Below are 232,393 nucleotides of genomic sequence, written 5' to 3' on the forward strand. Positions count from 1 at the left end.
CAAATCAGTAGGCCTGGATTCTTGACCAAGACCAGACCCTAGATAAGCTTGAACAGGTTCAAGTGGGTTTGGCCTCTCTAATTCCCCAGACTGCCTTCTCAAAAAGTATGCACATGAGTACAAGCCTCTGACCTCTCACCTGACCGACCTTGAGGCCTGGTCTCTGCTAAAGCTGGGGTAGGGGAGGGCAGGGAAGCGCACTTTTAGTTCTGTGGAAACAAAACTCCTCCTCCCATTTCTTACAATATCACTAGTGGTTATTCAGTAATTAATAAGCCCCAATTTCTGGCCCATAGGTAGAAGATTAGATTATCACAAACCTATAAGGGATGGCCTCTGAAGGTCTATATAGAAATTGGGAGAATTTACCTCTTAATATTCTTTAATAGTTGAAGATGGAGAGTTTCCTCTCTTCTTTTGCTGTAAGAATCATGTTATTGGGCCCTGGAGACCCAGAAGGAAAAAAAGATGAATATCTTCTAGAATCTTAGCAAAAAACAAACAAACAACAAACAAAAACAACAACCCCAACCTTAAACCCTAAGAATGAGGTAGAGTTGTTTCCATTTCTTTTAACGATTCAATAGCTTTTAATGATTTAATCTCTCCCCTCCCATTCTTCCCTTCTCTTCCCTCCCCACCCCATTTTAGACTTGGCCAGAAATTTCCTATAGTCTCCATAGCCACGTGGTTATAGAGGAAGCTAAAGATACTGTTTCAATATTCAGCTACAAATTTTATTTTTTCCAAGATGAAAATACTGTATTTTTTTTTTACCACCATAGCACCAACATAGCTAAGTCGATTTGTTCAGCGTTTAGGATTCCCGGTAACGCAAAGCTTAAGCCGCAAAGGATAGCCTGTCAAATAGTTATGAGTTAAGTGACAATGTTACAGTGACAATTTTTGAGGGGGTAGGAAGAAGAAGAGGGACCTAAAAACTCAAATTATATTTTAGTTATTAAAACACTATACTAAATAATGTAATGGTAGTTGCCGACATTGAGAGAAGCCCTTAAGTTTTGGGGGGACCTATTGATGAGGGCACAGTCTCTGGGAACCCCTTGAGCCCTTGAATTCTCCTTGACCCCTTACCTGCTTTTTTCCCCAAGCAGGGCCTGTCCAGACCTCATTGCATCCTTTCTCTTAGTGTTGCCCTGTGACAACAATATTACTTGCAACTGCTGTGGCGGTGTAAGACCAATAACACCAGCACACAGGAGGGATGCCCCCATCGAAGCTGAGCCTGAGGCTTCCGTCTCACTTAGGTATCTCAGTGGTTCCATCAACCCTACTGAAGTAGTCATATGACCAAGGCTAAACCTACCATAAAATAAGCCACACCATACTGTCATGGCCCCAGGCCCACCATATTTTTCTGTGCTATACCTATCCTGAACAATAATATGCTTCTTAATTGCTCCTTTGTTTCCATCTAAAGAAACTCATCTAGCTCATACTTTTAATTCAATTTAATTCAACAAATATTTATAAAACACCTACTATGTTACAAGGTTTGTAACCCCAACTAGGAGCTTCCAGGTGAAAGCAAGGTTTTACAGAAAACTATAAGAGTATGGCACCGGATCTAGCCAGGAAATAAATCAATTATTTCCAGGTATATTTCAAGGGGCTTGTACATCCACAATCATTTATTAAGCAACTACTATGGAACCATGTACTATACTAGCAACTCAGAACACAAAAACAAAAATAAAACAATCACTACCCTCCAAAAGCTTATATTCTGTTGGAAGAAGGGGGTTGGGAAAAGAGAGCATGTACATATATAAATATATGTGAAATAGATACAAAATAAAAGGTAATTTGGGAGAAGAGACAGCTGGGTATAAAGACAAGAATCAGAAAAGCCTCATAGGGAAGGTTACACTAGAGTTGAGCTTTGGAGGAAACTAGGGATTCTAGGGAAAGGAAACTCTCCTGGAAACCCTCTTCTAGGGAAACTAGGGAGAGGAGGGAACATATTCCAGGCATTCTGGACAGTCTATGCCAAGGCAAAGATTTGGAAAAAGACTGTCATGTGTAAGGAAAAGCAAGAAGACTAGTTCGACTGGAATTTAGACTTAGTCAAGAGAAGTAATGCACAGGAAGACTGGAAAGGTAGTTTGCAGTCAAGCTATGAAGGGCTACAAATGTCAAACAAGACAATCCCAAAGGACTCATGATGAAACATGCTCTCTGCCTCCAGAGAAAGAACTGATATTGTCTGAATACAGACAGAAGCATACTATTTTTCTCTTTCTTTTGTTTGTTCAAGTCTTCTAAAATGACTAACATGGAAATGTTTTATGGTGATTGCACATGTATAACCTATATCAGATTGCTTACCATCTCAGGGAGGGAGAAAAGGAGCGAAGGAGAGGGAGGGATAGAATTTAGAATTCAAAACTTTTTTAAAATGTAAAAAATGGTTTTAACATGTAATCGGGGGCAAAATAAAATATTATTTTAAAAAAGAGTTTGTAGAAACCTGAAACATGTGTAAACTACCTTAGTATCACAGACCCTGGTTTTCCATCAGTCATTCATTATATGCAGGATTTTTATTTTAACCAGGTATATATTTCCAAGTGTATAATTTTAACATGCATTATAAAATCCCAGACATATTTGATGATTTCTTACTCATTAAAATAACAAATACCATGGCAGTTTGTGTTCAGAATCTTTGCATGCATAGCCAAACTAATAATCTTTGTATGTCTCCTTTTATGAGCTTCATTTTTTAAAACTTCTTAAATGAGCACCAACTTGAATATATCCCTGATCAGCTGTTCTCACCCTATGAACAGGTGCACACGTAAGTTTTTCAGAAGCAACAATATAAAAGAAAGTTAACTTGCCACTAGAGTACTACAAAGAAACTATAAAATATTTTAAAAGAGTCCTGGGGTAAAATGTGGTAGTTGTATAAAAAACAACTATGACTGGACACATCACAGAGCTGACTTAACTGCATTCATTAAACAGTTCTCATTTTAGGACCTGCTCCTAAAACTCATAGGAAATGTTTTGCTTGGGTCTCCATTTGACTGGTTGATCCTATTCCTCTTTCGGAACTTCCAAATATTTGTGGGATGTACTTGAATAGTAGTTACAGCTGAGATAACAAATTGAATATTATGTAAAAATCCTGAAAAATTATCCATTTTTCCTAAGGCAGCTAGGTGGCACTGATGAGGGCACAGTCTCTGGGAACCCCTTGAACCCTTGAACTCTCCTTGAATCTTCCCACTCAACCTGGCCTTGGCCCTCACCCCAAACCCTCATCAGCACAGGAATAGAATGGTGGACCTGGAGTCAGCAAAAGACAATTTCAAATTGGGCCTCGGATACTTCCTAGGCATGTGACCTTGGGTAAGTCATTTAACCTCTGTCTGTCTCAGGTTTCTCAGTGATAAAATGGAGATCATAAAAGCACCTGTCTCCCATGGCTATTGAGAGGACCAAATGAAATGATATTTGTAAAGTGGCACATAGTATGGATTTAATAAATACTTATTTCCTGCCCTTCCCCTTTCCTAGAAATAGGAAAAAGATATGAGAATCATTTTTTTTTTCTAATTTGCAAACTTGGGATTCAAAATACTATCAATTGAAGTCATCATTCACAACAAAAGATGGTATTTGGCTACTACATATGCATAAAAAGAGAGTAGCTAGGCTTCCACCTGATTGTTGTTTGTCCTTCCTTTCTCAAAGAGGACCGTGACATCAGGAAGAAGAAGCCATTAACTTGCCAGTGAATTTGATTTAAGTGAGTGAAGGCTATACAAGGTCACCAGCCTCACTCCTCCGGAGCCATCTGGGTCAGTGGCAAGATATAGATGCAGACAACTGGAGATGCTGTTCTCCCTAGGACTGAGGAGAAACTCATTCAGTGATTGACTGGTTAAAAAAATGAGCTGAGGAATGGCCCTTTTTATCTAATCAAAAAAAGAAAAAAAAGCAATCTGGGAGGAGAAGACCCTCAGGTTTTTGGCCAAAACAGAAACAATTTACTATTTACATTCACTCTGTATTGTGTTTAAGGCTTGGTCTTTAAGAAGGAAATCTAAACATCTGTTTAGTTTCAACTGCCAAAATTTACATTCTTTTGGGCTGAGCACCCAGGGTGCTTGATACCTCTTGTGAATGGAGAGGGGAGAGGGAAAGGGAGCCTGGAGTCCTCACAAATTGTTGTTTGTCCTTCATATGCACAAAAAGAGAGCAGTTGGGCTTCCACTGGATTATGAGATCAAGGAACAGAGGCCTTAGGCCAATTTTCCAATTTGGGGAGGGAGGAGAAAAGGTGTGAGTGAAGAAGTAAGAAATTAAAAGTTGAGTCTGAATTGAATATGGCATGTGTGAAGAACAGTGAGGGCCAAATCTAGCTGGAGTATAGGGTTTCTTTTAGAAAGCAGTAATAATAAGCTTGGAAGGCTGCGTTAAGGCTAGATCATTGAGAAGAGTACAGTATCCCAGATTCTTGGGCCCAATAAACCATTCTAATTGTTACAAGTGCAATCTCATCCAACCCACTAAATCTGGCCAGCCCCAGACAATGCTTCATATCCCAGTGTTTCAACAATTCAGCTAGCAGCTGCTGTGGGGGTGAAAAACGAACACAAGACCAACAACAGGAATGCTACAAGCCCATGTTCTTTTCATCTGCTTTACTAAGGAAAGCAACGTTAAGGGGTTAACAATCTTACTTTAATCCAGCATACAAATACCATTCACTTAGTTCAGGGGAAAAAGCCAGCACCCTGAACTTCAGAGCAAATACAAACAAATTACAAACATCAACAGAGAGACTTTGTCTGATTCAAATCTTAATGCATGTTTAACAGAGTTTAACAAAGTCTTAACATCCAGGTTTACAAGCTGGAGGGCTCTTAGCTACAGCTGCCCAGAGTCTCCACATCAGCACTCAGCCAAGAGTGAGAGTCCTAAGCAAATAGTTCTGTTCTCTCTTGTTATGCACTCTTTAGCCATCATTAAAGTCATCTGAGTGACCAGAACTTAAGCTCTTACTATTGGCTCTGGTCTTAGCAACTCCCCTTAGGATCCTGAGGGCTTCACGCCCACATAGGCTTAGCACCTAATAGATAGGGGTTTGGACCTGGGGCTTAGCACCTAATAAGACTCAATCAAAAACACCCAACTTAATTGATATTACACCCAGCCAGCCAGCCAGCCTGGGCATATCTGACACTTTCCCTGATGGCTTCCTATATAACCTCTCACTTTCTCTGTCTTTAAACCTTTTCCTTCAGAAGCAATAATCAAAACATTGGTGCTGCTACTTCTGGAAAAAGGCATGACAGTCACCAGCTATGATTCCACTCACTATCACCAAGATTTCCAAAGCTCCCTTCCATAGTTATCACTCTACTATAAATGTTGTCTCCTCATATTAAGAGGGATCCTGGAGGGCAAGGACTGGTTTACTTTTGTATTTGCTTCTCCAGTACTTAGGACAATGCCTGGCACAAAGCAGATGCTTAATAAAAGTTTTTCCATTCATGTATTCATTATTATTAATTATTATTATTATTAAACAAATAATAGCATAAGTACATAGCAAAACTGGGGCATTGCTGTACCAACTGATTAGTGAAGATTGGGTCTGAGCCTTGGATTTCTTTTCCCAATTAGGAAAGTTATAGTCTGGTTTTTAAGATAAATGTTAAAAGAATAGAAGGGAGAAGAGATATTATAGGCATGGAAGAATAATACTGTCAAATAAAGATTCCCAACCTATAATCACCCTCAGTCCCCATTAGTCGGTCAGAAACAAATGATGACTTATTTTCCACACTCCACACCAACATGTTCAAACAGGTGAGAGAAGTTAGGTGATGATAAATTGGAAGGGTAAAAGAAGTCCCCAGAGAATACGAGTTGCAACTGAGTATTCTAGAAAAGAAAGATCCCTAGTGATGCTTTTAAACAGGTGAAACTTGAGATAATGCAAATTTAAGTCATTATAGATTATTGTAGGATTTTAAAAATTTGATTATCTTTTTGACCAAACCTATGATTTCGTCAAGAGACTCCTGGTGAGGAATTTTTCTCCACCAAAGCAGATTATTGCCTTCTCTGCAATTCTTTGCCTCTGTTTCTTACTGAGCCTTAATCATTGAATGGGTGTTGCCTCAGTCAAACTGAGATCTGTTAAAAAAAAAAAACAAAAAAAACCCCTTAGCTTACAAAGGCCAAGGTCTCTCATTGCATACAGGGCCATCTCTAGTCATCCTGATCAATATCTTGCCACTGGACCCAGGTGGCTCTAGAGGAGAAAGTGAGGCTGGTGACCTTGCACAGCCCTGCCTCACTTAAATTCAATTCACTTGCAAGTCATGGCATCACCTTCCTGATGTCATGGTCCTCTTCAAGAATGAAGGACAAAAAACAACAAGCTTTATAATGTAACCTAAGGAACTGAGAGGTTATGAAATTTGCCTGGGGTCACACAGCTAGTATGTATCAGAGCAGGACTTTAAACCAAATTGATTTACAGAATAATTGGAGCAATTCACAGCTCCACCAATAAAGACACATGTCTCAGTTCTCACAAAATGCATCAACCTCAAGCAATTGCCATTTTTGGTTTTTTGTCCTCTCATTAATCAAGAGGAACTTCAGAGTGTTTTAAATTTGAATTTCTCTTATTAATAGTAATTGAGGCATTCTTTTATATGGTTATTTATAGCTTGCATTTCTTTTGGAAACTCCCTAGACATATCCTTTAACCATATATTCATTGGGGAATGGCTTTTATTCTTATATATGTATATCAATTCCTTGTACATCTTGGATATCAGACTTTTATCAGAAATATTTTCTACAAGGATTTTACCAGTTAACTATTTCTCTTCTAACTGAATTGATTTTGCTTATACAAACACTTTTAAATTTTACTTAGAGGAAATTACCCATTTTATTACTTATGATCACTTTAATCCTTCATTTGGTTTAAAATTCTCCCCCTAGCCATAACTGTGGAAAGTATGTGCTTTCCTTTTCCAATTTTTAATGCTTTGACAATTTATATTTATATAGACATATATAAGCATATGTATCCATTTAGAACTAATTGTGATATGTGGCATAATACAGATCTAAATCTAATTGTTTCAGACTACTTTGCAATTTTTCCAAGCAGTTTTTGTCAATTAGGGAGTCATTATCCCTGTAGCTAGTGTCCTAGAGTTTATTGAATATTGTGTTAGTATGTTTGATTGCTTTTCAGTTTCATTTACCTAATCTGTTCTATTGGTCAACTTCCCTATTTTTTAACTGATACTAAGTACTTTTGATGAATACTGTTATTAGTATAGTTTGACACCTAGTAATACTAAGCCTCCTTCATTCTTACTTTTTTTTTCATTATTTCTCTCCTGTCCTTTTTGAATTCATCTTGGAAAGTACCTAGTGTTATAAGGACTAGAAGTACCTAACCAGTCATGCTCGCTCACTCCCTCACTCCTCTCCAGGCTCTTTTTCTCCCGCTCTGAACCATACCTTAGCTACTTTCTCATCCTGAAAGATCTTTCTACCCCCATAGGCTTTTCCTACCACTGATTAGTTCCTCCCAGAAACTACATTTTGAGGAAGCTCCTAGGACAACCATGCTCAGTCCTTCAGGCATCTCACAGCTTCACTTCTCACCCTTCAGATTTCTCCATCTTGTCCCAGTTCAAGTACTTTCTTTTCTCCCCTCCCCTTCTTATCAGTTTCCTTTTATGTGCATTCTTACGTTAGAATGTAAACTCCTTGAAGGGAAGGACTAGTTTTCCTGTATTTTATATTCTCAACACTTTTCGTGTCTGGCATGTGGTAAGCACCTAATAAGTGCTTGCTGACTTGACTTATCTCCTGAGAAGAAGGCAGCCACAAGGAGCTACAGGAGTATTCTGGTGCTTAGCTGGTAAATCAGAATAGGTAACTCAGGCAAGGGAGCTTCATTCAGCTGAGTTAACTAGAGGTGATCTCAATGCCTACCATTGCTGAATATCCCTCTCTTGAAATAACTAAAGAAAGCACTTTTTGTTAACTGTTGAATGACCTCTGAGTGTCTCATTTTGTTCCAATACCAAACCTAGACTACTAACAGACTGGTCTAGTCCAAAACATGTTGCTATAGTAGTGTTGATTGGTGTACTATTGCATCTATAAATTAATTTAGTCGTTTTTATTTTATTGGTATGGCCCATTGCTGTACAATCAATTACTTGTCTTCTTTTAATTCTGTAATGTTTTGTAGTTGTATTCATGTAAGTTCTGAGTTTATATTAGTGGGTTGACTCCCAGATATTTTATACATTTTTAATTATTTTAAATGAAACTTGGTTTTGTATCTCCCATTGGTTTGTGTTAGTAAAATTCAGAACAGATGGTAATTTTGCAAGTTTATTTTCTATCCTGCTACTTCAAAAGAAGACAGTAATTGTTTAAATACATTCCTAGCTGAATCTCTAGGGTTCTCTAAGTAAATCATCATACCACCTACAAATAATAACAATTATATTTGCTCTCTGCTTATTCTTATTCCCTCAATTTCTTTTTCTTGCAATTTTGTTATAGCTAGCATTTATAGAACTATATCAAGCAATAGTCATGACAAATGAGCATCTTTGAGCAAGGTTCCTTCCAAGCTACTTCTGTCTTTTGGGGCCAAGTAGAATAAATCTAATCCCTTTTTTAAATGGCCATGCTTCAGATATTTTTAAAACAACTATCATATCCCTCCAACATGGTATAATAGAAGTAATACTAGATTTAGGGTTAGATGACCTGAGTTCAAATCCTAGTTCTATTATATATCTGTGTAACTTTAAGTATAATGCCTAACTTCCCTTATTAGGTCCACTTCATCCCTTTTCAAAAGACTTTTATTACTAAATTTTAAGGAATTAAACAGTTCCAAATCCATTCTTGGATTTCATCTTCTTGATCAACTCAGCAATTTTCAAATTGTGGTACAGAAATCCAATTCCCACTCCTAGGCACTATCTTAACTGTCTGTTCACAGACACCATCATAGCCATTCCCTTAACCATCTGTTGCCTCCCCAAATATTGTTTTTTTCCTCTTTTGCATGCTTTGCCTTTGATGGAAAGCAATGATGAAAATATCCCCTGTAACCCTAGGCTCTTCAGTTTCTTGGCCAAGGTTTCATAATGTTTTGACAGTGCATTTTAGGTTCCTCATAACAATATCTTTGTGTGTACATTAATGACTAGAAGCAGGTAGTAGTCATCTGTTTTAATGTCTTGGGAAGTTTTCTATTATTTCTTGGATACATGCCCTGAGAAAACACATCCACTCTACTGTTGCAATTAAGTCAACAATAGCTGCCTCAGTACTACTCACAAGGAGTCACCAATCACCACTATTCTTCTCTTCTTGCTCTGCTCCTTACAGAATAATCTCTCACCTGGAAATACCTATTGATCAGCTTTATCAATTCATTCATCCATTCAATAAACATTTATCAAGTGACTACTATGTGCCAGGCACTAGCCTATCCATCCATAGAGGAGAAGCTGATACTTTCTCCCCAGGGCATTTAGGTCTCTCTTTTTCCTGAAGAGACTCTAATTTATCTCAGCTACAATTGTCCAGAGGTCCTTACCTCTGTACAATATTCTTGCCCTTCCTAACCTCTTGACCCCAGGGTTACCTGCACACCACCATGAAATGTGTGAGTAGGACTTCATGGAGAATCATCATGACAACCCCTCAAAATGCTAAGATCAGTCTGCGGGCTATTCACCGGTGCCCACCATGTAAATACTCTCTGGGCTCTTTGGAAAGTATGTTCAATTTGATGTTGTTTAGTATCCACTTTCTTTATTCAAACTCCTTCAGAAACTTTTTTTTTTTACTCTGCATTCAAAGGGCTAAAATGAATTTTGGAAACTTGTGTCCTAACTTATTCCTACTCAAACTAAGCACTAATTTACATTTCCCATTTATAACATGAATGATTTATAAGCAACTTTATTCTAAGATATTCTCTATCTCTCTGTTCATACTTTACAAATGACCCTATATGTACCCATTCATCCTGTTCTCTCAACAACTACCTCACCACCTCTTTCCAGGGAGTCTACACCTGGATCTCTTCCACCACCATACACATTCATAGAGCTTGGGCTGGGCTGGGGATGCTGTAATACCAGAGAGTAGCATTGCCATTTCTCTGCACCCTGCTACGCAATCAATCAACAAGCATTTATTTAGTGCCAGACACAGAACTAGGAAATAGGCATAGAAATACAGTAGAACCTTGGTTTATGAGTAACCTGGTTTACTCATGCTTTGCTGGATGAGGAAAAGTTTTTCGCAAAATTTGTCTGGCTGGACAAACAGAAATTCACAGAACAAATATCATGTTTGGACTTGAATGGCTAGAGAAGGGATGATGCTCAACTAGGGCAATGGTGTTTTTTTGTTTTTTGGGTTTTTTTTTTTTTGCTTTCCTATGTCAAACAAAGGACGAACTAATGGATCTGCACGAGGAGCAACAGGAGAGGTTGCAGAGGATATCTCATCTGAAGAGGAGGTTGAGAGGTCGGAGGAATCCCTCACATCAAGTGAGATTAGGGAAGTTTATCAGATGTGGGGAAAAGTGCAAAATTTTGTTAAAAAACATCACCCATATAAGGCTGTAGTAATGAGAGCCACGAACATTTTAAACGATAATGCAACATTCCAAAAAAATGTCAAAAACAAGTGTCATTATATTCCTAGTCAGAAGCAAATGTAAAGAAAAAAAATCAGTGAGTCAAAACATGAAAGTGATTCTAAAACACGAAAAATAAGTGAAGGCAGTAGCGTTAGTTTTACTTTTAGTGAAAGCAGCATAAGAGAGAACACTCCTGACATTGAAATCCCGGATGCTCTTGTGGAAGGAGATTCTCCTTCCAAGCAATAACCCTTCCTCCTGCTCCTCCCTCTTGTCTCCCTTCCGCCAGCCATGACTCTTCACAAAGGTAAAGTTCAGGTTAATTTGTTTTATTTTCAGTTTATATTGTGTACTAATCATTGCTATTGTATTTCAGGTGCATTAGGGACAAAAAACTTACTTAAAATTATAAATAATTATTTTTATATGAATATTTTTGGGGGATGTGGTACCAATCATCTGACTTTACATTATTTCCTATGGGAAAATTTGCTTTGCAATAAGAAGGAATCGCATGATGAACAGAATCTCAGAACGAATTAAATTCATAAACCGAGGTTCTACTGTACCCAAAAAATGAAACAATCTCTACTCTTAAAGAACTTAGTTCTGCTATTACCTCAGGGGAAGTGAAAGATCAATGAGAATGCTGTCAAAGGTCAGACTTGCACAGTCTATGCATGACTGTGGGCCACTGTGTGATCAGAGACAGTAGGGATTATACAACAGGTGATAAGTTTGCAATCCACTTGCTCAGTCACCTCGCTTCTCTTAGCCTTTATAAAAGTATTTGTCTTAATCAAGGTCACCACCCAAGAAAGTTTCTTTTATGGTGACAACATGCTAATCATGTTCCCCCTCCATGCTCCACTGTCAGGATTGCCAATACTTTCTTTGTATTATCCCCATTAAAAAGCAATTACACACACACACACACACACACACATATACATACTGCCTTCAAGGGGGAAAAGATGCAGAACAATGAAATAAATATGGTTTGTTTGTTTTTTCTAAATGCAGGATGGCTCAACCTTTAAACATAATAAAATTATTACTATTAATAAGCAATTATTATTACTAATAATATTTATGAATTGCATGCTCATGTATACTTTTTTTTTTTTAGTTCCCTGCCCCACCTGAAAAACAAAAGTTTTGTTGGAAGAGAAGACAATGAATATTTCTCAATAGCTCTTGAATGCCAAAGTAACATTCTCCCCTAAGGTGATAGCTGTGGCAACTTATAGACATATGCAGCATTCCAAAATGAATCCCTAAATTCCAAAATCTACCATGGGAAAACGTTGTTATTTTAAAAATAAACTTCAGAGTTTGAAAATAAAAGTTGTTATATTATTTTGTTAAGCTGGTACTGATATAGTAAGATGTGTACCAGATCCAAAGCCTGCTCAGCCCCACTCTTTTCTTGCTCTACCCTGACCTATTGGCACTTGTAGAAGTTACCATACCAAGATGATAAATGGGTGTTTCAATTCCAAACAAGGTGTCTTCCTGACTCCAGATTCAGCACTCTGTCAATTGCTCCTAGACTCATATCAATTGACTCCTCCTTTGAGAGACCTTTCTTGATCCCCCTAGCTGTTCTCTTTCTCTTCAAATTATATTTATCTGTGAAAATGTTGTCTCCCCCTAGTAGAATACAAGCTTCACCTGAGAATAGGAGCTATTTTTTATTTTGTCTTTGTGTAATCCATGACCTAGCACTACAAACTCTGGATTAATATTGAGTATGTCCAATCTTGTCAGGTATTAGAGGCAGGAAGTGGGAAGTTCTAATATCACTCCCTGGCTTATTTTGCCCATACCTAGTTTTCACATGGACCTTCAGAATTTCACTCCTAAGTCTACACAAATGTGAATAAAATGGTTCAATTCCTATGTTGGCATTGAAGAGAATAATATAGCTTTTATTTCACCTTATAAGAAGAAGATAAGCAATACAAACAACTAACTGCAGAAAGGACTGATAGGAACTAGTAACAATTTCTTTCTCTTTGATGAGCTCAAGGACATATATGTCTCCAGTTTATCCTACATTTTCAAAGACAAATGACATCATAAGGTGATGTCTTGACTTGCCGGTGAATTGGATTTAAGTGAGGCAGAGTTGCACAAAGTCAACAGTTTTACTCTCTCTCCCAGAGTCAATGAAGTTCAGTGGCAAAGACAAAAGTCGAGATGACTGGCAATGGCCCAGGAGGTAGACCTTAGTGTCCTCGGTGTCTGACCAAACTCCAAGACTTCCATAGTGCCTGCTTCTGCTGCCTTTGTGGCCATTGGAATAAATTGTTCTTATCCACCCATTCCACCAGTGACAGTCTTCACATGTTTGGGGTAGACATCCCCCTAACTCACCTATGGGTTTGAGGCCTGTCAGTTATCCTCAACCTGGCTTAGCCTATGTGCTGAGATGGTTTTACTGGGATATGGCCATTGTGAGCGCTATAACTCCATGGAGCCACAGGTGAGAGTTGTGTGAAAAGTGAGCACCAAAATTTGATGATCAACCCTGAAAAGGGTTTGGCAAGCCCTCACAGAGATGCTAATCACCCCTGAACACCCCATATACCTCAGCTTTATAGTGACTCCATAATGAAAGGGAAACAAACTTGGAATTGGTACAAAGTAAACTGTAATGGCAAGCAGGGTGGGACTTTTTGCTGCTTTTTGTTTTGGAGTGCTTCTTAGCACTAAGGGGATGGAGTGCCTTTGATTGAGTCTTGCCTTTGTTTCAATCAAGAGTCTTTGATTGGATTGGGAGTCTTTGATGACCTGCTTAAGTGATGGGAAAGCCTGGGTCACATGGGCTTGAGTCCCATGATTGTGACACCCTATGACCCCAAAGTGTATATATATTATGAGGTTAGCATTTTGTTTGGGGCTCACTCATTGGAAGAGTGTCATGTGGAGACTCTGGGTAGCTGTTAAGGAGCCCCCTGGCTTTGAAAACCCAGATGTTGGTGCTTCTCTCTCTGATAACTACGTATGTATAGCTTTGGTCAGACAGCTAGAAGCCTGTCTGTTGATTTGAGTTATTTGCTCTGTTTATATTTTCTCTGTTTTTAATTTCTGTTTGTATTTGCTCTGAAGTTTCTCCCTGAATTGAGTGAATGATATATGTATGTTTAATTAAAGTGAGATTGTAAACCCCTTAAAGTTGCTTTCCTTAGAAAAGCAGATCAAAGAACCTGTGCTAATAGCCCTCCTGTGTGCTGGTGTTGTTGGTCTTATGCCTCCACAGCAGCTGCTAGTAACATTGTTGTTACATAAACTCTTTTCCATCATACCAGTCCATCTGAATAATACTTGGTATCAGGAGAGTACGAATTCCAGGTTTTTCTTCATATCATGGTTTCGTAACTAGGTTAACATTCCCATTCTGAGGCCATATGTTCCATCTTTAGAACATTCCTTCATAAGTCTGAGGTTTCCGGAACTCTTACTCTTCTTCCAGAAAACTGGGATTCAAGCACCCCCACAACTCAGCCATGTGATTTCCCTTTCTATAGCTTCCATCTTTCAAGCCAAGTGGCTCTGAAACTTCTATTCCTTCCATCTATAGGGATAAATCCTGAGGAGTAGGTCCCTGGGGAAGCTATGAAGAATGAAAGGTTTCAACCTTCAGGATTCAGACTGCCTCTCAGGAACTTGGCATGCACTCAACTCACTAGATATCTCCAAATGACCTAAGCCAAGTACGAAGGCTTAACTTCAATCCACAATAGCCCAAGTGATCAAATCATCCACCATAATTAAACAACTATTCCATAGGTGTAGTCATATCTATTAGGGTATTTAAATTCTTTAATTGTAATCAGTGTTGTGTGTGTGTGTTTGTGTGTGTGTGTGTGTGTGTGTGTGTGTGTGTGTGTGTGTGTGTGTGTGTATGTTTAATAAGTCATTTAACACCACAGAAAATGTTTAATCAATCCAAAAAAGATTCTTGTGACAGAGGAATTTCTGCCTCAGGTCTCTAAAAGGAAGTCCCCCATGGGAACATTGTCCCAAAGTATGTGAGGTTTCCCTGAGAAGGTCCAGTCCACAGCTTTGTGACGGCTCCTTGCCAGGTCCCACCACGCCCACCAAGAGGATTGTCGAGCAGGTCCACAAAAATAGAGAAGGGGGAGGATGGAAGCTTCTTCAAATGGCTCCAATTCCACTTGTGCAGGAGAAAGGAATCAAAGGGGGTCTCTGGAGCCTCAGTCTCCTTTTCAATGTCAAGTCAGGTCAGACTCGTCCCACAGAGCAGGACTTCTGAAGGCCAGGACCATTCTGGGAGGTAAGAAAACCACCAAGGAGTCAAGGGAAAAAGACCACAGCAGGGTCTGGTCTCTTTCCAGCTGATCCATCATACTTCCAGGAATCGTGAGCTGCTAGCCTAGGAGTGGAAAAGTTCAGACCACATGCAGCACAGGTCATCCTTTAAATGGGCCATTGTGAGGAGTGTCAATTAGGTGAATGGTACCAAGTAGACTAGGGCAGGCTGTGCAGCCTGATGGAGCTGAGATGCCATTGTCACAGTCTGCAGACCTACAAAGTATCGGATGAGAGTTCAGTGGAAATAGGAAATCTTCTGCCTGTGGCCCAAGTTGTTCCCCACCCTGGCTTCTCACAGGATTCACTGCTGGCCTGCTTGTTGTGGTTATCATAGCGCAGAACAAGGCACAGGAATAGTCCTGGTATCACCATATTGTCCCTGATATGGAGAATGGCTGCTTGTGGAGCTCAGAAAGACCAGTTTTCCAGGAAGAGACAATCAAGGAACATCTCGGTCCACATTTGGTCCCAGGTGAAGTTTCTGGAATAAAACATCAAGGGGGTTGTCTGCTGGTTGGGTGGCCATTTGACCATGACATTGATATTAAAGATGTCAGTGGAGGAAAAGACCCAGAAGACATCATAGATTAGAAGCTCTGAAAGAAGCAAAGAGGAGACCTTGAGGCTCAGAAGGCATACAAAGGCAATCATGGCCACACAGAGCTCCATGGCCAGAGCATCCATGAGAAACCAATGGCCAGTCCAAACCCAAATGAGAACAAGCATGACAGAAAGGGGAAAGGAGTGCTCCGCAGTAATCCATGTTTCAAATAATGGACTTACCCTTTAACCTGACCAAGTCAACCAAGTTGTCCTGTTCATTTCTCTATCACTTGAAAAATTTTATATTCACTCACAGAGTTTCACTTATGTCTTCAGTGACCAATGTAGAGCCTTGCACATAGCAGATCTTTAATAAATTCTTTTTGAATCAGCCAGAATTGACAGAATCTTTGACTCTTTTGACATGTCCTTATAGCTTGATAATTATGCACCCACCCAACAACTCCATTCCTGGTCAGTTCCAAGATCTTAATACTCTTTTTTTTGTTGTCATTTTTGTTTTAAGTTTTATTGATGTGATTCATTTTTACATTATAAATATTTTCTGATTACCCTCATTCCTCGAGAGGTCTTTTGTAACAAAGTAAAACAGTAAGGGTAAAGCTAATAATAAAGTGGCCTCATCTGAAAGTTCATAAGTACATGCAACATTCCACATCTGTAACAATCCTCCTACACACACACACACACACACACACATTTATTGTTTAAAATTTACATAAATCTCTGTTCTCTCACTCCCAGTCCCCACCCCATTGGGAGAAAGAAAGGCAAAACAAATGCCTTGCAATAAATATGCAGGCAAGAAAAACATTCCCTCAAAAATTGGATACAAATCTATCCTAGACCTCTTGTCATCTCTCCCACATGAACTGGCTTCCCTCTCTTACCTAAGATGACATCTACCAGCTGTGTCCCGCAGGAATTTGAAGTCCCATCTTCCTGGCATCAGGCCCAATTCCTGAGACCTTGAGCCTGAGGCTTTGTGAGAAAGGCAGTTTCTAACGGGATGGGTTTATGCTTACTGCACAGAACACCAGGAAGTATAAGATTCACCTCTTCTGATTCCTGTTATACTAGGCATTTCAGAGCTCCTTTATCACCTTTTTCTACCCTGCAAATATATAACAATTCAACTAAATTCAATGCAAAATTCAATAACATTTATTAAGCATCTTTTTATTATGCATCATTTATTAAGCACCTTACTACGTGCAGAATGTTTTGTACTTTGCTAGGTCCTGGGGATGGAAGGAAGGAGAGGGGGAGGAAGGGAGGGAGAAAAGGAGGGAGGGCTGGAGGGAGAGAGGAGCAGACAGAGAGAGGGAAAGATGGAGGGAGGGAGGAAGGAAGGAAGGAAAGAGGGAGGGGAGGAGGGAGGGAAGGAAGGAAGGAAGAAAGGAAGGGAGGGAAGGAGGGAGGGAGCTGATCTTGAAAGGATAATAAGGCTTCTGAAATGTGGAGGAAAGGGAACAATACATTATATACATAAGGAATGGTTGAGTGCAAATGCACACAGGCAAGAAATGGAACGCCAAATTCAGAACACAAATATAATTGTAACACAGAAAGTATTAAGGAGAGAAATACCAGCTTAGTCAGGAAAGGTAGTTGGAGCCGGATCTTTAAAAGTCCACATTCCTAAATGTCAGGCAGAGGAGTCTGTTCCTCACCCTGAAGACAATGTAGGGAACCATAGAAGGTTTTTGAGCAAGAGAGGAACAAGGTCATACCTATGTTAGGGTAGCTATCTGGCAGTCCTGTAGACGATAGTTTAGAATAGGAACGATGAGAAACAAGTTGAAAATAGGGAGGCTATCAAAATAGTCCAAGTGAGACCCATTGGCATTGCAGGTGAAGAGGAGGAACGAATGTACAAGATGTTGTGCAGGTAGAATTTTAAAAACAAAAACTAATTGAATGGGGGCAGGGTGAGAAAAAGGGAAGAGACAGAAATGACGATGAGGTTAGGAACCTGGGTGACTGGGAGTATAGCAGCGCTGTTGACAGAAAATAGCAATTTGGAGGAAATATGTTAGGTTTTCCTTTGGACATTTGGGGCTAATGAATTATCACTATCAGGAAAATACAGTACTCTCCTCCCCTTAATCTAGCATTTGGTTTACAAGACAAAAAAATTCACTGAAAGATACATTCCTCCTTTGAAAAAAAATGGCATTTTGATTAAAGCTGACAAGGACATAAAATTCTTTAAATAATAGTAATTTGAGTCATTAAAAATAAATGTATGGTCTTAACAGCATGCCATGTTCCTAACTATTATAGATTTTCAACTTTATATTAACTGGAGATTTAGTAACTGTGTGATAATTGTGGAGAGCCAAACTGGATAACTTAGGAGCTTTGTTAGTATATTTACAAAATGCAATTATTCTAATTGGCTTTTTGTATTAATACAATGGGATAATTGTGCTATTCTATCTTTAATATAATTGAAAATATGAACATAGTTATTAACACGAATAACTCTAATGGGACAGGAAATTTATCTTAACTGTTTCTATACCCATCCTTTTATGACAACATCTCTTAGGCACCTACTGCCCTCAGCCTGGCTTGACTGGATCCTCCCACCACTGGGGTGATCATGTCAAGGCTGGGCAACATTCTTTATTCCACACCTTTATCTATTTACTACCACCCCACCACAGCTAGCAAAATATATTTGGTCCCATTGCCTCAGAATCATGCCCAACATCATCATGGATGCCTTCAGTCAGCATAACCTTCATTTCCTAGTGTGTTAGGGAAGTTGAGTTCCCACCCTGCTTTTCGAATATAGTCACTTTCCTTGACCTAATCTTTACCAGATTTAAGCCTATCTATCTAGGTCTATATACAAAAATTATAGTCACAAATCAAATTAGAGTTCCATGATTTCGGTTGTGGGGAGAAGTGTGTTGTTTTTTTCTTTATGTCTGCCTTAATAATTGGATGATAGCCACATCAGCGTGTCAATCCATACTCTTATATAAGAGAAAAGGAGTAAAAGATGTAGGCAGTGTAGGAAGGGAAAACTACTCTTATACAGATTATCTAAGATTTGGTTTTGGGTTTTTTTTTTTAACTAGAAACCAGAGAAGAAGACATAGAGATTCATTCTAGACAACATTTTTCATGTTTGACTGCTTTTAAGTATTCTGATTTTCATACAAAAACACCCTCTTTCCAAATCCTGAGGTCTAACTTAAAGAATTTCCTATGGGAAAGAATGTGCTAATATTTCTCAAAATACACACATGGAAAAAATGAATTCTGACTAATGGCAGATGCTGAAATAATCATGAACTTTTAGAATTCTTGCCAGGGGAGAGAGTCCTACATAGATAAGTCTTGTAGAATGCTGCATAATCTACTATTCTGAATGAAATGTGGTCCTTAAAATACCTTTGGAGTACAAATGGTACAATAGCAAATAAACAGAATTGTATAAATGGAAAAAAAAAAACAAAGTATTCTGCTCTCCTTAGTTTAGCATTTAGTTTACAAGGTAATGAGTTCTTTAAAAGATATCTTCTTCTTTTTGAACAAAATGACATTTTAACTAAAGCTGACAGTGAATATAAAATTCTTAAAATTATGGTAATATGACAAATTATAAATACGTTGTCTTAACAGCATCCCATGTTCTTCATGATTATATTTTATCAACTATTATATTAACTAGAGAAAACATATCTTATTTTTTTAATTTATTTTTAATTTTTAGTTTACAACATTCAGTTCCAAAGGTTTTTGAGTTCCAAATTTTCTCTCCCTCCCTCTCCTTTCCCCTCCCCCCAAGACAACATGTAATCTGATATAGGTTCTACATATACCTTTGCATTAAGTTTATTTACATAATAGTCCAGTTGTAAAAAAGAATTATAAACAATGGAATGAATCATGCGAAAGAAGAAACGAAACCAAAAAAGAAGGAAAAAAAAAAGAGCAAATAGTTTGCCTCAATCTGCATTCACACTCTGTAATTCTTTCTCCAGATGTGCATAACTTTTTCCATCATGAGTCTTTTGGAGCTGTCTTTGAACTTTGCATTGATGAGAAGAGCCAAGTCTATCAAAGTTAGTTCTTACGGATACCATGTGTCTGTAATCGTGTATAATGTTCTCCTGGTTCTGCTCTCCTTACTCAGCATCAGTTCATATAAGTCTTTCCAGGTTATAATGAAGTCTGTCTGCCCCTCATTTCTTATAGCACAATACTATTCCATTACATTCATATACCACAATTTGTTTAGCCATTCTCCAATTGATGGGCATCCCCTTGATTTCCAATTCTTTGCCACTGAAAAAAGAGCTGCTATAAATATTTTTGTACATACTGCTCCATTCCCCACTTGTGTGATCTCTTTGGGATATAACCCTAGAAGTGGTATTGTTGGGTCAAAGGGTATGCACATTTTTATAGCCCTTTGGGCACAGAAGAACACATAATGCAGAATATTTGCTCTTAGAATAGTATTTGTTTACTGCACAAAACAATAGGCTGGAAATGAAAAAAATAGGATAATCCATTTCATTGTTTTTCATATCTAACTTTGAGGAAATAGGCAATGATTCCATGGGAAAGTTATTGAATTTGGAGCAGAAAGCTGAATTCAAGTCCCAGCTCTGTCACCTGCTGGCACTGTGACCATGGATAAATCACTTAACCTCTTTCAGCCTCAGTTTCCTCATCTATAAAATAATTTTATAGAGAAAAAGGTAACTTTGTCACTGTTAAAGTAGGTCAAAGGTTCTCATTGTTCATGGATGGATTTATATGGACCGTGATTAGCATGTAAGGAGTGGAAAGGAGTTGAAATGAATTTTCTCACTCTAAAGCAAATAATACACTGAGCTCAAGGAGTGGAAGCTCAGACGTAATCAAAGAAATCCAAAAGACAAATGTAACCCAGACAACATATGGAGGCTTCTAGTCAAGATGGCAATCTCAAATATTATAGAGAAACCCAAATTTCCCATATAAATCTCAATAAATATCTGAAAAGGACCCCCAAAAGACAAACCATAAATAATATAAATAATTTTTAAAAAAACTAAGCTCCTCCATCCAGTCCAGAACTTCACAAAAGACACCCAGAAGGCAGAGAAGATTGGTAGAAGGGTCATACCAGCAAAGCCAGAAGGAGTTCTGGTAAACACGAAAGCCAGTGCAGTGAGAAGAGGAAAGTGAGGTTGAAATTTGTTAAAGAAAGTAGAAGCCAGAAATGAGGAGAGGAACCACTTCAAGGAAGCTATTTATCCCCATGTTCAGGGAGATCAAAAAGGTGAAATTAAAAAGAGAGAAAGAAAATGTAAAAATCAGAGACCAAAATCTGGGTTTGGCAAAAAGGACCAGAGAAATAGAAACATGTCATTTAAATTACAGATTATTAGTAATTACATTACAGATGGTGCAGAGTAAGCTAAATGGTACAGTGGATAGAGTGCTGGATCTGGAAGGATTGAGTTCAAATCCAGCCTCAGACACTTACAAGTTATGTGATCTTGAGCAAGACACTTTTAAACCTCTGCCTGCCTCAGTTTCCTCATCTGTAAAATGGGAATAATAATAATACTTCCCAAGTTTTTGTGAGGATCAAAGGACATAATATTTGGAAAGTACCTAGTATCGTGCCTGGCACATAGTTGGTGCTATATAAATGCTAACCCTATATGGGACCTTGTACTGCCCAATCTCACAAGGCAGTCACTCATCACAGAAGAAGATAGCAGAATATATTAGAAAGAAAAATCCAACAGTAAAAGTTAACAAGAAACACACTCAAAACAGACACACAGAGATAAAATAAGAGGTTAGAGCAAAATCTAGTAGGCCTCAGCTGAACACAGAAAAACAAAACAAGAGAAGCAATTATGGTTTCAGTTGAGCCAATGGCAAAAATAGACTTAATAAAAAGAGACAAGCAAGGAAATTACATTTTTCTGAAAGGTACCAGAGATCATGAATTAGTTTGAATACTTAATACATGTGTTAAATATTGGCATAGAATCGAAATAGAGAAGAAAAATTTAAATGAACTAAAAGAAAAAATAGAGAATAAAACCATCATAGGGATCTCAATGTACCCTTTCAGCTTTAAATAAATCTAATAAAAAAATAAATAAGAAGGTAGTTAAGGATATGATAAACCTCTGACAATTATTGAAAAAGGAGTATACGTATTTTAAGGTGTGTGTGACACCTTTACAAAAAATTAAACCTAGAAAAGCTAAAATATTTAGCACCACCTTTACTGATCACAATACAATTTTTAAAAATTATATTTAACAAAAAAATTATATTTAACAAAGTTTGTTGGAAAAAGTATTAAAAACCAACTGAACATTAAATAACTTAATCCTAAAGAAATGGTTGGTCAAAAAAGAAATCATGGAAATGACACATAATTTTATTAAAGATTATAACAATGAAATAATATACCAAAACTGAGGGTGCAGTCAAAACAGTCCTTTTTTTAGGTGAAATTTTATATCTCTAAACACTTTCATTAACAAAAAGAGAAAAGACAGATCAATGAATTGTATATGAAACTTTAAAAAAAACTGTAAAACAAATTAATTTAAAATGCCAATTAAACAAAATAGAATCTTAAATATCAAGGAAGATATGAAAAATTTTTATATTAATAAAATAAATTATGAGCTGTTTTAAAAAATTAAAGTAGATAAGGCATCAAGTAATATGATTAAAAGAAGAAAAAGAACAACAAATAACCAGTGTCAAAAATGAAAAAGGAGAATTTATAAAAATGAAATAGAAATAAAAGATAATATTAGAAACTATTTTGCCCAACTATATACCAATAAAAGAAATAATTTAAATGACATAAATGTTTATAAAAATATATAATAATCATATTAAGAGAAAAATAATTTAAACAACTGATTCTCAGAAGAAAATGAACAAACTATAAATGATTCCAAAAGAAAAAAATCCATCAAACAATTAAATTCCAAAATGATATAACTTGATTGCAAAAATAGCATAAGAAGAGATTCTAACAAATTCCTTTTACGATGCAATATGGGTTTGATACCTAAACCAGAAAGATAATAATTCAACCAAATTACCAGGAAAAAAAAAGACAAGAAAACTATAGACCAATATCTAATGAGTATTGAAGCAAAAATTTTAAATAAAATATTAGTGAAGAGGCTATAATAACATATCATAAATACTATACAATTTCATGAGATTATGAAAGGAATGCAGGGCTAGTTTATTATTAGGAAAACTATATAATAATAAAAGTAATAAAATGATATGCTTACATCAATAGATTCAGAAAAAGCTTTTGAAAAAATACAACACCCATATCTCTTTAAAATACATATGCAAACACACACACACACACACAAACACACACATAGGAATATGTGGACCTTTTCTTAACATAGTATGTAGTATATATCTAAAATCAATATCTAGCATTATACATAACATGGATAAACTAGAATTTCCAATAAGATTAGGGGTAAAACAAGAATGTAATTTTTCACCACTTACATTTGACATAGTACTTAAAGTAAGAGTAGAAAAAGAAATTCAGGATTAAGTATAGGTAAAAAAGAAACAAAAATACCACTTTTTGCAGATGATATGATGGTAAATTTACATAACCCAGATGGTCAAAGTTAATTAAAGCAATAACTCCAACAAAGTTGCAAGACATACAATAAAGGTGTACAAGTCATCAGAATTCTGTGTAATACCAATAAAAAGCAACAAGAAGAAATAGAAAGAGAAATTCTATTTAAAATAACTATAGATCTGGAGAGCAATTTGAAACTATGCTTAAAGGGCTATAAAAATGTGCATACTCTTTGACCCAGCAATACCACTTCTAGGGCTGTATCCCAAAGAGGTCGTACAAGGAGAAAAGGAAATTTTTTGTATGTACAAAAAATATTTATAGCAGCTCTTTTTACGATAGCAAAGAATTGGAAATCAAAGGGATGTCCATCAAATCGGGAATGGCTAAACAAATTATGGTATATGAATGTAATGGAATACTACTATGCTATAAGAAATGAGGAGCAGATGGACTTCATAAGAACCTGAAGAATCTTATATGATCTGATAATAAGTGAAGGGAGTAGAACCAGGAGAACACTGTACACAAAAACACATTGCTTCTGTGATGACCAACTTTGATAGACTTGGCTCTTCTCAACAATGCAAGTTTCTAAGACAGCTCCAAAAGACTCATGATGGAAAAGACTATACACATCCAGAGAAAGAATTGCAGAGTCTGAATGCAGATTGAGGCAAACAATTTGCTCTCTCTATTTTTTCTTTCTTTTCTTTTCTTTTATGTTTGGTTTTGTTATATCTTTCTCATGGTTCATTTCATTGTTTATAATTCTTCTTTACAACGTGGTTATGAGAAAATAAGTTTAATGTGAAGGTATATGTAGAACCTATATCAGATTACATGCTGTCTTGGGGAGAGGAGGGAGGAGAAGGAGGGGAAGAGAATTTGAAACTCAAAAACTTGTGGAACTGAGTGTTGTAAACTAAAAAAAATAATTAATTAATTAAAAGATTAAATAACTACAGAATTTTAAAATACTTGAGAATCTACTTAGTCTTAAAACAGTTTTAAGCTATTAAAAAATCAAGGTGCTCAAGCAAAACAAAGTGCACTAGGATTTTTGACTGTATAAATACCATTATAATAATATACTGTTTACAGAAATAAAGAAATTCACAAAAATGGAGAAATATTACTTGCTCGTGGGTAGGCCTAGCCAATAATGACACTGCTATTTAAGTTAATTTATTCAGTGTTATGGCAATCAAATTTCCAAAGGATTAGTTCATAGAACTATAAAATAACAATGAAATTGAAATTCATGTGAAAGAAAAAAAATCAAGAATCTCAAGGGAAATACTGGAGGGGGAATGAGGACAAAGGGGACCTAGAATTATCAGGTTTATTAAAAAATTATAATTCTCAAAACATGCTGCTTCTGGTTGAAAAAAAAATACAAATTAGCTCCTCATTCACCACATTGACGTTACATATTGAACCTGTTGTCAAGTCTTGTTTCTACTTTCACAATATCTCTCCCTTTCTTTCTACTTACATAGCTATGTGCAGGATCTCTTCACCTTACTCTTGGACTATTGCAATAGCCTGATGGTTGGTCTCCCATCTAGAGACTCTCCCCAGTACAATCCACCCTCCTTTCAGCCGCAAAAGTGATCTTTCTAAAGTATAGGTCTGAACACATCACCTCACACTTTTCAATAAATTCCAATGGCACCCTATTACCTCCTGTACTTGGTATACTTGGCCCCCACAACCCTATCTCCTACTTTTCCTGGCTCCCTTCATTCAAAGTCCACTTTCCTTAGGAAGCCTTTCCTCATCCCTATTGCTACACTACACCTCCCCTTTCAGGTTTAATTTCTATCTACTCTGCATTTGTCTTGAATGTACATAGTTATTTGCATATTGTACCTCTCCTTCTCTCAACAGAATGTGAACTTCTCGATTTGCTTTTCTTTATATCCCCAATATTTAGCACAGAACCTGGTTAGCAATTAATAAATGTTTGTTGACTAACTGACATAGAATGCCTACCCGAAATGCTGGAAGCCCTTAGTTACATCTTTTAATATTTTAAGGGTCCATTGGAGCATCTCTTATCCCTTATTCTTACCACATGATCACTTTGCTCTCAAATTATACATTTTCTAAATGATCTCTTTTTGCCGTTTCTCATTTTGCAAGTCATTTTTGGCAATATGCTATAGCCTAGTTACAACCACCACACATCATTCCATTGCCTTCGGAATCACCCCAAATTCTCATTCTTTAGACACTATAGTTTTCTGTAATTGACATCCCTCTGCCCTCAAAATAATAATGAAATCATCAGTCCCATATGAAAAAGTTGAAATGGACTCTCCAGAGAAGTAGTATAACATAGTAGATTATGTTAGATTTAAGTTAAGAATTATTGAGTTCAAATTCTACTTCTGACACTTACTATCTGTGTGACCCTTGGTAGAACATTTAATCTTGGGTAGGTTTTTAGTGTCAGGGAGCAGCATAGAATTATTAGAAATACTGACTTCAAATTCCCAAGGGAAATCTATCCCGTTCTTTTTCTCCTATTCAATCCTGAGGCCAGCACAACCATTTGCTGTTCCTGTCCAAGATTTATAAATGGATAGGCTAACTAAATAGTCTATTGATCCAACTGCATATCATAACCTGGATAATAGGCATTTTGATCTAATTTGTTTTCCTAGGATGTATCCAAATGTAAGAGATAGAGTGATACAGTGAGAAAGCCAATTTGGGTTCATGACGTAGTACAATCAGGTGAAAAATAAGTCTGGAAAGGTAAATTGGAGCCAGATTGTAAAAGCTTTGCATATTAAAAAGAAGAATTTATATTTGATACTTGTGGTAACAGGAAGTCACTTGTACTTGTTGAGCAAGGGAATGACATGATCAGGCCTGTGCTTTAGAAATGTCAGTTTGACAGTTGGAGGAGAGAGGCTGGAGACAGAGAGATCTGATAGGCGAGAATGGAAGAGCGCTAAAGCTAGTCTGGTGCTTGTGTAAATGGATAGAAGGAAATAGATATGAGATAAAATGTAGGATAATCTTGTTTTGTTATATTTCACAATATGCTTTCTTCTGACTCATTTTCTTTGTCACCACTTAGGAAACTCTAGGGTCACACGGATGGACTCAAGGCTTGCAGGATTAATTTAGATGTGATTCCAGAACCTGACTTCACAAGTGTCAGTTTCTCTCTTTGGCTCATTATGCCCCCACCCTAGATTAAAATTCCAAGTAAATCTCTAAAACAAAGCTTAGGTATGGATTATGTCAAAGTGTCCCCAAACGTAGGTGACTGGATCTTGTCCCACAATGATACAATATGGGAATCAAGTATGAGGCATATTATTTCTTACACTTACACACATACACAGTGACTAGAGACACACCAGAGCCTGTGATCGAATATAAAATTCTGTGCGTAACTTATTTCTCCAAGCTCCTGTCTGAAAACTCTCCTCCCAACTTCCATCCTTATACCAGTCTACCAAAGGGAAAAAAGGAAAAGGATCAGTGGGGTGGACCATTCAAATTTTGATTTTATAAACAAGATGAATTCAGCCCAGCTGCTCCAGCAAGAGTTCATCCTCCAGAGCCTCAGTCAACCAATCATTAGCAAGTAGCTTTGGTCACTATGGACTAATCAGAGAACCACTCCCTGAGTCTCTGCAGTAAGAGAACATGGTACATGTTTATCTCCACGGCAGTTGTTGCTTCTGATGAAGAACCACCGTCCCCGTAATTTATCATTGATGAGATTCCACATAAAACTGATCAGGGGCTCTTCCTGCTCCTTTCATTAGAAATATTTCAGGAGATGATATTGCTTCTAATTTTCCACCACCCTTGTGTGTAACATTTTACACATTTATATTCTAAGACTATCTTTCTCTTGGTGGTGCTATCTCTCTAATTGTTAAAGTCAAGTTTCTGCTAACTAAAATGATAACTGGGCTCTGTCTCTATAAAGTGACAATATCTATAAATTACTTTACTATAGGATTTGGTAATAGTTTACATTTTTATATCAGTGCCTTTTTAAAAATAAGTCATTTGGAGCTACTATATGCACTGTCAATTTATGATAAAATATTTGAACTAAGTGTTTATTGAAATGTCTTCTTATCTTTATGCTTTTTTTTTTCTAATTCAGTGATATTTTGACCTTGCCCTAGTGAGTCAGGTCTAACTGCACACAGACTGTGATTCAGGAATGACTCCCACATTGGTAAAAAAAAAAAAAAGCAAAACAAAAAAAAAACAAACACCATTTCCTGTCTGTTAAAACTTGGTCCAATGGTTTCCAGTTTGAGGACTATTTTTTTTAAATATCCAAAATTCTGTGAACCTTCACATATTAGTAGCTGTCTTAATATTACCTATTGATTGAGAAAATAGATGAAACAAATCCACTATAAATTCAGCAATGTGTTTGTACATAATACAAGATGTATTTTTTTAGTCTAGAGATGAAATGTATGCTTATTTGGAGGTAGCTAGGTGGTGTACTCAATAAAATGTTAGTCCTGGATTTAAGAAGACTGGAGTCCAAATCCAGCCTCTAACACTTACTTACTATGTGACCTCAGGCAAGTAAATTTAACTTTAACCTGCCTCAGTTTCTTCATCTGCAAAATGGGGGGTAATAATAGCATCTATATCCCAAGTTTGTTGTGAGGATCAAATGAGGTAATATTTATAAAGAACTTAGAACAGTTCCTGGTGCATAGTAGATAATAAATACTTGTTTGCTTCCTTATTTTATACCAACATGTAACATATTTTTAGAGCTAAACAAAGATCAAAATGCTAACACTTGCTGTGCTTTTTCCGGTAACTCTGAGGCCTCCCCTACAGAGGTCCGAGGCCCACAAGTTGGGAGGCATTTGTATTACACGTGATTGTAGCTTTAGAATTAGAAGGGACCTTGAAGGTCATCAAGTCCAGCTTCCTCCTTTCATAGGTGAGACCCATAAAAGTTAAATGACTTACCCAGTAAATAGCAAAGCTGGGATTTACACCTAGATCCTCTAACTTCAAATCCCTTCCCTCTCCTCTCTGTGTTATGCTGCCTGTCTCATCAGTGCTCACCCTCTCTAGTGCCTTCCTACTCCTCTTGATGAAAGTATTAATAATAGGTAGCCACAAACAATCTAAGAAATCTGCCAAGTCATTAGCTTCTCTCATTTCTCAATATTGAAATATGTTTTCCAATATAGCTTTTGCCAGCCTCCCCTACGCCCCACTTCATATCAAAGCGAAATTATATGTTGACTTTGTTTCAAGGATCTAATCACAGAATGAAAATTTTAGAAGGGGATTTGCAGCAGCATCTAATCCAACTCATCTCAGAAAGAAATCCTTCCTTTGCCATAGCCAACAACATCCAGCCTCTTCTTAAAGACCTACAATGAGGAGGAATCTATCACATTCCAAGGTAGCCTATTCTGCTTTGGGACAGCTCTATTTGTTAGGAAGTCTTCTTGACATCAATCTCAAATTTGTTTCTTTGCACTTTTATCCCCTGCTCTAGGACCAAACAGAACAAATCTAATATCCCTTCTTCATGACAGCCCTTCAAACACTTGAAGACTGCTCTCAGATCACCTTTAATAGTTTTCTCTTCTTGCCCCCAACTGCCACCTGACTGAAAATTTGCCATACTATGAGGCCATGAAGCAGAAGAATATGGAGATGCTCTACAGCTGTGAGCAGTCTGATGAATTGACCTTACTGTATCTCAGAGAGTTTGACAACAAGAAGCTGATTTCTGTGGAAACCGATACTGTCATTGATCACTACAAAGAGGAGAGGTTTGAGGAAGGTTTTTAAGCTACTGAACATTGTTCAGAGAAGGAGGCAGAGGATCTAACAGCCTGGATAAGAAATGCACTGAGTACTTGGGTCACCAATGTCAAGGTGACTCTTTGTCTGGACACCCACCCTGCCATGATCACTGTGTTGGAGATGGGGGCTGCCAGGCATATCTTGAGCATACAGCATTTGGCCAAAACCAATGAGTAGCATGCCCAGATTCTACAGCCTAGCCTTGAAATCAATACCAGGCATCCTCTGATAAGGAAGCTGAATCAGTTGAGGGAAAGTCAAACTGACCTGGCCCAGCTACTGATTGATCAGATATATGAGAATGCTATGACAGCAGTAGGACTGAATGATGACCGTAGACCAATGGTTGGCCATTTGAATGAACCTCTCACCAAAGCTCTTGAAAAATATTGATTGTAACTGTATTCAAAGGACAGAAATCTCTTTCTGGCAAATTCTAATAGTCTTTTAAGGGATTGAATTCATTTTGAATTTATGGGGCATCAGAGGATGTGCTCTTACGGTAGACAGGGTGAAGAATGGAAATATGTACAATTCATAGTTCCTCTGATTTTCTGTAGTAAAAAGTAACAAGAAATCTTCCTACTACACAAAAGCAAACGAACTGTGAAGGACTGGCTTACACAAAGGGAAATATCAGAGATATAAACCTCTTTGGTCTTATTTAAGGAAATTAAAGTGTTTTTTAAAACCTTTGTCATTGTTCTTCCAGAAAAAAAAGTTTTCTCTTCTCCAGGCTCAATTTCTCTGGGGTAATTTTGTTGAATTATTTCTAGAGTTTCTTTGAGGTACAAGCTACATTTGTCTTCTCGGTAATCTTTTTGCTCATCATGAACATAATGAGGAAAGAGGACCACGTGTCCCATTAACTTATGTTGGGTTTTTTGCCTTTTGGACCATAATGAAACTAACTCTTGTATTCTTTTATTTCATATATTGCCATGGTTAAAGAATTTTTTTACTTATTTTTCATCCTACTGCTGATAAACCCTCTTTGAAATTATTTTAGCTGGTTATTATTATTTTATGTGTCAAATAACAAAATATATAGCTTAGAATGAATACAACAGCTTAAGTACAACCATCTTTCCAAAGAAAATCCTGACAATCCAAGTATAACAGGACCTGTGAAAAACCTTTGACCTTCATAAGTCCACTCACCTTATATGTCCTCCATGAATTTTCTTAGTCACAACTCTGAACTGCTAGGTTTAGCCTGGAAGCAGCAATGGAAATGCTGAAGTATTGCAACTGAGTCTATTTTTATGAGATTTCCAAGCCAGTTGGCAGGCCTCAAATGTTTGACTAAACTACCCAGACTGCATAATACTTTTCAGGTCTAAACCCAAATCTAAGTAGGGTTTCATCCAACATTAACCAGAGTATTTTATTTATGCTACAAAATAAATGAGGCAAACAAAAATGAAATATTTCAAACCATGCAAACATTATTGTTTATGTATACATACGCATGTACTTAAACACATATATCTGTATGTATATATACATATATATTTGTGTGCTGTTAACATTTACAAATTTTTCATTAGTGCTTCCTCATATCATTCTCAATGAAGTAGTACAGTGCAGTAATGTATTATTTGTGCAAATATGCACTGTGTCACAGAAAATGGAAGCCAGAGAAACTCCATAATTAAATGAGACAAATGGGTAGAATCAGAATTCAGAGCTCCTGAATCTACTTTCTCTACCAAACATTTCCTGTTGTTGAATTCCTTTGTATTCCTAGATCATTTCTTCCAAGTAAAAGAGGAAAATCAATTTCATAAAGGTTTGAAAACTATAAGAAAAAAATCTTTAAAACAGTTGTCAAGACTCAAATAAGAGGAATTATATAATATAAAGATGCTAACAATCAAAAAAACAAACATTATTAAGCACCTACTAAGTGCCAGGCACTGTGCCAAACACTGAGGATACAAATACAACCAAAATGAAAAATAGTCCCTGACCTCAAGAAACTTACATTCCAATGGGGGAAGACAATACACAAAATGGTCCGGGGAGACAATGAAGTATCCCTTCAGGGGCTTCGTGGCAAGGTCTCCATAATGAAGTTTGGCTAATCTGGGCCCTTCCTCTAAATGGAAGTTCCTGAAGGAACCAAATCAGTGGAAAAATGGATCCACAGAAACACTGAAAGAAGATAGCTGAAGCTTGGTGGCAAAGTCTGGAGAGAGAAGCATGACTGGTCTGGCCCCTTCCTCTAAATAGAGTTCCAGGAAAAACAATAATATGATTATCAAATTGTGTTTCTGTTTATACTTCCATTCTTCAAACTAAGTTTGTGTTAGTTGAAATATCAACCTTGATCATGGACATCAGAAAATGAAAAGTCATTTGGATTTCCTTAATTATATTTGAATTTCACATCTTGAATTATTGTACTACAGTAAGCGTTCTTTACTTGTTTTATGTCATGGATGCCTTTGGCCATCTGGTAAGGCCTATGGACCCCTTCTCAGAATAATATTTTTGAGTGCAAAAAAATAAAATATGTAGGATTAGAAAGGAAATTAAAATATATATTTTTACCCCATTCAAGTTCATTGACTTCCTTAAATCTATCCATGGCCCATGGGCTAAGAATCTCTACACTAGAGATTTGTTCTTTAGGGCTCCCAGGAATTGAGGATTTTGGACACCAATAAAATATATTGTGAGTTATTTGGTTTCATAAATGACACATATAAGTGAAAATAAATCAATCGACAAAGCATATATTACCTTCAGCTAAGGGGACAGGCAGGGAGGAGAGATATCAGGAAGAATAGCAAAAACTCACAGAGCAATTTTAAATTGATGCCACATTCTTGCACAAAGTAAATCATTATGAATCAAAGCCCTCCTCTACCATCTGCATGATTCTCTTGACCCTTCTTCATGTAGTTCATCTTCCTCCATTCGATGCCATTGCTTATAAACTATACCACATTTTGCTGTCAAGTCCTTCAACCCTTGACTTCCCTCATACCCCCAATTATTGGAGTTTCAATGCCATCCTCACAGAAATATTCTTATAGTGGTTTTTGCATATGTTTTGTATTTACTTATGGATGAATTAAAATCACTGCTAGGTCCAAGGGGGTTGAGGTATGTACTTCTGCTCTCTCTAGTAGGGATCCCTTCCATTCAGGACCCAGGAACTCAAGACCAGGTAAAATACTGAGGCAGTCTGGCCTCTAAAGAGAGAGGTCAAGCTCTTTTTCTCCCACTCTTTAGCTCTTTATACCCCTAACCTGGAACTAGAGGACAATTACTTAGAGATCAGGTTTGGCTCACGTCTAGGGTCTCTCCAAAAAGAGAGACTGGAAAAGTCCTCATTGTATGATATGAATCAGGTATAGGATAGCTATTTATTTCCTCCACACAAATGAAATGTTTAGCATAAGAGACACACAAGTATACATTAACAAAAGACTTTCATGTAATTTCCCCACTCCTCACCTTGGAGCTCACTCATTCAAACCATGCTGCCACTGGCCAATTAGCTCTCCCTCAGGAAAGGACCTCCAAAGACCCCATCCCTGGGCTTTTCCTTAATCAGCCAGTATACTCAGTTGCTTAGCAAAGGTATTGACTAAAATCGCGTCACAAAGACAGAAGTAAAAAAAAAAAACATTTTCCCCAAATACCAGTGGCACACTCTTCCACAAATATACTCAGAGTCCAGGAGAGGGGAAAAATGGGAACAAACTTGATGTACATTGGTAGTAAGATACATGCTTTTGGGACACATGTGGCTAGGAGGTTGATACTTAAAACATCAAGACATTAAACATTTTGTGAGACTGTTAAACTGACATTTTTGCCTTCACCTCACCTCTGTAGTATCCAGTTAATTCCCTCCAGATCCAGATCCAGGTTCCTGAACTGGCAAACCAATACAGGGCTGACCCTTCTGTTGGAGGTCATCTACTCTTCCAAGAAGCCCCATTGAGTAAGTATAGCACACCTCTCACATTCTACTGAAACCAACTGAGGACTTAGAACCTCCTAATATTTGAAATTCACAAGTCAGCCTCCAAAGATAGAAATGTTCATCTCAAGATCCTTGCTCAGTCACCTATGCACATGAAAGAAACACAAAGCAGAAGAAGCAACCAACATGGGCTTTGAGATCCAGTTTGAAGCTCATTTGGGCACAATATGGGCTGGCTGTCATTTGCAAGCCTTTTCCCATTTCTTCTGGGTCAGGGGAGACCATTGAAAAGCTCCTGACATCTTTAGCAGACACAAAAAGACAGATCCAGAAGGTAGGTGTCACTCCTTTTAAAAGTCTACCAAGTCAATGGCTCTTCATGCTTAGTGGCCAATAAGGGATTTAGTTCACCATTGCAGTAATGAGCCAGATACATCCCTCGAAGTTGGCAAAGGAGCTCAGCATATGCCTTTGGGAGATAACACATGCAGGCATATCCTCAGCACTTAACACAGTTCCTGGAGATGCTGGAAGATGTTTTAAAAATTCTTCTAAAATTGTCAAATTTGTGCTGACTGTGTTTGATATTTGGAAAGTGATACTCCATGTGAATCATTCCCTCCCTCATTTCTACCAATTTTTTTTTTTTACTTTTTCTCTCTTCCCTCTCTAACTTTTCTCATTTTTTTCTTTCCCTCCGTCTATCATGACCCCCACCTTAGTCCCTTCATTAAAGCCTAATGTACAATCCTTAATATTCTCTGAGACCCCTTCCCACTCCAATGTATAGGTATGATATAAACTTGGTTACACAAAGTGAAGGAAGGGAGGGCACCCTCTTGTGTTAGGGAAGGAAGTCAGAAATCAAAACTACCAGCCTAATTTTAAAAGGGTGTTTGGCTCTGATCAAAGTATATGATCAGAAAATTTGGGGGGGAGCGGAGGAGAAATGGAATTATGAGAGAAAAGTCAATGAATTGTATCTTTTGACCTAGCCATCCTACTACTACACATATTCCCCCAAGGAAGTCAATGATAGAAGAAAAAAGTTCTCATATATAATAAAATATTCATAATAGTACCTTTGTGACAGCAAAAACAAAACAAAAAAAAAAACCTGTAAAAATATAGCTACTCCTTTTTGGAGGGAAAGCTGACTATATGTATGAATGTGTAGCACCCCCATGGGCTATCCCACAACCCAAATTCACAAATTGGATCCTTAAAGGGGTAACTACCCCCAGATCAAAAGTACACTGTGGATCTACACTCCTAAAACTATAGTTCATGAGCCCCCATTGGTGTACTTACCTCTAATAGTCATCCAGTAGACACAATCAGCTCAAAGACAAGACATTCACAAAAAATGGCATCATAAAAACAATAGCAACAACATTTTCTCTACCCTGCAATAAAATCTGGGATACATTCCCCAATAACTACACATAGCATTAGTACGAATATTGAGTACATGCCTGAAATACACTTACAGAACATGTGGTTAAGATCATTTTCATCCTTGGTATTGAAGGGTCAGAATATCTCCTTCCCTGTCTCCCGTCCTTATGTCTTCATGCTACTTCTTCTAGGTAAAGTACCTCTTTCACAGGTTGGTCAGCCAGGGACCCTGGGCTTCTTCTCTTCTACTCCATTAATGATGGCCAAGATTAGTTCTCTTCTTTAATCACAGAGGTCCCATTCCTCAAAGCTGTTTCCTGCCTCCAAACTGGCCTGTTCCCTTTTGGGAGTGGTTTTTCTTTCTGAGTCAATAGCTCCATTATAACACATCATGAAAAATGAAGAAGGGGGACTGAGAAGACAGAAATCCCTCCTCCCCCAGAGGCAAGGAACGCTTCCATGTCAAGAGCTGTGTTCTTCAATAGTTCACTGTGTTCTTTGGTTCACACTCTTCAGGGCTATGTTCTGCCTCAACTGATTCATAAGGGAGTGTCATTTGCTTTTTAAAGGGCCACCAGGGCTCCAATTCATCCTTGGCCAACCAATGGCTAGGTGACCTCTAATTCCATCAATATTGATGAAAACTTCTTCAAACCTTAGAAAGGGGAAACCAAACAGAAACCCTTCTTTATACTCCATTTAACATCTTAATACTTTGTTATTCCTATTAGTTGTCCACTTCAGTGATTTCATCAACTGAACTAGGGGAAATCAGTTGATTGGGTGTTCTGATGAATTCCTTGCCTCTCCCCACTACAAATATAATAGAACATCACTGTTCCATAAGAAATGGTAAATGAAAATAATTCAGAAAAACATTAGAAGGCTTGTATGAAGTGAATAAAGAAAGCAGACAAAAGAGTGTGTGTGTGTGTGTGTGTGTGTGTGTGTGTGTGTGTGTGGTTATACTTCCCTGTTCCCCAACCCTACCCCCAGCAGGTAGAGTAACCTCTGCATGAAGTGTGGCTGGCTGCATTTTTTTTTAATAAGATGGATAGTGAGAAGATGGTGATCAAATAGGAAAAGAACACTGGCCCCATCTTCCCCTCCTGGTTTGCTTTTGAAGAGAATCTGACACCTAACAGGATTTACCTTTTCTTTTGGGGAACCCCAAAAGATTTTATTCTAAGTCTAAAGGGGCAAAGATCTAGGAAGAAAATTAACACAAGGTGGGGGAGCTGAGATCTCATGCATGGCCCTAGTGTCACTGTGCTCACTCAAGCCATGGTAGAAAGTACTCCACCTATATCAGATTGTACACCATCTTGGGGTGGGGGAAGAAGAGGGAGGGGGAGAAAATTTGGAACTCAAAATCTTATGGAAGTGCCGTGAGGACCAACCCTGACATACTGCGCTTTTCTCAGCAACCTAAGGACAACTCCAGGGGACTCACGATGGAGAATGCTATCTTCATCCAGAGAAAGAACTGCGAAGTTTGAATACAGACTGAGGCACACTACATGCTCGCCTTTTTTGCTTCTTTTTTGTTTTTGTTTTTGGGTTTTTTTTTTTTGGTTCTGTTTCTTCTTTCTCATGATTCATTCCATTGGTCAAAATTCTTCTCCACGACTTGACTAGTGCATAAATTAATTCAATGCGAAGTTATACATGACAGTTATATGAGATTCCATGCCGTCTTGGGGAGGGAAGGGGGAGGGAGGGGAGAAAAACTGGAACACAAAACTATGTAGAACTGTGTGTGGTAAACTAAAAATAAATAAAGAAATTTAAAAAAAAATCTTATGGAAGTGAATGTTGAAAACTAAAAATTAATTTATATTTAGGAAGAAAGAAAGAAGTGAAGAAAGAAGGGAAGGAAGGAAGGAAGGAAGGAAGGAAGGAAGGAAGGAAGGAAGGAAGGAAGGAAGGAAGGAAGGACTCCAAAGCAGCTTGATCTCCTATGTTGCATAATTGACTCTTGGTGACTAAATGTAAGAAATCCTTTTTTTTCATGTAGCTCCTGACAGAGAGAGCTGACCATTGAATGTTTGTATCACCTTTTGTCCCTGAGATGAAAAAGGAGATAGAGAAAGAAGAATTGTAGCCCCAAAAGACTTTGCCCCTGGAAAAGGTCTAAATTTGGCATCTAATGGAATAGATGGTTTATGTCTATGCTGTTAATTTTGATTTTATCCAAACACTTATTATAATGTGCCCTAGAGAAAGAGGTGAATCAGTCAAGCACATAGGAGGGAACAAGAACTGGAGGACCTAGTGAGTGGGGCCAGCACCCCCTAACACTAGGATGAGATAAATCCAAGCCCAAATCCTTAGATTAGCAAGGTGGATGTTATCAGCCACCAGAAGTAGAGCTAAGAGAAGTGCTTGGTAGTTACCCCAAAGACTCTTGTTTTGAGTGCTGCACAGAAACCAGGGATCAGCATTTGATTGACATCATCTGATCCTTATTACTAACAAGGTCAGACATATAGAAACAGCACACCCCCTGGTGAAACAAAATGACCCTATATCCATTAACTACAATTATATAAGTGACATCACTAAACAGCAGCTGAACTCATTAACTGCACCAAATAACTTTGGTTTCTGACAGAGGATGAAACACATCTCCACTCATTGGGGAGAGGCAAGGGTGTTGAATGTTGCATAAACTATCAGACATGCCAGTTTTTAAAATTAATTTTGCTTAACTAATTTTCTTTGCATGAGGGAGAAGTATATCAGGAAATGACTGTAATATTTAAAAGGAATTAATAAAAATGGGAGGGAGATAAAGAACATTTATTAGCTAAAATCATTAGTCTTAAGAATACTAGTGTAAAGTCCTCCTCCAAGGTATCATCGTAGCAAGAAAATGACTCTGAATTGTTGAAGACTTTGTCAAGACAGTACAAGCTCTGGTGGATTCTATAAAATTAGAAAGACTTTGAGTACAAATGGTGAACTATACTTACATTGTCCAGGGATTAGCCTAGCTAAATTTAGAATTTATTCTCTGCTCAACCACAGGGTGATGGATTTTGTTTTGTTTTGTTCTTTTGGCTATAGCAATTCTCTTTTAATCTTTTTTTAATTAATGAAAATCTATTTTTCTCTTTTTCTCACTGCCCTCCCCACCCCCCATCCCTGCAGTGAATAGCCTCTGGTGAAAATCAAAATGAAAACAAAAGCTTTTTAACCAATATGCAAACTCAAGCAAAACAAATCCCTGCATCGATCATATTCAAAACTGTGCTTCGTTCTGTACCTTGAGTCCATCATCTTTCTGTCAAGACATAGCTAGCATGCTTCATCATCATTTCTTTGGAATCTTGTTTGGTCATTTTATTATTCAGTCTTTAAGTCTCTCAAAGTTGTTTGTTTTCACAATAATAGTTATATAAATTGTGGTCCTGGTTCTACCCTTTTCACTCTGTATCAGTTCATAAAAGGCTTTCCAAGTTTCTCTGAAGCCATCCCTTTCATCATTTTTTTTTTCAGTCATTCTCCTTTGGAGAGCACACACTGTTTCCAGTTCTTTACAATGATAAAAAGTGTTGCAATTAATATTTTTGTACACGTGGGTCCTTTCTTCCTTTGATCTCATTGGCGTATATGCCTATAATTAGTACTGCTGGATCAAAGACAATGCACAGTTTAGTAACATTTTGGGAGGCATAATTTGCAGTTGATTTCCAGAATGGTTGAACCAACTTCATAGACCCACCAATATAGGATTAATGTTCCTTTTATCCAATAACCTCTCTAATAATTTCCATTTTCCTTTTTTTGGTCAACTTTGTCAATTTGATGGGTATGAGGTGAAACCTAAGATTCCCTTTTAATTTTCATTTCTTTAAATATCATTGATTTTGAGCATTTTCCCACAGTGGTCATTGATAACCTTCTTTTGCTTCTTTTGAAAATTCCTTGTTCATATCCTTTGACCATTTATCAGTTGAGAAATGGCTCTTATTTTGCATATATGTATATATCATATTCTTTACATATTTTGAACATCAGATTTTTATCAAATTTATTTTTCTGATGTTATTATTTAAATTCTCTATTTCTTGTTCTATTAATTCAAACATTTTAGATTTTTATAAATATTCATCTGTCACATATTATTAGTTCTATTAAATATAATTGGTCAAGATAGTTTTTAATACTTTCCTTTATTGCCATTTTATTGCCACCACCTTTTTAGTATAGTCAAGTGCTTTGTTTTTTTAAAAGCATTTTCTGAAGGGAATTTAATTCTGTCTAATGCCAATTCTGTGTTCCTATGATTCTATAAGTCTGCCTTAAAAGGTAGCTTAGAGGCCATCAAGTTCAAATCATAAATGATAAAGAATCTCATGCACAACAAACTAGGAAATCAGCATCTAAACTGTGTTTGACAACCTCCAATGAGACAAGAAAGCCAATATTTCTTGAGATAGCCCATTCCACCATTGCTTAGTTTTGCCCTTCCCATAAGAACCAAACAAAACAACTCTAATCCCTTACATGATACTTTTGACAACACTTAAAGAAAGCTAGGATGCTCCAACCCACACCAAGCCTTCTCTTCTCCACACTAAACATCCGCAGTTCTTTAAATCTTCATATGGCATGAAATCAAGATTACAGATCAAGCCTGAGATGCCTTTACTGAGGTAGTGTCATTGTCTTTATAAAGTATAACCCTGGAATAGTGTGTCTTTGCTTTTGTGAGCAGATCATGGTACTGAGCAGGTAAATTACTGAGAAGGAATATAAGCTGTCAACAGATTATGAGGCAGGCACTTTATTATTCACATATGTAAATAAACAACTCCCAGACCTCCAACCCCAATCGATACTGGCAGTTACTCAGGGGTATGGCAGGAAGCATACCCCCAATTAAGAGCCCAGATCTCTGGGTCCCTGTCCTTATATTTGATTGTTGTTACTGGGCAGATTCACAGGGACTGAATGGGAAGGGACCTTAGGGGCAATGTGTCTGACTAGTGGTCTGACTGATGCCTTATCAACCCTAAGGACATCTTGGTTAGAAAAGTTTGCTAATCTTACATATGTAAAATAGATGAAATTTGCTAAGCTGGTTTGGATCAGTACAGCCTTGCCTAAAAGTAGCTGACTCAACCAGTTCTGTGTAAAAAGGTCAATTTGTGATCAAGCATGGAGTCACTTCTGTCAGGGAGAGCTTAGCAATAGGCCAATCCTAGCTGTTCTGGATTGTACATTTTGGGACAGACCTTGACAACACAGGATATTATTGAATAAGATTTGAAATTCTGTCATATCCTAATGGTTTAAGGAATTAGGGATTCCAGGGATTTAGCGGGGAAAAGAGAGAAAACAGGTCAAAAGAAAGGCAACAGTTTATGATCATTCTCTTCAAATAGTTAAAAGATTATGGAGGATCATAGGATTTTAGGGATCTAAGGGATCATCTAGTTCATTTCCCTCATTTTACAGGTGAGAAAATGGAGGCCCAGAAAGGTGAATTGATTTAAGAAAGTTCTTATCGGTAGCAAGTGTCAGCCCTGCTTTTTCTCTCAGGTCTTATGACAAGCAAAACTAAGATCACATAACATCAAAATTGAAAGGTATTTTAGAGATTATATAGCCTAACACCTTCATTTTACAGATAGGGAAACAGAGAGAGTGAAGAAATAGTGGAACTGAGACTAGAACTCAGGTTCCTTTCCACTCCGTTCAATGCTCTCCCCACTGCACTCTCAATACCTTCCCAAAATCTAAATCAATCATAAAAAAAAAATTCCATTGTTGCCTCTAAATGCTCTTTAATTTTCAGGTAATTTCTAGTGACTTGGATGTTAAGATGGCAAAATTTAAAAGCTCAAAAACTGTAAGTTTTCTTTTTGTGACAACCCAAATGTCAAAGAATTTGGCTTACTCTGCATTACCACAGAGAACAAAATTAGGAAGAAGTTGTAGGAAAGCAAAATTCGGCTTAACTTAAGAAATAACTTTACAAAAGTTAGAGCTGTGCCAAAATGTCCTGCCTTATGAGGTAGTGAATTCTCCTACACTGTAGGAATTCAAGCAGCAGCTAGATCACTACTTGTCAGAAATATTGAGGAAGGGACTTGTACTTTTAAGGTAGGAATTAGACAAAATGACCTCTAATGATGTCCCAAACAACAGAGATTTTATAATTCCATGTTAGTTTTCAGAAGAATTCTAGGCTTAGAACCATATGACTAGTAACTTTCAGAAAGAAATGAACCCTTTCAAAGATACCTCAAAAAGTTAATGAAAAGGTTCTTTCAAGACTCTCCTATGGTGACATGGACTTCCATGAGCATCTGTTAGCTCCAGTGATTGGGTTAAATAGATTGACTATTTTTATTCTTCACATTTTTAATTCATTTTTTTCTCTCTTCTCAAGCAACCTATATTTTTCTGAGCTTTCTGCCCTTCTTTTAGCAAGGAAATTGGCTGCTTCAGAATAAACAGTCATGGTCCAGGGTAACATGCTGGGGAGGATCTGTGCATCTGAAGTTATGCAGTTGAAGTGGCTAAGAGAGAATTGTAGGCTTAAATTTAAGAGCCATTAGAGAAAAACAAAGGTCCCAAACATCACCTAGTTTAAAAGGTAGTGCTGCTGTAAATTCTGGATCTTGGGGTTTTAGAATAGTAAAGTATTGTGTTTATTGCAGAATTTAACATTTCCTCTGTAAACTAACCAGACGATTCCTGTCTTGGGGAAAAAACAAGTACATTCCCCACCCATTTCATCTCCAAATATGATGCACCATTTTGACTATTTTATCCCTAAATGCTTTGAACTTGCCCTTTATTTAAGGCCAAGAGGGATAAGGCTATTTTCCTATTAACAAGCACCTGTGAATCTTAAGAATCTCCCCTCCTCAAATTGGCTTGTATTTACTGAGATGTAACTGAAGCAGGACAAATTGGGTTTTACCCAGCGTAACAGCGTCTGGTGTAAATATGACATGCTTCTTCACTGGGACGATCTGGCACAGTCTGGAGACTGTTTGCCTAATTCATATTGTGCAACTGCTTTAGGTCACCCAATGCTTAGGTCCCTAAGATGATCCACCTTCTCTCCCAAATCCATGGGAGCATGATCCAGACTCCCTCATCTCCTCTCTTAGAATAATTTCAATGGTGGTTGGGCTGCCCCTGCACAGCTTTTGCTGTGCCTGTCCTCTGAGATGCCATTATCCCTGTTCCTCCCTCAGCTGCCCTGATTTGGTTTTGCCCCAGATAAAAAGAAATCCTAGCTACTGCTCTATATAGTCATTTAGTCATTTGTATGTAGTAACTCCCAAGAGAATGTAAGCTCCTTGAGGATAAATACTATTTGTCCTCCTGTTGTTGTATCCCCATCAGGTGCTTAAGTGATTATGAATTGAATTTAAGAAGATATTTTCCTCTTTTTTGGGACTACGGCAAACTCTATTAGAGTTCCCTCACCTGCTATCAGTTACACCTCAAAATGGAATCTTGGCATCAGAAAGCTTATCTGTGGGACAGAAAAGCTCTAGGGAGTTGAAACAACCTGGGAAAATGAAAGGGGCCAAGGGACAACTGCAAACAGGACATCTCTATTCCTGTCTCTTTTTCCTTTTTACTATAGTCATAGCCAAGGAAACCCATCTCTTGCATTGTAAGGAATAAAAAAAAAAAAAACAAATCTAGTTTTATTTTTCAGTCACTAAGACTATGAATATCTACCAGGGGGAAAATAAAAGAACAAGTTGCCTTGACCTGTGGGCAGAGTGACTGAGTTGTTAGCCAAACACTAACAATTTCTGCACGTGAGTACCCTTGGGAACATGAGAAATTATCCAGAGGGAATAGCTTCAAGATAGTCTTTTGGCCAAGAGAATTAGTGTGGCATAAAAGAGTCATTGTGGTTAAGAGAACTCACCATTGATTACTAGGTAGAGATAAGGTTTGCTATAGCCTTTCTGCCACATTATTCACTCTAGAGACCTAAAGCATTGCAGTACTCTGGTGACCTTGTGTAACCAATGTCCTCTGTTCCCATTGAGAATAATGAATATGTGTGTGTTGCAGAGGTGGAATGGGAGGGAGGAGGAGTGTTGAGGGAAGTGGAAAGAAGACCCAATTGTACAATTTTGCAAAGCTCATGTTTGTACAGTCAAATCCCTTACGCAGCTCATATGAGTCTGACCCACAGAAACAAGGTCAAGTGAATAAACTGTGAAAAAAGGAAACTTCTGACCATAAGTAATATGGTTTCATCCCCCACACTAGGTAGAGAGAGTACTTTTTAACGAATATTCAAAATGAGTGAGTACCAAGAACAGGACAGAGAAAAGACAGTAGAGACTTTCAAAAGGTCTCTTTAGTGTGAAAATATGTCTTATTGATGCACCGCTGTTGCTTCAAAGTGGCTATATTTGTTATACTATTGAAGAGGCAACTTCTTTTATTGGAAAATGCACTAGACTTTGAGTTAGAAGACCTGGATTTAAATCTTCCTAATCTAACATTTATAACCATATAATTGAGTTTCAAATAACTTAACTCACTAATTCTGTTTACATTCATTTTTCTTATCTGTCAAATAACATTAGACTAGCTAGCCTATGAAGGCCCTTCTAACTTGAGAACCATTATCCTATCATTTATTCTGTGTCCTGTCTTACAGAAAAAGGGGAGAGGGGCATTTAAATGGCAATGTACTAGCAATACTTTTTGTAGTAACAGAGAAATGGAAACATTAATTGTACATTAATTGTAGCATAGCTAATCAAGTTGTACACATGGATGTAATAGAACATTATTGTGGCACAAGAAATGAACGTGAAGAATTCAGAGAAATCAATCAATAAGCATTTATTTAGCACCTACTATGTACTTAGCATTGTGCTAAACACTGGGGATGCAAAAAGAGGCAAAAGAGAGATCCTGCCCTCAAGGAGCTCACAATCTAATGGGGGAAATAGCAAACAAACAAATATAAGCAAATAAACTGTATACAAATTACATAGAAACTATATGCAGGATAAATAGGAAATAAATAACAGAGGGAAGGCATTAGAATTCAAGAGGGATTGGGAAAGGCTTTCTGTAAAAGACGGATAGCAACGTGGTAAGACTTGTATGAATTGATGGAATAAGCAGAACCAGCAGAACAATATACATAATAACTTTTGGACTACATCCATGAACTCCCTTACTAATGCAAATCTGTACCTACTCTGCAACTTAGAAGCCTAGAGAGTTGCCTGGAGGATTAAGATATTAACTTAGATGCTCCTGGTACCACAGCCAGTATGTGTCAGAGGTGGGACTTTAATCCAGGTCTTCCTGATTGTATCCCCCATGGTGGTCATGGCCATGCCTCATAGAGGTTGGATCAGTAAGTGGTTGAGAAAATCAAATTGACTTTGATTCTACTTTGTAATCGATTTTATTCTGTATCACCCCTGATATGTTGTAAAATTTGCTTAAGCCATGTTTCTTTGTCTCTGAATTAAGTTCAGAAGTTCAGCCTTCTCTGAGCCTAACTTGTCCCCATAAATCACCTTAATTCAAGGAATATATGTCTCTTCACGTCTTACTGCCCATGTATAATTAAAGGTGAGTGTCAAGACGTCTGTTACCTCTGCATTGCTGGCTGTCCTGCAAGAAAGTTTGGAGTCCAAATTTCACAGAAGAAATCCCCTTAATAAAAGGATTTATTCTGTAAAACTTGAACTCAGTCAAATGGCCACACCCAAGGATCTAGAATGCCACATGTGGCCTTGAGGCCACAAGTCCCCATCCCTTGTTTGGACTGTTATCCATGCAGGTGGATACCATCAAGAGCTTTCCATAGTAACAAGATGGAAGAAGGGATTGTTGCTTATCCTGTATTCCAGACTGCCATCCATCCAATAATATTTTTTTCTATTATCTATGATACTTCAGACTTTGTAAACAACCATATTGTTTTATGCTTCCTGCTCTTTGGTTCTCTTATATTTCCCAAAACTGTATGAAGGGCTAGTAGGTCCTACCTATGGTCTTTTGATTGACTGAGGAGTCAAGAGACCAGTTTTACTGGTAATTGAAGCCTTACCAATAAATTGAATGTGCTCAGAACTTTGTGCCTCAGTATACCTTAATTTCAATTGCAACATGGTGATGAATTAGTTTGTTTGAACATTTGATGAAGGAGCTATCTTTTTTTGCATTGCATTACCCATGAAAGGGAGCCAACTTTGGTCAGAGACCAGAGTCCTGGGAGAGGACTTTGGTCTCTAGGAGGCACTGGAGTATTGTCACAGCACCCCACCCTCACCTCCAAGGAACCTAGCAGCCATTTTCCCTTTGGTTCCAAGAAATGTCATGAATCATAGAATATTGAGTGGACTGAGTGACTAGACTCTGAGTACCTGAACCTAGCCCAGAGAAGAAGAGGCAGAGGCAAACCTACTCTAAACCATGTGTCAGCTTTAGTGAAGAGTACCATGTAGTCTAAGTAGTAAGAATTCTTGAACCACATTCTCTTGCATAGAGGAGGGAGAATTTCTTAGACAGTGTGATCCCAAAATCCAATCTTCTAACAAGAAAAATAAGTTTTCCTGGGCAACACCAGTTTTATGAGTTGCCTCTATGGCAACCCCAAGTTTGAGAGTTCTAGAAACCAGCTAGACATTGGAGGAAGCTAGGGTAGAGAGAGTAGTTGCTAGACAGCGAAACCTCTTGGAAAGAGAAGAAAATGCTTAGAATCCAACTTTATACTGAGAGACAAGGAATTCTAGAACATCATGATATTCTTGAGAGTGGAAAATCCATAAAGCTGGAAGAGAAACAGGGCACTAAATCTAGACATGACAGAGCAAAAGATGCAGACTTTGCCCTTTACCATTAACATGAATTATTAAAATTCCTTAGGTCCTTTGGGAGGGAATTATTGATGAGGGTTTGGGGTGAGAGGTGCTCGACACCCCAAAGTACCGACACGCCGGGTCCTGCCGAAAGAATTCGACTCAAGCCTTCTCAGCCAAGGGAAAGGATAAAGTTTATTAAGAGTTAGCCAAATAAGCCTGCCCCGAGAGATCCCATCCCTTGCTACGCCTGTAAGGAAAGCGGGCCAGACCAATCTGAGCTAGATTGGATCTGACCACCTTCATGGAGGCAAGATGGAGATTATATACACAAAGGTTGTGGGAGGGATTGAGGGGTGGTCTGGGGTGGCCAGAGGAGGGGTCTAGGGAAGGACTTAAGGAGGAGTCTAAGGAGGAGCCTGAAAGGACTGGGATCAGATCAGACTCCCGGGTGGGGGAAATAGCTGAAGGCTATATGGAAATGACAACCCATAAAGGGCTGGGGTAGCAGAGCTAGGGTATAGATATTTTGATCAGGTTTAAGGATGGGAAACAGGATTAAGGGCGGGAGGTCGTTGAGAAGACAAGATTAAGGGTAGGAAACAGCTGGACAATAGAGGACTGGGCAAGGTAGGCATTTGGGCTTAATGGTTATAGCCTCAGGCCAAGGCCAGGTAGAGTGGGAAGATTCAAGGAGAGTTCAAGGGTTCAAGGGGTTCCCAGAGACTGTGCCCTCATCATTCCCCCCTCAAACAAATGGGACCCAAATTCTTTTGGGGTCAAGGATGAAAGTCTCAGCTTCTGAAATTGCTTCCTGCTGGCAAAGGGGCGTAGAGCTGTCCCTATCTGGATGGGTTCCATTCAAGGGGTACAGGGGTTGGGCAGTCTTCTGGAAGTTGATGGCTTGGAGTCTCCCTTTATCTCCCTTTCCCCGGAGGGTGCTGGAGTCTTTTCGAAACAGTAGCTTGAGGTCCTCCAAGGGCTCACAAGTATATTCTGGAGTTTCTGGAGGAAAGGCAAGAGGTGACATTGGTTTAATCCTAGAATTATGAGTCCAGCTGGGGAGGCCTTCGAGTTTTACTGCTGTGGGAGTGGTGAATATGACTCGGTAAGGTCCCTTCCAGGAGACATCTAGCTGTTCTCCCTTTTGGGTTTTCCATGATTTTAAATAAACCCAATCTCCTGGTTGTACTGTAGCAGGACACTCTTTTTCATTGTCCTCAGGTCTCGGAAGACACTTCTTGGTATGTTCGGTTAGAGCATTCCTGACAGCCCCTAACTGAGTTGCAAATTGGGTGATTAAATGCTGTTCTGGGTCTACGAGGATGTCAGAGGTTAGAAAGGGCCTCCCATAGAGAAGTTTGAAAGGACTAAGCTTGATATTTTCCCGAGGCATGATACGCACTCTGAGAAGGCCAATTGGAAGATTCTTAATCCAATCTTCTTGAGTTTCTATGCACAGCTTAGTAAGGAACCCTTTAAGGGTATGATTCATCTTCTCTACTCTACCTGAGGATTTTGGATTCCAAGCTGAGTGGAGGTGATAAGTGATTTTAAGTGTCCTTGCCACAGCCTGTGTTATTTGTGAAATAAAAGCTGGGCCATTGTCACTCCGTAAGGAACCAGGTAAGCCAAAATGAAGTATAACTTCCTTTAATAGGGGTGGGATCTCATGCTTAAGGAGTTTTTCAATTAGTGGTTGTAGTCCTTCCCAAGCCTCAGGCTTAATTGGATATGGACTGTGGTTGGGAAACACATTAGGGTCTCTAAGGCGAATAAGGACTGGGGTGGCATGAGTAGCTTTCCCAGGAATTCCCTGATCCCAAACGATTGGCTTGACCGTCTCCCACACTTTTGGAGGAACGTGGGGAGGCCTGCTAAGCAGGGGGAGAAGGGAGATGGGAGGTTTAACTATAGAAAATTGGCTTCCCAATTTCACCATCAGGTCCCTTCCCAAGGGGGCAGGGCCAGAGAAGGAGTGTTCAGACAACAGATCCTTGATGCCCATGACCTGATGGGTCGAGGGGCATGTGGGGCCAGAGCCACTAGTTAAAGCAAGAGAACATAGCCGTGATAAAGTAGGTAACCTTACCTTCTGCCTCGATTTTGCCCGGGGCTCCACGAGAGAGGTGGAGAAAGTGGGAGCACAGCCAAGTCCCAGGCTTTCCCCTCCTTCCGAGTCTTGAGAAGACTGGAGGACAGGGTGCTGGGAGGAGGCTCTACCACTTTTCCAGCCTCGGGGACACCTCCAATGTCCCTCCTGCTTACATGCTGGGCACAGTCCTAGAGGCCTGGATCCCGGAGGCTTCTTCCAGGGGGGCGCCCTAGAGGGGCACTCCTTAGACCAGTGACCCTCCTTGTGGCATCGAAAGCAGGTTTCCCCACTGCCCAAGCCAATGGGCTTCCAAGGGGGCTCCCTGGAGGGGCGCTCCTTGGGTCTTTTCCTGGCCATGGTACCAGCTAAGAATTGAGTGTGTTCTCTGCCTCTAGCTCTTCCCCTGCATTTTCTTTCCTCTGCTGCAACCAGGTCTCTATTGTTGAAAACTCCAAAAGCTGTCTCCAGCAATTGGGCCTGAGGTGTTTGGGGTCCCATGGCCAATTTCTGCAGTTTCCTCCTAATATCTGGGGCAGACTGATTAATGAAATATATGTTAAGTATTGCTGCCCCTTCAATAGAATCAGGATCCAAATTTGTATACTTCTTAATAGCTTCTACTAGCCGGGCTTGGAAAAGGGCAAGGTTTTCTTTTTCTCCCTGAGTAATCTCCCTAATTTTTTGAAAATTTATTTGCTTTTGAAATGCAGTTCTTAGGCCTTCTAACAGGCAAATTACCATATGGTCTCTCTTTTCTCTATCCTCACTCCTTTGATAATTCCATCCTGGGTCACTAGTGGGAACAGCAGCTGTTCCTGGGGGATATTTTATGGGGTTATTGCTAGCCAAACTGTCCCCAAATTTTTGAGCATGTTCCCATATTCTCCTCTTCTCCTCAGTGGTACAACAGGTAGAGAAGAGGATATGCAAATCACACCAAGAAAGTTCAAATTGCAGAGACAGATCCCTAAAACCCTCAGTAAACTTAGTTGGATCTTCTGAGTATCTCCCCAGTTTTTCTTTAATTTGGATGAGATCTGAAATGGAGAATGGAACATGCAATCTCCTTGTCCCAGCAGGGGAGGCAGGCATTTCCCTCAGGGGAAAAAGCCTTGAAGGCGCTGTGGGACCTGGAGCTTGGGGCTGAGGTAGATTAGACTGCAAGGCCAGGGCATCTGCCTGGCAAGGGAGATCAGCTAGTACCTGAGGAGGGGTAGAGGTCAGAGGGGAAGATACCCCAGAGACCCAAGTGGGTGCTACTTCAAAGAGAGGGGCTAGGGGAGGAGATATTGCCGTGGGGGCAGGGCCCGAGGCTGGAAATTCCTTCCTCCTTAGTAAAGGAGAAGTTGGGAGTAATTGTCGGGGGACAAACAAAATAAACAAGAAGACAAAATATACATTAGATACCTGAAACTTTCCCAAATTCCCAGCGCCGAAACAATTGAAAGGATCTGGCACACGCTTCCAGATGGGGCATCCGTCCATGTCCTTCGACATGACCACTAGACTGAGAACCACCTGATAGTGTCAGGTTGAGTTGACCAGGACAGCGTGGCTGTCCAACCCACTGAGACCACTGGACTGAGCTGTCCGACTGGACCGAGAACCACCTGATAGCGTCAGGTTGACCAGGACAGCGTGACTGTCCGACTCACTGAGACCACTGGACCGAGCTGTCCGACTGGACCGAGAACCACCTGATAGCGTCAGGTTGACCAGGACAGCGTGACTGTCCGACTCACTGAGACCACTGGACCGAGCTGTCCGACCCACCGAGAACCACCAGAGAGCGTCAGGTTGACCAGGACAGTGTGACTGTCCGACTCACTGAGACCACTGGACCAAGCTGTCCGACCCACCGAGAACCACCAGAGAGCGTCAGGTTGACCAGGACAGTGTGACTGTCCGACTCACTGAGACCACTGGACCAAGCTGTCCGACCCACTGGGACCTGCTGAAGTCAGGCCCGAGAAGCACATCCAAAATGTTTGGAGAGCGAGGAGGGGGATTGGGAGAGGGGGAGGCTCACATACCTTCAGTCTTGGCTGGAGAAGAACTTGAGATTAGCAGTGCTTCCCGGTTCAGGGAACCATAAATGATGAGGGTTTGGGGTGAGAGGTGCTCGACACCCCAAAGTACCGACACGCCGGGTCCTGCCGAAAGAATTCGACTCAAGCCTTCTCAGCCAAGGGAAAGGATAAAGTTTATTAAGAGTTAGCCAAATAAGCCTGCCCCGAGAGATCCCATCCCTTGCTACGCCTGTAAGGAAAGCGGGCCAGACCAATCTGAGCTAGATTGGATCTGACCACCTTCATGGAGGCAAGATGGAGATTATATACACAAAGGTTGTGGGAGGGATTGAGGGGTGGTCTGGGGTGGCCAGAGGAGGGGTCTAGGGAAGGACTTAAGGAGGAGTCTAAGGAGGAGCCTGAAAGGACTGGGATCAGATCAGACTCCCGGGTGGGGGAAATAGCTGAAGGCTATATGGAAATGACAACCCATAAAGGGCTGGGGTAGCAGAGCTAGGGTATAGATATTTTGATCAGGTTTAAGGATGGGAAACAGGATTAAGGGCGGGAGGTCGTTGAGAAGACAAGATTAAGGGTAGGAAACAGCTGGACAATAGAGGACTGGGCAAGGTAGGCATTTGGGCTTAATGGTTATAGCCTCAGGCCAAGGCCAGGTAGAGTGGGAAGATTCAAGGAGAGTTCAAGGGTTCAAGGGGTTCCCAGAGACTGTGCCCTCATCATTATCTCTCTAGCAAATTCCAAGGGCATTTTTCTTCTAAGAGGAGTTCATGCCTTCAGGGTAATTCCATAATGCTGGTCGATTATATGGCTCTCTGGGATGAAAGCAGGATACCTTGGAATTAAGGTTGGGGTGGTCTAGGTAATCCAAAATTGCTACCTTTCTGAAGGGAATCCAAACCACAGGGTGGTGCTTTAAGAGGACTTGTAGGACCCTGGAGAAAAATGAAACTTACCAGAGTTAGGACAATTGGATTCGTTGTGGGATCCTAGAAGACAGTTGGGTTTTCTGCTTATTTTATGGGGTGGAATAAAAGCTGTTTTGTACTATATATAGTCATTGTCACCTGAGGGCTTCAGTGGGCACTGGGGACCCTTTTTGCCCACATCTGTGGAATCTAACATGAGCTATATTCTAGTTACAGTTGGAAATTTCCCAAGGGTAACTCTGAGTGTGGCAAAAAAAAAAATCCTTAAAAGAGAGTTATAATTTGGGAGTTAGTACTTAAAACTGGAACAAAACAATGTAATCCCTGAGTTTGGGGTGGTGGGCCACAATTTATTACCATAGGTCAGTAGTTCTTAATCTTTTTGGTCTCAGGGACCTATACGCTCTTAAAAATTATTGAAATCCCACAGAGCTTTTGCTCATATGGGATACCACTGAAGAGGTTAAAGGTTGAGAGGTGCTCAACACCACAAAATATTGATGCACCGGGTCCTGCCGAAAGAATTCGACTCAAGCCTTCTCAGCCAAGGGAAAAGAGAAAGTTTATTAGGGATTCACCACAATGGGCTGTCTTAAGAAATCCCCCCCTTTGTGATGCCTGTTTCCACAAGCGGGCCAGATTCAACCTACTGAATTAGATTGAATCTGAGCACCGTCATGGAGGCAAGATGGAGATTATATACACAAAGATTGTAGGAGGGATTGAGGGGTGGTCTGGGGTGACTAGAGGAGGGGTTTAGGGAGGGTCTTGAGGGGAAGTCCAAGGAGGGCAAGGTGAGGTAATGGGATTAAGGGTGGGAAGCAGCCGAAGGCATGGATACCAATATATCAAGGGTGGGGAAGTAGCTGGACAACAAAGGGCAAGGCTAGGTAGAAATTTGGGCCTAATGATAATGTGAGGCTTGTGGCCTTAGGGGAAGGCCAGATCTAGTTGGAAGATTCAAGGACAGCTCAAGGGGGCTCCCAGAGACTGTATTCCAGATTCAAGGGGGTTCCCAGAGACTGTGCCCTCATCACCACTATTGCTATTAATCACATTACAAATTAAAACTTTATTCACTTAAAAAGAAAAATGAACTCATTACATGCTAACATAAATAACATAGTTTTATGAAAAAATAATCATATTTACCAAAACAAAAAAATTAGTGAGAAGAGTTACATATTTTTGCAAATTTTTTAAATGACTGGCATTATAGAAGATAGCTGGATTTTCATATCTGCTTCTGTATTCAATCAAACCTACTGTGTTGTTTTAGTTGAAATATATGAAGAAAATCTGGCCTCAAACAGATATGTAGTTGGAAGAGAGACATATTTTAATAGACAAATAACATCAGTATTATTATGAAAATAGTTTTTTTTTATTTCATGGACTCCCCAAAAGCATTTTGGGGATCTCCAATGGGAGGGCTACACTTTGAGAGCAACTGCTCTAAATCTAACATACTAAGGATCCCTTGTCATTTATTCCAGACTCTAAGGACTTCTGAGTCTTTCTATCTACCCTGAAGGTAAATAGACTGTGAGCTCCTTGAGAGCAGGAAGTATTGTTTTTTGGGGGGTTGTTTTAATGTTTATTCCCAATGGTTGGCACATTGTCAGAGCTCCACAAATGTTTTTTCATTCATTTATTTCCTTATTCATTCATTCCATGAAAATACAGCACCAAGTCATTGCTGTCCAGTGACGTCAGATCCTTTGTGATCCCATTTGGGGTTTTCTTAGCAAAGATAAGGAGCGGTTTGCATTTCCTTCTCTAGCTCATTTTTTTTTACAAATAAGGAACTGAGACAAACAGGGTCAAGTGTCTTGCCCAAGGTCGCAAAACTAGTAAGCTTCTGAGGCCAGATTTAAACTCAAAGATGAGTTTTCCTGATGCCCAACCCAGTGTTCTATTCACTGTGCCACTTAGCAGCCCGTGCGTCACCAAGACTGTCCAGTGCTTATCCCAAAGTAACCAAAATCGGGGCAGCTAGGTGGTGCTGTGAGTAGAGCACAGGCCCTAGAGTCAGGAGGACCTGAGTTCAAATCTGGCCTCACACATATGACACACTTGCAAGCTGTGTGACCTTGGGCGAGTCACTTAACACCAATTGCCCTGCCCTTCCCCCCTCCAAAAACAAATTTAATAAAAAGAAGGAAAAACCAAAGTAACCAAAATCAAGGTCCTCATTAAGCAAATACACACAAATAATGGCACACTCAGCACTTTCTTCATACTACCCACATCTAATTTGCTCCTGAAAAGCCCTTTCTTTGGATTTGATGATTCTGAATATTTTATTATCTTTAGAGAGGGCTAGTGGCTCTCTAAGGTCCTCTCTACATTCTAAGAGCCTACACACTTATCCTTTGCAAGCACATTTTGTAACACTAGTGTAAATCTTATCAGTCCAGTGGTAACCAGACCTGGTCTTGATACACCACCACCACCCCCAGATATTTTTAATTATGTCCAGAGGCACTGCAAAATTCTGAGAAAAAAAATCCTTAAAACAAAATACAATTTGTCTATTTAAATGGGTAAGGGAATAAGTATTTATATAGTGCCTACTACGTGGCAAGCACTAAGCTAAGCATTTTACAAATATTATTTCATTTGATTCTCACAACAACCCTGCAAGGCATGTGGTGTTAGTATCTCATTTTTCAGTGGAAGAAACTGAGGCAAACAGAGGTTAAGTGACTAGCCCAAAGTCATACAGCTAGTAAGTATCCGAGATCGGATTTGAACTCAGCTCTTCCTGACTCCAGGGGCAGCTCACTCTTCCCCCTGTACCACTTAGTTGCCTCTTAAATGTGTGTGATCATACATATACTATACATATACATATACTGTAGAGAAATCCCTGGTAAAATCCAGAGAAGTGCACCTTGATGGGAAACAACACGTGTGGAGCATTGCCAGGGCAGATGGGGAGAGAGATTGTTTAGTCCCTGTCCTCATAGAGATTACAATCTAATAAAAGGATAAGACATAACACAAATTACTATAATATTCAATATTATTTGATAAGACATTATAAAGCTTAAGGAGGAAGGTAATGATTAACCATAGGAATCCAAGAAAGTTTTCTGGAAAAAATAGTTTTTTAGTCAGGCTTTAAAAAAACAAAAAGAAATTCAAAAGGCAAAGACATGGGGATGAGCGATAGGGAATAGCATATAAAAACATCTCCATCTCAAATGTTCATGTGGGCTATTTGTGCCCACCCTGTGGCAGAGCATTCCGAGCTCATATGGAATGGCCACTGTCAGCCACTTGTAACTTAACTCTCGAACAGTAACGCCATTTTGATCCTCTTTGAGAATGAAGGCTAACAACCAATCAGCATGAAGGAATACACAAAGGTAGGAGAGTTCAGTTTGACTACATTCAGAGTGTGTAGAGGTACTTAATAGTCATTAAGTCAACAAGAGTAAATTATCAACAAAAATAAGGTTTGCCATATGGCGAAAGGTTTTTCACAATGGTGTACGTTCAAGACAATATTTTGTATGAAGGAAGGAAAATCAAGGATAGAGAAAAGTTGTAAAAATCAAGTAAGTTACAAGGTAACGCTACGTTTCCCCCCCCCCCCCCCCGCAAAAAAAATAGTGGAATGGAAAGCGCACTAATCTAGACACAGGGAGATTTCATTCAAGTCATGGCTTTGACACTTAAAGCTGTGTAAAAACTAGGGAAATAATTTGCTGTTGTTCAGTCATTTCCGTCATGTCCGACTCTTCGTGACCCCATTTGGGGTTTCTTGACAGATACTAGAGTAGCCGCCCTCCCTACACTACAGAGTTGTTGTGAAAAAAGCCCAATATTTGAGCTGTTATGATGTCTATTTGTCTTGCTGTCTTGGTATATTCATAACGATGCCAAATGAATTTTGAAGAAATATGACAAAAACGGATAGAATTCAGTTGGGAAAAAAAATGGCCTTGATACAAAAGCCTTCTTAAGGGAGAATAAAGTAACCCCTTAGTTTTCAAGTCTTGTCATCATTTCCCTGATGTCAAGGTCCTCTTTGAGAACTAAGGACAAACACAACTTGGGAGTAGCCTCCCCTCCCCCCCCTTCCCACCCCTCCTCTCTTCTCTCTCCTCTCCTCACGGTGCTTGGTTCAAAGGAAAGTACATTTGTACTTTCAGATAGTCAAAGGCTGCCTCCTTAACTTTGGGTTTATCGGCTAGATTTCTTTCTCAAAGACCAAGCCTTAAACCCAACTCACTCTGGAGCTCCTAGACTGGACAATAGGTTCCTGCCCTCCTAGCACGCAGTGAATGTAAATACCAAATAGCAACTGTTTTGGCCAGCAACACTGAGGGTCTTCCCCTTCCGGTTTGATTTTTTTTTTTTTTGAGTTTTTGATTAAAGGGGCCATTCCTTGATTAACTTCTTTAAAGAGGCCTATTCACTGAATGGGTGTTACCTCACTCAAACTGAGAACCTGAAAAGACCTTACTTAGCCTGGAAGGGCCAATGCATCCTGGGTCGTCTCCAGTCATCCTGATGAATATTTAATATTTGGCCACTGAACCTAGATGGCTCTGGAGGAAAAAGTGAGGCTAGTGACCCCCTCACTCAAATCAAAGTCAACTGCAAGTCATGTCATCATTTCCCTGATGTCATGGTCCCCTTTGAGAACAAAGGACAAACACACAAAAACAACAACAACCTATCCACAACAATCAAGAACCAGAAAGACAATAAAGTAAGTCCCTGAGCAAATACAGCAGATGGATTAATGAGATTATAAACTGATAACTTGATAGCTGGAGGGGAACATAGAGGCCACCAAATTTGACATCACCACCACCTCTGTTTTGCAGATGAAGAAACTGATGCACAGAGATTATGTGCCTAGCCCAAGATCATATAACTAGGAAGTAATGAGGTAGGATTTTAACCCAGGTCTTTCTTACTTCAAATCAAGCACTCTATCCACTATCATGCTGCTTTATTTCTTTTCTTTTTTTTAAAAAAAAATTATTTACATCAGTCTAGTGGTTTATCCACTAAGCTAAATACGCTATAGCTCATTCATTTTACTCAGAGGGAAGCCCTCTAAGCTGGTATATTTGGTATTGGTATATTTACTCCTACTTTACAGAGACCCAAATGGACATTTAACACTGAAATCCTAAATAATGAATGGGTATAAGAACAAATTACAAACAATCAGTATTCATGTGAAAGAAAATGATAAAGATGAAACAACACTAAAAAATTCTGAGATGTAGCTAAGGCAGTCCTCGGGGAAAATACCATATCCATACTAACATATATAATAAAATTTTTTTAAAAAAAAGAGGATTAATAAACTGCAGGTGCATTTTTTTAAATGAAGAAACTAGGGTGGCACAGTGGATAGGGCCTGGAGTCGAGAAGAACTGAGTTAAAATCCATGTCCTCAGACCTTTACTAGCTGTGTGACCCTGGGCAAGTCACTTAGCTCTGTTTGCCTCAGTTTCTTCCACTGTAAAATGGGCTGGAGATAGAAATGGCAAACCACTTCAGTATCTCTGCCAAGAAAACCCCAAATGAGGTCGTGAAGGGTCAGACATGGCTAAAGCAACTAAACAACAGCAAAAACAAATTAGCAAACCTAAAATAAGTACAAAAGAAGAGATGCTGACAATTAGAGGAGAAATAAACTGAAAACAAACCAAAAAAAACCAAACTATAAAATGACAAGTAAAACCAAAAGCTGGCTATTTGAAAAGACTAACATATTGATTGTTTTGTCAACCTGATTAAAAAAGAGAATGGAAAATCAAGTAAAAAATTAGCAAACGAATGAAGTAAAATCACAATACCTGAAGAAACAAAAAGAATTTCCAAAGAGAGAGAGAAAACTGTCAGTAAAGGAACTAACAAAGACAAAAAACCTCCTGATCCTGAAGAAGTCACAAGAGAATTCTATCAAACTTTTATAGAAAAACTAGCATCAATATGGTCAAATTATTCTCAAAAATTGAGGAGAAAGCACCAGCCAGATTCCTTTTAAAAGGCAAATATAGTCTTAACTCCTAAAACAGGGAAGGATAAAGCAGAGGAGTACTATAGATCAATATAATTAATATAAATTTAAAAAATTTTAAAGAATCTTATCAAACAGATTGGAGCAATTCATGGAAGAAGTCATAACCGAGTTGAATTTATACCAAGGGTTAAAGGATAATTCAATGTCAAGAAAGCAATCAATATAATTAGTCATATTAAAAATAAAAGCAACCCAAACCATATTTATCTTAATAGATATGGGGGAAGATGGCCTTTGACAAAGTACAACACTCATTTATGTGAAAAAAATCCTCAGAAATATAAGCATGGAGTGACTTTTTTTAATATAGTAAAACATATCTATTTAAAACCAAAAGGAGTAATTCAAACTCTTGTGAAAATCAATGCTGAAAACTAAATATATTAAATAAATTAAATAAGTTTAAAAAAAGAACAAAAGGGAGCATCATATGCAATAAAGATACACTAATATTTCCTAACAAATACAGGAGTAAAACAAAGATGCCCACTCTCCCCACAATTATTTGATACAGCTCTGGAAATGCTAACAATCTTAATAAGATAAGAGAATGAAATTAAAAGCACAAAGATGGGTAAAGAGAAAATGAAACTTTTCCTGTTTGCTGATATTATGATGATTTGCTTTGAATCTCCTCAAGAATCAGCAAAGATACTGAGACAATGATTTCAGCAAAGCTATAGGCTACAAAATTAACTCACAAAAATCACTAGCATTTCTATATAATAATAACAAAACCCAAGAAGCCATAATAGAAAGGCAACTCTCATTCCAAACAACAACAAAAAAGGCATAAAATATCTGTGGATCAATTTGCCAAAGCATAAAAAAGACTCGTATAGATTCAACTACAAAGTGTTTCTTAAAGAAAGAATCAACTACTTAAACATTTGGAGAAATAATCTGTGCTCCTCGGTGGACTAGATCAATATGATAAAAGTGACAATACTATCAAAGTTAATTTGCGGTTTGAATGCTATACCAATCAAGTTAACATAGGGATATTTACAAGAACTTGATGGAATAATAGCAAAATTTATTGGAAAAATACAAGATCTAGAACATCAAGGGAAATTATGAAAAGAGGAAGAGAATTGCATAGACCACAAATAATATTATAAAGCAGTGGTCATGAAAATCATCTAGTATTGGTTAAAAAGTAGAAAACTAGATTTAGGGAACAGACCAGAGAAGAGAGAATCAGAAACTATATATACACAGACACACATATGTAGATAAGTATGGGGATACGTATCTTCATGTGATTAGATATAGGTTGACCATTTGTCAATGGATATTCAAAGGATATGAACAAATTGTTCTCAGAAGAAAAATTGTATACTATTGAAATTAATATGAAATAATGCTCCAATCACTATAATAAGAGAACTGCAAATCAAAACAATCCCACAACCTACAAACTGGCAAAGATGACAAATGATGGAAATAATTGATGTCGGGAGGGGGTGGGTGGGAGGAAATAGGCACACTGCTGCATCAGTGGAAAAGCATTGTGAAAAACATTTTGGAATTATTCCAATAAGGTGGCTAAAATGTCTGTATCCTTGACCCAAGGATTCCAATACTGGGTTTATACCCCAAGGAAGCTTTTGATAAGAATTTCTTATCCCTCCATACGCCAAAATATTTATGACAGCACTTTTTGTAATAACAAAGAATTAGAAACAAAGTAGATGCCTATTAATTAGGGAATGGAGAAACATATTGTGGTACATGAATGTAATGCAACATTATTGTGCTATAACAAATTACGAACGCGATTAATACAGTGAAACATAGAAAGATATTTGTGAACTGATACAGAATGAAGTAAGCAGAGCCAAGAAAACAATGACTACAACAGTGTAAATTTTTAAAAAATCAAAAATGAATGTTGCAAAACTATAGACCAAGCACGGTTCAAAAGAAAAGATAGGACACCTTCACCTCGTCCCTTTGCAGAGGTGAGATGTCCACAAGTAGCGTACATTGTCATATACTTTCAGACTTTTTCAACGTGTTGATCAGTTATGCTGATTTCTTTTTCTCTTTTCTTTCTTCTTTTTGTCTTGAAAAATACCATGTGTTGATGAAAAATGCTATCCACATCCAGAGAAAGAACTTTGGAGTCTAAATGCAGATGGAAGTACTATTTGCTCTCCTTTTCTTTTGTTGTTTCATTTTGTTTCTTCTTTCTAATGATTCCTCCCATTAGTTCTAATTCTTCTTTACATCATGACCAATGAGAAAACATGTTTAATATAAATGTGTAAGTAGAGCCTATATCAGATTGCACACCATTCTTGGGGAGGGAGGAGGAGATGGGGAGAAAATTTAAAACTCAAAATCTTATGGAAGTGAATGTTGAAAACTAAAAATAAATTAATGAATTATATTTTTTTAAAAAGAAAGAAAAATACCATATGGGATGGATCTGTGGGATTTGGCCATGTAAAAAAACAAAAAACAATTTTCAGTCTCTCTCTCATCTTCCTCTTGGGAGAAGAATGGGAGGCTATAAGAATAGAGTATATATAGTCAAACATGGTCATTGAATATGTCATTTTGATGGAAATTTTTCTTGTTTGTTTCAAATCAAGTTTCAGTTTTTACATGGTGAGGCAGAGAGGGATTTTGCTTTTGTTTACATAATAAAGGTTGACCAAAAGGTCTCTTTTGGTTTCAGATATGTAGTGACTTCTGCCTGAACCCAGCCACCAGAATTCCCCAGTTTGCCCTATTATGTTGTGTAATGGACAAGTACTAAAGAATTAATTGGTTAACACTTCTTGTATATGATTCAATTACTGAGCTAGTTCCCAAAGAACTCATTATCATATATAAAAAGTGCCTGGCCTAGTTTCATGAGGCTTCTACACAGATCAAACTTTTGTTAAGAATGATCCAAAAGTTCAGCCCACTCTAAAGGGATATCATTGGGGTCTCAGTGTAAGTTCCCTCTCATAAGTTTTCTGCAGCTTTAATTAAATTCCTTTTCTGCTAGTTTGGCTCTTGTGGCTATCTTATTCCCCATGATCTCCAAACTTTTATCTTCCATAATCAACATGTGAAGAGTGGGAAGTATATCCAGATATTATGGTGATAACATAAAAAACCAAAAGACATCCATACAACTTTTTTTCTAAGAAATTAAAAGAAAGATTAAACAACAAAGAGTTTGTTGATAGGCTAGACTAGATTTTTTTTAAAAGCCCATTTAAAGGATATCATAGTAGCCTTGGTGAAAAGAAATAAAGCCCTGAGGTGTGTTAGCAATAAGCTAAAAGAAATAAAATATGAGAGAGATTGCAGAAATAAAATTGATGGGGCTTTGAAATTAATTGAAAGTGAGAGGAAAAGAAAGAAAGAAAGTGAAAGGAAAAGGAAGAATCAAAAAAATGATTTTGAGGTTATGAGCCTGGGTGAATCAAGGGCTATCCTCAGCAGAAAGTTAGAAGTTAAAAAGAGAGGAACACTGACAAAGGCAAAAATAAAGAGTTTGTTTTTAGACTTGTTGAATTTAAGGTGGTATATCTGGAGGCAAGCACCCAACAGGCAGTTGGAAATACAGGAGTGAAGTTCTAAAGGGATCTTGAAGGTAAAATTTTGATTAGTGAGTAATCTGGTTTAAAGTCATTATTCAAACTTGAAGAAGCTTGACAGTAAAGATTTCTAAGTAACCTGATTAGAGCTGATGTCTGAGAATAGATGAGCTCACCAAGGAATACAGTGCCGAGAGGGAAGGGGAGTTAAGTATAGAACCTCTGTAGCCACCCATGCTAAGGTATAGGAAGATGAATCTTTGAAAGTGACTGTTCAGGGAAGCAGGACAAGAACCACTAGCAATGCATATCATTGAAGTTAAGAGAGAAGTTGTGAAAAAGAAGCGTTTGAATAACTGAAGCTTTACTATTGATAGAGAAAAGGAAAAGGACAGAGTAACATGGTTATCATAGAAGTAGGATCATAAAAACTTCTTGTAAAGGCAACAGAACTAGAAGTAAAAAGGAGTGAAGTGGCTATCACACATATTAAAAAAAAAAATAGAAGCAAAGAATCTGCCTATAAACCCAGAAATGGCTGAAAATAACTGTGGCATATGTGTATAAGTAAAGACTATATCTTCATCCCAACTACACTCAACCACCCTCAGCCCATTTATCAAATGAGACTATTTCTGCTCAATCAATCAAAGGCATTAAATGATATTAATTAAATATTAAATACACAAATTAAATACACACAATTAAATACACAAAATTTAAATACACACAATTAAATACACAAAAATTAATTAATTGGGAAGAAGCAAAATGTTTGCAGCCATTGGATAAAAAGAAATAACTCTCCACAGGAAATGTATTGGGATTTGTTGAAAAGGCTTAGTCATATTATGTGGTGCCTTTAATAAAATATCAAGCTAGTATGGAACTCAGGATTCCTGTAGTGGGCTAATCCAGAGGTAGAATCAATCCCCATCCAAGCCTCTGAGAGAGAATCACTTGGGGAGGAGGAGAGAGCCTCTGTCTTCCACCAACTCTTATTTTTATACCACCTGACCTGAGTCATTGCTAAAATCGAATTTACTCTATCTGGCTAATTGATATCAACTGAAATGTCAACAGGAGATGCATGATTGGGGTCTTATGAGCGATAGTGCTAGAAAACCATACCTCCTCCCCTCCGCTACCTAGTAACATTGAAAATTTCCTCAGATAGGGTCATGGTATGATGGAAGTAAGGGGCTTTTGTATGATGTCCATAAATGTAAAACTAAACAGAAAACATCAATAAAACTTCTAAAACCACCTACTTATGCTATAATATTCAGATCATTCTTTCATTCTTGTTCATCCTCTAATGTGTTATGTCACCCAACTCCCCTGAAATCTATTAGCATATCCAGGAAGAATGACTCATCTGACTAAGGAAACCCAGAGGTATTGGTTTCTTGGAATTCAGGAAAGTGAATCATGTTCCATATACTCTGCTTTTAATAGCTTCCTTTTTGGAAAATGTCTGAATATTTCCCAAACATTCAGCCTCCTTTGGGGAATTGAAAGTTGATAAAGTGATAGATCATTCACTGAAGCCCTACTCCAATACCTTATCTTGGTTCATAGGTGGCTCTGGTTATTTGAAGGGTATACTTCTGGATGTCAGTTTCCAAAAGGACCTACCAAACTTCAAGTATAGGTTCAATAGAGACAATCTGCATCTGTTGGCCAAGAACCATCTAGTCTAGCTAAGTGTGGAGAGGCTCATTATGAGAAGGTTATGTATCTACCAGGTGGCTATATCTATATCTATCTGTCTGTATATATGTATATGTGTATATATATATATATATATATGTGTGTGTGTGTGTGTGTGTGTATGTGTGTGTGTACATACATGCGTGTGTATGAATATATCCCTATGAGTGTATGTATATGTGTATGTATGTATGTGTATATTTATATATTTGCCTATTTATTTGCAGTGGTCTCCCCCCATAGAATGTAATTACCTTGAGGGTAGGGACTGCTTTTGCATTTATATGCCCATGTCTAATGGGATGTAGTAAGTGCTTTTTGATTGACTGATTGATTCAGATGGCTAACTATGGGTGAGAAACAATGAAGATTCCATCAGACAAGATCATTGTCTCAATCTTTTTTTTTTCTTCATGGTGGTTGTTACTGTTATTGTTGTTGTTGAGAGACAAGCATCAGTGGGTGGGAGATAAGAGGTTCCGGTAACGGTCCATATGTATGACATGTGCATCTGCATGTGTGTGTGTGTATGTGTGCATTTGCCTATAGCATCTCATGAAGATCATTTACTAGGGCGTGGAAGAAAGAAGAATTGTGATGTTTGTTGATTGAGGGAGCATCCATACCAAAGAAATCCAAGAATTTTAACAGTAAGAAAATAATTGAATACTTGAGTTGTAGATGTTACCTAACCATTTCTAGGGTAAAACCAGAATTTTTTGGAAAGCATTTTCTTTGTGGCAAAAGGATTTCTTTAATGAAATGACACTTACTGCCTACACATGTTACTGAGTGAATGGGACACACATTGATATTTTTCATGGTTAGCTTACTTTTACTAATCCAAAATGACTCAAGGAATTCATCAAAATTTATGGATCGAGAGTTCAAATTAGTCGATCAATAAGCATTTATTATATGTACTATGTTCTAGGCATTTTGCTAAATTCTGGAGAAAAAAAAAAAGGAAAACTATCCCATGCCCTCAAGGACCTTACATCCTAATGGAGGAGTCAATATGTATGTAAATAGATACATAAAAGAGACATGTAGAGTAGATGGAAGGAAGTTGGAAGAGGCTTCCTTACTGCCTTACTTTCCCTACTACTATTCCCTAATCTTAACACTGTTGTTATTCAGTTGCATCCAACTCTTCATGTCCCCATTTGGGGTTTTCTTGGCAAAGATATTGGAGTGGTTTGCTATTTCCTTCTCCAGCTCAGTTTACAGATGAGGAAACTGAGGCAAAGAGCTTGTGACTTGTGCATAGTCACCCAGCTAGTAAGTGTCTAAGGCCAGATTTTAACTCACAAAGATGAGTCTTCTTGATGCCAGGCTGGACGCGCGATCCACTGTACCACCAAGCCCAGAGAAGTAAATTACCCAAGCTCACGAGGGTAGTAAATAGGTAACAAAAGTGGTGGGTAACAAAAATAGGTAACAAAACCCTGATTCCCTGCCTCCGAATGTAATGATCTTTCCATTATAGCATGCCGATGAATATCTTGAAACCTTCATATAATGCACAGATACAAATGAAACTGCTATCCATGGAGAGGGACTCTTTTTTTGCTTTCCTCCCCTTTCAGTGCCTCGTGCTATAGTATATGTTACAGCTCATGCAGAATCTGTAGCTCCTGTGCAAATCAGCAGACAGGATCCAATTTAGGTTTTGAGGAACAATGGCATTTCCTTAAATAACTCTCACGATATTTTCATTGCTCTCAAAACTCAAAAGAAGTTTTCGTTTTTGTTTTTTTCAATGTTTGAATGTTGTTCAACTGGAGTAACAAGAGTTCCTGGACCCTGAGTTCCTAGGCCTCAAATTTCTGAACCTAGCTCTAGAAATAAAAGTACATTGCAGTTGAATATGCTCTTAACTATATGGACTCAGAAAAGGGGAACCATGTAGTCAAGTAATTGTAATGTTTGAATCCCAGCCTTGCAGAAGAGTGTTAGAAGTTCCTGGATCCTAGTCTTTTATAAAAACTGTTGAGAGTTTGGGAACCCGATCTTCTAGAGAGCAAAGGAGGAATTCTTGGGCAATGCTAGATTCTTGTGTAGTGATCACTACTACAGCTCCAGAGCTGGAGGATAAGCAAGGGACAAAGCCACACATATGGAGGAGCAAAAATTCTAGATCTTTTCCTCCTCAACTTTTGTATATTGGGAGAAAGAGGATTGCCTCCCTAGAAACTCCAATTCTCTTTACTTGAGGAGAAGTCGAAAGTAATGTTATAAGGTTAGAAATTTAAATAGGCACCTAGAGTAAAAGACAGGCTTACCAAAATGTCAAGAAATTGCCTCTTTCATGATCCCATATTTATTTTCCCATCCAAAGGGAGTACAAATCACAAAGAGACATTAGGAGTCTGAGGAACTATGTAGATCCTTAAAAAGGAAGAATGGAACTCACCAGAGTGGCAGGAGAATTATATCAGCTATTGATCAGCCATTGTGAATCCTTTGCACTTATGCTATTGCTGTTATTAAGTTTCTGTGAAATGAAAGGCTGTCCTGTACCTGGTGTTCATTGTTACCTTGAATACTTGTTGCTGTTGTTCATCTTTCACTTTAGAAGAGGACCAATGACATCATGGGGTCGTATCTTGACTTGCCAGTCAATTGGATTGAAGTGAGGCAGAGCCGTACAAAGTCATCAGCCTCACTCTCTCTTCCTGAGTCATCAAAGTCCAGTGGTGGGACAAAAGTCAGGGCAACCATTGAAGGCCCAGGATGTAGTAGATGACCTCGGTGTCTTCCATGTCTGACCAAACTCTAAGCGCTCCACAGTATCTGCTTCAGCTGCCTTCATGACTATTGGAACAAATTGTTCTCCTCTGTCCATTCTACCAGGGAAAGTCTTTACATGCTTGGGGTAGAAATCCACCCAACTCAACTACCAGTTTGAGGCCTGTTGGTTATCCTCAACCTGGTTTAGCCTGTCTGCTAAGATGGTTTTACTGAGGTGTGGCTGCTGTGCAGGCTACAGCTTGTTGGAGCCACAGGTAAAAAGTGGACAGAGAAGGTAGATGAGCAGCCCTGAAGAGGTCTCAGCAAGCCCTCATACCAGAGGTGCTAGACCTCTTTGAACACCTCACCTTGAGTATCGTTACTGGGAACCCTTCTTTCCTTCCCAGTGGAAAATAATTCCCATATCTTATATTTAAACTTCCTTGGTTGTAAAATATAAATAAATAAATGTGTATATATCTTTAAGTATAAGTACACCTATTCTCACGCAGATATAAACATTTGCTTTATTCTTTTTTAAGTTCACTCCACACTTTTCCTTCTTTGCCTTCACTGCCCATAGTTTAACTAACATCTAATATGATACTATGACCTGCTCATCATTCCAATCCCATCTTAAATTGACAATTTGTACCCTCTCCCTGCAAAGCAAAATATTTCATGCACAGTCTCCTTGATTCTTTGTATATGTGTCCTTGGTGCCTGGCATAGGGCCTAACTCCTAATAATAAATGGTCATTTATTGACCATTTGCACTGAGGAACTGAAGTCAGGAAGATTCCCTCTCCTAGAAAGCTCTTTACTGAGCTTTCTGAAAGGTAAAATCAGTTGACAAGACATGGAAGCACCTTTCCCTCTACATGGAAGGAGTGAATTGCTATTTTAAAACAACGGCAACCACCAAGAAGCAGTGGCTTCTGGAAATATATGAAACCTGCAAATAGAGCTGTTTCCAAGAAGAGAAACATTTTTTCTAAAAAGTCATTTTCCACGATTTTTGTAAATCCTGTACTTTTAATTTAAGGAAAATTATATAAATTATATTTCCGCTTACATCTAGTTAATCATCACCTCTAGCATCGTGTAGCATGGTTCACGGACAACAGTGGTAGGAAGCCCTAAATTGATAGCTTTTCTGACCAAATAAAAGCTTTTCCAACTATTTAACACTATCCATAAGCAGCCAGCTACTGAGCTACTATTTCCAACATTGTGGGTCTTGGCTTGTAAAGGGAATGAGGGAAAAGTTTCCCACAAAGATTCCATCAAATAAGTCTCCAATCCAGACAAGTCTAGAGTCATCCATGACTGTACTTACATGATGAATTTTGAGGGGAAACTCCCCCTCCCAACTACTGGCACTATGAAGACTCTGAAACAAACATTTCTTAGCTTATACAATATAGTGTTTTGTTTTTTTTTTAAATATCCAAAGCCTTTATTCTTTAACAGCCCTTCATGTTTGGGCTTCAAGATTCACATTTGTATATTCTCAGGGTTATTTTTATTTAAAAAAAAACTAAACTAAACCTTCAAATTTACATTTTCTCAAGGTTTTAATTTTCACATCTTCCTTCTTCAAAGGCCAATCACCCATTTGATTGATGTGGTAACAATTCAGTTCAGCAAACATATTTGAGCACCTTTTAAAAGCCAGGCCCTCATCTGGGTACTGTATGCTGGAGATACAATGATGAAAAATGACCCTCCTCCAGACTTCTTAGAGCTTATAATCTAGCAAAACACAGGGACTCACCCTTGGTAGAACTGTGAATTGGTGCAATTTATCTTGGTATCCAGCCCCCACCCCAGGCTCTCCTTACAAATTCTTTTTCCTTTTTAGCATTGCATCCTATCTCCTTCTCAATACCCAAGAACTCTTCCAGTTGTTAGACTCTCTTCCATAACTTGGGGAAAGCAATCATCAGAGAAAAAAAAAACCCTCAATTTTATTTTCCAGCTTTAAAATTCTATGATTCTGTGATAATCTTTTATAGGTATCAAGAACTCATTGGATTATCTCTTCCAAACATATCTGCATTTTAAAAGAATGGACTGAATTGCAGAATATAGATGCTCATTCAAAACCAATGTGATGACTTGTATGGTTGTGCTAGATATGTTCATTACAAAAGGGGAGGGAACTTCTAAAGGACAGACAGGTTGGTAGTAGTGATAAAACCCTTCAAAAGGAGCATCAATAAAACTTTTTAAAAATACAAGGAAGAAAACCAAAAAAGTGCTAAAGGGGACACAAACACTACCTTGCAGATTCAAAATACAACTATAATCATTAAAAACCACATACAACATGGTAGCTGAGGCTATTAAGTTGTTTGTCTAATACCAAAGTCAAAAAAATTAAGTAGTTCAGTTATTTAACCCCCAGCTGATTTAAATTTTATTATTGATTTTTTAAAAATCACACATCTTGTGATTACTTTCATCAGTCTTTTTCAATGATATCATATCAACAATGCATGTTATAGTAGTATCTGTATCCCAAAATTATATTAATCTATTTATATGGTTTTAAATTTTGTATTTAAATTCTTTTTTTCTACAATTTAGTTTTATTTTTCATGACTAGTCTAAATTCCTAGTGCAAATGGATTCTTGGACCTTTGTTAATTTACAGAAGTATTCTCATCTTCTTGGTGCTTCTATGATGCTTATACATAGCAATTATTCAATTAAATTCAGCAAACGTTAATTATACACCAACTACCTGGTCTGTTCTGTCTTGCAGGTAATCCTTCCCACCAGCAGAGGATCAGAGAGACTCCATTCCATTGCAGGGTAGAAGATGTTCACAAATAAGGAAAAATATAGAAAAGTAAAGCTATATAAAGACATATAAATTATATGTAACATAACATATAAATATATGTAAAATATATATTAAGATATATAAAAATAAAGATATATTAAAAAATTAATGCAAAGTAACTTGGGAGTGGAAGATCATTAAGTGCAGGAATCAGAAAAAAGTCTTCATGTAAGCAGGCATCCAATGAGCTAAACCAAAAGGGATTTAGGAAGCGGCAGAGCACCATCCCCGAGGGGAGGTGGAAGCTCCTTCAGGGCAGGGACTACCTTGCTTTTGCATTTCTATTCCCAAGCCTAGAACAGCGTTAGTTGCTTAGTAAGTTTTTCACAAATCCTTACTGGCTAATTTATCTACCCAGGCCCTGAGAGGCAAAGCCAGTATCCTCTGACCCTACACTCAGAATCTTTCCACTAAACCATTGGTAGCTTCGATTGCAAGCCAATAATTACAAGACTTAGTGGTCATGTAAGGTAAGGGGAGTGCTCATTATCCTATCCTTGCCTTCACTGCCACTAGTAAAGGTCTTGGGGAAGAGTACTTCTGGAATAACGTGAAGGAACTCAAAGTCGAGTCTAGAAGTAAGGGTGGGGGAACAAGAATATTTCAAGGCATAGCCAACATCACAAAAGGGAAAAAAGGGGACTCAGGACTGTTTGCCTGTTTCAGCCTGTATAATCCTTGGTTTCTATAGAATCTACCTTGGATGGAGATCTCTCTAACAAGACAAGCTGGTGATGGGAAAGAAACTTCTCTATGACAAAGTAATACCCATCATTTGGAGAGCAGCTAGACAAATTTTCACAAGTGCTGATCGATTCATCAACTCCTAGAGAGGATTGGATCTCTTCTACTTAGTTCTTGACTCCTTGATGGCTTCCCAACACCCTCCTGGACCCAGTGCTTTAAACACAGTACTTGCTTAAGAGTTGAACCTAAAATCACTATAACCACTGAGTTTTCTACTTAATTTACAATTGAAATCTTAAAACCATTATAACCCCTTGCCTCTGGGTATGTATTAATAAATGTTTAACAATCAGAACTTCAGGGAGAAAATGAATTCTCGATGCATTTTTAAGTTTAATCTGCATCATTAACATTTTCTCCTTCACTTTCTTAAGTTTAGACAATCAACCAAACAATAAATCAAGCTCTGATTTGTAGCATTTGCCCATTTCTGAGGTATGAATGCTCACACTGAAAAGTTTAACAATTACCACTCAAAGGGGTTACAGGACACCCCTGCTTGTAGATCTGAACCTACCATCCTGTAGCTTTCTGAGGCAGGATTCAAACGCAGGTCTTCTGATTCCAAGTGCTTCACTCTTTCAACAACAAAATGCTGCCTCTTACCTCCCACCTACTAGATGAGCTACTATCTTACAGATGAGGGAACTGTGTCCAAGAGGTAAAGCAATTTCTTAAAGACCAAAGCACAAATTAGTGGAAGAGATGGAACTCAAACCCAGGTCTCCTAATTCCCATGTCAGGGCTCTTTCTGCTGCATCACACTGGCTCCTGTTTACCTCTCAACTCTGGACACTTGCACTGGCTGTCCCTCATACAAGAATGAGTCTCTCTCCTCACCTCTGCCCCCTCACTTCCCCGGATTCCTTCAAGTCCCAGATAAAATTCCATCTTCTCAGGAAGCCATTCCCCATCCTTCTTAATCCTAGTGCCTCCCCTCTGTTGATTATTTCTAAATCACATTGTATATAGCTTGTCTGGTCACTCTGCTCTCCTAAGAGAAAGAAGGTGCCAGGCTAGAATTATATCTGCTCCCCTTTTCTTCAAATACTTGAAGGCAGCTATGTTTTCAGAGAATCACAGATTCTGAGCTAGAAGAGACCTCAGCAGCTGTTTAGCACAATTCTCTTATTCTCTTGGTAAGAAATATGAGGCCCAGGAAGATTAAGCCCAAACTAAAATGGTAAATAAGAGAGGTAGAATTTAACCTCAGATCTTCTGAGAACCAGTGCCTTCTTTTTCCCCATTGTACCATAGTACCTCCACTCCACTCCCACCTCCAGTCTTCTCACCTCTATGCTAAACATTGCCAGCTTCTTCAACAAATCCTCATATAATCTCTAGTTTTCCTACCAATCCAGTTATCAACAATTTTGTCATTTTAGTTATAATGATGTGACTGTAACTGAAAGAAATATTTGAATATCCTTCCAACTCATGGAAAGCCAGTCCAAATGTAATGATCCGATCAACCACAAACTATATACATAAATATAGGATACTGTCACCATGACTAACTAACCTCTCTAGTTGGGGAAAATGTGCTGGCAGGAAATAAAGTAGTTAAGTCTCCGAGTCATAGACAATTTCAAATTAGTGGAGTCCACAAATTTGTGTCACAGAGGCTGTGTTCACAAAAAAAAAAAGTGGAAGTAGAAGCCCCTATACATGTAATTCAGGCATAAGTGATTTCTAATTGGAGCTGGGGGTAATATGGGCAAGAGATGAAATAGAGAAAGATGAATGGACAGCTTGGGTGATTTGGTATTTGTGATATATAATATACAGATTATATACATGTACACATGTGCCTATTGTACACATATATATACATACACGCAACCACCTATCTTGTATACATCTATACTCATGCACATATTTGTGTATGTATGAACTGTATGAGTGTGCATATGTATAGAAATATGTATATAAAGTGGACATACATGTATAGTATATATTTATATTCATGCACATACTTATATGTCTATGCATATGTATAAGTTCATGTATGTGTACATATATATGTATACAGGGTAGCTAGGTGACATGGGATAGACTGTCAGGCTTCAAGTTAGGAAGACTCATCTTTCTGAGTTTAAACCTGGCCTCAGACACTTACTATCTATAGGATCCTGCGTAAAAATCACTTGATCCTGTTTGCCTCAGTTTCCTCATCTCTAAAATGAACTGGAGAAGGAATAGCAAACCACTTGAGTATCTTTGCCAAAAAAATCTCAAATGGGGTCACAGAGTCAGACATGACTGAAACAAATGAACAAATGAATGTGTGTGTGTGTGTGTTTGTGTGTGCATGTGTGTGTGTGTGATTAAAACTCTAGAAGAAGCATAGTGGGTAGACCTTCAGTTAAGAATCTATGGGAAAACATGGACAAAAATTGTACAGGATGAGTAGGTATGGATGAGTGTGATCTGCACCAACAGAGTGATACCCGTATCAACGTGATACATTGAAATATTATAGTATTGAGGTGATAGGTTATTAAAATCCATTTTCTCTGACAATGGAATGATCAGTTGGACTCTGAGGTCCGTTCCAGCTCTATACCTTTGGACTAACGGAGACAGAACAAAAAATAGCTCATATAAAGTTGAAAGCCAAGAGAAGCTGGAAATGTTATGGGAGCACCAAGCTGTATCTGATTGTTATACCAGGTCCAGGGAAATTTCATCCCATGGGACAAAAACAAAAGAAGTGGTATATGTGATCGCTGTGCCACTATCCACTGTTTATAGTCTGGAAAGATCGTGGGAGACAAGAGAAATGATACAGAACTGGAGAAGGGTATTACATTCACACTCAATGGTTCTTCAGGAAAAGGTAGGAGGACCGCCAGGCAAGTATATTGTAGAGATTTCTGTTCAAGTATGACTTGAATGGAGGGCTTATGAGCTTTCTTCTAACTCTTGGAGAGGCAGAACGGTAAAGTGGATGATGAATTTGAACTTGAAATTAGGAAGACTGAATTCATGACCTGCCTCCCATTATAGTGAGGTGATGCAGAGGATAGGGGGAAAAGGAAGGGAATTAAACATTTATAAAGTACCTACTGTGTGCCAGGCACTGTGCTAAGTGCCTTTTACAAATATTATCTTGTTTGAGCCTCATGGCAATCCTGGCAGGTAGGTGTTATTATGACCCTCCTTTTACAATTAAGGAAATTGAATCAAACCGAGGTTAAGACTTGCCCAGGGTCACACAATTAGTAAATATCTGAGGTTGGTTTTGAAATCTGGCCTTCCTTACTCCAGGCCACCTTGGCCTGGATAGAGCCAGAATTTGCTTCAGACATTTACTACCTACGTGACCCTGGACAAGTCACTTACTTCTCAGGCAGTTTCCTCATTTGTAAAAGTGGGTTAATAAGAGCACCTACCTCAAAGAGTTATTGTGAGGCTCAAATGAGATAACATATGTAAAGTATTTTGAAAGTGTTATAAGTGCAAGCTATTATTACTACCAGGGCAGCTATATGGTACATTGTTTAGAGCACCAGGCCTGGAGTCAGGAAGACCTGAGTTCAAATCCAGCTTCAGACATTTACTAGCTGTGTGATCCTAGGCAAGTCACTTAACCCTCTTTGCCTTAGTTCTCTCATGTGTAAAATGAGTTGGAGAAGGAAGTGGCAAACCACTCTAGAATCTTTGCCAAGAAAACCCCAAATGGGGTCATGAAAAGTCAGACATGACTAAAATTATTTCTACCAGCTATATGACCTTTGGGTTAGACACAATTGCCCTCAAAAGTCTCTTGCACTATTGTGCTATAAGAAATGAGGAGCAGACAGACTTCATTATAACCCAGAAAGACATATATGAACTGATGCTGAGCAAAGGGAGCAGAACCAGACATACGTTATCTGTAAGGACTAACTTTGATAGACTTGGCTCCTCTCATCAATACAAGGTTCAAAGACAGCTCCAAAAGACTCATGATAGAAAAAGTTATGTGCATCCAGAGAAAGAATTATGGAGTCTGAATGCAGATTGAGGCCAACTATTTGCTCTCTTTTTTTTTCTTCTTTTTTGGTTTTGTTTCTTCTTTCTCATGATTCATTCCATTGGTTATAATTCTTCTTTACAACTTGACTATTATATAAATAACTTTAATGCGAAAGTATATGTAGACCCTATTTCAGATTACATGCCGTCTTGGGAGAGAAGGGTGAGGAGATGGAGGGAGAGAAAATTGGGAACTCAAAAACTTGTGGAACTGAGTGTTCTAAACTAAAAATAAAAAATAAATTCTTTAAGTCTCTTGCAACCCTAAATACGTAATCCTTTGAAATTCTGATTTTGAAATCTTGCTCATTTCTTAAGTTACAGTATTTAATCATGTGACCATTAAAGACATGGTGACTTAAAGGATTCAGCTGACCTATTTAAAATTAGTCCTCATTCTTCATGAGATTCCTACAATTTCTCTATCAAAAGTAGAAATAGATAGTTTCTTCTTCAATATCCTCACTGTAGCAGCCTCACTGGGAGCAAGAGACTTCTTACAAGGTTGGAGTCTCCTTTGGCTTCTTCTTTGCTCTGACATCAAGGGAAAAGGTTGCCAGCCAGTCCCGTCTGTCTCTATGGTTACCAATTAGCAGCCCAAAGGGAGGCCTCAATTGGCAAAGGAGAAATAGAAATGAAGTTGGGAGAGTCAGGTCAGTGTTGGGGGAAAAAAAGACTGTTTACTCCCCCAAAATAAATTAATAATGAGCCAGTTGTTCACACAAGATGGAGCAAACAATATCCTATGCCCGCAGTTCATTGTGGAATGAAATGAAATGTGAGGAACAGGTGGCATTCTAACCAGGGGTGGGGAACCTTCGGCCTCAAGTCCACCTGTGGTCCTCTAGGTACATAAGTGCGGCCCTTTGACTGAATCCAAATCCTTTTGTTCTATGAAGAATGGATTCAAAGGGCTGCACTTGAGGACCTAGAGGTCCACACGTGACCTCGAGGCTGCAGGTTCCCCACCTCTGTACCCATCAGTGAGGCCACACTGATGCTTAGCCATCAGCTAACAAATATTCATGGAGCACCTTACTATGGGGACAGCACCATGTTAATGGCAACTGAATACAAAGCTGTAGAAGATACATCCCTACCAGCAAGGAGCTGAATTCTGAGCCTTCTCCTCAAAAGGAAACATTCTATTTTTATGCCTTTCATGCCAAAGGAAGACTCTGAACATGAATAATAATGCAGTGGAGGCAAATAACTTACTCATTGACATAAAACTAATAGGAGTCCGAGGTGGAATTTGAACTCTTTTCTTGACTTCATTTTGGCTTTCTCTTAACCATACTATTCAGTGATCTGTTGTAGCTTGAGTAAAACCCTTCATATATAAGAAACAGAAGCAGCCTCAAGAGTTAAAATTAATCCTATGCTTTAAGGGCATGGAAATATCCATTTGGGAGGCAAAAGATTTGGATTCCTCTTCCTGTTTCTGCCAAAAAAAATGTGGTGTGTCAATAACTTTTTCATTTCTACAAACAGGAAGTTGCACCAGGTGATTTCTAATGTCCTTTCCAGTTTCAAAATGCGCTGCTCTGCTAACAAGAATGAGTGATTCATGAAGAAATGAGTACAAAAGGCCATGCAGACATCATCATAAAGTGACAGGACAAGAGGAACAAACTATAGCAAAATAATTACTTATTAGGAGAATGTACTTCACAGAGCTACAAAGCATTGGAGTGGTTTATCATGTCAGGTTAAGAGGTCGTATGTGTGTGTGTGTGTGTGTGTGTGTGTGTGTGTGTGTGCGCGTGTGCGTGCGTGCACGTGCTTCCACTGGTAATTAAAGAAAATCATATTGAGTGTGTCTTATCCAGAAGCAGAGATATAAACTAGATGAACTTTCTTCCAACCCTTTGATTCCAAATATATAATTGTTCTTAATATATGTCTTAACCTCAAAAGAGCCAGTATATTATTTAATAATCAATTCTCATTATGGTTCATTTAGTTTGAAATTTGAATGAGCCTGAACTGCATGCAATCTCGGGCTTTGAAAAGCTGTGGTTTGTTCCAGTCTCAAAGTTTATTCAAGTATTACTCCACCAACTGACTGATAGTGGTCTGCCAAAGCTGCTGTTTAGAAAGGAAGTCTTTTCTTCCACCCATCTTGTTTGTGTTTTGAAAATTGCTTCAGTTTATGTCCTGTTTTCATTCCCACGCCCAACCCTTGCAAAGCAAACAGATTACAAGTGGTGTTGGTGGTCCCACTGGTAGTGGTGGTGGTGGTGATGGTAGTGTGGGGGAGTAGGTGGGGGTGGAGGAAGGAAAGAGAAATTTCCCTAGAGCAAAAAGAAATTTTAAGGAAGCCAAAATATAATTTGGAAGCAAACTCTTATGTACCAAAACCAGATGGATGTTGCAACATCAAGGACATCAGTTCAGTTTGTTCAGATAGACACAAACACCTAACAAGCTCCATTCACTGGCATCCCTAATGCCATCACCTACTTATAAGAATTCGGTACACCTGTGGTGTCTCCCCATAGAATGGAGGCTTCTTTGAGGAAAGGATGTTTTGTGTCTGTCTTTGTATTCCCAGCAGCCAATACACTGTCTGGCAACCAGGAGGTGCTTGATAATTGTTTACTAAACTGAGAATTTGTGTATGCCAAATTTAATCACAGTGATACCAGTGGCAAAAGATGTATGCTAAAGTACATCAGAGTGAACAAGGATGCCCTGTAGCTGCAGCAATAGGCACTGATTTGTTTCTATTTTCTGGCACCTGCTAGAATCTACAAACCCTTTAAAAAACACACCAATTCTGACTGTAGATACACTAACTGATGCATGCTTGGAATTTGTGTTTTCTTCTGGAAGGTGCCCCAAAGTCACCAGACAAATTTACACACAAAGTTTTATGGTCCTATTCCCCTGATCTACTTACAGCTAATAGTTGGGTTTTCCCCTTCCTTTTAGTTTTGCTCCCTCACCCTTATCTGACCCAGCCTGGACAGAAAATTCCCCTTCTCTATAGAGGACTCAATTCCAATCCCCATATCAATCCTAGATTTTACAAGTGCTTTCATAATTCAGGATTGTTTAGGTGAATACAATTCTATTTCAAAAAGTGACAACTTGTGCTACACTTCATTCTATTCAGAAATAAGTCATATTTTATTGAAACAACTATTTATTTGGGGAAAAATAACTCTACAAACAGCTGTTCATTGCAATATTTCCGTGTAAACAGAATAAAAAGAACAAATTCATTACCTGAGACAACACATCTGCAAACATCATAAAGTTAGAAACCAAAGCTATGTGAGGAATCAAGTGTTGAATTATTAAAATATACATCCAACAATATTCCATGTTTTTTAGTCAATCAGAACCAGGAAAATGATTTATATAAATTCAAATCATTGCTTAAATTATCAGGTAGTTATTTCTTTCTCTTCTTGATCTGTAAAATTAAAATGCATTACGTGGGAAGAATCATTCCCCATCTTTACAATACAAGCATTTTTCTAAAACAGTTGGAAGGAACATCTTTTAAAAAATTTTTAAATCTATTTTAAAGTAAAACAAATTCACTCCTCCTCCCCAACCCCACCAAAGCCACACTCAAAATCTCCACTTCTAATGAATTCAGGCTCTTTGTAAACAAAGTTGGAAACTTCCCAATAGTTTCTGCTTACATAGTCTATTTCATCAGCAATATTTTATGTAAACCCAAAAAGACAGAAGGACTGAAACATGGAAGAAGTTACCCAACAATTTTTGGAAGAAAATCCATGGTTCCTATCTCTTCTGTTTCTTGAAGTTGAAACCATACAAGAAAAAAAAAAGATGCTTCATTCCTTTCTACATTTCCATTTCTATTTGGTAAGCAGTTTAACATAGTAGATAGAGATATGAACTTGAGTCAGGAGGACCTGGGTTCAAATCCCTCCTTTTTCTTTATCTTGAAAATGGGAATAATAGTAATAGCTACCTAATAGCTATTGGGAAGATAAAATTAAGTAATGTAAATCTTAAAGGGCTATACAAACATTAGCATTATTATTCCTTTTTAAAAAACTAATGTTCCTGCAATGCTTAAAACCTAATTAGTTAGAATAGAAGATGTTTTCTGAAGCAATTAGTTGGTTTTAATAACCATGACTTGATTGAAATATTAGCAAAAAGCATAGTAAAAATTCTTTCAATATACAAAGTTCTGTCAACTGAGTTTCACCAAGCCTTCAGGTGAGTGAAATGCTGCCAGACCATGTAAGCAGCTCACAAAATATGATTGGCTATTAGGGAAGAAACTACACAGTTTGTGTCCTTGTATTCTGAGCAAAGTATCCTATTTGTTTATTTTACAGTGAAACTCAAGCAGTACAGATTTGATTCCAAAGTAAGAGTTGTTTCTTCTCTTTTCCCTGGAGTGCTCTGGTGAAACACCAGCTGAGAGGCCCATGGAAAGACATTAAAAGCATAAGATAGAGGAAAAGATAACTCAGTGTAGCTTTAAGGCTAAAGAAGAAATAATAACCATCTTCATTGTATAAACCACACGTTTCCGAAATGGGCAATACCGCCCTGGAATGGGCACTGGAATGATCCAAGGGGACAGTAGTAGCCTCAGATGCAATTGGGGGGCATTGAATAAAAATAAAGGGGTGGTGGAAGCATAAGGAAAGAAGAGAAGAAAATTTTGCAAACCCGTTTGTACATTTCTGTTGTGTGACAGAGTTAAAGTCATAGTGATTACACTATTTTCCAAATAAACACACAAAATTAAAGTTATAATCAATTGGTCTTAACAAGCAAATGTTGGCAGGCAAGCCTGTTGCCCGTTGTCGGGAAGCCTAGCATGTATCAGCAGGAACATGCACATGTAATGACTTGTTTACAATACAATTCAATAGAGAATTCAATTCCAATTCCCAAATCAGTCCTAGATTTTCTTTTCATAATTCATAATTGGAATGACAGTTACATGATGCAATATTGCATCATCCAAATTTCAGCATAGGAAAAAACCCACAAATTTACAATGAATTATTAAATTTAAGATGCATCATTTTTTTAAAAATGTATTTTATATTGTTTTGAAATGATGCAATTTAAAAAAAAAAGTTAAAAGGTTAAAGTAGATTTCTGTGGGGCAAGGGGCAGGGTGGGATGGTTTAGAGATTCTGGGTAAAAAAAAAAATTTTAAAGGGAGTAGTAGACCACATAAGTTTGGTAACTCTGGTTTAAACCGATAGCAGAGGAAAAGCTGATTACCCGTATTCTCTGAACTCATGTTTCTATAGTCCATTATTAAAAGTCTCAAAAATGGGCAGGAATGTTTTTAGCTGCAAGATCTCAGAGACAGGCTGGTCTCTTTCTTGGTAAAAGTCAAGTCCTGTGAGAAGTTCCACATCACGCACTCGAACAGTATGAGCCTGAAATCTTTCTTCGACCCAAAGATCCTCTGATCTATTTGTCTGGAGAACAAAAAGCACATATTAATGGGTTAAACTTTTGTTCTTGACCTATTCGAATGACTTGCTGTGGTGTGGATAGGACCCTGCATTATTGATGGCTATGCAGTTTGGGAGTAAATTCTGAAGGGTTGAGAGTTGGAAAGTGGGAAAAGCTGAATGTAGGCCAAGTACTGTGAACTGTGTATATTGGGTGGGATCAGCCAAGCTAATCCTTAGATTGGCCATAGAATGGAGAATCATTTAGCCACAGCAACTTACGTACCTAACGCATAGGGAGGGTAATATTTATATTGGTAGTCTCCATATGGGGAAAAAAAATCACATATCCTTTAAATACTAGTGTATTTTTTTATTAAAGAATAGACAAATTCTGGGCTTATAGTCAGGGAAGATCTGAGCTTGAATGCCACCAATGATAAATTAATTGTGCTACCAAGAGGAAGTCAATTTCTCCATTTGTAAAACGGTGATACCACCAGCTCAGGAGGTTGTTATGAGGTTCATATGAGCTAATATATAGAAAGCACTTTGCCAAACTTGAAACATTATAATCTATTATTATTTATTTGACAAATATTTTATTTGTAAAAAATGGTCCAATAGCCTGAGACCTTGGCTGGGATTAGTGTTCTACATAGTAGCACAGACAATGTTGTTATTCAGTTTATTTTCTTGGGGTTTTTTTTTATATTTTTTAAACATCTGTTAGTTTTCTTTGCCTTTAATATTTCTAAGAAAGTAAAGAAGGCCTCCAGCATATTGAATAGACTCTCTTTGGAAAACATTGCGGTGGGGGGGGGCGGTGGGGGGGGTGGACAACAGCTGGAGAGAACAGGCAAGGACAGATGGGTTGAAATCTGTATCATCAGTGGGAACTTCCAAACAGATTAGGTCATAGATTCATTTGAACATTTCCCTATTACACTAGACTAGACATCCCACTATTTTAAGTCAGATGAACTGTCTACATTTGACCACTAAGGCATATAACATGTGAGGTTTAACAAACATTTATTAAATCCTTACTGGGTATAGAGTATTATGCTGATCTCAAAGTTTATATGACATGGTCCCTCTTACTAATATGAATATATATATATAATGTACTCTAAGTACAGTACAAAATAATACACGATAAGTCAGTCAATAAACATTCATGAAGCTCCTACTATGTATATGGCATAGTGCTAAGTCCTGGGGATACAAAGAAAGGTAAAAGAAAGTCCCTGTTTTAAAGGGACTCACATGCTAATAGGGGAGACAATATGAAAATAACTATTACAAATAAGACACATACAGGATAAATTGAATTAGTGAGGTACAAAACAGTATGGTGGGAGATCCAAGGTAGGAATGGTTTTCATTGGCTGGGGGTGCAGTAGGGAAGACTTGCTAGAGGAGGGAATATCTGAGTTAGGAAAGAAACAATGACGAGAACGTCAGTGGGTAAAGAGAGGATGGAGAGGCATACAGAACTGGAAAAGCAAAGTCATTGGATGTATTTATGTATCTATGTGGCTTCTAGGCTCCTTGTGCAGAGATTGTTTCATTCTTTTTATTTGTATCCCTTGAACCTAGACAATGCCTGTCACTTAATTAATGCTTATAGATTGATTGACTGATTGGTCCTGTGAAGACCTAGTACAGAACTCTGCGTAGTAGGAACTCATATAGTATGTGTCAAATGAATAACTAAGAATGACAATGGAAGTCCATATAATTTTTGCCACAGATATGGAATGCTATACAGAATGGGGTCCATTCCATATGACAAGACAGATAGCCAAATATGCTACAGAAGCTCATCTAATTGCCAATTCAGCGCTCATTCCTGAGTCTTGGTTCTTTTTGGTCTCCCTCCATATTTAACATTGTTAATGTGGTGTGATGGAATAAGCCCTGGCTTTAGAGTCAGAAGGCCTGGGACTGAATACCAGATCTACTACTCTGACCTAGGGAAATCATTTAACTTCTCAGATCCCTAGTTTCTTCATCCATAAAATGATGGAATTGGCCTATATGACCACTAAGACCCCATCCAGCTTTAAATCCAGGCTATAATCACTCCTTTCCTCGATACTGAGTCATCACTGCCCACTCATTCTTAAACCTCTTAAATCATAAAATACTGTACAAATGTGACTTATGCAATCTGGCTTCTGCCCCCATCACTCTACTGAAATTATTCTCGTGACAGTTACCAGTGACTTCTCAATTGCTAAATCTATTTTCTTCCCCTCAGTACTCATGTTCCTTAAATTCTCTTTTGCATTTTATACAATCACAGAATCTTGGTGTTACAAGTGACCTTAGGGTTCATTCAAACCGGTGCTGCCTGGAACAAAGATCCCCTGATAAGCATTACTGCAATTCTGTTCTCCTTTGACTTCCATGACCCTGCCAAACTCTCTGACTAGTCCTTCTCTGTCTCCTTTTCATATACCCAAATAAACACATTCCCCAGGAGTCTATACTTGGCCGTTTTCTCACCACGTTACATCCCTTGGAGACCTTATCCAATCTTGTGTTTTAAGTGATTACCTTGATTTGGATGACTCTTAGACCTGTATTTCAAGCTTTAACCTCTCTCCCGAGCTACGGAACCATATTTCCAACTTCCTGGAGGACATTTATATCTAAATATTTTAACGGCATCTAAAAAAATCAACATGTCTAAAATCACCTTCTTCCCCAAACTAGTTTCTAGACCTGACTTTCTTATTTCCAAGGTGCAAAACGTCAGATACATTTGATTCTCCCTCATCTTCCAGTCAATCATCATCTTACTGACTCTTCTTTGATAAACTCTCTAAACTGTTCCCTTTCCACCATCATGACTCTAGTTTAGAACTTTTAGATTTGACTTACTGCAATAGGCTCAGTTAGGTTTCAGGCCCTCTTTGCTCTAATCTATCTTATTGTACTAATGTCAGGTTAGAATTCCTAAAATGCAGTTTTAATCATGTCATTTTCCCTACTACAAAACCTTCAATGGTTCTTCGTTGTTTATTTCATTAAATCCAAATTCATTAGCCTTGCTTTCAAAGCACTCCCCAATATGGACCCACCATGCCTTTTTAGTTTTAACTTCTGTTACTTCCATATGCGTACTCTATATATTAACCCTTTAGAACTACTTCTCTCTTGAATATACTCTGTGCTCTTCTTCTGCCAGAGCTATCTATACTCATTCCACTCCTTAGATAGTAATGTCATCTAGGACTAATCTCCACCCATAGAAACTCTACATATTCTTTAAGACCACAGTTAAATAGATTTGGAACTGGATGAATGGCTGGACCCAAAAAACAGACAATAATGAATCCATAGCATATTGGTACAGCTCTACCATGGAGCTATCTTTGGCACTGTGGTGGTCAACACCTTTATCAATGACTTGGATGAAGATGGGATATAAATCAGATTTGGGAGTGATTCTTCCCAAAGCTATGAGGAATATACATTTAAAAACAAATTCAGCATGCAAAAAGATATTGACAATATATGTACCCCAAATTTTTTAATGTATTTTTTAAATAGTCTACAAGCTACTAATTTTTCTGGTTTCTTGATCCTAAATCTTATTTTTAAACATTTTCACCATCTGCCCCTTTCCTACTTTCTAATTAAAATGCCTAAATGTTGATGCAAAAATTGATTAAATGGGTACGCTATTATCAGCCTCATCACATGCAGTGGTGTACAAAATACTGGGATGAGATAAAATATTTGAAATTATTGATCTATAATAAAACTTTTAGTATAGGATAGAGAAGGAATGGCTAAGTTGTGGGAAAAAACCTAGAGTTTTTAATAAACTGAAAGACCAATATGTATCAGCCACATAGGTTTGGTTTTTTTTGGGGGGGAAGTAGGGCAGAAAAGCCACTGTGACCTTAGTCTGCATCAACAGAGGCACGGTATCCACAAGAAGACGCACGACAGCCCACTGTACCTGAAGTAATGTGCTCAGTTCTGCACACCACATTTAAGGACAGTGACTGACCACAATGTGTTCAGGAGAGTAATTAGAACACTTAGAGAACAGGACACTATGCCGTACAGTGATCAGGTGAAAGAAGTTTATTTGGCCTGGAGAAGAAAAAGGCTATGGGGAGCAGGATGGTTGCCAAATTATAGTATTTTTATGGGCTATCATATAGGAGAGAAATTAGTTCATCTTAACCGCAGAAGGAACAAGAAGTGAAAGCTACAAAAAGGTAGGTTTTGGCTTAAAGAAAGAAAGAGACGAGTTTCCCATCACTGGAGGTCTTTAAGCAAAGGCTGGATGACCACCAGGGGATTTTTAAAGGGGATTTTTGTTCATGTACTTGAATTATATGTAATACTATCGCAATGTGAAGCACAACAAATATCCTATTTTAGGAACATCAGTCTGGAAGCACTATGTAGGATGAATAAGGAAAACAGGAGAGAGATTAGATGTACAGAGACCAGTTAGGATGCAATTTCAACAGTCCAGGTGAGAAGTAATAATTGTCTGACCAAAGGTCAGACTTACCCCAATAACTTCTCTGATGGTTCATGGTTCCTTCTTTCTTTCTTTTTCTTTGCTTCCCTCCTTTCTTTTTCTTTATCTTTGCTTCCTTCCTTTCTTTCTCTTTCCTTCCTTCCTTTTTCTTTTTTTGCTTACTCCTTAGCATCATCTTCCTCAAGGGTTTGTCCTCAGGTATCTGTTCTTCATTATACTCTATGCTTCTGAGAACTCATCAACTCTCAGGATTATAACTATCACATCTATTCAGTTCATATCAAAATCTCTATCTCCAGCTCCACCATTTCTCCTGAGATACCATTGCATTTTTTTTTTTGGTTCTGCATCTTTTTCTCCAGCTCCTATAGAGAAGGTGACTCTTTCAACCAAATTCAACTCCTCATCCTTGACTTTATCCTCTTCCATCTCCTCAAGGAGCTTTACCTATCTATTTTGTCAGTCTGTCTATCTATCTATCTAGAATCCTCTGATACTGCCACTACCCAGGTACAGGCCCTCATCACCTCATGCCTGGATTACTGCAATAGCCTGCTGGCTGGTCTTCCGCCACACGTCCTCCCCGACTCTAGTACCGCCTCCGCTCAACGGTTAATTGATCTTTCTAAAGCATAGGTCTGATCATCTCTCTCCGTGTCTCTCTTTCACAAACACAAACACACACACACACACACACATTCCAGTAGCTCCTAATTACCTCCAGGATCAAAAATAAAATCCTCAGTATCACTTTTAAAGCTCTTTATAATCTAGCCCCTTTCTACCTTTTCTTATACTTTACTTCCCTCCACACACTCCGTTGAGAGAGGAAGAGAGAGAGAGTGCAAAAATCTTAGTGCAGTTTTAAGATATTAAAGCTTTCTTTTCTTTCCTTGCCCCTCCCCCTGCTAGCACCTTAGACTTTATGGACACCTTTATGTCCTTCCCTCCCACTACTGATTATGGGGGGTAGGGAGGATAACAAGGAAAGTTCATGTCTCCCCATCCTTAAAAAACACACCCTTTGTCTGGTCCAGTCATCCCCTCAGGCTATGTCTTATATCTATTCTCTCCTCCACTATCAAACTCCTAGAAAGAATTGTAGACAATTTCTCATCCCTCATTCATTTTCGCATTCTTTATAATTTGCTTTCCAAACCAATTACTCAAATGAAAAAAGTTACTGGTGCACTCTTAACTGCTAAATCCTATGTATGGCCGTTTCTCAGTTCTCACTTTCCTTGACTTCTACATGGTTATAGATAATTGTGACTACTGCTGGATACTCTCTCCTTCCTTCATTTCCATGGTAATTCTTAATTCTACCTCTGTCCTTAACTGGAAGACCACGACTTCTTAGTCACTTCTTTGGAATCATTATCCCTTAAACATTGGTATATGAAAGACTCTGTCCTGGGCCTTTTCTTCTTTCCTTTCTCCAACTTGGAGTCAGAAAACATATCTCCTTGACTTCAAATCTGGCCTCAGATACTTTTTAGCTAAGCAAATCACTTAACCCTGTTTGCCTCAGTTTCCTAATCTGTAAAATGAACTGGAGAAGGAAACGGCCAACCATCCCATTATCTCCACAAAGAAAACTCCAAACGGGATCACAAAGAGGACACAACTAAAACACGAAATGGTATGGCTCCAAGGTATCTTTCTTTCTTTCTATTCTTTGAGGCATTCAAGGTTAAGTGACTTGCCCAGGGTCACACAGTTAGAAAGTGTCTGAGGTCGCATTTGAACTCAGGTTCTCATGACTCCAGGGCCAGTGTTCTATCCACTGCAGCACCTACCTGCCTCGCTGACTTATCTTTCTAACCTTATTTCATGTTATTCTCCATCGTATGATCTACATTACAAACAAAATGTACTGTAGCCAAGTTGTTTCTTGAACCTGGCATTCCATGGGTTCTCCTCCAGGCTGCTATCTGCCATGCCCGGAACATTCTTCCTTCTCCTCTCTCTGTCTCAAAACCCTTCTCTTTCTTTAAGGCTCAACTCTTAATCTACATCCTCCACGAAGCCTTCTCCAGTCTCTTCAACAATTACTTACCTCTCCTTCCTCAAATACCTTGCATAATATATGTGTAAGCTGAATCTTTCTAGTAGAAGCATAAGTTCCTGATGGGTAAAGTTTTGGTTTTTTGTGGGGTTTTAAAATTTTTTATCTTTGTATCATCACTCCCCAGCACAGTCAGTGCTTTACAAATAGATGTTTAGCAAATATTTGTGAGCTTGTATATAAAAATATTTGAATTTTGATTACAAATGCTAAGGAAAAGCTTAAAAATCAAAATCGATGTTCAGCTCAATTCCCGAAGTTCTCCATGCAAACAAATCTTTGTTGGTCAGCACAACTACACCACTCCTAAGGAAGTGTATGTGCCTTTTTAATTATATCAGAAATTCAAATTCAAATTCAAAAAACAACTTAGAATACAGTTCTCTTCAATTTGCTCCACATTTTAAAAGCCATCATGCTAGGTGCTGATGATACAGAACAAAAGAAAAAAAAGAGGCCCAACTCTTCAAAAGTTTACATTCAAGGAAAGATCTATACAAATAGCTATCATGTGATTTGAAATTTGATCAAGTAATGAGTGAATCAAGGAAGAGGTGATCACTTCCAGTTGGGAAGAGAAGGAAGAATTTCATGGAAGGGGTGACACCTGATTTGGGCTGAAAAGGATGAAAAGGATGTCAACAGATAAATATACAGAAAGATTCCATTCCAATCACAGTGAATTAAGATTATGTAACTATATGGAATGAGGAACTGAGGCAAAAAAAAAAAAAGTTGAGAAACCAGGAAAATTCCAACTTGGCTGGAACACAGAGTTTGTGACATGGAACGGTGTGAAATAAAACTAGAAAGGAATGTCGGGGCCAGATATTTGAAGACTTTAGATTCCAGGCCAAGGAGTTTGTATTTTATTTGATAGGCAATGTAAAGCCACTGAAGAGTGGTATGCTCCAGCTAGGGCATAGGAAGTGTATTTTGGCCATTGTATGAAGGACAAATTGTAGAAAAGAAACAATGGAAACAGTAGTTCAGTTGGTAAGTCTAAAAACCAAATCATGGGCTAGGTAATCAAAGACGGCACGTTACCAGAGATGGCAATTGAGACCATGGCATAATGAATAGTGAGAACCTTTCGAGTGAACAATAAATTGATAGGGTGGCATGTTAAAGAGGAGAGTGGAGAACAAGGAAAGAAGAGGCCCAGATGTTATCAAAGAACCACATTAGTCTTACAGCCCAAAATAAAGCCCAAGAGAAAAAACAATGTGTAATAAATATGCTGTCATCAATCTGCTATAGGTAAGGAACTGCAAAAACAATGGATAACCCTGGAACAGCCTCCAGTTCCTCCTGGTGCCATAATTACGAGTACTCTGGGAATGTGGATGAGTAGGTCTCCTGAGTATCCTATGAGCATTGGGCCAACAGATAGCCTAGGAAGCATTTCTCTACACCTTACTCTGTCAAAATATACAATGAAGGTGGGTGCAGTCTACAGAGGCCTGCCAATCCACTTTGTTTACTCAAATTCCCCCTTCCCAAGAAAAAAAAAAGGGCAAATTTCTGCACATACTGCTGGACAGAAGGTCCCCAGGGACCCTGACCCTTCTGAAGAGGCTACTGGATGGCTTGGTCCTTATATCTCTCTTCTGATACCACCACTACCCAGATAGAGACTCTCATCACCTCATACTTGGACTACTGCAATAGCCTGCTGGCTAGTCTTCTGCCACATGTCCTCCCCCATTCTAGTACAGCCTCCACCCAGCTGTTTCTCTCTCTCTCTCTCTCTCTCTCTCTCTCTCTCTCTCTCTCTCTCTCTTCCTCTCCTCTCCTCTCCTGATAAACTCTAGTAGCTCTCTATTACCCAGGATCAAAAATAAGTCCTTCATAACTGAGCCCCTTTCTACCTTTTCAGTCTTCTCACACTTTATGTCCCTCCACATACTCTAAGATTCACTGGTACTGGCCTCCTGCCTGTTCCTCACACAAGACATTCCATCTCCAGTCTCTGGGCATTTTCACTGGCTATCCCCCAGAATGAGAATGTTCTTCTTCTTTTCCTCCACCTCCTGGCTTTCCCGGCTTCTGACAAGTGTCAGCTAAAATCCTACCTCCTACCAAAGCCCCTTCCTATTGCCTTCCTCTTGAGATTATCTCCAACTTATCATATACATCTATGTATATATGTATATATAATATACGTGTGTATGTTATATACACGCATGTGTACATATATGTATACACATATATTCATATATAGTCTAATACATATAATATATGTTCTATACATTCTAATGAGAGAGACAAGATAAAAATAATTATGTTTAAGCAATATATATTTATATCTTGCGCATAATTATTTTATATGTTGTCTCCCCCATTAGAATGTAAACTTCTTGAAGCCAGGGACTGTTTTGGTTCCTTTTTTAAAAATCTTTCTCTGTATCCCCAGCACTTAGTACAGTGTCTGGCCTGTACTAACTACTTATAAATAACTGATAATTGACTGAAGACACCCTTCAAATAACTGGGCTCTTCTTAGTTTTCCTCTTATTCTGGCTAGCCTATATCTACTGTAAGATGATCAAATTTCTTCTGTATCGATTTCTACTGCATTGATTCTACACTGTAACTGACTTTATGTTCTATTAATTTTATAATTAGGTCTACAACCTAATTGGCTTGAGTTAAACTCAGGAATCTAGCTAAGCTAGAAGAAAGGCTGTCATCTCTCATGCCAATATCCCCTAGGGATATCCGTTCATTTAGCCCCACAAAATTATCATCCCCAGAAGGTATACTGTCCATCCTTACCTGTTCTTGGGTCTTATTTCCCTAACAAACCCTTCTAGGCACTGGGGAGTCTGCTAATTCAGATCTACAAGACGCTAATGGGTCCCACAAAACAATTAACATTCCTTAATTATCTGAGAGGAGTGATCACTAGCCCCACAAGGGTATGCAGGCTTTCTTTAAAATAACCAATCATGTTATCCCCACCCCCATGATGTGGTCTAATTGTCTTCTTCACTTACCCAGTTCTGTACTCCCAAAATCATATTAAAGCAGGTGAGTCCTTTCTTAAGATCTTTGGTCATTGAGAGAGGCCATTGATCCAATTTATTGGTTACTGCTAACCTAATAGATTGATTATGCTCAGATCATTACCTTTCAGTTTACCTTAATTTTCAAATGTAACATTAATATTGGTGCAAAAAAATTATGTAAGTTAGCACTATCTACACTCCGGTTCATCTTTCATCCTGTTCTCAAGCACCAAGCTGGGCTTGGGAGAAAGCCCAATCAGGGAGGGACAGGTTCCTCTCTCCTTCTGCTAAAAGGGGTCCTGAAAGGTAAATTGGAGTACTGGGACTAAGGTTTACTGCCTGTCAAACACAAGATTACAAGAGTCCCTAAGGAAACCTACCACGTCTGAAGAGACTCCTAGGTTGTTGACCCTGCCTGCAATATGATGCCCCTATCAGAAACTGCATGTATTAGATCAGGAGCACATCCCAACTTCCGGTGTCCTTTGCATACAGGGAGCACTGACTACCAACCAGCCACGACAGTAACACAACACAGAGCACACTGGCTGCAAAATGTACTCACCGCACAGCTTTCTACGTTGGTGGGTCGATGAGGAATGATAAAAGGCAAGACGTCCAAGGACCCAGGGCAGTTCAGCGGAGTATAAGTCTGGTCTTTGCAGCTAGTTAGCACCACGAAGTAGTGAGTTGGGATGGGAATGTCAGTATTGTTTACAAACCTTTAAAAAAATTGATTGGCATCAATGTCAGGAATTCCTTTGACTTCCAAGCATAGTAGCAGATTGGTAAAGAAAGTTGGGTCAACAAGGTGGCACAGTGCACAGAGCATCAGGCCTGGGGATAGAAGACCTAGGTTCAAATCCAGCCTCAGACACTTATTAGCTATGTGACCCTGAGCAAGTCATTTAACCTTGTTTGCCTCAGTTTTCTCATCTGTAAAATGAGCTAGAGAAGGAAATGGCAAATCACTCCAGAAAATCCCATATAGGGTCACAAAGAAGTCGGACATGACTGAAATGGGTGAATGAAAGAAAAAAGATGCTCTGGACATGTGGTATCAAACTACTTTTCTAGATTTGATCTTAGTCATATTCGGAGATTTCAGTAGAATCTCTAAATAAAAAAATCTGCATTTGATATAATAAATGCACTGAAAAGAGACAGTGTGGTCTGCTGCAGAAAATATCTGACTAGAAAGCACAACTCTTGAATTGCGTGAGCTTTAGAAAGTCTTTTTTCTGTTTTGTGCCACAATTTCTTCATCATTAAAATAGGGCCACCACCTGCATTACCTACTTCACAATAGTATTGTTCGGCTAACTCAGGAGTGGGGAACCTGTAGCCTTGAGGTCACATGTGGCCCTCTAGGTCCTCAGCTGGGGCCCTTTGACTGAATCCAAACTTCACAACTGTGAAGGGCCACACTTGAGGACCTAGAGGGCCACATGTGACCTCAAGGCTGCAGGTTTCCCACCCCTGGGCTAACTGATAAGAGGTATTATGGCATTCCAGACAAAGTTCTGGGATTAGAGTAAGGAAAGCTTGGATTCAAATACAACCTCTAATACTTCAGAGCTGTGTGACTCAGGACACAGATAGAAGTTGCAATGTCTATATTTGGATTGCATCTATGGATTTTTTTGAACTGGACCGATGATTTCATTAGATGGGGAAGTCTTGAGGAAATTTCCTCTACCCATACGTGTTGGCACCTAATTTGCAATTTACAGCCTTACAGGGGACAAGAGTGTAGAATACCGTATGTAATCCCAGATATTTTTCAATGTGTTGGTTAATTTTGCTGCTCCAGGCCAATCCCCTCATTTTACAGATGAAGACATTGAGAGCCTGAGAAGTCAAGTGAGTTGCCTGAGATCACCCAGTTAGTAAGTGGATAGTCAGGATTTAAATTCTGATTCTAAATTCCATCCTCTTGCCACTTCATCTCATTGTATCCCATGAAAGGTATTTATTGACAATATTTACTTTGTTTAATTTCTATATTACCACCACAATTCTATGGCTAAAAAGCTCTTACTCACTCTGTAATTTCATGGGGCTCATCGGAATGTCCATCATAGTTGTAGTCAAACACCGGTCCACTAATCACGTTCACTCCATTTCTTTCGGTAGCATATTTCACAAGCAGAACACGATGGAAGTAGTCCCACATTTCTGACAACAAAAGGATTAGACAAAGAAGTTTCATATTCTATTGTAAATGAAAGTATATCTTTTCTATGATGGAAGATGATTTTAAATATAATAAATGGAATCCCACTTTAGAAGGCAACATCTATTTCCATATTTGCCAGAAGATATCATGTATATCTACATTCTACATTTTGTATTTCCATATGGAATGCATAAGTAATAGTATTTCTACGTGGCATGTAGAAGTATGTAACACAGAAGATAGGAGACCAGTCTTGGAATTTCAAAGGCACAGGTTAAAGTCTTGCCTCTGCACAGAACGGCTATGTGACCAAGGGGCAGGTCACACCTGTCTATACTCTAGGGTAGTTCCATGATTTAAAGCAGTAATCTTAACCCTTTTTTGAGTGGTGGACTCCTTCAGAAGTATGGTGAAGCTTAAGACCCCCTCTCAAAAGAAAGTTTTTAGATGTGTAAAGCAAAATACATGGGATTATGGAATAGGATGGAGGGAAATACAGTCAGTCTTTAACAACAAGACTATTATGGAAGTGTTTTGCATAATGATACATGTATAACTAACTGATAGTGAGTTGCTTCCCTTATCAAAGGGGGTGGGTGGGGAGGGAAGAAGGGAGAGAATTTGGAACTCAAAGTCCTAAAAACAAATGTTGAAAATTGTTTTTACATGCAACTGGGAAATAAGATATACGGGCAATGGGATATAGAAATCTATCTAGCCATACAAGAAAGGAGAGTGGGGTGATAGAAGGGAGGGCAGACTGGAGGAAGGGGCAATCAGAATACATGCCATCTTGGGGTGGGGGGAAGGGTAGAGATGGGGAGAAAAATTGTAACTCAAAATCTTGTGGAAATGAATGTTGAAAACTAAAACTAAATTAATTAATTTTTAAAAATACATAGGATTACAAAAGAAACTAATTATAAAGACGTTATTTTTTCCCACAGAAGTTCATAGACACTCCCTCTGAAATCTACACAAAAACCCCTCAAGGGGTCTATGGAGCCCAGGTTTAAAACCCCTGGTCTAAAATTACAGGACAAGTTACTAATCTCCACTCATCTATGTCACTGCAAAGAGTTTCTACACCGGGAATTTGCTAAACTGATAAAATGACAGATTTAGACCCCAAAATATATTTAACAATGATTAATACTAATAATTCACATTTATATAGCACCTATTATATGCCAAGCACTGTACTAAGCACTTCACAAATATTATTTCATTTGATCCTCACAACAATCTTGTAAGGTTGTAACAACATTGTAACAACATTATACAGTTGAGGAAACTGAGGCAAACAGAAGTTAAGTGACCTGCCCCATCTCAAAGTATTTAAGGCAGAATTAGACCTTAACTCTTCCCGATTCCAGGTCTAGCACCCTATCTATTCTACCACCCAGCTACCCCTATTTACACTGAATTTTGAACAACGAAATGAAAAGTTCCACTATTTCAGGCCTTTATTTTTTTTTCTTTTTTCTTTTTTTCCCAGTCTATCTGGGAAGTAGAGATGAACACTTCCACAGACACCTGAGACTTAGGTTCTCTTAGGTAGCAATGTTTGTTCATTTTAGAGGACCAGAACATAGACACTGGCTCAAGAACTCAGCCACAAAGGGAGGTCTAAGGCTTGACACCTGCATTTGCCTTCAGGAAAATGCAATGACTTTTTGTTTGTGAGTGAACAGTTTCTTTATGGTTCAAATAAATATGAGAATAATGATCTAAGAAGCTAGGTAGGTATGTGGTTCAAAACTGAATCAGAAGGACATCCTAAAAAGGTATCCTATGTTTACAATTACAAACACTATTTATACCAAGAGAACATAATGACATTAATGCCAGTTGTGCAATTATGAGATTTTCCCTGAAATCCCAAGGAGTTCTATAAGTAGTTTTAATATCATAATGCCAAGCCTTGAACTTACGTTTAAATGCTTCATAAGTTGGAATCAAATTGCTTGTAAGTAAAGCATCATATTGTCCGTTGGCTGTCTTGTTGAACACTGCAAAAAACAAAAAAACAAAAATAATAAAAATCTGCTCCTGTTATTAATGAAAAAAGGTCAAATCAATCCAACACGCATTTATTAAGCACCTGCTAGGTACCAGACACTGTCCAAGGAGCTAGGAATAGAAAGAAGAGCAAAAACAGTCACTTGTTCTCAGGGAGTTCACAGTCTAATGGGAAAAGGGCCAAACCATACTGGAACACTTGGGGCTTAGCTTCACTTGAGTGTCCTGCATCATTACTCCCTCTCCTCATTCATCTCAACCTCCCCCTCTTAATTTTGAGGTGCTAAGGGAGATACTAAGTAGCAGACAGGATGGCTGCAGCATTTCCAGAACAACAATGCACATTTTCCATCCTTAGTCTGCTACCTGGGACCTTTTCCTTGTACTGAATGAGGGAATGAGTAAAAGACAGAAGAGGACTCTTGGTGGGATCTCTAGAATTCCTGTATCCCATGTCACTGGCTAGCTCAACTGTTGATCTTGGCTGGACCAATCACTGTGGAGTAATGACCAATTAAAATGGCTTAAGAATGACATGATTCACAGTTCAACAGTTCAATAAAATTAGTGGGAAAAGGGAGCAGACATAGTAAGACAGCTTCATTATGATTTGTTCCCCCCACTCAACAAGGGACTCTTCCACTCAAAATATCCTTTAATATATCCATTACGTTCACTTCAAAACGCAGGCCAAATGCTATATCTTCCATGTAAAATGGTAATATGACCCCTGCCTTCTCAGGACTGTTGTGAGGACCAAATTTTTGTAAAGCACTTTACAAATCTTAAGATGTTATATATAAATGCTAGCTATTATTATTTAAGGTCTACAAGGCAATTTACATACATTATTTAACTTGGTGTCTATCACCTCACCCCCAACAAATAGCCATCTAGTCTTCACTTGATAGAGTTTGCTATTTTCAAAGGCAGCCCATTGGGCTTTTGGATAACTAATTGTTAGGGAATCGTTCTTTATATTGAACTGACATCTGTCTCTCTGAAAATTCAGCTCATTCCTAGTTCTGCTTTCTCGAATCAAGCAGAATAATTCTAATTTCTTGTCTATATACATGTCAGCCTGTCATACATTGGAAGACAGCTACCATATTCTCCCTTAATCTTCCCTTCCCTAGGCAAAACATCCCAAATCAGAGCTATAACTAGGGCAAATAGACCAGAACTTTCTTCTAGGGTACTGAAACACAGAGGATGCTGATAACACAGTCTTTCAGTACCTAGCTAACTAGAATAGTTAGTCTGTCAGACTTCATTAATGTATTGGTTAGTTTTCCCAAACTGCTTTTTTCTCTCTTTTTTCCTTATTTTTTATTTCAAAAGATGGCTTGTTGGATAGGGTAGGGTAAAGAGATAGAATCCCAAATGAAGGTGATATTTTAAAAAGATATTACTCTTACGGCTAATATTTTAGGTGTGAGAACAGAACTTTACATTTATCTCTATTAAATTTTATTAGATCCAGTCCCTTGTTCTAGGCTGTTGAGATGTTTTGGGAACTGGACTCTAATTATATCTGTAAACTATTCCTTTCATCTGTGTGACATTTGAAAATATGATATAAATGTCACCTATGCCTCCATCCAAATCTTTTTTTTTTTTAAGAGTTAAAATGGGCAGGGTCAAGGAGAGCATGAAATAGTAAATGGTACATTTGGTTTGGAGTTGGAAAGATCTAGCTTTAATTCGTTTCTCAAAAACTTACTAGCTATGTTGACTCTGGGCAAATCACTTACCTTCTATATGCCTCAATTTCCTCGTCTGTAAAATGAGTGGAGTACATTGAGTGTCTTCTAAGTTCACTTCCAGTTCCTGATCTATGAACTGTACCACTTAGCTCCTTATGATAATAATAGGTAATATTTATATAGTATGTTCAGTTTCACAAAGCATTTTACAAAAATTATTTCATTTTATCCTCACAACAGCACTGCGAAGTAGGTCCTATTAATATTCTTATTTTACACAGGAAGAAAATGAGACCCTGCAGATGAAGTTACTTACCTAGGGTCACACAGCTAATAGGTATATGATGCCTGATTTGCACTCAGATATACCTACTGCCAAGACCAGAATTAGCTCTACACCACCTAGTTGCCTGCCTAAATGCTCACAAAACCATTTGTTTAATAATCCATTCTATATTTTTCCAGACATTAATTGAAATTAATCTTACCGGCTTAGAGTTTATATGACTTTGACACTATTTACATATTTTTAAAGCAGCATACTGCTAATTGTTTTGATTATGACCACTTTCCCCTTTTTAACAAGTCTCTGAACCTCTGTGAATGCCATTTCTAGTCATGGCTAAAAATATTGGAAGTATCAAAATATCAGAAAAGAAACTAGCTGGACCTGAAATTACCGGAAATTTCAAGGGAACTTCAGTAAGAATGATGTTCCATATTCAACAAGGAATAAATTCAAGGTTCAGAAAAAATATAATGGCTTTTCCAGGTTTCCAGAGAAAGTTAAAAAAAAAATAGTTTTAAGAGTTGTTAAACTGCCTAACTCCACCAATATTCATCTGCTCAGCATGTTGCCATATGAACAAAAGCTTCCAGACTCTGGCCTGAATTCTTTAGAGAGACAGCTCTGTTTTTAATACAGGCAACATTTGGGTAGTAGCAAGAAAAATATACTTTTTTAGCTGTCCATCTCTCACCAAAGAAGTTTGTTTTAAATTTAAACTTAAACCTGATGAACTCTCTAAACATCTGGGTAAGATTACAGATGACCTGTGGCTCACACTGCAAAATTTATTAGTCTTTATTACAGTTGTTGTATTGCCTCTGGTCAGCACACAGCCACTGAATGCCTCCTCCTGTGCAGGCTGCTTACCCCAAGAAGGTTGTTTTGGTTTGGGGTGTATGTTTAAGCACATGCCCACATCCAGCTGATGAAGGCTTTCAAAGCTGCTGTGCTAAAAAGAGTCATACTAACTAGGAGGGTAGAGGAAGCCGTGGGTGATATTCTTTTCGGCTGAATAGATGGAACAATTTTGGCTCTGAGAAGGAGAAATCCTAACATCAGCCCGCAGACAGTCTGGAACAGTGGGAGGAAGAGGCGATGTGTCTCCCTGTTGAAAGGAAAAAGAAGAGAAGGAAAAAAAAATTACACCCACAGCTGTGGCTAAGCCAGTACCTTGTATGGTTTGTGACTTCCCTAAAATGTTTTTCATTTAACCTTTTCCTATTTTCATAATGAATCAACTCTACAGGAGTAATGGAAACAGATGTTTTCTGCAGTGTTTTCCTCCCCGTGGTTCAATCCTGGTTGGGAACACCCGTGATAGTAAGCCTGCCACACAGAAAAAAAAAAAAAGGAGGATGCACAAACCAAAGGAAATTTGGGTGCCAGAATCCAGAATCTCTAAAAGTCAGTGACTTAGAAGAATGGATTTATATTCACATGGGGAGAGGCAAATATCAGTAAGTGGTTTCATTTTTAACAATAAATTAAAAATAAATATATTTTAAATCCAGATGTGAACATTCTACCGTTCTTGAAATATACACTGATTTTCATCTACAAAGTATCTATCATTAATTGTATATCTAATTATGGGCTTTTGCAACTTGTACATATGGGCTTTCTTTATTATTAAATTGTAAATTCCTTGTGGGCACAGACCATTTCTAAAATTTCATTTGTAAACCTACTCAAATTTCCAAAACAGTTTTCAGCCCATAGCAGGAATCCAGTAAGAGTTTCTGACTTAAAAGCATTGAGCTCTTCTTTTGGTTCTGGTTTGTTTAGTTTTTAGGTAAGGGAGGAGAGACTAGTCTGGAGCTATGATTTCAGAGATATAGGGGAAACTCCTGGTATGGAAACACTCTCTACTGATACAGATCCATAACTCATTAGTAAAAGATTAAATGACATCACCATGATCACTCCGCATATAATTATCAGAGGGAGAAGCTGAACCAAGACCTTGTTGACCTCAAGGCTATCACTTCCTATTGAGCAATTAATGAGAATAGAAATATTTAAAATAGAGGGACAGAGCAGAAAGAGTATAGGACTAAACCACACTTTCCTCCTTTGTAAAGAGTTGTGCTCAGGGTAGCTAGGTAGCCCAATGAACAGAGTACCGGCCCTGGAGTCAGGAGGACCTGAGTTCGAAATTCAGACACTTAATACTTACTGTGTGAGCTTGGGCAAGTCACTTAACCCCAACTGCCTTGCTTCCCCCCCTCCAAAAAAAACAGCTGTGCTTGACTATAAACATAGTACCTTTCAGTTTTAAAGTCTATGTTTGTAAATGTTATTGATCAATAAGCATTAAAATATATAGCAATATTATATAGATATTAATTCTTTTTATTGACATTAATTAGCACTGTGCTAAGCCCTGTGGATATCTAATTTGATACCCACAACACTCCAAACACAGAAGCTAACATGGCATTAGGTGTGGGTGAGTGCTAACAAATATTCTACTATTTTATTTCTTACCTATTAATATCTGAATATATTCATGAGGATTTTAACAACGTCCCCTCTGTCATACACAATACTTTCATCAACTAGGTACAAAAAGGCAAAAAAGTTAAGGCAAATCAAGATTTAATTTCACAAAACTGAAGGTTTGACCAACTTAACAAGATTTTTTAGCTTAAAATTTTTGCAAAAAAAAAAATGCATTTTTTTAAGCTAAAGCAAAAATCTTGTTAAACTGTCTAGACCTGTAGTATTTCTTGCAAGTTCCTGTAGTGAGAAGAATGGGTCTAGCCTGGGTAAACAGAAAAGAAAATCTCCTTTTGCATCTGTGTGGTAGAGTGGGAACCTGAAGCTGAGACACTCATTTCACGCTGATTTCCTGGGGTATATCATTTAGTAAACGTTGGGCTGGACTCTAGAAAAGTAATTTTGTTTCGTGTCATCTGTCGTTTCTCAAGTTCCTACTTATGCGATGGAGAAGATAGTGACAAACCACTCCACTATCTTTGCCAAGAAAACCCCAAATAGAGTCAGACAGAACTGAAAAGGACTGAACAACAACAACTTCGTGCGATGCAGTTCTGTATCCATTATGCCATGCTTCCTCTTTCTAAATGAAATGTGCGGTAGCTTTTTATAAGTAATAAACACTGAAAGGTAATGTTTCTAACTTCAGGACACAGGAACTTATCCTAAGGGTACAAAAGGCATGGGAAGCTCCAAAAACTAAAGTTCTGAAGACAAAAGAAATTATCCTAATTTAGGAAACAGGAGAGCCAACTAAAGAAGACAATGCAGAAACACAAGGTACTCATGAACAAAATGCTGTTTATGAAAGAGGACAGGAGATAGAAGCAAGGTCAAGGCAAGAATGAGTGCAAAAGAAGAGTGGTGTCTAGGAATGCTAAATGTTTTGTTGAACGAGTTGAGTCTGACAATGAATGCCAACAACAACCAAAGTAAATTTTTTTTAATCTATGTGGCAAAAATACTTTTTTAAAGATCAAAAATAATAATAAGAAAAGCTATGTTGGGAGGCAAAGAACAAAGAAAAAATCAAAGAAGGTAGGATTGTTGCTCTCCTGGATCAGATGATAGTAACAGATGATGGTGGGAACTACTCACCTCTCATCTTCAAACTAACAAGAGATGTGTATTAGACATCTCTATTTATCAGACGTCTGAAACCCAGCATACCCCAAACAGAAATCATCACCTTTCCCCCAAAACTCTTCCTTTTTCCTAACTTCTCTATAACTGTCAGGTGAACCACCATCCTCTCAATCACCCAGGCTCACAACCTAGGTATCATCTTCGATCTCTCATTCTCTCTCACCTCCCATATCCAATCTGTTGCCAATGTCCTATCATTTCTACCTTCGTAAATCTTTCTAATAAATAAGCCCCACCCACTGCCTTTTGACTCTCATCACCTCACACCTGTTGGTTGCTCTACCTGCCGTAAGTCTCATCTCATTCCGATCCATCCTCCACTCAGCTCTTCATAACACAGCACCTTCCTACCTTTCCAGCCTGCTTACACCTTACTACCCTCCACATACTACTACTAGACCCAGTAATACCAGCCTACTCATTATTCCTCACACATGACACTCCTTCTCTGCACTCTGGGAGTTTTTATTAGCTATCCTCTGTCCTTGAATAGAAGACAGCTAGGTGGTGAAATGATAGAGCACTGGTATTAGAGTCAGGAGATCTGAGTTCAAATTTGGCCTCAGACATTTACTGGCTGTGTGACGCTGGGCAAATCCCTTAACCTTGTTTGCCTCAGTTTCCTCCCTCAGACACTTACTAGCTGCGTGACCCCGGGCAAGTCACTAACTTTGCCTCAGTTTCTTCATCTTTAAAATGAGTTGGAGAAGGAAATGGCAAACCACTCCAATATCTTAGCCAAGAAAAACCCACGGACAAAAAACCCATGGGTAGAGTTAGACATAACTGAATAAGAACATCCTTGAAATTCTCCAGCTGCTCATCTCCACCTCTGCTAGGAGATTCCTGGATTCCTTCAAGTCTCAGATACAGTCTCATTCTCTACAAGAAGCCTCTTAGTCCCCCTTAATCTTAGTTCCTTCCTACTCTCCCGATTTATCCCGTATATATCTTGTTTGTATCAAGTTGCTTGTTGTCTCCCCTCATCAGATCATGAGCTTCAAGAGAACAGAAACTGTTTTTGCCTTTCTTTGAATCCCCAATGCTTAGCACAGTGTCTAGTACATAGTAGGTGCTTAATAAATGCTAGGTGAATGACTGACTCAACTCCAAACTTGCTTCTATTTCCTTTTTCCTAAGAGAATGACCCTTGAACCAAAAGAGGCAAAACATAAATGGTATGGAACTCCAAGATAAATGAAATAATCAGGTAACGCGTTAGCTGTCCTCAATGAGTTCAAGGCAGTAGGCCTAGGTGAAGTATATCCTAGAGCAGTGGTGTCAGACCTGTGGCCTTCAGACTGCATATGACCCACAACACTCCCAAGTGGGGCCTGAACCAGATTTAAATGTCATTAGGAAATACTTAGCAAAACAAATAAAAAATACAATAAAAATAGAAAATGTTAATACATATATTTTTAAGCCAATATGCACTTCACAGATTGTTATGAAAGCTGAGTCTCCCCCACCCATTTCTTTTTTTCATTAATTGTTTTAGTTTGCAACTCTCAGTTCCACAAGTTTTTTTCTTTCTTTTTTAACTAATTTTTTTTTTTAGTTTGCAACACTCAGTTCCACAAGTTTTTTTCTTTCTTTTTTATTAACTAATTTTTTTTAGTTTACAACACTCAGTTCCACAAGTTTTTGAGTTCCAAATTTTTTCCCCCTCCCTCCCCCCGAGGCAGCATGTAATCTGATAGAGGTTCTACATATACCTTCACATTAAATTTGAGTTAGACACCACCGAGCTAGAGAACTCAAAGAACCAGGAGATGTGATTGCTCTATTGTTGGTGGTGATCTTGGGGAAAGAGAGTAATGTCGCAACGTTGGTGGGGAAAAGGATAGGGCAAATGTCTTGAATTAAAAAAAAAAAGATAAGAAGTTGGAGACTCCTAATTATAAACCAGAAATCTTGTCCTTGATTATTCTAGCATTTGAAAAATTCTAGAATGAATGATTAAGGAAAGCGTACATGAGTACTTAGAAAAGGGAATAGTGATCTCTAAAAGGCATGGCCTCAGCAAGCAAAATTAATTCTAGACTACAGGTATTTCTCTTTTTGACTGGATAACTATAGAATGTTCCATCCGTTTTCTACTTAGATTTTAACAGGGCATTTGACAAAGTCTCTTAGGCTTGGGGATAAGGTGGAGAGATTTGGGCTAGCTGATAGTGCCTCAGGTGCCTCTGGAAGTGATTACATAACAAGACAGAAAAAAGCCATTACTGGGCCAGGTGCCTATTTGGAGTGGTTCTCTAAGGGAGTGCCCCCAAAGAGCTGTGCTGCTGTTAAAGATTTTTATCAGTGGTTTGGATGAAGCCATAGACGGCATGTATATCAAATATACAGGTAACAGAAAGCCTAGAAAAATGGCCAAGAAGTCAAATTGACAGTCAGGCTCCAAAGAAGACTTGCCAGGTTAGCATAATGGGCCAAATCAAGCAGTACAACGTGGCATAGGGATCACTGTAAATAGTTATACTTCATATCCAAACATCAACCCCATCTATGCAGTGTGGGGAGAAACTAGGTAGAAAATATTTCTAGTGCAAAAAAAAAAATCCCTGAGAATTTTAGTGCAGTGCAAGCTCGATATGAGTTAAAAGTCTGACACGGCAGCCAAAAATGTTAATGCTCTTACAGATTACATTATGAGAGGTATAGTGTCCAAAATGAAAAAGATAAGAGTTGCAGGACTGTACTCTGTCCTGGTGGTAACCTAGTGGATGAAGCCCTGGACCTGGAGTCAGGAAGACCTAAATTCAACTCCTATCTCATGTAGGACCTGGGTGAATCTCGGCAAGACATTTAACTTCTGTCTGCCTCAGTTACCAGTTTTTAAAATGAGGATAATAATAGCACCTACCTTCTGGTATTGTTGTGAAGATAAAATAATAATGCCTGGAAAGCACTCTGTAAACCTTAAGGAACTATAAAATGCTAGCTATTATTATTATCTATAACTTTTTTTTTTGGAGTGGAGAAGTCAGGGCAATGGGGCTAAGTGACTTGCCCAAGGTCACACAGCTGGTAAATGTGTCAAGTGCCTTAGGTCACATTTGAACTCAGGTCCTCCTGACTTCAGGGCTGATGCTCTACTCACGGCGCCACCTAGCTGCCTCTATTATTATTATCTATAGTGCTCTATTCAGTTATTAACATGACAATTTACAAGTCATTTGACCCTGGACAAACTACAGAACCACAGCTTTTCCGGGACTCCATTTCTTCATTCTTAAAAGTAAAATAACACTTGAATAACCTGCCTCACAAGGTTGTTGTAATTATATTACATGGTATATGGGGTGTCCCAAAAGTCTTAGTACAGTTTTAAGCTAATAAAACTTAAAACACTAAATGACAAAGCATGATACAAATTGAACAATTTGGGAGTCTGTGTGTGTGTGTTTTTATAGATTCATAAAAGTCAAAGCTCATAGGGACTTCAGAGACAATCTGGTCCAAACTCTTAATTTTACAGATAAAGCCCAGGGAAGTCAAATAACTTGCCCAGAATCAACACAGTAAAACACCAGAGGCAGAGACTTGAAAGCAGGTTCACTTTATCATTTTGCCTCTTCACATTATTATTTGTAATTTAGCTCATTCACTTCTATAAGAAATTTTTTAAAAGATTATTGCAAATATGAAATATAACTCCAGCAGCTGGATGTTGAAATTAAGTTGAGACGAGTTAGGCGATGTTGAGACACTGAGGCAGGTCGCTGGGCAAAATATTTGCTTTCCAGTTCTTCCCCCAAACTGACATAAACATCCTGAATCAGCTTTGAGAGGTACAAGGGACGGCTTTTGGCTAGACCAGTGTCTAGTTTCAAGTGCTGTCTAAAAAATCCTGGACTTTCCATCAGCTTCATAAATGTAGATTTCTTGTCTGCCAAATTAGAGCCACATGTAACCTGGGTGAAGAAAATTTTGTGGTCTCCTTACCTAGTCACACAACAGAAGGCCTGAATTCAAATTCTGCCTCTGACATTTACTGCCTATGTGACCCTGGATAAGTCACTTAACCTCTGTCTGTCTTGGTTTCCTCAACTGTCAAAGGGGGTTAGTGATAGCATCTCCCCCACAGGATTGTTGTTGTGAGGATTAAACGAGATAATATTTGTAAAGTAATTAGTACAGTGCCTGACACACAGTACGTACTCAATAAATGCTTGTTTCAGTCCTTCCTTTGAAGTACATGTAGTGTAACAGAGGGTCTCCTGGGAGTGAGTGGACCCCTAACACATCACTTCTCAATTTTGTTTCCAAGAGAGTGCTTTCATGACATTCTAATTCTTCTGTATCTCTTATGGGTTCCCCTAAAGCTTTGGGAAGGGATGGGGAAGGAGGGATGAGGATAAAGGGAAGGAGGGGGACGAAATTTCCAGTATGATGCAGAAGCTCTGATACTATTTGAGCCCCCTAGTTTTCAAAGCCTTATTATTTGAACCGCTAAGAACTGCCAGAGTGATTAGCACAATGATACTAAACATGATGCATTTATCCCTTTTAGTTTGACCGGGGTGGGAGAGGGAGGGAGGGCAGGAAAATACTGTAAAGGAGCACAGAACAAGAGTCCCTTTAGTTCTACAGTGACTTTCAGGCCAGCTATGAAATTTCCTTATCAGGGACTGAAATGTAAAGGGCAAAACACTATTTTTTCCCTAGGATTATAATAACTCAGGCTTGCTTACTCATAAGGCTATGTGCTAGACAGCTGAGATTCCTTTCAACTCTAGAATTTATCTTGGAGAAAAATTATTTGCTTGATTTCTTATTTATTTTATTTCCCACTCCAAAAAAGTTTTTCATGTTATAAAATTATGCAAAAAAAAAATCCTTGGTAATATCCATAACTTATTACAATCTTATTGTGTTTTCAAGACGCATATGAAGCAAACAAAAAAGTGAGGATTAGGTCAAGAATATGTCTATCTTATTTCAGATTATCCAAAAACTTTTGAAAAGCTCTTTTAAAAGACTCTTTCAATCACTAAGGTGTAGAAAAGGTGAAATTTTATTAAAAAAAAAATACCTTGAGGAAATTTTAGAAAAGTTTTTGAAAAGCTCTTCCAATTAAGTCTCTTAGCTATTTAAAGCAATGATTTTTAAATATTGCTTGGCCCTTCCTTCACATAATATCTGCATGCACATTTCTCCTTTGTAAGAACAAAGAAACAAAGCTAAGACATTTATCCTAAATAAATCTCAATAGGGATCCAGAGGCAGCTGCTGTGGATCATAATGTTAAACTGCAACCACCTCCCTCTTGTTGTGTTCAGACAACAAAATCAGAAGGCACTAAAGCCACAAAGAAGCTCAAAGGTACAAGTCAATTGAGCACATGTTCAGAATTGCTTCTATTGAAGGTCTGATTTTCAAACACAAAGCTGATTTACAACATTTTTTGTGCTACGTTCAAAAACATCCTTGTATGTAATTTTCTTGAACCACAACATACTAACAGAGTAATTTCTGAATTGGAAAGCACAAAATTGCTAGAATTCCATCCTGTCACATGGACAAATGGAGAGAAGGGCCTTTCTGGCATGAGTAAAAGGATGGGAACTCTGGTTAAAAATGGAAGCTAGTAATACTAAATAGTTGTTTCTGCCAATGAATTGTTCCATTAACCTGGAAAGATCACGTAATGTCTCTGAGCCTTGAATTCCTACCTATGGGTGGCCAATGTTTGGTAGACCCATAGTCTAAAAACTGGAATAAGAGGACAGAAATGTTGCAAACGCACAAAGCACATTACATTCTAATTAATCTATATATCCTATGTACCTGACTTCATAGGCCCTTCAAAAATATGACTCAGACCCTTCCGATAAGTGCAACCTTTTTAAGCATGTTGGAGGTGGGAAAGGAAGAGGGAGAAGAGAGAGCACTAATAATTATTTTAAGGAGCTGCAATAAAAACATGTGGCATACTAAAGAAAGGCACAAACATTTATATTTGTTTTTTAATATTTATATTGTGAAAATAACAGCAAGGTTCACTGGAGGTTGTTAATAGGTTTGCAAACCAGTATTTAAAAATCATGTCATTCAGGTTCCACTGAGTAAAATATTTGTCTACATAGGGTAGCAAACTATGTTAGTTCTATGCTGCCAATGACCATGCCCAAACAGTTGTCAGTAACGGAATTTGGCTTCCAGTTCAGGGCTTTAATTAGTGGTAGGAAATTTACTTCCTTCTAAAATCCTGGAATGGAACAAGGAGAACAGATATCCAGAGTCAACCAATTCCTTCCTCTCCATAAAAAGAGGCAGAACTTTTGCAATGTACTCTTAGCAAGAACAGAACTAGCCACAGGTTCATCATCTGAAAGTCTCTGCATCCTGAAAATTAAGGCCTTTGCGAAGGTAGAGGTTGGAGAGGGAAAGTTTTTGCTAAAGGAGTTCCTCAGATATTTATCTTTTCAGTCTAACATACATCTTTTTTCTTGTATGTTTCTTACAATAGTGCTTGTGGTTTCCTTGTTATTAATTTGGAGAAACATAGACTTTATCAGCAGCCACTAACCCTTTTATACACAGACCTGCTTCACATCTCTACTTAAATTAGGTAAGGAGTTAAGTATTTAGTTGCACTAATGCAACTTAATTCAAAGGTCTTTTCCCTTTGGCCACATTTTATAAGAATTAGATTTTAATATTTCTTTAAAATCATGTATCCGATATTGAAAATTCAGTGTAAATTCAGATATTCTGGGAGTTGGTAGATCCAAGTTCTGTCCCAACTCTCTAAATGATTATCTATGGTGTGATATGCAAGTCACTTACTCGCCTGGGCTCTATTTTCATAAGTTGTAAAATGAAGATTATTGAATCAGATGGTCTTTAAAGTTCTTTCCTTCTCCAAACATCGTGGTTTGGTTTTTTTTAACTGGCTAATGTAATGACTAAGAAATTATCAATCTCCTATTCTCTGGGGCAAAAATAGTTCTAGGTCCTTGGATGTGTGAATAAATATCAAAAAAACTGGATTTTGGTGGAGAATCATAAAATTGACAGTGGAGAGTTCTCTACTTTCTGGAGAGGGTCACATAAACCACTCCTAAAACCTCAAGTAATCAAGTGTCCTACACAGAACCCTGAGGGTCTTCCCCTCCCAGTTTGAGGTTTTTTTGGTTTTTTTTTTTTGAGCTTTTGATTAAAGGGACTATCCCTTGATTAACTTAATTCACTGAATGGGTGTAACCTCATTCAAAGCGAGAACCTGAAAAGAACTTAACCTGGAAGGGCTAGGGTCTCCCAATGCATCCTGGGCCATCTCCAGTCAGGCTACTGGACCCAGATGGCTCTGGAGGAGAAAGCGAGACTGCTGAACTTGCACAGCCCTCCCTCACTCAAATCAAAGTCAAGTGCAAGTCATGTCATCACTTCCCTGACATCATGGTCCTCTTCGAGAAGAAGGACAAGGGCAAACACAAAAACAATATAATGGATGGGGCTTAACAATGGTTGGTGACTTTTGTAGTAGTTGGTATGAGTTATGTTTTGTTTTGTTTTTTTCTAGTCCTTTCTGACTCAGGTTTTCTTGACAGACACTGGAGTAGTTTACATTTACATTTTATGAATGAATGAACTCCAGTTCATTTTACAACTAAGAAAATTAAAGTAAACAGAGTTTAGTGACTTGTCCAGGACCACACAGCTAGTAAATGTCTGAGGCCAGATTTGAACTCAGATTTTCCTGATTCCTGGCCTGGCACTCTATGCACTGCGCCACCTACATGCACTGACTTTACAGCTACCTTAAATCCTCTGATTCAGTACCTGGTAGAAATAAACAGCCATTTGGTATAGAATCACAGAAACATCAGCCAGTGTTTCCTTCAGAACTCATTTAATTTCATTCTATTTTTAGGCATTCCAAACAGAAGCCCTGCCTTTCTTTACTGGGTTGTTTTAAGAATCAGGTGAGATATTAACTGATTATTATATTATAATCTTGAAGTTCTATAAAATATAAATATAGTCTACTTCGTTATAAATGCATTCCATCACACTTCATCTCTTTGTCCTCGACTATCCTCTATCTACTAGCCATCTAAATGATTTCAAGTCTGTAATGCCAAATGTAATATGTTAATTGCACTGGCTTGAGGCCAGTATGGTGTAATACTAGAAAGACCATTGGACTCAAAATCAGGAAAAGCTGAGCTCAAATCTTACATCTGATCTATTCAAACTGGACTCTCTGTTCCTCACACATGACACTACAACACAAGCAGCTACGTGGCATAGGGTATAGAGAGCTGGAGTTGAAGTCAAGAAGATCTGAATTCATATCGAGCCTCACACACTTGGGCAAGTTACTTTAAACTTTTGTCCACCTCAGTTTCCTCATCTATAAAATAGGAAAAATGAGGATAAAATGAGATGATATTTGTAAAGCACTTTGCAAATATTAAACCCCATACCATTATCATCATCATCATCATCATCATCATCATCATCATCATCATCATCATCATCATCGTCATCATGTCTCCTATCTCCTTGCGTTTGCCCTTGGCCTTCCCTGATGCCTGGAAGACTCTTTCCTTACTTTTGACTCATAGAATACCTCTTTTCCTTCAAGATATGGCTTGATTAATATCTTCTACACAAACCTTTTTTGATCCTACCAAGAAGCCCTTCCTCCCTACTTTGTATTTAACTATTTTGTATTTATTTCAGTTATCTTTCTAATTATTCAACATCAATTTATATAGGTACTGATTGTGCCACCCATTAGAACTTAAACTCCTTGTGAGTAAGGATTACAGCATCGTTTGTACTTATACTCCCAGTATCATGCAGCCTGTACATAATAGATACCGAATAAATGCTCTGAATGCTATATATCAGCTCTGTAACCATAGGCACATCACTGAGCCTGTTTCTTCTTCCACAAAAATATTCACAATACTAAGACCCACTGATAATACCTATGCCTAATAATACCATTGATACTAATACCCATTAACGATGTCAAAGGAGATGAGAGTATCACATGAGAGCAGATAAAGTGCTCTGTAAACCTTAATAGTGTTTGTATGTATAAACTAGATTATCATCAATCTATTCAACTCAACTTCTTCAGGAAAAAAACAAAACATCAACGTCCACCAAAACTTACAGGTTTAGAGATGGTATACGAGCTCCACAGCGGCATATGGATTTCTTGACTAAATCCACTCACGTAGTCTTTCTGGTGAAGGAGACAGTATTCTTTGCTTCCTTGTGTAATCCTGGGCCTCCCATAAGGTAAATTTTCTTTCACTGTTTCCGTTTCTAAAGCATGAAAACAATTTCGGGTTTATATGTGTTTGGACATCATAGTATATTCAAGAAGAGAAAACTCCCAGACTAGAAAATGCGTGGGATTTTTAATCAGATGATGTCAAAAGAGACTATGCAATTCAAATTAGTCCAAAAGATAATAGGCAACAAGTTTATGATACACGAAAGTACACTTGGTTCTTTGTGTGAAATCACATCTAACGCACTCTATAGGATCAAAGAATTAGAGATGGTTTTCTCAGCTTTTTCTTAGACTGGCTTCCTCAGTTAATTCTAGATTCTAACCAGCCAGCCAATCAATAGCTTAGCTCAGTGGTTAATATATCACAAGCACCATACTTCTTGGAATGGCTTTCCTCTTGTGCATTTTTATTGATGCTACAAATAACAGTGTTCAACATGAGAACTTACTAAACTCATAAACTCCCACTAAGGCAGAGCTAGAATGGACCTTAGAGATCATCTCCTCCAACCCCACTCATTCTACAAAGGAGGAAACTAAGGCTCAGGGAAACTGACTTATACATTAATTCACATTAAAATATAGAGTACCAGCTCCAGAGTCAGAAGGACCTGAGTTCAAATTCAGCCTAAGACACTAGCTGTGTGAGACCCTGGGCAGGTTACTTAACCCTGATTACTCCCCCCCCAAAAAAAGCTTTAATATTTGCAATGAAACCCCAATGTTATAAATCATTTTACTATATTTGTATAATTGGACACCGGACTAGGGAGTTAGAGGAATATATGTGTTCTAGCCCCAATTCCTGCCTTAACTAATCATATAATCTTGAGGAGCTCTCTTATTTTCTCTGAGCCTTGGCTTCCTCATCCATACTGGCTCTTGATCCCAATGCAACTGAGATATTGCATTTGGTATTTTAGACCTTAAAGCATTTAGATGGCTAGTAGATAGAGGATAGTTGAGAAGAATATGATAGAGTATAATATAATGTGCTTATATTGAAGTAGAAAAGATTTATGTTTAAAACTCTTCAAGACTGTAATGTCCAATTATTTGATCTATTACCATAGGATACAGGGAAAGTATTAGCCAAGATGAACTCAGGTCCCTTTCAGCTCTCAAATTTTATGATTTGATATTATTTTTTAGTATATACGAATGATATAAATAAAATTTATGGCTACCCTGAAGGAATTCTAAACAGTAGTTTAGAATGAATTTCTATCAGATTAGAATGTAGAGACTCATGTGATTAAGGAGATAAAAGAATAAGGTAGAATAGAGAAAGATTTCTGAGAGATATGGAAGTTCAGACAGGACCTGAGAGAGCAATTCAGGTGCTAACATGAGGAGACAGAATGAAAAGATCTGAAAGTTCAGCAGTGTTGTCAAAAGGCTTTGAAGCCAAGGCCCTAGGTTAAAATCCTACCTCTGATGTTTACTCCCTGTATGACCTTGGGCAAGCCACTTAATCTGAGCTTTAGTTTCTTCAGCTGCAAAATAAGGAGGTCTGACTTAATAATCTCTAAGATCCCTTACAGCTCCAGATCTATGATCCTATGGTCTTTGTTCCCTTCCAGCTCTGAACTCTATAATCCTGTAGATATTTAGTATAGATTGGTATAATACAGGTCTAGTATAATATTGTGGAGAGTACCACTGGCCTCTAAGTAAGCATCATGTGGTTATTTCCTAGGGAATATATTAACAAGCAGAGGGCAGCAATCAGAATTGGAAATGATAAGAGGCGGGATTTATAAAACCCAAGAGAGTATAAGACAAAGTGGATGCAGTCAGTGTAATGGTAAAGGGGAAGAAATGAAGGTTACACGATAATCAGCTTCACAGACAGGAAAGAGGGACTTCAGTGATAACTGGACAATTAACTAAATGGTGTCACGCAATTCTATTTTTAATAGGGAGATACCAGATCCCAGTGCTCTGTCATCCTCATACTTTCTCTGGAATATTGTGCTTAGTTCCAGGACCCACAATTTAAGGGGGACAGTGGCAATCTGAAGAATATCCAGGGGAGTGGGGTTGGTGAAAGTCCTTCAATGCATTTCATGTGAGTTAAAGGAACTGATACGTTTAGCCAGAAGATAAGAGGAAATATATAATAGCTTCCTTCAAAAATCTGAAGGGCTGTCAGGTGGAGGAAGAATTAGATTTGTTCTTTTTGGCTGCTGAGGTTAGAACCAGGAGCAAATGAGTGGGAGCTGCAAAGAGGCAATGTGGGCTTGATGTTATAAAATTAATTTCTAACAATTTGCATCAAAAGAGCTCTGATTTCACTGATGTGGGTACTCCCTCCACTAAAACAGATTACAAGATAGATTCATCTTCCTGAGTTCCTCTGGCTCCAGAAACTTACTAGCTCTGTGATCCTAGGCAAGCCACTTAGACTTGTTTACCTCAGTTTCCTCATCTGTAAAATGAGCTAGAGAAGGAAATGGCAAGCCACTCCGGGATCATTGGCAAGAAAACCTCAAATGGAGCCATGAAGAGTTGGACATGACTGAAACAACTTAACAACAACAACAACATAGATATAGATGATATAAATATAGAATGATAATGGAGTTTTCAATAAAATAATGGAACAAAAAAAATTCATTGGGCCTAAACAGAAAATACAATAGGCCTCCACACTACTTCCTGGCCATCTCCAAACAATGCTACCTGAACTATGGCCATCATTCCTTATCTTCCCCCTCTAGAGCTTTGGACACTATATAATACATATACACACACATATGTGTGCATATTTTTACATACACATCTGTATAAACACAAATACATACATATGAAGAAGGAACCCATGTGGGAGACACTAGGGACCTGCTTCTAGGAAAAAACACCACGCATGCCGTTACCACAAGGGAGAAGCCTTTTTTCATTATATTCCTGACTCTATCCATGGGCAGTGCACTGACTCGTGCTAATTATGAACAATGGATAATTCCATCAGAGCTAATTACAAAAGTGTCTGGTACAATAGCGAAAGAATCAGTAAGCACATAGTCCAAAATTGAGATTGGGACTTGAGGGAGGGGGTGACAAATTTTGATCACAGAGGTTATTTATTGGCTGATTCTGATAAATTGCAAGACAGTGATAATCAGGTAACTGTTGATTATGGATGGTTATTCCTACTCAAATAAAATCCAACCAGTATAAACACAAAAACCAATTGTATGCTATGGCTATTAAATTACCCCTTTTTGTTTTCTATTGGCCTACCTTCTTCTTCATTGAGATTTAGATTTTGATTCATCTCTATCTCAGCATTCTGTAAAATGAAACAAATGACAATAAAATAAGAGATTTTTCTTGTGATAAAAGGAGGAGCCTATTTCTAGTCGCCCTATAAATTAGTCTATTTAAAAAGAAAGCACATTGAGCATTTTTGCCCATCCCAGTGAAATCTTCCTTTTTATACCTGACAATGTTGCCACAACTACCACTTAAAAGTTTGGCTGCTGTGACTGCTAGCTGTCTTCCAAATAACAGCCAGAATGTTGTGCTCTGAAAAATAGTCCCCCACATAAGACACCAGCAAAAAGAAAGATATGTTACGAAGTGTTCATGGTTTGTTCCTTGGTCCTCAGATAACGGGAATAAAGTAAAATGTAGATATTCAGTTAAGTAAAATAAAATTCTTTTGACAGTCTTTGAAGATTCAAATCCAAAATAGTTCATGATAAAATTTTTTATCTCTTTTAATAGGACAAAATATGGAAGCTAATTCATATACCTTGTCAAATCAAATCTATAAATATCTTTTTTTTTCTTTTTACTGAACCTGTTGTATCATCAGTGTAGGGACTTCCTCCATCAAGGCAAATTAGCACTTTCTCCACAACTATGGTCTTAGAAAGTTATCTAGAACACTGACAGATCTGACTGTCTAGCCTCAGGTAACACAGCCAATAGCTATCAGTGACTGGATTTGAACCCAGGTCTTCTAAACTCCTTTAGCCACGAGACCAAACTTCCTGCACTGTCACATAATTCATATGATTTTTGGAAAACTTGCAAAAAACTAAAATTATAAAAACAAGGAAGAATAGAATTTTAGTTAAAAAATGAGGGGTTTTTGTGTTCTGGGCAAGTTACTGAAAGAGAGTAGGTCTTCAAATCTTCTATAAAATCTATCCTTTGAACATAATGTGGAGTAGGCTAGAAAAGACAGGTTCATGGGTTAGAGGACCTTCCTTAAAGACCTCTATCCCATACCAAGAGTCATGACATAAGATGAAAAGAATACTGGACTTGGCATCAGAAAATATGGGTTTGAGTTCTGGCTCAGGAACTCACTTGCTATATATAATCCTATGCAAATTACTCAATTTTTCTGAACCTGAGCTTCCTCATCTCTAAATTGGGTATACACTACTTGCACCACCTACCTCATAGGCCTGTTGTAAGGAAAGCATTTTGTGAGCCTCAGAGTGCTATATAATTGTGAGTTATCTGTGGCTGTTACTGGTATCGCTTACCCGATCTAGTGCAGCACATGAACAGCTTAAATCACTTGTTGGCTCTGGATTAGCAAAGGGGCAAGAAGAAAGAGTGGACACTTCTTGGGGATGGGTTGGAACATAGAAAGGCACCTTCAAAAGATGGTTCAGACTTCCATGAGTTCCATTGTTTGGTGCTGGTTGAATGCGTAAGAGATCTGTTTTTTAAAAATATATATGATTATCATGTTAACACACACACATGATTAAAGGACTTTTTAAAATTGATGGCAACAGTTCCTAAATTCGGAAAAACAAATCACAGTGCACTGAACTATTTCCTTTCACAAATACTGTTCTACTACAAATATTCATTGTACAGGTCCCACCACCACTAGCTGCCCCCAACTTGTCCTGGTCACCTCATCACCTTCTGCTGTCAAAGAATCTGAATGGTCATTGCAAGTTGTGGAAGTAAAATCAAACCAAACTTGTAACTTTCTCAGCTAATGTGTATATGTGCAGCAGTGATGGGATTAGTTGATTTATCTCAGAACTAAAATATTGCTTGTTCTAATAGTTGCAACAATTGAAACTGAACAGTTGGGGAAACTCGAGAAAATTTGATATATACCGTTCTGAAAATAGCCAAGGCTTCCTTGAGATAATTTACTATCTTCTATTTTGTAACATTCCTTCACATAAATATTTAACCCAAAGTAGTCCCTGAGAATATTTTTATAGTGCATAAGTTATTTTATCCCGTCACTCAGAATTCTTAATGTCCAGTTTGAGAATCTCCCTTAAGACTGCTTATAAATACATATATACAAACATAAATAAATGTGAATTCAATAGACCTGATTCTAAACACAACATGAAGTTGGTTTTTTTTTCAATAAACTGAACCATAAACAAGACAATTTTTAGGGCCTGGATTTGGCCCACTGCAGTTATGATTAATAAAACAGTTTTTAATAACACTCACATGAGAAAGCATTGAGGTAGGTATAATTGCTAGTATCCTTAATGGAAAGAAATTAATATTATACCATTATATTAATAACTAATTATTACTTTGTGATCCATCTTTTTCCTATTTCTGTTAAGAGTCCACTCCCAAAAAGGTCAGTCTGCCTCTGAAGTGCCGGACTGAGTAATAAGATTACTCCTAGTCCCCAAGGCACATACTAATTAACTAGGGACTCCACCCAAAGGTGAAACCAAACTTTGGTCTATAGTATAAACAGAACCCAGTCTGGGAGAATCCTTTGCCTGGGGGACGGAACTCCTAGATATCCTTAATTTAGAGTTTAGGGCAACCCAGATTATAAAGGAGAAAACTAGCCAGAGAGGTCCAAATGGAAAGGGCTTCGCCTGCCTGGATGCCTGGAGACTGCTGCGTCTCAAGAGCAAGCCAAGTTCTCAGCAGGAGGAGCTGAAGACTTCTAGCCTACCTCCTCATTAAACTGCACAATCAGGGTTGAGTTGTCAAGGGAGTTCCCCGTCAAGAAGGTACACCCCTGATTTAAGGTGTTTCAGAATCTCCCTTGGGATCTTTGGTTAACCAAGAGAAACTGCTGACCATAAATTTATTGATTATTGGCTAGTCTAATTAATAAATTGATTAATTACCTAGAAACTGTCTTTTGAGGGTTTTATTCACATTAACCTATTGTAGTGTGCTAGCATAAAGCTACATATTTCATAAATTAAAAGGTTGTTTTTACACTCAATACAGTATTTTATTTTTCTCTATCTTTAAGGAAAGTGATACTTAAAAATACAAAAAAGACTTAAGCCTAGGTCATTATAATATCACCAAGATCTGTTGAGCACGGCAGGACAATGGTGATCAATTATGACTGTAACATGCACCCAGGGATGGCCAAGTATGGTCCCAATAGGGTAGAGAGTGAGCAGGAGGCATTGTAGAGCTGAGCTGGAAGAGTCATAGCCTAAGAGGCACCGTGGCATAGCAGAGAGATGCCTGACCTCAGAGACAAGAAGACCTGGATTCAAGTCCCACCTCCAACACAATACTGTCTATATGGCCTGGGCAAATCACTTGAAGTCTCAGTGCCCCCAAGCAACTCTTAGACTAAAAGTCTCAAAAAAGTTGCTGATCTGCGTTGGTAAAGGGCGTTTCCTCACCTTGAGTTGTGTATACCAAGGAAATCACAGGTGGGGGACAGGAGGCTGAAGTCACAGTAAGAAGGGATATACCTTGCCAACCAACTTTTCCTTTGCATATATGCATATGTATACCTTTGTAATATAAGAGGGAAATGGAGGAAAACGCCCAAGGCTTGTAGGATGGCATAGGGTAGTGGCATCCCCCCACTTCTCTCACACGCCCACCAAGTAATGAGCCCTGGAGCTCTAAACCTAGAAAGGATGTTGTAGGGGGCAGAGTAACATTACCATTATGGGGGGGTTGGAGGGGTGAGCAATCCAGGTTAAGTGACTTGCCCAGGGTCACATAGTTAGAAAGCATCAGAAGTCCGATTTGAACTCAGTTCCTCCTGACTCTATCCACTGGTGCTCTATCTACTGTACCACCTAGCTGTCCCTAAAATTACCATTATAATGAGTATGTTTCAGGTTTTTTTTAAGCCTCGTTTAAACTTTTGAAGACTATATTTTAACCAAAAAAGTATACAGTTCATATTAATAATTCCTGCTGAACTAAATGTTCTTTGTAATACAATGTTACTATCCCTAACTTCATGGTATGGCAAAATCAATTACATATATTAATTGGACTATATCTATATTCTAATGGATCAGAAAGATAATTAAGAAAAATACTTACACATGCATATTAGACTCAATTTCATTGAATATGAGGATAAATAATTCTAGACTCTTTACCTGACTTTTTATTTTTAATTTTTTAAAATTCCAATCTGTAATTTCATGGACTTGGAGAAACTCTTGGTATGGCAATCCCTTCTACTCAGGCAAAATGGAACTCCTCTGTGACTTAATTTCTTAAAGTTTCCTGGATCACTAAGAGATTAAATGATTTGCCCTTGGTAACACAGCCAAATACAAGTCAGTAGAAGGACCTACGCCCAGACATTCCAGAGTCTAGGGTCAACCCTTTATTTGCTAAGTCACATTGCTCCTCACTCAGACTAGATAAGTAATTTAGAATGGCTTTTGAGCAAGGATCTGGGCAATGAAACCCATTCATTTAAAGCCTCTTTATTTTGATTTTGAAAACTGGAAATATCTGTCCAAATATCATTTTTCCCTTCACTATTTTAGAAGCTTTGCATCTGCTTATATTATAAATTTCAATGAATGCTATGGATATTTCCTAAGACTCTGCCTTGGGCCCCTTTTTCCTCTCTTTAATATTTCACTCTAGGTGATTTCATCTCAAGGGAGATCAATGCAGATAACTCCTGCCTCTAGTCTCTCTCCTGAGCCGCATCCCCGTATTACCAACTGCCCATTGGACATCTCCAACTGGATGTCCAAAACATAACTTCTTACCTACCTTCCCAAATGTAATCCTCTTCCAAAATCCCCTATTTATGTTCAGGGTACCATCACTTTACCTCCCAATCACCCACATTTACCACCTCAGAAACAACTTCACATCTCCCTTTTCCTTTATCCCATATACCCAATCAGTTATCAATTCTTGTTGATCCTAACTCCATAATATCTGCCACATATAATCCCTACTTTCTATGGACAGTATCACTATTCTAGTTTAGGCTCACATCAACTCTAGCCTAGACATTTGAAATAACTTCATAATTGGACTCTAGACTCTCCTGTCTCCAATCCATCCTTCCCATAGCTGCTAGAAAGGATCTTCTCAAAGCACAAGTGGTCTGGCCATTTAACTCAAAAATTCAAGAACCATCAATTGTCCCCTACTGTGTCTAGGATAAAATTATGGAGGGAAATAAGGGGATGAGGGAAGGACTAGGCCTTTACAACTTTGTTCCAGCCTAATTCTACAGGTTTATTGTGCAATTCTTCCCTTCATGCATTATATTCCAGCCTAGATGTCTTAACTTGCTATTTTCTGAATGTAGTACTGCATCTCATTCTCATGCCTTTGTACATGCTTTCATGAATCATGCCCAAAATACATTTCCTCCTCACTTCTAAGAATTCCGATCTTCCTTCATGGCTCAGATCATTCCTAAAGAAAACTTTTCCTGATCCCTATAGACATTAGTGTTCTCTCCCTCATCCTCAAATTATCATGCATACTCTTATCTGTTTATATTGATCCCTAGTAGAATGCAAGGTCTGAGAAGGCAGGAACATTTTTGTTCCTTGTATTCCTAGAGCCTAGCACAGTGCCCTGATCATAGTCCCTTAATAAATGCTTGCTGGATTAGATACAGAGATATGTATCTATCCATCTATTCATCTCTTTTAATTTTCCTGGTAAAGACTAGAAATTGCCTTTTTTTCTCACTACTTTTATCTTTCTAATATCTAAGAGCTTGCAATTTTTCTCTCCTCCCCAACTCTTGCCCTCATACTAAGGGACTACAACATATGTTTCAGTTCTTCCTCATTCTAAACACTCACTTCCTCAACCTACTCATCTCTCATGAACTACTCTACCCCACCTCTGCAATACACAAAGGTGGTCATACCCTTGATGTTGCTATCACCCACAAATGAACCACCTCCATGTTTAAGCATTCTGAAATCCCCTTACCCAAACATAATCTATTGACTTTGCACCTCTCCCTCTGCCTTCCCTTATGTAACCCTATTCTCCATCCACACCATGACCTCCAATCCTTGGATCTCTCAATTCTCTCCCAGGCCAACCCTCATGCACCAGCCATTCTCTTTTCTTCTCCCCATCTAGTTTCCTTAGTGAACCAATTCAATTCTACGCTGTCCTCCTCTCTTGAATCCCTAGTCCCTTTATCAAACCACTGATTGTCTCTAGCCAAGCCTCAGCCTTGGATCACTCCCACCATCTGTTGCTTTTGTATACGTACCACACATTAGGTTGTAGAGCTCAATATTTTCAAAAGGTTCCACTTCAATTTTCTCATTAAACCCTGGTCCATGTGCCAAAAAGATGGCCTAGAATGAGAGTAAAAGAACAAATCTACAAGTAAAGATTGATAATCAAAGACAGAAAATGCAAAAACTAAAATGTATAATGAGACGTCATCAAAGTATAAAAAGAGAAGCTAAATGCCTTCTAAGTTATTTTCTTCATTGTTTCCCTTCACATTTGCCTCTAAGATCTTATATAAGGACTTTCTTGAATGAAAAAATCCTCAAACCCTTTGACCCAGCAATACTACTTCTAGGGCTGTATCCCAAAGAGATCACACAAGTGGAAAATGGACCAGTATGTACAAAAATATTTGTAGCAGCTCTTTTTGTGGGGGCAAAGAATTGGAAATCAAGGGGATGATGCCCATCAACTGGGGAATGGCTAAACAAATTGTGGTATATGAATGTAATGGAATACTATTGTGCTATGAGAAATGAGTAGCAGACAGACTTCATTATAACCTGGAATGACTTATACGAACTGATGCCGAGTGAGGGGAACAGAACCAGGAGATCATTATACATAATTACAGACCCACAGTATCTGTAAGGACTAACTTTGATAGACTTGGATCTTCTCATCAATGAAAGGTTCAAAGACTCTTGATGGAAAAAGTTATGCGCATCCAGAGAAAGAATTATGGAGTCTGAATGCAAATTGAGGCAAACTTCTTACTCTCTCTCTTTTTTTTTTCCTTCTGTTTTGGTTTCATTTCTCCTTTCTCATGATTCATTCCACTGGTTATAATTCTTCATTGCAACTGGACTATTAGGTAAATAAGTTCAATGTAAAGGTATATGTAGAACCTATGTTGGATTACATGCTGTCTTGGGGGACTCAGGGGAGGAGTGGGGAGGAGAGAAAATTTGGAACCAAAAAACTTGTGGAACTAAGTGTTGTAAACTAAAAATAAAAAATAAATTTATTAAAATTTAAAAAAAAAGAAATGAAGAGTAGACAGACTTCATTATACTCTGGAAAGACTTATAACAACTGATGCCGAGTGAGGGGAGCAGAACCAGGAGATCATTATACACAGACACACAGTATCTGTAAGGACTAACTTTGATAGACTTGGCTCTTCTCATCAATGCAAGGTTTAAAGACAGCTCCAAAAGACTCATGATAGAAAAAGCTACGCACATCCAGAGAAAGAATTATGAAATTGAAATGCAGATTGAGGTAGACTATTTGCTCTTTTTTTTTCTTCCTTCTTTTTTTGGTTTTGTTTCTTCTTTCTTATGGTTCATTACATTGGTTATAATTCTTCTTTACAACTAGACTATTATGTAAATAAGTTCAATGTGAAGGTATATGTAAAACCTATATCAGATTACATGCCATCTATGGGGGTGGGGGGAGGAGTGAGAGGGAGAGAAAATTTGGAACTCAAAAACTTGTGGACCTGAGTGTTGTAAACTAAAAATAAAAAATAAATTTTTAAAAAAAGAGAAAAAAGAAAAAATCCTACTTTCCAGTAGCCTTGAAGAAGCTTTCCAAAAGCAAGTTAGTTTGCAGACCTGCATTGATCCCAACCATATACAATCTTCCCAAAGCATAAGTCTGACCACCTAACTCTTCTGCTTAATAACTTCAGAGGTTCCCTCTTGCTTCTAGGATATTTACTACTTCTTGTTCTATTGATTTTCCACTAATCCTGAAATGAATGAGCAATAAGAATATAAACGATTGTCTATAGCCATCACAGTAACAGCTCTACTAATGGTGTCCCAGAAGAAGCAGACCCTGAATAACTAAGGATGAATACAAAAGTATATTACACAGGATCAGGAAGGCTCAATCCCATAACTAAGAAAGGCTCACCATTACTGCCAAGAACAATGACCAAAAAATACTTTTACCTATGTAGGAAAGCCTAAGGACAAGGAAGAAAGATATAGGAGTAAGATTTGGGATAGATGGGATCATAATGGGCAAAAGAGAAAGTGAAGGCAAAACCACTCAAATCTAATTTGGCTTACTTCTTCTACCAAAAGAAAAAATCTTCAAATTGTAAAGAATATGGATAGGAATTGGATCTGTGATTTAATTGGAACAGGGAAGTCCCAGATAAGGAAACTCCCTCTAGCAAAGCAGGTCAGCACCTTTTCTGAAACATAGTCTTAGGTGGTTATCCAGAGCACCAAGAGATTAAGTGACTTGTCCTGAGTTACACAGTCACTATGATTCAGAGGCAGGACTTAAAGCCAGTTCTACCTGGCTTTGAGACCAGTTCTCTTATCCATTTTGCCACTCTATGCCTCTCAAATCTTCAAGGATAAAACAAAAGTAGTCAACAGGAAACCGAAACCCAAAATAATGAGAAGTGGGTACAAAATCATTTATTGGCCAAATTCATGTCACCAGACCAGAATGAAGCTTACACACTAGAAAGCTGCAAGAATAGGACCATTGAGCTGGAAGAGATGATCTTTCAAAAATCATAGATAATATTGTATAACTAAAGTTAGGCGAATGTACTGATATCGAAAATGAGGAAGAACATGACTTTTTCAGACTTTAGTGAGTTTGACTTCATTCTTGTCAAAATTCTCTCATGCATTTGTGAAAGAATGATTCATAAATGGTTAGAAAGGGAAGTGGTGATCTGTAGGTAGGAGACAGTATGATTTCATTAAGAATAAGACATGCTATGCAAGACTAACCTTTTTCCTCTTTTTTGACAGGATTACTAAACTGTTGGTCAAGGACTGCTCTAGACATATTTTCACTGGAGTATATGGATCATGATATATTTCAATATACCAAAGTCAGGATATATTTCCATAGAGTACATAGTCTCTCAGATATTCTTGTGAAACAGGCAGAAAGATGATGAGAACTAACTGATTAGCACAGTTGGAACTAAATGAATAAGAAATGGTAACTAAACTAAATGGTGATGGTAATGGTAAAGTCATGGCCAACTAAAACCTGTCATAACGACAACAATAATAATAACATTAACATAGTGCTTTAAGGTTTGCAAAGTTTTACACGTGTCACCTCTTTTGACCTTCTCAATGACCTTATGAAGTGGGTTATTTATGGGGTTATTATCATACAGATGAGGAAACTGAGACCGAAAGAGGTTAAGCTAGTTGTCCACACTAGTCAAACAACTAGTAGTTATGGTAATTAATCAACCTAGAGGGAAGTCATTAATGAAGTGTCATAGGTTTTTGTAAACAGGTTTTCAACAACTTTATCAATGACTTGGATAAAAGTATGGATTCCCATGTTTAAAAAATTTACAAATGATCCAAAGCTGAGAGGGCTGGCTAATATGTTGGACAATGAAATCAGAATCAATAAGATTTTAACCATCTGGAGAGAAGAATTAAATCTATTAAGATTAATGAGGATAAAGGTAAAATCTTGTACTTGGTTAAAAAAAAATAACTGCATAACATAACCTCATCCCATATTTACGAAGGAGATATACTATGATCACAGGCCTACTGATGGATTATTTATTTCTCATCCGAGGACCAGACTGCCTAGACTTGGAGAGACTCATCAACAGATGAGGAATTTTTTGGCCACAGCAACTTATAAAAACTATCTACTAGTGAATATATGTGTGGAGGTTATGTGGAGGGTGCCATCTGCATTCTACAGTGATAAAGCCATGAGTCTTTTGAGGTCCTGAAGATGAATATACTTTTCTTCACAATAAGGAGAGTGAGCAAATGTGCTGCCCTTATTCCATCTAGGCACCTTTCTATTTGGGTAAATATGTGTATTCTGGAAGTCAAATGAGACTAAGAGAGGCAGCCTGGGGGCAGCTAGATGGCAGTGCGTAGAGCACCAGCCCTGGAGTCAGGAGGACCTGAGTTCAAACCCAGACTCAGACACTTGACATACTTACTAGCTGTGTGACTTTGAATGATAAATGATTATAGAAGATCCTCCATATTACCGTGTAAGCCCGGTTTTCCCTTCCCGCCCCACCCCACATCCCCTAGCTCCTGCAAGATCTTTAAACTAGGAGACCTAGAAGCCCCTCTCTGAGAATGTACCTCTCAGACACTCCTCTCTGACTGATAGGCCTGAACAAAGGATAGAATACACTTCCACTAGGAGACAGATAGGTCTTGAACAAAGAACAGGAAATATTTCTGAAGCTGACCTAGCCAGTTCTCAAAAAGCAAAATGACTGACAGGATCTTCCCCTCTCGAGGGGAGTGGCTACCCTCTCTGGCAGAGAACATCTAGGACAGTTAGCAATGAGTCTCCCCTCTCTGGCGGGAACAACTTTCTTTGTTCAGCACCCTATAAAAGTCATCATGTGGGACAGTCACATTGGAACCTCACCCATGGGGAGGACGCTTTGCCTGGGGTTACATTCAGAAGGGATTCACGGAAGTGGCTGTAAAAGACGGGATTCTCAAGCTTAGGAAAAGTTTTGGTGTAGGTGGTGAACGTACATATCTTGTATGTTATATGTGTCTTTTTGTCGGTATCGCTGCGTGAACTGTGTTTGTTAGGAATTGTTGTGATTAATGTGGTTGTGGGGTTAAAAGAGTATTTCCCCTGTCTTTCAATAAAAAGCTTTGTTCTATTGGGAGTGTGCCTTATTGCCAGCGTGAATCCGAATCCGAACCTAACCTAGCTTAATCGAACTGACCTTGGGCAAGTCACTTAACCCCAATCGTCCTGTCTTCCCCCCTCAAAAAAAAAAGAAAAAAAAAGATACACTAAGAGAGGCAGCCTGGCAGAATGGATAGAGGGTAGGCCTTGAGATCTGAAAAATCTAGGTTAACTTCCTGCCTTTGACACATACTTGCCTTTATGGCCACAAGCCAAAAAGCCTTTACCTCTCAGGGCCCAGGCAATGATATGAGATTATATTATATGAGCTAACACTGTCAGTAAAGGTGAAATTTCTGTAAGAAATGGCCCCCATTGGGGGCAGCTAGGTGGCATAATGAGTAGAGCACTGGCCCTGGAGTCAGGAGGACCTGAGTTCAAATCCAGGCTCAGACACTTGACACTTACTCGCTGTGTGACCTTGGGCAAGTTACTTAACCACCAATTGCCTCACTTCCCACTCCAAAAAAAGAAAAAAAATGGCCCCTATACAGATGAAATCATAGGTTTAAGCACCCTACCTTTCTCTCCCCTGCCCCTGCATGGAATTATTTGTAAAACAAAACAAAAAACATTGAACCAAAATAATCAAAAGTAATACAAATTTAGAAACCTTACCTCCATACTTTTAAATTCATTGTCATAACCATGGGTACCACCTCCACAATTATAATCTTTACTTCTGAAAAATAATAATAAAAATAAGATTTAGCACTCTGATATTAATATAATGATGTTGAAATTTTACAACTGTAAATAAGATTTTGTTATTACACAGTATGAGTGTATATACCAACAATAATATAAACACATTTTTCCTGCACAGATAAATTACCATAGAAAAACTTCTGAAAGAATCTGTGTATAATTGTAGGTAAGATGTTTGAGGAAGATAGGTGGAAGAGAACAAAGAAGAAATTTTTTTTTCATTAAAATAAAATTAGATTTTTTTATTCTAGTCATACTATGCTTTCTCTGCAGGTAGATGAAAATCCTATATTTTCAAGTAGGAATACAACATTACATTACTGAAGAATGACTGAAACCTAGGTTAGCAGAACCATAGGTGCTATGAAACAATTCATAGCATTATAAATACACACATACACACTCTCACACTCATGCACACACCACACACATATCTATACAAACACACAAATGCACACACACACAGACCTGGCAAGCCACCTAATCCAATCTCCCCATGACAAGTAAATTCCCCAAAGTAGTAATATTTACAAAAGCAGTGATATTTATAAAGGTAGTAAATATCAGAGGTAGGATTCAAACCCAGGCCCTCTGACTCCAAATCCAATATTCTTTCCACTGTACCACATCCACCTAAGCTTTTTAACCATAAAGCTTACTTGATTACAAATGAATTGCTAACATTTAATTTTTATCTTTTAAGTATTTTAGCAACAAATCCTCAGAATTTGCTTAGAGAAATATTCCTTCCTTCCCTGATCAAAACTTTACAACAACAATCCTACTATTTTTCCTAAAATTAGAAGCTCAGATGAAATTAGGGAATAAAACTAAATGTTATCAAATAACTTCATTTTAAACTGATAAGTGATATTCTCAATCAAGGTTTAGAAAATTAGAATCAAAAAACAAAAAACACCTAGAATGGCTCCTTCCTCTCTCCCTACTCTGATATTACCACAATCCCAACCAGAAATTCCACTGCTCTGCCCTTTTGTACTGAAATAGAAAAGGAAAAAAGAAAAAGAGAAGGGGAAAAAAGGAAGCTAAAAGGGGAAAGCAGTGGGGTTTTTGTATTTATTCCCCTCTCATTCCTCATTTCAAAAATTTACCGCTTGTTTTGCTCGAGATTCAGTTTGTATTGTTATTAGTCACACTAGATAACTGGTTTATGTGGAGATAAAAAGGGTACGCTGATTCAAAACACGGATTCTCTTTGCTTATACCTCCTACATTTTCAGGTCATTGGGATGGATAAAGTAAATTTTGCTTTGTGCATTTATATCCAAAGCTCTAATGTGCCTCTCAGAGAGAAAGGAAACAATTAATGTCCTTTGAATTAGAGTATGTGGAAAATTTATACTAAATTGATGCTTCATGTATCCTTTAATTTGCAAAATAACATTCTGTTTCTTGAGCTTCTCACACAGTCCTTGGAGTCACAACTTTAGTCAAAAGCACAGGATTCAAACAGAACAGAAGTCTGCCCCTTTCTTCACTGGTTTTCAGAAAGAGATTATGTTTTTTTTCTTTAGCTATTCTGACTGTACACAAAGACCATTCTTTCTACATTCTTCTTTCTGAGTTCTGCTAGTGTAGCTATTGAAATTTCCATAGGAAAAAAAAATGAGAAAATGATCACAGAATCAAAGAATCTTAGAGGCATATAGTACCTCACAGGTCATCTAGTCCAACCTGTATCAGAACAGGAATCTCCTCGACAGAATTCCTGACAAGTGGTCATCTAATCTCAGATTAAAAACCTCCAATAATAGTGGATTTATTATCTCCAATGTCAGCCCATTTTTTCTACTTTTGTAGAGTTCTACTGGGTAGGAAGTTTTTCCTTATGGTGTTGGAACTTAGTTTTGACAGAAGTCCAAGGGACTAGGAGAACAATTTACGCTACATGGTGCATGGAAGAGTGACCAATTAGCTGAAAGGCATATAGCAGGTTGAAGGTATTTCAGTCAAAGACCTTTTTCTCTTCCCTGATTGACCTTCTACTGTGTTTCTAGGGTTGCTGCTCCAAACTTATTTTTCTTTGCTCAAGCTCACAGTATCACTTGAATGTCCATTTCAGTTGACATTACCTTTTATTTATTGATAAAATCTAGGCCATCCTGGAGTTCTCTCTTCTCTCCCATAATTACATCTCAAAACCCCTCTGTCTCCCTACCTTTCCTCTCCACCTTAGTTCCAGTCACTGAGGAAGAGGTGAACTTTCTCTTAGCCAAGGTCAACCCTTCTGTTTAATTCCTGATCCAGGGGTGTGCTGGTAAAACCTCTCCAGAAAAAAAAATGCATGCACAGCACACTTTTAAGTTTAATTTGTATTATTAACATTTTATCCATCACTTTCTTAAGTCTCAATCAACAAAACAACATAATCAAGCCTTAGTTTGTAGCATTTGTTAATTTCTGAGATGCAAACGCTTACACTGAAAAATTAACAATCAGCTCTGAGTTAGTTTGAACTGCCTTTAGCACTAATCTCATTCTAGCCCTACCTACCAACTCCATCCTTACTGCCTACAAATGTGTCTAGGCTAGCCTAAAACAAAAGACAGAAAACTTTCACTTGACTGTCATTCCCTCAAGCTATCATTCTGTATATTTATCTTCTATCTTTTCTTGACAAATGTCTAGAATGTATCAATCTGTACTTACTGTCTTAACCTCCTCAGCACTTACTCATGCCTCAGACTCTTGCAATTCATGATCAGTGTGCCCAAAATAGAACTCATTTTTCCTTCATGCTAAACCTGCCTGTCCTCTAACTTACTCTTTTTAGAAAGGGCATCACAATCCTCTTAGCCACCCAGTCAGAGCCATGACTTGGGGAAGTCCACCAGAGGTTTCCCTAGGGTGGAAAATCGAGGGCTCCCTCAGCACTGGTCCTGGGTATCCTTCTCCTGTCCAAAGAAGGGTAATTGTGATTGCTGTCACAGAGTACAAATTCTTTCCCTGACCAAGGCAGCCTCCCCTTTCTAAGGTATCAGCATTTATATAGTCGATCAGGTTCACAACCTTAAAGTTAGCTTTGACTCTTCTCTTTCTTTCATACCCCACACCAAATTAGTTAACATCTCTCTTTCATCTATCCCATTCTTTCCACTCACATGACCATCAACCTAGTTCAAGCTCTAGTCATCTCTTATGTGAAATAGTAACACAATAACCTCTTAATTGGCCTCTTTGCTTCCAATCTCTTCTTTGGTCAATCTTCTGCTACACAACTGTCATTATAATCTTGCTACGGCAACAATTGTATCTGCCGGTTCTTTCAATAGACTGGAATAGAGTTCATTCAGATCAGTGAAATGAACTTAGGAAGAACATCCAAATGTCTTCTTGTCATATCTTCATTTATCTTTTGGTGACAATTCCTTTTTAACCATTACTCTTCTATACAACTTAATTTGAAACATCTTCCTTGGTAGAAGCAAAACCTGTTTCAGCAGCTCTTCCTTCTCTTTGCCATCTGTACACATCATCCCACATTCCCCCAGTGAACCTGTCTCTTCTCTTCTCTAATATGTTCTTTACACCCATCACAGTTAAAAAGAAAAAAAAAACTGCTGTCCTTAGTATCCAATTCCATCTTTAGCTCATTTTGAGCTTTGGTACCTCTGACAGTACTCTAATTCAGATGTGCTATTCTTATATTCATTCCAGTTCTCATATTTGTAAATATTATGTTTCTTTCCTCTGTCATATCGCAGATACTTCCCAGCTTCTCATGTCTCATGTCCTGGCCACTCATATTACCAACATTAACTTCAGTGGACATCCACAAATACATAGTAAAATGTTCCAATTTACTATCAGTTTGTCCTCTGTATTTGGATGGTTTTATTTTTTAATTATTGTAATAAATTGTTTTGTTTTGGTTTTTTAAAGCCAATGTTTGGGACTTGATGTGTTTTACTCACAATATTAATAGTTAATAGATCAAGATGTGATTCTGGTTATGAGGTCGTTTATACTCAAAGAAGACATGGATACCATAAACCAGTGAAAAAATCTGGACATTTCCCTGCCTGCCCACCCCTTCAACCAAATAGAAAACGTTTCTTGTACCTTTGTCACTCTATAAAGCTGCCTGATAAACTTTTACCTGCAGTAGAAAGAACAGTGCTACCTTGTGGTCATTTGGGGGATAGTTCAAGTTTTCCACCCCAGTGGTATCTTAAGACTAGACTTTTTTTTTTTTTTTTTTACCAGTGATCAAGACATACCTGAAATATCAGAAGATATTTCTGGATGTGTCATAGTAATCAAGGCTTTCCTAATTTCTATGGCTGTGTAACAAAAATTGGAACTCTGCAGTTCCTTATTCTTTCTATTTCATGTTTTCTTCCTTTTCTTTCTTGAAGACTTTATCAAAGTCAAGCATAATTTACAAAAATCTAGTCCTTCTATTATCTCTTAGCACATGAAATAATAGATAGAATGCTAGACTTGTAATGAAGAAAACTCAAATTCAAATACTGCCTTAGGAGCTTACTATCTGGCAGTGTGATTGGCAAATCCTTTTAGCCTCTTAGTCTGTTCCTGTATCTCTAAAATGATAACAATAGATAATAATAGCAAGTATGTCACTAGGTTGTTGTGAGGACCAAATGATATAACATACGTAAAAGCACTATATAAATGCTATTAGCTATTATTATTATTCTAAATCTCATCTGCAATAATGCGAGAAGTAATCCTACCAATATTCTTTAGAAATTCTACAAGTCAAGTCAGGAAGTATTTTTTTAAGGGCCTACTATGTGCCAGGTATAAATAAAAATGCCTGGAATTATGAATGAGCCCGTGATTTCATTGGAATAGGGAACTCCCCTACCAAAGTGGCACTGAAATATTAAGCAACTTTCCCAGAGTCCTATAGGCAGGATGTCAAGAGGCCAGTTTTTCCTGACTGCAAAATTGGTTCTCTCCATTATATTTGTTATGCTGCCTCTTATTCCTGACAGGGAATAAAGATTCAAATAAAATTTTATTTCCCCTATAACCATCAGTTTCCTATCTTCTTTCATCACAAGGATGGAAAAAGTCTTGAGAAAAAATTAATCTAATTTGATTTTCGTTTTTCACATAGGGATGAACTTAAAAATTATTCTGTAGCATGACCATGGTCAGTGTTCTTCTGTCTGATGGGGGAACTGCGGGCTTAAGCTTATGACCCATCTATACATATATACAAATACTATATAGAAATCAACCAGGACGCCTTCATCTGTATCCTAAAAATAACAAACTTGGTTGTAATAAAGTAAGAAGGAAAGAAATATGGAGTCAAAAGACCTGGATTAGAATGCCAATTCTGCTGATCATCTATGTGACCTTAGACAAATCACTTAACCTCAAGGTTAAGGTTCCTCATCTATAAAATGAGAGAGATGGATTAAATAATCTCTAGAGTTTCTACCAGATCTAAATCTATGAACCTGTGATATCACTAAACTAATAAACATGAGTGCAGTATGAAAGTGCAGAGCGAAATGTAGCACCATGTTTTATATAATGTCAGAAATACTCATTCCAGCCACCCACTCTCTAATCATATGATCACGACGAGAAGATGAAAATTTGGGTAAATGATGGATGGAAAACATGTGATATTGCTGTTTTAAGAAGTAGGTAAATGATCATACAAACCTTGCTGCCATCCACTGCCGGTCTACAAGGAGCTGAGCTTTGTCAATTCTGTCATTTTTAGCATAATGTAGTCGTTTGGGCAAGTCAGGAGACAGATAGGGCTTAAAATGCTGATCTGCTTTTCGACACTGAAAAACAGGTAAAGATTTCCTCATGAAAACAATTCATACAATGACTACAAGATTATAAACGAAAACAACTAAAAAAGGCCTAAGAATTATGATTGATGCATTTAACAATTGGGATTCCAGAATACTTTTGATGAATCATATATCTTGTCCCTTAGCAGAGAAATGATGGATTAAAGGCACAGAAAGAGACATATGAACATGACCAACATGTGAATTTATTTTGCTTCTCCATATTTATTTTGTGACATGGGAGCAGGGGGAAGCCTTCATTATATTTTCGTTTAGAGCAGAAGACAGTCTTAAGAGAAAGTGAAGGGAAATACCCATGAAAGATAAAGAGCATCAATGAAATGTCCATATTTGTTGATGTTTGTTTAGTGCATGAAAAATAAATGTTTGTAAAAACACATTTCCTAAAAAGAATTTGGTAGGACTCCTTCTTCACCTATTTTCCCAAATAGTCTACAAAGTATTGGAATTAGTTGTTCTTTAAATGTTTGATAGAATTCACATGTAAAACCATCTGGCCCTGGAGATTTTTTCCTAGGGAGTTCGTTGATTGCCTGCTCAATTTCTTTTTCTGATATGGGGTCATTAAGAAATTTCACTTCCTTCTCTGTTAGTCTGGGCAGTTTATGTTTTTGTAGATATTCATCCATATCTCTAAGGTTGTCAAATTTATGGGCATAAAATTGGGCCAAATAATTCCTAATTATTGTTTTGATTTCCTCTTCATTAGAGGTGAACTCACCCTTTTCGTTTTTTATACTGGTAATTTGATTTTCTTCTTTCTTTTTTTAAATCAAATTGGCCAAAGGTTTGTCAATTTTATTGGTTTTTTCATAAAACCAGCTCTTTGTTTTATTTATTAATTCAATAGTTTTCTTGGTTTCAATTTTATTAATCTCTCCTTTGATTTTCAGTATTTCTAATTTGGTATTTAATTGGGGGTTTTCAATTTGCTCTTTTTCTAGCTTTTTCAGCTGTATGCCCAGATCATTGATCTCCTCTTTCCCTATTTTATTCATGTAGGCATTTAGAGATATAAACCTTCCCCTAAGAACTGCTTTTGCTGCATCCCATAAGTTTTGGTATGTTGTTTCATTATTGTCATTCTCTTGAATGAAATTATTAATTGTTTCTCTGATTTGTTCTTTGGCCCACTCACTCTTTAGAATTAAATTATTTAGTTTCCAATTAGTTTTTAGCTTATTTTTCCATGGTACTTTATTAAAAATGATTCTTATTGCATCATGATCTGAAAAGGATGCATGGACTACTTCTGCTTTTCTGCACTGGATTGTGAGGTTTTTATGCCCTAGTACATGGTCAATTTTTGAGTATGTGCCATGTACTTTTGAGAAGAAAGTATATTCCTTTTTATCCCCATTCAGTTTTCTCCAGAGGTCTATCATATGTGCCTTTTCTAAAATTCTGTTTACCTCCTTAACTTTTTTCTTATTTATTTTGAGGTTAGATTTATCAAGTTCAGAAAGGGGGAGGTTGAGGTCTCCCAATATTATAGTTTTGCTGTCTATTTCTTCCTGTAACTCCCTTAACCTCTCCTCTAAGAATTTGTATGCCTTACCACTTGGTGCATATATGTTAAGCAATGATATTGCTTCGTTGTTTATGGTGCCTTTTAGCAGGATATAATGTCCTTCCTTATCTCTTTTAATTAGATCTATCTTTACTTTTGCTTTGTCTGAGATTAGGATTGCTACACCTGCTTTTTTTACTTTAGCTGAGGCACAATATATTTTACTCCAGCCTTTTACCTTAACCCTATGTGTATCCCCCTGTTTCAGATGCGTTTCTTGTAAACAGCATATTGTAGGATTATGGTTTTTAATCCATTCTGCTATCTGCTTCTGTTTTGTGAGAATGTTCATCCCCTGCACGTTCAGGGTTATGATTTCTATCTGTGTCTTTTTCTCCATCCTAATTCCCCCTGTTTATGCTTTTATTTCTCCCTTTCCCCTTCTCCTCCCCAACAAAGTTTTGCTTTTGACCGCCGCTTTCCTCAGTTAACCCTCCCTCTTTATTCCCCTCCCTTATCTTACTGTTACCCACTTGCTACTTCTCCTCTTCCTTCTGCCCTCCCCCCTCCCTTTTCCCCCCTTTCCCTCCCACTTCCCGTAGGACAAGTTAGATTTCTAAACTTATCAGAGTATGTTATTCCCTTCTTGAACTAGATCAGATGACAGTAAAGCTCAAATACTGCTCTTCTCCCTCCCTTCTTTCCCTCTACTATAATATGTTTTTTTGCCACTTCCTTTGGTGTAATTTACCCTTTTCTACTACCTCCTTACCACTTCCCTCATAGCCCTCCCTTTATATCTCTTATTTATATTTTATATCTTTACATCAGTTAATTTATACAGGCATTCACAACCTATGTATATCCCTTTCATTTGTCATAATAGTTGTACCATTCACAAGAATGACTTATATATATGTATATGTATATATATATATATATATATATATATATATATATATATTTATATATATATATATATATATACACATAAAAAACATACATAAGGCAGTTTTCAGAGGAAGAAATTAAAGCTATCTACAGGCATATGGAAAAATGCTCTGGATCGCTGCTGATTAGAGAAATGCAAATCAAAACAACTCTTAGATACCACATCTCTCCTGTCAGATTGGCTAAAATAACAAATCAGGAGAATGATAAATGCTGGAAAGGATGTGGGGAAATTGGAACATTGTTGCATTGCTGGTGGAGTTGTGAGCTGATCCAGCCATTTTGGAGGGCGGTGTGGAACTATGCCCAAAGGGCTATAGAAATGTTCATACCCTTTGACCCAGCAATACCACTTCTAGGGTTGTATCCCAAAGAAATCACGCAAGCGGGAAAAGGACCCATATGTACAAGAATATTTATAGCAGCTCTCTTTGTGATAGCCAAGAATTGGAAAGCAAAGGGATGCCCATCAATTGGGGAATGGCTGAAAAAGCTGTGGTATATGAAGGTGATGGAATACTATTGTGCCATAAGAAATGGGGATGATGCAGACTTCATAACAACCTGGAAAAACCTACACGACATAATGCTGAGTGAGCGGAGCAGAGCCAGGAGAACGTTGTGCACAGCACAGATATGTGGATTCCGTGAGGACCAACCCTGACATACTGCGCTTTTCTCAGCAACTTAAGGGGCAAGGACAACTCCAGGGGACTCACGATGGAGAATGCTATCTTCATCGAGACAAAGAACTGCGAAGTTTGAATACAGACTGAGGCACACTACATGCTCGCCTTTTCTGCTTCTCTTTTGTTTTTGGGGTTTTTTTTTTTTTTTGGTTCTGTTTCTTCTTTCTCATGATTCATTCCATTGGTCAAAATTCTTCTCCACGACTTGACTAGTGCATAAATTAATTCAATGCAAAGTCATACATGACAGTTATATGAGACTCCATGCCATCTTGGGAAGGGAGGGGGGAGGGAGGGGAGAAAAACTGGAACTCAAAACTATGTAGAACCGTGTGTGGTAAACTAAAAATAAAGAAATTTATAAAAAAAAAACAAAAAAAAAAACACATTTCCTCCTGAAACTCACAGCACATGAACATTTCTTGTTACCTGCAAATATGTTCCTGTACTTCTCTGAATGAAGATAGCTAAGGGAGCCTGAAATAGGTGGCCATGTTTTTTTTTTCCTTTGAAGAACTTAAGAAGTAAAGATGATCGAGGGTTAATATACTAGAGATTCTTTCTTGAAGGGCACAAACTGGAGACCTCAGTAGCCAAATAGAAGTCACCAAGGATGGCAAAGTCCACCTTTGCATAAAACTTTTTCTTCCTATTTTCTTACTACCAAAATGAAATTCTCTCTGGGATGAAAGCTACCAAGTTGTAAAGTCTCAAATGTGTGCAGAAGAGTATTGGTAGGGAAAATGAAAGAAATGGTGAGAGGTTCTGACTTAGGAATACTTAGACAGTAAGTTGCCAGCAATTCAGGCTCTAGGTACTAACTAAAAACAAACAAACAAACAAAAAAAGATTGAACCTAAGAAAATAATTAGTACTTACACTGAGGTTTCCAACAATTCCTTGAGAATCAACTGTTTCAAGAGGAAGAAAAAAATTATTTTTAATTGCTAATTATTAAAAAAAATATTCACATGGAGCTTCAGTCATATATTTATTGATGAGATGATGGCTTGGAAAAAATTAACTCAAAAGTTAGGGCTAATTTTTTAGTTGATTTTTAATTCAAAAACTCTTAAGGGTCTTGGCATGGAATAGGGTAAATTTTTATTTAACAGCAGGGTCTAACATGAGGTTATGGAATGTCTTCCTTTCAAAGTTCATAAAAATAGGAGATTGTCATTTAACTTTGTGTGACCCTCCTTCAAAGTTCCATTCCTTTTAATTTAACAAGCACATACTTTAGTTTTACTGCTAGCAGAGTTAAAAGATAGGGTAGAATAAAGGAAGGAATGAGCTTCTTCTCTGTGCTGGGAACTCTGCTAAATACCAAGTAGACAAAATCAAAAGCAAAATAGTTCCTGCCTTCAAGAAACTGACATTTCCTGAAATGTGTAGGAGATGAGACATAATCTCTCAGTTACTCTCGAAAAATTTGATTCTGATTATCTATGCCTCCTAGCTCCCATGGTCATTTACAGAAACTGGTTCACACTTACAAGTAAAATAGTCCACTGGGATATTGCGAGACCGAATGCGAGGGGCAGGTCCTTGATATATATAAAAGTTTACTTCTGAAAAGTAATCAGTCATATATTCCATCTTATCACAATATGTCTGTTCCATTCCTGGAAAAAACAATACAGAGAATTTAGCCAAGTTCTTATTAAATTCAACAATATTAATCATGTCTGTAACATTTACTTATCCATGTACATGTAGTTATCCCTTGGGACAACGTAAGCTCCTTTATGAACTAGATCTCCCCTTCTGTAAAGTATTTTAGAATAATATCCCCCAAAGTCACTAAAGTGCACATACCTTTTGACACAGGCCTATAATCCAGAGAAATTAAAGAAAAAGGATTCATATACACAAACATATCTATCAAAACTCTTTTTGTAGTGGCAAAGAACTGGAAAGTAAAGGGGTGTCCATCACTTGAGAATCAGTTGAATGAATAATGGTATGTAAATTAATATCATACTAGTGCACTATAAGGAATGATGAAAGGCATGGTTTCAAAGAACTGATGCTGAATGAAGTGAGCAAAACCAGAACAATTTACATAATAGCAACATTATAAAGACAAACAACTTTGAAAGGTTTCCCTTTTTTTCCAATGGGAAGAAGGAGGGAGAGAAGTGTGTGGTGTGTGGTGTGTGTGTGTGTGTGTGTGTGTGTGTGTGTGTGTGTGTGTGTAAATTCCCTGGGGGCAAACTAAGTGCTCAATTTTGAGAAGATACCTATTTCTTTTAAAAGTGTACCTGTCTTTAACATGACAACTAGTATATATCTAAAAGGAAGAGCTAACATTTTATGTAATGGGGGTAACTAGAATCTTTTCTGATGAAATTAGGGGTGAAACCAGGATGTCATTTATTAGCACCTATATTTCATTTAATACTAGAAATTCTGAATATAGCAACAAGTCTAAAACAAAAAAGAAACTGAGGAAACATATGTAGGGAAAAAAGAATCAAAATTATTACATTTTGAAGATGATATGATGGTATATTTAAAGAAGCCTAGAAAATCTAGAACTAAAAAATGAATTGAAATAATACCGTAGAGTAGAGCATAAATCCATATAAGTTGACCAGCATTTCTATATAGTACCAATAAAAATCAGCAAGAAGAGACAGAAAGAGAAATTCCATTTAAAGTAACTTTGGAGTCTACCAACCAAGATATACACAAGAACTATATAACTACAACTATAAAACACATTACTTAAAGACAAACCTAAATAGAGAAATAGCAATGGCTCATGGGTAGGATTAGTTGATATAACAAAAATGACAATACTGCTTAATTTATTCAATACCATACCAATCAATTGTTTTATAGAAGTATAACAAATAATAACAAAATTCATAGAGGAAAAAAAGGTTAAGGATCTCAGAGGAAATCATAAAACAAGTGGAAATGAAAGGGGACTAGCAGTACCAGATTACAAGCTGTACTAGAAAATAGAAATTCTCAAAAAAAATTTAGTGCAGATGTAACAATAGAGGGATTGATCAATGGAACAAATGAGATATATAACATACAGAAGCAAATGAACCTAACAGCCAAGTGTTTGATGAATACAAAGATCCCTGCTATTGGGACAAGGCCTCACTGTTTTCTAAACACTTCTGGGAAAATTGGAAATTAGTACAGAAGAAATTAAATTTAGACCAATACCTCACACCCTATGCCAAGATAGGCTCTAAATAGATGCATGACATAGCTATATAACATCATATTAGGAACATATTAGAGAAACATGGAAGAAATTACTTATCTGATCTCTGGATAGATTTACAAAACAAATATCAGCTGGGCCCACTCTCCAGCAAAGGATATCCCCGTATGAATCCAAACCGTTAATTCCCAATCAAACATTGGAAAAACTGGTGCTAATGTGTGTGTGTGTCTGTGCGCATGTGTGTGTGTGTATGGATGTATATAGAAAATCTCTAGCAAATAGGAAGCTTATATACAAGCACTTGAAAAAGTAAAACATATATACACAGAGCTACACATATTAGCAAACAGAATGGTTAAAAAAAGACATCAAAAAGGTATAAAGAGGGATAGAAAAGATTGGAGAAGATAACATCAACATATATGTGAATGGAATGGAATATCAAGTTTTTAAAAAATCATTGAATTAGTAAGGTCTAAGAAAGAAGTTTTATCAACCACCTGTTAACACCTATAATTCTCAGAAGGAGAAGGCATGTGTGTCACAGGAATTAGGTAATAGGAGAAAGAGATGAAGAGTTAGATATTTTATAATGAAAGGAAAAAGAAACAGAGGATGAACAGATCATAACTTACTCAGGCAAGATAAAGAGATAATTTAAATAATGTGGGGAAAGAGAAAACTCACTAGATAAACTAAAAGTTTAATCCTCATTTTAAGAATGCTTTTCTTCATCTTGATCCTTAATACATCAACCCGTTTCATCATCTGTGCCTCATTTTAAGAATAAAAGGTTTACATGAGACATTTTAGAATGTTCCCACTGAAGATGCCAAATTCTTCAGTTTTGTGACCTGTAACCCTCCAGTATGAAAAAACTTCTACAAATTTCACTGAATGAATGCTGATACATTCTGAATGAGGAAAAGTAAAAAGAGTCAAATACAGTTCTGTTCCATTTATTACAATGGTTAATAGGAATGAGCCTATGCATAATGAACCTATAATGAGCCTAGTATTGTATTACTGTACTTCACAGATCAGAAGGATATTGTAGCCACAATTAAGCCCTTTCCTTACATGTAAAGCGAAATAGTTACAGGAATTATGACATGGCAAAACATGCATCTGTGTGCGTGAAGGAAAGGTCCATTTTCAATAGAAATGTGTATCTAATCAAAATTGAGCACTTGGTATTTTCCAGACACTGTCCTCAATGCTGTGAGGAAGCAACACCATTAGGTGAAAAGTCCCTGGGACTGAGAATTAAAAGGACCTGAGTTTGAACCCTGATTGCAAATCACTTCATTTCCCTGGGTCACAGTTTCTTCATCTACAAAAATGAGGGATAAACTAGATGAAAGGCACTAAGATGCATTGAAAAGATTGCCAGACTGGGAGTCACTATAGCATTAATATAAAGCAGGAAGGACCCAAAGAGGTCATATAGTCCAAATTCTTCAATTTAAAGTTGAGGAAACCAAGGTCTAAAAAGGTTAAATGACTTCTTTAAGGTCATACAGGGCAGCTAAGTGGCACAGTGTATAGAGCACTGGGCTTGGAACCAAGAAGACATCTTCATGAGTTCAAATCTGGCCTCAGACACTTACTAGCTGTGTGACCCTGGGCAAGTCACTTAACCCTTTTTGCCTTGGTTGCTTCATCTATAAAATGAGCTAGAGAAGGAAATAGCAAACCACTCCAGCATCTTTGCCAAGAAAACCCCCAAATGGGGTCACAAAGTATCAGACATGAATGAAATAACCAAATAATACAACAAGGTCACACAAGTAGTAGTATTACAGTGATCTAAGACAATTCCAAAAGACTCATGATGGAAAATACTATCCATAGCTAGAGAAAGAACTATGGACTTTGAATGCAGATCAAAGCATGCTATTTTCTCTTTTTTTTTCCTTTCTTGCGGTTTTCCCCTTTTGTTCTGATTCCTCTTTCACAACATGACTAATGTGGAAATATGTTTAATATGATTGTACATCAGATTGCTTGCGGAGCAGGGAGTGAGGGAGAGGGGTGAGGGAGAAAAAAAAATTGGAACTCGAAAACTGTCATTACACATAACTGGGAAAATAAAATACTATTAAGTTGAAAGAAAAACAAAACAAATAGTAGTATTAGAACCAGGATTTGAATCCTAGTCCTAGGGCACCAAAGTCAGCATTCTTTCCATTGTACAACATTGTCTCTCTGGCCTCTGACACATTGACAGGGCCTACCCTGGGCAAGTCCTTTAACCTCTATGAACCTCAGCAAGGTAGCATGATGGAGAGACAGGAAGCAAAATGAGACAGGCAAGCCAAACTACTGACACCATCTCCCCTCAGTCTATGATGGAGATAACCCAAAATTCTGAGCCGAAGAGCCTTGAGAATTAAAGTCCCTCCCAGTCCATCCACTACCATCACCACCAACCTGCTTCCAGCCCTTCTCCTGTAACCATCATCATGCTGGGAAGAAGGGGTCCATCATCCTTACCACCACCAATACCAGCTTCTAACTACCTGCTACCAATGGCCAAGTGAACCTAAGTAACTTGGAAACAGCAGAACCACCACACCACACCATATCCACACCCACAACCTTCCCTCTTCCGCTAGCCCTACTTTGCCACTATACCCTAAAGACCATGGGACCTGTCCATCTAATGCAGGTAAAACCTATAAATGTTATCTCCCCCGTTAAAATGTGAGCTCCTTGAGAACAGGTGTTATTTCTCTTTTCAACTTGTATATGCATTGCTTAGCATAATATTCCACACACAGTAAGGACTTAAGTGTTTTTTCATTCACTCACACATTTAAAAACATGGGAAAATCACACCTATGCTCCTTGTTTATAATGAGATTAGAAGAAATAATATCGATAAAGCACAATATAAAAGTAAGCTATTATTAGTATCATTGACAATTTAAAATTAGAAAAAAAACTTGGTTGGGGAATCAAATCTAATCATTTTAATTGTTTTTCAACCAGTTCTCTATCCATTCAGATAACACTGCTGAATTTATGTTACCAAGACCTAGCACAAATTTTGGCACCTACCAAGTAAATATATGCTGATCCATTTGGCTGATTCTTATTCTAGGGTTATGGTAAGTGTGCACTCTTAGTAGCTATTGTTACTTTGTAAGCTCAATGAACAAATAATAAGTAAGGTAAAGAGCTGCAAAAGAAAACACTAAATGAAGAAACTGAAGAAAGAAATCTTACCATGATCAGTCAGAAGAATGATATTGACGCAGTTGTGTAGGTTCCTTTGTTTTAGCCCCTCCATCAACATTCCAAAGGCCTTATCTACTTTCTCTAAGGCCATAATTACCTGGACAACAAAGACAAAGTTAGCATTTTTCTTCTACAAATTGTATTAGGTAATAAACACCTTACAAGCCACATATCTATCTCAAAAAGCTATTTGCTTTTTAAATGCCTAGCAGACCTATAAATAGCAAGTTTGTTTGTTGTTATTGTTGTTTTTGTCAGAGTAAAGGATCCTAGATGTCAATCAGAAACTAAAGACTAAAGAGGGAGGCAGTCAAAGCTTTGTCCTAGAAGTAAAGCTGAGTTTGAAAGTATGCCTAGGTTTTGGGGAAAGGCAGAAGCTGGGAAAGGAGTGACTTGACTGTGAAACCCTGGAGATGGCAGACTGGAAGGTGATTGCACCATGGGGCAGCTTAGGCCAGGTGAATACAAAATGAGGCATAGAAGGTGTGGCTGCTTCAAGAAGGAAGGACACTCTCCCAGGAAGGAAGACCATTCAGATGCGGGTACCCTGTGGGAGAGCAGAATTAAAGACAGAATGTATGTTTTAAAATGAGAGAGTATTTCAATACATCAGGTCAAATTTCTGCTATTAAAGTTAGGCCATCTAAAGAGAAAAAGGAGAGATCTTGAGTAAAGAAGTTGTGTACGAACTAAATGGTGAGAATAGGGATGAAAAAAATTTTTAATGTTTGCAGGGTGTAACTGAGATTTTTTTCTTTGAAGTCACAGCTATATGAATTTTCCTGCTTTGTCTTTTATACAGATGGCAAGAGATAAAGCTTGTGGAAAGAAGAGAGACTATTCAAAGCATGCCAGAAAAACAAAAAGTCACTGGTGGAAACATCAGCATCACTGTTTATGTTCTAAAACAATACTATTGATAGCTAAATTCCCCTGTGTATAAGACTATGAGTGAAAAAATGATCAATAGTCCTTTCTGGACACATCTGTAGTATAGTAGGAAATAGAGATGAATTAGGGGTCAGAAAGCCTAGGGTTGAGTTCACAGTTCCACTACATTCCGGATGTGTAAGTCTGGCTAAGGCATTTGCCCTCTCTGAGCTTTGATTTCCTCATCTGTAAAGTGGGAATATATAATTACCAAAATTGGAGAAGGAAATGGCAAAATACTCCAGTATCCTTCCCAAGAAAATCCCGTGGACAGTATGTCCCATGGGTCATGAAGAGTCGAACACCACTGAACGACAACAATTAACCAACATGGTCCACAGAGAAGAAATAAGAAAATGTGCTTTAGTTCTTTTCTTTGTAGAGGGGGTGGATGTGGAATATAGTGGCAGGTAAGATGAACATGTTAAGTGAATTTATGGAACTTTTTTCCTCTTTAATTATTTTTAAAATTTTGTTAAAGGAATGGCTCAAATTAGCCTTATACCAGCTCTGTACTATGGAAGGCTACTTGAGAGGGGAGGAATATATTTGGAAATGAGGGTGATAAAAAAAAATACAAATGAAAATAAGATCTTGTAAACAAAGATAACAAAACACTGACATCCTCTTATGATGATGAAACGAGATAATGCATGCAAAGCATTTTGCATGAAGTTATGAACATAGAATCCTTTATTTTCCTCAAATACTCAGCTTAAACACCAACTTGTACATGAAGCCTTTCCTGATCCATCCCCTACCAACTGTTTGTATCCTCTATCTTTTATTTATGCTCTACATCTTTATCTCTATATACTAATATATGCACATATCTACTAATAGAATTTAAGTTGTTTAAGAGCAAAGTACTGCTTCATATTTTTTTTTAATCTTCATATCCCTAGTCCCTAACAATGCCTGGCATATAATAGGCATTTTTTAAAATATGACTGTTAATTGATTAAAAACTTCTGTAGCTTTGTGGGAATGACCAAGGTCTGAAATCAGAAAAGAGTTAAGGAGCTCCTGGGGCTATGATCTAATGAATGCCTACTCCCTACCCCTCCCTCCCATGACAAAAAGAAGCTAGATATTAGTTGTGGAATAATAGATGGCAGCAGAGAGCAGTGGAGATATCTAGAGAAAGCAGCAGAGACCAGCCGAACAAAGGTGCCCCCTGAATATTCTTCAGATATGTCAAAAGACAATAGAAAATAGCGGTTGAGCAGAGACTCCAGGGGGCAGCAGAGAGCAGTCAACCAAAAAATATCATCAGTGGAGATGTCCAAGACAGAGCAGAGCATCCAAGTTTCTCTCTTCAGCAGAGCTTATACGACACCCCAAGACATTAGTCTATCTGTGGAGCAGTGAGCAGCGGAGGCACAAGCTGACCAAGGCATCTGTGTTATACATGTTCCCTGGTCATACTTGTTTCCTACATAAGAAACTCTCTAATGTGACCCCCTAATGTGTGTTCCTAGAATGTATCCATGCTACAAAATATCATAAAAGCTTCCCCCGAGTCTTGTATGATATTACAAGGTTAACTGTAGTAAGACTCTGAAAAACTTGGACTCTTATCCAGGATGGTCTGCATTTGGCAGATGTCTTAATTTGTCGATTGAAAGAATTAAGATGTTTGTTTAACTTTCTGTGAGAATGTAAACACTGTGGACAGAAGGGTTAGAAACTTAGAAGCAATTTTAAAATGGAAAATAATAAGAAAGTGGACTTTTCTAGGGACACTGAGAACTAGAGCCCAGAATGGACTGAAAGAGATGAGCAAATCCCACATCTAACTAAACATATATTTAAGAAGGTAGCAATAGGCATTTTATCCTCCAGTAAGTAAATACTGAAAGAAAACCATACTTCTCCACTCTTAAAAAAAAATCTTGTCTAGTTATTTTTTCTTCTCTGTAGCCCAAATTAAATGAAGTATCATTATACTTATACAAATATCAGGTTGGATAACTGTATCTGTAATTCTTTGTAAGACTATAGGTTAACGAATAAGACATTCTTCTATTACTTTTATGGCTGGAATAGTGCCAATATTTTTTGGTAATTTTCCCAAGTGAGTGGAAAATTATACCTGATTTAAAAGTATATGTTGCATCTTTCCTATTAGAAAGCAAGTTTCTTGTGAGTAGGGATTGTTTCATTGATTATATTTGTATCCCTTGGGCCTACCAAAGTGTCTGGCACACAGTAGGCACTTAAATATTTGTTGATTGATTTGCAGATTCCAATTCTTAAACAATATTTCTTACTTCTTAAACAATTAATAAATAATAAAGGAATGAGCCTGTATTTTAAAAGTACATTATATTTGTGGGCAATGTATTACGAATTATCTCACTGAATCAATCAGACAGGGAATAAAGGCTTATTATTATAATTGTCTAATAGTTTAATTGGCTACAGATGTAATATATAGATATCTACATAATGTGTATACATATCTACATGTGTATATAATACATATATGTGTGTGGATAAGAGGTATGTGTGTATGTATGTGTGTGTGCACACATATATACGTACACATACATATACACACATAACTCTGTCCCCTCGAATTCTCCCTATATCATTATCACCTCTAAGCTGACGATTCTCAAATCTACCTATTCTGCCCTAACCTCTCTGCTAACCTTCATTCTCACATTTCCAACAGCCTATTAGATATCTTAAACTCAGTATGTCCAAAACTGAACATGATCTTTCCCTCCAAACCTTCCCCTCTTCCTAACTTCTCTATTAAATATTGAGGGCACATTATCTTCTCAGTCACTCAGGCTCCAAACCTAGGTATCATACTTGACTCCTCACTCTTAACCCCCCACCCCATATCCAATCTGTTGCCAAGGCCTGTCAATTTTTACCTTCATAGAATCCCTCCAATAATCCCCTTTCTCTCCTCTGACACTGCCGACACCCTAATATAGGTCCTTATCACTTCATACTTGGACTATTGCAATAGCTTGCTGGTTGGTCTTCCCAACCACTACAATCCAGTCTCCACTAAGCCGTCAAACTGATCTTCCTAAAGGACAGGTATGACCATGTCATATGCGTTTGTGCACACGCACACATGCATGCACATATGCACACACAAACACACACACACACACACACCCCTCCCCACACTGCTTACCTACTGCTTTTTGTTAAAAGGGAAGGTTCAATTGTGTTCAGTACTAGTATAATGTAATGTATACATATATACATTATTATATGTATATAGTATAAAGCCTATTAGAGGCAGAATTTAAATCTATTTCCTCTTACTCCAAAGCCAAAGCTCTATTCATTGTACACATTGTCTTCTTCAATAAAAACTTTATATAATAAGTTTTTATATTTTTAAAAAGGCAAATCATCCAGATTTAAAAGAGAAGAAGTGTGACCCTTGTTGAGGTAATGAAAGCTGTCCATAGATCTCCAAACACCTGCATAAGCCCAGGCACCTTGTAAGCACACTTTTTTTCCCATTCTACCAACTGGAACTTGGCATGTAGGCATGTACCACTGGTTTTTTTTTTACTGCTGGTACTACACCTCTTCTCCTTTCCTCCACCACCCACCATCACCTGCTGAACAGAATACAATCCAGGATTTCTTTTCTCCTTTGTTTTCTTCCCTGAAAAATAGCATAGCTCTATTTTTAGTCAATATAAAAAAATTTGCTGGAAAATATTCAAAGCATTAAAATTAGAGGAGAAGTAATGAAGTTTACAGTGATTTTATCACTTAATCCAGGTCCTGTTTAGGAGAACTCAGTCTGATTCTTTTTTTTAGTTCTTCCTCTTTTGCCTACTTTCCTTCCCTCATTATCCTTGAATTGGCCAGACCACTCCTTTCTGGGCAGGATGTAAAAATCTACTTCCAGGTATCTAATCAAATATTCAGCTTAGCAAAGCTGTCAGGCATCTGTTTCGTCCTCACCTTTACCTAAGCTCCAAATCTCTGTCAAGAACCACTCTTTCAACCTAACCCCACCCCCTCTCACACATGTACCCATAATTTTTTTTTGCTTGCCTATAAGGTTTGTAGTTATCTCCCATAATCTATGCATTATGAAAAGATCAAAATTAATCCTATCTCTGATTTCTTCTGTATTGATTTCTACTGCACTGATTCTACATTGTAACTGATTTTATGCTGTATTAATTTTATAATTGGGTCTGCGACCACCTGGTTTAGTTGAGCTCAGGAATTCCACTAAGCTAGCTTAAAGTTAGTTTAAATGAAATATTGTTGTCTCTCATGCCAGTATCCCCTAGGATACTTCATGAATATCTATTCATTTAGCCCCACAAAATTATCATCCCCAAAAGGTATATCGTCCATCCTTACCTGTCCTTGGGTCTTATCTCCATAACAAACCCTTCTAGGCACTGGGGAGTCTGCTAATTCAGATCAGCAGGATGCTAATCGGTCCCACAAAACAATTAACATTCCTTAATTATCTGAGAGGAGTGATCACTGGCTCCACAAGAGTATGCTAGCTTTCTTTAAAACAACCAATCTTGATGGCCCCATCCCCATGATGCTGTGTACCCTGTAACCACTTGTATTGTCTTCCCCACCTACCCAACTCTGTACTCCCCAAAACCATATTAAGGCTGATGGGCCCTACCTGGGAGTCTTTGGTCATTGAGAAAGGCCATTGATCCAATTTATTGGCTACTGCCAACCTGACCAATAAATTGATCATTCTCAGATCATTGTCTCTCAGTTTACCTTAATTTTCAAACATAACTATGGAAAACTAGAGAAGAGGGAATTCTATGAAAGCAAAAGAATCTTCCCTAGCTGATCGCCAATCAATTTTTCTCCCAGAATTCTACTGAACTGCCGGCTGCCAATCTCCTAAAAAGGTCAATAGTTTCAGCCACAGAAATGCTCTTTCACCTCAGTGGGGAGAGTGATTCCACTGACTCTGAAGTAAGAGAACCAGTCTTCAAATCCAGACTCAAATGCTAACCACTTGTGTCATATGTCCTTGGAAAAGTCACTAACCCCCTTGGGGTCTCAGATGCCTCATTCTAAAAATAAGAGAGAGTTGGAACAGATGGTCTCTGGGGTCCACTCCAGGTCTAGTTCTATGATTCTTTGATCTTCTTATAGATGTATTCAGAGGTAGATTAAATATAAACATATCATTATTAGTTATTTTTTATAAGTTTAGGTATAGACATATTATAGATATAGGCAAAAGTATAGGTTTGATAGCTATAAATTGGATACAGTATGGATATACAGATATAGACAGAAACAGAGATAGCAATAAGTCGGGGTATAGATTAGATATGACATGGATATAAATAAAGAGATGGATATAGAACATACAGATAACAGACATTGGTATAGGTACAAATTAAATATAGATTAAATATGATTTAGATATAGATTTAAATAACATGGATATGGTATAGCCATAGACTAGATGATATGTGAAAATATCAAAATTAATATTACTTCTAATTCCAACTATATGAATTTAACTTATTTTATGCTGAATTAATTTTATAATTTTCAGCTTTTCCTGTCATCCCCAAAGAGCATGTTGTCTGTCTTTGGCTGTCATTGTACAAGTAAGAAGGATCTTATCTTCCTAACAAACTTTTTTAGGCACCAAGAAGTCGGCAAGATGCAAATAGGAATTGTAAAACTATGAAACTATAAAACGGTTAACATTCCTTAACTGTCAGCTAGGTGGCACAGTGGATAGAGTACCTAGCCTACCTAGAATCAAAAGACTCATCTTCCTGGGTTCAAATATGATCTCAGACACTCACTAGCTGTGTGACCCTGAACAAATCACTTAACTTTGTTTGCCTCAGTTTTCTCATCTGTAAAATGAACTGGAGAAGGAAATGGCAAACCAATCCAGTATCTTTGGCAAGAAAACCCCAAATGGGGTCATGATGCATTGTACATGATTGAAAATGACTAAACAATAAACTGTCACTTTCTTTAAAATCACTCATCATGTTGTCCCCACCTCCGTGATGATGTCTACCCTGTAACCAATTTCATTCTCTTCTCCACCTATCCAACTCTCTACTCTCCAAAACTTCCTTAGGGACTAATGAGCCCTACCTTAGGGTCTTCAGTCATTGAGAGAGGCTATCAACCCAATTTATTGGTCACTGCTAGCTTAACAAGTTGCTTGTGCTCAGACTACTGTCTTTTAGTTTACCTTCTTTTTCAAATGTTAACGTACAGATGTAGATGTAGAAAATATAGCTATGCAGGTACAGATAAGTATAAGTACAGGTACAGATAGGGATACAGATGAGAGGCAACATGGCATAGTGAATAAAAAACTAGCCTCAGGGGCAGCTAGGTGGCGCAGTGAGTAGAGCACTGGCCCTGGAGTCAGGAGGACCTGAGTTCAAATCCGGCCTCAGACACTTGACACATGTACTAGCTGTGTGATCTTGGGCAAGTCACTTAACCCCAACTGCCCTGCCAAAAAAAGCAAAAAAAAAAAAAAAACTAGCTTCAAAGCCAAGAAGATGTGGTTCAAATTCTGCCACATATAGGTTATGTGATCCTGGTTAAGACACTTACCCTCCCAGTGATCTAGGCATGTCTTTTAAGGCTATAAGTAACGAAAAGGCAACAAACTGTATTGGTGGAAGGAGTTTCCTCACTATGGAATTCTCTATACTAGTAAAATAATAGATCCAGTCCTGAGTTCTATACATTTATTCCTAAATGTGCATATACATGTATATATACAGAGGGTCACAAAGAGTTGGACAAGACTAAAAAGACTTTGATGACATATATATGTATATGTAGGTATGTGTGTGTGTAAATAGATATATAAATTATCTACACACCAACACTCTTGGCACACAGAGTATACCATGTTTCCTACCTATAAGAGCAGGACATAAGTACCACAGTCACTGTGGAGACCTCTACCTACAAACTAGACACAAGAAAATATAATTACACTCCACTTAATCTTCCATAAGCCAACTTTGGACTTCAAAAGTAACAAGACTAAGGTGTACAGTGCCTTGCCACACTGTATTCTTAATGCTAAGATAAACCAATGAATAATGCCCATCATTTCTATAATTTTTATAGATTTAATCATTTTACTATAATAAAATTTTAATATAGATGTCTATTTTTCAGAGGTACATTGCACAATTCTACAGGTTACATTTTTTTTTTTGCATTATCCCATAGGCAACATAATCCATTGGTTCTGGGAACAAGATTTGTAACTTCATTAGTACAGGGTATTCCCAGGTGAGAAAACTCCCTCTCACCAATTCAGGGCACATTTTCAAAGCAACTTATGTTCTTATGTCTATGACCCAATATCAAACATTTTAAAGACAAAATAAATAAACATACATCACCACTAACTGGTCCACTTGAGTGTCCAGCAGAATCTGGCTCTTCTACATATAGTGTATAAAAATCTGGTCTGTGGATAAAATTAAGAGACAAGACAATTTTTTCTTACTATCCACTTAAGAAAAATTCTTTTTAATGCACCTTTATTGGATAATGACAGTCAAACCTGAAAAATGGACCTATAAGCATCTGCCTCTGTCAGCCTACGCCCTTTCATCCATCTGAGTATCAGGATGAGGCCCCTTTAAACACCAAGAGAAATAGGGCTTCAAGAGCCACCCCACAAATGTCAAAAAAGTAGCCATGGAAACCAAGGTGTTTCAGTCTCCATTCATTTCTGATTGCATTACAACACTGTACTTTTGCTACCTATCACTTCCCTCAACTATTACCTATTTGGAAACAGGCATGAATTTGGGTTGAAGGACCTGGAGTCACATGTCCATTCTGATATTTAACTATTTGACTTTGGCTAAGTCACTTAACTTTTCCAGTGCTTGGCTTTCTCATTTATAACATGAAGGGATTGGACTAGAAGATTGGTAAGGTCCTTCCAACCTCTGAATCCAATGATCTACAATTCTCTATCTTAGGGTTCTCTCATGCTCGTACATATATATGCTGAGTTGACAAATTTCAGGCACTCCACTCCACCTGTATCCTCAGATCATTTCTTCATAGTTTTACTCTATTATTTTGGAAATGTGTAGAATATTCAGAAATTTGTAGCGTAGAAGGGGTGGGAAGGAGAATGAATAAGGGTTTTTTTTAATTATACTGAAAGAAAAGGTGGGGTGAAAGGATGAGATAATGGATGCCAAAGAGAAAGAACTATTACACTTTTATTTACTTTGATTATTTTTTCTGTCAAAGAGAATATTTGGCCTAGAATAGACAAAACAAAATGGCTATAATGGAGTTGAAACCCTTAAAAGAAGAAAATATAAGAAGCATCTAGTTGCCCTTGAAGATATCAAATCACCAGACTCTGATGGACTACATCCCAGAAGAGTGAAAGGAACTAAACGATATAGTTGATAAATGATTTTAAGGAATCTTCCAAAAGGCTGGTGAGAACAGGAGAGGGACTAATCCATAGGGTAGCTTAAAAAAAGAGAGAAAAAGAATCAACTCTGTAAAGTGTAGACCAAAGAGCTTAGACAAATTTTACCAAATTTTCAGATGACATAAAGCTAGGGTAGCAAATACGTTCTAATGAAAAACTCAGGATCCAAAAAGATCTCAGCAGTCTAAATAAAAGAATCGGTCAACTTTAAGTAGATGACAGGTAATAAGAATAAGTGTAAAGTCCCATATTCAGGCTAATAAACTCAACATTTCAAGGACAAATTGGTATAAGAAAACTAGCTACACAGCAGTTCATCTGAAAGAAAAAAAACCTTGGAATTTTAGGGGAGTTAATGATGTAACATGATTGCCAGAAAAGTTAATGTTAGAGTATATCTTATTGAAGGGAGGAGGGGAACAATTCTGTATTCTGCCCTGATCAGGCCATATCTGTGGTACAAAAATTATCTAGTGGCCCATTGACTAGGATGGTACTGTTAATAGTCAGTCAATGATGTAGAGAGACATAACTGCAGTTTATTCACTTAATGTGATACATCAGAAGTCAACCGAGTATCTGTCAAAATTTAGTTAACAACATTTATATTATAAGGAAAGAAGGAAAAGGTTCATTGTTCACATAGAAGTTGCTTATCCCTAGTTCCAAAGGAAGGAATGTGTCCTTATTGGTCTAGTGATTCCCACTAAATCAAAGAGAATTATATATTCCCTGTCAGATAAGATTAAAGAGTAGACATCCTTGGGCTATCAAAGTCCTCTAAGTCTTTTTTTTTGCAATCATAAAGCAATTAATGGCAGAGGGAAGAAACTGGAGTAAACCCCATAGATGCACATTGATCCTTAGCTAAAGAAACAAGCAAAATGATGAATACAGGACGAAATGGAATTTGTTATGTCACTCACCTCTTATTAGACCACTCAGCTGTTTTAAAGGATTAAAAAATCCCTTTTTAACACATGGAATATTGTGTTTATTTTTAGGTGCCAAAAAATAAAGCTAGTAGGGATAAACTAGCACATTGGATGACAAAATAAGGATCCTAACAGATCTGGACAGCCTAGGCTGTTGTCTTGATTTTAATAAAATGAAATCTGACTAGGATAAATGTAAGCTCTTTTAAAAGGGGACAGTGACCTGGGTATAACAGTAGGAATAAGGTCTAAACGAGGCTCTAATAATGCTAGTTAAAAAAGAAGATTGAGAAGACCTGAGAAAATTCCTACTGAGGGAAGGTAGTCGAGGTAGTTAGAAAGATAGATTTTGACTAGTAGAGACCTTTTTTGCTTTTCTGGCTGAGTTTGATTGTGGTTCCAATTAATAATAGATCTTAAAGTGTGCTGCTTAGCCCCAAGGAGTATGTTGGCCAGGGAAGTGTCTGTAAAGAAAAGATAGTACTTCCTTTGAGGGAGACAGGTACCCTAAATGTCAGAGAAGAAAAGAAAAAAAAGAAAACAGAAAACAAGCAAAAACCAAAACAGAACAAAACAAAAAACGAACACTGGATGACTATAGCAGGTCTAAGGAAAAGCAACAAACTACAGAAGTGGAGCTGAGTAGGAATGAGGCCCAGCCAGCTGAGCAACGAGAGGTGTTCTTGCTGAGTCCCAACCTTTAGAACAAGAATTGACGAAGAGTGTCTCTGTTCCCAGGATTGATATCCTGTGCCTTTTGGATGTGAGGGACTTTTCCTTAACTTAAAATTTTGCTTTAGTTAAATGCATACTGGTTTAAATAAATGCTAACTTAAAACAGCACACTGGACTTGGACTCCGACCAATCCATGCCAGGACTAGTGTGGGCTCATGGTATATTTATATCTTTTCAGTAAGACTAATCCGTTACATCAAGTAGTCATCTTGTGTATGGCATTATGTTTTCTTTATATAATGTTAGCAGTTACCTTTCAGATTTGGGTAGGTCAAGCCAATTCAACAGCGTAGAAATTCTCTTTTCGTACGGAACAGAACTAAAGGAAATAGTTAAGAGAAAGGAGATACAGGATCATAAGGAGCATATTCGTACCAACATATGTTAATCAAGCAGGGAAAAACTGATATTTTCCAACATCAATGATAATACACTTAGATAAATTTGTATTCTTATAAGTAAAATTTGTTTGTTAAATCTTTCTAAAAAGAGAGTTGTCAACATAATCGAAAGAAAACTCGATCTGAAGTCAGTGCACCCAGGCTCAAATCCAAATTCTGCTTCTTTTTACCTGTGACTTTGGGCAAGACACTCAATCAGGACCTCATTGGATTAGATGACTTCCATTGTCCCTTACACTTCTAAATCTTGATCCTATGATCTCTCTTCTCTCCTTTTCAAAAATCCATCTTATTTGACTTCTTTTTGTCCTATTCCAAAAAGTCTGAAGAGACAATACTAACGTTTCCAATCTAAACCCTTTTTCTCTCTCCTGTTTAGGAATAATGAGGGGAAAATAAATGGACCTCCTCTAGGGCATGATGGCTATATAGAAGACCAGTCAAATAGAAGGAACCTTACTTTGCCAAATGAAAACAAAAGGTAGAGAAATCACAATTTGTCAAGGCTTTGTGATTTCATCAGTGTGGCAACCAAAGATGAAATTCCCTCCGTTAACTTAAATGCCAACTCTTAGAGAACTAACTGCCTGGAAGAAAAGTTACATAAAATAAAACTTCCCATTTGCTCCCCCTAATTGGTTCATATCATAGAGATATGACTTACCCATCATACATCAAGTAAGTGGATGGATATGTGCCATTAATAGCTACATCGGAGCCAGGCCAAAAGCAGGCTCCAGCCTTCAAACCTTGATACATAGCTGTCAGCCAGATCTGTAGAAGATGAAGTCAAAAGTTTACTACAAATCAAAATTTTCAATTTGTAAACTTCCAAGAAACTTGAAATCTATCAAGGCAAAGCCTCAAAAATAAATATAAGGACTTCTATTAACATGAATGGGGGGGTGGGGAGGAGTTGAGCTGAGATCAATAGGGTTAGTTACTATGCATGATTCACAATCATATATGCTTTCTAATTTTATAAAGATATAATAATTCAACTATTCTAACAGAACTGGAAAATAATGCAAATGCTTTAAAAAGTTTAAAGTTTTAAAATCATTTATTTAGTGAAAAAATTATATTAACAACTAGAAAGTAGTATAATTGACTCAAACTTTTAAAATAATTTACTTAAAATCATTATTCTCTTATCTGATGGCATAAAATATTAAAATTTTTCATTTCAAAAATTATTTGTTTAAAAAAATTATTTGTTTACTTAAAAATTATTAATACCATTGAAAAACAGTAATGATGGACTGGTATTTTAAAAATCATTTGAGTAGGAAATGTAATAATCACTATTCAATTATTATAACCTATAATGCAATAATTTACATGAGATTTTTTAAATCATCCATTTATTTAAAGTTCATTATTATTCTAATATAGTTGGAAAATGTGAGTAATTTGTAGTAAAAATCATTTAATCATCTAAAATAATTATTCTATTATTCCCATATCATTGAATTTTAAAAATTATTTAGAATAAAATGTTCCCAGTGATAGGAAATGCCCTTCAGCTTTAAAAATAAATATCATTTTTAAAGGTTAAAACCACCATCCGATAGTTCATTTTTTTTAAGAATTTGACATGTTTATTGAATTTAACCATATTGTTAAACATATAAATATATATCTATATATTCTTTCATTCTTATTTTTTTAAGTTATTATTTTTTAACATATTTTTATTTAACATATTTAGTTTACAGCATTGATTTTCACAAGAGTTTGAATTACAAATTTTCTCCCCATTTCTACCCCCCCACTCCAAGATGGCATATATTCTGGTTGCCCCGTTCCCCAGTCAGCCCTCCCTTCTGTCACCCCACTCCCCTCCCATCCCCTTTTCCCTTCTTTTCTTGTAGGGCAAGATAAATTTCTACTCCCCATTGCCTGTGTATCTTATTTTCTAGTTGCATGCAAAAACTTTTTTTGTAGTTGTTTTTGAAGATCTGTTTTTAAAACTTTGAATTCCAGATTCTCTCCCCTCTTCCCTTCCCACCCACTCTCCCTAAGAAGTCAAGCAATTCAACATAAGCCACACGCATATTATGTAAAACTCTTCCACAATACTCGTGTTGTGAAAGACTAACTATATTTTGCACCTTCCTAACCTATCCCCCTTTATCCAATTTTCTCCCTTGATCCTGTCCCTTTTTGAAAGTGTTTGTTTTTGATTACCTCCTCCCCCATCTGCCCTCCCTTCCATCATCCCTCCTTTTTTATCTTCTTCCTCCTTCTTTCCTGTGGGATAAGATACCCAATTGAGTGTGTATGGTATTCCCTCCTCAGGTCAAATCTGATGAGAGCAAGATTTATTCATTCCCCCTCACCTGCCTCCTCTTCCCTTCCTACAGAACTGATTTTTCTTGCCACTTTTATGTGAAATTTACCCCATTCTATCTTTTCTCCCTCTCTCAATGTATTCATCTCTCATCCCTTAATTTGATTTTTTTTTAGATATCATCCCTTCATATTCATCTCACCCTGTGCCCTGTCTATACACACACATACACACACACACACACACACACACACATATATATATATATATATATACACACACACACACACATATATATACACACACACATATATATATATATACATACACTTATATATATGCATATTCCCCTCAGCTACCCTAATACTAAGGTCTCATGAATCATACACATCATTTTTCCATGTAGGAATGTAAACAAAACAGTTCAACTTTAGTAAGTCCCTTATGATTTCTCTTTCTTGTTTACCTTTTCATGCTTCTCTTGATTTTTGTGTTTGAAAGTCAAATTTTCTATTCAGCTCTGGTCTTTTCACTGAGAAGACTTGAAAGTCCTCTATTTTATTGAAAATCCCTATTTTGCCTTGGAGCATGATACTCACTTTCTCTGGGTAGGTGAATTCTTGGTTTTAATCCTAGCTCCATTGACCTCTGGAATATCATATTCCAAGCCCTTTGATCCCTTAATGTAGAAGCTGCTAGATCTTGTATTATTCTGATTATGTTTCCACAATACTCAAATTGTTTCTTTCTGGCTGCTTGCAGTATTTTCTCCTTGATCTGGGAGCTCTGGAATTTGGTAACATTCCTAGGAGTTTTCTTTTTGGGATCTATTTGAGGAGGTGATCTGTGGATTCTTTCAATTTCTATTTTACCCTCTGCTTCTAGCATATCAGGGCAGTTCTCCTTGATAATTTCTTGAAAGATGATATCTAGGCTCTTTTTTTGATCATGGCTTTCAGGTAGTCCAATAATCTTTAAATTATCTCTCCTGGATCTATTTTCCAGGTCAGTGGTTTTTCCAATGAGATATTTCACATTGTCTTCCATTTTTTCATTCCTTTGGTTCTATTTTATAATATCTTGGTTTCTCATAAAGTCTCTAGCTTCCACTTGCTCCAATCTAATTTTTAAGGTAGTATTTTCTTCAGTGGTATTTTGGCCCTCCTTTTCCATTTGGCTAATTCTGCCTTTCAAGGCATTCTTCTCCTCATTGGCTTTTTGGAGCTCTTTTGCCATTTGGGTTAGTCTATTTTTTAAGGTGTTGTTTTCTTCAATATTTTTTTCAGCATTTTTTTGGGGTCTCCTTTAGCAAGTCATTGACTTGTTTTTCATGGTTTTCTCACTTCATTCTCATTTCTCTTCCCAGTTTTCCCTATACTTCTCCAACTTGCTGTTCCCAATCCTTTTTGAGCTCTTCCATGGCCTGAGACCAGTTCATGTTTTTCTTGGAGGCTTTTGTTGTAGACTTTTTGACTTTGTTGACTTCTTCTGGCTGTATGTTTTGGTCTTCTTTGTCACCAAAGAAAGATTCTGAAGTCTGAGACTGAATCTGAGTGTGTTTTCGCTGCCTGGCCATGTTCCCAGCCAACTTACTTGACCCTTGAGTTTTTCATCCAGGGTACGACTGCTTGTAGAGTAAAGAGTACTTTGTTCCCAGCTTGAGGGGATGCACTGTTGTTTTCAGGGCTATTACAACCAGCTCTGCCACACCAGCACTCCTCCTTCCCCAAGAACTGCCAACCCGGAATGGACTCAGATCTTCAGCAGGCTCTGCACTCCTGTTCTGATCAGCCACTTAATTCTTCCCACCAGGTGGGCCTGGGGACAGAAGCAACTGCAGCTGCAGTTCTGTAGCTATGCCACCTCCACTGCCTCTGGGGTGGTGGCCGAACCACGAACTCCTTCCACTCCCGCAGCTTTCCCCACTAACCTTCTCTGCTGTCTTTGGTGTTTGTGGGTTCAGAAGTCTGGTAACTGCCACAGCTCACTGATTCAGGGCGCCAGGGCCCGCGATGCCCAGCTTTTGGTCTGGTTGGCCCTGCCGCTGCCCCTGCTGGGCTCTGCTCCTCTCTGCTCCCAGCTCCGTGTGTGATAGACCTTACCCAGAGACCATCCAGGCTGTCCTGGGCTGGAACCCTGCTTCCTTCTGCTATTTTGTGGGTTCAGCAGTTTTAGAATTTGTTCAGAGCCATTTTTTATAGGGTTTTGGAGGGATTTGGCAGGGAGCTCACGCAAGTCCCTGCTTTCCAGCTGCCATCTTGACTCCGTCCCTCCACTCTCCCTATAGTTCACTTTTAAACAAATATTAGACAGATGTTTTCTAGAAAGCATGGGAGGGAGTCATTTTCAAATCAACAACAGAGCCTGCTCTGGGCTCCATTCTTTGCCCTGTTTAAAAGAGGAACGTAAGAGATAAAGTGGATTAAAGAGCTTGACTTGGGTTTTTCAGCAAACCATCACTCAGGTTGAATGTCGAGGAGGACAAAAAGAAGGGAAAAAAATGTGTGAATAGGTAAATGTATTTAAGTGGCAACATCGGCCATTTAATTTATCTATAAGAAAAGTTTCAGTGGATAACATTATGTCCTGGGTCTAGTAGGTGGTTAGTAAATACTTGTTGAATGGAGTTTTCTCACACTGGACTGGTCACGCAGCAATCTGAAGGAAACCCTCATAATGACAACCTTTAAAAACTGGCCAGAATTCTATCTTTTTGCAGTTATCTATCGAGTCTCTGCTTGAGAATAAAAGCTAAGAAAGATCCATCAGATGACCCCCTCCAATTTCTAATAACACCACAATAAAACTGCTATCCATAAAGTGGTTTCCAATAGCTATCAGTCTTAAAGAAAGGGCTTTTTAAATCAGACTTTGTAAATAACATTTTATTTCACTCATACAAAATTTACAAAGACTGAAGTTTACAGGGACAAGTCCCTATGGATTTTGTACCACATGTAAAATTTTTTCTATCATGTTAGAAAGCAAAGATTAGGGGCAACTAGATGGCACAGTGGCCCTGAAGTCAGGAAGACTTGAGTTCAAATCAGGTCTCAGACACTTGACACTTACCAGCTGTGTGACCTTGGGCTCAATTCACTTAACCCCAATTGCCCTGCCTTCCCCTTTCCAAAAACAAACAAACAAAAAATGCAAAGATTAAAAAAAAAAGAAAGCAAACACTACAGCTTGGATTTTGGGTACCTACAGGTTGTCCATTCCACCATACTGGATTGAATTTCTCTTGTGAAGAAATTGAAAAGTTCTTATCAAGATGTACATCATATATATTATTGTCAATGATGCCATGGGATTCTGGATATAAACCCTAAAATGAAAATAAATCAAAAGGAAAAGAAATGAATTCACATATTAAGATAGAACAAGTGGCCCAAAGCTGGGAGAAATAGTTACTACACTGAATGGCAGACTCAGGATCGAAAAAGATTTTGGCAGATTTTGGTAAGACCTTCATCAAGAGCTATCTATTGGCCCCATCTTTTCTTATCTCACATGACAAAGCCAAACAAACCTCCCCCACCCCAGCTGCTGCTCAGACAATGCCAGGACGATTTGCTGTACTCCACATTCTCCAAAAGGGGATGCTGACTTCTGCAGAATTGGCCCTTTCCCTTTCAAGAAGTAAACACTGGAGATTAATGGAATAAGATGTTCTTTCTTCCAGTGTTTTGGTTAGACTTATTCAGTGAACAGAGGACTTCCCAGGATTTATGGCCCAATGAAAACAGAGAGGGACAAGGTAACCTCTGGCATATCCTTCCTAGCAGAATAGGTTCCATGCTAGTCCTACTTCCTCTGTCTCTACTTCACAGGAGACAGTCCCTTGTGGTATAATATGGAATACTTTCTCCAAGAACTCAAAGGCATTTTCTAATATTAATCACTAGATTTTCTAGCTTAATTAAGGCCCAGGGAACATAATCAATTACCTGATTTAGGAATGAAAAGATGAAGAATGGACAATAGCTTTCCAGACCCAGTATGTCCTATATAATACTGGCAATGGTCATAGATTTGCGATACCATTACTGTAATTCAAAGGTTTAGGAACTCTAAGTTTTAATATTTGCTGGTCTGGAGACAGTGAGGGTGGGGAGGGTTTTCTCAGTGTATCCCCCCTCATCTATTCTCAGGCTCTCACTCAGAATACCAAATTTATCTAGATCATTCTTTGGGGCTTATTGCCAACACTGGCTATTTGGCAAATTGGAGACACGTCAATTATAGAAGCAGATTTAAATCTTAGTGGATAGTCACAGAGTTGCTGCAGCCACAGAAGCACAACTAGAAAAATCAGACAAGGCCTCTTAAGGAAGTGGGACTTGAGTTAACCCTTCAAGGGTTAGAGTGGGTCCAAGAGGTGAAGGTGAACACTGGATTGAAAGTCAAAGGCCTAGGCTTCAAATCTCTATCACCCACCCAACTACTGACCAGCTGCTTCTTAATTAGTCTCCCAGTCTCCCAAAGGGAATGTTCCTCAGGACTCTGCCCTAGGTGCTATTTCTTTTCTCATCCTACACTTACTTATTGATTTTATGAAGTCCCATGGGATCAGTTATCATCTATATATACAAATGACTCTGAAAACTCCATAGCCAACCCTCATGTCTCTCCTAAACTCCAGTTCTGAAACTCCAATTGCCAATGGTATCCCTACCTATGAATTCCGCAGCCATCTCAAACACATGTCAAAAGCCAAACAGTAAACCTACCCCCCTTTCATTTTGCCTATGTCATTTTGTAATGCTTGCTTCATTTCTCCCAAACATTCTAGCTGGTTTATGGCCAAGCTTTACTTATAGAGGCTTTATTTATAGATCTTATGGAATTACTCTCTTCTCCTGGATTTGTGTCTTATACAACCCTGGCTTCACAATTTATCATTGAATTCTTTGACTGTTTACTCATTTTTCCAGCCTTACTTCCAGAATTGGAACCTTTCATGAAGTCTAGCCTCTGCATACTTCTGGGGGGAACATTGGAACCTTGTTTTAGTCCTGATCTGTATCATCTAGGATATTGCTATTGTTTTTTCTGCTTATTGAGCATCGTGTTCTTCAAGGATCTCAGAGGTGCCTCAGGCCAGAGAAGGCCCCAATTAGTTTGATCTAGGGTGCAGTTTGATTGTTGTCCTCCTGGTCTGAGCTTTAAAGAGTCCTGACTAAGTATGTTGGTAAGCAAAATGGGCTTTTAGCACTCAGTTCAACCAAGCGCCCTTGAAGAGTTTGGCTTTTGTTTCCTTTGAGTAATTCAGTGTATTTCATTGAGTCTTACTAGGTGCTAAGCCCCAGGCTCAAAGGCCTAGGTGTAAAACCTATGTGGGTGTGGATTGGTAACTAAGGTGGGGCCCAAGGTGGGGCTAACTAAAGGGAGGTGCTAACTCCAGAGCCAATCATAGGAGCCTAAGTTCTGGTCATTCAGGTGATGTTTGATGACATCTGAAATGCTTTAAGAGGAGAAGACAGAGCTATTTGCGCAGAGCTCTCACTCTTGGTGGCCACGAGATGATGCGGAGACTCCGGGCAACTGTAGCTAAGAGCCCTCTAGCTTGTAACCTGGATGCTGGGACTTTGTTAAATTCTGGTACCTACAAATTGGGATTTGAATCAGACAAAGTCTGTCTGTCGATGTTTGTAATTTGTTTGTATTTTGCTCTGAAGTTCAGGGTGCTGAATTTTTCCACCTGACCTAAGTGAATGGCATTTGTATGCTGGAATGAAGTAAGCTTGTCAACCCCTTAACGTTGCTTTCTTTAGTAAAGCAGATTAAAAGAACTTGGGTTTTGGCAGTGTGCTTGTTGTTGGGCTTCTGTTGTCTTTCACCCCCACAATAGCTGCTAGCCGGATTGCTGAAACACTGGGGTTCTGGATTTGGGAGACTCAGCTGCAGGCTTCCTTCTGGACAGAGTTCCAATGGAAAGCTGCTGCCCTCCCCCAACCCTGCACCATCCCAGCTTCTGTCAAGTTACATGGAAGGCTCAGCTGGTTCAGAAGAACAGAACTGGACATGGAACAAGGGTCGCATGCTCCCTACCTTTGGTCAGTCAGATGAAGGCTCAACCCCACAATCCAGGGTCAGGGAGATAGAATTACAGACGCCCTTCTGACCTATACTCTTCAACATAGGACCCAAAACCCAACTACACTGAATGCAAGACTTCATTCTAGGAACAGAGTGACAGAACTGTAGGCTCACCCCTGGTCCTTACTTTCTGCCCTTGCATGCAGCCCCAGGCCTTAGCTCCAGTCCACACTGGAAGGTTCTAAGACCCAGCCTAGGATCAGAGTAACACAGTTGCCAGCTTGCCCCTATTCTTGGCTCTCTGCTCTAGTATACAAAGATAGGTTCTGGCCCCATCCATGTGCTAGAAGGCTCTGCATGGGCCTTCCTGGCTAGATCCCCTTTCCCAAGTGCCTGAGGACCTTTGACTGGTATCTCCTCAAATTTTCTGATCACTATTCACTTTGGTATTTTCCTTTGTTGTTTGTTAAAGTACTTGTGACAGAGAGCTAGACTTCACTGCTTCCTCTTTCTCTGCCATCTTTGCCAATCTCATTCAACAACAATCTCTAAAAATAGTTTACCTCAGCCCCAATCTTGATCTACCCAGATCCACATAAATGATTCACCCTAAATGTTTATACGTGTAATGTCAACCTGGGGACTCTCATCTTGTTGGCAGCATTAGCTTCCTCCAAACCCCATTCCTACACATACTTAAATTCAATAAGCACATATGAGGTGATGCCTACGTGCCAAGCACTATGCTAGTCACTAGTGTAAGAAAGAGAAAAACGAAAAAGTCCCTGTCCTCAAAGATCTCACATTTTGCTGGGGGTAAAAATGTCATGTACAAGGTAAGAAAATACAAAATATGTACAGAGAAAGTCCCAGTTTCCCTGGATAAAAATATCTTCATCTGTAAAATGTGATAATTTTTAAAGGCCCCTCCCTCTCTATATGTAGGATTATATGATTCCCAAATACAAAGTCATGGGAAGCAGCACTAACCACTGGGGTAATTGCATGCCCTGTTGGAATAGAAGCCTTCTATCAGTACATTCTTTCCAAGTCACATCTTCCAGTTCTGAAGATGTATTCCTAAGGGAAGGATGATTTCTGGGCTCATGGCAGCTGAGTGATGGATTATGCTCTATCTAGTGCCTAAGTCAACACTAGCTATTTGCTACAGTAGAGAAATGCTAATTCAACATGCAGACTGAGCTCCTTTTGGTTAGGGCAAGGGGACAGTTAGCACACAGCTCTCATAAAAGAGAGCTGTCTCCTATTTCATAAAACAAAAGTTTATTCACTAATACCTTGTGCTATTTTCATCATCATGTTACATGATCAATTTCACATTGAATTTTTACCTCACTCCACCCTGATATAACTGGACTTAGGCTTTGTGATTTGTGAATAGAATGTGGCACTTGTAGAGAGGAAGACCTGAGCTGAATTCTGTCTCGGTTACTTGGTAGCTATGTGACCTTAGATGAGTCCCTTAACCTTTCTGGACCTCAGTTTCCTCATCTGTAAAAATAAGGGGTGGGGACTCAGTGATTTTTAGGATCCCTTACAAAGCTAAATCCATGATCCTGTGATCTAATCTCCAACCTTTCATGATACCTGCATAACATTCCAGATTTGCTGACACCAGTGAATTCTTTGACCTTGGCAATCTGATTACTCTCTCTTGAATCATAGTTTGACCCATGACCTTTCACCAATATTATGTTGCTAATTGGCCTTAATCAGTGCCATATAACATGGCTGAAACATCTCTCTTCCCTAATCTGGGCCATAAACCACTTAATTAGTTTTAGGGGTTTTTTGGTTGCTTTTTTCCAGCTAAACCACTTGATTAATAACTTACTGTGACAATGGTGTAATGATTTGGAAAGGTTTTGGTTGGATAAACTGCTCTCATGTACTTCGAATATATTCCACATGTTCCTGCAATAAATCATATTGACATATTAGGAAGTTCTTTTTTTTTTGAAAAATATGTACAAATAGATAGAAATTTGGGATATAAAGCTTCCAAAAGAAATAATAAAAAGCCAACTACAATGGTGCTTATACAAATACATTTAATATAATTAGCTTAACATCTATTCTATGTACTTTTCTTGAACTAGTACATTGAATACAGTAAAGAAAGTAAAAATTTCTGAACTCTATTATCTAACGATGTCCAACCAAGCATGAGGTGACATGTGAAAAGATACTATAGAGAACAGAAAAGCTCTATAGTATTTACATTTTAAAATGCATACTAATATCTATTGTGATATACATAAATCATTATTATAAAACTAATTTCAGTGGAAATCTCTTGTATAACCTATTTCTGAGTTCTTGGCCCATGTATTTTCAAGTAGATCGTTCACTTTATTTAAAATCACACTCAATATAACAAAATTCCATTATAATGTAAGACTATGAGCTGTCCTTTAACCTTTGTTCTAGTCTAGTGCATGTAAATTGTTAACATTCAATCAACAAGCACTTGTTAAGCACATATTATGTGTCGGGCACTGTGCCAGGCACTGGAGATACAAATACAACTAACAAAACAGCCTCTACTCTCAAAATGTAAGCCTATGATCACAATGCCATTTTAGCAAAACGTTTCTGTTTACAAAGAAACAAATTTTATATCTCAGTGCTTTGGCTTCCTATCTATGGATTGTAGTTATTGCAAGAGCTTCACAAATCAATAAACTAACAGGCCTTCTATATAATTAACAAATTGTATTCCTTACACATAGATATATTAGTATTTTTCCAAAGCCTGGGGAAACTAAAATGATTGTTTTTGGACCTCGCTCATCATTTCATTAATGTGAGAAGCTCAAAGTGAAAAACTTTCGGAGTTCAAATCAGTACCCGCTCTGCAATTTATAGTCTTAGTTAAGTTGAGAGATTAAGTGACTTTCCTAGGATTATACGGCCTATATGTGGCAGAGGTGGGAAGATTTGAATACAGATCTTCAGTGACTAAAGCCAGCTCTCTATCAGCTAAAACATGTTCCCTTTTGTTACAATGACTAACAAAATACAAATGACTCACTTTAAAATGTTATTATATATTTAAAGCGTTATTGAGTTGAGGCAGTTCAGGACCTTCTCTGTAATTTGTAATCCTAGAGAGTTGTCTGCATCAGTGGGAACTCAAGTGACTTGCCCACTATGTGCCCGAAGAGGGGAAGATGTGGCCTGAGGTCAGCTCTCTAATCACTTTGCCTCTCAGGCACCAGGGTACATGGGTAGAAGAAGTTTCTTTACCTAGAAGTTCCCTATACTCTTTTTCTCTAGGTTTCTATGACACTATTCTATCCTAGCCCCGCTCCTACCCGGCTGGTTGCTCTTTCTCAGTCTCCTTTACAGGATCATTGTCTAGGTAATGGCGTATGTCTCCCACAGCTCTATCCTGGGCCCTGTTCTCATTTTCCTCTATACCAGTTTACTTGGCCATCTCTTCAGCTGTCATGGATTTTTTATCTTTCCTCTATTAATGATCTTCATATCTACTTATTCAGCTCTAACTTATTTCCTAATCTCCAGACTCACATCTCCAACTGTCTACCAGACATGATGAACTAGACGTCCCAAAGACATGTTAAACTCAACATGTCTAAAAGGGAGCTCATCTTTCCTTTAAAACCCTCTCTTCTTACTATCACAACCTAGGTGACATCCTCTACTCCCCATTCTCATCCCGTATCTAATCTGTTGCCAGATTTGTAGATTTTTACCTTCATAATATTTCCTATATTTGTTCCCTTCTTTCCTCATACACTGCCACCAACCTAGTGCAGGCCCTCATCACCTCACACCCAGATTACTGCAATACTCTGCTGATTGGCTCCCTTACCTTGTGTTTCTCCCCACTTCTGGTCATCCTGCAATCAGCTATCACATTGATCTTCCTAAAGTGCAAGTTTGACCATTTCACCCTCCTATTCAAAAAACTCCAGTGGTTGCCTATCTCCTCCAAAATCAAATATAAAATCCTCTGGCATTCAAAGCCCTTCATAACCTGGCCCTTACCTACCTTTCCATCTTTTTACTTCTTTCTCCTCACTACATACTCTATGATACAATAACTGGCCTTTCTGTTCCTCCCACAAAACACTACAACTTCTGACTGTGCATTTTCCCTGGCTTTCCCCCATGCCTAGAATTCTCTATTCATTTCCACCTGTTGGCTTTCTCAACTTCTTTCAAGTCCCAGCGAAAACCCTACCTTCTATGGGAAACTTTTACCAGTTCATTCTAATGCCTTCCCTCTAGTGGTTGTCTCCAACGTATCTTCTATATTTTTTTTTGTATATAGTTGTTTGCATGTTCCTCTCTCATTATACTATGAATTCCATGACAGCATGTCTTTCTTTGTATCCCCCATGCTTGGCACAGTACCTGGCACGTAGGAGATCAATAAAGGCTTGTTGACTCAATATGACTTGATTATAACAGTGAAATCACAGCTACTACAATCCCTATCTATTAAATTGATATCTTTTTTGTCATTAGGTCTTTTCACATTCAAAAGATAGTAACGCTATCATGCAGTAAAGAAGGTATTTTTTATGTTTTTTTCTAAGGGACAGGAGCTGTCAGACTCCAAAACTTCAAACACCACTGGCTTATTTTTTGAATACAGTTTCCATGTGGAAAAGTAATTTCTCAGTCACTTATTTTAAGCAGGGAAGGCCATTAGCTGCTCCTTTATTTCCTTGACTATTTCTTGGTCTGTACAATAACCTCATTCTAGAGGTCACTACCAGTGGGAAAGCACATGCTGAAAGTTATTTCCTCTCCAACAGCAAAACACAAAATATTGGACTGGAGTTTACATAGCTACATTAGAAATTTTCCAACAATGAAAAGACGAAAAGCAAACAATCCATTTCTCTTCAGGAAATATGACCTTCCCCTCTTAAATTATTTAAATAAATTAAAACAAATATCATACTATTGTTACATAGCACTTATGAGGCACAACTTTGCATTATCTTGTTTAATTCTCTTACCCACCCTCTGAGGTATTACTGTTATCCCCATATTATAAATGAAAAGCCTAAGTCTCATGCAGGTAAAGTAGCTGGCTTAAGCTGCATGAGCTTTAAGCTTTTCATTCATCCAAGATCTTTCTAATCTAAACCATTGCTGCAAAACTAAAAATCAGCAGAATAGCCACTTTAAGCAGTGTAGCAGACTATGGCCAGGCCTATATACCTTACAAAAGAGAAAGTGGTATGAGGAAGCAGCTAGAATTTCAGAGAGGAAGTTCCTCAACTGCTATGTAATAGGTATTTCAAAGAGGAAGTAGAGCTGCAACCACAGCATAAAGGTTCCTTTCTTTCATGTATAGATGAAGGCTTTATACTGGTGGTATGGTATCTGGTAGCCTTTCTCCCATTCCACCCCTCCCCATACCTGGGCATATACGTTCTCCCATATATCTCACATATATCTCAGAACTGAAGATTTTCCTGAACCATGCCCCCTGACACCCTTGTAAACAGAGTCTCTGTGGGGGAAATGAAAGCAAAACCAGATCTACCAACATGTATCTTTGCCATGTATTCAGCTTCTGTATTCCTTACAAGCTAAGTAAACCTGTTCCTCTATACCCTTTGCTTAGGGGCGGGGGGGGGGGGGGGTGGCGGGGCAGGGCAGTGTAGGGGGAAGCAATCACTTGGACCATCCTGATAGGAGGACTCACATCTGAGCCTCTGAGCACTAACATCTTATCCACAGAGATGAGGTGGTACATGAATGACAAGTTGAGAGCAAATGAAAATCAGCCTATAAAGAAGGAAATTCTAGATCATAAATTTAAAGGTAGAGGGGACCTCAAAGGCCATCTGGTCCAAGCCCCTTTACTTCACAGAGGAGGAAACTGAGACGCATTGTAGGTGATGAATATATATTTGTTGAAATGAATCAAAAAAATGAATTAAATTATGAAAGTGATATTTCTGCTGAGTTTATATAATTCAGCATTCTGGAGTTCATACTTACAAAATTGATTAACTATAAACTATGGACAATACAATTTTGGAATATGTCCTGATTCTTCGAGACTTCACTCATTAGGCTTTTTTTTTAATGTTGTATGTCAGTACAGCATTATCTGCCCACTATAAGAAACTCCAGAAAACTCCACCCTCTGACACTGCCTTAATGGAGACAGGTAGTACGCATGCAACGGGTGCAAAGGCACACCTATGAGTTCTTACCTGTCCACTCACAGGAGGGAATATGGAAGTGGAAAGATCAAAAATCTTTTTCAAAGAAGGAAATAAAAACCCATGATTTGGCTCTAGTAAATAATGCTGTTCTCAGTTGTGTTAAATTCTGCACAAATAAGTGATGGAGAAAGAAAGGGCCAAAACAAATACAGGAATGTGGGCACCACGGATAAGCCATACTATACAATAAACCAGCCATCAAATCCAAAGGTCAAAGATGAGGCTGCCACAGCTATTCCTTCTCTTAGTAAGTATAACGTGACCCTTTAATTGGAGACTTACTCAGTTTGTTGATATTGGGCATCAGTACATCCCATGTATCTAAATACTCAGATCTGAAACCATCCATGGAAAACAAAATCACAGGTGGCAAACTAAACCTAAAAGTAAAACATGCAACAACAAAAAAGTCATTATTCAATATAAAGCAAAGTACTCTCCTGTCTTCTGTTTGTTAATCTCTACATAAGAAAATGTTCAGATAACTAAAACATGTCTAGGAAGGAAAATGAATTGCAGGACATGGACAAGGTTTGGTTGTAGTGATCTTTGGCCTACTTAGGCCTCCTACACCTCAGTCTTTGGCCCAACCCCTTCACCATGGGGGTCCTTTCTCATCATTTTAGGGTTCCCTAATGAGCATATCAGGACACAATTCTCAGACCCTTTATCTTAAACCAGTGGCATCTGCTCCCTCCCCCATCAGTGTGGCATCAGGCCCTGGCCATGCCTACTGCCTTTGACTTAGGGTCAAAGTGTTGTGGTTTGGGGTGCTGGGAACCATAAAAGGTAAGGGTATAGGGGTCTGCCTCGAAAGAATACGACCACTCAAACTTTCTTTCAGTCAAAGTAGTAGGGTTTATTTGTATGGCCAATAGAAGCGGGCTAGATTCTAAGTGAATCTGCAGTAACACCAATAGTAGGGGGCAGAGTAAATCTGCAAAATTTAATTGGGGTAAGACTGGTACTTATATACAAGAAAAGACAGTGAGAAGATATGGATGGAATTAAAGAGTGGTAAATAGACTGAGGTGGCCCAAGGGCAACAGAGAAATGGTCTAGATGGGTTTAAAGAGTGGTGGATAGCCTGGAATGGGCCAGATGCAGAAAATGAAAGGGGTTAAGTGGTAGGAGGGTCACAGTGAAAAGGCAGTTAAAAGGATTATTGAATATCTAGGTGGGTTGGGATGGGTCAGATGTCTCAGGCAAAAAGCCAGGGACTGGGTTGTGTGGGAAAGTTCAGGTCTTTTTCTTTTAGGGATACAGGTCCCTATGGGGTTTGGGGTCCCATTTGTTTGAGGGGGGAATAACGGGATGGTGGAACCTGGATTTTCCCATACATTTCAGTAGCCCAAATCACTGGTGCCCCCACCCAAGGCATCTGGCCCACCCCAGCCCACCCAGATTACTTAATTAGCTTACTGGATACTCCTTAATTCCATCTAGACTCTTTCAATGTTTGCCCCTGGATGGGGCAAACCCACCACCAGACTAGCCTGAATTAGTCCTGGTCTAGAACAATTGGATTCCTCTACAAAAATCATATTTGATGTTTAATCATACATCCACAGGTGTGGGTACTACCCCAGCTAAAATGAATTGAAATACTTCCATATTATAGTAAATAGCCTTCATGAGTTTCTTCAGTCAACAGACATGAAATCTGATTCTGAACCCCACTTGCAACCATTCCAGCTGAGTAAGGGACAGCTAGGTATGCAGTGGATAGGGAGTCAAGAAGACTCGTGTTCCTTAGTTCAAATCTATCCTCAGACACTTATTGGCTGTGTGACTCTGGGCAAATAACTTAAGCCTGTTTGCCTCAGTTTCCTCATCTGTAAAATGAGCTAAAGAAGGGCAAACCAATCCAGTATCTTTGCCAAGAAAACCCTAAATAGGGTCACAAAGAGTCAGACATCACTGAAACGAGTAATAACAAGACTTGTCAGAGCTTGTGCTCTACTGACATAGCCTTTGAGAATTCAAGGTCACTTCCATGAAGAGTTAAAGTAGGCCTTTCATGGGAAAATGCATCAATAATTCATAAGTTCATTGTCTCTGAGAAGGAGGTAACCCTTTTCACTGAGGCCAACCCTTCTATATATGCCCTTAAGCTCATCCCCTCATCTTCTCCAGAAGATTGCAACTCCAACCATCCTCTCTCTTGATCTTTGACTTAAATGGTTCCTTCACTGAAGCCTTCAAACATGCACATGTCCTCCATCTTTAGAAAAAACTTCACAGACCAAACTCTCATTCTGGATCTATCTCCTCTATGGACTTTTGAGATAGTATTCTCTCTTAGTTCCCCTTCCAGTTTACTCATTCTCTCTCAGTCTCCTTTACTGTGCCATCATTCAAATTAAACCCCCTAAATGTGAGTGTTCCATAAGACTACAATCCTAGGTCCCCTAATCTTTTCTATCTACATCCTCAGAGACCTTGTCATCTCCCATGGGTTTAATTACCTCTATGCCAAGGACTCTCAGATTTCTATAGCTAGACCCAGTCTCTTCCCTCAGTTTCAATTCTACATCACCAATTAACCGTTGATTCTTTCAAACTGGATATTAACAGATTTACAAACCCAAACGTCCAAAATTGGACTCATTATCTTTCCCCTTAAATCACTCGTCTTCCAAACATTTCTATTTTTTCCAAGGTACCACTATTCTTCTAGTCTCCCAGGTTCATAAATTGGTGATATCTTTGATTCTTCACTCTCCTTCATCCCACATATCCAACCATAATTCAATTTCTACCTCCATCTTATCTCTCATATCTGACACTTTCTGTTCACACAGATACCACTTTAGTTCAGCTTCTTAATATCTCTCACCTAGATTACTACAACAGCCTTCTCAATGAAGCCTTTTTCTGATCCCTCAACTGCTAGTGCCCTCCCTCTGAATCTACAGTGTACTTAACTACTTTATATTTATTTTCTTTGTCCCTGTTATCTCTCTTATTAAAATATAAGCTCTTTGAATGTAAGGGTTGTTTCATTCATTGTATTTGTAGCACCAGTGCCTAGGATAGTGCCTGGAACATAGTACATTCGTAATAAATACTTGTTGATTGATTGATAAAAGATTCACACAATTAGAAATAGAATGTCCAAGTCTTTTACCTCTTGAACTCTAAAGTCTGTGACTTCTCCAGCTCTGAGGACCTTCACTACTGAATGTCTCTGATGGCTTATAGCTATTCCCCAAGTTGCCAAACAACCCTGTGACTAGTTAGGACTCTGATGCCAACACAAGGGGAAGGAGAATCTGAGGGTGAACGACAGTGACCACAGGGATCAAAATCTCCATAAATTTGGTTCTAGCTCTGCTACTAATGTCAATCCTTAAAAAAGACTATTACTTTAACATTCATAAACCCAAATAAAAACATGAAATCCTTTGGTCCATGTCTATCAAAATCTTTCCTACACTTAGATTTTAATAGCAATTTTGCTAATAATTCCTGAAGGCTTAAAAAAATATAATGAAAAGAATAAATAAGCAATTCAGAGGTAATACCTAGTCTTGGGAGTTGTTATGTTTAATCACTTATGAGGAATTCGTTTCTGTTAATGCCGTTCATTACCTTTATGTTAATTCATTTAGTGATATGTTGTGATATGTTAGCCTTTTTCCTCCTGTCTTAAGAAATCTTTGGTTAAAAATAAAATTGGATTTTGCTGCTTGCCAGAACTAATCTTATTTGAGAGTAAGGACAAAAGGAGAAGGAAAGAAATGGTAGAGTGAAGAGAAAATTTCCTTACTGCCAACATGGGTTATTATTTGCTTATTTTACTTATTTTCAAAAATAACTATGTCAAAATGAGAGAGAATTTTTGTAAAAGTTTCCTAGTTCTTCAATTGTTTATGATTTTTGAAAGCATCTCTTTACAGAGGGACAATGTATATGGCTTATCAAAATCAAATTTACCTTTTTTTTTAAGGCTTTGGAAATAACAAAAGAAAAGGCTTTATTTTATGAAATTTCCCACATTAAAATTACATATTTTTAAGTTTATATCACGAGGTACTTTTTCCCCCAAAAAAATTATAGTATGAATTAAGTGATTACAGTTGTGATTTCTCAGCAAAACTCACTAAACTGAGGCATGAGGTTTAAGAGGGGACAATTCATCTTACATATGTTTAGATGACATAATGAAGAATCTACATGTTACCAAGGCTCATTTTCCTAATTTTTTTTTTAAAGAGTCCTGACTCACTTCCCACAAAGTATCAGGAGATGGGGATGCTGAAAGGGCAAGTGGTTAAAAATAAGCCAGCACTACCTTTCTAAGCACTAGGAGGGACAAAGTTCTCTCCCCTTTGAGGAAGCAGCTGAGAAAGTGACTGATTTGTTCTGGTACTTATGTAAAGTGGTAAGCCTGCTGTTATAAGAAATGTGGTTGATAAATGAACTAGCTTTAAGACAGGGAGGAGAGAATGTGAGGAAGGAGAAACTCAGGGACAAAATAAATAAACTAGATGGGGTGCTGCACTCATCATTGTGTTCTTTTGCTCAAGGAATAAGGGGTCTCCTTTCCTTGTGCTGTCATCAGAGCCATAACTGCTAGTAAGGAGTAAATGTGACCAACATGAGGTGGGGCTATACTTCCTATTAAGAAGGGGGACATCCTTATCCCCAGCACTCACCTATTTTAGACCTGGGGACATATCCAATGATAGCAAAAACTAACAAAACCTATCTAGTAATACCTAGTGGAAGCGCAATACTGAAGCTGGCTTACCCTTCCCATTTGCAGAGAAAGATGGGTCAGTGAACAAAAGTCTATATAAGCAAGGGGTTAAATTCTTACTAAGATATTACCTGAAAACTCAGATGAAATACTTTTTCAAAAACTTGTTTTAAGTGATAAAATAGCGAGAAGCTTCCTAGGCTAATTAAAGTGAGGCAGGTATACATAGCATTACGGATTTGTAGCTGGAAGGTCCAACCCACTTATTTTATAGATGAGGAACTGAGGTCAAGGATCAAACCTAGGTCTCCTTGACTCTCAATCTACCAGTCTATCCACTACAATTTAACTGTTTTTTCTTTTTCAAGCTCCTAATATTTTATCTCAAGTGTTTACTTTTTGCTAATATTCAACCTACTTTAAGGAATGTTCAGAAGTACAACTTCAATAATGCAAGCAACTCTTTTCATTCTAAAATTAATTACTAGTTATAATTAATTATTAATTAATTTCTATTCTAAAAAGTATCATCCGCAAAATCCCATATCCCACTTCTTTCTGCTTCAATTCAGTATTCCTACTGCTAAAAAAGACTCAAACACTCAAATCAATCTTACCCCTCTGGACACTGAGGCTCCTGAGAAGCACTACATGCTTCATCCACCCAGCTGCTTTCACCTAAAAATATGAGATCAAAATGTTTAGGCAAAAAAATAAATAAATAAATAAATGAAAAATAAAAAAAATGTTTAGGCATCAGAAAAGCAAAAGATAAAAAGAAAATGCATAGACAGCATACTTCATCTTAAAATGGCACTGGTTTATTTAGGCCACTCCCTGAGAATAAAGTATTTTACTACAAAGCTATTACTGGGATATAACAACTGGAGCTTTTCTTTTGCAAGGGGGAGATTTCCAACTCTGTGCCTCACTGTCTTCTGCTCATTCTATGCCATGCAGAAACCAACCCCTCCAAATCTACTTCTCTCCTGTGGTTCACCTTTCCCTCTTCCCCACAGCCAAGTTGTCCCCATCTGCTATCCCATCACATCCCTACCCAGCCTCCACCCGATCGCCACAACATTACTCTTGCTCTGAGATGTCAAGGCTCATTAGCCATGACACAAGGGATGTGATTTGGATTCTTTAGGGTTGGACCAGCTCATCTCTTGGCTAGCTGTATCCAGTTAGGGATGATTTGTCTTTTGTGTGCCTCCTCTCCTCCCCACCCTCCAACGGATCTCCATTTACCAGAAGTCCTGGTTACAACTATGGAGGAGGAGACAATTTTTTCCAAATGAAAGGAATACAATTTAAATTATTAGCATATACCATTTATTGCAAAACATATAACTACTTATCAAGAAATAGTTTTGAAAGGAAAATAGTTCTGAGCAAAGACAAGGGCTGAATTTTACTTCAGGAAGATTTCAGCTATAATGAACTAGCATGCATGCCTGATTTTTAAAATATTGGGTTATTTTAACCACCAAAATAAATGGGCTTAAAAGTATATTGAAGGGGGGGGCAGCTAGGTGGCACAGTGAGTAGAGCATTGGTTCTGGAGTCAGGAGGACCTGAGATCAAATCCAGCCTCAGACACTTGACACACTTACTACCTGTGTGACCTTGGGCAAGTCACTTAACCCCAATTGCCCTGCCTTCCCTGCTTCAAACAAAAAAAGAAAGAAAAAAAAAGTATATCGAAGGATAAAGTTAGTGTGAAAAAGAAAAGAGTGGATGGGGTCAAATGGAGAATTTACCAACAAATCTTAACCTCTAAACTTTGCCTCTTCCTGCTAAAGAAAGAGCCTATGTAATATATGCTGTCAGAGTTTTATGTAACTACCAATCTGGTGCTCAGGTCAAGCTTCCCTAAACATTCCAAGACAAAACTGCAAGAAATATACCCTCGAATCAATTTTTTTTTAGTCAAACATGGTTTGGAGGTGAAGAGGAGAGATCCCAAGATACCATAAAGACGTAGCCTCAAATAAATTTTTTATGACAAATTCAATTGGGGTCAAAGGAGAGATTACAGGACAATAAGAGATGGCCAGCATGCCATCTAGTTGCTTCCTTTTCCAATTAGTTATTCTTGCTAACTAGTTGCTAAATTCAGTTATTTATTGCTGAAGGGAATTTAAATACTGTAAATGCCCTTTAAATTTCAGTGGCATAGAGCAAAGCTCTAGTCACCCCACCCTGGTTATAACTTTGCATACTGTGTTTCTTTCAAAAATTAAATGAAAAGGCAAATGTCTTTCCAATCCAAATGAGTACTCAAATATTCCACAGCCTGTCTTAATTTTTCATACCTTGTTATTAAACTAAGATATCCTCTTGTGTGTTGATCTTTTTTCAGATAAAACAGAAGAAAAGGATTCATAGTTGTTCTCTTACTTACCTTTACAAACGCTGTGATAATCAACACAACAGTCTTTTTTCTGCAAGCAGTCGTCAGAGCAAGAACAATAGCTATCAGGTAGCCGAGTCTCTCCACAACGAAATATGTTGCATGTCCATATCTGAGCTGCAAATTTCATAATTCAACTGAATATTTAAAAAGTTAAAGTTCACTTGAAGGAAATATGAATTTTATTTCAATAGTTACTTCTTAATTATCTACAATAATTAAGACAAAAGATAATACAAAACAAATGTTCACCTACTCTACTACTAATTCACTAACCTTCTCCATTGGTATAGGAATCAGGGGAAAGTCTCTAATTTGCTGTAAGGCGAGCTTATGGGTATCGAGCAACCCTCTAGCCACTAATCTATGCTCAATATAGGGGTGAGAACACTGATTCTGGGGAATTCTTATGATTCAAGAGAAGTCTCATCCAGCCTTGGTCAGTCAGTCAACAAACATTTATTAAGCCTTACTATGTGTCAAGCACTATGCCAGATGTTGAGAAAATAAAGAGAGACAAAAATATAGTCCTTGCCCTCAAAGGGCATTGTCTACTGCCATTTCAGTGGGGAGACAACATGCAAATAACTGAGTATGTGCAAAATAGAGTGTAATTGGAAAGCAGTAGAAGAGCCTTTAAAAGTTTCCTACAGAAGGTGGGAGGTGAGCTGAGTCTCGAAGAAATTGGGGACATCCAGGAGGCAGAGGCGAGGAGGAAACCATTTCAGGCATGGGAGATAGCCAGTGAAAAGCTGGAGTTTACTGAGTGCAGGGGTGTAACACGGTCATAACTGCAGTGGCTTAGGAAAATCACAGGCAGCGAAACCTAAGCAGCAGGATTTCTTCATCTCGCAGTTGCTTCTCAGCACCCTGCAATCTGGCTTCTGACCTCAGGCTTGCTCTTTAGCCACACTAACCACTCTTGACCAATGCCTCCTAGAAATGTTCTCCCTGGGTTTCCACAATGCTGCTCTCTCCTAGTTTTCCTTCTGTCTGTCTGACCAGCCCATCCTCTCCAGTCTCTTTTAGTGGATCATCCACCGAAGCCTGATCTCTAAGCGTGAGTGTACTACAGGCCTCCATCCTTGGTCCTCTTTTATTGTTACATTCTTTCCCTTGGGGATCCCATCAGCAACAATGGATTTAATTATCATCTCTATACAGATAACTCATAGATCTTTCCGTCCAGCCCTAGTCCCACTTTATCAACTGCCTGATAGTTATCTCCACCTGCGTGTCTTAGAGACACATCAGAATCAAACTCATTACTGTCCTACCAAAACTTGTGCCTCTCTCTCCCATGCCCTCTTTTCAAGGCATCACCCAGGTTTACTCTTCCCCTCTACCTGCTATGGCCAATCCATTACCAAGTGTTGTTGAGTCCCACCTTCCAACATCTTGTGCATCTTGCCCCTTCTCTCTACTCCCATAGTTCCCACCCTAGTTCAGGTCCTTATTACCTCAAACCCAGACTACTGAAATAGTATCCTAATTAGTATCCCTGTCTTCAGTCTCTCCCCTTGTCAATCCATCCTCCACACAATTGAAAAACTGACATTTCTAAAGCTCATACCCATGCCCCCACTCAAGAATCTTCAGCATCTTTCTTTCGCCTCAGTGGCCCTGTTTGGCAATCTAATTCCTACCTATCTTTCTAGACTCAACTTAAATCACTTTTACTCAGGTACTCTGTGTTCCAGACAAACTTTGCTACACGATAGTCTATCTCCCACTGCTGTCTCTTCATACAGACTATCCCCCATGCTTAGAATCCTCTTCACCTACACCTCTCAAAATCCCTACTTCTAGTTAAGGTCTGGATTAAAGGCCAAGTCCCTCAGGAAACCTTTCCTAATTCCTTCCACTGTTATTGCTGCTCTTACCCTCCACCTCAGAAAATTACCTTGTACTTAGGATCATAGATCTAGAACTGGAAAGGACCTTAGAGGTCATCTAATCCAACTCAATTATTTACCTTTGAAGACATGAAGGCCTAGAGGAGTTAAGTGATATAACTTTATATTTATTTTTCTGCTGTACACGATAACTCAGTAGAATGTAAATTCCTTAACAGAAGGGGCTTTCCTTTTTTTTTTTTTCCTTTCATATCCTTAGCGCTTAGGACAAAATCTAAACATAATAGTACTCTAGGAAGGGCTTGTCGCATTGAATTCCCGGCTGGTTCAGGACTCTAGTTTTAGAATTCTCCTACTGTTTCACTTCCCAGGTGGGTCACAGTAGCAGTCTTCACCCTAAATGATATTATCATCCATGCCAGTGTACATCTCTGTAGCAACTGACAACCCACAGGACTGACAGAACATGTTGAGGAGCAAAACAGAGGCTATTAGGTAATATGATATTGATGAGTACTTCAGGTGAGTTAAGGGAGAAAAAAAGCAGTATATATATAAGGCACATTGTGTGTCAGTGTGTAAGTACATGCGTGCATACGTGTGTGTGTACCATATACTCACAAAGTAGTCATACTTATGACTCATGCAATAAATATGGATTGTCATGAGGATTAAATGAAATAATATTTGTAAAGTTCTTAGCATAGTGCCTGGCACATAACCTATGATATATACATGCTGGCTACTATTAAATGAAAATGCACTTTAAAAAAAACTGGCTAAGATCCCTGCTAAACTATAAAAGGAAGACTTCTTTTATTGGTTTGTTTTGACCTTAAAAATAAATGCATTAAATTTGACAATGGTAGCCTTTTTAGTTTACCAAGAAGACCCCAGATGGGGTCACAAAGAGTCAAACATGAAGGAAACATCTAAATATCCGCCATAACTGGAATGCTCTCTCTCCTGACCTCACTGGCTTCCTTCAAGGTTCAGCTCTTATCACACTATCTTCAAGAGGCTTTTCCTGGTCCTCACCCTTTGTCTTCACACATATTCATGTGTACACAACACACACATACACACATACACACACACACAGAGCTAGTGTCTTCCCTCTGAGATTACCTCCTGTTTACATTGTATATATCATGAATGTATATAGTTGTATGCATGTTGTCTCTCCTCATTAGAATGTGATCTCTCTGAGGACAGGCACCATGTTTTTGCCCTCCTTTGCATCCTCAGTACTTAGCCTCATGCCTAACACAGAGGGAGAGCTTAATAAATGCTTGTTAACTGATACCTTTGTAGATCTTAGAGATTATTTGCAACTAAAGATCAAAAGAAAAACTAAAAAGGTAGCTAACATCAAATTTAACATGCATTTATTTTTAAGGTAAATAAAAGAAGGCTTCCTTTTATAGTTTAGCTGTGATCCCAGCTAGTTAAATAATTTTTGTCTTTGTTAGGTCCTGTGAAGTGAGGATTTCAGAATTATAGGTTCTCAGAGCTAGAAAAGACCTCAAAGGCTGTGTGGTCAGTCCAATCTGCAGCAAATAAGAGTCCCCTCTACAACAAGCCCTACAAGGGGCCACCCAGCCTTTTCTTGAGATACATGCTAAAGAAGGTCTGGGACTGCTAAAAGGCAGAAGCAGTCCATTGGCAGGATTATTCACATCCTGCCAGAAAATAAGTTCCGTATCATTATTGTTTCAGAAAGCAGATGACAGTGATAGGCTAACTCATGCATTATTACTGCACATACTTGATGCCACACAAGTTTCTTCAAAATCCCAGCAGCAGTTCTTCCGTTCTTTACAGCCACTATCACACTGGCAGCCCTCCAGTCCTCTGTAGGATTGCACGTAGCATTTGTTTCTACAACTCCCTGTAAAAACAAAAGGGACAGAGTAACATATCGTAGGCACAAAAGAGAATTAAGTTCTTTTCTTTCCCTTGCCTCTTATGGCATGAAGCATCCTTGGCCTAATAAATAAAAACAAACCTACAGTTTGAACCCACTTGAATCTCTTAATTATAGGTTATGTTTGATTTAATAAAATAAATCTAGTCCAGAAACAATAACACAGAAAAAAAACTTAAGTGAATCTTATCTTCCCAGTGATTTTCCATTACAGATTACAGAATAAGCATTTTTATAGATAAGGGAATAGCAAGAATGGACCAAAGGAAATACAGCTCTTTTGGCTGCTAAAATCTCCTCTGGTTTCAGCATCATTCATATGCTATAGCCACGCCTCTCATACCACTTTTCATACAATTGAGAAATGTTCATCTCTTTCTTGATTTTGTCAGATAATACCAGGAGACACTCATCAGCTATGCATGAGCAATTTAGACTTGAAAAGCAAATAAACTGCTCCTAAACATCCTTTGATCAAGCAAAATATAACTCTTCTACTTGCTCCTGTCCACAAAATTGCCCCAAGGCTTGTTCCTTGGACTTTGCAAGGCTGACATTTCTAGTCTGATCCTTTATTTATGCTTTATAGTAATGTTGCCCCCTTCTTGGCTATGTGCACTGACTTTTAGGGAAAGACCCCTTCTTAGGTTTGATAGAGGCTCTTGGTCTCCTGCTTCCTTAGTATTTCTGTCATCTAAATAATCGGAAAAACATTAGTTGGTTAGGCTGAGCTAAGACAATAAAAATGACAATTTTACCTAAATTAATTTACTTATTTAGTGCCATACCAATCAAACTACTAAAAAAATTATTTTATAGAGCTAGAAAAAATAATAATAAAATTCATCTCGAGAAGCAAAAGGTCCAGAATACCAAGGGAATTAATGAAAAGAAATGCTAGGGAAGGTGGCCTAGCCATATCAGATCTCAAACTGTATTATAAAGCAGCAATCATCAAAACTATTTGGTACTGGCTAAGAAATTGATGGACCAGTGGAATAGGTTAGGTACACAAAACACAGTAGTCAATGATTATAGTAATATACTGCTTCATAAACCCAAAGACTCCAGCTTCTGGAATAAGAACTCACTAATTAAGGAAAAACTGCTGGGAAAACTAGAAAATAGTATGGCAGAAACTGGGCATAGACCAATATCTTGTACCATATACCAAAATAAAGTCAAAATGGTTTCATGACTTAGGAATAAAGGCTGATAATATAAGCAATCTGGGAGAGCAGGTTTATGGAAAAGGGAAGAATTTATGACCAAACAAGAGATAGAGAGCATTATGAAAAGCAAAATGGATAATTTTGATTACATTAAATTGAAAAGTTTTTGTACAAACAAAGCCAATGCAACCAAGATTAGGAGGGAAGCAGAAAGAACTTTTACAATCTGTGTCTCTGATAAGGCCCTCATTTCTAAAATATACAGGGAACTGAGTCAAATTTATCAGAATACAAGTCATTCCCAATTGATAAATGGTCAAAGGATATGAACAGGCAGTTTTCAGAGGAAAAAATTAAAGATATCTAGAGTTATATGAAAAAAAGTGCTCTAAATCACTATTGATTGGAGAAAAGCAAATCAAAACAACTCTCAGGTACCACATCTCACCCGTCAGATTGGCTAACATGTCAAAACAGGAAAATGATAAATGCTGGAGAAGACATGGGAAAATTGGGACACTAATGCATTGTTGGTAGAGTCATGAATTGATCCAACCATTCTGGAGAGCAATTTGGAACTATGCTCAAAGGGCTATAAAACTGTGTATACCCTTTGACCCAGCAATACCACTTCTTTTTTTTTTTCAGATTTTATTATTTATTTAATATTTTAGTTTTCAACATTGATTTCCACAAGATATTGAGTTACAAATTTTCTCCCCATTTCTACCCTTCCCCCCAATCCAAGATGGCGTATATTCTGATTGCCCCATTCCCCCGTCAGCCCTCCCTTCTGTCACCCCACCCACCCCCATCCTCTTTCCCCTTACATTCTTGTAGGGCAGGATAGATTTCTATGACCCATTCCCTATATATCTTATTTCTCAGTTGCATGCAAACATATCTTTTTCCTTTGAGCATCCAATTTTAAAACTTTGAGCTCTGAAGTCTCTCCCCTCTTCCCTGCCCACCCACCCTCCCTAAGAAGGCAAGCAATTCAACATAGGCCACACATATATCATTAAGTAAAACACTTCCACAATACTCATGTTGTGAAAGACTAACTATATTTCCCTCCATCCTATCCTGTCCACCTTTATTCAATTTTCTCCCTTGACCCTGTCCCTTTTCAAAAGTATTTGCTTTGATTACCTCCTCCCCCATCTGCTCTCCCTTCTATTATCCCCCCCTTTTATCCCATTCCCCCTATTTTCCTATGAAGTAAGATACCCCATTGAGTGTGTACGTTATTCCCTCCTCAAGTCAAATACGATGAGAGCAAGATTTACTCATTTCCCCCCACCTGCCCCCTCTCCCCTTCCAACAGAACTGCTTTTTCTTGCCAGTTTTATGTGAGATTATTTGCCCCATTCTATCTCTTCCTTCCTCCCTCTCTCAATATATTCCTCTCTCATCCCTTAATTTTATTTTATTTTTTTTAGATATCATCTCTTCATATTCAACTCACCCTGTGTCCTCTATATATACGTATATTCCCTTCAACTATCATAATACTGAGAAAGGTCTCATGAATTACACACACAATCTTTCCACATAGGAATGTAAACAAAACAGTTCAACTTTAGTAAGTCCCTTATGATTTCTCTTTCTTGTTTACCTTTTCTTGTTTCTCTTGATTCTTGTGTTTGAAAGTCAAATTTTCTATTGAGTTCTGGTCTTTTCACTGAGAAAGCTTGAAAGTCCTCTATTTTATTGAAAATCCATATTTTGTCTTGGAGCATGATGTTTAGTTTTGGTGGGTAGGTGATTCTTGGTTTTAATTCTAGCTCCTTTGACCTCCGGAATATCATATTCTAAGCCCTTTGATCCGTTAATGTAGAAGCTGCTAGATCTTGTCCTGATTGTGTTTCCACGATACTCAAATTGTTTCTTTCTGGCTGCTTGTAGTATTTTCTCCTTGACCTGGGAACTCTGGAATTTGGCGACAATATTCCTAGGAGTTTTCTTTTGGGGATCTTTTTCAAGAAGCAATCAGTGGATTCTTTCGATTTCTATTTTAGCCTCTGCTTCTAGCATATCAGGGCAGTTTTCCTGATGTCCAGGCTCTTTTTTTTGATGATGGCTTTCAGGTAGTCCAATAATTTTTAAATTATCTCTCCTGGATCTATTCTCCAGGTCAGTGGTTTTTCCAATGAGATATTTCACATTCTCTTCCATTTTTTCATTCCTTTGGTTCTGTTTTATGATATCCTGATTTCTCATAAAGTCACTAGCTTCCACTTGCTTCAGTCTAATTTTTAAGGTGGTATTTTCTTCAGGGGTCTTTTAGACCTCTGTTTCCATTTGGCTAATTCTGACTTTCAAGGTATTCTTCTCCTCATTGGCTTTTCGGAACTCTTTTGTCATTTGAGTTAGTCTATTTTTTAAGGTGTTATTTTCTTCAGTATTTTTGGAGGTTTCCTTTAGCAAGTCATTGACTTGTTTTTCATGGTTTTCTCTCATCCTTCTCGTTTCTCTTCCCAATTTTTCCTCTACTTCTCTTACTTGCTTTTCCAAATCCTTTTTGAGCTCCTCCATGGCCTGAGACCAATTCATATTTTTCTTGGAGGCTTTTGATGTAGGCTCTTTGACTCTGTTGACTTGTTCTGGCTGTATGTTTTGATCTTCTTTGTCATCAAAAAAAAAAAAAAAAAAAACGATTCTAGAGTCTGAGTCTGAGTCTGCATACTTTTTCACTGCCTGGCCACTTTCCTAGCCAACTACTTGAACTTTGAGCTTTTTGTCAGGGTATGACTGCCTATAGAGTAGAGAGTGCTTTGTCCCAAGGTTTAGTGGCTGTGCTGCTGTTTTCAGAGCCAACTCCATTGTCACTGCAAGCTCTGCCACAGCAGTACTCCTCCTCCCCCAAAAACCGTTAACCAGGATTGTGACCTAGATGCAAGCAGGGAAAAGCAAGCCCTGCACTCCCATTCTGGTCTGCCTCTTGATTCCTCCACTTGATTCCTCCCACTGTGTGAGCCAGGGGCTCTAGAAGCAGCTGATGCTGGAGCTCTGGAAGCAGCCACAGGAGCTTCCTGCTGCTGCTGCCATCATTGCTGCACTACCTCCACCACCACCACCCCCAGGGTTGGGGCTGGACTGCTTTCTAGCCGATCTAGCAGTTTTCCCACTAACCTGCTCCATCGTCTTTGGCCTTTGTGGTTTGAGATGTCTTGTAACTGCCACAGGTCAATGATTCATGGCCCTAAGGCCTGCTCCAGGCTGATTCCTGGTGTGGTCTGTCCTGGCATGGCCCACACTGGGCTGTGCTTCGCTCTCATTACTGTGTGATAGGCCCTTCCCAGCGACCATCCAGGCTGTCCTGGAGACCTGCTTCCCTCTGCTATTTTGTGGGTTCCCCAGCTCTAGAATTTGTTCACAGCCATTTTTATAGGTGTTTGGAGGGATTTGGGGGAGAGCTTAAGCAAGTCCCTGCTTTCCAGTCACCATCTTGGCTCTGCCCCGCCCCCCCCCCCAGCAATACCACTGTATATAAAGGCTGTATCCCAAAGAGATCATACAAATGGGAAAAGGACCCATATGTACAAAAAATATTTATAGCTATTCTTTTTGTGGTGGCAAAGAATTGGAAATCAGGGGGATGCTCATCAATTGGGGAATGGCTAAACAAGTTGTGGTATACAAACAGTCCCCTAAGGGTTAAGAGTTGCTTTTCCCTACTTTATTCTCTGACCTGAAGGTGTCCTAAAGTCTCCTCCTCTTATCTTGAAATACCATAAAACTCGCCCCTAATCCTGAACCATAAAATACCTTGTCTCCCCCCATCCTGGGCAAGAAATTTTCCCCTGTCTCCTTATCCTGTCCTTATAAAAACAAACCCCTGTCCCTCTGTAAATTGCTAGTCCTTCCAGGGCTAGCCTGCTGATTTTCATCAATAAAGCTCCCAATGGCTACAGAGAAGGTCTAAGTGAATTCTTTCACACCTGAACCAGTTCTAACAATTCTTAAATGTCAAGGATGAATGATTACATTCTAGTGAGGGAGGGAAGGAGTGATATAAAAAGTTGCATCATAAAGAAATTACCTATCAGATCTAAGGACGTAGAAAGAGTTTATGAACAAACAAGGGATGGAAAGGATAACAGAAGATAAAATGGATAATTTTGATTACATAAAATTTAAAAATTTTGTACAAACAAATCCAATAGGCCTAGGAATTGAAGGAAACAAATGGGGGAAAAAATCTTCACTTCAAGTTTCTTTGATAAAAGGTTTCATTTTCAAAATAAGGACTTAATTCAAATTTGGAAGAATAAGAGCCATTTCTCAATTGATAAATGATCTAAGTATATGAACAGGGAGTTCTCAAGGGAAGAAATATGGACTATCTATAGTCATATTTTTTAAAGTACTCCAAATAGATAATATTTAGAGAAATGCACATTACGACATCTCTGAGTTTCCACCCATCAGATTGAGAAAGATGACCAAAAAAAAAAAAAAGGCAAATATTGGAGGAACTGTGGTAAATCAGACACAGTGATGAATTGTTCTGGAAAGCAATTTGGAATGATGCAAGAAAAGTTATTAAACAGCACATAACCTTTGACCCAGCTATATTTTATTACCCCTATTTTCAAAGATTGTATGTGTCTGTGTGTGTATATGTACGTATATGTGTATGTATACATGTATATAAAAAGAGGAAATGGTCCTTTATGTACAAAAATATTTATAGCGGCTTTTCTTTTGGTGGCCAAAACTGGAAGCTTCCTTTTTTCCTTTTCTTCTTTCCTCTTTTTTTCTTGCCTCCCTCCTTCCTTCTTTCCTTCTTTCATTACTTTCTTCTTCTCTTCCTTCCCTCTCTCCTTCCCTTTGTTCCTTCTGTCTTTCTTTTGCCCCTTCCTTCATTCTTTCTTTCCTTGTTTTCTTCCTTCCCTCTCTTCATCCTTTCCTTCATTCTTCCCTCTTTTTCCCTTCCCTCCCACCCTCCTCCTAGACTTCTATCTTTTCTTATTTCTTTCCCTCTTTCCTTGCTGTTTTCAGTGGGTCATAAGAAGGGGAAAACACAAATGCTTGATAATTAGAAATATATAATTTTTTTAATAGTCAAGGATAGCTCTCAATGACATTCCATTAAAGTCCTCCTTCCAAGATGGCATCAAACCATTGTGAAAATGGAATGAATAATGAGTTTACAGATCACCTCAATTTGCCTGAGCTCCCTTACTATCCAGGAAATGCAGAAATACCCTGGGAATCAGAATCAGCCAATCAAGAGGCAAAAATGAGAGTTGCTCAGGTTTGACATACCAGTAATCCTTTTGCAGTGTTTGTGAATCCAGAGCACCTCTGCTGTGCCAGGGCTCGCTCAAACTGATTCATACTGGCCCCAAATGGACAGAGCTTGGGCAAACACCCAGGTTCCAGGTATTCGCACCCCTCCTATTCTCTGCCCAATTCCTGGAACTCTACCTCTCCAAAACATTCTGAAAATGCCCCCAGCACCTCCCTTTGTTGTAAAACCATATATAAAGCATTCCCTAAAGCCTTCAGAGGGGCCCAGACTAGAACTGAGTACTTCCCAGCATGTGCTGGACTGGCCCAATAAACACTTTCATTTTTGCCTTGAACTGTGCACCTATGTCTGTTCAGGGGGCCACCATACCTTAATTAATCACCATTAATGATTTTTTTTTGTCCACTGACAAAACAATTTCTGAATCTGCTGAACTGTATTATTATTGTCTAAGGCACGTTTCATTTTTGTACACAAAAATTCAATCGTAGGATAACAGATTTAGAAATTTTACAATTCTATAGTCCAAGCCTTTTACAAAAGAAAGCCACAGAAGGTACTTAAGCAGGTGATGTAGGAACAAAGGAAATAGCTAGGGAGCTAGGGGGTCCAATGGATAGAGCACCATGCCTAGATTCAGGAAAACCTAAATTCAAATCCAGCCCCAGACATTTCCTAGCTATGTGACATTGGGCAAGTCACTTAACCTTGGTTTGCCTTAATCTACCAGAGAAGAAAACAGGCAAACCACTCCAGTATCTGCCAAGAAAACCATATGGACAGTATTGGTGTGCTGTGGTCCATGGGGTCACAAAGAGATATGACAGAACAAAGGATTAAGAAATTAAACTGAAATTAAGTTTAATTTTTTAATTAAGAAATTAAACTTTAAAAAATCCTTTATGTATATAAAGTGCAAGCTTCCAATATTTAATTAAGAAATTAAACTGAAAAAAATCCTTTAAGTATATAAAGTTCAAGCTTCAAATATCATCCCAAGAGCCTTCAGTTAGCTAGACCATTAATTGGTGTTGGACCCTGTTCAATACAGATTTGGCATTCTTGAGAGTGCAAAATGCCAGTAACTAGGGAACTATATAAAGTTAACACATGAATGGTTTCTGAAGATTTACTTCTGGGTTGGCAAGAAGAAATACTTGGATTCTCAACAAATACTAAAACTAGTTTGGTGAGACCAACTTTAAATGCAAATGCAGGCCTTTTAATACTTAGAATGACCAAAACAAAAAGTCTAAGAAACACAATTCATAAGAGGAAACACAGATGTTCAAATGAGGTTTCATTTATTTATTCCATAAACATTTGTTAATTACTTGTTATTTGCAACGGCACTATGCTATACTGGGAACTATGAATGTAAGTCAGACAGACTTTGCCCTCTTACAATCTAATAGGTATGCTAAGGCACCTATGCAAATAAATATAATTCAAATTAGAAAATTACATAAGTGTATAAGAGTTCTAAGAAGTGTTTTGAGATGATGTAATGGAGGCTTGGAAGATACCATGAGATCATCTTATCGAGAGATTCTTAACATGGGGTTCACGGACTGATAAGATTCCATTAGGTCTGTGAACCTTGATGAGGAAAAAAGAAATACATCTTTATTTTCACTAATATCTAACTCAAACTTAGCATTTCCTTCAGTTATTTAAAAACGTTCTGAGATGGGTCCATAGACATCACCAGACTGCCCAAGGGGGTCTATGACTTCAGAAAAGGTTGATAACCCCTGATCTAATCTAACCCTCTCATTTTATATGTGTAGAAAGTAAAGCCAAAAAGGTGAAGAGTCTTGGCCAAGGTCATTCATGATTCTATATAGGCTTCTTTACAATGCTATTACTATGAGACTGTATATAAATAACAACATGTTTCCCATCCCAACTCCCTAAAGATGAACTGTAGTATGTTGGTCTTTCCATGTGTATAGATATATCTGGGGAAAATGACTTAGCCTGAGGCATTTCCAAATTTGTATCATAATGAATGAACCATCACAATGGTGCTCTACCAGAAAATAGATACATCTCTGAATGCTTCATGGCCAAAATAAGAGTCAAATAAGGTCAGACTACCACTTCAACAATTTTTTTCATTATTTCTATTCATAACATTGGAAGTGGCAAGCTTCCAGTTAAGTAATCTAACAGCAAGTCAACAGGAAGACAAAATTGACCTCAGGAATAAAGCTTTATTACTCCCATGGTGTTGTAAGCTGCCATCTGCCATGCAACTGGCCTTTGCATCAATGTTATGTGTAAACACATCTGCACTAAATATCCAAAAAAAATCTTAGAAAAAGAAAAATTATCTATCAGAGCAAAACACAAATAAAAGAAACAGGCAGGGAAAGCTGGAGAATTTCATTCTTTTGGCATTTCACAGTTTAACAGCCATATTTTAAAGCAAAAGCAAATGAACTAATCTGCACAGTAGATATTGTCCAAGTCCCTGATCCTCTCATCTACCAGTATCTCACTTCTACTAGTACATGTAGGTGTGACTGAATATGAAAATGTTTTTCATGAACCCCACTACGTTCTTTACACACTGTATGTCTGGGTAGAATTTACATCTCTCTGTCTTGGAACCATAGCCACACCATGGTGCTATTTAAAATTGCTTGTGATTCTCACCCTCTGAGGTCCAAAGTTGATCCAGAGTTCTTATTCAAATAGCTTTATTTCATTTCTGCATGGTGCTCCACATCAGACTGCTATCTACTGCTAATCATTTTCACTAATTCGGGATCATTCCACAACGTCTGAAGCTGTTTCTGTGTATGACTAAAGCATTTCTCTTCCATTTTTCCCTCTTTGTGAGAGGCACCATGGCATAGTGACTGGAGAACGAGCCTAGGAGCCAGGGAGAGTTGGGTTCAAATCCTATTACATATAATGGCTGTGTTGACTGTCAACAATTCGTTTAACCTCTTAACACTCTAGGCAACTTGAAGACTACAAAATACAGATAAAATGCCAGTCTGCATCAGTGAAGGTAATTTCTTCATTGAGGAGCTCCCCACATGAATGAAATCAGAAATCCAGCTCCTCTCTTTATCTCTTCTCTTCTTGGAGTTACCTCGCAATTCAGCTATTTGTATATTTTTATCATCATCCACTCTCTGCTGAGAGTTCCTCTTCTTGACAGCCATTCTATACTCTGAATATGCCCAATCTATTTCCTCCAGATTCGAATTTTGTGCCTTGAACCCCATTGCTCAGCATTTCAGGGTTCACTAAACCCCACCCCTTGATTACATCTTTTCACCTCCGTACCTCAGTCCCCACCCGTTCTCATCCACATATACCTCATTCTTTACATTTTTAGTTTCCTTTCCATTTATCTGCATCAGATAGATAGCAAGAGAAAGGATCCCCCTCAATTGCTAAAGACAATTGTCAAAAGCATGGGTTTGGAGATTCAAACCCAAGATATCAATGATAAAAGACCCATTTTCTAATACTAAGTCTGGATTGATTCTTATCCTTTTGTGACTGACACCTGGCCTGGCATTTCCTTTGAGATACAGGGATAGGCTGTCTTAGAACAAAGGAGTCTGCCTTTTTTTCAAGTGGCCAAACTCCCCAACTGCCTCAAAAAGCAGCTAGATTTCCTGTAATTAGCCACCAGCATGGCTTCAAATTCATAGCTTCCCTCTCTTCTTTTAAGATGCAAATCAGAAACCATTTTCTATACAAAATCTTTCCTGACACAGGCCCAGCAATTGCTAATGCCCGCCTTCCCAAACTACTTTATTTAACTGTTTTGTGTATGTACATATGTATAAGTTGTGATTAACTTTATTTTCTATATTCCCGTTGCCTCCCCATTACAACATAAGCCTACTGAAGTCATCAGAAGGGATTATTTCATTCTTTAAACTTTTATCCTCAATGCCTACCCAGGAACATAGCAGATGTTTGATAAATGCTAATTGATGTGAGTAGAAATATAGTAGTAGATGGATGGTGATCCTACCCCAGGGTTGGGATATAAAAAGTGGTGAGTTACAAGAAAGCAAGAAATTCCAATGTTGTTCATCCTTCCTTTCCAAAAAGGACCAATGACATCAAGATACCGGGGTAAAATAGTGGATGATGGGTGACGACTTGATTTGGATTTGTGAGGGAGATTTGCTCCAGGTCATCTCTTCCAGAGTGACTCAGGACGCAGACCTGGACATTTTTGATGTCTGACCCAGCTCTAAGCACTCCACAGCGCCTACTTCAGCCTTCTCAATGAAATAAATTGTTCTCGTTAGCCCATTCCACCAGGGGAAGTCTTCATGTGCTTGGCATAGATATTGCCGTAATTCATCGATGGTTTTGAGACCTGTCAATTACTCAAGCTGATTTAACCCATCTCCCAAGGTGATTTGGCCACAATGTGTATGCTGCCATGGTACAGCATCTTGGAGCCCTAGGTGAGAGTTGGGTGACAGGTGGGCATCAAAGGTGGATTCCAGTGTAGAAGACAGTGAAAGTTTAATGTGGTTAATTACTAAGGTCAAGCTATCGAGCTGGCTTGGAATGGCCAATAATAAACCCAGGCCAATCCTTGGTGGCTCATTGTTTAGATTTTCATGGCTTAGAATGAGTGTAAATAGTAATTGTTTTCTGTAGGGGCCAAAACTCAGAGTCTTCCTCTCCCGGATGAATATCTTTGGAATGGTAAATTGGGCCATCTTTTGCCAATTCCTTCCTACCCTTTAAGTCATTGAACCAGTGTGGCTTCAGACAAACAGACCTGGGAAAGACCGTAATTTAGAAAGGCCAAGGTCATCCACTGCATCCTGAGCCATCTTCTGGACCTGTCTTGCCATTGGACTCAGTTGACTCTGGAGAAAGCTGTGCCTCACTCAGATACAATTTTTGTGCAAGTCAAGACACTATGCTTGTGATATCATTGGCCCTCTTTGAGAATGAAGGATGAACAAGATATTGAAGGAATAAATTATCCCTTCAATAAGTATAGTTAGACTATTAGACTTCTGAGTCCTTCCAGTTCAAAAACTCTTTGAATTTATGACATAATTAACCATTTGCTCCTTCTTGAATTTTTTTCTGCCCTTTTTTATCCGAGAAGAGCCTTCTAGGATACTTCATATTTCTGGTTCTCCTACAAACTCTAAGTGATTTCTCTTCACCTCTTTAATGGCTTCTCATCCTGCTCCTGTTCTCAACTGTCTCTTTTCTCAACACTCTTCCTTAGAGAATACCTTCACTCTTATGACTTCAATTGTCATCTTTGTGCTGACAGCTCTCAGGTAGTGTACAGAACTGGATTTGAAGTTCAAGGACCAAGATTTGAATCTCTGTTCTTCTACTTACTACCTATATAACACTTATTACCTGGAGTCAAGTCACTTTACTTTTTCAGGTCTATATGGGGTGATAATCATTTAATATCAATTTAGTAACTTCAATGAGGGCCAGAGCCTGAACTGATTAACCAGAGGAAGAGCCTGAACTGATTAACCAGGAGAAGAGTCTGAAGCTAAAAACCTCTTTGTTCTCTGAGTAAACTCAGAGAATACCTCTTCCTATGTCAACAAGGCCAGAGAGGGCTGACTTAAGAGGATTCTTTCCTCTGTCTATTAGCCATGAAGGATGAGACCCTTAACCCAAGAAACTATCTTGCTTAATATTTTATGGGCATATACTATGCTAAACAGAGAAATGCTGGGTTGTAGTTTCAATTGACCCTTGTCAACTCTCTTATCTTTTTGTATTTACAACCTATTCAATTTAGAAAAGTCCTTTTCTTGTATTATGGTTAAACATACATGGAGATCATAAAATTGAGTAACACAGACATGCTGAGTTGCAACTGTTCTGAAAATGTATTTAAACCTTGTCATTCTTCTGTTCAGGCAGTTAGCTTTTGTCTGGCTTCATACATGTATGTATCTGCTAGCTTTTAGGGAATAAACAATATGAATTTACGTATCACCTACACTGTTTGCCTCCTTTAACCAAACTTTCAGGTCAACAGGGGTTAGACAGGATGACATCTAAAGTTCTTTCCATCACAAAATCTATGATTCACAATATGCTGCAGCCTACATCTCCCCATCATACATTTCTCCATTGCCCTTTGGGTCAGCTGAATTTTGATCCTTCAGAGATTGATATTTTTCCACAATTTGAAGCCATCTGACATTACTAGAAGAATTTTGATGTTAAAAAGAGAGAAGGCTGGGGTCATTAAAAACCACTCCAATATTTTCCAAATGCAATCCAGTCTGCTCTCTCTTCTGTTTAGTTCACTGTCCATCATTAGATGCAGTCTATGAGACATGTACTAATACACCAGCTCTGTAGTCTGTCCATCCATTTACAAGCCATAAATTAGACTAGTGGTCTCCAACCTTTTTCGATTCTTCATCCCATCATTAAAATTTTTTTGAGTGACATATCTTCAACATATGTATATGTTTATAAATTACAAGGAGTTTAACAAAGAAAAGGAAGAGAGGACTAGAGGAAATGGCAGGGTCTAGTGAATGAGTTTTTGGTTTTTGTTTTAATATAGAAGAGACTTGTGATGAGATTTCAAAAAGAGTGGTCAATGAGAAGCCCATTATCTCAAGTACCACTTAAAGCCACTTTTGGAGACAATGAGATTCAAGTAGACTGGTCAATGAAATACAAAACTAAATACAGCCCAGGGGTGAACAATGGAACAGATAAAGCCTAAACTCTCCCCACTCAGGCCTATCCTGGGTAGGGGACATCCTCCTTAATCAGAGGGCATCCCACTTAGTAAGTATCCCCCTTAAGTGAGGGGGCATCCCCTCTTACTCAGACATTTCTCCTACCAAGACTTCTTCCTTAAGGTGAGGGAGTACCCCTTAAGCTGGTGTCTCCCTTTAGCTTCTTCTCCCTTCAGGGGCAAAGGAGCCTGGTTGGTGTGTTGTGTTGTGTTACCCTGAATAAATGCTTTTTCTTGATTTGGAGACAGCCTGAGCAAATCCTTCCCAGACAATCTTGCACCCCAACATTTTGGGGTGCCCCTGAACCTCATCACTTGGGTTATGTTTGAAGGTGATAGGAAAGGAAATAGTTGAGAGGAAAAGGTTGACGATTCTAGAGACAGGAGGGATGATTTAGGATGCAGTCTGAAGGAGAAGAATCAAAGGCACATTTAGAGGGGTTAACTTTGGCAGGAAGGGCCCCCTCTATCAGAAACTAGAGGAAATAAGGAGAGGGAGATAATGTCAAGGCATTTTGAAATGCAAAGATAACGTGCAATTGAACACCAGTGGAGGAAGTTATCCAACCGTGGACCGGATCCAGTACGAATTTATGCTATATAATTTTAACTGGGACCTAGATATTTGCTATATACCACTCCTTCTTACTCTGTCCTGACACTACCTTATACTCCATAGCATCTATTCCAAATTTTGTGTTATTTCCTCAAGCCACTTACAGTCCCACTTACTCCTTCTCACCAGAGACTTTACCACATACTTCACTAAAGAATTGAAGTCACTAATTGCTCAGGTGTAGTCCAAGCCAATACCAAGCAAACTAACAAAATTATTTTATAAAGCTAGAAAAAATCATAACAAAATTCATCTGAAAAAACAAGAGGTCAAGAATATCAAGGGAATTAAGGCAAACAAATGTAAAGGAAGGTAGCCTAGCCATACCAGATCTCAAACTGTATTGTAAAGTAGTAATCATGAAAACTATCTGGTACTGTCTGAAAAATAGAGTGGTGGAACAGTGGAATAAGATTAGAGACGTAAGACACAGTAGTAAATGACCATAGTAACCTAGCATTTGATAAACCCAAAGAGATTCCAGGTTTTACAACAAGACCTTACTATTTGACAAAAACTGCTGGGAAAACTGGAAAATAGTTTGGCAGAAACTAGGTATAGACCAAGATAAGGTCAAAATGGGTACATGATTTAAATATAAAAGAGTGAAATTTAGGAGAGCAAGGAAGTTTACCTGTCAGATCTATAGAAAAGGGAAGAATTTATGACCAAACAAAAAACAGAGAGTATTATTAGATGTAAAGTAGATAATTTATTATATTCAATTCAAAAATTTTTGCATAAACAAAACCAATGCAACCAAGATTAGAAAGAAAGCTGAGAAACAATTTTCATAGTAAGTGTCTCTGACAAAGGCTTCATTTATCAAATATATAGAGAACTGATTCAAATTTATAAGAATATAAGTCATTCCCCAATTGGTAAATATTGATAAACTATTTTTCATTTTCTTTATTTTTTTTCTTTCCCCCTTTGTGTCTGTGTCTTCTTTTATAACATGACCATGTATGTTATGGTAATATTACAGTAATATGTTTTGCATGACTGAACATATATAACATATACCAAATTGTTTACCATCTCAGGGAGAAGGGAGGTAAGAAAAGGAGAGAGAAAATTCGGAACTCAAATTTTTTTTTTAAAAATCAATGTTTGGGGGCAGCTAGGTGGTGCAGTGAGTAGAGTACTGGCCCCAGAGTCAGGAGAACCTGAGTTCAAATCTGGCCTCAGACACTTGACACATGTACTAGCTGTGTGACCTTGGGCAAGTCACTTAACCCCAATTGCCCAGCTTTCCCCCCTCAAAAAAAAAATCAATGTTTAAAATTGGTTTTATATGTAATTTGGGGAAAAATAATTTAAAAAAAGAATTGAAGCCACCTATCATGAGCTCCCTTCCATATCTACACTTCCAATTATCTCTACCTCATCCCCTTATTCTCTCCTTCTTTGCTATAGGCTCAGAGTATGAGGTAGACTTTTTCCATGACAATCATTCTATTTATGCCCTTGATCCCATCCTTGCTTATCCTCTCTGGGTGCTTTTCCTTTTGATTATGTCTTCTCTATCATGAACTTTCAATCTCTCCTTACCCAGTGGCTTCTTCCCCTCTACTTATGAATATGCCCAGAACTCCTGATCGTTAAAAACCGTTCACTTGATCATTCTATCCGATATCCTTCTTCCCTTTCACGGGCAAATATAATTGACACTCATTACCACCACTTAGTCAACAAGCTTATTAAGTGCTCACTATGTGCCAGGCACTATGCTAAGTCCTAGGGAGAAGCAAGGAAAAAAAACAAAAATGAAAAACCAGAACAGCTGCTGTCCTTGAGGAAACTCACATTCCAATGGAGGACAACATAAAAACAACCATGTATAAACAAGATATGTGCAGAGTAAATGGGCAGTAATCTCAGAAGGAAGTCACTAGCATTAAGGGGAACCAGGAAAGGCTTTTTATATGCTGGGATTTTATCTGAGACTTGAAGGAAGGAAGCTAGGAGGCATAGATGAGTAGGGAAAGCACTCCAAACATGGAAATGGTCAGTGAAAATGCTTAGAGACAGAAGACAGAGTGTTTTGTTCAAGGTATAGCAAGGAGATCAGTGTCACCATATTGCAAAAAACACGGAAGGGAGTAAGGTGTAAGAACACTGGAAAGGTAAGGAGGATCTAAATTATGAAGGGCTTTAAAAGACAAAGAATAGTTTAAGTTTGACCCTGGAGGTGATAGGAAAACAGTAGACTTTATTGAATGGGTCAGGGCAGGGATATGCTGGTGAGAGAAACCTAGGTCTTTTTGGTAGCTGGGTGAAGGATGGACTAGAGAGGGGAGAAACCTGAGGCAGGGAGCCCAACCAGAAGACTATAGCAAAAGTACAGGCATGATATGATGAGGGACTGTACCAGGGTGGCAGTGGCAGAAAAAAAGGCGGGGGGGGTGGGGGGGCGGTGGCAGAGATTATGAGAAATGTTGAAAAATTGAATCAAGACTTAACTCAGACTCAGACTGGATATAGAAAGTGAAAAAGTGAAGAGTTAAAACTGACACTTAAGTTTCAAGCTTAGATGACTGGGAGGTTAGCAGTGCCATGAACAGTGAAAGTTAGGAAGAAAGGAGAATGGGGGGGGAGGGGAAGAGAGATAATTCAGTTTTGTACATGTTGAATTTAAGATGTCTTCAGAATATCCAATTAGACATATCAAATAGCTAGTGGAGATGTGAAACTACAGGCCAGGAGAAAGGTTAGGCCTGGATAAGTAGATCTGAGAAGGAAGTCAGGATTGGAGGGATCCAATATCATGGTGAGAATGTAGAACAGAGTGAGAGGTTGTAAGTCAGAGAAAGATGGAATGACAAAAGATTATAATCAGATAAAGGAAATCAGGAGTTCATGAACATGGAAGTGGAACACTTGTAGGTGATAGCAAAATCAAGAGCTACATACCTGTGTAGCTGAAGTGGGGTGAAGGAATAGATCATGAGAAATGAGTAAAGTGAGGAACTGGGAATTTAGAGTGTTTGAGGAAGTATGTTGAAGCCATATCCAGCCCTAATCTTTCTCTCTAGCTTCTATACAATTTTACCAACTGCCTATATAAAACTAGATAATCCATTGGTATATCAAACTCAACATGTCCAAAACAGAAATTCCCTTTTTCTTTTGAAGGCACCACTATTCTGGTCACCCAGGTTCACAATTATCCTATGATTCAATTGTTATACTGAGAGCGAGTGAGACACTCCACAGAGTATAAGTGTTAAATGGAGAATTTATTAGTCGGCGGTCATTCGGGGTTCAACCCAAATCAAAATGACCAAGAGTTTGGGGTGGAGAAGTCGAATTTATACAGTAGATCAAGGAGCAGTGGTTAATTATCTCTTGAAACTTGCATATGTTATTTTAGCAGGCTTGGCAAGCCTCTTCCACTTTTGTGATCATGATACATGAAGAGGAACCTCCTAAACAGACTGCAAGTACAGCATATCAGACTGATGACAAAGTGTCAACTGAATTACAACTCAGGATCTCTCTGTCCAATTTGCCATTTACATCCCACAACATAAGATAAGAATAAGGAATTCAAGAGAATGTCCCAGGCTGAGGCCTTCACCCTTCAAGGCCATAGGCAGCCCAAGGGACGCTCCAGCTGGGTTTGTTGACACAAGACAGAGACGTCTCTCAGCCCGCTCAAGAAAGAAACAGAGATTGCTGAGCATCAGGCCCTTCCCTTGGTCATACTCCATACTCCCAGAACAGTCACAGGGGTCAAGGACACCCGCTGAACGCCAAACGGCAGGAACTAAGTCTGATTTTCTTATGCAAACTGGGGTTTTTTAGTTATGGGCTGGGGGCAGGGTTTTTCTAGCAATAGCTGGCTGTTCAGGTATCACACAATGATCTTCACCAGTCAATTGCCATGGAAATCCTGATTCTGGGTTCAGAGGACCTGGGTACAAATCCAAACTAAAATTTGTTACTTCTATGACCTTGGGCTTCATTGTCCTCATCCATAAAAGAGAAGATTGAACTAGATGGAATCTTTTGAATCACATATTTTTTTAAGAATACTCCATGAAAATGAATTTTTTAATTTACAAAAAATACAATTATACTGTGAGATTCCTCAACTGCCTTTGGACCTCGAAAACACTGTATAAAAGAGATTCCTGAAAGCTTCAGACCATACCTTGCTCTTGTCGCCTTAATCCAAGTCCCAGGCCTAGACCAAGTGATACAACCACCAACAAAACACAAAGAACCTGTCACAAAAGAAAAGCAAATTTTTAAAAAGAGAATCGAAGATTTTAATCTATGCAGATGCTTAGCATCATTCTTCCCAAATCAGTATGAATTACTGAATATCTACAACATACTAGTTAATCAATGTAGTATTTTTATTTCAGTTCTGTCCAACTCTTCATGCCTCTATTTGGGGTTTTCTTGGCAAAGATACTGGAGTGGTTTGCCATTTCCTTCTCCAGCTCATTTTTCAGATGAGGAAACTGAGGCAAACAGTTAAGAATTTTCCCAAGGTCACACAGCCAGGAAATGTCAGAGGCCAGATTTGAACTCAGGAAGTTGAATCTTCCTGACTTCAGGCCTGGCACTCAATCCACCATGCCACTGAGATGTGTAGAATAGCTATACAACAATTTGATTAATTCACAAGTTACTAAATATGCATTTTATTTACTTTTATCTTTCTCATATAAGTGGAAGCAGTGTGAAGCAGTGTGACATAATGGAAAGGGGAGTCAGATGATTGGAGGTTGATTCCCAAGTCTTTCACTTAACAACTCTGGGCTTTGGTTTACCTTATCTGTCAAATGAGGGGGTCGGACTGGATGACCTCTGAGGTCCCTTCCCACTTTAAATTTGTGATCCTATCTGTGAAAAATAACTTCTTTATGCAATGCATAAATACTCTAAATAAACAGATCCAACTTGTAACTCACTACAAAACCAAGGTGAGCTATGACAGAGTTGCTTACTCTTCCTTATAGTCACAGGGACCCTCATGTAGTGGGTGCTTAATACATTTAGTCCTGAAAACATAAGGATAGTTCATTGTTGGGTAATTAAATTTATACTTCCAATATCATCAGCCTTAGCTCATTAGTTATTATGAGTTTGGTCCAATATTGAGCCTAAGGAAGATAAATGACTTTATTCAAAACAATGCTTGACTAGTGGCATTAAGATATAGTGGTATGAAGAAGATAACCTGGTATGATCAAAGAATAAAACTGCTTAATTCCTTTCCCTCTCTAGTGTCTTATTCTGTTATCTGAAAGAGGTCATCAATTAACAAGAAATAATCTCTCTTCTTCAGAAAGTACCTGACTCATACCTGCTCAGCAGAAAACAGAGAAATCAAGATAGTGAAGGACTGTATGGCCTGCAAATAATTCACCAACAGATCTGGTTTGTTGCTCATATTCGAATTAATCATTCTGGCCAATTCAGTATCCTTCCAAACATAAGCTCTTCACATCAAAGCAACTGACAAAGGTCTCTCTTTTCCTGGACTTAATGTCATCATAAGAACATAGCATAGAGATTTATCTCTTGTCCTCTGTCCTCTACCCTATCCAACAAGTCCAATAATTAAGGGGATGAGAGGGATTGGGTGATATCTTTTATCATAAAGGCTAAGTATAGAATAACAGAAATGTGCCAGTTACTTGAACAGGAAGAACCTGTTTCTATTGTCCATTGTTTAAAGAAGAGGAAGTTATAAAGCCCACCTTCTTGAAAGAAAACATAGTTATCATGGTTTATTCAGAGACTCTTTTCATTTTGAAGCCTGACATGAAAAGTAAGAAAATGAACTCATCTTACAAACTTACAAATAAGTTATATACAATTGGAAGACAGACATAATGTTATTTAAGGTACATATGACAACTCAGGTATTTTATCAAAATAGAAACTGCATGGCATAATGACTACGGCACTGGTCTTGGGGTCAGGAAGACCTGGGCTCAAATCCTTCTTCAAATACTTATTAGCAGTGTGACCCAGGCAAGTCACTCAACTACTACTTGCTTCAGACAACTCCTTTGGACATACCTACTAATTCATAGACAGGTTGCAATCCGCTTTGCTAAAGGGAGTTTCCTGGGAGGTCCCCACTTGGATCCTGGAAATAGCTGGATCTTTCCTATTTTAGCAAAGTTTTGTCATTTGAAAATGAAAATGCCTCACATTTATAATATGCTAAATTTAAAATAATGTGAAATATCTACAATCAATCTGTATCTTATGTGATGGAACACAATAACCTTCTTGCATTCATTACTAGACTGTTTGATATATTTTTTCTATTTTAGTTGTTAAATTTTAAAAATAATACTGAAATGACAGGTCTGTACTATAGAGGTTTGATCAAGGGATATGATCAACTTGATGAGTTAATAGGGAGGTGAATTTTTTATCAGAATTTTATTATACCTTCCTATAGAGAATAGGGACATATTCCTTGCTATGTCCCTTGGTTTCAGTCACTTAGGATGAATTATTGTGAGAGTCCAAACCAAGGCTTAACAGCCCTGAAAGTTTATCCATTGGGTCAGGGAACTACCTTGAACCAATCATAAAAATCTACAATCATTAAAAAAAATTGACATTTGCATAGCAACTTAAGGTTTATAAAGTGCTTTGTAAACATTATCTTATTTGAGCACAAAAAACATTGAGAGATAGATACTACAAATTTTATTACTCTTCTTTTACAGATAAGATAACTGAGGCATAGACAGTTCAAAGGATGGACCCATGCTCTGAATCTAGATTTTATCTTTTTTCCAAATATCTTAATCCTTTCCTTTTTCTTGAACAGTTTAAAGAACTCCTGCTTCTACTACCATTAAAAAAATTATGTGTTTAATTTCCTTCCTATATTCAATTAATTCCATACCAGGAGTAGTTAGTGAATCTTTAATTACTACAGTTAATACATTTTTACAGGGTAGCTAGGTGGCACAACGGATAGAGTATCAGGACTGAAGTCAGGAAGATGAGTCTCTCTGAGTTCAAATCTGGCCTCAGACAAGCTGGGTGACCCTGGGCAAGTCACTTAACCCTGTTTGCCTCAGTTCCTCATCTGTAAAATGAGCTGGAGAAAACCATTGCTATCTCTGCCAAGAAAACTCGAAGTGGGGTCACAAAGAGTCAAACAGGACAACTGAACAAGAACAATACATATTCACATATATGATTGTCCGTGGAAGATATTTGAAATTAGATTTAACATTAACAAGAGAAAAGCAGAAATATAGATTTCATATTATGACAGAAGTACAAAATATAACATTATAAAGCAATCTTTCACAACCAGAAAATTAGCAAATAACAAAAGATGGGAATAGGCATCATCGTGGAAGGGTTGTGGGAAGACAAGAATATTGTATTGTTGGCAGAGTATGAATTGGCATAATTGCTCTAAAAAGCAATTTGGAATTATGCAAAGAAAGTCACTAAAATGGCTTTACCTTTTGACCTAGAAATTGTATTGGTAGGTATGAACCCCAAAATGATCAGTGCTGAAAAGAAAAGCCCCATGTAGACCAAACTATTTTAGCAGTACTTTCTATGGAAAGTACCAGAAAAAAGAGTAGATACTCATTTATAGGGGAATGGATCAACAAACTGTGGCACATTAATGTAATAGAATATTACCATACTATAAGAAACAATGAACATGATACATACAGAGAAGCATGAAAAGACTTATATAAATTGATGCAAAGTGAAGGTAACAGAATCAGGAAAATAATATACACAATACCTATGACAATGTAAATAAAATAACAACCAAAAAAAAAATAATTGCACACTCAAGCATTGAAGAGCAATCTCGGACCTAAAACAAATATTAAAACAACATATTAATATTGTATATTAGGAGAACCAGGGGTTTTTAAGAACCTAAGAAGGTAGATGTTGGGAGAGAAGGATGGGTTTTCAATAATAAGCAGTTTGAACCGAGATAGTAGATAAACAATATCTTGTCAAGTTTCTGAGAACTGCTTGCTCACTAAATCTCAATCTCAAGAATCATATAGATAAGAAATACTCACCAATTTACGCCACAGAGTTGGACCTTAAGATCACAGTATGAAGAAATGCCTTTGACAGGATAGTAACACAAAGAATAAAAGAAGGGGAGATGAGTTGGGATTGGGGAAGAAACTTTAAAACCTCTCAGCCTGAAGTCTGCCTTTAGACAATTTCTCTGCCTTTAGACAATGCATATCCTAAGAAAAAGATCATATGAAACTATGGGGCAGGAGTGGGTCATGGATAAAAGAGAGACCTCTTACACGTTCTATTGGATGTATATTTATGTTTGTCAAAGTCACCTGATATGTACAAAGTGAGCTAGGCTTGGATTGAGCAGGACCCACTCATTAGGTGAGCTACATACCACATAATTTAGTAGTTAGTGGTGAGTAAAACCATGCAAAATGCATGATCACCGTAGGGGTTTTTAATCTTTTTTTGTGTGTGTATCATAGACCCTTTTGGCATTCTGCTGAGGCCTATGGACCCCTTTTTGTATTAGCAATTTTGTTTTGAAGATCTTTCCCACCCATTAATAGGCCATGTGACCTGTTTACATCACAGGAAGCCTAAGTTACATGTGGTGGGAGGAGCTGTCACAGAAAATGGTGACTGAGAGTGTGTGTGTGAGAGTGAAAGAGAGAGAGAGAGAGAGAGAGAGAGAGAGAGAGATGTAATGGCTGCTAATGACTGGCCTCATGATTGTTAGAAGTGAACAGACTAACTTAGCTGTACTGTGATTTTGTTTTGGGGGAGACCCCAGCAGGGGGTCAGAGAGGTTTTGGGATGGTGAGTTTCTAGGCTGTGATATGGTGTTTTAAGTTTCTTTCTGTTATGATAAAGTGGGCTGACCGGCTGTGGCAGCTGAACATTTGGTTATGGGATACGGTTCTCTGGTGGCTGAATAAATGTTATACTTCTTTTACCTTCTTTATGGAGAGTCTCTCATACTTTGTGATACAGAACTACATAGGGATATTCATGATTATTATTGATGTTGTGTTTATTGCCTTACTGTTTCACCCTTCGCAGGTAAATTTTTAAAATTCATGCAATAAAATATATAGGATTACAAAGGAATCCAATTATATCAAATTACAGTTTTCAAAACAAAAAGTATATGAACCCCTTAGAAAGTCACCTGGAGAGAGTTGCTTGAAGAATTGAGAAGATGTAACTTGCCCAGGCCTTAACTTCAAAGCTTCTGAACACCCTCTATCTCAAATATAACATTAGAAGTATTTTTAAAATACTACGCCTAACATACCTAATGTCTTTCAAGGAAGCTAAAAAGTAAGGGACAAAGAAACTATACAGTATCGTCTAATTCAATTACAGGGTTTCCAAGAACTAAGAACTCTAGTCAATTCGGCATGTACCCAACTTGACCCGCAGCTCCTCCGAGAAAAGGATCAGCTACAGGGCAGAGCAGTGTAATGGGAAGAACTGTGGACTACAGTTCTAGGTGAGCTAGTTTTCAGTTTCTGTTCTATCACTAAACAGTTGTAGAATCCAGAGCTTAGCACAGTGCCTGGCAGAGAGCAGGCACTTAATGAATGTTTATTAAATGAATGAATCTTGGACAAGTTGCTTAACCTCTATAGTTCTCCGTTTCTTCGTTTGTAAAGTGAGGAGATTATCGTAAATGATCTCTTAACATAAAATTACACAATCTAATGCTGTTTAGTTTTGCTTAACTATACTTATTGGTTACAAGAGATATGTATGTGACTGGAGGAAATCACTGAGTACTGAAAGTGATATTAAAAAAAGAAAAGATCATTGGTGAAACATTAAAAGAAATACAAAGAAGAAGGCAGAAGTTCAGAGGGGACATAGAAAACTTTTATTACTATATATTAAGTTTAATATGTACCCAAAAAAGGCATATAACAGAAGTTAACAATTTCTTTTCTCTTCTTTGTTTATTGAAATGTTAATGTTTGTTATGGTTATAATAAAAAAAGAAACTTTAAGGGGCAGCTAGGTGGCCCAATGAGTAGAGCACCAGCCCTGGAGTCAGGAGGACCTGAGTTCCAATTTGGCCTCAGACACTTGATACCTTTACTAGCTGTGTGACCTTGGGCAAGTCACTTAACCCCAATTGCCTTACCTTCCCCCCTCAAAAAACAAAAGAAACTTTAAAAAAAATTAATTCTATGATCTAGTCCCAAAGATATGGGCAATCTCAAAAGGAAAGAAGATTTATCCCATTCTGGCCCTGATATATACTCTAATTGGCTCCCTGGAAATACTAGGGCCACCTAGAATACTAGGCTTTCTTGGAACCATTACAAAATTGAGTGGAGAATGATATTGAAAAGGAGAAGGAGGGAAGAGAAGGAACAGAAGGAAGAGAAGAGAGAAGAGTAGGAGACAGCTCTCATGTATCAAGATTAATAGGAGGAGAAGTGTGATCATAATGTCGGATTTGGAGCTAGAGAACAGACTTGGTTTCAAATCCAAATTGCCACTTATTACCAGCTGTGATCTTAGGTAAATAAATCACTTAATCTCTCTGAGTCTCAGTTTCCTGATCTACAAAACAGGGGTTTGGGTTAGATGACCTCTAGGGTCTCTTTGAGCTGTAAATCTGTAATCTAATTATATGATCAAAGTGCTTTACATAATAAAGAGGCAGCATGGTATCGTACTTAGAACACTGGACTTCAAGTAAGTAGTAAGTAAGATCTGGGTTCAAACCTTACTTCAGACACTAGCTGTGTGACCCTGGACAAGTCACTTAATCTTTCTGTGTCTTATCTCCTTACCTATAAAATGAAAATTTTGGACTCTAAGGCTCCTTCCAATTCTAAATCAATAATCCTATGATCCCATTTGAACTGGTAACACATTCATGGGATTTCTAATTCTCTACAGTAAGTGCAGATTCCAAATGGATGCACTAAGACAGAACACCATGATGTCAGAGACTTGTTAGAAGGGACGGCTGTGGAACGAGTCAGCACTTTCATGGGGAACAAATACTTGGGAATTTGCAGTAGATTTCCGAGGGACCCTAACCACACTCTACATTTATTTCTCAGTCCAGGAGGGAACTATAGTGAAAAGTGATAATTAGCTGAGTACCCTCAGGAGATATTGAAACAGAATATTTATAACATAGCTTTTAATAGACATCAAAACAAACGGAACATAGAATAGGAATAATATTGAGACCACAAGCTGAATAAGAGCCCAGGGTTTTGAGGCTTATACATTTAAGAAGCTGGAAGAACTGGAGAAGTTTCAGAGGAAAATAATAAATGGAATGAAAAATTGATAGCCTTGAGGAATTGCGATTATTCCCTTTGAGGATAAAAAAATAAGAGGGCTGCTTTCAACAATTTCAGAAAAGGCTGCTAGGCAGAAGAAAATGACATTATTTTTTATCTCCTTTGAGAAAGAAATATTTGGATCCTATTATTAGACCCTGTCTTAGAAAAAGAGAAGCAATGACAGGTGCCTCAGGTGGCAGAGCTGCTGCCAAATTTTCAGGTGAGCTAAAGGAGAGTTTGGGAACAAGCCCCAAGATGAAGAGTTTTAAAGAAAAATGATGATTGTAAGGGGAAACCATACGTTTCTAGGGGTGCTCGACACCCCCAAGTACCAACACGCTGGGTCCTGCCGAAAGAATTCAACTCAAGCCTTCTCAGCCAAGGAAAAGACAAAGTTTATTAGGGATTCACCATAATGGGTTGTCTTAAGAAATCCCACCCTTTGTGATGCCTGTTTTCACAAGCGGGCCAGACTCAATCTAAGCTGAGGTAGATCGAATCTCAGCTGAGCTAGATTGAACCTGAGCACCTTCATGGAGGCAAGATGGAGATTACATACATGTAGGAGGGATTGAGGCGTGGTTTGGTGTGACTAGAGGAGGGCTTTAGGGAGGGTCCTGAGGAGGAGTCTAAGGAGGACCAGATGAGGTCAGAGTCCAGGAACCAAGAGAATGAAATTAAGGGTTGGAAGTAGCTGAAGGCATGGATACTGATAGTATCAAGGGTGGGAAGTAGCTGGACAATAAAGGGCGAGGCTAGGTAGAGATTTGGGCCTAATGATAATGTAAGGCTTATGGCCTTAGCAAAAGGCCAGATCTAGTTGGAAGATTCAAGGACAGTTCAAGGGGGCTCCCAGAGACTGTACTCCAGGTTAAAGGGGGTTCCCAGAGACTGTGCCATCATCAAAGAGACTGAATTTAGCTGGACAGCAATAAATTATACTTCACTGGGAGAATAAGGGAAGGGAGTGAGATATAGCCAGGGAAATATAATAGAATTCCCATGTTTCAAAAAGGTGACATCAAGATAGGGATTGCCCACCCACCAGTTAGGAATCTATCTAATCTAATGTGATTAAATTTTTTTCTACACAGATGACATATAAGAACAATTTTACTAGCTGTGTGACCTTGGGCAAGTCACTTAACACCAATTGCCCTGCCTTCACCCCTCCAAAATAAAAAAAAAAAGACCAATTTTAAATGGAGCCTTATGGGTCTTGCCATAGATTCTGCAGAAAGGCTAGAAGGGGTGTTTACTTCTAAGGGGAAAGTCTCGAAAGCAGACTTTTAAAGCACTTTGCCTCCCAAACGTCCAGTGAATGAGTCACCAAGACTTTGCATCATGATTTACATTCTGGACTCTAAAGCAAGAATTTCTGAGCTCTTTGGTTAATCATAAAATAAGCAGGTCTGTAGTTCTTTTCAGTTTATTCTTTGAAACATCCCTGGCATTTGAAAACTGACTCAACTATGTTCTTTGCCAGGGAGGCTAGGTTAAAGAAAACACTCTTTTCAAGCTTTTTGGAACCTCTGTCTAGACATAGTTACATTGGAATCTGATCCTAACCCACCTTTTTGAAACCTATTTGTAAAATGTTGCTAAAAGAACTAATATACATTTCAGTTGTTGCAAAGAGTAATACTGGGGCATTTTTCAGATAAGTAAATGAAGAATAATGGCAGAGAAAAAAGTAACATAACATCCCAAAAAGTAAGTTGAACTCTGAGTAAAAAGAGAAACCAAAAACTGTCCTGGAGATGAGAGCAATAATAAAGCACAGCTCTTCCCTGAAGACAGAGAGATAGGGAGCTATGTCTACACAATGTGCTATATGAATGAAGCTGCTATATTAGATCATAAATCTAGTGCTGGAAGAAGACATGTCAGAGGCCTCTTAGTCCAATTCCTCTCCTTTTACAGACTAGAGAACCGAAGCCCAGGGAAATTCACTGATTCACCCAAGGTCTCAGAGGTAGAAAGTAGCAGAAGAGACTTGAACGCGGATCCTCTGATGCCAGAGCCAGTGGTCTTTCCAATGTACCAGACTAATATTTTGCTTAATTGTTTTTCATTTGGAGGAGAAAGAAGCCCAGAGGATTTGGCCATGAGGTAGGATTCAATCCGGAACATGAATAGGAAATGATGGAAGTGCAAGGGCATAAATATTTTCAAATGTTCAAATAAAGTGAACAAATATGCTAATACCCATAACAAATCACATACATGCAATTCATCATCGTGGCAAAGAATCACCATAAAACCTTTACACTGTTGGTGCTACTTACCCCCGAGAGTATCTGATATCTCTTAAGAGTGCTTCTTTTCACAGAGTCTTCTATTTCTAAATCCAGCGTGGATTGCGCCATTATTCTGCTTGTTTTGAGAGCAGTCAATAGCTGCTCCTCTTTCCCACAGTTGGCTAACAGAGAGCTCTACCAGGCAGATCAGTGGTATCAGCTGGTGAAGATCTGTGGAGGACTGAGGCCCTACAGCGATTGGGCAATCTGAAAGTATTAAAAAAAAAAAAGCAAAACAAAGCAATTACACATGACTGTCAAAAGATAAAAGTCCAGTTTTAATGTACTGTAGATAGCCCCATCATGTGCACAATAACCAGATGTCACTACATTCTGTTCTACATGTGCTGTTCTCTTAAGAATGAAAGAAATAGCTTAAATTACACCTGCTTCAGTGTTTTTTATTCTCCTACAAAAAAAACGCAGCAATAACAATGATGATAATCATCTTAATTTCTTTCAAATCAGCAACAGTCCTGGGACAGAAGTAATCTACTAAAGTTAATTTGATTGTGAAGGAAAATGTTATTTCTTAAATGAAGAAAAGGCTCAAATTTAGGAAGTTTGCATTACTCTGGATACCTCAAGAGGGTCTTCTAGTTTAGGCTTCTGATCAATCGCAAACAAGGGTCTTTGCTGCTCTTTAAAATAAGTGATAATTTCTAACTCGAGAATTCAGTGTCTCATATAACACCCAATCAGGAAGTCTTCAAATTTCAGCCTAAACCCCTAAGGCTACTACCAACGTTCACTCCCTTAAGAATAAGCACATTAAAAACTTTTCTTTTGTGACTTGTGACCTTTATTCCTATCCATGGTTCCCCATTCCTTCTAGGTATGCCAATTTCCCTAGTTATATTTACCGCCCATATTCCTCACCAAGGTCTTTCCATGTCCAGCATCCTTTCCTTCCCCTTTACACAAGTTGTGCCCCTTTTCTCAAATTCACTCCCTCCTTACCTTTTCCTTCTCTGACAACCCCAAGCTTCTTTCCAAGTTCAGTTCAAATGCCACCTTCTACTGGAAGTCTTTCCAGTTCTCCTCCGGGAGTTGGTGCCTCCCCCCACCTTGAATTTCTATTTAACAGTGTGGGGCAAAGTTTCTTTGGACTAGGACAAGGACATCTGCTTATGAATGATCCAGGAAACCTGTTATGTAGGGTGGGGCGGAATAGAGACAATGCGTTGCCCCTGGGGCCTCTTTTTCTTTTTTTATTCTTACATTTTTTTTCTCCTACATTTCGCCTACATTTTCTCCTACATTTCTCCTTAATCACCTGATTAAGAGAAACTCGTAACTTTCAAACTTTTCATTCTCCCAAACCTTAGGCTATTTGGTGACTATCAGGCAAATAATCTTTCCTGAGTTTAGATAGCCTAGTCTACAGAAATAAAAATTTGAGAAATGTTTCAAACAGCTACCCTAAACTCAAAGGAGATTTTTTTGACCCCCTTACTAGGAAGAGTCATGAAGAGAAAAGACTGAGATCTGGAGGACATTAGCTTGCTTGTTGTTCTAAAGAGCTTGGAATCTGGGGCTGGATAGAAAAGAACTGAAGCCTCAAAGCTGATACTTTGAAGGAACAAAACTGATCCTAGAGCCAGGGTGGCTGTAGCTTTTCCCCTAAGCCGGGGGGGGGGGGGGGGGGGGGGGGGTGGGAGGCGCAGGGGGAGAAGCTTGTAAAAAGAACATAGCACGTTCTTTGGAGACACCTAGGTGGTACAGTAAATAGAATGCTTGGAATCAGGAAGAACAAAGTTTGAATCTTGCTTCCAATACTTTACTAGTTCTGTGACCCTAAAGAAGTTAGCCCCTCTGAGTCTCAGTCTCTTTATCTGTGAAATGAGAATATAAGTTATGAGCATTAAGATGATAGATGTAAAGTGGTTTACAAAACTTTTAAAATGCTATATGAATGCTAGGCATTATTACAGCAGCACCCTAGCTGAGAATGTTATCAATCAGAAGCTGGATACAGTACATCGTCAAGCAGCCTCCATAAGGTGGTTGGGTCCTTACGGCTCAGAGTGGGTGTAAATAGCAATTGTTTCTGTATTGGCCAAAACCCTGAGAGTCTTCCCCTGCCACATTGATTTTTTTTTTTTAACTAGGTAAAAGAAGTTATTCTTTGCCTCATTTCTTACCTACCCTTAATCACTGAATGAATGTTGCCTCAGTCAAACTGAGACCTGGGAAAGACTTTAACTTAAAAAGGTCAAGGTCTCCCATGCATCCAGGACCATCTCCAGTCATCCAAATCATATCTTGCCACTGAACCCAGATGGCTCCGGAGGTGAGGGTGAGGTTGGTGACTTTGCACAGCCCTCTCTCACTTAAATCCAATTTACTTAATAGTCATGGCATCACCTTCCCGATGTCACGGTCCTCTTTGAGAAAAAAGGACATACAACAACAATAAAGTGATATCTACCTGAGAATGATTAGACCATCAGGGAACAAAACCATCCAGCAAAGACTATGAGGAGAACAATGTCAGAGTGATCAGACCAAAGACAGCAGAACCCCTACAACATGAGCTGCCTATCCACGTGTTTGCCTAGATTACTTTTCCGTGGGACAGCTTTGGCCACATGAGGTCCTTACATGTGTGCCTGATGTGGATGAACAAAGGTGCCCTAAGGGATGAGTTTCTCTCCTAAAAGTTTCCCTAAAGGTGCCCGGACCATGGAATTCCTTGTCTCCTGTCCCACCCTGGGTCCTAAAATTTCTGATCTCCCTTATCTTGTGTCAATTATTGTCCTTATCCCGTAACACTTATCCTGTCCCTAAATCTCCAACCCCCATAAGAAACCCTAAAATCATCCTACAGGCTGTCTAGCTTTTTGTCTATATAAGTCTGGTCCTTTCCCTACATCAGTGCCTTTGTTTAGCTCCTTGCTAAATCTCAGGCATGCTGCTTCTGTGTCAATAAAGCTCCCAATGGCTATGGAGAAGGTCTAAGTGAATTCTTTCACATTTGATGAACCAGCTCTCCCAACTCTGACCTCATCCTGCCTTTCTACTTGTGTTCTCTATGTGTGCCCATTCTTCCTATTGATGCTAGATGTACCTAGACGGAACCCTAGATTTATAAGGGAAATGTTTTGTTGTTACTTTTCTTAAGACGACATTTCATTAAATGCCTTTGTTTGAGCTTCATGTTCTCTGGCTTACTATGAAAGGTAAACACGCTGCTGGGGAGTTGTGAGCTATGGTTATATTAGTGTGGACCAACAGAGGTTCCTGAACTGGCTAATTGTTCTTTGAAGGGCTGCCCCCTCAGAGTTTTGGAAGGTGCTTCTGGAGTGCTTTTTTCTTTTTCTTTCTTTTTTTTTAATTTTGATTAAGGTGTCGTCCCTTGATTAACTTCTTAAAGAGGCCTATTCACTGAACCGGGTGCTACCTCACTCAAAGTGAGAACCTGAAAAGACCTTAGCCTGAAAGGGCCAGGGTCTCCCAGTGCAACCTGGGCCATCTCCAGTCATCCTAGTGAATATCAGGCCACTGGACCCAGATGGCTCTGGAGGAGAAAGTGAGGCTGGTGACCTTGCACAGCCCTCTGTCACTCAAATCAACTGCAAATCATGTCATCATTTCCCTGGTGTCATGGTCAAACACAACAACACTTAGATATGTATCTACTGTTTCCCCTGATAGAATATATGCTCCTTGAGGATGTTCAGGAATTCCTCAACCCTGAGGTACTGAGGTCCTAAGATCCTCCTAAGACAGTAATTCTTCCCCCATTGGCCACTTTGACTGATGGTCAACAGATCTGGAGGCAAAGTTTAAAAATAGCACCTGGGGATAAGCTTAAACACTTATATAGGTTTTTTAAAAAAGCCTTAGGGGCAACATTATAGGCTATGGAAAGGCCTTAGCTACTTCCCTTTTTGGGAGGTAGAGTAATAGGGACAGCATGTCAGGTAATTTGGGGGCAAATTAGGAGAGTCCTCCCTCAAGAGAAAATTAGTGGGCTAATTCTATTGCTGAATAAAATGATTGCTATCATGCTAGCAGATTGCTATCACCCACAAATGCACCATGCTTGTGTTAAAGAATCGTAAAAATCCCTTCATCTGACCATAATTCATTGACTTTCCACTTCCCAATGGCTTCCCAAATCAGACCCTGCTCTTTGTCTACTACATAACCTCCAATCCCTCATCTCTTCAGTTCGGCCCTGCGCTAGCCACTCTCTCCTCTTTTCTCCATCTTAACCCTTTGGTTAAGAGCTAGTTCAGTGCTACACTGTCTTCTTCTCTTGAGTCCCTGGCCACCTTATCAAATTGCCAGTTGTGCTCTGCCAAGCCTCTTGGTCTTGGATGAGTCCCACCATCCTCTGCCTTGAACAAAGGCAACTATGCTGATTGAACAAAGGTGAAGAAAATCACATAACCATTCTGACTGGGTCCACTACAAATCTTACTCAACCTCAACTCAGCTCTCACTGCTTCTAGGCAATCCTATACCTCCTTTTATCAATTCACTATCCCACTCTCTGGGGACCATCTCCAATTGTCCTCATCTATATCTTGCCTTTAGATCCAGAGAAAGTGAGGCTGGTGACTTTGCACAGTCCTCCCTCACTTAAATCCAATTTACTTGCAAGTCATGGCATCACCTTCCTGATGTCATGGTCTTCTTCGAGAATGAAGGACAAACAACAGCAATCCCACTCTCCATTGCTGCTCTTCCAAACCTTTTCACACTTCCTCGAACCACCCATCATTCCCTCTTCCTCTATCCTCTCAGCTAAATATCTTCATATTTTACAGAAAAAAGTGAGACCATCCATCATGAGCTCTTCTTCTCCCTTCTTCCTCATTTCATATCACCCAGGTACATTCTGGCATTATCTCTTTCCCTCATCTCACATGAAGAGGTCAGTCTACTCAAGAGATATCATTCCATTTCATTTCCTCCAACAGATTGCCCCTGACATTATCCTCATTCTTTCACTTATCTTCAATGGCTCCCTCTATCTACAAACATCCCCATTCTCAAAAAACCCTCACCTGATTCTTCTATCCCAGCTAACTATGCTATCCTTTATAGCTAAACTCCTGTGCAATTAAGCTGTTAGGTTTGGATTTGCACCTGCAATATGACACACTCCCAATGGAATAATACTTTTATTAAAAGACAGAGGGAATATTACATTGGATTTACAACAGGAATAATTACAGTTCCTAATAACACAGCTGATCACAGCAAAAGCAACAAAAACACAGAAAGCAATACATTAATACATCACCAATTCGAGGAGCACCAGCACCTGATCCTTCAAAGCTGGGGGATCTCAGGGTACACAGATCAATCAGGGTCCAGAATGGGAAAGTCCCAGGCAAAGCGTCTGCTCCATGGGTGAGATCTCAATACAGCTCACCAATGGGGAGACTTAAATAAGGCCCTCAACAAAGAAAACTTACTGCCGATTACTCAGGATGTTCCCATTGAGAGGGGAACCAATCCTCACAATGACGTCGCATGAGATATCATTCTTGGGAGCTGGCTAGGCCCCCAGAATGGCAGTTTCCCCAAATATTTAACCTCAAGAATGTTAATTATACTTTGTTCAAGGCTTATCACTTCTCCAAAAGGGAGAGTCTGGAAGGTTTGTGCATTCAAGTGGGAGAGTCTGGAAGGTTTGTGCATTCTTTGCTGGAGGCTTACCACATCTCCAAGTAGGAGAGTTCTAAACTGCCTTTCATATATCTCAAACTGGATATCCAGCAGAAATTTTAAACTTAACATATCCAAAACAGAACTCTAACCTGCCCCACCCCCCAAAAAATTACATATTACTGTCAAGGGCACCACCATTCTCCCAAGCCCCCAGCCTTACAACCTAGATGTCATTCTGGATTCCTCACTATCTCCCACTGCTGATATCCAATTTTTTGCCAAGGTCTATTGATTTCACGTTGGAAACCCCACTCCAATATGCTCCCTTCTCTCCTCTGATAATTGACACCTCCAATGCATGACTCATTAAGGATCATTCCTGCACTCACAAGAGCCAAGTAGGGAAGGGGCAATCCCAAACAACTAGAAACTGCAAGCAGTTATAGGATATCTGTGACATTTCAAGGAATAGTGAACCTGAGAATACGTAGTAAACACACACACACCACCCATCTTAGTTAATGGGTCACTGATAGCCATCCTCACGCCTACCATATTACCCAATGTGGGAGAAACTGAAAACACAGCCTTAAGCTACAATTTAGTAATTTTAATATTACTAAGGAAAATGGGGGCTGGAAAAACCTCAAGATACTTCTCCATCTTGTTAGATCAAAGATGTCTAACATCATACATGCTACATTATCAACTACGCAAAGGACAGAAAAGATGCCAGATTCCAGATTGCTAAGATCCTTGTCAATTCTAAAATTCCATGATACTAGGTAACTGAGAGAAACCATGATTCTCCAGATCCTTAGGGAAATCCTGATTTTTTTTTTGAGACTTAAATGCTGAACAAGCTATCTTGTGGATGAAGCTGAATATCATATAGTTAAAATCCTAAAGAGAAACTTCAGTTGTTCCTAATCCCTCTAGGACTAACCTGCCTTTAACACTCTCCATGCTCTAATGGTTCTCCTACCTCAAACCCAAACCTCAATCCCTTTTCTGTCATCTGAATATTGGATTTACTCCTTCTGGGTCATTGTATCCTTAGATACTTGTTGCATTTGTTTATTCCATTCAATCTAGCCTTTGAAACACAGGAACATATCATCTCTTAGGACTTTGCCTGGGAAGGCCACTCCTCAGTTACCTGAATTTTAGGTTCCTCCCTTGGACTCTAAGCTCCCCATTTTTGTCCAAGAATCCTGTGTCCAGGACACTGCCTCCTGTATATTAAGTACTAGACATCTATACATTTCCCCAGAGTCTTCTGGGCAGAATCTGTAGGGGCCCAGAAACCCAAGGTATCATGAGATCAACAAAATCTTGCTCCATTTTTTTTGAAAGAGAGAGTAATTGAAGCCTGCTTCTGATGACTTCATTGGGTGATAGGAACTTATGCTTGCCCCCAGCCTCACCACTACCATCTCCTTATCATTTTCGTGGCAAGAGCCTGATGTTGTCTGTGTCTCTCTGAAAGAACCACCTCAGGAGATTTCTCCAAAACCACCAAACACACTTAGATTCAGAAGCCTAGCCTTTCTGTTGACATATTCAACAATCAACACCCCTCTCCTCAAACCTCAGGCAATAGGGGTTACTTTGGGGTACAAGACAAAGGGAAGAGTACTGGCTATAGCATCAAAGGATCTGGATTCAAATCCTCATTCAGATGCCTACAGCCTGCGTGACTTTGGGCAAGTCACAACCTTCCTGGGCCTCAGTTTCCTTATCTGTGAAATGAAGGCTGGTTGGACTAGATGGCCTCTGAGGTTTCTCCTAGTCCTAAATCTATGATCCTATGATCCTAAAATGACTGATCAAATCCCCTCCAATGCTAAAAATATTTTGTGAAGTCATTTTTAAACCGCCTGGACTCCAGACACTACCACTACATTCTACATTGAATCATATTGACCTAATGAAGTGTGTCTTTTGAACGAATAAAACTTTGGCCTCTGGATTCCTCTCCTAGGCCACAGAAACTTGCCACTGTATTACCCTCAGCATAGAAAGCTGCCTACTTATCTTGAGTCACCAGAATTTCTACGGTTGACCCTGAGCCTCTGAAATGTGCCATTGTTCCCAGTATGTCCTTGTAACAGAAAAAACTGGCACTACTGACATCTCCTAGGCTACTGCAGCCTGGATCTATGGCAAGAGGCTCCAGTTGGAGCATAGCTGCAAAACAGAATATAACCTTGTGGTGTCAAGACAGAGACCCTGAACACCAATGTGAAGCTGCTGCTGAGGGATATGGAAAAGGGAGTTTACCCTAAGAAGGCATAGAGTTGGATTTAACTATTCTTGCAATTTACATGATAGACCACATGGGCCCAGGTATTAGGATACCCTTGTCCACAACTACCACCACCATGCCCACCACCCCCACCACCACCCACCTAGCCTCTCCTGTCTTCTCCTTCTTATGTCCTTCTGATTGGGAGCGTGGATCTCCATTTAAATATGCTTCAGAGATTGCAAAGTTATTTACATATATTATCTCATTTTAATCTCACAACACTAAGCTAAGTACTTTTATTAATTCCATTTTACAGGTGAGAAAGCTGAGGCTCAGAGATGTTAACTGACTTGTCCAGGGTTGTAATGTCTGAGTCAGAATTCTAACTCAAGTCTTCCTGATTTCAAGTCCAGCATGTTATCCACTATAGCACTCTGCCTTACTTGGGAAAAGCATGAGGTTATCCTGTTGATGTCAGGGAACCATATGTTGAGGTTTAGGGGTGCTCAAGACCCCAAAATACCAACACACCGAGTCGATTTGCCATATTGGGTACACTGTTAGGGAGCCTGAGCATTTGTGATGCTAATACCAGTTGACCATATTGAATCTGAGCTGAGCTAGATTTAATCTGAGCACCTTCACGGAGGCAAGATGAAACTTATATACAAACGGATTGTGGGAGGAATCTAGGGTTGTCCAAGCAGTCTGGAGTGATGGGAGGAGGGGTTTTAGGGAGGATTTTGATGGGACTGGGAGGACTGGGGGGACCGGGGTGAGGTCAGACTCCAGGAATGAGAATAAGGGTGAGAAATAGCTGAAGGCTACCTACGGATGACAGACAATGGAGAGCTAGGGTAACAGATTTGGGTATAGATATTTTGATAGGATCAAGGAGTAATCAGACTACGGAGGGCTAGGCTAGACTATTTGGGCATGAAAAGCCAGATCAAGTGGGAAGATTTCAGAGAGAGCTCAAGGAGTTTCCCAGAGTCTATATCTCATCAGTATCAATAACTTATGCCCTATCATTCCCCCCTCAAACAAATGGAACCCAAATTCTTTTGGGGTAAGGGGAGAAGGTCTTGGTTTCTGAAACTGCTTCTTGCTGGAAAGGGGTGTAGACCTGTCCCTGGCTCTGATGGCTCCTGTTCAAAGGGTACATAGCCTGAGCAGTCATCTGGAAGTTGATGGCTTAGAGTCTGGAGGAGACAAACCTGGCAAGGAGGTTAAGAAAACAAGGACCAAACAGGCAGTATAGGAGTACAGAGAAAGGACAATTTCCCTGGCATAACTCAGGGGAACGGGATTTGGCCTCCATGGTGTGGTAGAGACTGACTATTTTGTACCTAGATCTCCTAACCACTTGTTCTGTGTACCACACTGCTTTGGGTGTTCAGGAGTGTGTAGCACACCCGAAGAATCAGGTCGGGGTATCTAAGAGCAAGGCTTGATATCTGGTGAGCCTGTAGGTAGCCAGCCACTGGTGGCCCTCTTCTTCCAGGATGCTCTTGTGAAAATGTGCTCGTTAAGAAAGACAACACTGGATGTAAAAGCCAGGAAAGCTTTTAATTTTTAAGGCAAGGCTGCAAGACCAGGTGTTCTACTGCAAAGAGACACAATACCTCTTCCTTATTCCTTATAGTTCCTCCCCTTTTTCCTTTAAGCTATTGTTTTCACACATCTTTTCAAACATTGCTAAAGCTTTTTTATGATCATCATCTTTTAAGAGGTACAGGTTATTCTGTTTATATTGAACAGGCATTTGTTTCATCAAAGCCATTTCAATTAACTTTTGTACCAATCCTCAGAACACTTGCTGCTACAGTCGGAGAGGTTATGATAGACACTGCCATACCCTTCCGTTTGCCAAACCAAGACTCCAACCATCCTGTGATAGGGTTGTTAATACCTGAATTCTGAGCTAGTTCCTCTGAGAGTGCCATGAGACCCTGTAGAGCCTTGTTTATTGTTCTTTTGGGAGCCATATTATTGGGGATAAAAGTACAACAGCTACCCCCTATCATTTTGCAAACCCCTCCCTTCTCAGCTACTATCATATCCAAGACCGTCCTCTTTTCCCAGGCCATCCTGCTAGTGTCATTTAACTGCCCTGCTATCCCTTTTACTGCATTCCAAATATAGTTTGTGAATCTCTGCTGGTTATAATATATGTAATTTATGCAGTCTACATTCTTGTTAATAGTGACCCACCAAAACAGGAAGAACTCAAATCCCGAAGCTACCTGGTTCCTGGCCTTGAACTCATCTGGCACTCCTCTTGAGACTCCTATACTGTCTAAATATATCCTTTCATCAAATGACCCATGCAGAGCATTGACTAGATCTCTCTTCCTTCTACTAGATTCCCCAAGGGGCTCATCCTGGATTTGGGCTACTAATGCTAGGGTGAATGGGATAGCCAACTGGACTAAGGCACAAGTTCCTGCCCAATTCCCAGGCAAGACCAGTCTGAGGCTTTTCCCTCCACCAAACCACCAAAGGTCTGCTCGTCAAATATTCATTTGAGAGAAATTGCCAGTACTGTCCGTTGTGACATTCCATACCTGGGTACATGACATCAAACTTCCTAGATTCTGGAAACTCTCCCCCTTTCTTGAGAGGCAAGCAGAGTGATTTCGTGATCCAGGAAGAAAGGTAGGGATGGCCTTAGTGTTTTCCCTCTTCACAGGAGGAAATAGGTAGGACAACATACTACACATTTCTCTTGGTGTGCTATTCTGAAATAGCCATACCATACATTTGAACTCAGCCTCATGTTCTCTCATTCCCAAAGGAAAGGGTATCATTTGTGTAGTGGGTCTGCCTGTAGCATAAGCATAACAGTTGCTTTTGTTCAGGCTTTTAACAGTATATTTTACCCATTCCATTTGAGCATTGTTATCCCCATATCCTCTCTCTATCTCCATAGTTTGCTTCAGATATTTTACTTCAATGATCTTCAGTACTACTGCAGGGTTAGTTGAGTCAGGGCTGAGCTTTACTTTACCCCCAGTGCTGGCCATATTTAGGCTAGGGGTGACGTTGGCTATACGTCTCTCCTTATTTCTCTAACTGTTACCCCAAACCTTCCCACTGGGATCTTCTCTATGACATCCACCCCCAGTCCATAGGGGAAGTTTAGCATCCACATTGGTGATGGTCAAGATCAAGGGGTTACATTTCATATTCTCACAATGGGGTCCTGGGTCTAGGCCCCGGATAAGGCTAACCTTATTCTGTACCACCCTATCTGCAGTGGGGGAGGCCCACCCGTTGAATTGGGTGGTGATCCGATCCAGACTTGATTACATGTGTCTCAGAGCTTGCCTCTCAATGGTCCTCTCTGCCCATGGTTGGGGCGGCGGGGGTGGGGGGGGAGGGAGGGAGGGGGAGGTTGTCTCAGAGCAGAGGCACTTATCATAATAAGTTAACCTCCTTTGATTTTCCACACTTCCATGTTCAAGTGCTTGATAGGCATGGAACTTGACTTCTTGGGGAGTGGCCTCCTCAGACTCTGGATAAACAAAACTGTGAGAATGAGGTGTCCTCATCCCTTAACCTCACATCATCGTCTCCATCCATGTCTGACCCCTTAATCATATAGATCCACCCTTATTTCCCTTTCAGAAATCATTTATCTATCTCATTGGTTCAAGCCTCTTTAGGGACAAAGACAGATGGGTAGACAATAGCTATGACATTTTTCTCTGATCTGTGTTGTTTAACCATAGCTCTCTGTACCTCATTCCCACCTTGCTTGGAGGTCCTTGGTTTTTCAGTTGTGTAATTTATTGAGACATGAAGAGTATAGAGAGGGCATATATGCATTTGTTCTCCAAATTTTGGAATATTACAACAAAGCCACCATTTTAAGCTTAAATAGGGGTACTTTTAGTATAAACAAAAGTACAATTTTATATAATATTTATAACTTTTGAAGAATAATCATGAATAATTTTTTAAAAATAGGTCTTCCTATCTCATCTAGCTGGAAGTACAGTGGTCACTCATGTGCCCAGTCCCTATAATGATGGGGTATAGGCCCTGGAAACCCTCTCCCCTTCCCCCCCCCAACCTCTCCTGAACTCTCCCACATAGCCCTGGAGTTCCCTGAAGCTCATCTCAGTATAATCCTTTCAACTGTCCTTGCTTAGTGGTTTTGACCCTGCCCCAATCTCTAATTCTCCATCTTTGTCTGCACCTGGCCCCAACCTAGATTGCTTCTCTTTGATTCTATCTACACTCCTTCCACATGGCCCAGGTCCCTGGCATTAGCCTGGGACACCCGGCCCTTCCTGGTCCTTCTCTATTACCTCCCAGTTAATGAGGTATAGGCTCTGTGAACCCCCTTGAACTCTCCTTGAATCTTCCCACTTGATCTGGCATTGGCTTGAGGCCATAAGCCTTTCATTATAGATATGCCCAAATCTCTGTTATCTCTGGATTGCCTTAGGCTGCTTCTCACCTTTGATCTATCAATCCCATTCTCTTGGTTCCCAGTGCCTGACCTCTGGTCACTCCAGCCCCATCAAGATCCTGCTTAGACTCCTCCTCAGGATCCTCCCTGGACCCCTCTTGTCATCACCCCAGACTACCTGACCACTCTAGATCCCTCCCACAATCTTCCTGAATATAATTCTCATCTTGCCTACATGAAGGTGCTCAGATTCAATCTAGCTCAGACTCAACCTGGCTAAGATTGCTCTGGCCTGTTTGTCAATACAAGCATCACAAAATGGTGAGATTTCTTAAGACTCTACCCAATATGGCAAATTTTTAATAAACTTTGTTTTTCTTTGACTGTAAGAAGGCTTGGGTCAAATTCAGCAGGACCCACCATGTTGGTATTTTTGGGTCCTGAGCACCCCTAAAACTTCAACATTCTAAACCTCAACCCCAGGCACCCCTGACTAGTTGGCCACTCCTAGATCCTTCCCACAGTCTTTCTGTATATTAGGTCCATCTTGTCCCCCATTAAATTGCTCAGAATCTGGCCAGTAACCCCAATTCTTAAAATCTCACCCATCCAGACCAGTGTTCTAATAAACCTTGTCTTTGGCTGAAAGAAGGCTTGGGTTGAGTTCATTTGAGGCAGAACCGGTATTGTTTGTCCTTGAATTTCGGGGTTCCTAGCATCCCTAGACCTCAATAATATTATTTGGCATAGCACTTTTAACCCGCTTGGTTTTTCCAACCTGAGCCAGTTTGGCCCTCAGGCAGCCTGATGGCCCTCTTCTCCCAGGGCTTACCATGTTGGTGCCAGACTTAATGAAGACACCCCATCAGCTTTAGCCCTACTATAGCACAGATCTCCTGAACTCAAGTAATCCACCAGCCTCAGTCTCACCAGCAGGAGGCCACAAGTTGTAGACCGCAACACCAGGCCACTAATGATACAGAGGGAAAATTTAAATAGATTCAAAAAAATCTTTAAATTTTTACATATATGACCTACCTCAGTGCTAAATGCATAATATTTCAGTATTTTAATACTTCAAAAATTTGTCATTATGGCTCCTTTACCTTCAGTTTGCCTTCACATCAACAGTCTTTGTGAATTGCTATGGTCAGGACATCACACGGTAAACGTGACGCAGTCTGTGGTCAGCCTTCTGATGATACATCTCACCAAAATTAGGAAGAGTCTTCCTCTGATAAAAAACTCTCTCATGAGGCTCATACTGAGACATTGTAGCTTGGAAGGCTCTGTAATAACTTGGACTCCATTGACATAGCTACACCCCTTCAGACTTTCCTATTTCTCCTGAGGGCACACCATGCTTCTACTCACTCAAGTCCACAATGTATGAGCCTCCTTCGACACCCTTCCCCCACATGTAATCAGTTGCTGAGTCTTGTCAATTCTACCATTCTCTTCTCTCCTCTCATACAGCTTACTTCTCTAGTTTAGGTCTTCATCCTCTTACTCGTGGACAATCGCTATGCCTCTTCATTGTTTTCCTGCTTCCAGGTTTCCCCCTCACTTTACTGTCACACTATCCTGCCAAAATGATATTCCCAAAGCGCAAGTTTGACTATGTTACTCTGAAATAACAGGGTCATAACTAGGACTTCTAGCACCTATAATTAACATTGCGAAATATGACCCTGTGCAAGCAACATGAATTTGTTGTTGTTCAGTTGTTTTCAGTTGTGTCTGACTCTTTGTGATCCCATTTGGGGTTTTCTACCCAAAGATACTGGAGTTGTTTGCCATTTCCTTCTTCAGCTCATTTTACAGATGAGGAAACTGAGGAAAACAGGACTAAGTGACTTGCCCAGGGTCACACAGCTGGTATGTGTATGAGGCCAGATTTGAATTCAGGAAGATGAGTCATTCTGACTCAAGGCCTTGCACTCTATCCATGGTGCCCCTAGCTGCCCAAAAGCAACACAAAAGCATTTTTAAGGATTTTTTAGACAGGATTTTTAAGACAAATTATATTTGAGTATGAGAGGACAAAACCTTGGAAAATAAAAAAAAAAAACAACAGATCTTGAGGCATAAAGTTCTATTTTGAGAGAGACCCCAGGATACCGGGAAATCATGAGGAAACTTTGGGGGAGACCACTGTCGAGGAAAGAAAGTAAGAGAAGGCTAGAAAAGAGCTCACCTAGGATGTAGCCTGGGAAGCTGTAACAACAATGCTGCTTGCCACTACGGTGGCTGTGTAAGACCAACAATAAGAGCACACAGAAGGGCTGCCAGCACAGGTTCTTTGATCTGCTTTTCTAAATATAATACCATGTGATAGGTTTTTGGACAGCACCTATACCTTGAATGGGAGGCCTTTATCCAAGGACCGACACATAGATCACTGAAAGATGTACTAAACTTTACCAATCTTGAAATCTCCATGATTAAAAAAAAGCAAACCAGAAGTTAGAAAGAAGTCACAGCTAACTTTAGTAATGGTTGCTAGAAAAGCAAATAAAGGAGTTAGAAGAGTTGACTTTATCATATAACCCAAGAAAAAAAAAACAGCATCTTCCAGTGAGTGAGAGCCCCAAACAAAATGCTAACCTCAGAGTATTTGTACACTTCTTCAGGGTCAGAGTGCTTCACACCTCTTAAGGACTTCACACCTCTTGAGGGTTTCACAACTCTCACAAGTAACTAGCAGAAAGGTGTGGGCCTTCCTACAAACAAAGACAAGACTCAGTCAAAGGCACTTGATTGCCTTAGTGCTGAGAAGCACTCCAAAACAAAAGACAACAAAAAGTCCCACTTTGCTTGCCATTACAGAAGCAAAGAGAGAAAGAAAGGAAACTTTTCATCTGGGAGGTCAAGGGAAGTGACCATAAATGTTTAATTGTCTCCAGACACAAACAGAAAGAAATACACTTCTAAGTTTAGTCTGCATTATTAACATTTACTTCATAACTTTCTTGAGTTTAGACAATCAAGGAAATGATAAATCAGGCCTTGATTTGTAGTGTTCGCCAACTTCTGAAGTTTAAATGTTCACGTTGAAAATTTAGATTTAAGTTATAATTACTCTCAGGCAGATATAAACAGGATTCAGCACGCTGTTGGATATGTTTCTGTTCTAACTAAATATTCTTGCTAACAAAGTGCTAAAAATCAGTTTTTTCTACTTGAAAAAAGTGCACAAGTGCTATTAGCATCCTCTAATATTTGGCATGCTGGTTCAAAGCCCTTGTCATACCACACTGGTTACAGCTTTGGATAAAAAAAAAATAATGCAAACTCAGTCTAGCTTTTAAAGCCCTCCACAATATTACTCTGGCCTGTTTTCCTAGATTTATTTCATAATGTCCGCCTTCACTCACTCTACATTCTAGCTAAATTTTTCAACTGTTATTATTCCCAGAGCTCCCAATTACCAGCAAAATACCAGCTTCCAATTTTGTGCTTTTCCATAAGCTAATCTCCCAATATCTAGAACTCACTCCCTCTTCATCGCCACTTCTTAGAATACTGAGGACTTAAAGCCTAAGTTCTTCCAAAACACCTCTGAAAAACTTTTCCTCATTTTCCCTTCCTACTCTCCCCCCAGCTTCTAGTATTGTTTTCCCTTCTTCTAACTATCATGGCTATGCATTTCTGTTTACATGTTGTTTTTCCCTTGGAGGATGGTAAGTTCCTTGAAAGTAGTGACTAGGTTTTTGTTTTGTCTTTGTATGCCCAGTCAAGCAGAGTGCCTTGAATATGAAAAATATTTGTTTAATTGAATAGCTTCTAAAGCACAGGGGCAACACCATGTCATATTGAGATTTCATAGTAGATGTTTATAGGTACCTATTAAATGAACAGCCCATAGCAGGAAGTTAGTGATAAATTTATAGAATGACCTCCAAAAAATGTCTCTTAGTGTCACTATATGGAATAAAATAATGAGCTAAGTATTCTCTGATGTGTCACAAAATGGCAATTTTAATATGGTCTTTTTACTAACTTAGAAACTATGAAAAATAAATACTTACTAGCTAGTATCTACAGCAACAATAACTAGTTTTTTTACAATAAATGTTGGCCTAATGGCATATAATACCATGTGATGGGTTTTTAGACAGCATCTATACCTTTAATGGGAGGCCTTTATCCAATGACCAACAAGTAGATTACTGAAAGATGTACTAAACTTTATCAATCTTGAAATCCCCATGATTAAAAAAAAACCAAACAGAAGTTAGAAAGGAGTCACAGCTAACTTTAATAATGGTTGCTAGAAAAGCAAACAAAGGAGTTAGAAGAATTGGCTCTATCCTATAAACCAAGAAAAGAAACAACCTCAAATAAAATATTTGGCCATCTTGCCTCGCCATTTTCAAAAATATTATCATAAAAGCTGCAGCTATGCAGAGGATGAGAAAGTAGAGAAATTGTATTAAGATCTTGATAAGACCTTCCAAACATAATCAACATATACTTTGATACTTCATGATTTCAATGAAAAGATAGGAATATGTGAAGAAAAGGAAAAAAATATGTAAAAAATATGGTCCAGGAATAAGAAATGAGAGAGAGCTAAGGTTTGTTGTTACTGTTGTTAAGTCATTCAGTTTTGTCTGACTCTTCACGACCCCATAAAATAGACCACAGCATGCCAGACCTTTCTATCTTCCCTTCCTTCAAAGTCTGGCCAAGTTCATTTTCATTCTTTCCATGATGCTATCTATTCATCTCAGCCTCTTACCATCCCTTTTTCCTTTTTGCCTTCAATCTCTCCCAACATCAGGATCTTTTTCAATGAGTCCCATCTTCTCATTATGTTTAGTATTTGACCTTCCAGTGAATAGCCTGAATTAATTTCTTTAAGTATTGACTAATTTGATCTCCTTGCTATCCAAGGGACTCTCAAAAGTCTTCTCCACCACCACAATTTGAAAGCATTATTTCTGCGGCACTGAGCTTTCCTTTATATTCCAGCTTTCACAGCCATACATTGCTACTGGAAAAACCATAACTTTGACTATATGGACTTTTGTCAGCGAGGTGATGTCTCTGCTTCTTACTACGCTGAGCAGATTTGCCATAGCTTTCCTTCCAAGGTGCAAGTGTCTTAATTTTGTGGCTGCTGTTACCATCTGCAGTGATCATTGAGCCCAAGAATATAAAATCTGACACTGCTTCCATTTCTTCTCCCTCTATTTGCCAGGAAGTGAGGGGAGAAGTTGCCAAGATCTTAGTTTTTTCGATGTTAAGCTTCAAGCCAACTTTTATACCCTTCTCCTTCACTCTCATCAAGGGGATTCTTAATTCCTCTTCACTTTTTGCCATTAGAAAGTTGGTCTGTTGTGTTTCATCATGGCACTGACATGCTCAAGTATACATCAAACTTGATACAAATGATCAACTAATCCATCAGAAAGCATTTAAGTACTTGCTATGTGTAGGTAGCGTGCTAGGCCATAAATACAAAGAATAAAACCCCTATTGCCAAGGAGTTAGCATTTTACTGGGAGAAACAAGTTTACATTAAAAAAAAATATATATATATATATGTGTATATATATATATACAATATGCACACGCATATAGACACACACAAATATGTATACATATACATTATATATAATAAATATAAAATACTTAAAGACAGTATAATTAGAAAGGAAGAGAATTAGCATTCAGGGTGAAGAGGGATCAGAAAAGGCTTTCTGTAGAAAGCTGTGTTTGAGCTGTGTCTTAAAGAAAGAGAAGGACTTTAAATATGAAGAGGGAGTGCATTCCAGCATAACAAATGGCCAGTGCATAAGCATGGAGACAGAAAATGAGAAAAATGAGATAAAGACCTCGTAAACAACTAAAACAACTCCAACCTAACTTACATGAACAAATTTCTGGTACCAAAAAAAAAGGACATTGACAATAATTTCATAAGAATTGTCATCAATGAATGAAAAAGCATTTATTAAACACTTATCAAATGCTGTGTTAACCAACATAACACAGTTACCGTAACCATCTCATGGCACAAACACTTGATTTTCTTGCTAAAAATAGAGATATGGGAACCAAGAGAAATATTTGTCTAGATTACTATTTCATCTGAAAAATGAGTAGTATCACATTTTAAAGTAGAGATAAGCAGCGGAAGGAAAAACAAAGTTAAAGAAACCTTGGTGAGAAACCCAAATCATACCAAGTTCATTTAAGCATGAAACTGAAAGGAAAAGAAATAACAAATGAAAAATAAAAAATACCTGTAAAGATTTTTATAACAGCCAGTTTTCACTATCTAGGACAACGGAGCCAATGTATTTGGACTTGAGAATCACAGTTCTAGATGTACTGAAAGAGGAAACAGAAGCCACTCTGACAAAAACAAAGATAGGAAACAGCCAGACTTGACCAAGTGTACACAGAGGAAGTCTGTACTAGGGGTGATAATTCCAAGGGAATTAAGGGATTGATTTTCAAGGAATATGAAAGAGAGGGTGATATGATAGCCATGGTAAAAAAAAAAAAACCACAACCCTTTATTTCTTATTATCCAAAAAGCAAGCATATTCTTACTTTTCTACCTACATAAGGTTTTTTTTTTATGAAAATAATCCACACACAGAGAAGGAATCCTTGATAAGGACATTAGATAGAACCAAGCAGACTTCTATAAATAATATTATGCAGTAGACCCTATCCTCATTATTATACAATTAATTGAAAGGTGTAAAGAATTGAAGATCCTACTAAACTTTCTAAACTTCTTGTGTGTTATTTTTTTTAAAAAGCATTTGATTTAAGAGAGCTGAATGTTGCCTTAGAAGCTCTCTTCCAACAAGTTATTTCTCATGTATATTTTAGAATGATATAAGGTGCTTTGAAAGCTACAACAGATAATCTTGTTAGACGATTATCTGGTTATTTAGACCAAGCAAGGAATCAAACAGGAAGGTGTATGCTTCCCAAAGACATTTGCTGCTGTCATGGAAGAGATTCGGCGCAGAGTCCAAGCTGAAGAAGGATTCCCTATGGTGACATCTTCTTGCTGATTGCATCATTGCCAGAACAAATTAGTTTCTTAATCATTGAAAAATGTTTGACCTAACTATCCGCACAGAAAAATGCAAATGAGTGGAGAACTTAGTGTTTAAACCATAACATACAGTTAAATAGACAGACAACCTAGGGAGTTCATCAGTATATATCTGGGACAAATTCTAAAAATAGACAAGGAACTAGGTCCAAAATTGAAGAGGAAGGAACAGATTAAATTGCCTTTGGATTGTAAAATTTGGTATTTTATCTTTAAGTGACCCCCAAACTTCTCCCTAAAACAAAGGTCCATTTTTTAAAAGATCAAAACTCTTCTGGTGATGTTGTAGGACTTCAAATCATGGAATCCTATATCTCTCACAAATTTGAGTTGAAGATCCTTCAAAGGCCAATGGAAAAGCACATATTCAGGTTTGGGTGTGAACAGAATGCAACATTTTACAAATGAGGAATTACAAAAAAGAAGTGATAAAAAGGATGTCTTTACATTAACAGAACATCAGAGAAATGTTTTGCCAGGAAATGGAGGAGGGGGTAGATATAATGATCAAATTGTGACAATGATAGATGAGTGATGGATCACCAGCAGCATCAGTTAAGAATGAAAGTAAGGTCCCCAATATATTGGGTCAACTGCCCCCCAAGTTGGTGAATTTACGGAGAATATGGATGAGTTACCCAGGAAAGGCAGTCAAAGATGGATTGCAAACTGAATTATTAGAAGGAATACCTATATTGATAAATGCATAGATTTTCACCTGTGTAGCCTCCACATAGTCCAATATTGATGTCTCACCATGGCATGGAGATTACACTGGGTTCTTATGAATAATAGCTAACATTATAAAACACTTTAAAGCTTATAAAGTTTATTTACGTATACCATCTGTTTGATTCTCATAGCAACTCCGTGAAGTAGATGCCATCATCATCCCCATTCTACAGCTGACACCGAGGTATACAAGTAGCTAGTCAAACAGTGTCCGAAGCAGAATTTGAACTCCGGTCTTCCTGACTCATGTCTAACATTTAATAGAACCTTTGTGTCACCTATCTGCCTGTGCTATGCCAAGAGAGTGTAATCTTTAGCAGGTCTTAATAAGCTGGAAAGGCTTTGAATGTAGTTGCAGCAGACTATATTCTAGTGACCAGCGTAAGCACAGAGTGACTCATCAACAGTAGGTTGTCTATTAGGCAATGAATTTATGGGTTTGGCAACCCGTGAACCAAAGAAAAATATACAACAGATCTTGGTAGTGCAGCGGATAGAGTGCTGAGCCAGGAGTCAGGAAGACCTAAGTTCAAATCTGGCCTCAAACACTTACTAGCTCTGTTTGCCTCAGTTTCCTCATGTGTAAGTGGGAATAATAATAGCCCCTACCTACCAACGGGTAATAATTATAAAGTGCTTAGCACAAAACCTAGCACATAGCAAGCGCTATGTAAATTCTAGCTATATTATACTTGGCTACCTTGCTTTGCAGTGCTAATGAATATCAGTTTAAAAGATGACCATGAAGATAATTGCAGCTTATGAGCCCACACCTATTTCAGAGGAAGAAGAAAAAGAATTTCTATAAGGAATTACATCTTCCAAATGTATTGATAATCGGTGGTTTCAATGGTAAGGTAGCCACAGGAGAATAGTGAAAAACAGGCTTGCAAACATGGTTGAAGATGAAGAAATCAAAGAAGCTTATAGACTACATAAAAACTTCCTGCCTGTATATGATGAATATTTTATTCAAGAAGAGAGCCGGAAGTTCCTGGATATGACGAGCACCAAACACCACCAAAAATGAAATGGACTGTATCTTGGCAGACAGGAAAAGATTAGAGAGAGATGTGGGAATCATTTCTGAATCATCTATCTGTAGGTAATCAGACTATTAAATTGAGAGTCAGTCAACACCAAATTAGAAGAAAGGATTAAGAATAGGAGACACCGTATATGCACATATATATATATATACATATATATATATGTCATACATATATACACATCTAGCCTATGTACTCCAAAATCCCACTCTTCTCTATAGAATAGCTGAAATCACAAACAGTAAGAACTAGACTTTTTATTTCATCGATATAAGAAATTCCCAGACCAGGAAACTTCTACTAATGAAAGTTGGCACCTTCTCTGAAACTTTTCGCTTCACAGTATATGTTAGAGGCATGACTTAAGCCCAGGTCTTTTTGACTCTTTGATGAACTCTCTATCCACTAGAGATAGCTAGAGGTGGCTGGCTCTTATTTCATATTCATGTCTATATCTATGTCAACACACTTATTTGTTGAATGTAATATAGAAGGATGAAAGATTATAAGCAGTATTACCTCATAACACTTCAAAGAACAGTAGACAGGGAAAATTAGTCTACAGTTAGGCAGGAGACCTAACTAAGCCCAATTGTCCTAAGAGCACCAAACAAGGAGGGAGATAACAACTAGACCATAAATGGAATAGATCTACCAGTGTTTCCATGTTGGCCCATTTGCATCATCTGTGATGTTGAAAACACTATGGTTGGATCCAATACCTTAATATTTTATATGCTGCAAGAAGAAGCAGAAATGGCACTTAAAAAATGAAGTCAAAAGGACCAGACTGAGTATTTTATTTTCTGTTATTGTTCAGTCATGTCTGACCCTTTGTGACCCCTTTTGGGGTTTTCTTGGCAAAGATACTAGAGTGGTTTGCCATTTCCTTCTCCAGCTCATTTTATAGATGAGGAAACTGAGGCAAACAGGGTTAAGTGACTTTCCTGAAGTCACACAGCTGGTAGGTATCTGAGGTCACATTTGAACAAAGGAAGTTGAGGATTCTTGACTCTAAGCCCAGGGTTGTAGCCACTGCACCACCTAGCTGGCAGATCTACTACACACAGAAAGAAATTTATCTTGGAGTTGATGTAGCTTTGAAAAGATTATTTTGAGGTACCAATTTGCAAGATATCTCTCAAGGGGAAGAGAATGGGGCAAAGACTGGTAAGGATCAGAAATGGTATAAATACTGGAAAAAAAGGAGATTGAGGAGGCATCAAAAATAATCAATCCATATGCCTACTTTTTTTTTATCAGTGTAGAATCTTTATGAAAATAGAATATGCATTCTATTTATTAGGAATATAAAGGGGATTCATTATTTACGTAAAATTTAGCCTAGACCTCTGAGGTCCCCTCCAATTCTTGGATTCAATGATTTTATATTCAATAATTTTTTAAAAAATAAAGTTTGTTCCAAACAAATAAATAAAATTTGCTATTTCATTCAACAAATATCTGCCAGGTATCTAACATATTCAAGGTGATACGCTAGGTCAGGGGTAGAGAACCTGCAGTCTCAAGGCCACATGTGGCCTTCGAGGTCCTCAAGTACAGCCCTTTGACTGAATCCAAAGTTCACCCAACAAATCCCCTTAATTTTGTAAAACTTGGACTCAGTCAAAAGGCCACACCCAAGGACCTAGATCCCCACCCCTGTGCTTTGGAGGTTATAAAGTAAAATTCAGTCCCTATTCTTCAGCATCAGGAACACTAGACCAGTCAGTAGTCTATGGTGGTCTTCCTTCAAAAGACAGGTCCTTGATCCAGCCATATCTCCAAAACCTAATTAGCCTGCACATAATCAAAATACATGCAATTCTAGACTGAGGTCAAAACCCCAGTTTCTCTACCTGGGATTCTAATGTTATTTCAACTCTTTGTAGAAAGGAATTCACTCAATCTGGTCAGTTTAAAAATAAGTCCATATCTTGAAAGCTGCAATTATATTCCTTCCCAGGTCAGAAATGCCCTTCTCTATGAATGTCCTCTCAATAAAAAGAAATAACGATTTACCCTGAGACATGTCTTGCTGATCATTCCCAAGTATACCAGATAGATTTATAAGCTTAGAGGAAACTTGCATCATTGTTTGAAAGTATAAAAAAGGAATATGTATTGGCTACATCCTAAGTAGATATACATTCTTCATTGTTTACTCTCTTAGGTTGCAATCTGACACATGATTTTCTACATCTGGCAAGAAAACGATGTAAAAATTATACTATTCCAACATTCTCTTATAAGGATATAAGATACACAATATCAAGATCAGTGATTTGCAGTCCAAAGACTCTCCCAAGCTAGAAAACCACTGGAACAATATAGTTCCCTATTGAAGTTAGCACCCTCCAGCTTTCTGGTTTCTGTACAAAACTGGAGTTATAGTTTGGAGAATGGAATGGAAGATATTCCTTAACAGCCAAATTGAGGTGGATTTTTTTATTTTTTAAATTTTGTTTGTGACCAGAAATAATAACTGAACATTTTCTCTCAACTCCCTTCTTTTGCTGAAAATCAAAATTTTTTTTTATTTTTCTTTCTAGTCCCAACCAACACATTTAGGACTCTCCTGAGCTCTCCCATTCTCCAGGTACTTAATATATCTTTGTTATTTGATTTATGATTCTGTCCCCACAATCACCATCAGGGTCCTATCTTCCTATTAATCATTGCTTTACCTCCATCTTTAAAAGTTATATACACAGATCATTATTTCTTCTTAAATATTAATGTAACTCTTATTATCTCTGTAACAACTTTACTAATACCAACTGGACATATTCTTTTTCCCTTTCTCATGTACAGTGATTTTGAGGGTGAGGACTTTTCCTCACACAAAGTATACTTAAGGACTGCAGAGTCTCAAAACTGAAAGACTCCCTAAATTTTTGCTTACCCCATACATTCAAATATTTTAGAGATGGAAAGAACCTTTCAATTCATCTAGTCTAATACCTTCGTTTTATAAATAAGAAAAATTATGATCCAGAAATACTAAATGTTTGCCTAAGATTACATATTTAGTTAGTGATAGAACTAGGATTAGATTGTAGGCCTCTTAATTTCTCTTTCATTAAAAAAAAGACAAAAAAAACTTTAGTGGCTCCCCATTGACTACCAGTTGAAATTCCTCACTCTGTAATTCATGATCCTTCAGATAACACTATCTATCCTTTTACAGCCACCTACAGGAAACATATATACCAGTGAAAAAATATGAAACCTGAAAATTCTTTCTGAGAGACCTGGAAGAGTCTTAGATAATATGTGAACAGGAAGAAAAGAGTCTGTCTGACCTCTTTTACAATGGAATAACAAGGTTTATAAACCAGAACAGGTATCATTGAATAATTGCTGAGTGAATCTGCACTCCCTCTTATGTTATTAGGTGCTCTATCATCTCTTTTTTTGTTCTTTTTCTTCCTTTTATCAAAACCCAGAACACTATTATTCTCTTTTGTATGAACCTAATATCAATCTCCCTTTTTGTTTTCCTGCAACTTCAGAAGACAATGGAATACTCTGTGTATCTGTTAGTAGTATGCTACATCATGATCTTTTTCCTAAATCATCACATTACAGATTATAGAACTAGAAAGGATCTTGCAGGTAATCTAATGCTCATTTTACTCAGCAAACTGGGGCTCAGAGAGGTTAAGTAACTTGCCCAAGGTTATACAAGAAATAAAAGGTATGAGTTGAGATTTGAATTCAGGTCTAAGATTAAATTCTCCACTGGACTATGCATAGATACTATCAAGCATGATCACTGGTACCTCTCCATTTCTTAAATTGCTGTGAAGTCCTTGAGACTGGGACTGGAAACCTATTTTTATCACCACCACTCTCCCCTCCAGCCCTTTTGTTTTAGATAAAAGGTGCTTAATTTTAAAAGAGCCTCAGCCAAGCTCTAATAGTATCAGCTCTCTAGAACTATTGCTTAAGCGTCTGATGCTCATTAGTTCTTAATCCTGTGTTTGTAGATTTTAATGACTGACTCCTTAGCTTAGACATGCTCCTGGCTCTCTCTGGGTTCATTTGTTTGTATAATCGAGTCAACCTTGTGTCTGTTGATTCACTATCAATAAAGAAGGACTAATTTGATACTTTACAAGGAAATAACTTCTATAATGTTTTATATTTTTATATATATATATATTTATATATTAAATTATTATTGTATTGTATATATTATTACAATGTATTATAATAATAAATGTCCTGCTTGCCTCCATTTCCTCATCTGTCAAACGAACTGGAGAAGGAAATGGCAAACCACTCCAGTATCTTTGTCAAGAAAACCCCAAATGGGGTCACACAGTAGTATGGAACTGAAATAATTCTACAACAACAAAACCCAAACGTGTTAAATTGAAAACTCCATTTAGGACCTCAGAACCTAGCTGGTTTTTGTTCTTGTGCCATACTACCTCATGGACCCTGTTACCATGAGGGAATATTATAGAACAGTGATGATGTCAAACTTAAACAGATAAGGGGTCTACTAACCTGTGCATAAAGATCCCTGTGGGCCACATATTGACTTAGTTTTAAAATGTAATATTATCAATGTATTTTTATTTATTTTGTTACATATTCCTAATTACATTTTAGTTCAGGCCACACTCAGGAGTATTGCAGACCACATGCCTTTCCATGTGTCTGACACCTCTGTATGTAGAAAACAGAGTAAGGGATGTTCATGCTGCAGAAACTGATATCTGACCCCTAGCTCTCAGCTCACAAAATGCATAGGAAAATTTTAGTCTTAATACTCAACTCAACTTATGTGGGTCTCTTCACATTCCTTCCTCTAGACCAGCACTTTTTAAATTGTAGATCACAACTCCATATGGGGTTGTGAAACTGAATGTGGGGGTCATAAAAAATTTGGCAACAGTAAAAGGCTTCTGAACACACAACAACCAAAAATTAATTCAAAATCAAATGTGTAATGAATCCTAGGTGTTTCTGGCAGCAGTTGCCTGTGTTGTAGCTTGTTTCTAACTGTAGCCTTGGTTCTAACACAGAACATGTGCACTTTGCACTGCGCATGCAGTTATTCTGGTATTCTGACAGTCTGATTAATGTACAATATAGCTAGAAAGAAACAAGGCTTCTGCTTATCATAATCACAAATGTGTGCAGTCTTCTTGATGGCACACTCCACAAGTTGACTGTATAAGATATAACCTACACCCTTCTGAGAGCTACAATGAACTGGAAGGAGCTAAAGTCCTCATTTGGGGCACACTATCAAATATTGTAGGCAAATTATCCAACTCTGCCTTTTGCTCTTTGGCAAGGCCAAAATCAGAGACTCAACACATTCTCTGCCCAATGCAAAAAGTTTTGATCACAGATTATGCTTTATTAAATGTATGTCTTTAATAGATTCGGTTATTAATTCTAAACAAAAGGATTTCTTATAACATTCTATCAGTAGTTTTTACAAATCGAGGTGTATTTTCTACTCACTAGCTACCTTTATCTGGGACTTTTATTATGATAAAATAACAAGTATACATCAAAATCCAAAAATATTATTCGTCAACACAAAATTTGAGTTTTTTCGTCTCGCCCAGAGTATATTTTATCTGTGTGACAGCAGCGCCACACAGTGGTAGTTTGTGCATATTACATCAGTAAAGGTTTCACTATCAATAAGAAGAAATCACTTGATTTCTTCAACAATCAATTAATTTCAGACTTGGAAGGGATTTTAGAGGTTGCCTAGTTCAACCCATACTTGAACAGGAATCTACATTGCAACATCCCCTATAAACGGTAATCTGGTCTCTGCAAAAGACATTTAAGGTAGGTGAATCCACTACTTTCCAAGGCAGCCCATTTCATTTTGGACAGCTCTAAGCAACTTACATTCATTGGTCCTAATTCTGACCTCCGGAACCCAGAAGAACTCTTCTTCCATATGATAGTCCTTCAAATATTTGAAGACAGTGGTTGCGTTCTCCTTAAGTCTTCTCTTCACTATGGTAGACCTCTGCACTTCCTTCAACTGATTCACATACGGCATATGTGGAATTAGGACCTAGGCCTCTCTTGTTTTGTTGTGTCTCTTGTGAGACTGACATCATTACTTTAAAAAAACAAAAAAAAAGCCTGTGCGAAAATGAAGTAATGCTAACACGGAAAAGAATACTGTCCCTTGCTCAAATTGCGGTACTTGCTCTAAAAATGTTACAATCACAATTCAGATCACTGTGACCTACTGACCATTCGTCATCAGTCTCTTAATGTTGTGTTTCCCTCTCCTGCTATTGTAACTTTGTGTTACTCTATTTTATTCTTTGTCTTCTGAACTCAATTGTAAGACTATGACTTAACTCTACTTGATTGCAAAAAAACAGGAACACAAATGATTGTGATACCAGATTGTATTTTCATGGTCTGATTCTCCTCTAGTCTATACATTTAATTTTTTTTTAAATGCCTTGGATAAGCTAGAAAAATGCAGAATACTGAATTTTCAGACATGGTCAATGTGTTGATTTTTTTTGTTTGTTTTTTTCATCTATCTCAAAAGATGGTAGAATAGGGAAGGAATTATTGGGAAAGGATGGTGATGTAAATAGATTATCATATTATAAAAATAGCATTCTGATTAACCTTGCTTCTATTGACTCACTACCAATAAAGAAGGACTAATTTGATACTTTACAAAGAAATAACTTCTATGACCCAAATGGCCTATTTGCCTTAATTTCTTGTCTGTAAAATGAGCTGGAGAAGCAAATGGCAAACCACTCTAGTATCTTTGCCAAGAAAACCCCAAATGGGGTCACAGATAGTTAGACACAACTGAACAAGTGAAGGAATTAGGGTTGTTGCACTTGGAGAAGGGTTAGGGAGGCTAGATTAGCTCTCTTCAGTATTTGAAGGGTACAGGAGTGGAGCTACTCTATTAGCCCTTGCCCCGCTCCTACAGAGCAGAACCAGTTTTGTGAGCATATAACTATGCGATAGGTTCTGATTATTCTTTTTCTTGTTTCACTTTGCACATTTGCTATTTTGTTGGTGTGATATTAGGTCTGGAGACAATCTGTGGATTCTGTCACTATATCTAGTCCTCCATCTTCTTGGCCAAGTGACTCAGATATCCTCAACAGTCTCTTAATTGATAAATCCTATTGCCTTCTCTCAGTCCTCATTCTCCTTGACTCCTCTGCAGCATTTAGCATGATTCTTTACCTCCTCCTTTGGATATTTTCTGCACTTTCGTTTTGTGATATTGCTTGTTCCTGGTTTTATTCCTATCTCCTAGAAATGACTGCTTCTTAATGTCCTTTGCTGAATAATCGTCCAAATTTCTAGCCATGGGTGTATGTGTGTGTGGGAGTTGGTCCTTCAAGTCTCTATTTCAGAATCTCTTCTTTCCTTTCTAGATAACCTCTCTCAGTGATCTCATTTTGTACTCATGCACTTATCATTACCTCTATGCAGATGATTATATGTGTAGGGGAAGGGAACAAGCATTTATTGGGGATCTGCTATGTGCCAGACACTCTGCTAAATACTTTAAATATATTTTCTCATTTGACCCTCACAACTCTGGGAGGTAGCTACTATTATGATCTCATTTTATTGTTAAGAAAACTGAGGCAGACGGAGGTTAAGTAACTGGCCTAGGATGACACGGCTAGGAAGTATGAGGCCAGATTTCAACTAGGATCTTTCTGCTTTAGGAGCCAGTACTCTATCCACTGTACTATCTAACTACTTTTCTAGCCCTTTTCACCTTTCTACTAGTCTCTTATCGCAAACTGTCTATTGGATTCTGTCCCACTGACATTTCAAAAATTCAACACATCCCAAACAGAAATTATTATATTTGCCCTAAATCTACCTTTTCTCCAAACCTTCCTATTTCTGCTGAGACACTATCACCCTTCTGTTCTACCCAGGTTCAAAATTCATAGATCCTACCCTTGCCTTTTTACATCTTCATGGCTACCATTCAAGTTCAGACACCCATCGTTTCTGATCTGAAGTACGGAAATAGCCTTCTCTTTGGGATCTTGGCTCCCAGTATCACCCATCTTCAGTTCATCACAATCTAATCAGCTATAAAAATTATCTTCTTAAAATATGTCTAACCATGGCACTCCCCCATTCAAGAATGTTTATGGACTCCCTGTTGCCTCCAGGATCAAGTACTAACTCCAACTTCACTTTTAAAGCCCTTCACTTCATCTAGTCTCCCTTTACAGACTGAATTCACATAAATGCCTACACAGTCTCCCATATAGCTAAACAAATCCCCTCACTATTTCTCAAGCTCAGAATATTGCTCTAAATCTTTCATCTTCTGTCTCAGGTTGTCCTCACGCTTAGTACGTACTTTTTCTTTTCTTCCCTGCTTGCTTTAAGGGTTCAGTTTTATGTGCCAAACCTCAAGAGAAATCTTTCTATTTTTTACTGCATTTTGCCTTAAGTCATCACGTACATAAATAAATCATCCTGGATATGTTTATCTGTTTGCATGTACGGAGTCAAGTTGAACCTAAACTCTTTGAATGCAGGGATGGCTTTTCAGTTTTGTCTTTTGTATTTCCAATGCCTTCTACATCAATTGGTACTTAATATAATAAATGCTTGTTGGCAATTTGGAAATACGCTAATGAAAAAAAGTGATTAAAATGTCCATACCCTTTGACCCAGAGGTTCTACTGCTCCAGCTAAAAAGTCAGACAAAAAGGATGGTGGCATTTATACCAAAATAGTCTATAGCAAAACCTTTTAGTGGTAGTAAAGAATTGGCAACAAAGTAGGTGCCCATCAAATGGGAATAAATGGGTTAAACGTATTGTAATAATGAACATAAAAGAATATTATTATTCTGTAAGCAAGGGTGAATATGAAGAATTCAGAGAAACATAGGAAAAATTCCATGTACTGATACAAAGTAAAAAGATCCAGGTAAAAATATGCACAATGACTACAACCATGTAAATGGAAAAAACAATAAAAGGAAATTATGTATTGCTTAAATATAATGACCAAGTTTGGCCATGGATAAGAATGGAGAAAATGTACTTCCTTCTCTTCATTGCAGAAATTTGAGACTATGGGTGTGTAATATTGCAATTAATGTCTGATACGGTTGATGTGTTGGTTGGTTTTGCTGAACTATTTTTCCCCCTCTTTCATTTAAAAGGGATAGCTCTTTGAGTGGGAGGTGAAGAAGAAAAGAGAAGAAAACTAATTTTTATTTCTATTTTTAGAGGAATACGCAATAATTCTAACTTATAGTCTCTATTTCTCTATTTAGGTATTTTAGCTATAGTAAAGGAAATATTCAAGATATGTTTTCTGAATAATTTACACAATTCCATTTTGGGTTCGGGCCAACAAGAGGGGGAACAGATGTATGATTTCACTGGTATAGTGAGCTCCTTTCTGGATCAGGACAATCCCTGTATCAATGCATATTTGCACTTGTTCTTCAATTTATGGTGTTGCCTGGGCACACTGAGAAGTTAAGGGGGTTTGCCTAGGGTCTCCCAAAGTTGTGATTTAAAACCAGGTCTTCTTTACATCAGTGTGACAGTGGCAGAAAGCAATGATAACATCATAATACACACAGGTAGAGTTTCCTATTAATAGAGAGAGAGAGACATAGCATAGGCCACCAGAAAGGGCACGGGACACCACCAAACAAAATATGTCTTAGAAACGTGTGGAAATGTCTTTCCTCCAGATCTCTTTCTATCCAAACAGGAAGGGATACATTCTGAAATAATTGTAATGTAAAAATTGTGGAAACATATTAACCTTCTTTTTAATTGAAGAAAATATTAAGAAAAAGCATTTCTACAGTTTAAAATTCTTTCCAGATTTACCTTAAGGTAGGAAGCTTGATGAGGACTTAATTGAATTTCTTGGCAAAAACAATGCCCTTCACTAAAATCCTTTCTCTTAGTCCTAATGGCAAGTATGTATTGTTTGGGAACCATCATTCAGATCTAGTTAAGACCATTGCCCTCCTCCCTCTCCTTCCCCCTCCCCCTCTTCTAAAGAGAGTTGTGACTCCAGGCCAGCTCCCTCCCAGAATACCCTCTTCCTCTTCCGGGAAGTGAGACTTATAAATTTATAAATGTGTCCTGTCCCCGTCCCCCCTCTCCCCCACACACACAGTAGGCACATAATCAATGCTTCTTGTTTTTCTGAAGCACCCTATTCCCTCTCTCTCCCCGTAATGGCCTTCTTGTAGAACATCAAAGTCCAAAGCTCCCTTCATTACAGAGGTAGGGGAATGGGAGAACGGGAATTACAATGTTACACACAAAGCCAAGTACTGGTGGATGTGTGGGCTCGCTTCTTTGGGACTGTTCTTCTGCCTAATTTTTTCGCACCTATATGCTTATCTAGCCCTCTTCTCCTGAGGTCCAGTCCCTTATCACAAACTGCCCATTAGATCTCTCTCCCATTGGCATTTCAAATTCAATACATCTAAAACAGAAATCAATTTTTGTATAATGTAGTTCCTTGGATGACGGCGAGGAGGTTATATTTTCAAAAAGAACTGTGATTTTATATGTGTGTCA

General features: G+C 38.3%; 1 protein-coding gene and 1 pseudogene across 2 annotated transcripts; both read right to left on the reverse strand.

Annotated features, from left to right (window-relative positions):
- Positions 1-15,071: 15,071 nt before the first annotated feature.
- LOC118857650 lies at positions 15,072-16,553 on the reverse strand (annotated as a pseudogene).
- Positions 16,554-75,053: 58,500 nt separating this feature from the next.
- ENPP3 (ectonucleotide pyrophosphatase/phosphodiesterase 3) lies at positions 75,054-219,279 on the reverse strand. 2 transcript variants are annotated; one of them, XM_036768022.1, is made up of 26 exons: positions 219,203-219,279; positions 200,638-200,856; positions 191,194-191,266; positions 173,086-173,208; positions 169,453-169,578; positions 167,663-167,723; positions 162,623-162,720; positions 157,954-158,033; positions 153,265-153,384; positions 148,428-148,537; positions 147,616-147,681; positions 144,623-144,695; positions 136,292-136,400; positions 131,367-131,495; positions 130,750-130,781; positions 126,560-126,687; positions 120,803-120,866; positions 115,524-115,611; positions 110,572-110,750; positions 109,313-109,361; positions 105,941-106,095; positions 94,120-94,255; positions 91,068-91,145; positions 89,000-89,132; positions 87,520-87,676; positions 75,054-77,383 (listed from the first exon to the last, which is right to left on the reverse strand). In XM_036768022.1, the coding sequence occupies exons 2-26, from the start codon at positions 200,716-200,718 to the stop codon at positions 77,204-77,206; spliced, it is 2,628 nt and encodes an 875-aa protein (XP_036623917.1). In that variant the 5' UTR covers positions 200,719-200,856; positions 219,203-219,279; the 3' UTR covers positions 75,054-77,203. The 2 variants fall into 2 exon arrangements, with proteins under 2 accessions (XP_036623917.1, XP_036623918.1); XM_036768023.1 differs by lacking the exon at positions 219,203-219,279 and adding an exon at positions 201,610-201,661.
- Between the last annotated feature and the right edge of the window lie 13,114 nt (positions 219,280-232,393).

Source organism: Trichosurus vulpecula, chromosome 7 (genome assembly GCF_011100635.1).
Source record: "Trichosurus vulpecula isolate mTriVul1 chromosome 7, mTriVul1.pri, whole genome shotgun sequence".
NCBI lineage: Eukaryota > Metazoa > Chordata > Mammalia > Diprotodontia > Phalangeridae > Trichosurus > Trichosurus vulpecula.

Coding starts and splice junctions, on each gene's coding strand:
- ENPP3 (XM_036768022.1), bottom strand. CDS start 200,718: ATGGCGCAATCCACGCTGGATTTAGAAATAGAAGACTCTGTGAAAAGA. Junction 162,721..167,662: donor GAGCCTCAGTGTCCAGAGGG/GTAAGATTGATT, acceptor TTTTACTTTTAG/GTTTAGTTTGCCACCTGTGA. Junction 77,384..87,519: donor CCAACGTAGAAAGCTGTGCG/GTGAGTACATTT, acceptor TTTGTTCTCCAG/ACAAATAGATCAGAGGATCT.